Raw genomic sequence first — 236,696 nt, forward strand, 5'->3', positions numbered from 1 at the left:
CACAGCTACATATTTGATTCTTTGCTGTCAATATTTATGAAAGTAAATGCTAGAATAAACATCTGTGTTTCCTTATTTCTGAAGCCTTCATTCTGTTGAGCCTATTGATTTTGGGTTTATTCTACAGAAGCGTAGTTACATATTTCCCAGTCAACAGCATATTCATCATTGCTGGATTTGGAGACACAATGTGGGGGAAAATACAGCTGGTCGGCTAGATTTAATTAACTAGATTCTTTTGCATGAAGCAAATCCGTGGTATCCAGATGTATTTTCAGTTCAGAGTTCTGTTTATCATTTGCCTACCATCAGTAAATTAGCTTGACTAGCAGTCTTATCTTTTTGAGGTTAAGCAGTTGCTCTTTTCCTAAGCCTTTCTCCTTAATCTTTTCTACTTAACCATGGAGTTAACTGTTTACCCTATTATTATACTGTTATGAGCTAATCTGTAGGTTTTATTACCTAAACAAAATGTTTATAACTTAGACTTAAATGCTTGAATCTTATTTTCACTATAAATTGTATGTTGTTAAAATGTATTTGGATTTAGAATTCTACAAATTTTCAGTCTAGATTTAGGAAGAGATATTTACTTGTCTAGGAGACTGTTGTGCTTTCTCTGCCATATTAAGTCATTATTCTTTATTCAAATAAGAGATGGGAAAGCTGATAATTTTCAGACTCTTTTTCAGGATCAGAGGAACTATAGTCCTCATACAGATTTCATCATAAAGATCTTGTATTACATGGTAAAATTTGGTTGTCCTTTTGTAATAGTGGTAAGACCCTGATTCCATAATGTTAATAGTCAATCAGTTCTTTCTTGGTCTTGACAATTATTTGAGGACTTTTTGTTCTTTATTGACCTGTCCCATAGATACTGGGATGATGTGGACAGAGGCTGCTTACTTTTGTTCCTTCAAAAAGCAGATCCTTATTGATTTAGCTCCTTGCAAGGTGAAGGTGCTCTTCAAGGCTTCTTTCCATCTTGTTTTTTTCCAAATGACTCTCTCTGGAAGCCCCTCAGCCCATTGTTCTACCTTTTCCCCTGGTAAACTCCACCTTTCCCCGTAAGAGGAATTCCCGTTCCTTGATCCATTCCTGGTTCTTGCTGCAGGCTTCTGTAGGATTGACTTTCAAACTTTACTCTGTAATTGCCAGCTCTAGAGGAAGGGGATGGGCAAAAATTCTATGAATGGAGTGACTATGGATGCCCCATTTCAATTAGTTTCTTCACAAGGTTGGGCAGGAGCTAATTTCTCTACTAGGTTACCTAGGAAGAAAGTATACCTCTCTAAGACTAACATTAATTTTTCTCAGAGTCAACACAATAAAATATTGGAGGAATATTAAAATGTTTAAAAATATATGTGTATATATATATATCTGGTTCTATAAGAAATTTAATAACTACATTTGGTTATCAGATATTCTGGAAATTCTTAGTCTTACAGATGTGCTGAGAGAATAACTGTATGAATTTCCAATCCTTCTCTGGTCATTTCTTTCATGGAATGATGGAGGACTTACCTGAGAGATATTGAGCATTCTGCTACTCTCTTCCCCTTTGAAAGTTACTACCTGAATGGCTCACACATTCCAGGAGCCCTTATGTTAATTCCTTTCCAAGCTGTTGGTTGTTTGAAGCTTATTCTCTGGTAGATTCTTCAGGACAGACTTATGGGAAGAATATTCCTTGAGTTCTCATGTATTATGTAGCAAGAATATACAAGACTATAAGAAGTTTTCATCTATGGGTTTTTATACTTGAAGGTCACTCTAGCTTCATTAAAATGTGTTCGATTTGGGCTGTATCATTTTCTCAGATACATGTATAGTCTTTCAATATGTAGTTTGAAGTTATCTTTTATTCCAGGAGAGTTTTATTATAGTTTTTAGTATTTTTTGCTTTGTTGCTTTGGTCTTCTTCAGGGACTCCTACTAAACATATATTGGACAGTCTTGCTTATGTTACATATTAATTATTGTCTCTTAAAATCTTTTTACCTCTTTTTTTTTTTAATTCTAAAATTTGTCTTATGTTCCATTTTGTACTTTTGGTAAGGCATTAACCCACTGTGCTTCTTCTTAACTTAGTCTTCATTCCTGAAATAAGTTTTTCTTTTATTTCTAAATCTTTCCTGAATTTGATCACCTCTCTTTTCATATCTTCCTTGTTCTCAAACACATTTTTCAGTTTTTCTAATTCTGAGGTTTTTCGTTGCTTCTGTCATTTAAAGACTATTTTTAGCTTGTTTTGAACTATTAGATCACAGTTTTCCCTACTTTAAAAATCAAGGAGTTTGATCAGTAATATTGGTTGTCATACTGTGGTAAAGATATAGCCCATTCTGTAGCCTTTATTATAGTCTTTTTTGTTAGTTTTTTTTGTTTTTAATTGGGATATAATAGTGGATCTGTCTCATTTGGTTAAAAATTTTCTAAGCTCTACCGCTGCTTTAACTGGAAGTTAAGTGCTTTGAAACAAAATTTTGTTAAACATTTTGCCTTCTGGTTAAGGAATATTTGCTTTCCTTTCACTTACTGTATTAATATCCATTTTTGGTCATCTTATTTTGGTTGTTTTATAGTTGCTAATATTTTGTGGTTATTTCTTTAACATTTGAGACCATTAGTTATGTAAGATTTTAGATGTTTGGAAGCTCTATTAATCGAATTCATTGGAAGTTCATAAAGTTTATAAAATGTTCTTCTACTAATTATGACTTTGCCAGGGTTCCTTAAAGAAATAGCATTTTCCACCAGAAAAAAAATGAACTTGAAAATCTTTATCATCCTAGCTGCCATATATGTAATTTCTTTATAGATATATTCCAGATGTCAGAACTCCATCTTAATTTGTTGTGTATTCCTCCAGTGCTTGTCACCAGCCTTCGTGGCCATCTTGGTGAAGTTTTCTTTTACAACCTTGATACAAGAAGATACTCTCTTGGGTTTACTTTGAAAACAGGCTGAAGGCCTTCCTCCAAATGTCGTATCTCAATTTATGTATCATTTGACACAAATTTGAGTGAGCTATAACCTAGAGAAGAATCATTCCTAAATGGCTGCTTGACTACATTTTTCGGTTTGCTTTTCTTGACAGACCTCAGGTTCCAGGCTGTGTCAGGCCTCATTTGGTGAGAAGCATGTTTGTTTCTCTTGTCAGCTTCTTGACTGGTTCCTTTCCAGATTTCTGCAGGGCAGCCATATGGTCATTGCGGCATGTCTTCTAGATTGCTTCTGTGGCAGGATTCCAGGTCTTGATTAGTGTTTCAGAATCTGCTCACACTGAGAGGGCTTTAGCTTTTGCCCTTTAGTTTTATTTCAGATGCATATTCAGATCTGGTGTCCTTCCTGTCTCATCTGAAGTTCATTTGATTTTGATGATTTTATTTTATGTGGCCCATGTATTTGGCTAACTTTTTATCTTCTTATATTTTAAGCAAGAAAGGCCCATAAAGGCCGTTGGTGAGGTGCCTAGACTGTGCTGATTTTGGAAAACTGAATGTAACAATAATTCTATTAGATGATCAGTATTAATGTGCATTAGATTGGCTAGAGATGTATACCAGTCTCCTCCTTCCTACTTTTTTTATTCTTAGTTACATAGTTCTTTAAATTTGTTTTTTTCCTGGTGGTGGGGGAGGCATTTACTTTGAAAATTTCTCTCTGTAACCGAGAGGCAAGGAGAAAATTACTCATAATGTTGGTAGTGATGTTTAAGAAAAAATTGTTCATGACACTTATAAAGATTAGTAAAGCAGACTTTATTCAGGGAGACTATCACGATAGTTGTAGGGACCACTGCAATGTGGTTTTGCAGTGGGGGAGAGAGATTGGGCTCAAACTTGGAATACAACTAGGAGAACTGGGGTTGTATAGCCAAGTAGAAGGGTGGGGTAAAAATTACTAAGAGGAAAGAAACATCAAAATAAGGGGGATTCTGGCTAAACAGACCTAAACAGGATTGTTGATGAAGGCAGGCCAGGTGGTCAGATATTACATGGGGGATGGTAGAGATGAGGAACCTAATCAGATATCCAGCGTGATCAATATTGAGGGTGGGGGATTCTGGTTAAACTGACATAGTAGGTTTCTTGCTAAAATTGGACAATGCAGAGATGAACACAGAAGCCCAAAAGTTAGGGCCTAATTGGAAAGAGTTCAGAGGAGCCTGACTAAAGTTTGGTCAAGGAGAGACTCTTCAACAGTGATAATAAATGTAAAACTATAACTTTCAAGGAAGTAACTCTCAATACAGAAATACTGAAGCAAATCTCTATGAACAAAACAGACCTTTAGGAGCTTCCCTGGTGGCACAGTGGTTAAGAATCCGCCTGCCAATGCAGGGGACACGGGTTCGAGCCCTGGCCCGGGAAGATCCCACATGCTGCGGAGCAACGAAGCCCATGCACCACAACTACTGAGCCTGCGCTCTAGAGCCCGCGAGCCACAACTACTGAGCCCGCGTGCCACAACTACTGAAGCCCACGTGCCACAACTACTGAAGCCCGCGCACCTGGAGCCCGTGCTCCTCAACAAGAGAAGACACTGCAGTGAGAAGCCCGTGCACTGCAATGAAGAGTAGCCCCCGCTCACCGCAACCAGAGAAAGCCCGCACACAGCAACAAAGACCCAACGCAGCCAGAATAAAAATAAAAAATAAATAGATTTATAAAAATACAAAACAAAACAGACCTTTAGTTAAGTTCATGCTTAACCTCAGTGAATCAATAGCAAGATATTCTCTACCCGTATTTACTTTTGGTTATTTTTGATCACTAAATTAGGAACTATATCATTTCAGGTTTCTTTGAAGTTGAAGAAAAGCAACTTAATGCCTTATATTCAGTCTCTGCTCCATGAATTTGTTATTTTGATTTCAGTGATAAGGATTGAAATTATAATATGAAGGAGCAAATTCAGACACCATGAAACACTTATTTTCTCTTAAAAGATAAAGGTTTTAAATAAACAGGCTATAAAATACTGTAATATTTGGAGACTCAGGCTTAAATTCTTTAATCAAATTACTTATTAAAATCTAAATTTTACTCTGCTTATATATTTTATTTAATTTTTCTTTGACACTTTGATTTTATAAAAAGGAACGTACTTAAATGTATTTTTTCAGACTTTCTTGTATTTTTTAGGAAGCAAATTTTATTGTAGTTAACTTTTGTGTGCAAAATGCCCTGTTTGGGTGGGAGGGAATCTTTCCAAAGAAGCTGTATTGAACTTTTTGTCTGTTATCTCATCTTTCTAAGAAAACATTCCTAAGCATTCTGTCTAGAGTGCTTTGTATTTAGGTTTGAAGGTTCTTATTGTCATGGCTGGCACTCAGTTTAGAAAGTGACCTTTTTGAAGGAGATGACTAGAAGTTTAAGTTTACTAGATTCTAGAAGGTTAGCTGCTAAGTGCAGATTTCGAAGAATTGTTTGACTTTTTTGCAGCAGGATATTTTCTTGGATTTATATTCAAACTTTCAGTGCCTCTGAATGGAGTAGATTATAATCAACAAAATGATTTTATTTTTGAGCACCTGCAACTCTAAAGGATCTAGTCCCAATCCTTTAGACATAGGTTCTGAAGCTTGTAGTACCAGTAGATTCACTTGAGATACGTATTTAAAATTCACATTGTTTGGTCCCACTAGCAGAGAGTCTCACATTGTTGATGAGAAATTGGGCCCAGTATTGAGCATATTTAACAAATGTCTAACACTTTGAGAAACATTGCTTTAGGACCTCAGTGGTTCCCAAGGCTGATGATGCATCTGAATCAATTTGGTCTGGTTTAAGAAATATGTTGAGGGCTTCCCTGGTGGCGCAGTGGTTGGGAATCCGCCTGCCAGTGCAGGGGACACGAGTTCGAGCCCTGATCCAGGAGGATCCCACATGACGTGGAGCAACTAAGCCTGCACGCCACAACTGCTGAGCCTGTGCTCTAGAGCCCGCGAGCCACAACTCCTGAAGCCCGTGCGCCTAGAGCCCCGTGCTCCCGAACAAGAGAAGCTACCGCAATGAGAAGCCGGCGCACTGCAACAAAGAGTATCCCCCGCTCTCTGCAGCTAGAGAAAGCCCGCGTGCAACGACGAAGACCCAACGCAGCCAAAAATAAATAAATTAATTTTTTAAAAAAAGAGAGAAAAGAAAAATTTTAAAAAAAAATGTTGATACCTGGTTCCACCCTATAGCTACTAAATTAGAATCTCTGGGAGTGTGACCCAGTAACGTGCATGTTTAACAAGCTGCCTGGTGATGCTTATACAGAGAGCCACATCTCAGGATCCCATCTTTGAGATCCATTGCTTAGTTCTACCTATGCCTGAGGGCCTTGAGCCTTTTTGTTCTAGGATCTCCCAAGATCTAATTTCTGGGTGATACACTGTATTAGAAAGCTTTTGCTATTACTTCTCAGACATGCCCAGATGTTGACACTGTACTGACTAAAAAGTATTGCCTTTTTTTTTTTTTTAACCATTCTTTAACATTTTTCTAATCAATACTAGGTGATTTAAGGCATACACACACACGTACACATTATGGGATTTAACGGCTGCTTCTTTTTGAACATAATTGTTAAAACATAAAAAGATTTTACACACTTTAGGAACTTAAATTCAAGACAAAATATTATATATATGTGTTTTGATACTACTGACTAACATTGTTAATGTGATAGTTTTATGTAAAACTAGTTACTTAATGTGAGTTCTATGTAGAAAGGTCTGGAAAAATTGGTATTTGTTACTTAGTTATCTTAAGCATTTTGCTGAATTGTATGGCTTGAGGATTCTTTAGAGTTGTAATAAATGTATGGCTTGAGGATTCTTCAGAGTGGTGATAAACTTTGAATAAAGTAAGAAGCAGTTTATTCTTGGTGGTGGTGTTACAATGGCTAAGTTTCATGCAGTTATAGTCTTTACACAGTAGTTGAAGGAATAATAGCTCTTTTTCAAAAGGTTTAAATGCTTTCTTAAGTTTAGATGTGCTTTGCTTGTATAATCAGTGTTTAATGGAGAGCTTTGGCGAATAATCTTTCTTGAGAGCTAAACACAGAGAATCAACAATTTTTATTTTTTAGTTACTTATGCACACTGAACCTATGAAAAAGGTTGGAGTGTGTTAAAGTCCACGAAAAGAATGTGAGCACTTTTTATTACGTGTGTTAGTTTACATTCTGTATGGCTACATTATGTCACTCAAAAATATTGCATCCTCTTTACCACCTGGTAAGGTTGGTTTAGAAGGCGTAGTGGCTTGTTTCATATTTCTCTGTAGCTAAAGTTCTTAAAGTTTCTAATAATAACTTTTTTTTAATTTGCAGAAATTCCACTTAACTTTGTTAATTTTCTCCTTCAGGTGAGCTTCTTAATCCATCAGATTTCCAAACTCACTAACCAGTCAATCTTCAGTCACTGCTACTAAAGTAAAAATTGTTGGGAACAATTAGTTTAACATCATATTACAGTGCTCTGGCAGTTAGATATTAAGCAGTTTTGCCTATTTAGAGTAATGCCTTGTATGCTATTCAGATGCAGAGTTATCTAATACAGCTCCTTGTTTTTAAACCTATTATACTATTATCACTTTAAAGTTAAATTTCCAATTGGCTGTTAGAAAGCAATAATTATTTTGTATAGTCCTCAGTAGGAACCCCAGAGGAACCGCAGGCCTACCACTGCTCCCTCATCAGGGAGGGGAATTGGAGGGGGAAAGTACAACCTGTAGATGGATATAATGAGCAAGTCTTTTTACAGAATGCTACATGAGGAGTCATTTTCTGGTCCTAACAATGATGCTAGTACTGGAAATAGATGTGATTTTTTTCTAACCATCATATTTTATTGCTGAATTTAGTTATTCTCTATTTTATCCTCAAATATTTAAGTAGGCGATGTTAGCAACAGGATTATAAGTGGCATGGTAAGAGTCTTACTACTTGAAAGTTTCCCTTGATGTAGTTGGAGTACATCATTCTAGCTATCTGCTGCCTCATTTATTTTTTGCATTGTTTGCTTCCTGTCCTTCATTGGTGTGCATGTGCCATAATATACCACTTTATATTATAGTTTAATTGTACATATTGTATCTCCCTCAACCAGAATGTAAATTCCTTGAGGAGAGTCTGAAACTGATTTTGTAATTCTTCTTGGTGCACGGAACAGTGCTTTTCATATATAGTAGTAGACATTCAGCAAGTTTTATTTAGTGGTAGTGGTTACCTGGTTTCACTACCTATGAAATTACTATTTTCCTGATGCCTGTTTAGCTTAAGTAATGATGATAAGTATTTATTTAATTGATTTTCTTTCATACTTTAGAATATTTATTTTAGCAATTTTATTGCTACTATTAATTTTTTATTCAATGTTTTATTAAATGTTATTATTGAAGCTCTTGTAAATTCAAAGATTGTTTGAGTATTTTAGGTATTTTATTCTTTTTGTTGCAATGATCAGTGGGATTGTTTCCTTAATTTCTCTTTCTGATTTTTCGTTCTTAGTGTATAGGAATGCAAGAGATTTCTGTGCATTGATTTTGTATCCTGCAGCCTTACCAAATTCATTGATTAGTTCTAGTAGTTTCCTGGTGGCATCTTTAGGGTTTTCTATGTATAGTATCATGTCATCTGCAAACAGTGACAGTTTTACTTCTTCTTTTCCCATTTGTATTCCTTTTATTTCTTTTTCTTCTCTGATTGCCGTGGCTAGGACTTCTAAAACTATGTTGAGTAAGAGTGGCGAGAGTGGACATCCTTGTCTTGTTCCTGATCTTAGAGGAAATGCTTTCAGTTTATCACCACTGAGAATGATGTTTGCTGTGGGTTTGTCATATATGGCCTTTATTATGTTGAGGTAGGTTCCCCTTATGCCCACTTTCTGGAGAGTTTTTATCATAAATGGGTTTTGAATTTTGTCAAAAGATTCTTCTGCATCTATTGAGAGGATCATATGGTTTCTATTCTTCAAATTGTTAATATGATGTATCACATTGATTTGCGTTTATTGAAGAATCCTTGCATCCCTGGGATAAATCCCACTTTATCATAGTGTATGATCCTTTTAATGTGTTGTTGGGTTCTGTTGGTTAGTATTTGGTTGAGGATTTTTGCGTCTATGTTCATCAGTGGTATTGGTCTATAATTTTCTTTTTTTGTGATATCTTTTTCTGGTTTTGCTATCAGGGTGATGGTGGCCTCGTAGAATGAGTTTTGGAGTGTTCCTCCCTCCACCGTTTTTTGGAAGAGTTTGAGGAGGAGAGGTGTTAACTCTTCTCTAAATGTTTGATAGAATTCACCTGTGAAGCCATCTGGTCCTGGATGTTTGTTTGTTGGAAGATTTTTAATTACAGTTTCAATTTCATTACCTGTGATTGGTCTGTTTATATCTTCTAATTCTTCCTGGTTCAATCTTGGAAGGTTGTACTTTTCCAAGAATTTGTCCGTTTCTTTCAGGTTGTCCATTTTATTGGCATATAGTTGCTTGTAGTAGTCTCTTATGATCTTTTGTATTTCTGCAGTGTCAGTTGTAATCTCTCCTTTTTCAGTTCTAATTTTATTGATTTGAGTACTCGCCCTCCTTTTCTTGATGAGACTGGCTAAAGGATTACCAATTTTGTTTATCTTCTTAAAGCAACAGCCTTTAGTTTTATTGATCTTTGCTATTGTTTGGTTTGTTTCCATTTCACTTATTTCTGCTCGGATCTTTATGATTTCTTTCCTCCTACTAATTGTGGGTTTTCTTTGTTCTTCTTTTTCTAGTTGCTTTAGGTGTAAGGTTAGAATGTTTATTTGAGATTTTTCTTGCAGTGAGCTTGAATTGCTATGAACTTCCCTCTTAGAACTGCTTTTGCTGCATCCCATAGGTTTTGGATCGTCATGTTTTTGTTGTCATTTGTTTCTAGGTATTTTTTGATTCCCTCTTTGATTTCTTCAGTGATCTCTTGGTTATTCAGCAGCACACTGTTTAGCCTCCATGTATTTGTGTTTTCTTTACTGTTTTTTTCCTGTAATAGATCTCTAATCTCACAGTGTTGTGGTCGGAAAAGATGCTTGATACAATTTCAATTTTCTTAAATTTTCCAAGGTTTGATTTGTGACCCCAAATGTGATCTATTCTGGAGAACGTCCCATGTGCATTTGAGAAGAAAGTGTATTCTTCTGCTTTGGGGTGGAATGTCCCAACAATATCAATTAAGTCTGTCTGGTCTCTTGTGTCATTTAAAGCTTCTGTTTCCTTATTTATTTTCCGTCTGGATGATCTATTGCTGTAAGTGGGGTGTTAAAGTCCCCTATTATTGTGTTACTGTCGATTTTTCCTTTTCAAGCCATTTGCATTTGCCTTATATATTGAGGTGCTCCTATGTTGGGTGCATAAATATTTACAATTGTTTTGTTTTCTTCTTGGATTGATCCATTGATCATTATGTAGTGTCCTTTCTTGTCTCTTGTAACAGTCTTTATTTTAAAGTCTCTTTTATCTGATATGAGTATTGCTGCTCCAGCTTTCTTGTGATTTCCATTTGCATGGAATATCTTTTTCCATCCCCTCACTTTCAGTCTGTATGTGTCCCTAGGTGTGAAGTGGGTTTCTTGTAGACAGCATATAGACAGGCTTGTTTTTGTATCCATTCAGCCAGTCTGTGTCTTTTGGTTGGAGCATTTAATCCATTTACATTCAAGGTGATTATCGGTATGTATGTTCCTATTACCATCGTCTTAATTGATTTGGGTTTGTCTTTGTGGGTCTTTTTATTCTCTTGTGTTTCCCACTTAGAGAAGTTCCTTTAGCATTTGTTGTAAAGCTAGTTTGGTGCTGCTGAATTCTCTTAGATTTTTCTTGTCTGTAAAGCTTTTGATTTCTCCATTGAATATGAATGAGATCCTTGCTGGGTAGAGTAATCTTGGTTGTAGGTTTTTTCCCCTTCATCACTTTAAATATGTCCTGCCACTCCCTTCTGGCTTGCAGAGTTTCTGCTGAAAGATCAGCTGTTAACCTTATGGGGATTCCCTTTTATGTTATTTGTTGCCTTTCCCTTGCTGCTTTTAATATTTTTTCTTTGTATTTAATTTTTGATAGTTTGATTAATATGTGTCTTGGCATGTTGCTCTTTGGGTTTATCCTGTATGGGACTCTCTGCGCTTCCTGGACTTGATTGACTATTTCCTTTCCCATGTTAGGGAAGTTTTCAACTATAATCTCTTCAAATATTTTCTCAAACCCTTTCTTTTTCTCTTCTTCTCCTGGGACCCCTATAATTCGAATATTGGTGCGTTTCCTATTGTCCCAGGAGTCTCTGAGACTGTCCTCAATTCTTTCATTCTTTTTTCTTTATTCTGCTCCCTGGCAGTTATTTCCACCATTTTATCTTCCAGCTCACTTATCCGTTCTTCTGCCTTAGTTATTCTGCTATTGATTTCTTCTAGAGTATTTTTAATTTCAGTTATTGTATTGTTCATCACTGTTTGTTTGCTCTTTAGTTCTTCTAGATCCTTGTTAAATGTTTCTTTTATTTTCTCCATTCTGTTTCCGAGATTTTCGATCGTCTTTACTATCATTACTCTGAATTCTTTTTCAGGTAGGTTGCCTATTTCACCTTCATTTATTTGGTCTTGTAGGTTTTTACCTTGCTTCTTCATTTGTAACATATTTTTTGTCATTTTATTTTTTTTTTCTGATGGTTGGGGCTGTATTCCTGTCTTACAGATTATTTGGCCTGAGGCATCCAGCACTGGAGTTTGCAGGCAGTTAGATAAATCCGGGTCTTGGTGCTGAGATGAGGACCTCTGGGAGGCCTCACTCCGATTTATATTCCCTGGGGTCTGAGGTTCTCTGTTAGTCCAGCGGTTTGGACTCGGAGCTGCCACCACAGGAGCTCGGGCCCAACCTGTGGCCTGGGAACCAGATCCCGTAAGGCATGTGGCGTGGAAAAAAAAAAAAGAAGAAGAAGAAGAAGAAAAGGAGCAATACAATAACAAAGAATAAAAAACAAAATAAAATTAGAAAGATCAAAAATATATTAGGAAAAATAATAATATAATTGAAACAACTGCAACAAGGTAAAATAAACCTGTAACAGAAAAAAGAAAAAGAAAAAAGGGGGGTGGGGTAACAAGCCAAAAAGGAGCAGAACAATAACAAAGCATAAAGAATAAAATAAAATTAGAAAAATAAAAGATTTATTAGAAAAAATAAACATATAAATGAATGAAGAACAATTAATCAACAAGGTAAAACAGAACCCCAATCTAAAAGAGGAAAAAAGGAAAAAAAAAAAACCTTGGCTATGGGGGGCGGAGTTTAGGCAGGGTTGGAACTTAGACATTGGTGGGGGTTATGGTGGGGCAGGGCCTAGGCTTAGGACCCATGCAGCCAGAAAAGGTCTTGGGGGCGGGGCCTGGGCAGGTGATGTTCAAGTGTCGGGCAGGGCCTCTACTTAGGACCTACAGAAGGGGAGAGGCAGCATGTCCAAAGGAGGGCCTTCAGAGTGTGGAGTTCTGGGGTTTGGAGGCAAAGCCGTGGGTGAGGGTGTGTGGGTGCGGTTTAGGCCCAGCTCATTGGAGGGGTTCTCTGAGTGTAGAGGTAGGGCCCTGGGTGGGGGTGTAAGGATGGGGCTTGGTCTCTGCGCAGCAGGAGGGAGGCTCTGAGGGCAGAGAATTAGGCCCAGGAGCCCAACAGGCTCTCTGGTGCCTAAGTGGACAGGGAAAGCACTGGCCGCGTTCCCTTCCATTCCTCCACGCCCCCACTCCCCATCTCTCCCGGGGTCTCCCCAGTCCCTGCTGGACCCCTAACCGTGGGTGTGTCCTGCTGGGTGTAGGAACTCCTCCCCTCCCCCAGCCACCCCTCAGGGGTTTGTGTCCATTAGGTCTGGCCTTTACTTTTGCTTTCCCTTCCCTCCCTCCCACTCCCTCAGGATCCATGCAGCTGGAGGGGACATTCATGGGCAGAGGATCAGGACCGGGATCTCAGCAGGCTCCTGAGGGCCCAAGTGGGCAGGGGAGAACTGGCCATGCTCCCTTTTGATCCTCTGCCCTCCCAGTGGTCCCCCAATTTCCCCCTTTGGGGGTGGGATCCCTTCCCCTCCGGCAGCCACCCGTTACGGGCGCCAGTCCCATCCCACCTCCACTTCTCCCCCTCTCACTCCCCCCATGCCCCACATCCTACCTGGTCACTGGGGGTTTCTCCCCTCCCCTTAGGTGTCTGTGGTCCCTCACTGGTGCCTGGTAGGTGCCCTAGTTGTGTGGAGGCGTGAATTCCATGTGCTCCTAGTCCGCCATCTTGACTCTTCCCCCCAGTCTTAAACTTATAAATTATTTCTGGAATTTTCCATTTAATATTTTCAGACCATGGTTGACTGTGGAAAGTGAAAGTGAGGATAAGAGGGGACTACTATAATGCAAAACCAGCGTTGATTTTTATTGTTGCACTAAATTGTAAAACCTGAATTGGTAGGCAATAATACCGCAAATTAAATAAATAAAAATTGGGGAGAATCAAGGCTTAGATGTTGAGGCAGTTAAAGTCTAGCTCATTGCCATGATAGTTTGGATAATAGGAATAAGTCGTCTTATTTAATAACTTATTTAATAAGTTAAAGTAGAATCGCACTGCTTATGATGAATCTGTTGGTAAAAAAGGCCCTACTGATATTTGGTTAAGTGGGGTTATTATGGCTAATCATATCTTGGAAGAGTACTATCCTTGCCAATTTTTAAACTTATTTTGAATTTTAACCCTTCAAATAATTTACGTGGAAATTACTAACAACTACATATCTTTGAAATTTTCCTTATGTGAGCAATGGTGAGAGTCTTTTGTGTGTGTGTGTGTGTGTGTGTGTTGTTGTTGTTGTTGTTTTTAAACATCTTTATTGAAGAACAATTGCTTTACAATGGTGTGCTAGCTTCTGCCCCATAACAAAGTGAATCAGTTATACATATACATATGTTCCCATATCTCTTCCCCCTTGCATCTCCCTCCCTCCCACCCTCCCCATCCCACCCCTCTAGGTGGTCACAAAGCACCAAGCTGATCTCCCTGTGCCATGCGGCTGCTTCCCACTAGCTATCCATTTTACATTTGGTAGTATATATATGTCCATGACACTCTCTCACCCTGTCACATCTCACCCCTCCCCCTTCCTATATCCTCAAGTGCATTCTCCAGTAGGTCTGTGTCTTTACTCCCCTCTTGCCACTAGGTTCTTCATGGCCTTTTTTTTTTTTCCCCTTAGATTCCATATATATGTGTTAGCATACTGTATTTGTTTTTCTCTTTCTGACTTACTTCACTGTATGACAGACTCTAACTCCATCCACCTCATTACAAGTACCTCCATTTCATTTCTTTTTATGGCTGAGTAATATTCCATTGTATATATGTGCCACATCTTCTTTATCCATTCATCTGATGATGGACACTTAGGTTGCTTCCATGTCCTGGCTATTGTAAATAGAGCTGCAATGACTCTTTTTGAACTATGGTTTTCTCAGGGTATATGCCCAGTAGTGGGATTGCTGTGTCGTATGGTAGTTCTATTTTTAGTTTTTTAAGGAACCTCCATACTGTTCTCCATAGTGGCTGTATCAATTTACATTCCCACCAACAGTGCAAGAGGGTTCCCTTTCCTCCACACCCTCTCCAGCATTTATTGTTTGTAGATTTTTTGATGATGGCCATTCTGACCGGTGTGAGATGATATCTCATTGTAGTTTTGATTTGCATTTCTCTAATGATTAATGATGTTGAGTATTCTTTCATGTGTCTGTTGGCAATCTGTATATCTTCTTTGGAGAAATGTCTACTTAGGTCTTCTGCCCATTTTTGGATTGGGTTGTTTGTTTTTTTGTTATTGAGCTGCATGAGCTGCTTGTAAATCTTGGAGATTAATCCTTTGTCATTTGCTTCATTTGCAAATATTTTCTCCCATTCTGATGGTTGTCTTTTGGTCTTGTTTATGGTTTCCTTTGCTGTGCAAAAGCTTTTAAGTTTCATTAGGTCCCATTTGTTTATTTGTGTTTTTATTTCCATTTCTCTAGGAGCTGGGTCAAAAAGAATCTTGCTGTGATTTATGTCATAGAGTGTTCTGCCTATGTTTTGCTCTACGAGTTTGATAGTGTCTGGCCTTACACTTAGGTCTTTAATCCATTTTGAATTTATTTTTGTGTATGGTGTCAGGGAGTGTTCTAATTTCATAATTTTACATATATCTGTCCAATTTTCCCAGCACCACTTATTTTTTTTTTTAATTTTATTTATTTATTTATTTATTTATGGCTGTGTTGGGTCTTTGTTTCTGTGCGAGGGCTTTCTCCAGTTGTGGCAAGCGGGGGCCACTCTTCATTGCGGTGCGCGGGCCTCTCACTATCGTGGCCTCTCTTGTTGTGGAGCACAGGCTCCAGACGTGCAGGCTCAGTAATTGTGGCTCACGGGCCTAGTTGCTCCGCGGCATGTGGGATCTTCCCAGACCAGGGCTCGAACCCGTGTCCTCTGCATTGGCAGGCAGATTCTCAACCACTGCGCCACCAGGGAAGCCCCCCAGCACCACTTATTGAAGAGACTGTCTTTTCTCCACTGTATATGCTTGCCTCCTTTATCAAAGATAAGGTCACCATATGTGCGTGGGTTTATCTCTGGGCTTCCTATCCTGTTCCATTGATCTATATTTCTATTTTTGTGCCAGTACCAAACTGTCTTGATTACTGTAGCTTTGTAATATAGTCTGAAGTCAGGGAGCCTGATTCCTCCAGCTCCATTTTTCGTTCTCAAGATTGCTTTGGCTATTCGGGGTCTTTTGTGTTTCCATACAAATTGTGAAATTTTTTGTTCTAGTTCTGTGGAAAATGCCAGTGGTAGTTTGATAGGGATTGCATTGAATCTGTAGATTGCTTTGGGTAGTAGAGTCATTTTCACAATGTTGATTCTTCCAATCCAAGAACATAGTATATCTCTCCATCTATTTGTATCATCTTTAATTTCTTTCATCAGTGTCTTATAATTTTCTGCATACAGGTCTTTTGTCTCCTTAGGTAGGTTTATTCCTAGATATTTTATTCTTTTTGTTGCAATGGTAAACGGGAGTGTTTTCTTAATTTCACTTTCAGATTTTTCGTCATTAGTGTATAGAAATGCAAGAGATTTCTGTGCATTAATTTTGTATCCTGCTACTTTACCAAATTCATTGATTAGCTCTAGTAGTTTTCTGGTAGCATCTTTAGGATTCTCTGTGTACAGTATCATGTCATCTGCAAACAGTGACAGCTTTACTTCTTCTTTTCCGATTTGGATTCCTTTTATTTCTTTTTCTTCTCTGATTGCTGTGGCTAACACTTCCAAAACTATGTTGAATAATAGTGGTGAGAGTGGGCAACCTTGTCTTGTTCCTGATCTTAGTGGAAATGGTTTCAGTTTTTCACCATTGAGGACAATGTTGGCTCTGGGTTTGTCATATATGGCCTTTATTATGTTGAGGAAAGTTCCCTCTATGCCTACTTTCTGCAGGGCTTTTATCATAAATGGGTGTTGAATTTTGTCAAAAGCTTTCTCTGCATCTATTGAGATGATCATATGGTTTTTCTCCTTCAATTTGTTGATATGGTGTATCACGTTGATTGATTTGCGTATATTGAAGAATCCTTGCATTCCTGGGATAAACCCCACTTGATCATGGTGTATGATCCTTTTAATGTGCTGTTGGATTCTGTTTGCTAGTATTTTGTTGAGGATTTTTGCATCTATGGTCATCAGTGATATTGGCCTGTAGTTTTCTTTCTTTGTGACATCTTTGTCTGGTTTTGGTATCAGGGTGATGGTGGCCTCGTAGAATGAGTTGGGGAGTGTTCCTCCCTCTGCAATATTTTGGAAGAGTTTGAGAAGGATAGGTGTTAGCTCTTCTCTAAATGTTTGATAGAATTCTCCTGTGAAGCCATCTGGTCCTGGGATTTTGTTTGTTGGAAGATTTTTAATCACAGTTTCAATTTCAGTGCTTGTGATTGGTCTGTTCATATTTTCTATTTCTTCCTGGTTCAGTCTCGGCAGGTTGTGCATTTCTAAGAATCTGTCCATTTCTTCCAGGTTGTCCATTTTATTGGCATAGAGTTGCTTGTAGTAATCTCTCATGATCCTTTGTATTTCTGCAGTGTCAGTGGTTACTTCTCCTTTTTCATTTCTAATTCTATTGATTTGAGTCTTCTCCCTCTTTCTCTTGATGAGTCTGGCTAATGGTTTATCAATTTTGTTTATCTTCTCAAAGAAGCAGCTTTTAGTTTCACTGATTTTTGCTATTGTTTCCTTCATTTCTTTTTCATTTATTTCTGATCTGATCTTTATGATTTCTTTCCTTCTGCTAGCTTTGTGGTTTTTATGTTCTTCTTTCTCTCGTTGCTTCCGGTGCAAGGTTAGGTTGTTTATTCGAGATGTTTCCTGTTTCTTGAGGTAGGCTTGTATTGCTATACACTTTGCTGTTAGCACTGCTTTTGCTGCGTCCCATAGGTTTTGGGTCGTCGTGTCTCCATTGTCATTTGTTTCTAGGTATTTTTTGATTTCCCTTTGATTTCTTTAGTGATCACTTCGTTATTAAGTAGTGTATTGTGTAGCCTCCATGTGTTTGTATTTTTTACAGATCTTTTCCTGTAATTGATATCTAGTCTCATAGCATTGTGGTCGGAAAAGATACTTGATACGATTTCAATTTTCTTAAATTTACCAAGGCTTGATTTGTGACCCAAGATATGATCTATCCTGGAGAATGTTCCATGAGCACTTGAGAAAAATGTGTATTCTGTTGTTTTTGGGTGGAATGTCCTATAGATATCAATTAAGTCCATCTTGTTTAATGTATCATTTAAAGCTTGTGTTTCCTTATTTTCATTTTGGATGATCTGTCCATTGGTGAAAGTGGGGTGTTAAAGTCCCCTACTATGATTGTGTTGCTGTCGATTTCCCCTTTTGTGGCTGTTAGTATTTGCCTTATGTATTGAGGTGCTCCTATGTTGGGTGCATAAATATTTACAATTGTTATACCTTCCTCTTGGATCGATCCCTTGATCATTATATAGTGTCCTTCTTTGTCTCTTGTAATAGTCTTTATTTTAAAGTCTATTTTGTCTGATATGAGAATTGCTACTCCAGCTTTCTTTTGATTTCCATTTGCATGGAATATCTTTTTCCATCCCCTCACTTTCAGTCTGTATGTGTCTCTAGGTCTGAAGTGGGTCTCTTGTAGACAGCATATATATGGGTCTTGTTTTTGTATCCATTCAACCAGTCTGTGTCTTTTGGTGGGGCATTTAATCCATTTACATTTAAGGTAATTATCGATATGTATGTTCCTATTCCCATTTTCTTAAATGTTTTGGGTTTGTTATTGTAGGTGTTTTCCTTCTCTTGTGTTTCTTGCCTAGAGAAGTTCCTTTAGCATTTGTTGTAAAGCTGCTTTGGTGTTGCTGCACTCTCTCAGCTTTTGCTTGTCTGTAAAGGTTTTAATTTCTGCATAAAATCTGAATGAGATCCTTGCTGGGTAGATTAATCTTGGTTGTAGGTTTTTCTCCTTCATCACTTTAAGTATATCCTGCCACTCCCTTCTGGCTTGCAGAGTTTCTGCTGAAAGATCAGCTGTTAACATTATGGAGATTCCCTTGTGTGTTATTTGTTGTTTTTCCCTTGCTGCTTTTAATATGTTTTCTTTATATTTAATTTTTGACAGTTTGATTAATATGTGTCTTGGCGTGTTTCTCCTTGAATTTATCCTGTATGGGACTCTCTGTGCTTCCAGGACTTGATTAACTATTTCCTTTCCCATATTAGGGAAGTTTTCAACTATAATCTCTTCAAATATTTTCTCAGTCCCTTTCTTTTTCTCTTCTTCTTCTGGAACCCCTATAATTCGAATGTTGGTGCGTTTAATGTTGTCCCAGAGGTCTCTGAGACTGTCCTCAGTTCTTTTCATTCTTTTTTCTTTATCTTGCTCTGCAGTAGTTATTTCCACCATTTTATCTTCCAGGTCACTTATCCGTTCTTCTGCCTCAGTTATTCTGCTATTGATCCCATCTAGAGTATTTTTCATTTCATTTATTGTGTTTTTCATTGTTGCTTGGTTCCTCTTTAGTTCTTCTATGTCCTTGTTAAATGTTTCTTGCATTTTGTCTATTCTATTTCCAAGATTTTGGATCATCCTTACTATCATTATTCTGAATTCTTTTTCAGGTAGACTACCTATTTCCTCTTCATTTGTTAGGTCTGGTGTGTTTTGACCCTGCTCCTTCATCTGCTGTGTGTTTTTCTGTCGTCTCATTTTGCTTATCTTACTGCGTTTGGGGTCTCCTTTTCACAGGCTGCAGGTTCGTAATTCCCGTTGTTTTTGGTATCTGTCCCCAGTGGCTAAGGTTGGTTCAGTGAGTCGTGTAGGCTTCCTGGTGGAGGGAACTAGTGCCTGTGTTCTGGGGGATGAGGCTGGATCTTGTCTTTCTGGTGGGCACGTCCACGTCTGGTGGTGTATTTTGGGGTGTCTGTGGCCTTATTCTGATTTTAGGCAGCCTCTCTGCTAATGGATGGGGCTGTGTTCCTGTCTTGCTAGTTGTTTGGCATAGGGTGTCCAGCACTGTAGCTTGCTGGTCGTTGAGTGAAGCTGGGTCTTGATGTTGAGATGGAGATCTCTGAGAGATTTTTGCCATTTGGTATTACGTGGAGCTGGGAGGTCTCTTGTGGACCAGTGTCCTGAAGTTGTCTCTCCCACCTCAGAGGCACAGCCCTGATGCCTGGCTGGAGCACCAAGAGCCTTTTGGGAGGTCTGACGTTTTCTGCCAGCGTTCAGTGGGTGTTCTGTAGGAGCAGTTCCACGTGTAGATGTATTTCTAATGTATCTGTGGGAAGGAAGGTGATCTCCGCGTCTTACTCTTCCGCCATCTTCCGAGAGTCTTTTAAAGCATATGTTTGAAATATAACCTTTCAAGTATATTTACTTCATATACTATAATTTTTAAAAAAATCATGACTGGTACAGGGAATTTTTTTTTTTATATTTCTTTATTTATTTATTATTTATCTTGGCTGTGCTGGGTCTTAGTTGCGGCACACGGGATCCTCATTGCGGTATGTGGGCTCCCATTTGTGGCATGCGGGCTCTTACTTGTGGCATGCATGTGGAATCTAGTTCCCCGACCAGGGATCGAACCCAGGCCCCCCGCATTGGGAGCGCAGAGTCCCCCCCACTAGGCCACCAGGGATGTCCCTGGTAGAGCGAATTTTATAACAGGATATCGATACCATGTTGTCCTACTTTATTCTTTCTACTTAAGGCAGACCTTTTTTGTTTTTTTGGTATTGGTAATGTGTGATGCTTGTTTACACATTCTTAACACAATTAAGCATTAGCGGTTATATCACAGAATTAGAGCTAACTGGCCAATCTGTAGATTGAATTTAGCACCCAATTCATATTTTTCCCTTTTATTACATTATGTTTATGGTAACCACATGGAGATATAAATTTCAGGAAGTTTCCAGTTCAAAAACCTCAGGCTCTCACCCAATATAACACATTTATACAACATTTAAAAGTACAAAAGCTCCTTTTGGTTAAGGGACAATACAAGAAAACTCATGAATTTAATGACACCAGAAGTTCCGGTCTGCGCTGTCCCAGAAAAAGGTTGCCAAATCTGTTTCTTGGCTCTCTCGTTGGTAAGAATGTCCCCCTCTGATACTCAGCACAAGGTGAGTGTTTCTACACCAAATGTTGGAGCCTAGGTTTTCAGAGTCCAAGCTGATGACCGCCACTGGTCCTTGGGCCTTGGGAGCACCCAATTTAAAGTCCCTTATCCCAGTGGTCTTCACACTGAAGTAAGGCCACCCACTTATGAGATACAGGAAGAAAATGTAACTTCCATTTTTTTCATACATATTTTTTTTTTATATCATGTGCAAATTTCTACTTAGGTTTACACTATATATAACATATTAGTCATATAATATATACCTCATTTATAAATAAATAACTGCACATATTGCTGCATACTTAGATATTTACTATTAGGAGTACTCAGTCAGAATAACTTGAAGACCACAGTTCTGACAGTAGCTAATCAGAGAGAATGGACACTAAGGGGAGAAATGGGATCCTTTGGAAGGTATAGACAAAGGTCCAGTGATTAACAATATAATAAAAAAGTATAGATTAGAATATTATATGTATCAAGGGACTTGTTTATAGATTCTTTATATACTTACTATAAAACATAAAAATTATCCCTATTGTTCACCAAGTTAACAGGAGTTTTAATAACTATAGGTAGACTACATACAACTTTCGTAATAGTTTGGAGCAGTTTAAAGTTCAGGCACAAGTTTTTTGCATATAGTGGCTTTTCATTTTCTGGTTGTGGCTGACCTTTATGTAGGTCTTTTTTATTGCTATAAATGTTCTTTTTCAAGGGATAAACTGTTTTTGTCTTTTTTTTTCTTGGTGGAGGGAATGTAAAGTAACTTTAAAAAGTTTTAAACAAATTATTATAAATCAGATTATGAGAGACGTTAATTTTCCGTGTTTCCTAAAGTTGCTAAAATTTATGCATATTGCTTTTATAGCCAGAAAAAATATTTAAAAGAATTAATAGAAGTAACTCCTAGTAATAGAACTAAAAACAATCTGCATATCTTCTAAATTACCTATGGTAGGGGAAAAGGTAAGAAGGAGAAAAAGAAGTAAACAGTAAAACATAGAAAACAACTAGCAAGGAAGCATTTATAGGAGGAAGAAAAAAGTTATGACAGGTTTAATCAAGTTTGTTATAACAATAAATATAAGTGGGATGAACATACCTTTTATAAGGAGAAGACATACTCTAAAGTTTTTTCAAAAAGCCTAATTACATACAGTATACAAGAGTTGCACCTAAACAGCATGATTGAAAGAAATTGAAAATAAAAGAATAGGCAAACCAGATACATTATAATAGAAGGAAAGCATAAAGGGGTGATAATGTTCAATTTGACAGAGCTTAAAAGTAATAAATGGAACAGACTGCAATGGTGAAGCATATAAGCCATAATGATGATGTCATGAATCAATATGGAACCAAATTATACAGAACTAAATTTCTATAAACTTTTTTTTGTTTGTTTCTTGTTTTTGGCCACACGGCGCAGCTTGTGGGATCTTAGTTCCCCGATGACCAGGGATTGAACCCATGCCCCCTGTAGTGGAAGTGCAGAGTCCTAACCACTGGACTGCCAGGGAATTCCCCAGAACTAAATTTAAATGATAAAAATTGCAAGGGATAAAGAGAATTGTTATATCTCAAGAGTAGTTTAGAAACTTGAGTAGTTCTCTAAGTCTGTGACAGATAAAGCTAATAATTTTCTTTTTAATATATTCTATATTTTTATTTCAGCTGATGTACAAGAAAAATAACTATTCTGAAAACAGAAAATATATGTTCTCTGTGACTCATGAAATATTTATAAAAATTGACCATGATTTTTGGTCACAAATAAAATTTCAGGTGATTCCAAAGAGTAGAAATAGATTGTTCTAGACTCTCTGCCTATGGCAAAATAAAATGAGAGCTAAGTAATAAAGATAGGAAGGAAATTTTGTAATTTTCAGATCTTCTCTAACACTCTTGGTTCAAAGAAGAAATCAGAACTGCAGTTGTAAGATAAAATTGGCCCTCCAGCCCTCTGTGTCCAAGGATGTGGAACCCGGAGAGGTGGATGGCCAAACGTAAGGGACTTGAGCTTCCTCAGATTCTGGTATCCGTGAGGGTCCTAGAACCAGTCCCCCACAAAACTGAGGACGACTGTATGTAAATAATACGATAGTTCACAGTATGCTGCATTTTCTTTTGTTTTCTGATTTAAAAAAACCCAATTTTGTATTTTGGTTTCAGAAGGGTAGTTAAAGGACAGTATTCAATAACAAATGTTTCTTGGCCCTCTGTAATGTGCAAGACATTTTGTTTGATGTGAGATATAACTCTGAGTAAGACTGAGCCTTGGTGCTTGTAATCCACTGGATTTTATTATTCAATGCACATTAGTAGTAACTTATTTGAGATGCATGTATGAAAAATCCTTTATAGTTTCTTTGTAAAGAAACGATAGAGTTCAGTATGATCATTTTAATTTTCAGCAGAGGTACCTATGGTACCTATATGGAGAGGAGAAGTAGATTATTATAGTAGATTGATTGAACTGTGTAGAATGTCTGGATATCTCCGTTCCTTTTTACCTCTATCACCTGTTAGCAGTTCTGTTTCATTGGACAATTTAAGTTTATTCCTCTGGGCTTCAAATTCTTCATCCATAAATGAGGAAGCTGAATTAAAATATAAGATTCTTTATACATGTTATTTTTGTGTAGCTGTGAATCAATTCATAAGTATTGAGCATCAACTTCTTTTCAATCTGTAGGGACCAAACGTATGCTCTAGTTGGGGAAAAAAGACAAATTTAGGGCTCCACGCAAAGAGAGGAGAGTGCGTATATCTTTAAAAAGGACAGAGATGGAGAAAAGAAGAGCATTGAGAAAGGTTTCACAGAGGCAGTGTGACACCTGAGCTGATCTTGAAGATAAGTTTTTGTCAAGTGAACAGGGAAGGAGAACATTTTAGGTGCAGGAGATAATAGAAGGTATAGAGGCAGAGAAGTGAGCGTTTTACATTTAGGAAGTTGCAGTTAGTTTGTATGGCATTTCGTAGTTAACATGGGTTTATGGAGGAGTAGCAAGACATCAAGTATTGATGTATATGGGAGCTGAACTGTGAAAAATAATGGGCTTTAAGTTAAAGGCAGTGAATAACCATGGAAATTTTTTTAAGCAGTGGAGGGAGGTGGCACTGTAAGATTTAGTTAGGGTGGATGCAGAGATAGCATTTAGGAAACTGGCAGTTGAGACATGATGAAGTCTTAAATAAAGTAATGGCAGTGGAGATGCTATACAGGTTTTAGAATAGGTCTCTAAAATGCATGGGCTTTGTAGGGTTGACAGCCCTGGAAGTGTGTGCAAAATTTAATATGTGAATGTATTTTCCTCTGGGAGAGGGTCTATAAATTTCATCACATCATGCAGGAGGGCTATTAGGGTAAATATATATTGTAGGGAAAATTGACAGAGTGATATTTTACAAACCATGAGGGTTAAATAATTTTAAGTTTTACTTTATTCATTAGTGACTAATCTAATCTTTTTTCACTTTTTGATAGTGGACAGGCCAAAATCTCATCAAGTTCGAACCTCTGGTACAATAAGGCGAACCTCTTCTTTGGATACGATAACAGGACGTTATCTCACAGGACAGTGGCCACGAGATCCTCATGTTCATTACCCTTCATGCATGAAAGATAAAGCTACTCAGGTAAAATAAGCAAATCAAAATCAGTTTTATTATCCTGCAGTTCTTCTATTTTGATCACAGTAAAGAAAATTAATTTAATCAAATTTTCCCAGTTATTAAATATATTCAACCAAAGAAGAAAGCCATTTCTTTTAATAAACTTTAGACTAAGTATTTTTATCATCTCGGTTTTGAAAGTTTTTAAATTATTTAATATTTAATAAATAGCACATCAGTCTACATTGTGTGGTTTTTGAGACTTATAGTTTTAGGAATTATTTTCCTACAGAAATTAATGACTAGTAACTGTATTAGAAAATACAGGCATATCTCGTTTTACTGTGCTTTGCTTTACTATGCTTCTCAGATATTGTGTTTTTTTACAACTTGAAGGTTTTTGGCAATCTTGCATGGAGCAAGTCTATCGGCGTCCTTTTTCCAACAGCATTTGCTCACTTTATGTCTCTCGGTCACATTCTGGCAATTCTTTAAATATTTCAAACTTTTTCATTATTATTATATTTGTTATGGTGATCCGTCATCAATGATGTTTTTTGTTACTATTGTAAAAAGATTATGACTTGCTGAAGGCTCAGATGATGATTAGCATTTTTTAGCAATAAAGTATTTTTAATTAAGGTATGTATATTGTTTTTTTAGGATGTAATGCCTTTGAACACTTTAATAGACTACAGTAATAGTATAAACATAAATTTTATATGCACTGGGAAACCAAAAATTTGTGTGACTCTCTTTATTGTGATGTTTGCTTTATTGTGGTGGTCTGGAACCAAACCTGCAGTATCTCCAAGGTATGCTGGTATAAGTAATTTTTGAAGAAAAGCTTGTACAGTTCCTGGAAATAATTTATAAAGTATTAACACATGGCTAAGGAAATATATGTTAAAGGATATTTTTTCTGTTTAAAGCCAAAACTAAAATCCTTGAGAGAGAAATAGAAAATTTCCTGTTTGTCACACCTTCTCTATTTGTGGATCACAGCTTTTGACTTGAAGAGTTTTCCTTCCGTGTCAGAAAAAGATCTGAAAACATCTTAATTTATAATTTCTGAATTCTTGACCATATCTTTATAGCAGTAGTCGATTAGCATTATGAAGAATACGAAAAGTATAAGAGATGGTTATTGGCCTTAAAGAACTTACAGCATAGTTAGGAAGATAAGATGTAAATGTAAGAAAATTGGTAATAGAAGACAGAGTATTATTAGGTGTTAGATGAATGGAGCATTTAAATGTAAGGGAATTCAATGGAATGGGAACATTTTTGGCTTTGTGGGTTAGGGAAATAGAAGGATTAGAGTTTCATGTCTGAAGAATGAGGAAAAGGGGAGAAAATTTTGGACATGCTCTATGAGAATCTTCTCGAGTTTTTAATTTTCTCAGGCAAGCTTGAAACCATAAAATTAGCTTCTTTATCATGCATCCTATCAATTTTGTCTGTGTAACATTTTATGTCACCCACTCCCAGTCTTTTGCTTTCCATTCTTTGTGAGGGAAAGGAGGAGTTTGAGATGGTATGCAGTGGGATTCTCAAGTAGAAAGTACTAGCAAAACTTAGAGATGTGGGCCTGCACACTTAGAAATGGTCACAGATAATTCAAAACTATCTTTCTGGAGGAGCTGGACTCCCAAGTGTGACAGAGTGTAGGTATAGAGTAAAGAAAGAAGGTCAAGAGATCAAGGACTTAGTTTTTAGAAATGCACACACGGGAAGGATAAAAAAATGAATGTATTCACCTGGTAGCAACAAGAAGAGAAAGGAGTTTAACATTTACTGACTGTGTACCATGTACTTTGTGTTTTTATATCCTGTGTTTCATTTAATTCTCACAAGAACATTATAAAATTACACGATGGGGAAGCAGAAGCTCAGGGAAGTTAAGTGACTTAGTATCCTAAACCTAGGAATTGTTGGAGCCAAGTTTCTAATACAGGTTAATTTGTCAGCCAATCTGAACTTCAATTTTATGGTGCTTTTAGGATAAATGGAATAGTGTGTGTGCATGTGTGTGTATCACCTAGTAGAGTAGTTGACACCATTCTTAAAAATGGTAGCTATTCTTTTTAGGTTAAAAAGAAACCCTACCCCTTATTGAATATATGCTTTATGCTGACACTCTCCAAAAACATTATCTTATTCATTCTTCACCAAAACTCTAACAAGAAGAGACAGAAAAAGAGCAAAAGCTAACAGAAGAAATGAAATGGTCTTGCCTTAGAAACCAAAGGGAAAGTTGTTTTAAGAAAGGAAAAATTATTAACAGTATCAGGTGCTACCAACAGGTCATGGAAAATAGGGAGTAGATTTAGGGATTAGGGGCATATTGTCTTGGAGAGTGAAATATTGGTAATATGTTAGAGAAGGAAGCTCAGCTATTTGGGAGTTAAGAAGAGAGTGATATGGTGATAGAAGATAAGGGCGCTGGGTAGGTTTCTTCACCACATCTGGTTCTTTATCTGCACAATGGGATTAATGAAACCTAACTCATGGTAATGTTGTGTGACTAAATAGGGTAATATTTGAAAGTGAATATGGCAATACACATGTTAGGTTATTAGTAGTAGATACAGACAGGCCCATTTGTAACATCTGCAGGATCTGGAGCAAATATAAATGTAGACCTACATACCATATACATACTAAGTTAAATTAACAAACTGTTACATAAAATTCCCCCAAAAGCCTGAGGTCCAGGGTAGGGGCTTCTCTTGCCTGGGTCTGCATGTAGATCGTCTATTTGAGAAACCTGACATTGATAGGAAGTCCAAATATAGGCCTCATTTTACATATGATACACTGAGGCTTAGAGAAGCTTAACTTGTACATGGTCATATAGCTAAATAAATACGAAGAGATCTGAATCCAGATTTGGCTGATTCCAAAGGTTTTGTGTTTTCTCCAGTTCCTCCCTGCCTCTCATAGTAATCACTAAAGTGTATAGCACTTGACCTAGTGCTTGCCTTACAAGCCTAAGAAATGGTCTTGCCCCGAAGCATTATTAGTTTAATTGAAGGTATAAGAGATGAACATATGAGATGGTTGTTATTGTCATGTCCATACCTCCTTGATTCATTCTTTAACTCTTGGGGAAGGAAGTAGATATTTTTATTGATTCAGTGGAAATTAGTAAACAGAAAGTGGTACAGTCATTCTGCTACAGATATTAAATACCTAGGCTGTCTGGCTTTAGTAGAGGAAATCTCTAGTATTTTCTACCTTTCATATTTCCATATTTCAGCTACCTTAATTATTGAGGGTTAGAATTTTTATTGCTTAATGTATTTATACATTGGGCCTTTTTAAAAGAAGTAGCATAGTGTTGTGGGAAAGACTGTGGACTTTAGAGACAGATCTTGTGTTCAAATCAAGGCCCAAGATTAACCAAGATGGCGGAGTAGAAGGACGTGCTCTCACTCTCTCTTGCGAGAGCACCAGAATCACAACTGGCTGCTGGACAATCATTGACAGGATGACCCTGGACTTCTCCAAGGAGGATACCCCACGTCCAAGGACAGAGGAGAAGCCACAGTGAGACGGTAGGAGGGGCGCAATCAGAGTAAAATCTAATCCCATAACTGCTGGGTGGGTGACTCACAGACTGGCGAACACTTATACCACAGAAGTCCACCCACTGGAGTGAAGGTTCTGAGCCCCACGTCAGGCTTCCCAACCTGGGGGTCCAGCAACAGGAGGAGGAATTCCTAGAGAATCTGACTTTGAAGCCTAGTGGGAATTGATTGCAGGACTTCGACAGAACTGGGGGAAACTGAGACCCCACTCTTGGAGAGCACACACAAAGTAGTGTGCGCATCGGGACCCAGGGGAAGGAGCAGTGACCCTGGGGGAGACTGAACCAGACCTACCTGCTGGTGTTGGGGGGTCTCCTGCAGAGGCAGGGGGTGGCTCTGTTTCACTGTGGGGACAAGGACTCTGGCAGCGGAGGTTCTGGGAAGTGCTCCTTGGCGTAAGCCCTCCCAGACTCTGCCATTAACCCCACCAAAGAGCCCAGGTAGGCTCCAGTGTTGGGTTTCCTCAGGCAAAACAACCAACAGGGAGGGAACCCAGACCCACCCATCAGCAGTCAAGTGGATTAAAGTTTTACTGAGCTCTGACCACCACAGCAACAGTCAGCTCTACCCACCATCAGAGCCTCCCATCAAGCCTCTTAGATAGCCTCAGCCACCAGAGGGCAGAGAGCAGAAGCAAGAAAAACTATAATCCTGCAGCCTGTGGACCAAAAACCACAGTTACAGAAAGTTAGACAAGATGAAAAGGCAGAGGGCTACATACCAGATGAAGGAACAAGATGAAACCCCAGAAAAACAACTCAATGAAGTGGAGATAGGCAAGCTTCCAGAAAAAGAATTCAGAATAATGATAGTGAAGATGATCCAGGACCTCGGAATAAGAATGGAGGCAAAGATTGAGAAGATGCAAGAAATGATTAACAAAGACCTAGAAGAATTAAAGAACAAACAAACAGAGATGACCAATACAATAACTGAAATGAAAACTACACTAGAAGGAATCAATAGCAGAATAACTGAGGCAGAAGAACGGATAAGTGACCTGGAAGACAGAATGGTGGAATTCACTGCTGCGGAACAGAATGAAGAAAAAAGAATGAAAAGAAATGAAGACAGCCTAAGAGACCTCTTGGACAACATTAAACGCAACAACATTCGCATTATAGGAGTCCCAGAAGGTGAAGAGAGAGAGAAAGGACCAGAGAAAATATTTGAAGAGATTATAGTCGAAAACTTCCCTAACATGGGAAAGGAAATAGCCACCCAAGTCCAGGAAGCGCAGAGAGTCCCATACAGGATAAACCCAAGGAGAAACATGCCGAGACACATAGTAATCAAAGTGGCAAAAATTAAACACAAAGAAAAATTATTGAAAGCAGCAAGGGAAAAACGACAAAAAACATACAAGGGAACTCCCATAAGGTTAACAGCTGATTTCTCAGCAGAAACTCTACAAGCCAGAAGGGAGTGGCATGATATACTTAAAGTGATGAAAGGGAAGAACCTACAACCAAGATTACTCTACCCGGCAAGGATCTCATTTAGATTTGATGGAGAGATCAAAAGCTTTACAGACAAGCAAAAGCTAAGAGAATTCAGCACCACCAAACCAGCTCTACAACAAATGCTAAAGGAACTTCTCTAAGTGGGAAACACAAGAGAAGAAAAGGACCTACAAAAACAAACCCAAAACAATTAAGAAAATGGTCACAGGAACATACATATCAATAATTACCTTAAACGTGAATGGATTAAATGCCCCAACCAAAAGACATAGACTGGCTGAATGGATACAAAAACAAGACCCATATATATGCTGTCTACAAGAGACCCACTTTAGACCTAGGGACACATACAGACTGAAAGTGAGGGGATGGAAAAAGGTATTCCATGCAAATGGAAATCAAAAGAAAGCTGGAGTAGCTATACTCATATCAGATAAAATAGACTTTAAAATAAAGAATGTTACAAGAGACAAGGAAGGACACTACATAATGATCCAGGGATCAATCCAAGAAGAAGATATAACAATTATAAATATATATGCACCCAACATAGGAGCACCTCAATACATAAGGCAACTGCTAACAGCTATAAAAGAGGAAATCGACAGTAACACAATCATAGTGGGGGACTTTAACACCTCACTTACACCAATGGACAGATCATCCAAAATGAAAATAAATAAGGAAACAGAAGCTTAGAATGACACAATAGACCAGATAGATTTAATTGATATTTATAGGACATTCCTTCCAAAAACAGCAGATTACACTTTCTTCTCAAGTGTGCATGGAACATTTTCCAAGATAGATCACATCTTAGGTCACAAATCAAGCCTCACTAAATTTAAGAAAATTGAAATCATATCAAGAATCTTTTCTGACCACAACCCTATGAGATTAGAAATGAATTACAAGGAAAAAACCGTAAAAAAAACAAACACATGGAGGCTAAACAATACGTTACTAAATAACCAAAACATCACTGAAGAAATCAAAGAGGAAATTAAAAAATACCTAGAGACAAATGACAATGAAAACACGATGGCCCAAAACCTATGGGATGCTGCAAAAGCAGTTCTAAGAGGGAAGTTTATAGCTATACAAGCCTACCTCAAGAAACAAGAAAAATCTCAAATAAACAATGTAACCTTACACCTAAAGGAACTAGAGAAAGAAGAACAAACAAAACCCAAAGTTAGCAGAAGGAAAGAAATCATAAAGATCAGAGCAGAAATAAATGAAATAGAAACAAAGAAAACAATAGCAAAGATCAATAAAACTAAAAGTTGGTTCTTTGAGAAGATAAACAAAATTGATAAGCCATTAGCCAAACTCATCAAGAAAAAGAGGGAGAGGACTCAAATCAATAAAATCAGAAATGAAAAAGGAGAAGTTACAACAGACACCGCAGAAATACAAAGCATCCTAAGAGACTACTACAAGCAACTTTATGCCAATAAAATGGACAACCTGGAAGAAATGGACAAATTCTTAGAAAGGTACAACCTTCCAAGACTGAACCAGGAAGAAATAGAAAATATGAACAGACCAATCACAAGGAATGAAATTGAAACTGTGATTAAAAATCTTCCAACAAACAAAAGTCCAGGACCAGATGGCTTCACAGGTGAATTCTATCAAACATTTAGAGAAGAGCTAACACCCATCCTTCTCAAACTCTTCCAAAAAATTGCAGAGGAAGGAACACTCCCAAACTCATTCTATGAGGCCACCATCACCCTGATCCCAAAACCAGACAAAGACACTACAAAAAAAGAAAATTACAGACCAATATCACTGATGAATATAGATGCAAAAATCCTCAACAAAATACTAGCAAACAGAATCCAACAACACATTAAAAGGATCATACACCACGATCAAGTGGGATTTATCCCAGGGATGCAAGGATTCTTCAATATACGCAAAATGTGATACACCATATTAACAAATTGAAAAAGAAAAACCATATGATCATCTCAATAGATGCAGAAAAATCTTTTGACAAAATTCAACACCCATTTATGATAAAAACTCTCCAGAAAGTGGGCATAGAGGGAACCTACCTCAACATAATAAAGGCCATATATGACAAACCCACAGCAAACATCATTCTCAATGGTGAAACACTGAAAGCATTTCCTCTAAGATCAGGAACGAGACAAGGATGTCCACTCTCACCACTATTATTCAACATAGCTCTGGAAGTCCTAGCCACGGCAATCAGAGAAGAAAAAGAAATAAAAGGAATACAAATTGGAAAAGAAGAAGTAAAACTGTCACTGTTTGCAGATGACAGGATACTATACATAGAGAATCCTAAAACTGCCACCAGAAAACTGCTAGAGCTAATTAATGAATATGGTAAAGTTGCAGGATACAAAATTAATGCACAGAAATCTCTTGCATTCCTATACACTAATGATGAAAAATCTGAAAGAGAAATTATGGAAACACTCCCATTTACCATTGCAACAAAAAGAATAAAATACCTAGGAATAAACCTACCTAGGGAGACAAAAGAACTGTATGCAGAAAACTAGAAGACACTGATGAAAGAAATTAAAGATGATACCAACAAATGGAGAGATATGCCATGTTCTTGGACTGGAAGAATCAACATTGTGAAAATGAGTATACTACCCAAAGCAATCTACAGATTCAATGCAATCCCTATCAAATTACCAATGGCATTTTTTATGGAGCTAGAACAAATCATCTTAAAATTTGTATGGAGACACAAAAGACCCCAAATAGCCAAAGCAGTCTTGAGGCAAAAAAATGGAGCTGGAGGAATCAGACTCCCTGACTTCAGACTATACTACAAAGCTACAGTAATCAAGACAATATGGTACTGGCACAAAAACAGAAACATGCATCAATGGAACAAGATAGAAAGCCCAGAGATTAACCCATGCACCTATGGTCAACTAATCTATGACAAAGGAGGCAAAGATATACAATGGAGAAAAGACAGTCTCTTCAATAAGTGGTGCTGGGAAAACTAGACAGCTACATGTAAAAGAATGAAATTAGAACACTCCCTAATACCATACACAAAAATAAACTCAAAATGGATTCGAGACCTAAATGTAAGACTGGACACTATAAAACTCTTAGAGGAAAGCATAGGAAGAACACTCTTTGACATAAATCACAGCAAGATCTTTTTTGATCCACCTCCTAGAGAAATGGAAATAAAAACAAAAATAAACAAATGGCACCTAATGAAACTTCAAAGCTTTTGCACAGCAAAGGAAACCATAAACAAGATGAAAAGACAGCCCTCAGAATGGGAGAAAATATTTGCAAACGAATCAACGGACAAAGGATTAATCTCCAAAATAGATAAACAGCTCATTCAGCGCAATATTAAAGAAACAAACACCCCAATCCAAAAATGGGCAGAAGACCTAAATAGACATTTCTCCAAAGAAGACATACAGACGGCCACGAAGCACATGAAAAGATGCTCAACATCACTAATTATTAGAGAAATGCAAATCAAAACTACAATGAGGTATCACCTCACACCAGTTAGAATGGGCATCATCAGAAAATTTACAAACAACAAATGCTGGAGAGGGTGTGGAGAAAAGGGAACCCTCTTGCACTGTTGGTGGGAATGTAAATTGATACAGCCACTATGGAGAACAATATGGAGGTTCCTTCAAAAACTAAAAATAGAATTACCATATGACCCAGCAATCCCACTACTGGGCATATACCCAGAGAAAACCGTAATTCAAAAAGACACATGCACCCGAATGTTCATTGCAGCACTATTTACAATAGCCAGGTCATGGAAGCAACCTAGATGCCCATCAACAGACGAATGGATAAAGAAGTTGTGGTACATATATACAATGGAATATTACTCAGCCATAAAAAGGAACAAAATTGAGTCATTTGTTGAGATATGGATGGATCTAGAGACTGTCATACAGAGTGAAGTAAGTCAGAAAGAGAAAAACAAATATCGTATATTAACGCATGTATATGGAACCTAGAAAAATGGTACAGATGAGCAAGTTTGCAGGGCAGAAGTTGAGACACAGATGTAGATAATGGACATATGGACACCAAGGGGGGAAAACCGCGGTGGGGTGGGGATGGTGGTGTGCTGAATTGGGTGATTGGGATTGACATGTATACACTGATGTGTATAAAATTGATGCCTAATAAGAACCTGCAGTATAAAAAAACAAACAGAACAACTAATACTAAACTTTCATTGGATTATTTGTATGGAAATATGTTAATATAAATGTTTCAGACCTTACATGAAATTTCTAAAAGTCTTGTATTTGTGTGGAAATATGTATGGAAATATGTTAATATAAATGTTTCAGACATTATATGAAATTTCAAATCAAAGCCCAATGTGAGGGAACTTTCTGGGATAATGGAATTGTTGTATATCTTGATAGAGATTTTGGTTACATGGGTGGATGTATTTATTAGAAGTTAGGCAAGTATACACTTGTGCATTCTAACATATAACTTAACTTTTAAAATATAGAATATAAATACTGAAAACTAATTAAGATGTTTAGAGGTGAAGGATACTGCTGTCTGCAACTTACTTTGAAATGAATAAAAATAAGATCAATAGATGATAGACAGGTGAATATATATGTGATGAAGCAAACGTAGCAAAATGTTAAATATAGATTCTAAGTGTTGGCTTTCTGAGTATGCACTGAGAAGTTTTTTCAACTATTGTATTTGTTTGAATTTTTAAAATAAAGTGTTGGGGGGGAAATCATGGCCCATTGAATTAACTGCTATGTATCTCACAGTTCAGTTTCCTTTTTTACAAATTGCAGTTAATAATACCCAGGTTGAACATACACATATTTATTCTAAGGACTAAAAGAGACAGCGTCACATTTTTGAGGCCAATGGGGAGATGGATAATTGCCAGTTTATTAGACTAATCTGTGTAGCTTAATAGAAAAACTGAAAACCATTTTTAGAATTTGATGTTACTTTATTACATTAACCCTGCTGATACAACCTTTTTTAAACAAGTTTATTACCGACACTTAAAACTGAACTTGTAGTTAAGGTTACTATAATCAGACAGTAGCATTTCCTCAGTTTTCACCCCACAGTCCAAAGTATAAATCTTCATCTGTGGACAGATACGAAATCTACATGTGAATGTGTTTTTAAATGATAAAGTAACATATGCTCTTTGTAAAGTGGTCAAACAATAAAAGTAATATAGAGTAATAATCAAAGGTGTTTCCTCTGACTTCCCAGGTATAGTAATGATTAGAGCTGTTAACAAATATTCTCACCCTCTCTCCTTGGCATATGATAAGATTATACTTCTCTGCCCACTTGAAGTTAAGTGTGGCCATGAGACTTGCTTTGGGAAGAAGCTTTAAAGAGCTGGTGCACCAAACCTAGACAAGTAACACCACAAGAAAGAAAATTACAGGCCAGTATCCCTGATGCACATCAATGTAAAAGTCCTCAGTGTAATATTAGCAAATCAAGTTCAACAATACATTAAAAGGATCATACACCATGATCAAGTGGGATTTATTCCAGGGATGCAAGGATGGTCCAACATCTGCAAATCAGTCATTTTGGTACACTACATTAACAAAATGAAGGATAATAATTATACAGTCATCTCAATAGATGCAGAAAAAGCATTTGACAAAATTCAACATCTCTCAACGAAGTGTGTATAAAGAGAACATACCTCAACATAATGTAGGCTGTATATAACAAGACCACAGCTAACATCATACTCAATGATGAAAAATTGAAAGCATTTCCTCTAAGATCAGGAACAAGACAGGGATGCCGAATCTTGCCACTTTTATTTGACATAGTATTGGAAGTCTCACCCAGAGCAATTAGGGAAGAAAAATAAATAAAAGGCATCCAAATTGGAAAGGAAGAATTAAAACTGTCACTATTTGCAAATGATAATTTACTATATATAGAAAACCCTAAAGACTCCACCAGAAAACTGTTAGAATTAATAGATGAATTTGGTAATCTTGCAGGATACAAAATCAAGATACAGAAATCTGTTGCATTTCTATACACTAATATCAAACTATCAGAGAAATTAAGAAAATAATTCATTTACAGTTGCATCAAAAATAACAAAATATCTAGGAATAAATTTAACCAAGAAGGTGAAAGACCTGTATGCTGAAAACTATAAGACATTGATGAAATAAATTAAAGAAACAAATAAGTGGAAAGATATTTCATGCTCATGGATTGGAAGTATAAATATTGTTAAAATCTCCATACTATTCAATGCAATCTACAGATTCAGTGCAATCCCTATCAAAATTCCAATGGCATTTTCACAGAACTCACACAATTCTGAAATTTGAATGGAACCACAGAAGACCCATAGCCAAAGCAATCTTGAGAAAGAACAAAGCTGGAGGCATCGTACTCCCTGATCTGAAATTATGTTACAAAGCTGTAGTAATCAAAACCGTATAGGCATAAAAACAGACACATAGATCAATGGAACAGAATAGAGAGCCCAGAATTAAACCCACGTATGTATGGTCAATTAATTTATGACAAAGGAGCCAAGAATATACAATGGGAAAAGGATAGTCTCTTCAGTAAATGGTGTTGGGAAAACTGGACAACCACATGCAAAAGAATGAAACTGAGCCACTGTCTTACACCATACACAAAAATTAACGCAAAACGGATTCAGGATGTTCAACATATGCAAATCATTGTGATAACACCACAGCAACAAAAGAGAAGACAGAAATCACATGTTCATCTCAATGGATGCCGAAAAAGCATTTGATAAAATTCAACATTCATTCATGGTAAAAAAAAAAATCTCACCAAAGAGGGTATAAGGGGAATATATCTCAACATAATAAAAGCTATTTATGACAAACCCACAGCCAATATAATACTCAACAGTGAAAAGCTGAAAGCCTTCCCTGTTAAATCTGGCACAAGGATGCCCACTGCCACCACTTCTTTTCAATGCAGTATCGGAAGTCCTGGCCACACCATTCAGACAAGAAAAAGAAATAAAAGGTATCCAAATTGGAAGGGAAGAGGTAAAATTGTCATTATATGCAAATGACATGATACTTTATGTAGAAAACCCTAAAGACTCCACACAAAAACTATTAGAACTGATAAACCAAATAAGCAGAGTAGCAGGGTACAAGATTAACATACAGAAATCCATTGCATTTCTTTACATTAACAGTGAAATATCAGAAAGGGAAAGTAAAAGAAAAATTCCATTTAAGATCACATCCAAAAAAGAAAAAAATACCTAGGAATAAAACTGACCAAGGAAGTGAAAGACTTATGTGCTGAGAACAATAAAACATTGATTAAGGAAACTGAAGGTGATTCAAGAATTGGAAAGGTGTCCCAGGCTCTTGTATTGGAAGAATTAATATCATTAAAATGTCCATACTACCCAGAGCAATCTACAGATTTAATGTGATCCCTGTCATATTACCCATGACATTTTTCACAGAATTATAACACATAATACTAAAATTTATATGGAACCACAAAGGACCCAGAATTGCCAAAGCAATCCTGAGGAAAAAGAACAAAGGTGTAGGCATAACCCTCCCAGACTTCACACAATACTGCAGTGCTACAGTAATCAAAAAAGTTTGGTACTGGCACACAAACAGGCATATGAATCAATAGAGAGCAGAATAGAGAGCCCAGAAATAAACCCTCACACCTACAGTCAATTATATCTTTGACAAAGGAGGCAAGAATATACAATGGAGAAAAGACAGTTCTCTTCAGTAAGTGGTGTTGGGAAACTTGGACAGCCACATGTAAATCAATGAAGTTAGAACACTCCCTCACACCATACACAAAAATAAATTTGAAATGGCTTAAAGACTTAAATATAAGATGTGACGCCATAAAACTCCTAGAAGAGAATATAGGCAAAACATTCTCTGACATAAATCATACCAATGTTTTCTTAGGTCAATCTCTCTAGGGGCAAAAGAAATAAAATCAAAAATAAACAAATGGGACCTAATGAAACTTAAAAACTTTGCACCGCAAAAGAAACAATAAAGAAAATGAAAAGACAACCTATGGAATGGGAGAAAATATTTGCAAATGATGTGACCAACAGACGCTTAATTTCCAAAATATACAGACACTCATACAACTCAATAACAAAAAAACAAACAACCCAATCAAAAAATGGACAGAAGACTTAAATAGACATTTTTCCAAAGAAGACATACAGATGACCAATAGGGACATGAAAAGATGCTCAACATGCCTAATTGTTAGAGAAATGCAAATCATAATTACGATGAGGTATCACCTCACACCAGTCAGAATGGCCATCATCAAAAAGTCTACAAATAATAAATGTTGGAGAGAGTGTGGAGAAAAGGGAACCGTCCTACACTCTTGGTGGGAATGTAAATTGGTACAGCCATTATGTAGAACAGTATGGAGGTTCTTTAAAAAACTAAAAATAGAGCTACCATATGATCCAGCAATCCCACTCCTGGGTATATATCCAGAAAAGACAAAAACTCTAATTCGAAAAGATACATGTACCCCAGTGTTCATAGCACTATTTACAATAGTCAAGACATGGAAGCAACCTAAGTATCCAACAACAGATGAATGGATGAAGAAGATGTGGTATATATTATATAATGGGGGCTTCCCTGGTGGCGCAGTGGTTGAGAATCTGCCTGGCAATGCAGGGGACACGGGTTCGAGCCCTGGTCTGGGAAGATCCCACATGCCACGGAGCAACTAGGCCCGTGAGCCACAACTACTGAGCCTGCGTGTCTGGAGCCTGTGCTCCGCAACAAGAGAGGACGCGACAGTGAGAGGCCCGCGCACCATGATGAAGAGTGGCTCCCACTTGCCGCAACTAGAGAAAGCCCTCGCACAGAAACAAAGACCCAACACAGCCAAAAATAAGTAAATAAATAAATAAATGTATTAAAAAAAAATTTTAAGTAACGTTATTTTCTTTAATACTTTTAAAAAAATTAAAAATAAATGCTCCAACCAAAACACATAGACTGGCTGAATGGATTAAAAATCAAGACCTGTATATATGTTGTCTAGAAGAGACCCACTTCAGATCTAGGGACACATACAGACTGAACGTGAGGGGATGGAAAAAGGTATTCCATGCAAATGGAAACCAAAAGAAAGCTGGAGCAGCAATACTCATATCAGACAAAATAGACTTTAAAATAAAGAATGTTACAAGAGACAAGGAAGGACACTACATAATGATCAAGGGATCAATCCAAGAAGAAGATATAACAATTATAAATATATATGCACCCAACATAGGAGCACCTCAATACATAAGGCAACTGCTAATAGCTATAAAAGAGGAAATCGACAGTAACACAATCATAGTGGGGGACTTTAACACCTCACTTACACCAATGGACAGATCATCCAAAATGAAAATAAATAAGGAAACAGAAGCTTAGAATGACACAATAGACCAGATAGATTTAATTGATATTTATAGGACATTCCATCCAAAAACAGCAGATTACACTTTCTTCTCAAGTGTGCATGGAACATTTTCCAAGATAGATCACATCTTAGGTCACAAATCAAGCCTCACTAAATTTAAGAAAATTGAAATCATATCAAGAATCTTTTCTGACCACAACCCTATGAGATTAGAAATGAATTACAGGGAAAAAAACGTAAAAAAAAACAAACACATGGAGGCTAAACAATACGTTACTAAGTAACCAAGACATCACTGAAGAAATCAAAGAGGAAATAAAAAAATACCTAGAGACAAATGACAATGAAAACACAATGGCCCAAAACCTATGGGATGATGCAAAAGCAGTTCTAGAGGGAAGTTTATAGCTATACAAGCCTACCTCAAGAAACAAGAAAAATCTCAAATAAACAATCTAACCTTACACCTAAAGGAACTAGAGAAAGAAGAACAAACAAAACCCAAAGTTAACAGAAGGAAAGAAATCATAAAGATCAGAGCAGAAATAAATGAAAAAGAAATGAAGGAAATGAGCAAAGATCAATAAAACTAAAAGCTGGTTTTTTGAGAAGATAAACAAAATTGGTAAACCGTTAGCCAGACTCATCAAGAAAAAGAGGGAGAGGACTCAAATCAATAAAATTAGAAATGAAAAAGGAGAAGTTACAACAGACACAGCAGAAATACAAAGCATCCTAAGAGACTCTATGCTCTACGAGCAACTCTATGCCAATAAAATGGACAACCTGGAAGAAATGGACAAATTCTTAGAAAACGTATAACCTTCCAATACTGAACCAGGAAGAAACGGAAAATATGAACAGACCAATCACAAGTAATGAAATTGAAACTGTGATTAAAAATCTTCCAACAAACAAAAGCCCAGAACCAGATGGCTTCACAGGCGAATTCGATCAAACATTTAGAGGAGAGTTAACACCTACCCTTCTCAAACTCTTCCAAAATATAGCAGAGGGAGGAACACTCCCAAACTCATTCTATGAGGCCACCATCACCCTGATACCAAACCCAGATAAAGATTTAACAAAAAAAGAAAACTAGAGGACAATATCACTGATGAACATGGATGCAAAAATCCTCAACAAAATACTAGCAAACAGAATGCAACAACACATTAAAAGGACTGTACACCATGATCAAGTGGGGTTTATCCCAGGAATGCAAGGATTCTTCAATATACGCAAATCAATCTGTGTGATACACCATATTAACAAATTGAAGGATAAAAACCATATGGTCATCTCAATAGGTGCAGAAAAAGCTTTCGACAAAATCCAACACCGATTTATGATAAAAAACTCTCCAGAGGGGCTTCTCTGGTGGCGCAGTGGTTGAGAGTCTGCTGCCAGTGCAGGGGACGCGGGTTCGAGCCCTGGTCTGGGAGGATCCCACATGCCGCAGAGCGGCTGGGCCCGTGAGCCACAACTGCTGAGCCTGCGCGTCTGGAGCCTGTGCTCCCCAACAAGGGAGGCCGCGATGGTGAGGGGCCTGCGCACTGCAGTGAAGAGTGACCCCCGCTTGCCGCAGCTGGAGAAAGCCCTCGCACAGAAACGAAGACCCAACACAGCCATAAATAAATAAAAAATTAAAAAAAAAAAAACTCTCCAGAAAGTAGGCATAGAGGGAACCTACCTCAACAGAATAAAAGCCATATATGACAAACCCACAGCCAACATCGTTCTCAATGGTGAAAAACTGAAACCATTTCCTCTAAGATCAGGAACAAGGCAAGCTTGCCCACTCTCACTACTATTATTCAACATAGTTTGGGAGGTTTTAGCCACAGCAATCAGAGAGGAAAAAGAAACAAAAGGAATCCAAATCGGAAGACAAGTAAAGCTGTCACTGTTTGCAGATAACATGATACTATACACAGAGAAGCCTAAAGATGCTACCAGAAAACTACTAGAGCTAATCAATGAATTTGGTAAAGTAGAAGGATACAAAATTAAGGCACACAAATCTCTTGCATTCATATACACTAATGATGAAAAATCTGAAAGAGAAATTAAGGAAACACTCCCATTTACCACTGTAACAAAAAGAATAAAATACCTAGGAATAAACCTACCTAAGGAGACCAAAGACCTGTATGCAGAAAACTATAAGACACTGAAGAAAGAAATTAAGGATGATACAAACAGATGGAGAGATATACCATGTTCTTGGATTGGAAAAATCAACATTGTGAAGATGACTATACTACCCAAAGCAATCTACAGATTCAACGCAATCCCTATCAAAGTACCAGTGGCATTTTTCCCAGAACTAGAACAAAAAGTTTCACAATTTGTATTGAGACACAAAAGACCCCAAATAGCCAAAGCAATCTCGAGAAAAACAAAAAAATACGGAGCTGGCGGAATCAGTGCCCTGATTTCAGACTCTACTACAAAGCTCCAATTAAGACAATAAGTAATTAAGACAATATGGTACTGGCACAGAAATAGAAATATAGATCAATGTAAAAGGATAGCAAGCCCAGAGATAAACCCACGCACAATGGTCACCTTATCTTTGATAAAGGAGGCAAGCATATACAATAGAGAAAAGACAGCCTCTTCAATAAGTGGTGCTGGGAAAACTGGACAGCTACATGTAAAAGTATGAAATTAGAACACTCCCTAACACCATATACAAAAATAAACTCAAAATGGATTAAAGACCTAAAATGTAAGGCCAGACACTCTATAAACCTCTTAGAGGAAAACATAGGCAGAACAATCAATGAAATAAATCACAGCAAGATCCTTTTGACCCACCTCCTAGAGAAATGGAAAGAAAAACAAAAATAAACAAATGGGACCTAATGAAACTTCAAAGCTCTTGCACAGCAAAGGAAACCATAAACAAGACAAAAAGACAACCCTCAGAATGGGAGAAAATATTTGCAAAGGAAGCAACTGACAAAAGATTAATCTCCAAAATATACAAGCAAGTCATGCAGCTCAATATCAAAAAACAAACAACCCAATCCAAAATATGGGCAGAAGACCTAAATAGACATTTCTCCAAGAAGATATACAGATTGCCAATAAACACATGAAAGGATGCTCAACATCACTAATCATTAGAGAAATGCAAATCAAAACTGCAATGAGGTATCACCTCACACCAGTCAGAATGGCCATTATCAAATTTTACTTAATTTTTAACTACTACAAAACTATATATTTTTTTAAAAAGGCATATTCAAGGGTGTCACATACAAAATGTTACTACAGTAGAGGCCAACAACATGCTTACTGGCCTCACCAGGTTAACTCTCTTGGTACAGCCCTCAGAACAAATGAAGCTCCCCCTTGTTACTTAGAAATGGAATGGTACCCTTAGATCACAAGGCAACTTGTTTAAAAACTCTATTTTTTACCATTTCCAACAGTTTATCATTGTAATCAAGAAAAATCTTGATAATATGCAAGAAGTAAGAAATCACAGAAATCAATTGGTTGCTGAAGCTCACGTAAGATAATTGTCATTAATCCCCTAATTTTAATTTTTGGCATTCATCACAACAGGTTTGTTTTTACATTGAATTTGAATAAATATGATAAATCTGAACTAATACAATGTTTACTAAAAATATTCTTCCTATCTGTTTTATATATTTGTGATTCTTCATAAGATTCCTTCTGAAAAGAGGGTTCTACTCCTAAAAAAAGTCTTTTAAAAAACTGAATGTAAAGTGTTACACTCCTTCTTTTTCTACTGACTTTTGTTTCTGACATTGTTAAGCAAGTCTTCAATTTATTGGACTCATTTAAGATTCTAAAACCATCTTTTCTCTCTTCTCACACACACCCATATTTTTCTCCCTGCTCCCCACTTCTCCCTCTGAGCTTGGTGTTTGTGTAAGACAATAACAGGAACAATCTGATTTGGCAGGATAATAATCAACCAAAATGTGTCTCTTCTGTTTTTCATTTTGCTTGATTACAACATCAAAATGCTAGAATGGGTGAACTATTTTGAAGTCTGGGCTTTGAAAACACCTGTTTAGTGATGTTTAGTGGATGTGTGAATTTTCCTATTGAACAATAATAGCAGCTTACTCTGTCACTTTCACACTTTGATTACAAAAACAGTGGTCCGGACATATCCTGGCAAAATATATTCGGAGGTTATGGTAGCAGTTGAAATTCTCATGGAAGAATAAAAATGTACATTAGGACAATTTACACTTATTTTATTTGTTATACAATCTTACATAAGCAACGATCAACTCCTCTGTCCTAAGTAACTTTTTAATGTGTTATGTGAGCTTCATCAGCAGCTTCTTGATTGGGTCTCAAGTACTAATCAGGCCCCTCACAAGTACATTGGATGCTTAGACATCTTGCCTCCATCATGAAGAGTAAGTAGGATCATAATGACTAATCACATTAGCATGATTTAAAAATGCAGAGCATGAATAGCTTTTTCCCCCAAGATTTCTAGTAAAAACATTCGCGCAATAATTCATTACACCATTGGCTTGTTTATATTATAACATATTTATGTGCCCAGAAGAATGAAACCAGAAAACCACCATTAACAAGCAGAGGAAAGAGATTGTTTTTTTAACTGAATTCAGGATGAACATATAAAAAGAAATTTTTCAAAGAAGGGAAACTGCTATCTTGTTATGTCCTCTAAGACATTACAAAACCCAGTCTCACTAAAGATCTTTTTAGTAACCTATATTTTGTACTTCCCACTAAGAACCACTTTCTGCCCATAAAGCCAAACAGTGAGTTCCAGGTGAAGTCACTGGAAGTCACAGAAGCATGTCACTAAGGGAAAATTCATTCCCGTGAATTTTCATGGGAAAATTCCCATGTTTCCCATGAAAGCAAAAACCCTTACCTTCGGGGGAAGATATCCCATTTACAAATAGTATATTGCCACCCAAATGGATGTAAATTCACTGACTCCCTCTCAGGACTTGGGGTGTCTGCTTTAGGGCTGAATTGGTCTGCTAAATATTAGCTAGGTACTGAGCAAGGTGCCTTAGATGCAACTATGAAAAATGACAAACAGTTCTTGCCTTGTACAAGGTTACCATCTAGTGAGGAAAGCACTAGATACTAATTATAGTATCAAGAGTTCTGTCCTGGAGGGTGTAATGACAGTGTTGATACCTGGAAGGTAAGCAGGAGTTCAGGGGAAAGGACATAATGATGCAAAGTATTCCAGGCAAAGTATTCCATTACAAGGAATGTTTAAGGAAATGAGAATAGTTTGTGATCAAATGATTATTGAATATTTGTTGAGTGCATACAGCTAAACTACAGATTACAAGGGAGAAAGTGGTGAAAAACAAAGCTAAAAGGGATTCAGGGGGCCAGATTTATCAACGTAAACATCAGGGGCCAGGGGCCTATCAGTGCAAAAGATAGACATGGTATCTGCCCTCAGGGAGCTAATAGTTTAGTAGGAGGAAAAGATTTTTAAAAATCAACACTAATGTCAAATTGGGATCAATACAATGAAGAAAACAAATGGGTGTGAGGAGAGAGTAACAGGAAGAATCTGCTTAAGATGGGCTCAGAGGAGACATCTCTGAGGAGGTGAGATTTGCAGGATGAAAAAGGGTCAGATCATGAAGGGCCTGATGAACCTCATTAGTGAGTTGTGGGTTTTGTGGGGTTTTTTTTGAATTTTGTTTTTTTTATACAGCAGGTTCTTATTAGTTATCTATTTTATACCTATTAGTGTATATATGTCAATCCCAGCCTCCCAATTCATCCGACCACCCCCTCCCCCATTCCCCCCTGCGTGTCCATACGTTTGTTCTCTACCTCTGTGTCTATTTTTGCCTTGCAAACTGGTTCATCTGTACCATTTTTCTAGGTTCCACATATATGCGTTAATTTATGATCTTTGCTTTTCTCGTTCTGACATACTTCACTCTGTATGACAGTCTCTAGGTCCATCCACGTCTCTACAAATGACCCAGTTTCATTCCTTTTTATGGCTGAGTAATATCCATTGTATATATGTAGCACATCTTCTTTATCCGTTAGTCTGTCGATGGGCATTTAGGTTGCTTCCGTGACCCGGCTATTGTAAATAGCGCTGCAATGAACGTTGGGGTGCGTGTGTATTTTTGAATTATGGTTTTCTCTGGGTACATGCCCAGTAGTGGGATTGCTGGGCCATATGGTAATTCTATTTTTAGTTGTTTAAGGAACCTCCATACTCCTCTCCATAGTGGCTGTACCAATTTACATTCCCACCAACAGTGCAAGAGGGTTCCCTTTTCTCCACACCGTCTCCAGCATTTGTTGTTTGTAGATTTTCTGATGATGCCCTTTCTGACTGGTGTGAAGTGATAGCTCATTGTAGTTTTGATTTGCATTTCTCTAATAACGAGTGATGTAGAACAGCTTTTCACGTGCCTCTTGGCCATCTGCATGTCTTCTTTGGAGAGATGTCTATTTAGGTCTGGGAGTTGGGGTTTTATCTTGATGGTTATCCATGTTTAAAGGTTTTAAGTAGAGGAGAGATGCAATCAACTTGTACTTTAGACAAATCATTCGGGCTGCTATGCAGAGTCTGGAGATGAACAAGGCAGAAGGAAGAGGTAGGGAGATCAGCTGGATGGCTTTTCCAGTGAACTGGGTGAGAAAGAATTTCCTAGTGCCAGAATATTTTAGTAACAGTGCTATTAGGTAGACGTAATATTAGACTATTTAACAATCAGTTTGGCATGAGCACTAACTCATCAGGATGGATGGTAGCTTCAGCACTGAGCAGGGTCTGCAGACGTCTCTCTGCTGGGCCAGGCTGGATAGACAGGTGGAACCCAGAGGTGAGGCCAACACAACCGGGGCTTAGACTAGCAGCTCTTTGCAACCAGTATGGAAGTATTTGAATATTTCAGCACCAGACGCAACTGTAGTAGTCTGGGAATTTGGTATAGAGAGCCAGGGAAAGATTCAGGGGATGGGTAGGAAAGAGAAGGCTTACATTTGGGGAATGCGTGAGGTGAGCAAAAGGGAGGGGTTAGCGATTAGGCTCTGGGCTCTGCTTGGGCAACCAGGGAAACTCATTCATTTATTCAGCACTTTATGTTTAAGACACCTGAGAGATTTGAAATGTCACGAGGGCCGTTGGATATGTGAGGCAGGAATGCGGGTAAGATGTGGGCTGCAGAAATAAATGTGGGAGTTTTCAGTACATCATTTGAAGCTAAAGAGTGGATGAGGTCCCCAAAGGAGAGACAATAGAACCCAGGATGGAGGCCTGAGCAACTCTGCCATTTAGAGTTTGTCAAGAGGAAAAGGAGCCTTTGATGGCAGAAAGAGTGGCTACTATTGTACAAGGAAAACGAATCCTGTGAGGTTTCAGAAGCTAAGAGCGGAGAGTGTTTCCAGGAGGAGGGAGTGGCCGGCTGTGTTCCAAGCTGCGGAGAGAGTGAGTAAGAAAGAGAGGACTGGAGACTCTCAGGGATTTAGCAGCACAGAGATTGTTGGTGACCTTGATAAGAGCAATTTCAGTGGGCGGTGAGCACAGAGGTCAGACTGTCTAGCACTGGAGGTGAATCAGATGTGGGGAGGTAGAGATGGTGTGTCCAAGACAACTTCTTGCAGTGATGTGGGACTTGGATTTTTTTTTTTTTTTAAAGGGAAGAGGCTTAAGCAAGTTTAATTGCTAGTAGGAGAAGCAGTAAGGTATTTTAATAGATTCCAGGAGTCAGCAAACTAGGGCTACTGCCTGTTTTTATAAATAAAATTGTATTGGAACCCAGCCACTCCCATTCATGTATGTATTATCTATGACTGTTTTTATGCTGTAACAGCTTACTTACTTTAGTAGTTGTGAAAGACACCCTATGACACAAAACCAAAAATATCTACTCTCTGACCCCCTTACAGAAAAAGTTTGTTAGCCCCTGGGTTAAACTAAAGTATTACATGCCCTTTTAATTTCCACAGAAATGCAAATAAATACATACCATATCTAAATGCATACATAATGACATACACTAACAATTTCCCAAGTCAAAAGTGCTACGGAAATTCTCCTTCATTCGTTTACCAATTTATCAATTATAAAAAAAAGACAAAAAGACGTAGCTACTGCTCTTCTGCGCATACTACATACCTGTTGTTGACAATATAAAGTAAACACATTTTATTCACTGCAGCACACCTAGTACCTGGCGCTGAGCCTGACATGTGATAGGTGCCCAATAAACACTGGTTGAAGCAAAGAAGAGAAGGAACCAGGTGCTGTACTAGGGAATTGCCTGGGGCAATGGGTAGGGGAGCTTTAGAGATTTGGGTAAATAGCAGAGGATTCCCTGTGTACATGAACTTAGCACCATCCCAGTGAGGTTTGTGGGGACTGGAATAGATCACATTCCTCTAGAATTAATCTGGAAAGTGAGGGGGAAATGGCTTGGGGGGATCTGGCTAAAGCTGAAGAGTATCCTTGATGTGAAAACAAAATCACAAAGTGGCAGTTTGTAGTTTGGCAGCAGGAAAGGGCAGTCTGCACAGTTCTTTATTTGTTGTGATGAAACAGAAAGTAGAGATGAGCTGAATTTATGTACAGTTCAAGCCAACTTATTCCTCAGGAGCATGTGTTGCTCTGTTAAAAAGTAGGTTAAAGTAACAAGTCAAAAAATGAAAATTTCCAAAAACATTTTGTTTCACTGAAAACAAGCATATATAAGTTGACCAATCTTTTGACATAGGAGCAAGGCTTTTGAGCACAGGGCATCACTCTTAAATAAAGAACATCCATAACATTAACTGAGATTTAGGTGTCTTTAAAGGAGAATGAAAACTTATAGATAAAGGGGAAGCGATCTGAGTGCAGAATTCTTCTAGAGTTTTTCCCACAATCTTTTGCAGCTATATCGCTCACACTTTATGAAGCTTTTGACTTGTTCACTAGAAACAAATCTTTTCTTTATCTTCATATTTCATCTATTTATGTAATATTTAATGATATCACATCATTAAAATAACAAAATGCAAGTGTCCTAAACAGACGTAGGAAACAACTGCTTCACATGGAGGATACAATTCATATCAGAAGGTAACCTACTAACCTTGTTCTGTGGTGGGAATGCTGGGGTACAAAGGGAATAGGCGGTGATTCTGGTGACTCCAGGAAAGGGAGGCAAGTTAAGAGTGTTTTTCAGGACTTCCCTGGTGGCGCAGTTGTTAAGAATCCGCCTACCAATGCAGGGGACACGGGTTTGAGCCCTAGTCTGGGAAGATCCCACATGCCGCAGAGCAACTAAGCCCGTGTGCCACAACTACTGAGCCCACGTGCCACAACTACTGAAGCCCGCATGGCTAAAGCCTGGGCTTCACAACAAGAGAAACCACCACAATGAGAAGCCCATGCACCACAACAAAGAGTAGCCCCCGCTCTCCATAGCTAGAGAAAGCTCAGGCGTAGCAACGAAGACCCCACACAGCCAAAAATAAATAATAAATAAATAAATTTATTTAAAAAAAAAAAAAAAAAGATTGTTTCTCTGTGAGTGTGGTACAAGCATGTTACAGGGCCCCAGCTGGTGCTCCCTGAGTCACTGACAAGCTGCCCGCATGGCTGGGTCCCCTGAATGTTGACTTGGGGCAGCTGTCCCAAGTCATCACACTCTAGGGACTGTGCAGTATTGTGCCCTGGAAAGCATGCATTCAACATTTGCTTTAGCTTCTTCTGGAATGTAGTATGTGGAATAATAGATGACTCCTCTTAACAATGCAACTACCAGAGAATTACAACTGATGAGAGACCAGCCTTATATATCCCATAGCAGATTTAGCTTTGCAAGGCACATTTAACGTTCTCAAACTGCTGAATCTAGAGAGAGACAGTAAAATCTCTGTAAGCATATTCTGGCAGCAAGTCACCGGGTAACTAACAAAGAACACCCAAAATAGCAGGCAAAGATGACTGAACAATACAAAAGTCGAGAATCTAAGCAGTGGTTACTATATTACCATGAACTGAGACTGGGGAGCCCACGTTTTGCAGCAAAGGCCCAGCCGGCTTTCTAATTTATTTTATGCTAAAATTGGGTTGATAAAAAATGACCCTATTCTCTGCTGTCAATACTTTGGAAAAATTTTCCCATAAAAAGGTTATTGTATTTTTTACATATCTCTGTGTTCTCCTGGGCAACATTCGTTGGGGCCAGGGACTACCTTTTTTCATCTATTGATGCTGCCTTAGCATGTTACTTGTTGTGAAGTAGTTAGTTATAAAAATGAGATTTGATTAAATTGAAAATTGTTATGTACATATTACTTACTATCGCTTTACAGATATAACAGGAAAAAATATTAATGTTGGTGCTGAAAGTTCACTTCAAGTAAATGGTGGTGGTACTTGACTTTACTTATATTATTTTCCCCACTATTTTATGTCTTTCTACCTGATATCTCTTCTTTATTTCCATCTATGTTTATTTATTACTAAACCAAGAAAAACAGGGATAAGAGTAGGGCTAGGCCATACTTGGCTGGAATAGTAAAGAAATTGTGTGGGGTTTTGGTGAGAAAATCCTGAAGCATACAGGTCTGCATCTTCCCTTTGAGGCATGTGGAGGGGTCTGCTTCTAAAGAGTTTTATTAGCAACTAATCAAGATGCTTTTGTACAAGGCTCCTGATTAGCTGTTGGTATACTAAGAGTGAATCAGAGTTAGCGTAGTTTCTGATTTCTTTTACATTGTCAATGTGGATGATCATTTTTTACTGCTGGAGGTGTGGTGGTGGGGAGTGAGGGAATGTTCCTTTCCTGCTCCTGATGTCTCAGTCCCGTCAAGAGAGCTCTTAGGGTCATTTCAGCCCTGCTTCTTTACTGACTCTGCCCCAGGGTGATCAAGTGACTTATATAGAAAGCTTGAAAAGAATTAAGTGAGCATGCTTGCCTTGACTAATTCTGTTCTCTCCCTTGAGAGTGTGAGTGAGTGTCTACTGTTTCTCTCATTCTGTGTATTACGAGTTAATAAATCTGCCCAATTCTGGGGTTCCGTTATGTGATCATTGAGTTCAAACTGGATTCTCAAGCCAGAGTTATCCACAGTAACAAGAATATTCGGCCCTCCATCTTTTCTCTTTTATCTTATTTCCTAATTTATTCCAAACCAAATGGAATTAAGGCATTGTACTTGCTGGAAGGTAATGAAAAGACCCTAACGTTTGGTGCATTACCTGGGAACACTGAGAGATAAAAAGAAAGGAGCAGACATTTTGGAGAGGAAAATGTCCATGTGGAAAATATTTTGGTACTGCCAAGGAAGGTAGTCTAGTGCCTTGGTCTTTAATGTATGGTGGGAAGTTGAGACCTTTGACTGTTTGAAAATATTTAGGTTTGTGCAGTATACTGCTGAAGCCTAGAAAAGGTTTAATGCATGCTGTATAAGTGTCCTCCGTGCTTGCTGGGAGACTAATAAACTTGGAGGCTTTGCACAATAGAAATTTACTATCTCACAGTTGTAGAGGCCGGAAGTGTGACATCAAGGCGTCAGCAAGGCTGCTCTCCCTACAGATGCTCTAGGGGAGATTCTATCCCTGCCTCTTTCAGCTTCTGGTGGCGGCCAGCTTCCTTGGCTTGAGGCCACATCACTCAGTTTTTGTCTCTGTCTTCACATCACCCCCTTTCTGTGTCTGTATCTTCTCTTTTGTCTGTCTCAAATGTCCCTCTGCCCTTCTTGTATAATAAGGACAATTGTCATTCTATTTAGGACCCATCCAGATAATATAGGATGGAAATCCCATCTCAAGATCCTTAATGACATTTGCAAAACCTTTTTTTTCAAACGAGGTAACAGTCAAGGATTAGGACATGGGTATATCCTTTTGGGGGCCACCATCCAACCCACTATACCAGCCGTAAGATACTTTGATTTTGGCTGATGGCTGCAGCTTATGGCGTGGGAGAGTGGCTGTTTCTTTAGAGCCACTTAAGTAAAAGTCTGACATAAAGAAAAGGGGCGTTAGGGAGTTGCAGGTGACTGAGCAATACCTGGAGCGGAATGAATAAGGCACCTGGAGGGTCTTTAGTATACAGAGACCTTTACCTGGCACTTGACTTGAGAGTGTGCAGGAGTTTACAGGGCAGAAAAGTCTCAGGCAGCCGTCCACCTTGCCTTACTCTTCAGGTACAGTTTTTCCCAAGCAGGCTTGACCGAGACAAAGACTCAATTGTAAGGAAAACCTGTTTTGTAGAACTTGTCGGCATTGACACATATGGTCTACCGTAGGCTCAAGTGACTCCCTTTACATGTGGACCCAAGCTGACACTGGATTTGTCAATTATGTTGGAGAAAGAAATGTTCTCTTAAAGCCCTGTGGTCTACGCAATTCCATAGCAGGAGGCAGTGAAAATGGCCATGGCGGCATAGGATTGTCAAATCTACACATCAGAACTGGAGGTGTAATGTCACTCGACAGAAGCCATAATCAGTTCAGTACTGCAGTGTGAACCACAAGGTCATCAAGGAGGAAGGATAACTCAAGAGTCCACGTGTGACAGATGCTCAGGGCTGTGCACTGCACATGGCAAATTCATAGTGACAAATCAACGTGAGGCTAAAAGATTCCTCCTGGTTCGAAGTTGGCAGGTCAGAAATTTCAAATAAATGGCATAGACTAATGGACATCCTAGTGAGGCTAAAACGAAAGAGACTTTATCTTTCTCTCAAATGCCACTGAGTTTCTGCTATGTTCTTTGGTCGAATTCTGTACTGGATTCTGGGAACAAAAATGTGCCTAGTTTCACGCTTCTAGGAGTGGGGGATTGGCTTGCTTTTGAGATTGTTTTTAAATTTTGGGGATAGTGCTGTAAAATCAAATTGTATCTTAGGAACTCTTTAGACTCTTTAAAAGCATGGTTCATGAGGGACTTGATAAACTGATAAAACAGCCAAGGCCCTAAGAGACCCACACCCGTGTCAGTGACAGAAGTCCAAGCTACAGATACTGAAAGAGCCCTCAGTCCCATTCAGGCAGTTAAAGCCCTGTCACTGAGAATGAACCAAATGTACATTTGGGAGGATTGTTTATGGACATTTAAGACTTTGGATTTTTAACCCACAGTAACAAGGACACTTGATTTCAAAATTGGGCTTTAATACTTTGGGACCTTAATTCATAAGAGCGTTTAATGTGTGCCCTTTTAATTTCTCTGTGAAGAATTTGATACCGGCAAAGGTGTACTTTCAAATTTGCAACATTTCTATGATTTCTGAATTGTATTACTGGATGCTTTTATGTATTTAACCTTAGTGTGTCATTTAACCTCATCAACTTTCTGTGGTTAGCTGTGCTGTGGATGGCTGGTAGAACAAAAAGTTGCTTCTGATCATTGGATATGAGTAGCCCTGGAGTTAATTTAAATTAATGCAATTTCTCACCCATATCAGAGACTTCTGGGATGAAACTCTAAGTCGTCCACCAGCAGTTCCCGGAGGCCACTCAAATGAGTAGCCCCATAAAAGTGTGAGCAGGACTGTCCTGATAAAGGTCTATTCTTTTTCCTGAAGGGAGAGCGATATTCCCTTAATTACAGGCTTAAAGGCATAGTTGAGTGGGTTAAGAGATTGAAAAAACCAGGGAAGCATTAGTGACAATTTCCCTTCTCGTTCCTAATGGTACCTCCATGTGAAGGGAATTTGATTAGTATAACTTTTAACTTCCCTGCTCTTATATTCACTGACACTGGCTGGGTGAGGTGACCTACTTGACTGGCAAAGTTAGGAAGAATAACTGGCCATGCTTTGCTAAGCTCTTCTTTCCTTCATCTTGGGAGTGAGTCTGGTGATAGAGAGACAAAAGTTCTCTGCTCCACTGTGGACACGCCCCTTTCACATGGGTTTGCCTGGAACCAACTTGCTGCAACAAAGTGTGTAAGTCTGGATAATTCTAGAATTCAGTTGACAGACTCACTTGGCTGTCTCATGAAGCCCCTTTTTCCAACATGGGCTCTAACAGTAAAAAGTGACATGATGTGTGGGCTCCAGTGCAAAATGAAACTATAGTGCCTCTTGTTCAAACTGCAAAGAAAAAGTGTTGTTGAAAGTATTTGCACTGGGGTGCATAGTGTCCTCCCCAAATTCATGTTCACCTGGAACCTGTGAATGTGCCCAAGTAAATTCTTTTTTCAGATAGAATCGAGATAAGATGACATCATACTGGATTAGGGTGAGCCCTAAATGGGTTTTATGGGTTGTTCTCTCTTCTCTTTTTCATATATGTCATCTTTTTCAGCAGAAGTGTTTGGCTAATATTGGGAAGTGACAAGAGTAAGAAAGGATATGATAAGAGTCCTTGGACATTCTTGTTTCTTAAAAAACAACTGCTTTCTTTCTGTGTTAGAAGTAAGTTCAGATTCAGATGGAAAGCATGGCCTCCCGGAGCTGTTAACCCCTTCACTTAGTCTTGGATGTGACCAGTAGCACAGAATTCTGGTGGAACTCAGTAAGACTCCAAATGGGTACCAAATAAGCATGTCATGGAAAGCACACCATAAGCAGGGTGAAAACTAGATGTGAATGGGGCAGCAGGAATGGTGGCAGACACACATATTGCACATGTCTCCTCTGCTCATGCGTATATTTTATTGTCCCATAAATTTTACTTACAAAACGTAAGTTCAAAGATAAAATCATTAAGAATTTCAAGACAGCAATAGCAGAGCATGAAAGCAAGCAAGCGTGGGGCCCTTCTGAGCATGGTTCATGCGGGACTTGATCAACTGGTAAAAGAGTCAAGGCTCTGAGATGCCCACACCGTGTCAGTGACAGAAGTCCAAGCTAGAGATATTGAAGGAGCCCTCAATGCCACTCAGGCACTGAAAGCCCTGTCAGTGAGAATGAACCAAAATGTAAATTTAGGAGGATAATTTATGGACATTTAGGACTTTGGATTTTTAACCCACAATAACAAGAAAACTTCATTTCAAAAGAAAGTGTGAGGTCTTCAAGTTTGCTTTGGTTATTGAGGGTCCTTTGTGGTTCCATATCAATTTTGGAGTCGTTTCTTCTATTTCTGCAAAAATAGGGGATTTTGATAGGCATTGCATTAAATCTGTAGATAGCTTTGTGTAATATGGACATTTTAACAATAGTTCATGAACAAGAGATGTCTTTCCATTTATTTATGTCTTCCTTAATTTCTTTCAGTAACACTGTAGGTTTCAGTGTACAAGTCTTTCATGTCTTTGGTTAAGCTTATTCCTAAGTATTTTATTCTTTTTGATGCTATTGTAAATGGAATTGTTCTCCTAATTTCTGTTTCGGATTGTTCATTGCTAATGTGCAGAAATGCAAGTGATGCGTATATGTTGATTTCATATTCTGCAAACAAACTTTGCTAAGTTGTTTTACTAGTTCTAATAAATTTTTTGTGAAATATTTAGCATTTTCTACATCTTTTTCAATCGTTTCCCTTTCAGCCTAAGTGTATCCTTCAATCTAGGGGACATTTTGACCTCCATCTTAGGCTTTCATGTTAATTCTCAACTTATTCAGAGTCTTAGTTGGTTAGTGTTCTCCTTATTGTTTGCCACTTTGGAGAATCCAACAACATGTTCTACTCAAGGTGAGACCTCTTTTCTCTTCCACCTCTGAAGCTGAATATCACTTATTACTTACTTCATTCTCTTAGAACTTAGCATTCGAAGTTTCAATGGTGATCTTTCTTAAAGGAGGTCAATATGCTCACCGAATTCAAGACCTCTGGTGAGTTGTGTCAAGTGTGTAGGAATCATATTAACTTGTTGGCTGTTAGCACCCCTGGAAACATTTCTAAAGTGGCGTTTGAGCTTGATATTCAGGTTTATTGGACACCGCATTAAAGAGTTTAACAGAATAAGAGTAGGCTGGTCTTTCCTAAAGCAGAGTTTATCCAAGGGTGACCTTGTAGCCAGCTGCATCAGGCTTATCCCCGTTGAGTCATTGAGTGCCCTCAACCCCCCTAAACTGTAAACTCCTTATAGACAAGAATTATGTTTTATAGCCCTTGTTCCCCTTCCCTATACCTAAACATGCCTGGAATAGAAGGTGCCTCTACGAACAGGTATTGCTTTATTTTAAACTACATTAAGTACATGTATATGTTCATTTCCCTGTGGGAAAGGAGGCTACATCCCACGGGATTCAAATATCAAGACTTTAAACTTCCTTGAACCCATAGATATATAAATAGTTGCATAACTATCCTCCCTCTAAACAACTCTAAGATGATCATATCAAAGTATGGTCATTAATTGTTTTTCATTGCAAACAGATAATAAGCAAAGTGAAAGGAACTTCTTCCACCAAAGTAAAGGCCAAAGTTCAAAAAGTCAAATGAATATGGGATTTGTTACCATTCTAAATAGTAAAGAACACTGACAAGAAATAACACAGTGCTGGTTGCTGTTATCATCTTTTCATTTTCCATTCCAGTTGTTTCTATTATCTTCACGGGATTTCACTGAAGTTATCAAGGTTTTTTAATAGTCAAATTAAAAAACGAAATCCCTTGAAATGCCAATACAAAGAAAAATGAGTCAGAACATGAAAAAATGTTTTAGACAAGTTGACAACATATATTCTTTGCTCATTTCTCTTTTTGAGACAAGTTCCATCTTATTCACACCCACATGTACAATACACTGAATAAAATACAACCCCATCACTCGATGGTGATAAAAAAAGGAAAGACAAGCTGGTTCCAGAAAATTCCTCTATGTATTCCTAGTATCTTGTTGCATCTGGCAAAAAAGAGCATTTTGAAATATTCTCTAAAGTTTTGTATTTTATTTTATAATAATTTGCTTATTTATCTCAGTGTAAATATTAAAAACGCATGAGAAATATTTTAACATTTGGCATTTGACTATTCCTATCTATTTCCTTAATGTTTCCTTTGCCTCGTATGATGATCTTTTGGGATAGACAGCACATACCACTCTCATACTCCCCAGACTCTACAGCCCCATACACATGCAAAATAGCTCATGGGGATGTGTTAACATACACTTGGTTGAGGCAGGAAGGCTGTAGAATACATCGTTTTTACACCTCAACATTTTAAGTGTTTTTGGAATGTAACCCTAGTTTGAGTGCAAGATCCATCGATTTATCAAATGCATTTCAGGTATACCTAGGTATGTCCAGTCAAATGGTAAGGCTATATTACTGGGAGACTATTTACATGAGCAAGTGAAAAGACATCAGTGAAAGAATATATTATAACCAAGAGTCAGATATAATACATCAGTCAAATAGAATGTAGATCCCAGAAACATATCCACACATATAAGGACAATTGATTTTTCAACAGAGCTGCAAAGCCAACTTTGAGGAGAAAGGATAGTCTTCTTGACAAATGGTGCTGGAAGTATATAGCACACGGATATTGTGCCTAGATAGCCATATGCAAAAGTATGACCTTTGATCCCTACTTCACACCATATAAAGAATTAGCTAAATGTAGATCAAAACATAAATCTCTAAAACTTGGACAAAATCTTTTTGACCTTGGGTTAAGCAAAGATTTCCTAGAGATGACACCAAAAACAAGATCCATAAATGAAAAAAAGTGATAAATTGGGTTTCATCTTTGGAAGCCATTATTAATAAAAGAAAAGCCACAGGTTGGAAGAAAATATTTACAAATTATATACCTGAAAAGACTTGTGTCTCTAACACGTATAGAACTCTCAAAACTCAGTAATCAGAAAAATTTTTTTAAATTAACAATATGGGTAAAAATATTTAAAAAGAGATCCTGCCAAGGAGGTGTACGGATGCAAATAAGCACATGAAGTTGCTCAATGTAATGAATTATTATCTAAATGAAAATGAAAGCCCCAGGAGATGCCACTACACACCTATTGAACGGCTAAAATTAGAAAAGTCCAAGCACACCAAGTACTGGTGAGGCAGTGTAGGAACTGGAAGTCTTTTGCACTGCTAGTGGGAAGGAAAATGGTACAGTCACTTCAGTCAACAGTTTGGCTGTTTCTTTATAAGTTGAACATACACCTACCATATGATCCAGCCTTTCTGCACCTAGATATTTATGCAAGAAAAAGAAAGCATATGTTCATACAAAGACTTGTACGTGGATCATCATAGCATGTTTATTTTTAATAGACAGAATTGTAACAACCTCGAGCACCCATCAACAGGTGAATGAATAAACATACTGTGGTATACTCATACAGTGAAACACTACTCAGCAAAACAAAGTGATAAACTATTGATACCCACAAAAATATGAGTTACTCTCAAAATAATTACATTGAGTGAAAGAAGCCAGATAAAAGAGTCCTCACTGTGTGAATCCATTTATATAAATTTCTAGAAAACTGCAAACACATCTCTAACGACAGAAAGCATATCAGTGGTCACTTGGGGATGTGGAGGGGTGGAATGTGAGGGACAAAAAGGGGCTTTATGAATGAGGCATAAAAACACTTGCAAGTGATGGATATGTTCCTTTTCTTGATTGTGTTGGCAGTTCCATGGGGATATGCATATTTCAGAACTTAAATTGTGTTCTTTAAGTATGTGCAGTGTACTGTGTGTCTGTTCTATTTAACAGAGCCATTACAAAAAGGCTAAGAACAGATGTTTGTCTCAACAAATAAATGTAACAAAGAACAGGAAAGTCAAGTACAGTATGATCTCTGTCAGTTGAATTTTCCTATAGTTGATTTCCCTCAAAAAATATATCCCAGTTCGTAAAAGAGGTGGGACTCTTAATAAAAGGTAAAAAACACCGGAAAAGCCATCAGCAGGGTGAGCTCCAGCTACTTTTCAATTGTGAGACACGAGGTGCACGGTGCAGACATGCTAGGATGTTTGTTCTTCCTGCCCAATAATTTAGAGAGGATATTAAACACCCCTGTTAAATGCCTGCAAGTGATGGCCAGAGTGGAGTTTGGAGAATGATGGCTGTGATCTTTAATATGGTTGTGCCTTTGTAAAGAGTCTCACTCAGAATTTCCAGGGTAATTTTGGAGTCAACTTTTTTTTTGTTTTTTGGATGACATATATGTCTAACTCACCTCAAGAATATATCCACGTAGACTTGAAGTTAGGGACCAGCTGGTGTAAATTTGTGTGGTTATCTCCTGACCTAACCTTTTAGCTTCTCTTTGTTCCTTGATTGTAGTTAAGCTTCATCTTGCCTCAGGGCCTTTGTATTTGCTGTTTTGGAAATATTATTTCCAGAAAAATTGTCCATAAATGATTCCTTTCTATTCTTTGGCACTCATCTCTTAAAGATATTTTTTCCTTGATTGTCCTACTAGCCTAACTCAGTCCCAATTTATCAGATTACCTTACTTCTTTCACAGAATAATAATCAAAACAAATATTATCTTTGGTGTCTCTTTGTATTTAAATGAACTTCTTCCCAAGGAACTCAAGCCCCACAGTGATAGAGGTTGTTACCTTTCTTATCCCTTATTCTGTGTCTTCGAACTGTGTCTGGCATGTAGTAATCACTCGAGGCCTGTTGACTGTGTAAAGAATATGTGAGTAGATGAACAGATTTGGAGTTATTTGAGGTTGCTCTTAATGATGGCTGGTGTTGGTGATTAAATTAAAACTGTAGGTTTTAGAGTTGGAAGTGATCTTGCTGAGTCTCACAGCTATGGCAAAACTCTCCCCACTGTAGCATCCCTGACAGATGATCAAGTCTGAGCTTGAATAACTGTATATGAAAGACCCTAGCCAGGGCAACCTCCTAGCTTTCTTCCAAGCAGGTCACAACCTTCCATGGGAGTTTGCTCCCTATTATTCAGCTGTATAGGAGAAAACGGTTTGATTTACCCAGAATCATCTTCTCTCAGTCTCCTTGTTCTAGTTCCTAGAGAATAGACAGGACAGAGTTTCCTCTATATTACATCCTTTGGGTTTGCATCCCTGCTTGTAACAAAATAAGCACCGTGCTATGGCAGAATTCCCCTTGATTGTCTGCCACTTGTTGCTACAATGTTTGTTAGTGTTTAGAAATAATTTGTGTTAATGTTCCACATTATAATTGATGGAGTACAGAAATAAAAGAGATCTCGGGGTTATGTCAGAAGCAATCAGACAGCTATTTTAACTTACGCTTTTAATGTATTTAATGCTGACACTGTGAGGAATTGAGCGGTATAGTCACCGCGTTATTGCCATTGCTGAAAAAATGTATTTATGGTGAAATTTATGGTAATTTTGAAAACATTAGCTGATGGGGGAATTGTCAGCTACATCTTAGAGCTCTGAGCATTTCTCGAAAAGTTGTGATACGAAACACCTCTGCCTTTTCTTGTATTTCTGTTATGTTCAGCTACTTCACAAAAAGCATTCTTCATATTCCTGAAATAATGATGGGCTTAGTTGAGATTCTTTTGGGTCCTAAGGGAACAATATGTGTGCATAATAGTGTCGAGTTACACAGAGCCTGGATGTTTGGCTCCAGACTGAAAGCCCCATGGAGTCGTTTTTTCACATCTGTTCACCAATGTGTATGAATGGGAGAAAACCAAAGTTCTGGTTTGTTCGATCAAGGGGAGCCACACTCCTTTTACTTTTGCTGTGACAAACAAGTAAAAAGGTGTAAAATATCTGAAAAGAGCCTTTTCGTGTTTGGTAGAACGCTTAAGTGGGATGTAGAGAATATACAACAAAAAGAAAAGCAAGTGAGTACTGCTGGCAAACTTTTTCAAGGACAGCTAACAAAATAATATATAATAGTAGTAACAAAAATAGTAAGATTGATTTTAAAAGCCTTAAGAGTGGCATGGATTCCTAAGCACTCTACCTGTATTAAATCCACGCCACAGCTCTGTAAAATGGGTGAGGTTATTAAGCCCTTGTTTTTCAAAGAGGAAGCGAAACACAAAGAAGTAACACTCCTGAAGTCCCACCACTAATAAGTGGTGGAGCTGGGGAAAAAAGATCCAGGCAAATTAATTTCAGAGTTAGTGCTCTTAACCAGTAGGTCATGTCCCACAGGTAATATTTGCACATTTTGAAATCACTTTACAAATACTATTTTTACCCTTAAAGTACACGGGGAATACCCAGGGAAATTGGCATTATAATTATTTTTATCTCTTTGCCAATAATCTGTTAACTTGTGGCAGTTCAGTATCCTTCCCCAACTTCGTAAAAATTCAACCTACAATCCAAAACAATAAGGGCTAGTGAAAATAAATGTCTTGTAAATCCAGTTCAAGAGAGCAACTAAAAAGTAAGGCCCCCAAGGATGTAAAATAGAAAGCAAAAGAAGAGACAAGAAGCCCAAACCTTATGATTAAGCTCCACGTTGTTAGGTAAAGGGGCATTTAATTAATGCTTCTTTAATACCTTGTGCACAGAGGCATGGCTCTACAGAAGCCAAGGAGTCTCCCTTTCATCACTGATTCATGGTACGCTTCTGGCAGGGTCACTTCCTTCTTTGAGCCTCAAAGCTTTTCATCAAGACAGTGAAGGAATTGGAACAAGGTTAGCTCTCACAAGCCAGCTCTCATGTTCTCTCATGTTACCTGTGAGTCTAGGCAAGTGCCGAATGTCTTTAACATGACAGATCATATTTTTTCTTAACCATTTCTCTTCTCCTGATTTTTACATAATCTCTAATACATAGTAGAATAGTAGAAAAGAAAAAATACCACACTGAAAAGTAACTGATACACTAACTTTCCATTCTCATTTCACTGCCAATTCAACCAAAAGCCTTCTGTAGAATTCTGATGCAGACCATGAAAACACACTGTAAGTGTTCCAAAGTCTTTTCCATATTTGGTAGTCCTGTGATTTCCATTGGCAGAACTATCTTGGACTGTCATCTGAAAATCTATCATAAAGAAATTAAGTAATAGGAATTCATGATATTGGAGAAAGAAATCCTTGAACTTATCTTACTGTGTGAACCTTCATCCATGTGCAAAATCAACAAGAAAGGTTAAACTTTAAAGGCAACATGTTCCCATGAATAGAAGGGAGAACATAACACAAATAATATACAGTGCTAACATTATGTACATACACATATATACAAGTGGTCTTGAAATATATTCCCAGATATTAATTGGATTAAAGTTTGGGGCAATAAAGCATTTTTTCTCATAGAGAACATTATTCTTTAAGGCACATACAGGCACACATATCTGCCCTGCTGGCCTCTCACAGTTTCAGCTGATTCCAGTCATGTCCCCAGGTCATTTCCCCATATATTTATTCTCGGATTAGTGATTTTTGAACAGGTGTTCATCTCTTTAGAAATACCTGTGCCATGACCGCAGAGTACTCAGATTTCTTTTTGGCATTTGGTGGCATATGATGGGGAAAGTGACAAGTTGTATGACAGGAGAGGTACAAGGTGAACCTTAGAGTAAGTAAGACTTTATGCATAGTTCTTAATCCCAAAAGGAAAAGAGAAGGATAGCAGTGAAAATCATTGGAATAAAGGACCTCTCAGATGAATCAGCATTAGGATAATTCATTGGTTACTGACTGTCCAGTCGTTTTAGGTTATAAAGTATTCCTGAGTGACTGCGTCACTTTATGAAAGGATCTACCTAACTATAGGTTTCTTTTGCTGGAGTTAGTTTATATGGCAATAATATGCTTAGAGAATGGCAATTGTGAATTCCCGTCTTCCCCAAATTGAAGACACTTGTTAAGGTACAAGTTTCCCCAAGACTGCAAATGATTTATTCGTACTATACTGACTGAGACTGTGTCTTACCATTCTTGTTTGTTAAAGGAGATAACAAGGCTAACTTTGAGTAGAGTAATAGCAAGATACTTAGAAAATACTTTCAGGTTAAGTTTTGTATACAAAGTTCAGTGTTTACCCACCAAAAGGAAATCAGCTCATTTAGTATTGCAGGAAATGCCTTCATACTTTTTCATTGCCACTAAAGGAATTTAAAACACCTGTTGGATATATTCCCTCCTAGAATGCCATTTGTACACTTATTCCTAATAGGACCTGTTATTTTAAATGCAAACTCATATTAGAAGGCTCAGAATTGATACTCAGTATTTTTAGTGATCACATGGTTTAGGGTTCTCAGATTTGGGCTCAGACTTGCATTTCAAGCATTGCAATCTGGGCTTGTTAAATGATTTCCTTGCAACCAGGAAAAATTGTTTATCTGAATCTAAAGTCCAATTAAAGAAATGTGATAGTGGTGATAGTGGTTGATGAAGCAGACTAGCATAGCAGCTAGGGCAATTATGGACAAGTTACATTTAACCTCTCTGTGCCTCAGTGTCTTCCTCTGAAACTGAGTTTCTTCATCAATGGTGATAAATACTGGTAACCAATCTGACAGAGTTATTGTAAGAAATGAAGGAGTTCACAAATTTCCTAAAGGCTTAATGTTTGGCTTGTCATTACTAAATGCTGGTAATTATTAGTAAAACAATACCCCTCTATTATTTATTATATCAAAATAATAATGATAAGGGCCTGTTATTTTAGTAGTTCTATTTTTTGGTCATATAGTTTAGACTAACTCATATTGTTTAAATGTGAAACCAAGAAGAAAAACAGTTTTGTTTTGTTTTTTTTCACCTGGTCAAGGAACCCAAATCACCTAATTCAGAAATGTTTCTAACTTGGCATCTGCTTTGAATCTGTCACAGCCAGAGAAAGTTTATTGTCTCAGAAAGTGACAGCCTTGTATTTGTGTAGCATAAAAAAGAAGATACATGCTAGATAAGATATAGACCCCTTATCATAGTCATGCCACATAGAGTGCAAAACTATTCCTGCTGGGTTCAAACATTGTGATCCAGAGCCTGCCATTGCTTATTATCAGGAGCAGGAAAGCGTAAGAACCATATGTGTTTGCCCTTAAGTTGGTCTACAACACAGATACTGTCAATCAGCCTCTGATAGTACCCTCCCCGTGGACAACCTTCTGTGCTCTTTTGAGCATGCTCAGATGGAGTCTACCATCAGTGTGGTGGGAGTTCACTTGGCTTCAAGTGTGTCCACGTTGAAGGGTGAAATGAACAAATACTAACCAAATTTGTGGCTGTCCAAACTAGGAAAATAGTTAAAGAATCAGGACATGAATCAAGCAAATACTCATTTGGCGTCAACCCAATAAAAAAGCTTCTTGGTGAGAAAAAAGTTGCCAAAGATGAAAGCCCAGAATAGTGCTACTTTAGCCTAACCACAGTGTCAAAGCAAATAACACACATACACACAAACGCAAAAGGAAGCCCTCTTCACACTAATGCCCCAAAGTCCTTTATGGGTCTTCAAATTGAGCAGATTAGGTAGGTTGATGGTTGTCCTTTATGGACTGGGTCCACCTAACAAGACTGCTTACTAACAGAATATCTCTGTTTTGTCATTTAATAGACATCCCAAACTTAACATACCTTGCAATCAAATACACACATAGTCACTCATGCTTTTCCTGTAGACTTTCCAAAGCAGAAAAGGGCAGCTCCATTCTTCCTGGTGCTCAGTTACAAAATGTGATTCATCTTTGACTTTTTCCTTTCTCTCTCCTTTCACATCCAATACAGAAGCAAAATGTGTCGGCCCTATCTTTGAGATAGAACCAGAATTTGACAGTTTCTCGATTTTTCCACTATTATCACTCAGGATTAAGATTTCGTTGTCTGTCATCTTAATTATTATCCCTCTGAAATGTGTCCTTAACACAGTGGCCAGAGAACCCTTTGAGAATCTAAGTCAGAAGAATTATGTGACTTCAGTGTCTTCCCCTTCATCATAGTTGAAGCTGAAGTTCTTAAAATGCTGGAAAGTTGCTACATGATTACCCTCCACATTATATATTTGAGCTCATCTCCTCTACCTCTACTCCTTGCTCACTCTTTTCCAAACACCTTATACTCTTTAGTCCTTGATGTCCAACAAGTATAGTAGGCAGACATTTTCACTTGCTGTTCCCTTTACCTGAATTGCTGTTCTCTTTACTATCTACAGTACTCATCCACTCACTTTTTTTTTCACACACACACACTGTATTTTATTTTTACAAGAGATAAATAGACTGACGCCAAGCATTGTACATGGATGACCACAACAAAAACAACAATGATTGCAATTACCACACATGAAACACACTCATACTATGTCATAATATTGACATTCAGTCCAGTAATCCTCCACTGTAACAGCTCCTTTACTTTGCAGTGAAAATTGATTTGTATATTCTTTGCCTCTGAGTCCTTGTGGGATTTTTTTTCTTTAATTCAAACAGAAAGTCACAAAAATTATACTCATCCTCATCAGTTCACTCAGTCCCATGTAATTAATTTTTTTTTTTCATCTTGATCTTTTGTTAGCACTTTTATGAGTTCGTCAGTTTTTCATTAGAGTTCTGAAAATGCTTATTCATTCAGTTCAGCAGTACAGTCAGTTACCAGAAACCTGTACTTGTCAGAGTCTTTTCCATGAATTTCTTGAAGATGAAACCCTTTTATAGGAACATATTTGCAAAAGCATCAGAGTACACCCAGAACTGTCTGTAAATGACAAAAGACTTAAAAATGACCACGGTTAAAGATTTGATGAAAGTTCATAATAATGCAGTTGACAAGAAAATTAGTTATTTCTGAGATATACATTTTAAAGTAATAACTAGGATTATGACTTATAACATTATACCAGAACATATAAGATTTTTAGAAATTTCATGTAATGTCTGAAACATTTATATTAACATATTTCCATACAAATAACCCAATGAAAGTTTAGTATTAGTTGTTTTGTTTGTTTTTTTTATACTGCAGGTTCTTATTGGTCATCAATTTTATACACATCAGTGTATACATGTCAATCCCAATCGCCCAATTCAACACACCACCATCCCCACCCCACCGCAGTTTTCCCCCCTTGGTGTCCATATGTCCGTTCTCTACATCTGTGTCTCAACTTCTGCCCTGCAAACCGGCTCATCTGTACCATTTTTCTAGGTTCCACATACATGCGTTACTATACAGTATTTGTTTTTCTCTTTCTGACTTACTTCACTCTGTATGACAGTCTCTAGATCCATCCACGTCTCAACAAATGACTCAATTTCGTTCCGTTTTATGGCTGAGTAATATTCCATTGTATATATGTACCCCAACTTCTTTATCCATTCATCTGTTGATGGGCATCTAGGTTGCTTCCATGACCTGGCTATTGTAAATAGTGCTGCAATGAACACTCGGGTGCATGTGTCTTTTTGAATTACGGTTTTCTCTGGGTATATGCCCAGTAGTGGGATTGCTGGGTCATATGGTAATTCTATTTTTAGTTTTTGAAGGAACCTCCATATTGTTCTCCATAGTGGCTGTATCAATTTACATTCCCACCAACAGTGCAAGAGGGTTCCCTTTTCTCCACACCCTCTCCAGCATTTGTTGTTTGTAGATTTTCTGATGATGCCCATTCTAACTGGTGTGAGGTGATACCTCATTGTAGTTTTGATTTGCATTTCTCTAATAATTAGTGATGTTGAGCATCTTTTCATGTGCTTCGTGGCCGTCTGTATGTCTTCTTTGGAGAAATGTCTATTTAGGTCTTCTGCCCATTTTTGGATTGGGGTGTTTGTTTCTTTAATATTGAGCTGAATGAGCTGTTTATCTATTTTGGAGATTAATCCTTTGTCCGTTGATTCGTTTGCAAATATTTTCTCCCATTCTGAGGGTTGTCTCTTCGTCTTGTTTATGGTTTCCTTTGCTGTGCAAAAGCTTTGAAGTTTCATTAGGTGCCATTTGTTTATTTTTGTTTTTATTTCCATTACTCTAGGAGGTGTATCCAAAAAGATCTTGCTGTGATTTATGTCAAAGAGTGTTCTTCCTATGTTTTCCTCTAAGAGTTTTATAGTGTCCAGTCTTACATTTAGGTCTCTAATCCATTTTGAGTTTATTTTTGTGTATGGTGTTAGGGAGTGTTCTAATTTCATTCTTTTACATGTAGCTGTCTAGTTTTCCCAGCACCACTTATTGAAGAGACTGTCTTTTCTCCATTGTATATCTTTGCCTCCTTTGTCATAGATTAGTTGACCATAGGTGCATGGGTTTATCTCTGGGCTTTCTATCTTGTTCCATTGATCTATGTTTCTGTTTTTGTGCCAGTAGTATATTGTCTTGATTACTCTAGCTTTGTAGTATTCCACTCACTTTTTTAGGTCTTTTCTCAAATATCACTGTCTCCATTATGAGGCCTTGCTTGGATTCCCTGTAATAACCTGCAGTCCCACTAATACACACTACCTCCTTAGAAGCCTCCCTTCTGCTGTAGAATCTGTTGAATGAATGAATGGAGTGGGCTATGTCTAATTTCCAAAAAAATAAACATCAGCCGTAAACACTTGTTGAGAGATGGGTTCAGGGTATAAAGAAGAAAAGAAGTGTAAATTCAGGCCTTACAGTTCACCATCTATTCCCTCAGGGTTCTGCTATGGTGTATCTTTGAATAAAAAGCGCAATTTGATAAGACTAATTAATAGCTTAAATTCATTAGACTCCCAAACCTTTTATAGTAGAAATGTGATAAGAATTGTGTCAGAGATTCTCAACAAAATGTTAGCAAGTTGACGCCACAAAAGTATAAAAACAATTATATACCATGACCAAATGGGATTTGTGTCAGGTAAGTAAGGCTGGTTCAACATTGGAAAATTAATCAATATAATCCATCCAAGACAAAGAAAAGGAAAAAAAAAAACATATAAATACATGCGGAAGAAGCATTTGACAAAATCCAGTGTGTACTCATGAGAAAAACTCTCAGTAAACTAGGAATAGAGAGGGACTTTCTTAACTTGATAAATACGATCTACAAAAAAACCAATAGCTAACATCATACTTACTGGAGAGAAACTCAATGCTTTCCCACTAAGATTAAGCACAAGGCAAGGATGTCCTCCTTTATTATAACTTTTCAGTATTGTGCTGTAAGTCCTTGCTAATGCAATAAGGCAAGAAAAGGAAATAAATGGTGTACAGATTGAGCAGGAAGACATAAAGCTGTCTTTGTTCACAGGTGACATGATCATCTATGTAGAAAATCTTAAAGAGTTGACACAAAACTCCTGTAACTAGTAAGTGATTATAGCGAGGTTGCAGGATCCAAGGTTAATATACAAAAGGCAATTGTTTTCCTATATACCAATAATGAGCAAGTGGAATAGGTTTAAAAAAACCCCACACTATTTACAATAGCACTGCCAAAAATGTAATACTTCAGTATAAATCTAATAAAATAAGTACAACCTCTATAGGAGGAAAACTACAAAACCGTGATGAATGAAGTCAAAGAATAACTAAATAAATGGAGAGATATTGCATGTTCATGAATAGGAAGCCTCGGTATTATCAAGATGTCAGTTCTTTCCGACTTAATCTATAGAAATTCAGTGCGATCCCAATCAAAATCTCAGCAAGTTATTTTATGGATATTGGCAAACTGATTCTAAAGTCCATATGAAGAGGCAAGAGACCCAGAATAGCTATCACCTCATTGAAGAAGGACAAAGTTGAAGGGATGACACTACCCAGCTTGAGGACTTATTATGAAGGTGCAGTAATCAAGACAGGGTGGTATTGGTGAAAGAACAAATAGATCAATGGAACAGAATAAAGAGCCCCAAAATAGACCCACATAAATACAGTCAACTGATCTTTGGCAAAAGAACAAAGGCAATACAACGGAGCAAAGATTGGCTTTTCATCAAATAGTGCTGAAACAACTGGATGTCCATAGTAAAAAAAAAAAAAAAAAAATCTAGACACAGACTTTATATCCTTCATAAAACTTAAGTCAAAATGAACCACAGACCTAAATGTAAAACACAAAACTGTAAAACTCCCAGAAGATAACATAGGAGAAAACCTAGATGACCTTGGGTATGGCAGTGACTTTTAAAATATAACACCAAAGGCACAATCCATGAAAGAAAGAATTGATAAGCTAGACTTCATTAAAATAGAAAATTTCTGCTCTGTGAAAATCACTATCAAGATAATGAAAAGACAAGCCACAGAGTCGGAGAAAACATTCGTAAAAGACGCATCTTGGGCTTCCCTGGTGGCGCAGTGGTTGAGAGTCTGCCTGCCGATGCAGGGGACATGGGTTCGAGCCCTGGTCTGGGAGGATCCCACATGCCGTGGAGCAATTGGGCCCATGAACCACAACTACTGAGCCTGCGCGTCTGGAGCCTGTGCTCCGCAACAAGAGAGGCCGCGAGAGTGAGAGGCCCGCGCACCGCGATGAAGAGTGGCCCCCGCTCGCCGCAACTGGAGAAAGCCCTCGCACAGAAACAAACACCCAACACAGCCAAAAATAAATAAATAAATAAATAAATAAATTCATTAAAAAAAAAAAAAAGACGCATCTTGTTAGGATAAAGTGGCAACTTGCAAGCTTCTTACATGTGCAACTGGTGTAATTTATTTTGGTATGTAGTGTGAGGTACAGACTTTAGTTTTCAATGGGTGTGTAGTTTTCTAGGCATCAATTTTAAAGATTATACCTTGACTTTATCACAATCAAACTTCCCAGACATACTTAGAACTATTTGTGGATATTCTTTTCTGTTTAATTTGTATATGTGTTCATTCATGTAGTAATGCTACAATGTTTGAATTGTAGTGGCTTTATAGTTAAGTTATATAGCTGCCTGCTAATTAACAGATACTCAACTTCTAATAAAGTTTATTACTTGTACCTGAATGCCTCCAGATTATGTCCTTCATTCAGACTCTTTACTATTCACTCAATATAAATTCAGAGCTGATATACATTAAAAACTGAACTAAGGTGGCTAACATGTTTTAGTTTTCATCTATATTCCTAGATTTAAAATATGAGAAAGTAATAGAATGCAACATTTTTAAAAACCTCTAATGACTCACATTTTCTATCTCTAATTAAAACAGAATACCCTGTGGAATATCTTTGGATCATTTACCCGGTTTCATTAATTCTGGCTGCTGAAGTTAATTTAAATTCACTCTGGTAAAATGAGAGCTCAGTATAAGCTTTTAGCATACTCAGTGAGACTTACAAATAGTCATCTGCTAGGTGGTAAACAGTAAACAGTCTTGTTTATTGCAAATAATCTTAGCCAATAAATGTTATTTATGCTCCATTTAAGAATAAAGATGTTAATCTGAGATCACAAAACGATCTTTTTGTTAAAGCTAAAAGCAATTCTGCTTTGATTAGTTGCAAATGCAAATATTACCCAACTTCTTTCTCCTTCTTTGATAGTTGTATAGAAATAAAACTAAACATAAGAATGTAAGCCAAACCCACTACAAATGAAACTGCACTACAGGCCCAGTATCTTCAGTGATTTCTAGATGATTTCTATGCTCAAACCTTCATTCTATCCTCTCTTCCTAAACAGAATTGGTTTTTTTTCTTGTTTTGTTTTTTGGTTTTGAGTAACTTTTATTACACAAGGGATTCATATTCTTTATAGAGAAATCAAGTAATCAAATAATCCAAAAATAGATTAAAAAACAGCCATAATTCCACCTCTCAGATACATTATCACTGTATCTATTTTATAGTATAGCTTTCATATGTATATTTTTAACATCTTCATTGGAGTATAATTGCTTTACCATGTTGTGTTAGTCTCTGCTGTATAACAGTGCATCAGCTATACGTATATATATATATCCCCATATCCCCTCCTTTTTGCGTCTCCCTCCCACCCTCCCTATCCCACCCCTCTAGGTGGTCACAAAGCCCCGAGCTGATCTCCCTGTGCTACTTGGCTGCTTCCCACTAGCTATCTATTTTACATTTGGTAGTGTATATATGTCCATGCCACTCTCTCACTTCGTCCCAGCTTCCCCTTCTCTCTCCCCATGTCCCTAAACAGAATTTCAAGAAGATAGCCAAGATAAAATGAGAAACTGATTTAGACTTAGGTCCCAAATTTACAGCTTCAATGATTTAGGAAAATTTCTTGACAACTATACTGAGCCTCAGTTTTCACATTTGTAAAAGGGTGAGGATTAAAAAAACTGATACTTCTGGAAATGCCTGTCATTCTGATTGGATATTTTTAAAATGTTAACTGAAATTTAAATGTATAAATTATAAAAAGAAGATGACAAAAAGGCCTATTATCATTTTATTACCCAGATAAACCCTGGTGGTCCACTGATAGGAGAAGGGGCTTCTCTAAGTAGTTTTCTTCATCCTGATTTCTGGACATTCCCTTCTTTAATCTGCTTTTGGAGGCAGCGGGGGACATTTTGGCAAGTTTTATTCAATTTCTCTATGCCTTGCTTTTAGGAAAGAAGAATAGTAGCTGTGCTGAGCTCTGCCAGGTCAGATAGAATTTTGGAGTATTCTTTATCTCTCTTGTAGACAGCCACTGTCATTTGGTAAGCCATAAGCCTTTCTTTGCTTTGACTGTGGTTAGTGTGTTTGCTGGATTTCTAAAATATATTTTTAGTGTTTACTTGTTTAGATTGAAAAGATTGGGCTATATTTTTAAAAGTTTATCCCTTCATTTTGGAAGACCTTTTAAGTTGTGATATTGCATGCAAGAGAGCTAACGGAATTCTGGACTCCATATTTTTGTTTTTACCTTTTTTTTTTTTTTTTTTCTCAGACTTTGAACCAACAATGGCTAAGAATGAAAGGAACTCAGACCCAAATTTTTTTTTCCCTTGTAAAGCACAGAGAATATGGGAAAAAATGAAATTGGGAAATTGTTTTGCTCTCTTCCTCCTCCTTTTTGGTCAGTTACCTTAGTCATCCACCTCACTTTGTATTTCTAGCCTGGCTTCAGAAAGACCTGAATTTGATGAACTACACACTGTTGGAGGAGTAGATTGCTAGAAGGAACCAAGATCCAGACAACCTTCAATGGTGGCTTCATGGAATTATATTCAAGAAGGATGGTTCAGCCAATTTCCTCACTTCCATTGTGAAAGGAGTTCCCTATTCCTAAGAAAATGGACCTATGTCCGACTGACACAGAAGATGGAGATTTATCCCAGTGCATTTATATATGTATATATATTAAAATTATGTATATTTATATATATATATAATGCCTAATGGAAATATCTCAGATGGTCTATTTTGTGTTTTTTCTTTAATTTTACTTATAAAATTGTGACCATTTTTTAACTCAATAGAGGAGAACCTTAAAAATTAATTAAAAAGACATTCTCACTAGTCTAAGGTTCAGAGTGACTTGGCAGAGAAAATTGCTGAATGGTTAGATAACAGTGCTGGTATGCTTGGCTATTGTAACACTTTACATTTGAGTTTCTCTTCCTTGGAATTACAAGAACTATATGACTCAAGAGAAAGATTGATAATTAGGAATATTCTGCTTGCTTTTTATATAGCCGAATGAAGAACATTTTGATTAATTATTTGGAGGTCATAGGAAGGAACCTTCATGATCTAACTTTTGAACAAGTAGTGTTGCAACACAAAGCTATGACTTCAAATTAAAAAGGAAATTTGAAATGACCTATTTCTTTTGGCATCTCAATCCAGAGATCTGTCAGTAAAATGAGTCACTTTTCAGTCAAATGGGTGATCAGCAATATAATTTTTTATTGGGAAGCTGAAAGACTCCATTGCCAAACAGAGCATCTGCAGTGTTAACATCTATATTTGAGCATCTTTCGTTTTCCCAAGGGGTGCAGGTGAGAAGAAGGAAGGCAGAGAAATGCACTTGAATAAAGCTTTTCAAGATGGATAGAACAGAGAGCATTCCCAGAGGCAGGTCAAGTTCAACCCAAGAACAACTCTCTCAGTGCTTTCACAACTAGTTAACTCAGCTCTCAAATCAGTAACTCAGCTCTCAAATCAGTGCTGAAATCAAGCAGAAGGTTGTTAATATTGATACAGTTAACATACATCAAATAGGATTACTGAATTTTCTGAACCCAAAAGTTCTCCACAGTGTTGACATTTCCTCACTGAACTGCCAGGATTGTTTGGTTTCAAAGGCTGTTGGGCTCAAGACGCATTTTGTCTTAAATAATCCTTCATAAAAAGTTCAGCTTTCAGTCTAATATGATTGAAACCCAGCTTGAGTGTGTTTTATAATGCACTGAGCTGGAAAGACTATGGGCATTGAATTATTCAAAACATGGTAGGCAAAGGAGTGATATGTGGGGAGGAGGTGATCAAAGAAATCAGTGAGACTTGATATGTCATGTTATCTCATTTTATTTAGCTTTTAGAACTCTTCCAAATATTAGAGGAAAGAAATCAATATCAATTTTCACCTGTCACGTTCCACACTTCAATTATTAGTGAATGTCAAATTTGACCACAGTTTTCTGTACCACCTGCTCTGCAATAATATTTCTGAGCCTTTATTAAAAATGTAAAATTGTCATTGAATTTCCAAATATGATTCTGCAGTGGCTAATTCAGCTTGCTTTATTAATAAGCAAGTTCTGATGAGTAATAGTAATTTAATACGCCTGCATGTAAGGTTAAAGTGTAAATTATTGCTGCCGAAGGTGATGAGATATGACTGCGATGTGGTGGTAGGGCACTCACCTTCCTGAACGAACCCTGCAAGCACACAGTTCTTGGGAGAAACCAGTACTTCATAGAGTAGCAAATCTGATATTATTTTGCATGTCTCCTGTAGCAGTGGAATGCACACACACACACACACACACACACACAAACATGATCACGGGTGAAAAAACACACATGTGCACCTTAGATGCTTGCATTAATTTCTGAATATAGTTCTCCGGAAAGAAAAAGCTTTACTGATGATTTGTATTTTTATAGTTTATTACTTTATCCATACTAAAACACTTCATGAAATCACTTCCTGTTTTGTTGTCCATGGAATCCTTTCAATTTTGAGATGCTAAATAGAAATCGAAATAATGATTATAGTCCTTGGCCATGAAAGACTTAAGTTACAGAGAGCCCGGTGACTGGAGGTCAGAGCTGCCACGGAATTATTCCCTGCTCCGGAGACCATTAGAATATCACTGTGTACCCACTTAAGGGTAGAATGCTGCTATTGAGAAACTAGCTCTCTTTTATTTATGCTAAAAGGAGAGAACAGTAGGGGACCTTGGCTGTGTGAGTGTATGAAACTTTCTCTGTTTTGTACAATAAGCAAAAACTATACATGAAATAGCCTCGGGCCTTTTGTCTTTTGTACCCAGCTCTTTCCTGTATTGCTCCTGATCAATTACACTTAAATCAACAAGAGTTGCTTGAACATTTTGACAGTTATGTTCCCCATACCCTGAAGCATTTTTAAAGGGTTACTGAGATAAAGCTATTTCAAAAAATACTCCCTCCAAATGTTTTCAGGGTGGCATCAATGAAAGTAACTTAGAGGAAGAAAACTCCACCTTGAGTTCCTGGCCTACCACTCTAAGGCCAGGCAAGCATAAACCTTCACAGCAAAACCTAAGTTTGCTCCCACTTGAGAATTTGGTTTCCATGGTCTTATATGAAAAGTATATGGAGACTTTAATTCCCTATAAGCCCTTTCCAAAGAGTAAATACAGTTCATCATTCGTAAGAGATGATGAAAATTACAATTTTGTTGAATAGGTGGAATATATATTATATATAATATATATATGTTTTAATATATATATAAAATATATAAAGTTACTATTCAGAGTCCTAAAACGGATTTTTCTTACTTACCAAGAAGGAACGGTAACTTGATCTCTAAACACAATAAAGCACCTGGTCATAGCAGAATCATAACAAATATTTGATATCAGAATGAATTCACTGTTCAGGTGTAAAGAGGGAATACCTTCAGCTTTCCTCTTTCTTGTACCTCATTATTGCATCCTGGACAGAGGGGATTTTTCTTGATTTTAATCTAAAGGGGAAATGTTCACTTTTGTTAAGATGGAAATTGACAACCTCAGTAGGCAGAGGCACTGTTTTTATTTGGCTGAATTCCTGTTTCTAGTGATAATTCAAGGTGTAATAGGGTTTTCTCTGCCACTCCAAAATCTGAAAATGATAAGCATCTCACCAGAGTTTCAGGACGGCCCGTTACCTATTCTGTGGAAAGGATATTCAAAGTACCATGCTTCATCAGTGTCTTCTTTTTTTTTCCACGTTCTTTTATTTATTTATTTATTTATGACTGTGTTGAGTCTTCGTTTCTGTGCGAGGGCTTTCTCTAGTTGCGGCAAGTGGGGACCACTCTTCATCGCGGTGCGCGGGCCTCTCACCATCGCGGCCTCTCTTGTTGCGGAGCACAGGCTCCAGACGCGCAGGCTCAGTAATTGTGGCTCACGGGCCCAGTTGCTCCGTGCCATGTGGGATCTTCCCAGACCAGGGCTCGAACCCGTGTCCCCTGCATTGGCAGGCAGATTCTCAACCACTTCGCCACCAGGGAAGCCCCATCAGTGTGTCTTCTTTGACTTATTCATCGACGGACAACTACTGAGTTAAGACACTGTCTTATCCTTGCTTCATAAAAACAAAAACAAAAAAAACCCACAAACACAAAAAAACCGTTAACGATGAAAACTTATTATGCCAGGCCTTAGTGTGGCCTGACTTGGAAATTTACTTTCAGAGGCTTTTGTGAATATACCAAGGAAAGAGGACCTAGGTGTATCTTATTCCCACAGGCCGCCAATAAATATTTGCTTAATGGAGAAAAAATTAATATATAGTATAGGAGAGAACCTGTCAGATGCTTAACATTATTGAGTGATAGCAATGCCCAAACTCATCTGTGATCAAACACTATGAAAGTATCCTCCTAAGGATAAACTGATTACAAATAAGAAGTGAAAATTCAATTATGGAGATACTTTCAGTTTCAGCTCTGATATGCAAAAAGCTTGGAAGTTGTCACTGTATCTTGTCCTTACAAGATAATGCTGTACAAAATGAAAATCAATGACTTTTCTCAGACATGATTAATAAAACATGTAACTATGAAAGAATTTTAAAACTGTAATTATGTATGTGTATATATGTGTCTCTGAAAAATCTGTGTCAAAGAAAACTGAGGCTATCAGTATAAACTCATTTAACGTCTATCTCTTCTTACCTTTATTTCCTCCCAAACTTACCAGTATCCATCCAACTCGAAGGATACAAGTGATTTTTACATACTGTGCAAGGTTTTTTTCTTATTCCTATGTCCATGTTTCCCCAGTTCTCTAAATTATTATCTACATCTTCAGGATCTCCTTCATCGGTTCCTTCATTTCAACATATAAAATATAAGTCCTTCTCATTCTAAAAAGTTCTTTTTTGCTAATTATTTTCTCTTTTCATCCAAACTCCTTCAGAGTAGCCTATTCCCACTGTCTTCACTAGCCCCACCTGGCCCCCACAGGCAGCCCTACACCCTCAATTTATCGCCATCTGGCTTTCTTGTCCACCACTTCACTGAACTGCTCTAAGGTCACTGGGGACCTAACTGCCCAAATCCAATGGACACTTACATTCTCTGAAGGATGACACTGTCATCTACTTCCTCCTTCTTGAAACTCTATCACCTCTCTCCTTCCCAGAATTCTTTCTCTGCTTATTACTTAAACGTTGTCAGTACTCACAATTCTCTGAAATCTCATCCATTTTCATGATTTTAATGACTGCTAAGTGCTGATGACATTGAAATTTTTATCTTTCCATGTCTTCACGTGCAGGTCCAGTTATCTACCAGTTTGTCTCCCGAATTCTACAGGTGCTTTAAAATTCTACATGTCCAGAACTAAAGTCTTTTCCCCAATTCAGTTCTTTATCCCCTATTTCCAAACTCAATGATACCACCACCCAACCTTAGTCACACAGATGTGGGGGTTCAGCCTCCGCCTCCTACTTCTTCCTTACTTCCCAAGATCAAGTCTTGCTCGTAATTTCCTAAATACAATTAGAACTTATTTCCTCCCTTCATCTATACCTTATTTCAGACCCCTTTCTTCTTGCTATTACCTGGTCTAGAAGTTACCAAATTGCTGTTTGGTGGAACCAGTTGTTAGACACTTCTATTAAAAAAGGACTCTAGAGTCAAATAGCTTTGAGGATGGCTGTGTACCATACGCCTGCTGTGACGATCCAGAATGAACATTAGCCGACAGCAGCCCCGAGAAGCTGCGCAGTAAAGAAACCTGATTACCTTTACTTAAGCCAGGTTCTCCCTTCTGCCGGCCCATAAACCTTTCAGTAGGGACAGGAGAGGAGGTGGCAGCATGAAAGTCCCACTCGAAAATAAAAAACACTGCTCCTCAGAAGAGTGGGGCATAATTGTCTCCAGGCTTCTTCAGATTCCTCATCCATACTGACGTCAGTGGTCTAAAATGCCACCTGAACTTGTCCTTTCCATTCTTAGCTATTTTCTGAGGAAACCAGCTCCACGCACATGGATGGCTAAGACCCGCTCTCCTCCTCCTCGCTGCCTCCTTTAGGGGCGCTTGCCACTGCCTGGTGACACTGCACTGATGCGCCAGAGCCTGTGCCTGTGGCTCCATAACACACCCCTCGCACACTCACGGCTCTGGACTTCCGCTGTCCTCTCTGCCTTGAGTGTCCTTGCCCTTCACCGGCTGACTCACCAGTTTCTCACGAGTCCTGTAAGACTTAGCTTAGGGACTGCCTCTTTCCATGACTTTTCTTTGCCTCACAGCTCCCCCTCTTCTTCCACAAACACTGATGAAACGCCCTGAATATGTCCGTCACAGCAGCATGTCACGTGCAGGATGAGACATCTGCTGTGTGTCTTCCCCTCTCACTCCACTGCTAAAGGGCCAACGCTACATCTTGCTCATTGTTTCGCTCCTCTAACACTCAATCCATGACTAATGAACTAACTAGTACTGTAGTAGCCCTCTTAGTAACAATCAGGCAGGAACTTCTAGAAGAAATCTGACACTCCAGCTCTTCTCTGATCTCACCTTTCAGTCTGAATGAACTAAAGACTTATCTGTACATGTTTTACCAGAGAGACATAATTTAATCCAGAGATGTGTCATCACATACTCTTACATACTCTGCCGTTTAAAAATTCGGCTCACAATGCGGAAAGGAGACAGGTGTGCTTTCTGATAGCCCCACTCTTTTGCACTTCTACTGCTCACTGCTCACTGGCTGCTCTCTCGGTGCCTTCCTTAAACCCTTCCTCTCTTAACAAGGAAACAGGATAACAAAGTAATTAAGAGCCTGGGTTCTGCCTATCTGTGAAACAGAAACATAACCAAGGATATAGAGAATAGACTGGTGGTTGCCAAGGGGGAGGGGGTGGGAGAGGGTTGGATTGGGAGTTTGGGATTAGCAGATGCAAACTGGTGTATATACAGGATGGATAAACAAAAAGGTCCTACATGGGACTTCCCTGGTGGCGCAGTGGTTAAGAATACGCCTGCCAATGCAGGGGACACGGGTTCGAGCCCTGGTCCGGGAAGATCCCACATGCCAGAGAGCAACTAAGCCTGATGCCACAACTACTGAAGTCCATGCACCTAGAGCCCGTGCTCTGCAACACGAGAAGCCACCACATTGAGAAGCCTGCGCACCGCAACTAGAGAAAGCCCGCGTGCAGCAACGAAGGCCCAACGCAGCCAAAAATAAATAAATAAATAAATACATTTATTAAAAAAAAAGTGGATGTATTTTAAAAAAACCAAAAAGGTCCTACTGTAGAGCACAGGGAACGATATTCTATATTCTGTGATAAACCACAATGGAAAAGAATATGAAAAAGAATGTATATAAATGTATAACTGAGTCACTTTCCTGTACAGCAGTAATTAACACACACTGTAATTCAACTATACGTCAATAAAAAATAAAATTTAAAAAAATTGCCATAAAAATCATCACATAAGGGGGACTTCCCTGGTGGTCCAGTGGTTAAGACTTCGCCTTCCAATGGAGGGGGTGAGAGTTTGATCCCTGGTCGGGGAGCAAAGATCCCACATGCCTTGTGGCCATAAACCAAAATATAAACCAGAAGCAATACTGTAACAAATGCAATAAACACTTTAAAAATGGTCGACATCAAAAAACATCTTTAAAGAAAATAATCACATAAATCAGAAACAAATGAAACATAATAAAGTCCGTACATTTAAAAAAAAAAGAGCATGGGTTCGGGTCAAATCGCAGCTTACCACTTACTTATAGCTGTGTAATTCTTGGCAACTCACATAATGTCTCCTCCGACTCCTCATCTATAAAATGGGGATGGTAATAGTTCCCAATCTCATAGCATTGCTGTAATCCATAAACACGGTTAAGTGCCTTGGTAAATGTTTGAGGCTCTCTGGTTATTGTGAATTAAAATACGTCAATGGCTTCTGGCCATGTGATTTATAATAGTTTGACATTTAACCAAATGGTAAAACTATTCCATTTATTATTCCCATCTCTTTTTACCCCTTACCCTGTTTTGTTGTTTATGTTTTCTCCCACCACAGAGTGCTAGTTCCAGGAGAGTAAAGGCTTTATTTTGTTCACTGCTGAAAGCAATGGCACCCAGAAAAGTACTGTACATATGAAGACCTCAGAAAACACTAGCTGAATGAATGGTGCAAAGTATCACAAGGAAAAATACACCAAAACTTTCATTATAATAAAAAAGTATAGATAAATCTTTCTCTAATGGCTTCCAGTCAAGTAATTGAAAACACCATATGCTATAATAAAAACATAAATAGTTTATTAAAATTTGAAGGCAAAAACATAATTTTAAAAGATTTAGTCCTATGTTAGGCATGATAGAGTATGGATGCTTTCTTAAAATTCACAGTCAGATCCAAGAGTATCACTTTCAGAATGTTCTAGTAGACTGAGTTTACTTTTAGTTGTCTTTGATGAAACAGTCACTATTCTACTCTCTTTCTTAACAGAAATGTGTTTTTTCAAAGACTCACTTTTAATTGCTTTATTAACCAAAGAATTCTTTTGCCCAATTCCTTTGCTTTTCTGCTTTACAGGTGAGTCAGAGCAGGAATGCAGGTCCTTCCCAGGTTGTTTCTTAGCACAGTATTTTTTGGTTTATTCACCTGCTTTGCTCATTTTCTCTGAAGAAGACCTGCTATTTCTAGATAATTCCTCTTCTTTTCTTTGACTTCCAGTTCCAGAAATGACGTCTGCTGAAGGGAGAACATGTTCTAGCAATGAAATCTTCAAAAGACTCCTGCTGCTGCTCTGTGACTGGGACCCCCAGGTTGTCTTTGGAAGTTTCTAAGGCCTCCTGAGTAGAGACTGGGACATGGAAGGAGTCGAGAGGCAAAGGAAGCCCAGCATCACCTGTAATTTTCTGAAACTGGAGGGAAAGACAAAAGACAAGACAAAAATTCAGTGATGAACAAAGCCAACCATTAAAAAGTAGAGTTCAAAACGTCAATGTTATTCTGTGATCTTATTATTAACACAGTAATTGATTATTCAGAAGATTTCAGAGCCAGTTTTTTTCTAATTATATCTTGCCAAGTGATTCTCAACTTAACCTAGCTATATCCAAGGCTATGTCTGCTACATTTTCAGACTTTGGTGATTGGGGTAGTTATTACCCATTTCCTTTCCCTCACTAAAAATGAAACCCTACTCTGTAAGAAAATTAATTTCTTTTCTATCCTCCAGGCACATGTAAACAGTATATAGTTTGTGACCAGACTGTGTTCTCAAGCTGTCAGTTCCCAAGACCAGTCTGAGATTGGCTGAGGTGGGTGAAGGGGGCTCCAAGTAACGCTAGAGGAAAAGCTGACATGTTTCCCCTCCCATTCCCATGACCAGGTGAGTCACTATAATATCTTACGTATTAGCTATGTCAAGATTACTTATTTTAAAAATTCTGTCAATACGTGTCCCTTCATTAGTGTTCCTTCATTGTAAGCTGACTGCATACAAATAGAAACCTAGATAAAATATGAATAGAATAGACATTTATACAATTTAAAATTTGGAATATTTTCTGTAATGTTTTCTTTCTTCATTAAGGAGAGTTTGCTTTAACTCATAAATTTTCTAAAGAACTTCCAGTTTTCTTATGTACAGCAATACAGTATCATGAAATGGGCCCACATTTACTAATCTCAGATTTGGAGAGGACTCCACAGTCCTCTAGCTCCCGAGCATGTGAACTATTAGAGACCGACCATTATTATTTTCTCTCTGACTTGGTCATTTCCTTTTTGCTAATCACTCTTAGAATCATTAAGTGCTGTCCTGTCCACTTACTTGGAGATTCTGCATTTGTACTGGGGCACTCTGCTTGGATTCTGATTTTTCTTCTTCAAGTGCCTTCTTTTCTTCTTTAGGTGGACTGCTAACAGTAGAATTCATCTGGGGACGACCTAGTAAATGAAAATCTGACTGATCTATACCAGCCATTGTGGCAAAATTGTTCCCGGTTGAGAACCACTGACCTATATCTTCCCTGAAGATTAATAATAATTTTTATGTCTAAGACAAAAATAACTTTAATTCAAACTTATCAAACAAGCAAAATAAATGAAAGATAGGAAAATTCTTATCCATTCCCAAGTATTTTCAATGGACACTGCCTTCAATTTAGTCTTCACAAAAAACTATACCTACTAATTACTCTGTCTACAGGTTACTCTTTTATAATGGGCTCCCCACTCTACCAAAGCAGGCTGCCCTATTTGCATTTCTTAAAAAATTTAATTCCTCATTTTAAAACGTCAACTATATTACCGATAATTATACTAAATTTGGCTAAATATGGCCACGTAAGTGATGAAAATCGCTCCAGTTCCTCAGCAAACTACCGTTATAGTCGCAAAGAGAAGAATGCCATGAAGAGAAATGAACTAACCCAGCATCTTTAAGGAGATCCAAGAAAGCATGGAACTTCTGAAAAGAATTCTCAGTGCTGCCCAAAACACCTTCCTCATCCAGGATCATGCTTGTCAATGAGTGGGCATGAAGGCCTTCAGACAAAGAGAATTTTATATTTCTTAACTGGGCATTTTCATGTTCCAGCTATAAAAGAAGACTGAAAATGTCTGACATGCTTTTTTCTCATTGTCATCAAAAGTAGTCTTGTCTAGTTTCAAGGAACAAAACTAAAACACTCAAAATGTAATTAACCTGTAATTAACCTAACTCGCCACCAGTAAAGACAGAGACCATATCACATTATAACCAAAACCCCCAGGCACCCAACAAAGTTTCCTATATAACACTTAGCTGGTACATAAATAAACCAAAGTTATCGTTTTATTAATGATCTTTCACAAAAGATCACATTTCTAACTGGTTAAATTCATAATGGAGCCTCATTCCACATTAGAAAATTACCTGCTTTAAGTTTCCCTTAAATTAGAAAGTGAATTATAGAATCTGATTTGAACAAAACATATTACAACTCTGCTGAATGTTAAGAATTAACTTTAGTGAGCATACTATCTAATGCTTACGTTTAAAAGTCCTAAATCATACCCAACCCAATTTATTAAATGTACGATCACCAATATTTTCTTTGGCTTCTTGAAAATATTCACTCCCGTGCACTCTTCCCCTTCCGCTCATCACCTATGCACTTAAAACCCCTATAAGCTCAACTCTAGTATTTCTCAGAAAGGCTGTTATGTTCATGATGCCCCTTTTGCCTTATATAAGCAGGTGCTCAACACTTATTGAATGAGTGTCCGCCAATCCAACGGATGCACTTTGAAAAATTCCTCCCTACGTTCAACCTATGATAAAGTATATTTAGATGGAACTTTTTAGATTATGCCCTGCTTTCATGCACATTACCTAATGTAATTCTTATAGTATATATTTTTATCTTGCATTGCATTCGTACAAGTTTTCCAATATCTTAAATTTATTTAAATGATTCACTTTCCTAATTCATTGCCAGGAGAGTCTCATCATGTCTTTTATGCTACTGTATATACAGTATATGCACAAAAAGTGCTTTCTTGAATCAAAGAATCATGAACAGAAAATAAGCTAGTGTCATATGAAAGCACACACACACACACACACACACACACACACACACACAAAATGAGATTTTCACATTTTTAAAAACATGCTTTCTGGAATATAGATCATATGATCACTAAATACCAGTAAATGCAAAAGTCCATATGATACAACCAATTTGCAACATATTACAGTTTTAAAGTTTACAAACTGTGTGTATGGCTTAAAATCAAATCAAAATAAAACGAAAACACTCTCAAAAGTCTAAGAAATTGTTTGCCTCATTGACTCATTTATCAGCCTTAAGTCTTATTACTCTTTCCTCCTTTAACTGCTTTAGGCACTCCTCCAGTTTTTCCTAAACAAACAGAGTAAATATTATAACTAATTCGTAGTATAATATCCAAAAGCCTTTCCAGCTGTAGGACTCATCAGAATTTAGGGGCAGAGCCAGAAGTGAACTCAGGTTTTAGTCTGCTACTGGTAATATCATACCATGCTAGTGAAACGAATTATCAAAATCTATCAAATTAGCATAGTAAAGATTTATTTAAATTCCACTTTTTCCAACATAAATTTGTGGCAGCCCACCATAAAAGGCATATGCGTATAACATAGCAAGTCAGAAATAAATAGTTAAGACCAAGAAAGAAAACTTCTATTTTTATTTGTGGGTCTCTTTATAGTAGGAAGTCCTATTAATGAACATGCTTAATATACCTGAATTGCATAATTGCAGATTCAAAAGCATTTTTTTAAAAAGTAATCATTTTTAAAGCAATTTACAGTCAAGCACTGTTCCTGGAGTTCCCTGGGCATTAAATAATCTAATCATCAAAACCCTAAGAGGGGGGCTTCCCTGGTGGCGCAGTGGTTAAGAATCCGCCTGCCAGTGCAGGGGACACGGGTTCGAGCCCTGGTCCGGGAAGATCCCACATGCCGCGGAGCAACCAAGCCCGTGCGCCACGACCACTGAGCCTACGCTCTAGAGCCCCCGTGTCACAACCACTGAAGCCTGCGTGCCTAGAGCCCGTGCTCCGCAACAAGAGAAACCACCGCAATGAGAAGCCCGCACACCACTAGGAAGAGTAGCCCCTGCTCGACGCAACTAGAGAAAGCCCGTGAGCAGTATCAAACACCCAGCGCAGCCAAAAATAAATAAATAAAATAATTTATTTTAAAAAAAACCCTACGAGGAAAGAACAATCACTAACTCCATGTTATTTTACAGATGAGGGAAACAGAGGCAGAGAAGGAGAGTAAGTAGAGCAGCACAGCCAAGGTGACACCACTAAGTAGCAGAGCCACACTGTGGACTCAGGAAGCTGGGTGCCGTTCCTGTTCACGGAGGTGGTAGTCTTCCCACTCACCAAGGTCAATCAAATAAAATGAACACTGATAAGCTCTCTTAGAAGTTTTAGGAACTAAGACACTTCGGTCCTTGAAGTGGGGACACTGCTTGCAATAGGCAGAATTCTAACAGAGCCCCTAAGACTCCTACTTATTGAAGTACACAAACCTTCCACTTAAACAATCAAACCCTAAATCTGGGTGCTGTAGTTAAGGGATTTTGCAGACGGAATTAAGATTCAAAATCAGTTGATTTTTTAAGATAGGGAGATTATTCTAGGTGGATGTGACCTACTCAGGCACCCCATGAAAAGACTTGAACTCTTCCTGAATTGAAGTACAAAAGGGACAAGAGGGAGACCCTCCATTGTTGGCTCTGAAGAAGTCCAATGCTGCGGCAGGGAAGGCAAGCGAGAGGCCTCTAGGAGCTGAGACCGTCCCCCGACTGACAGCCAGCAAGGAAATGGGGACCTCTGTCCTGCAACTGCAGAATCTGAATTATGCCAACAAGCCGAAGAAGCTTGGAGGCATTCTTTCCCAGAGCCTCTGGATGCTAACACAGCCAGACTGACATCTTGATTTCAGCTCTGTGACCCACACAAACTATGGTGAACATCCAACATTTGGGGCTCAATGTTTACACTTAAATTTCACGTGCTTTAACACTCTCAGGAGGGAACCCACATGTTCCCGTGTGTATCTGAGCAGGAAACCCAGTCACGCTGTGCCTGGACTTCTGACCTGCAGAACTGTGAGCTAGTCAAATAGGTATTGTTTTCAGTCAGTGAGAGTGTAGTAAAAGAATTAATATTCTACTCAACCTCCAGGTTCGTGGACAAAATAAATGACTGTCATTGTTTTGGGCCACTGTTTCGGGGTGGTTTCTTATGCAGCAATAAACAGTCAGAATACCTATACTTATGAAAACAGTAAGGTATATTTATACATTTTAACTGCTTTGAACAATCACTTAAAGAATGAGGAACTCTATTATATGCCATCATTGGGAGAGGAACTGGTATCACTTTCTGGAGAGTAGCTTTTGGTACCTAACAACAATCCTACATCAGGAGTTTACCCTAAGAAAATTAAAGATGTGGGCAAAGATTTATCTACCAACATGATGTCATAAGATTGTTTATAACCAAACCCTAGAAGAAAGCTAAGAGCCTCCAAATTGGGATTGGTTTCAATAAAAATAGCTCACCGTATGAAGGAATGCGCTGTGAAGCCACTAAGAAAAGAATGACAAGAGGTCTCAGCCAGAGTTAATGAACGGGCTTCAGGAGTTCTACATTCAAAATATATCTGTGCGTTTCTCCTGGGAGATGATGCATAAGCTTAATCAAATTCTCTGATGTAGAAGAGTATTTAGTGACATGGCAAAATATTTTTGATACTTTTTGAAGACAAAAGAGCAGATTAGGTGTGTGTACACGCAGAGGTGGCTTTTATTTCCTTCAATAAGTTGTTCACTGTTTTCAAAGATTTGCTCAATGAACATATATTTTTATATTCAGAACATGTTTAAAAAATTGAGAGTCTAAGAACTTCAAATTCTTTAATGTTTCATTACTAAAGCCAGTCAAGTTTTCAATGGGAAAAAAGGGGAAAAAATTGCAAAATTCCTCTACTTTTAACATAATGGTTTAATCAATCTTCTAAAACTGATTTCAAAGAAATTCTAAACAAATAAGCAAACAAACAAAAAACCCTCACCACAGTCAGAGGAAAGTAGACTAAAATTCCTGACTGGTTCTAAATAGCACATCAAAGTGCAATTACATGAAATAGTTTCTCCCTCTAATGGAGGGAATTAGAACACAGTGTGAAATTTTTGTGAAAAAGTGTACCCCTCTCCTACAAAGTATTAATAATTCATGTCCCTTATGTGGAAATATGGAACCAAAAAAGTTAGAAAGTAAAATTGCTTGATATTCTATTACTTAAGTAAGACTAATGATAAGGCTTTGGAATAATTTTCCTTCCTGTCATCTGCTCTCCTTCATCCCTTCTGTACACTGGCTAGGGTGATTTATCTGGGACAAAGCTCCCATCATATTGGATATCAAATTTTATGTTCAACTTTTCTCCACTTAACATTGAAATCAATCATTTCTCATATAATCAGGGGATTCATAACCTTGATTTTTTTTTTTGTGGGCTACAAAATATTGCACTGAGTGGGTTTACTGGTTAACCATTTTACACATTTAAATTCTTTCCAACTTTTCAATATTATAAGACAAAATAACCGTTTTTATGCATGAAGGCTTTTTTCCATATTGAGAATAACATTCTTACAATAAATGCATAAAAATGAGTTTGAGATCAAAGCAAATGAATATTTTTAAGGCTCTGAGGTACCTATCTCCAAACCGCTTTCCAAAAGATTTCTGAGATTTTATACTGCCATCAGCGATGTATCACTTGGTATATAACCTCTACTGTAACTGTTGGCTTACTTCCTCACCTAGAGTGCAAGTTATTTGAAGATAGGGGGTGTATTTTATTAAGTGTTTATCCCCAGCACCTGTGCCTAGCACAACGTAGATGGTCAATAAATAATTGCTTAATAAGGAAAATCCCTGCCAATACAAGATGTACGTGTGTGAAAGACAGACTGTGTGTTTTTCTCTAACTGGATAGATGAAAACTTGTCATCTTCTTTAATGTGCAATTTTTTGGCTTATAATTAGTAATTAAATTTCTCTTTTATATTATATTGTAAAAATTCAGATTCTCTGAGGCAAATGGGCCTGGCACTACCCATTAGCTATATAACCTTGGACAAGTTCTATAACTCTAGGCCTCAACTTCCTCATCTATAAAATGGAGATAAGCTCCCATATCACAGAGCTCTTGTGAGGATTACATGAGTTAAAACACATAAAATTAGAAGAGTGCTTGGTACACAGCATATGTTCAATTAATGCTGAATGAATGAACATGTGAACGCAAGCAGTAGTGAAGGGCTTAAAATGAAATAGTCTCATCCCACTCCCACATCCAGCACTCAAGAAGCGACCGATTCTGTACACAGGTTTTTAATTGTAAAATACGATATGTGTACTGAGAAGTGCACAGGACAAAACTGTCAATGTGACAAATCAAAAGAGAATACTTACATAACCACTACTCGAATCTGAAAGTATTGATACTTGTCAGCATCTCAAAACCCCCCCATATCGTTTTCTCATCACAAGCTCCTTCCCTCTTCCCGGTTAAACACCATCCTCATTTCTGAAAATCATTTCCTTTAACCTGCATGCACCCCTAACAAAAGAGTTTAGTTTTGTCAACGTCTAACTTTATGTAGAGGATCATAGTATATGAAGTCTTTTCTATCTTATTTCTTTCACTCAACATTGGTTTAAAAGATTCATCCGCATTGCAGCCTGTAGCTCTAGTTCATTCAGTTTTATTGCTTGATAGTTTTCCCACTGTATGAATACACATAATTTATTTAATTTTTGACTCTTGATGGACATTTGGGTTGTTTTCAGTTTGTGCTAATGCAAATCATGGACAGGAATCCTGCTGTACCGGTTATTCTGGTGCATTTACACAGGGCGGGGGTGAGGGCTGCTGGGTCACAGGCTATTTATATACCTTCAGTTGATGGAGAGTGCTAAATGCTTTCCAAAGTAGTTGTGTCGATTTATACTCCAGTATAAGCAGGGTAGAAGATTCCCATAGTACTCCAGGTCTACAATACCTGATACTACCAGACTTTATTTATGTATTTGTCAATCTGATTGGCATGTAGTTTCATTGGTTTTGACTCACTTTTCTCTTATTACTTGATGAAGTCGTATACTTTTCTGTGTGTACTGGCTGTTTGGATTTCCTTTTTTATGAGGTTGACGTCAACTATTGTTATTTTTTATTCTTATTTTTTAAATTATTATTTATTTATTTTTGGCTGTGTTGGGTCTTCGTTGCTGCGTGTAGGCTTTCTCTAGTTGCGGCGAGCGGGGGCTACGCTTCATTGCAGTGGCTTCTCTTGTCGTGGAGCACAGGATCTAGGCACGAGGGCTTCAGTAGCTGTGGCACGTGGGCTCAGTAGTTGTGGCTCACAGGCTCTAGAGCGCAGGCTGCGTAGTTGTGGCGCACGGGCTTCATTGCTCCGCGGCATGTGGGATCTTCCTGGACCAGGGCTCGAACCTGTGTCCCCTGCCTTGGCAGGCAGATTCTTAACCACTGCGCCACCAGGGAGGTCCAACTATTGTTATTTTGAATTCTTCTCCATTTCCAAGTAATACTCTAACATGACTATTTTCTGACTAAATTTGAGGCATTATCTGTTGACTTTCTGATTTACTAAGTAAGGGTTTAGTTCCTTTACACTCTTTCCTATGTCCACACTGCTCAGTAAAGTTATGTCATCATTAGTTATTCCACTGCTCATGATCTCTTTGACTTTAGTGATATACTTAAAAACCTACATTGTTGATCCACTATAAACTCTCTCAACGTCACGCTTTGTAAAATGAGGACATTCATACCATCTTCCCTTTTTTCTACCTCCTGTCTACCTTCCAAACCTAGCTTTTACGTTGTCAAAGTTGAAATTTATATTCTGTTCTATGTGCAGTTAAGTCTTCTGTCATTTGAGAGTCAGTAGGGAGTAAGGTTTAAGAGAACAGGCAGAGAGCCTAAACTCAAAGCCTCGATCCAACCCTAAATTCGGTACAGCCTGGGCAAGTTCCTTCCCTGTCTTAGCATCCTTTTCTCAAAAGTGGGAATGATATTAGCACCAACCTCATAAGGCTATTCAGAGGATTAAATGAGTTAATATATGCAAAAACACTTAGAGCCTAACATATACTAAGTACATACTAGTACACAATACATTTCAGTACATACCAAGTTAATACTAATACATACTAAGTATAGTTTAGGTTAGTTATTTGTTATTACATGCAAGTTGACAATAAAAGCTACAAACCAAGACAGTATTGCCATTATTACAATTAAATTAATATTGCCCACTGCAGATGTACTGTGTCTCTGTGTATAGACTACACCTCGTTCCATACTGTGTCAGTGTCACTGCCCTTGTGCAGGGTGACCACATACCCCAAGCCACCTTGGGCTGTTCCAGTTTATACCTGTTGTCCTGATGTTACAGCATTAGAGCGCCTCCTTACACTATTGAAGTGTAAGGAGTTTGGACAAGTTCTGGTTTGGACAACAAATTAGATAGGTGGTCGTTACCCCTGTGTGTCACTGAAAACGGGGGCATCTATAGTGTCAAGTTTAAGTGGATTCTTCTCTTCCTCACCAATAGTCGGTTAAAAATCAACCATAGTTTAGTTTGCTTCATGTTTATGTCAGTATAGCCTTTTCTCCTCTGGAGTTCAAGTTCCTTCTCCTCTTCCTCTCCCTCCTCCCTTCCAACAGTGCCTAATACCTAGTAAGTACAATATGCCTCAAGGTGTTTCTAAGCTCTCAATCACACAATCAATGGAAGCCTCTCCAATCTAGACTAGCTGCTCTCTGCACTGAATCCCCTATTACCTTCCTTCTTGGTTTATTGCCTCATTTTGCTGGATTATTTCTATAAATAGCTTAAGGTGTAGCACAGGAGGTAAATTTTTCAAATTTCTTTTTGTACAAAATATCTCATTCAGCCTCCACTTATGACTGATAGTTTGGCTGGATACAAAACCCTAGGGTGAAAATTATGTGCTGGAAAAATTTGGAGGTATCTTTCTAATACCTTCCAGCATCCATGGTGCTGATGACAACTATGATAAAGTCAGATTTAAAATTTTTTTTTTTAGGTGACCAGTATTTTTCTCTCTGGAATGGATGTATCCTCTCAGTATTTTATTCTACTTTTCTTTTAATTAATTAATTAATTTATTTTTGGCTGCATTGGGTATTCATTGCTGCGCAGGCTTTCTCTAGTTGCAGTGAACGGGGGCTACTCTCCGTTGCGGTGCACGGGCTTCTCATTGCAGTGGCTTCTTCTGTTGTAGAGCACAGGCTCTAGGCGTGCAGGCTTCAGTAGTTGAGGCATGCGGGCACAGTAGCTGTGGCACATGGGCTTAGTTGTTCTGCGGCATGTGGGATCTTCCCGGACCAGGAATGGAACCCATGTCCCCTGCATTGGCAGGCAGATTCTTAACCACTGCGCCACCAGGGAAGCCCAATCTATTTTAATTTATTTTTTCAGTATTTTAAAGTTTCACAATGAAGGGTGCCTAGGTATGAGTCTATTCTTGTTCATCTTGCTCAAAACTTGAGTAACTATTTTCAATCTGAGGCCTGATGTCTACTTTCAGCTGTGGGGAATTTTGTTGCCCTTTGACAGCTTCCCTCCATTTTTTGTCTGGGTCTGGAGTTTCTAATGGTAACATGTTGGATATCCCAGATGCAGCCTCTCTAACATATGGCTATCACATTTTCCATTGTGTCGTTCTTTTTTATATACTGAGAAATTTTTAAAATTCCTACTGAATATATTTCAGCAACCATATTTTCATATCCAAGACACCTCTCTTGCTTTCTGACCATTCTCTTTTTAATTAACACCCTAGTCTTATTTTATAGTTGCTAGCTCTTTTTAAACCTCTCTCAGGATACTAATTAGGGTTTTTTCTTAAATTATTTTGTTCCCTAAATTGTCCCCAGTCCTACCAGGATATGTTTTCACTCTTTTCCCCCCCTCTCATGTTGTAAGCTTTACTCAACTATCAGGCAAATGACAGTTATTTTCTATTTAAGAATGAGCGCAGAAAGCTCCCTGAAGTCAACGATTGATTGGCTTCTTATGCAGGAAGAAGTGGGGAGTGACTGTAATAGGATCCCCCCCAAACACTCTTTTCTAGGGTGTAAAAACTCACACTAGCTGCCCTAGTTCTCCCCAGTTTCACTGTGTTCAAACTTAAAATCATCTCACTTCAGGAGCGTGAGGGCGGGGCTGGGAGTCCACTCCTCCAAACACAACCCTTCAATGAGCTCCCCTATTTCAGTCACACTTTTAACTAACTCCACCCTCTCTCCTACATGCGCATCAAAGCATGAAGCTACTTCTGCAGGTGGGGTCAGAATCCTCCTCAGTTGCAGGTGGTACCTGTGCATATTCTAGGTGATGCTTTTCCTCTGTTCTACTGCTTCAGTTTCACACTCTTCCATGTGTCTTCCGTCTTTCAAAACTATGTTGAAATCTCTTGACTGTTGTTGGCTTATGTACTTAAACACTTTGATACCATCCTTGTAGTGTCTTGTCAAAACGGAGAAGAGCTGCAAGGGTTCTCAGTGCATTCTGAATCTGCTATTCTGTGGTCCCAGTGTTTAAAGTTCTTGGTCTTCCCCAGTCTATCACTGCTTTTAGAAATACAATCTCCTGTTCTACTCATGAAGGAAATGAATACAACACATCTAAAATGACAAGGAATGCGGGTTAGATGCTCTCGGGTCTTGTCGTACTCTGCAATTTACTAAGAAATCACTTATGTGCTACAAATTGTAGGTGCTCATTTATAAAATGAAAGGGGGTAACTCTACATGAACTATAGATTTCTCCCACTGTAACATTTCATAATTTTCTAAGTTTTCTTAAAATTTCTCTATATTATCATTAATTTTAATTAAAAACATAAAAATCTAACATTCTCTTTTGAAAATCAAAGAGTAATTACCATAGTCCTACAATAATGGGATAATTAGTTCTGAAACCTGTCAAGTTTCATGTTTCATACGAAAAGAGAATCATATTAAATAATTTTTAAAAATTACACATGGACTTTGTAGCACAAAGACAAGGTTCCCCCAAATGGTATTCCCTTATTTACTAGAAATGTTCAGCTCTGCATTAAAGTTGAAATAAAACAAATATATTATTTTTGAGGTGCAAAAGTTTCTTATGAAAATCAGTTTTTCTTTTCTGTCCGTACAAACCAAAGTATGGAATCACATTAGATGTCAGGTTTATTAGGGAATATAATGTAGCTTCTTGAGGTTTTTTATTTTAGGAAAGGAGAATATTAACATCAAAACTTTTTTCAACTTTACTTTTATTTAAAATGAGGCCATATTTTCCTCTTATAAAAAGAGAGTTCAACTAGAACTGTCAATTTTCTCATCTGTAAAACAAGAGCACTGAATCAGCTGACTATATTCATTCAGAACTCAATTTCTTTATCTTATGATCACTAAGGTTCTCCCTAAATCGAATATCCTAAGGTTCTAAGGAAAGGAAACTATATTACTAACGACATGTTTTGATTTTTATTTCTTAGAGTTCAAATGTCCACCATTCACCTTGGTCTAAGCTTAAGGAACCATTCAAGGGGATACAATGCAGATGGGAGGAGAAGACAGAACCCTCACTCAAGCTGTGCAGTGTTGCAATCAGGCTTCCATTTGAAAAATAATCTTCTCTATAGCTTTAAAGTGATAACTTCGTACCTGTAATGCTTCTTGTTTCAAACTGATTTTCTCTGGCTCTTCCTGAACACTTTCTGAGGAATCTTCGACCTCTTCGATTTCTGAGGAGGAAGGACTCTCTACCGTCACAGTCACAGGAAATTCTGATGGACCTGAGTGTCACAAGAAGAAGATAGGAAACCACAGAGTTGTTAAACTGAAGTGCAAAGAAAGAAGACAAGATTGTATAAAAGATAACACAAGCCAGATACCAAATATCCAAATATTAGAGGACATTTAACAAAAGTGATCTGACGTATCATTGTTTATAAATGTCTCTCACTGCTCCTTAGTCTAAAACAGGCAATGACTAAGTAAAAGTACAGTAACTTATTTTTGCTATGTTACTGTACAGACCTCTGTTGTACATGGTTAGGATTAGTAATGGGAATTGCCCATATTATTTTATTAAGTTTCTTTCACAGAAGCCAAGTGAAGAGCCAAGATAAACATTTTTTCTCAGATCAACTTTATACTGCAAATGAAAAATTTATTCTTTACCATCAGACGAAAACAGTCTGGAAGCAAATGTAGTTTTTCGGAGGAAAATACATCAGTAAAGGGACTGATGAATAATCAGAAAGTCAACATATCTAAGCTGTGAATAACAGACGTTAGAATTTTAAAAAATAAATCACATACACATACGCAACTAAAACTGACCCATCAAAAATTTCACCTTCTCATCACCCTTAAGCCAAAACTAGGGTAGCAGTAATACAATTCTCCTGTCAAGCTTCACTGCCACTGCAATGTTGTTCCATAGGACATTTCCAAACATTTAAAAACTGACCTGGCCACAACCCCATAAAAGTCTACAGATCATACAGAAGTGTGCTGGGATTATATAACTACGCAGAAGACAAGTCACTAGGACATCGTTTTCACAACAAGCAGCAAACCTGCAGCAGAGGAAACTCCCAACAGGAGAACGAGGCGCACACCCCTCCCTCTGGGCATGCAAGCGCAGGACTGACACCCAAGGTGCTCTTCTCTCAACCTCAGCAGTGGTGCCTTTCACAGAGCAACTATGCGGTCTCCCAAGACCACTGGGAAGGAGAATCTGATACTGACAGTACTAGCTTGCCATGAGGCCATAAGCGAGGGAATGTGTGTGGCCTTGGTGAGAGAGCAGAAGTTTGGGAGATGTTGCTTTATATTGGCTTTCAGATCAGGAATTTTGTACATACGGCCTGCAAACAACATTTCTTGAAAACATATGAACATTCTTGAGTATGACAGCTCCATATGAGGGGTCAGAAATGGCAGTCAAGTTCGTTTCACTGGGTAACAGCTGATTTGCAGACTGGAGAACAGGCTTCCTTGTTCACAGACATAACCACAAGGCTGCCAGCTGTGTGAGAAATCCACACAATTACACGGTTGCATTGGGAGAGCAACCAGACAAGTTTTACATGGATTTATTTCAGAGAGGGAAATGCTTCTTGTAAGGCTCTGTCAGCTTAAAAAGCAAAAAGAATGACCACCCACCTTTCCCAATTCAACCCCTACATATCATAAATATGATAGCTACATACCTGCACCTGATTACATACATCACGAGCTTTGATGAATGGAAAGCCCTTAAAAAGATATCAACAAAACGAAGTTAGATCTTGATGTAAATACATCACCAGTTAAATCCAGTTAATACAACTATTTAGTATTATGTACAGTATCCATACAGAATTGTGTATAAAAATAAATAAGCTCAAAAGAAGGACCTGGAGGGCTCTGCTACGGAGAAAACTGAACAGAATTCAGCCGACTGGCTTGGTGATAACTCTCTGAACTGCTGAGAGGCCCCTTCAGCTCCTATGTTCAGGATGGTTGAGATTTCAGTCTCACTTCTTTAAATGGTGATATTAATCGTTCTCTAATTTACCACTCTGTGTGACGAGGATGGACCTGAGATTAAGTGTCTCACCAAGAAGATAGGAAACCACAGAGTTGTTAAACTCAAGTGCAAAGACTGGGGATTCAACGCTATAGTTTATGCAACAGCAATTCACATTACCATTTGCAAAAAATTAGTTGGTTGTCCAATAAGGATTATAAACATCCATTTAACATGAGCTACTGAACAGATACTTTACACAGTAACTCCTTCAAGTACTATTTAAAATCAGTTCTCTTTGTTTTCTTAAGCAATTGTTAACCCCCAATTTCATGAATACTACCAAGTAAGTCACGTGAAAATCATCTAGAGCAATCTATTTCACTTAGCAAGCCTAAAGCTATAATTCAACAATTTTATTTACTGTTCTATGACAAAAATTACTATGAACAGCTATCCCCTGGATAAGTAATCAGCTAAAGCTAGTTTGACTCACTAAATCTGATTTACTGAGTTAATAAGCCAGTTGATTTAGAATAGGTCTAATGCAGATTTCTCATCCATTCTGCATTAAACTGCTTCCCATGCCTAAAATGTCTTTTTTCCCATTCGTACATATCCAAATTCCTACTTCTGTGCTGTAGGGCTTGGCTCAACTACACCTGCCTTTAGTGAAACTTTTCTCACCTGCACAATTGGAGATAATTTTAGTCTCCTCATGACTCCCACGGGGTTACCTCTGTTGTGACACTTGAGAAACAACTTGAAACTCCCAATTACTTTCTGTTTTTCTTCCTTAGACGGCTCATTAGGCAGAAGCCATGTGTGAGTTATCTTCTTTCCTCTATAGAAAGCACCAGAGACCGCCCACGTAATGGAAGTTCCAAAATAAAGAATTCTGAACGACTGAAAAAGACAGGGAATGCAAACACATTACCTGTTGCTTTTTGCACGTTCTGCAGTACGCCACGGCAGAAAACCAGACACACCAGGTGGTAGAGGTTCAGGACCATAACATTCTTTACCAGCAGAGTGTTTCCTTCCATTACTTACAGGTTTCTTTGTGGCCAATCCTATGTTTGACAAAGCACGAAAGAAGGAATCAAGATGCACCAAAGGTCTACAGAGCAACTCTCAAAAGTGTACAGTTTGAAAGGAATCAAACAGGCACTGGACAATGATGCCAAGGCCATTAAAAAAAGGATCGTTTTGTAAAAAGGTTTTACATAAGCCAGCATTTTTTAAAAATATAAGTTCTCTACACTAACAAGTTATTTTAACTAAAACAAAAGTATTGAGATGTGCAGAAATGGAAAAATAAAATTTTTAAAAATCCCAAAGTATGATACATTTTATGTATCATGCAGAAACACTCAAGTTTATTGAATCTTAGAACACCTTTGGCATTTCTGAATCTCAAGGATAGCGAAACACAGGTACACCCATGACTTCTGCCAAACAGAATCTGCAGAATTGGACCAAAATTTCAATTTAAGATGAATTTTTCTATGTAAAAACAGTAAAAGTTATAAGACTGCAAGTTGCTGGGTGGTAGGTGAGTCAATGTTACTCTCCTATAAGCCTGTCAGCCTTCACTGCTCCTTTGATTTCATATAGAAAACAGACAAAAAAACAAATGAAACCCACTGGATAAAGGAGTGAAATGTGGAGACTTATCCTATATTTCAGCAGTAAAGAGGCAAGTATCTTTATATGAAATATTTGGTTGCAAAAACTAGACCTACGTGTTAATATTTTATTTAGAACAAGCCATATATTAAAATTCACATTTAAATATTTAATTTGAATTTACTGAAAACAAACATCATAGGTTAAAATGGTTATTTTTATCCTTCAAATCTACTATTTCATGTTATTTTATTTATTTATTTTAATAGATCTTTATTGGAGTATAATTGCTTCACAATTCTGTGTTAGTTTCTGTTGCACAACAAAGCAAATCAGCCATATGCATACACATGTCCCCATATACCCTCCCTCTTGAGCCTCCCTCCCACCCTCCCTATCCCACCCCTCTAGGTCATTGCAAAGCACCGAGCTGATCTCCCTGTGCTATGCTGCTGCTTTCTACATTTTAGCAGCATTAGGATGGAGTGTAAAATAGAGTGTATGTGGTAATATAGGATAAATATTTCATAGAGTGTAGCTTATTGATAATCACCACATGATTCTGTGTGATTTAACATGCCTCTTAAAAATATATAGGAGCTCAGTTCTTTTTGTGCTATTTTATTTTGTTTTTTAACTTAATTACCCTCCAAAAAAGATGTCTGTATGCATGTGGTTTGTATGTGTATACCCTTCCTTTACTTTCAGAAACTAATGCAAATACATTTGTATTAAAAATTTTTTTAATTATACTTTTTGTGTTAGGAGATAAAAAAAATTTTCTAATAAAAGTTCCCGTCTTTTTTAGGCATACATAACTACAATATAAATGTGACACAATTCACACCATTATCTTACCCCTATACTCACCTGGATCTAAGTATATACCCAGCTATTGATTTGGCTTACCTCTATGTCTCCAAATAACTGAGGCAAATACAAAAAATAGACCAAGAAATAAAATTACTCTTAAAATACCTCAATGAGCTTGTATACTTCAGTTACATTTCCACTTTGTTTAATCACGCTAAATAAAAAAAAATTTTTAATTGTATTCTCATTCCATGATGCCGTATTATATACCGCCAGGTACTAATATTACAGAATTCCTAATATGTTTCACATATACATGTTTTATTTATATATGTTTCCATTTCTAATATTATAGCAAAAGGCAACTTAGCTATTTTAAGAATGCTTTACATATCATATAAATTTTTAATAACAATATGTAATTAGTGTGATACCACAAATCTTAACTTCTTTGTATGTACTATTTGATTATTAAAATATCACTGTCTTGAAATAACAATTGGCAGACAATTCATAAGCTTTTTTTTGACTTCATAAACACTCTTAACAACTTCTATTTAATACACTATTGTCCAAGCAAGTTGATTAATGGAGAATCAAAAACATACATCTTTAAGTAGAAAAAGAAAAGTTGTATTTATGAAGATGTTTACAATAGTTTATTTTAGGTTATTTCCAATTTTTCACCAATTTAAAAAATGGACCAATTCAATGAAACCTTCTGAATCCAATGTTAAAAAGTATAACTATGAAAGAAAAAAAAAAGTATAACTGTGAATCAAAAATTGAAATTTAGTATGAAAAGATAAGAATGGCAAATTATATTGAAGCTATGTGGAATTATGTTTATAGACATCAGGAGGAGAAAATAAAAATGTAAACAGTGGGAGGAACCAAGATGGCGGAGTAGAAGGACGTGCTCTCACTCCCTCTGCGAGAACACCGGAATCACAACTAGCTGCTGGACGGTATTCGACAGGAAGACACTGGAACACACCAAAAAGGATACCCCGCATCCAGAGACAAAGGAGAAGCCACAATGAGATGGTAGGAGGGGCGCAATCAGAGTAAAATCAAATCCCATAACTGGTGGGTGGGTGACTCACAGACTGGCAAACACTTATACCACAGAAGTCCACCCACTGGAGTGAAGGTTCTGAGCCCCACGTCGGGCTTCCCAACCTGGGGGTCCGGCAACGGCAGGAGGAATTCATAGAGAATCAGAGTTTGAAGGCTAGTGGGAATAGATTGCGGGACTTCGACGGGACTGGGGGAAACAGAGACCCCACTCTTGGAGGGCGCACACAAAATAGTGTGCGCATCGGGACCCAGGGGAAGGAACGGTGACCCCGGGGGAGACTGGACAAGACCTACCTGCTAGTGTTGGAGGGTCTCCTGCAGAGGCAGGGGGTGGCTCTGTTTCACTGTGGGGATGGTGACGCTGGCAGCCGAAGTTCTGGGAAGTACTCCTTGGCGGCGTGAGCCCTCCCAGAGTCTGTTATTAGCCCCACCAAAGAGCCCAGGTAGGCTCCAGTGTTGGGTTTCCTCAGGCAAGACCACCAACAGGGAGGGAACCCAGCCCCACCCATCAACAGTCAAGTGGATTAAAGTTTTACTGAGCTCTGACCACCACAGCAACAGTCAGCTCTACCCACCATCAGAGCCTCCCATCAAGCCTCTTAGATAGCCTCAACCACCAGAGGGCAGAGAGCAGAAGCAAGAAAAACTATAATCCTGCAGCCTGTGGAACAAAAACCACATTCACAGAAAGACAGACAAGATGAAAAGGCAGAGGGCTATATACCAGATGAAGGAACAAGATAAAACCCCAGAAAAACAACTAAATGAAGTGGAGATAGGCAACCTTCCAGAAGAAGAATTCAGAATAATGATAGTGAAGATGATCCAGGACCTCGGAATAAGAATGGAGGCAAAGATCGAGAAGATGCAAGAAATGTTTAACAAAGACCTAGAAGAATTAAAGAACAAACAGAGATGAACAGCACAAGAACTGAAATGAAAACTACACTAGAAGGAATCAATAACAGAATAACTGAGGCAGAAGAATGGATAAGTGACCTGGAAGACAGAATGGTGGAATTCACTGCTGCAGAACAGACTAAAGAAAAAAGAATGAAAAGAAATGAAGACGGCCTAAGAGACCTCTGGGACAACATTAAACACAACAACATTCGCATTATAGGGGTCCCAGAAGGAGAAGAGAGAGAGAAAGGACCAGAGAAAATATGTGAAGAGATTATAGTCGAAAACTTCCCTAACATGGGAAAGGAAATAGTCACCCAAGTCCAGGAAGCGCAGAGAGTCCGATACAGGATAAACCCAAGGAGAAACACGCTGAGACACATAGTGATCAAATTGGCAAAAATTAAAGACCAAGAAAAATTATTGAAAGCAGCAAGGAGAAAACGACAAATAACATACAAGGGAACTCCCATAAGGTTAACAGCTGATTTCTCAGCAGAAACTCTACAAGCCAGGAGGGAGTGGCATGATATACTTAAAGTAATGAAAGGGAAGAACCTACAACCAAGATTACTCTACCCGGCAAGGATCTCATTTAGATTGGATGGAGAAATCAAAAGCTTTACAGACAAGCAAAAGCTAAGAGAATTCAGCACCACCAAACCAGCTCTACAACAAATGCTAAAGGAACTTCTCTAAGTGGGAAACACAAGAGAAGAAAAGGACCTACAAAAACAAACCCAAAACAATTAAGAAAATGGTCACAGGAACATACATATCAATAATTACCTTAAACGTGAATGGATTAAATGCTCCAACCAAAAGACACAGGCTTGCTGAATGGATACAAAGACAAGACCCATATATATGCTGTCTACAAGAGACCCACTTCAGACCTAGGGACACATACAGACTGAAAGTGAGGGAATGGAAAAAGATATTCCATTCAAATGGAAATCAAAAGAAAGCTGGAGTAGCTATACTCATATCAGATAAAATAGACTTTTAAATAAAGAACGTTACAAGAGACAAGGAAGGACACTACATAATGATCGAGGGATCAATCCAAGAAGAAGATATAACAATTATAAATATATATGCACCCAACATAGGAGCACCTCAATACATAAGGCAACTGCTAACAGCTATAAAAGAGGAAATCGACAGTAACACAATCATAGTGGGGGACTTTAACACCTCACTTACACCAATGGACAGATCATCCAAAATGAAAATAAATAAGGAAACAGAAGCTTAGAATGACACAATAGACCAGATAGATTTAATTGATATTTATAGGACATTCCATCCAAAAACAGCAGATTACACTTTCTTCTCAAGTGTGCATGGAACATTTTCCAAGATAGATCACATCTTAGGTCACAAATCAAGCCTCACTAAATTTAAGAAAATTGAAATCATATCAAGAATCTTTTCTGACCACAACCCTATGAGATTAGAAATGAATTACAGGGAAAAAAACGTAAAAAACACAAACACATGGAGGCTAAACAATACGTTACTAAGTAACTAAGACATCACTGAAGAAATCAAAGAGGAAATAAAAAAATACCTAGAGACAAATGCCAATGAAAACACAATGGCCCAAAACCTATGGGATGATGCAAAAGCAGTTCTAGAGGGAAGCTTATAGCTATACAAGCCTACCTCAAGAAACAAGAAAAATCTCAAATAAACAATCTAACCTTACACCTAAAGGAACTAGAGAAAGAAGAACAAACAAAACCCAAAGTTAACAGAAGGAAAGTAATCATAAAGATCAGAGCAGAAATAAATGAAAAAGAAATGAAGGAAACGAGCAAAGATCAATAAAACTAAAAGCTGGTTTTTTGAGAAGATAAACAAAATTGGTAAACCATTAGCCAGACTCATCAAGAAAAAGAGGGAGAGGACTCAAATCAATAAGATCAGAAATGAAAAAGGAGAAGTTACAACAGACACCGCAGAAATACAAAACATCCTAAGAGACTAGTACAAGCAACTCTATGCCAATAAAATGGACAACCTGGAAGAAATGGACAAATTCTTAGAAAGGTATAACCTTCCAAGACTGAACCAGGAAGAAACAGAAAATATGAACAGACCAATCACAAGGAATGAAATTGAAACTGTGATTAAAAATCTTCCAACAAACAAAAGTCCAGGACCAGATGGCTTCACAGGTGAATTCTATCAAACATTTAGAGGAGAGCTAACACCCATCCTTCTCAAACTCTTCCAAAAAATTGCAGAGGAAGGAACACTCCCAAACTCATTCTATGAGGCCACCATCACCCTGATCCCAAAACCAGACAAAGACACTACAAAAAAAGAAAATTACAGACCAATAGCACTGATGAATATAGATGCAAAAATCCTCAACAAAATACTAGCAAACAGAATCCAACAACACATTAAAAGGATCATACACCACGATCAAGTGGGATTTATCCCAGGGATGCAAGGATTCTTCAATATACGCAAAATGTGATACACCATATTAACAAGTTGAAGAAGAAAAACCATATGATCATCTCAATAGATGCAGAAAAAGCTTTTGACAAAATTCAACACCCATTTATGATAAAAACTCTCCAGAAAGTGGGCATAGAGGGAACCTACCTCAACATAAGAAAGGCCATATACGACAAACCCATGGCAAACATCATTCTCAATGGTGAAAAACTGGAAGCATTTCCTCTAAGATCAGGAACGAGACAAGGGTGTCCGCTCTCACCACTATTATTCAACATAGTTTTGGAAGTCCTAGCCATGGCAATCAGAGAAGAAAGAGAAATAAAAGGAATACAAATTGGAAAAGAAGAAGTAAAACTGTCACTGTTTGCAGATGACATGATATTATACATAGGGAATCCTAAAGATGCCACCAGGAAAGTAGTAGAGCTAATCAATGAATTTGGTAAAGTTGCAGGATACAAAATTAATGCACAGAAATCTCTTGCATTCCTATACACTAAGGATGAAAAATCTGAAAGAGCAATTATGGAAACACTCCCATTTACCATTGCAACAAAAAGAATAAAATACCTAGGAATAAACCTACCTAGGGAGACAAAAGACCTGTATGCAGAAAACTAGAAGACACTGATGAAGGAAATTAAAGATGATACCAACAGGTGGAGAGATATACCATATTCTTGGATTGGAAGAATCAATATCGTGAAAATGACTATACTACCCAAAGCAATCTACAGATTCAATGCAATCCCTATCAAATTACCAATGGCATTTTTTACAGAACTAGAACAAATCATCTTAAAATTTGTATGGAGACACGAAAGACCCTGAAGAGCCAAAGCAGTCTTGAGGGGAAAAAACGGAGCTGGAGGAATCAGACTCCCTGACTTCAGACTATACTACAAAGCTACAGTAATCAAGACAATATGGTACTGACACAAAAACAGAAACATAGATCAATGGAACAAGATAGAAAGCCCAGAGATAAACCCACGCACCTATGGTCAACTAATCTATGACAATGGAGGCAAAGATATACAATGGAGAAAAGACAGTCTCTTCAATAAGTGGTGCTGGGAAAACTGGACAGCTACATGTAAAAGAATGAAATTAGAATACTCCCTAACACTGTACACAAAAATAAACTCAAAATGGATTCGAGACCTAAATGTAAGACTGGACACTATAAAACTCTTAGAGGGAAACATAGGAAGAACACTTTTTGACATAAATCACAGCAAGATCTTTTTTTTTTTTTTTTTTTAAACAAACTATGCTGGCTATTTTTTTTTTTATATTTTATTTATTTATTTTTTTATATATTTTTTTTTGGCTGTGTTGGGTCTTCGTTTCTGTGCGAGGGCTTCTTCTAGTTGCGGCAAGCGGGGGCCACTCTTCATCGCAGTGCACGGGCCTCTTCAGTATCGCGGCCTCTCTTGTTGCAGAGCACAGGCTCCAGACGCGCAGGCTCAGTAGTTGTGGCTCACGGGCCCAGTTGCTCCGCGGCATGTGGGATCTTCCCAGACCAGGGCTCGAACCCGTGTCCCCTGCATTAGCAGGCAGATTCTCAACCACTGCGCCAGCAGGGAAGCCCCAGCAAGATCTTTTTTGATCCACCTCCTAAAGTAATGGAAATAAAATCAAAAATAAACAAATGGGACCTACTGAAACTTAAAAGCTTTTGCACAGCAAAGGAAACCATAAACAAGACGAAAAGACAACCCTCAGAATGGGAGAAAATATTTGCAAACGAATCAACGGACAAAGGATTAATCTCCAAAATATATAAACAGCTCATTCAGCTCAATATTAAAGAAACAAACAACCCAATCCAAAAATGGGCAGAAGACCTAAACAGACATTTCTCCAAAGAAGACATACAGATGGCCAAGAAGCACATGAAAAGGTGCTCAACATCACTGATTATTAGAGAAATGCAAATCAAAACTACAATGAGGTATCACCTCACACCAGTTAGAATGGGCATCATCAGAAAATCTACAAACAACAAATGCTGTAGAGGGTGTGGAGAAAAGGGAACCCTCTTGCACTGTTGGTGGGAATGTAAATTGATACAGTCACTATGGAGAACAATATGGAGGTTCCTTAAAAAACTAAAAATAGAATTACCATATGATCCAGCAATCCCACTACTGGGCATATACCCAGAGAAAACCGTAATTCAAAAAGACACATGCACCTCAATGTTCACTGCAGCACTATTTACAATAGCCAGGTCATGGAAGCAACCTAAATGCCCATCGACAGACGAATGGATAAAGAAGTTGGGGTACATATATACAATGGAATATTACTCAGCCATAAAAAGGAACGAAATTGAGTCATTTGTTGAGACGTGGATGGATCTAGAGACTGTCATACAGAGTGAAGTAAGTCAGAAAGAGAAAAACAAATATCGTATATTAATGCATGTATGTGGAACCTAGAAAAATGGTACAGATGAACCAGGTTGCAGGGCAGAAGTTGAGACACAGACGCAGAGAACAAACGTATGGACACCAAGGGGGGAAAACCGCGGTGGGGTGGGGATGGTGGTGTGCTGATTTGGGCGATTGGGATTGACGCGTATACACTGATGTGTATAAAATTGATGACTGATAATAAAAGAAAAAAAAAAGAATAAAAAAAAAAAAAAAAGAAAGCCTGTGGGTGAGATTTTAATTTTTTAAAGTAATATTTATATTACATTAATTAATTTATTTAAAAATACATTGATGTTCTCATCAAAAGGAAAAAAATTTTCTTTTTCTTTAATTTTTGTATCTACATATGGTGATGGATGTTCACTAAGCTTATTGTGATAATCATTTCACGATGTATGTAAATCAAATCATTATGCTGTACACTTTAAACTTATACAGTGCTGTATGTCAATTATATCTCAATAAAACTGAAAAGAGGGCTTCCCTGGTGGCGCAGTGGTTGAGAATTTGCCTGCCAATGCAGGGGACACGGGTTAGAGCCCTGGTCTGGGAAGATCCCACATGCCGCGGAGCAGCTGGGCCCGTGAGCCACAACTACTGAGCCTGCGCGTCTGCAGCCTGTGCTCCGCGACAAGAGAGGCCGCGATAATGAGAGGCCCACGCACCGCGATGAAGGGTGGCCCCCACTTGCCACAACTAGAGAAAGCCCTCGCAGAGAAACGAAGACCCAACACAGCCAAAAATAAATAAATAAACCCAAAGTTTAAAAAAAAAAAAAACTGAAAAGAAAAATGTAACAGTACTATTGATGGTTATAAATAAATATGGAAAAATAATCAATTTTTCTAGTCTTTCCTATAAAATTTATGGAAAAGTTTAAATGTAGACTGCCTAGCAGGACCATCATATAACTGGTGCCCTCTACATAACTGGTTTAAATATTTTGGAAAACAATTTGATTATTTTTATTAAAAGCCAAAAAATGCCTTTACCTTCCTATTCAATAATCTCATTTTGATAATTATTCATAAAAGGTATTAATCATAAAACACGGAAAGAAAATGCACAAAGCCTTGTACACACAAAGCTTGAAGCAAACTGAATGTTCAATATTGTTTGCTGGGACTTCCCTGGTGGTCCCGTGGTTAAGAGTCCACCTTCCAAAGCAGGGGACGTGGGTTCGATCCCTGATCAGGGAACTAAGATCCCACACACAGCAGGGCAACTAAGTCTGCATGCCGCAACTACTGAGGCTGCGCGCTCTGGAACCCCTGTGCCACAACTAGAGAGAAGCCCATGCGCTGCAAAGAAAGATCCCGCGTGCCGCTACTAAAACCCAACGCAGCCAAAAATAAATAAATAATATAAATAAATAAATAGAATGGTTTCTGTTTAAAAAAAAAAAAAAGATGGAGCAGTTTGTGTCACGGCTGCAGTCTGGTCATCAGGCAGTCAGCTTTTTTTTTTTTTTTAATAATATTGTTTGCTCATTCATTTACTCATTCAGCATTTTTCCCCCCAAGTGCCTACTAGGTTCCAAGCACTAGGGGTAAAACAGGGAAAAAAAGAAAGTCCCTTCCCTCACAGAACTTACATTTCTGTGGGGGAGATAGAAAATAAATAAAGAAGCATAGTACATCCATGTATATAAATACACATGTATAGCATGTTAGATGGAGAAAACTAAAACAGCGAGGAGGGCAGGGAGTACGGAGAGGAGCAGGGATGGCTTCAGGGTGGTGACATCGGGGACTTGAAGGAAGTGAGGAATCAAGCCTGGAAGCTCTGTGGCAGAAGACTGTGCCCATCAGAAGGGGCAGGTCTTGACGTGGGAGCATGCTTGGCATGACTGAAGAACAGCAAGTAGGTCAGTGCAGCTGGGGCAGCCTGAGCTAGAGGGCGAGTAGCAGGCAAGGGCAGAGTTGGAGAGGACCAAATCTCTTAGAGGAGTTACAGGCCGTGAGAAGAAACTGGCTTTTACTCTGAGTGAGACTGGAGGGTTCTGAGCAAGAAGGTGACATAATTATGATCTAGCTTTTAAAAGGATGGTGGGGGAGAAAGTGGAGAGCAGTCAGGAAACTACTGAAATAATACAGGCAAGAAACGATGGTGGGTTGGGTCAGCATGGTGATGACAGGGGTGATGAAAGCGGTTGGATTCTGGACAGAATCTGAAGGCAGATCTGACAGGATTTATTAACTACAGTGTAATTGAATGTGATGTGTAAGACAGAGGAATTAAGGAGGACTCCAACATTTGGTCTGAGTAACAGGAAGGATGGAGCTGCCACCTACTGAGATGGGGAACATGTGGGAAGAGCAGGTTTGGGGGTAGAAATTAGAAGCGTGTTCTTGAATGTGTAAGATTTTTAGATGCCCTTTATTAAAAAAATTTTTTTTCCTTTATGGTTTGTTATAGGATATTGAATATAGTTCCCTGTGCTATACAGTTGGACTTTGTTGTTTATCTATTTTATATATAGTAGTGTGTATCTGCTAATCCCAAACTCCCAATCCGTCCCTCCCCCAACCCCCTCCCTCTTGACAACCACAAGTCTGTTCTCTATGCCTGTGAGTCTGTTTCTGTTCTGTAGATAAATTCATTTGTGTCATATTTTAGATTCCACATATAAGTGATATCATATAGTATTTGTCTTTCTCTGTCTGACTTCCTTCACTTAGTATGATAATCTCTTGGTCCATTGATGTTGCTGAAATGGCATTATTTCAATCTTTTTTACGGCTGAGCAGTATTCCAGGTATATATGTACCACATCAGATGCCCTTTAGACAGCTGTAGCAGCAAGCTGGTGCCTCGCCCATCCGTGCCCCTCATGTGGACCACATCAGTGCACTTAGGACTGCCTGACCACCCAAAGCCAGCACCTCCATTGTTTAGCCAGAGGGCTTTCTCAAACTAAGACAATCTTGAAGAACACAACACAACACACAGAGTGGTGGTTTCCTCCCTAAAAAGAGAAAGGTGCAGGGGCAGAAATTCTGTTTCCTTGCCTCCTGCTTTCTGCCTTTGAATGCCTTTGTTTGAGAATGTGGTGATTGGTGGTGGTGTAATCATGAGGGAAAAGTCCAAGGGAACTGAAGTGAGGCCAAACCCTGGCATTGTAGAAATGAGCAAATTTTAGCAGCCACCTATCTTCAGGGTGCCTGCTGTGTGAGCAGAACAAACCCTTCTGGTTTAAGCCACTGTAAATCAGGTCTTCTCTTACTGACAGTTGATTCACTGCTTAGTAATAACACTAGTTAACTTTATCAAGGACTTACTATATACTTAGTAAGTGTTTACTAGTCTAAGCACTTTACATGTATTTCCCCATTTAATCCTTATAATACCTTTACAATTATTATCTCCAGTTTAGATAAGGAAATTGGGCCTGGATAGGTTAAGCCAGAATATGAACCCACGCAGTCAGATTCCAGAGCCCTTGCCCCTGAGACTCTGCTATACTGCCTTCTAGTATTTGTGGTTATATAATTTGACATAAAACTATAACTATAAACCTTACTGTGGTAAATTATTTTTCACCTACACATAAATATGGACATTAATCAGGTATAAAAAACTTCAAATATAAGAGGTAAAGTTAGATAATATTGTGTATGGTGAAATAATGATTAAAAAACTATTCTCATACTCCTCTCTGCAATTTTGGAGTTAAAATGCTGTAAGAGATACTTAACACTTAATATGTAAGTTTAGTTATCTTCTCATTATACAAATAAAATAGGTAATAAAGGGGGAATCCCAAACTATTATACCAGCCAGTATGCCTCCACGTACAAGTATCCCAAACCAGAAGTGACCCGAAGTGGATGACGTCAGGTGGAATTTGGGAATAGGAGAAAGGTACAGGGGAACATAATGTTGACCTTATATTTCCCCACTCCTGTTTATAACAGAAATTCTCTAAAGAATTGCTAATACTCACAACTTGTACTTCCACCCATCCCACTCTCTCTTGAACCAATTAATCAAACTTTCAACTCAACCACCTGAATAAACTGCTCTTGTCATGGTCCCCAGTGATGCTGTGTGGCTGAACCGCACTGAATCCATTTTGTCAGCCCCGTCTTAGGCCCACAGTCCTACCCCTCCCCTTTTTGCATGACTGAGCTATAGCCCACTCACAGGAATGCACCCAAGTCATGCAAGTTTCCTATCAACTTTTACCCTTGCCTCCATCTGATATGAAACCTGGAAGACTGCATTTTGCTGACACAGATGGTTAATGACCGTGAGACCCCCAGGGGGAAGAAAAACCCTGGGTTCCTATCAGTGCGGACATGCTTCCCACTTGGTAGTCAGATTCTGTTTTTAGCTTTGGCCCCTTTAAGTCCCCCTGTACCCCTTTTGTTGGCACAGACTGCAGCTGTGTATGCCTCTGGATCCTCATCTGCAGGATTATTTTCCTTTGAAGTATCATTTAGATTTTCCTTTAATGAAGATCAATTGGTAATAAACCATGTGCTTTTGTTTACTTGAAAATGTCTTTATTTTGTCCTTGATCTTATAAATTAGTGTTACTGGGTACACAATTGTGAGATGACAGTTATTGTCTCTCAGCACTTGGAGAGATTATTCTGTCTTCCAGCTTCCCTTGTGTGTTCATAAGTTTGTTGTCAGTCAATTACTGTTCCTTTGTAAGTAAGCTGATATTTATTTGTCTCATGTTATGGGTTGAATTGTATTCCTCAGAAAGATAGGTTAAAGCCCTAATCCCCAGTGCCTAAGAACATGACCTTATTTTGAAAGAGCGTCACTGTGGACACCATTAGTTAAGATAAGGCCGTACTGGAGAAGGGTGGGCCCTTAATCCAATATAACTGGGTGCCTTATCAGAAGAGGAAGAGAGACACAGACACTCAAAAGGGGAATGCCATGTGATGGGGAGGCAGGCACTGAAGCGCTGCAGATGCAAGCTAAGGAATGCCAAGGACTGCCGCAAATCACCAGAAACTAGGGAGGGGAGGGAAGGGTTCTCCCCTCTCCTTCACAGGGACCAAGGCCCTGCTGACAACCTGGAGTTTGGATTTCCAGCCTCTAGAACTGTGAGACTATATAAATTCCTGTGATGTTAAGCCATTCAGTTTCTGGCACTTTGTTACAGCAGACCTGGGAAATTAATGCAACTGACTTTAAGATGTGTTGCCTTTTATGTTCTCGGTTTCACTACTCTGTATCTAGATTGGATTTCTTTTTACTGGTCCTGTTCTTAGTGATTCCTCATCTACAGATTTATGTCTCTTATTGGTTTGGAAAGTCCTCACCCATTATATGAACCCATTATATGAACAGATGCTTACCTCCTTTCTCTAGATTCTCCTTAAGGGACTCTAAGTAGATTTAAAGTAGGAGACTGCCTTTTCTATCCTCCCTGTCTTTATTTATTTGTTTATACATTTATTTATTTCATTTATTTATTTTTGGCTGCGTTGGGTCTTTGTTGCTGCGCATGGGTTTTCTCTAGTTGCGGCGAGCAGGGGCTACTCTTTGTTGCGGTGCGCGGGCTTCTCATTGCAGTGGCGTCTCTTGCTGCAGAGCACAGGCTATAGGCACGCGGGCTTCAGTAGTTGTGGCACGTGGGCTCAGTAGTTGTGGCTCACGGCCTTAGTTGCTCCTCACCATGTGGGATCTTCCTGGACCAGGGCTGGAACCCGTGTCGCCTACATTGGCAGGCAGGTTCTTAACCACTGCGCCACCAGGGCAGTCCCTGTTAAGTTTTTAAATATCAGTTAATTGTTTTAGAAGTTTGTGGCAGATTGATAGTCGTCTCTCAATAGTCATTTTCTCCTTATTTTAGTAATATAACTTCTTAATTTTAACTGGGTACATGACCATCCACAATAAAGTCTATATTTCCAATTTGCCCTTCAGCAAGGAATGACCATGAACTAAGCTCTTACCATGGGATATAAAAGGAAGTGGTGTGCACAATTTTTTTAGGAAGTTTTCTTAAAGGGAAAGGCATGTCTTTCTCCTTCCCTTTTTTCTTCCTTTCCTCTACTCCATGAAAGGAGTATACTTTCCCGCACCATTATGTTGGACCTGGCTGTGTGACTTGCTTTGGTTAATGAAGTGCGAGCACACAGGACATGTGACACACCTGAGCAGAGCCTTCAAGTGATTCTGTGGCTTAGCCTCTTGTATGCTTGTTTTCCATCATGAGGAAAATACAACCCAGGTGACTACTGCTCCTTTAGTCTGGTTCCTTGAATGGGAGACGTGTGGAACTGATTCGTACCTCGAGCACAGCACAGCAGCTGACTGCCCCTCCCTCCAGCTGTCAAATCCCAACTAACTTAGAAATAAATATTTGCTGTTTATAAGCCACTGAGTCTTTGAGGGCAATTCCTTTACTTTCTTGCAGGTCAGCAATTTGTTAAAAATTATTTTTTTTTCTGAACTTATTCATGATTTAGTTTCCACTGTCCAGCTATTATGAATAATGCTGCTATAATATTCATATACAAAAGTTTGTGGTTTTGTGTGGATATTTTAAATTCTTTTAGGTATATAGCTAGGAGTAGAATCGCTGGGTCTTATGGTAACTCTATATTTAACATTTCAAGGAACTGTCAGACTGTTTTACAAAGTGACTACACCATTTTACATTTCCACCAGGTGTGTATGAGGGTTCTGATTTCTCTAAATCCTCACTAACAGTTACACTCTCTTTGATTATGGCCATCCTAGTGGGTGTGGTTTCTCACTGTGGTTTCGATTTGCATTTCCCTAATGACTGATGATGTTGAGCATCTTTTCATGTACTTATTGGCTATTTATATATCTTCTCTGGAGAAATATCTATTCAAATCCTGTACCCATTTTTTAATGGGTTGTCTTTTTATTGTTGAGTTGTAAGAATTATTTACATATTCTGGATATATTATCAGATATGTGGTTGCAAATTTTTTTTCCCATTCTGTGTATTGTCTTCTCACTTTCCTGGTGGTGTCTGAATTAGTCTACTAGGGCTGCCATAACAAAATACCACAGACTGTATATGACCTCATTTAACCATAACCAGCTCTTTAAAAGCCCTGTCTCCAAATATAGTCACATTGTGGGGTAGGGCTTCCACACATAAATTTTGGGAGAACGCAGCTCAGTCCAAAACATTCTGCCCTCTGGATACCCAAAATTCTTGTCCTTCTCACAGGTAAACACATTCACCCACATCCCAAAGTCTTAACCCATTCCAGCATCAACTCTAAGTGCAAAGTCTCACCTGAATATCATCAGGTATGGTTGAGACTTGAGATATGATTCACTCGAAGGCAAAATGCCTTGCCAGCTGTGAGCCTGCGACATCAGACAAGTTATGTGGTTCCAAAATACACTGGTGAGACAGGCATAGAGAGAGATTCTATTCTAAAAGAGAGAAATCAGGAAGAAGAAAGGGAAATGGGTCCAAAGCGAGTACAAAACCCAGCAAGGCACATTTCATTAGACTTTAAGGCTCAGGAGTAATCCTTTTGGGCTCAATGCTCTGCCCTCCAGGCCCACTGGGGTGGCAACCTCATCCCCTTGGCCCTGGGTGGTAGCTCCACCCCCTCAGCCCTGGGCATCAGCTTTATTCCCGAGGCACTGGTTGGTAGCAGGCTCCACTGAAACCAGGGAGACAGCTTGCCCCCCAGACCTGTACCCTCTGGGCTGATGGCTGGAGTAGCAGCCCTGTTGATCTCTGAATCACTTTTGGTGTCATCTCTCACTTTTCTTGAAGGGTGATGTGAATTGGCAGCCAGATAGCTCTATTGTCCTGTCCTGTAGACTCCCAGAAGTCTGACAGTATTCCTCCATTTTGTTGTCTCTATGCCCCTTAGTCCAGACTGGCAGTGTTTCTACTGGTATAATCTTATTTCTATTCCTGGTTACTTATGAGATGACTGATTATATCCATGAGTTGCACCCATGACCTCTTTATCAAATGACTGTCCAGCTACACCCTGGATGTATTCTCCAGAACATACTTCTTCTTTTTTTGTAATATGGATAGTAATTGGGTTCTACACCTAATTCCAACACGTGAGGAGTTGAGGTGGTTTCCCAACATCACCAAGGAGCAAGTCTCTGGGTACCAGCTGGGTGTCCTGCATCTCAGCTCAATTCTGACACTATCTATCCAGAGACAGCATCAGGTTCTGCAGGTTAAGTGCTCAGTCCCACAAGACTGCTGTACACCCCTCTTGCCCTCTCAGGATGCCAGGTGCAAGCCAGGTTGTTACCTGTGCTTCTGACCATCTGGCCACAAACGGGAGGTTCCAACAGTCTCTCCCAACTCAGGATGCCAATTGAAAGCCCAGGTTGTGAACTGTACTTCTGACTGATGGCTATAAATCAAAGGTTCTTATGACCCCCTTCTTGGGTTTGATTAATTTCCCAGAGTGGCTCATAGAACTTAGAGAAACATTTTTACATACTGGACGACTGGTTTGTTATGAAAGGATATTATAAAAGGAAGAGCCAGATGGAAGAGATGCATAGGGCAAGGTATGGGCAAAGGGCGCGGAGCTTCCACGCCCTCTCCTGGTGTGTCACTCTCCCCACTTATCCAGGTGTTCACCAACCGGAAGCTCTCTGAGCCTTGCCCTTTTGAGTGTTGTGGAGTCTTCATTACATAGACATGATTGATCAAATCACTGGTCATTGGCAACTGATTCAATCTCTAGCCTCTCTTCCCTCACTGGAGGTCAGGGGGTGGGGCTGAAAGGTCCAATCCTGTATTCATGGTTGGGTTCTTTGCTGACCAGCCCCCATACTTAGGGCTTTCCAAAAGTCACCTCATTAACATAAATCCTGTTGTGGTAGAAAGGGGCTTGTTACAAATAACGAGACATCCATTTTACCTTTATGACTCTGAAAGTGATTTCAGGAACTGAGGAGTAGAGACCAAACATTATGACAAGAGAAGTTCCCATTGGTCTTATCCCTCAGGAAATTCCAAGGGTTTTGGGAGCTGTGAGTCAAGAACCTTGGATGAAGACCAAATATGAGATATATTTTGGTCATCTGAATGACCAAATGTGTATTTCTTTTTTTTTAATTGAAGTATAGTTGATGTATTGTATGATATGTACATGTTAGTTTCAGGTGTACAACACAGTGATTTGACATTTAAACATATTACAAAACGCTCACCAGTATATATTTCTTGCAAGTTACAATATTGCAGATAGGCTAAGAATTTTCCAAATCTTTAGGTTCTGGTTCCCTTATGCTTAACAACTCCTTTAATTTATCTCTCACCTCCTGCATACTATAAGCAGTAAGAAGAAATCAGGCCGCACCACCAACACTTTGCTTAGAAATCTCTGCAGCTAAATATCACAGTTTATCACTTTTAATTTCTACCTTCCACAGAACACTAGGAAACAGTTTGGCCAAGTTCTCTGCCACTTTATAGTAAGGGTCACCTTTCCTCCAGTTTCCAGTAACACGCTCCTCATTTCTGAGATCTCACTACAGTCACCTTTTAACGTTTACATTTCTACCAAGAGTCTCTCTTCAAGGCAATCTAGGCTTTTCCTAACATGCACCTCAAAAATCTTCCCCTCCACTCATTACCCACTTCCAAAGCCCCTTCCACATGTTTAAGGTATTTGTTACAGTAGTACCCCACTTCTCAGTACCAAAATCTGTATTAGTCTGGTGAGGCTGCCATAACAAAATATCACAGACTGGGCAGCATAAACAACAGAAATTTATTTTACACATTTCTGGAGGCCGGACATCCAAGATCAAGGTGTTGGCAGGTTTGGTTGGCTTGCAAATGGCCATCTGCCTTCCTCCAACCCCTGGCAACCACCCTTCTGCTTTCTGTCTCTATGAATTTTACTATTCTAGGTACCTCATATAAATGAAATCATACAATATACAGTCCTTTTGTGATTGCGTTATTTCATTTGGCATAATGTCTTCAAGGCTCACCATACTTTTTAAAGCTGAACATACAAAAGTTTTGTATATTCGATTTTGATGGAGTCCAATTTTAAAATTTTGTCACGTACGGTTTTGGCTTCAGAGCTAAGAAACTATTGCCTAATCCAAGGTCATGAAGGTTTACACCTATTTTTTTCTAAGAGTATTATCGTTTTAGCATTTATATTTAGGTCTATGATCCATTTTGAATTAATTTTTTAAAATTTAATTAATTAATTAATTTTGGCTGCGTTGGGTCTTCACTGCTGCGCGCGGGCTTTCTCTAGTTGCGGTGAGCGGGGGTACTCTTCGGTGCGGTGCGTGGGCTTCTCAATGCGGTGGCTTCATCTTGTTGCAGAGCACAGGCTCTAGGCACGCGGGCTTCAGTAGTTGTGGCACGCAGGCTCAGTAGTTGTGGCTCGTGGGCTCTAGAGCGCAGGCTCAATAGTTGTGGCGCACAGGCTTAGTTGCTCCGTGGCATGTGGGGTCTTCCTGGACCATGGGTTGAACCCATGTCCCCTGCCTTGGCAGGCGGATTGTTAACCACTGCGCCACCAGGGAAGTTCCTTTAATTAATTTTTGCGTTTGTGAGGTAGGGGTCCAATTTCATTCTTTTGCATGTGGTTATACAACTGTCCCAGCACCCTTTGTTGAAAAGACTATTATTTTCCCAGTGAATCAACTGTCCATAAATGTGTGGGTTATTTCTGAAGTCTCAATTCTTTTCCATGATATATACGTCTATCATTATTCTGGTATGACACACTATCTTGATTATTGTAGTTTTGTAGTCAGTTTTGAAAGCAGGAAGAATGAGTGTTTTTTAACTTTTTTCTTTTTTTTTTCAAGATTCTTTTGGCTATTCTGAGTCCCTTGCATTGCCATGTGAATTTTAGAATCTGATTGTCAATTTCTAGAAATAAAAAAAGGCAGCTGGGATTTTTGATAGGATTGCAAAGAATGTGCAGAACAAATGGAGAAGTACTGCTTATTTTAACGATATTAAGTCTTCTATTATTTCTTGATGACGATTTAGCTTAATTATAAACCCTGTACCTCGTGTCTTCCTATCGTCTCAGTAAGCCTAATAATTCCTTGCTCCTCCACTGGGCACTTTTCCTACTTCTAACAGTACACTTTAGCAACCGCTTCTTATTCTGCCAACTACACACATCGTCTCTTGAGTGCTTTTCCCTTTACCTCTACCTTTCCTATGTTTCACATCTTAAACTGTCAGCTGTATTTTTACCTTTATGTTGTCAACATTGGTATAATTTATAAACTCTGCTTTAACTACAGCAAGATTATAATTTATTAACAGGTTTGGTCTAAAAGTTGAACACCAGAAACCCGCCTTTTCTAAGCTTTTTATCATAGTAATTATTCAGTTGAATTCTCTCCCAGAACTCCTATCCTTCCATCCGAATCTAGCCTAGCTCTTGGGACTTCCCTTTACTACTGAATTAGATCTAGTGAATCCTGGATAGTGATGCTGTCAGAAACCTCATTTCTACCTCATCTTTAAATTTTGAAAAAAAGCCTATGTGGAAGTTTGACTTTATGAGTCTCTGCATATCTGAAAATGTTTTCATTTTGCTCTCTTAATGATAATTCAGCTAGGAATAGAGGTTTTTTTTAATAAAAAAATTCTTAGAATTTGAAGTTCAAGAAATATTTCCCTCAGAAACTTGAAGGTCATTGTTATCTTCTCATATCTAGTGTTGCTGGTAGGAATTCTAATTGCAGTGTGAGTCTTACTCTTTTACGGGTCACTTTTTTTGTTTATTTTTTTTTTATTTTTGGCTGCGTCGGGTCTTAGTTGCGGCACTCGGGATCTTTCCTTTAGGTGTGCGGGCTTTTTTCTGTGGTGCGCGGGCTTCTCTCTAGTTGTGGTGTGCAGGTTTTCTCTCTCTCTCTGGTTGTGGTGCATGGGTTCCAGAGCGCGTGGGCTCTGTAGTTTGTGGCATGTGGGCTCTAGCTGAGGCACACTGGCTTAGTTGCTCCACAGCATGTGGGATCTTAGTTCCCCGACCAGGGATTGAACCTGCGTCCCCTGCGTTGGAAGGCAGATTCTTTACCACTGGACCACCAGGGAGGTCCCTATGGGTCACATTTTTCCTTTGGAAATTCAGGATTTTCTCTTTAGCTTTAGAGTTTTAACATTTCACAAAGTTGTCTTTGCTCTCCACTAATGGACATTTTCAGCTCTGGGGAAATTTTGTTCCATTATTTTTGGGGTAATTTTCCATCTTTTATTTACTCTCTTTTCTTTTTCTCTTGTAATATTAGTCCTGTTGGATTGACTCTTTATTTTTCTTATATTTTCTCTTGCAATTTCCATCTCTTTGCGTATTTCTTCTATTCTCCTTAAAATTGCACGGACTTTACCTTTCAACACTTCCAGTGAATTTATAATTTTGGCATTTTCCTATTTCTAATTTCAAGACTTACTTTTTGTTCTTGGGTTGTTACTTATCTGAGTACATTATCCTTGTTTCATAGCTGTAATAAAAGTTTGTGAGCATATTTTTAAGTTCTCTGAAGTTTCTTTTTCCTCTGTGGTCACATTTTCTCCTTATCCTCTCCCTCCCTTCCCCAGCCCCAAGTTGGAGACTTCCCTTAAACACCTAACAGTCCCTGGTTGTCCGTTCATATTTAAGATGAAGTAGTTGGATGCTGATGACGCATCTTTAGAACTTGGGAGGGTCTTGCCAACTTGCACAACTTCACTCTAGGGTGAGTGGGTAGGAAACTGCCTATTGTGCCAGAATAAAGAATGTTTTACTCTTAGTCATTAAATGCTCCCCAGAGATGATGAAAAAGCTTGACTCTTAGCCTGGGATAAATGCCTAGCTATTGTATCTGAGGTATAGGGAGGGTTCTGCTGTTCTACATAGAGACCTTTATTTAGTGTCCTTGTTTTCAGCCCTGCTTCTCACTCTTGCTCTGTCTTGTCAGTGTCTCCAAATTTCAATTTCTCTAAATCACTTCTGGCAGGTAGGCCTCCTTCTTCACCTACAGTACCCCCCCCCATGCCTATTCCACATTATGGTTTCTTCCATTTTGTTTAATCAGACCTCACTCACTTTGTGTGTAAATTTAGGGAAAAAAAAAGAAAAACAGCTCTTGGTGGCTCCCTTCCCATTTTCTGTTTTGTACGGGTTTGTATCATTTTTCATTCCTTTATTAGCATTTTAATGGGGTTCCAGGAAGAAGAGGCAACGAATGCATGCACTCAGCCAGTTTTAATTAAAAAAAAAAAAAATCCTAAGTGTAGGTTTAAAAAAAGATATGTGGGGCAGAGTAGGAAATAAGAAAAAAGAACAGTGGAATGACAAAAAAGAAACCAAAAAAATTTCTGAGTCTGTGATATTGACACTACTCCCGTGCATGAATAACAAGGCTTAGCACCTCACACTCTTCAGATCCCCACATTTCAGGGATGGGATAGATCTGAGACATCTCGTTCACACCCCCTTTTACAGTTACGAAAAGCAGGACCCAGGAGTAATGGGACTTTCCCAAGGTCACACACGTAGACACCGGCAGAATGGAAACCAGAAAGATAAGATGAGTCCACTTTGCTTTCCCTTCATCTCACCACACCGCTGGGGAGCAGCAGAACGAGCGGATCAGCAGTCAGATAAGAAGGATCGTGAGAAACAGTCAAAGGAAGCTGGCTTATTCCTGAGTGAAGTCGGGTGCCCGAGAAAATGAAACACTTTAGGATGCTTCATTTGGCAGGACCCAGCGTCCCCCGGCAGCGGTCCTGACAGCGGCGGCCGCGTGCGGACCCTACGGAAGGGGCGACTGTACAGCAGGCGGGGGGACGCTGGGCGGGATGGGGATGAGGTGACGAATGAAGGGACGAGAACCCTGACGAGGGACGGGAGAGTGACAGTGGGGCCACGAGGGCGTGGACGCTGGCGGTGACTCAACTGCTCTCAGGGGCGTTTAGAGTTACTGATAAAACAATCGCCAGCCGGGAATAAACACGATTCAAATCACTCTTACTTTCTTAGTGCAGCGATAGCTTACCTACGGCCTTACATTAACGGTGCGTGGCTCCGACAAGGAAACCCGTCTGCGCTTCGGTACCAGAAACTGGGGAGCCCGACGCCGGGCCAGCTGCCGCCCCCGAGGACCGGGACGGCCGCCCGGCCCGCCCGCCAGCCCCCAGAAAGTGCCCGAGGCCCGCGCGCGCCCGAGTCGCGCTCCCGGGAGGAGCGGGGGCGGGGCTCGCGCTGACGTCGGCCTGGGGCGGGACTGCGAAATCGCGCAGGGGGCGGGGCGCGGTGACGTCGGGCGCCAGGGCCGAGCTGTGGCTGTGGTGGCGGTAGTGGTGGCGGCGCCGGCGGCGGCGCCCGGGCAGCAACGGCAGCGGCAGCGGCAGCCCTGAGCAGGGTGAGACGGCCGCGGTGGCGGCAGCTCGGGGTCGGGCGGCGCCTGGAGCTTCCCGCCCGTCGCTGGCGCTAGGCCCCTCGGCTCTCCTCCGCCCGCTCCTCCTCACGGCCCTGGCTGGGTCCCGGCAGCGTGCCGCCGGGGAGGGCGGAGCCGTAGGTGAGGCTGGCGGGCGGGGGGCTGGGGGCTGGCGGGCGTGGGCTCTGGGCTGCGGGCCGGCGCGGGCGCACACGCGCACACGGCAGGCGCCGGGCGGGCGGCGTCTGTCTCCTCCCTCTTGCCGTAGGAGGCGGTGCGGCGCAAACAGTGGGCCGCCGCCTCCGCCGCGGCTTCAGCAGGCCAGTCACGCAGAGCCCGGGGCGGGCCTCCCCGAGGAGCCTGGCGCCCGCGGACAGGTGGGCTTCCCGCCCGGAGGCCCTCGGGCTGCCCGCACGGCCCGGGAGACCCCGCCAGCGGCCTGTCCGCGGTTCGCCTCGGCGGCCGGGGAGGGAGGGAGGGCGGCGCGGACGGCCGTCCCGGTCCTCGCGGGCGGCGCCACCAGGGAAGTCCTTTACAGGTCTTTTAAAAGCGTCTGTCTCTTCTCTATCTGGTCATATATATTTTTTCTTTTCTTCCTGCCTTCCTCAGAAAATCTCTACCTACGTAGCTTTAGAGCAGGAAATTATCCGATTGAATTCTAGCTGTTTCTTTAACAAGAGATTGTTTGTAATGGTATAAACAGAAGAATCTTAGTTTGAACGAATAAAAATGACTCATTTATGTTTATTCTGCATCTGGTATTAGTCAGGTTTATGGCTTTTATTTCCTAAAATCGTTCTAGAAATATTTATTATGATTTTGTTCCTTATATTTTTATCTGCATTGTCTTGTTATTTCCATGGAAGTTTCTGGACTGTTTCCAAATAAATTCCTTAGAAGGGATTGTTTCTGGCACACTGTTATTTCTGATGCCCTTACATTTGTCAAAAAGAAAATGAGGGTTTTTTGGATCTAAACTGAGAAGAATTATAGTGGAGGGAAGATGAGAGATGTATTTCTTTCACTGCCATTTATGTCTGATCCTGCGAGAGTACAGAATTTTTGATGGGTGTGTCTTCAATTTTGTGGACCCAGGCGTTGCCCACTGCCCACCCAGCTCCTCTGACTATACCTGACCCAGATGCTCAGTTTCTGTCTTTTCTGTATTGATCGTAGGTGCAGGAGTTACTGATGGCCATGGAGAAGGTAAAACAGGAGCTGGAGTCCATGAAGGCGACGCTGTCCTGCACTCAGCAGTCACTGGCAGAGAAGGAAACTCATGTGACCAACCTTCGGGCCGAGAGAAGAAAACACTTAGAGGAAGTTCTGGAGATGAAGTAAGTTTTATAATATTGTTCTTCAGGCATATGCTTAGTTGAAATACTTGTCCTCATCGCTTTCATCTTCTGGCCCTGTTTGTCACGCCTGACACACTTAGCCTAATTTTAATGCTCACTTGTGTTTCTCACTCCTTAGAACAAATTTGGGACAAATCCTCGTCAACTAGAAACTTTTTTTGCCTCCCTGTCATTGAATTTTGCAGTCCTCTAGAGTGTATGTATCCGTATGCAATTGTGTCTCTGAAATTCCTAAAACCTTCTGGAAAGTTCTGGCAAGTTGTTGAGCTTTCTGAGGAAGATAACCATTGCTCCTGAGGTCATACGATGGCTAGGCAATTTTTAAAAACATTTTTTATTATAAACATTTCCAAAGGTACACAAAAGTAGAGAATAGTATAGTGAACCTCCTTATACCCATCCCCCATATTTCACCATTAACATTTGCCACACTCTCCAGTCAGTTTTGACAAAATTGTCACTTTTAGCAGAACCTTTCTTTACATCATTTTTGTACTTTCCAGGCATCTTGCAGCTTCCTTGAGATAGTCTGTTGTGAAGGCTGTATATATCTGCTGTGCAGAATACAGCTGCTGCTTTTTCTCCTCTGTGACTTTGAAAAGTTCTGGTTTCCTTCTCTTCAGAACAAGTATGTCTCTTTTTTAAGTCCCTTAGTACTTTCTCCATCACTCCAATCCCCACTCCTATGTAATTGTCCTGCTCTCATTTTACTGAAACCAAGTCTATGCTGGGACCCCTCAGTTACCTTCATCACCTCAGCAGTTACCTGTGTTCTTGTCGTCTTCTCTTCTGACTCAGAGGAGATACTGTCTCTCCTTCACCAAGCTCGCTTCTTATTTCTATCACAGATTTAAGCTCTGGTTCCCTCCTCTGCAATCTGTCTCCATTAATTTTCTTTCACATAATCTTTGCTCACTTTCTGTTAGTTCCTTCTTCTCTGCAATAAATACGCACTCTCTCTGACCTAAAGTAAACAGTCTTTCTGAGCCCAGCCAGTGCTTGAAGCTAACATCCCCTCTTCTTTTCTGCTACTTTGAACTGTCAATAAATGTTGAATATGAGAATTACAAAGTAGCAGAGGATCTTGCCATGACACCTCAGCATGAATTTTCATGGGGCACGATTGCTTTGATATCATGACGGCAGCCCAGGAGTTGAGAAACAAATATCGAGGTGTCCCCTGTGCTTATGGATTATTAGGACACAGTGGGAGGTTAAGAGAGCCTGATCTTTTAGAAAAGAATTACAGGTGATGTGCTCTCGGAAGTGACAGATACTGGAGCCAGAAATAGGTTGATAATGCAGGGAGAACGGGGAGAATTTAGGGTTCTGAGTATCGTGATGAGAAAGTTTGCTTCTTACGAGCAGGTTAGTAGAAGCAGTTGAAGACAAGGTTTTATCCCTGATGATAAGAACATAGAGGAAGGATGGGTATAATATTCGGGAATACAAGGTATCGATGTGATACTCCTAAGCACAAACAGGCCCTGCTAAAGCAACGGTATAGGAGTATTGTTTCGTTTTCTCTGTGGACCAATATCTTGACTTGACTTGTCACATCTTTCCCACTCAGTTCAAGTGTCTATAGCAAAACAGTGGTGGATTTGTAAAGGAATTTTCCTTTATTATTAGGACTTTGAAAAGATATGAAAGAATTTTTTAAAGAATGCTTGACTTTAAACCATTAAAAGGGAATTGCGTGTGATTTTTTTTTTTGTTTTATTATTGTTATTATTTTTGGAACCACAGTACTAAACTTTCTTATGGACTTCCCTTGCCAACCCAGGTTAGAGAGAACGTTTCAGAAAAATACTGTGATTTGCAAAGCTGTTTTTGGTAAGATCAAACACTCACACACTAAGGCATGGGCTGAGTCATTAAAGTATTCAGAGAATTTATAAGTGGTATAGAAATTTGATGAATAAACATTAAATAAAAATTCTCGAAATAAGGTGTTAAAACCTGGCTCTGACAGGTGACCTGTCTCTTAAATCACCTTCCTCATTTGCTCAGGAGATACTACTACAGCATCATGCTATTCTTAGATTTTCTACAAGTTTTTTGTCATGCAGATTTACTGACTTAAAGTTTTTAAAGTAGTCTTTGCTTTAATTTGCACTTAAATTTCTCCTTGTTGTTGTCTCTCATTTTCATATCTTAATAAAATGGTTGTTTAATACCTTTCTTTTAACAAATTAAGCACTTCAGGCCTAATCGTGTATCCAAACATGCTGTTGAGAGTGGTGGCTAATCCCAAACTCCTAATGTATCCCTCCTCCACACTCTTTTCTCCTTTGGTAACCATAAGTTTGTTTTCTATGTCTGTGGGTCTATTTCTGTTTTGTATATAAGTTCATTTGTATCTTTTTTTTTTTTTTTTAGGTTCCACATATAAGCGATATCATGATATTTGTCTTTCTCTGTCTGGATTACTTCACGTAGTATGATAATCTCTAGGTCCATGCATGTTGCTGCAAATGGCATTATATCATGCCTTTTTATGGCTGAATAATATTCCATTTTGTGTGTGTGTGTGTGTGTGTGTGTATACATATATATGTATAAATATATAAAACACATCTTCTTTATCCCTTCATCTATTGATGGACATTTAGGTTACTTCCATGTCTTGGCTATTGTAATAGAGCTGCAGTGAACACTGGGTTGCATGTATCTTTTTGAATTATGTTTTTCTCTGGATATATGCCCAGGAGTGGGATTGCTGGATCATATGGTAACTCTATTTTTAGTTTCTTCAGGAACCTCCATACTGTTCTCCATAGTGGGTGCACCAATTTACATTCCCAGCATCAGTGTAAGAAGGTTCCCTTTTCTCCATGCCCTCTCCAGCATTTATTGTTTGTAGATTTGTTTGATGATGGCCATTCTTACTGATGTGAGGTGATATCTCATTGTTGTTTTGCTTTGCATTTCTCTAATAATTAGCAATGTTGAGCATCTTTTCATGTGCCTTTTGGCCATCTATACGTCTTCTTTGGAGAAATGTCTATTTAGATCTTCTGCCCATTTTTTGATTGGGTGGTTTGTTTTTTGATATTGAGCTGTATGAGCTGCTTGTATATTTTGGAGATTAATCCTTTGTCAGTTGCTTCATTTGCAAATATTTTCTCCCATTCTGAGGGTTGTCTTTTCATCTTGTTTATGGTTTCCTTTGCTGTGCAAAAGCTTTGAAGTTTCATTAGGTCCCATTTGTTTATTTTTGTTTTTATTTCCATTTCTCTAGGAGGTGGGTCAAAAAGGATCTTTCTGTGATTTATGTCATAGAGTGTTCTGCCTCTGTTTTCCTCTAAGAGTTTGATAGTGTCTTGCCTTACATTTAGGTCTTTAGTCCATTTTGAGTTTATTTTTGTGTATGGTATTAGGGAGTGTTCTAATTTCATTCTTTTACATGTACCTGTCCAGTTTTCCCAGCACCACTTACTGAAGAGGCTGTCTTTTCTCCAATGTATATTCTTGCCTCCTTTATCAAAGATAAGGTGACCATATGTGCGTGGGTTTATCTCTGGGCTTTCTGTCCTGTTCCACTGATCTATATTTCTGTTTTTGTGCCAGTACCATACTGTCTGGATTACTGTAGCTTTGTAGTATTGTCTGAAGTCAGGGAGCCTGATTCCTCCAACTCCATTTTTCTTTCTCAAGATTGCTTTGGCTATTCGGGGTCTTTTGTGTTTCCATGCAAATTGTGAAATTTTTTGTTTTAGTTCTGTGAAAAATGCCATTGGTAGTTTGATAGGGATTGCACTCAATCTGTAGATTGCTTTGGGTAGTATAGTCATTTTCACAATGTTGATTGTGGATTTGTCCATTTCTTCCAGGTTGTCCATTTTATTGGCGTATGGTTGCTTGTAGTAATCTCTCATGATCCTTTGTATTTCTGCAGTGTCAGTTGTTACTTCTGTTTCATTTCTAATTCTATTGATCTGAGTCTTCTCCCTTTTATTCTTGATGAGTCCGGCTAATGGTTTATCAATTTTGTTTATCTTCTCAACGAACCAGCTTTTAGTTTTATTGATCTTTGGTATCGTTTCCTTCATTTCTTTTTCATTTCTTTCTGATCTGATCTTTATGATTTCTTTCCTTCTGCTAACTTTGGGTTTTTTTTGTTCTTCTTTCTCTAATTGCTTTAGGTAGAAGGTTAGGTTGTTTATTTGAGATGTTTCTTGTTTCTTGAGGTAGGATTGTATTGCTATAAACTTCCCTCTTAGAACTGCTTTTGCTGCATCCCATAGGTTTTGGGTCGTCGTGTTTTCATTGTCGTTTGTTTCTAGGTATTTTTTGATTTCCTCTTTGATTTCTTCAGTGATCTCTTGTTTATTAACTAGTGTATTGTTTAGCCTCCATGTGTTTGTATTTTTTACAAATTTTTTCCTGTAATTGATATCTAGTCTCATAGCATTGTGGTCAGGAAAGATACTTGATACAATTTCAATTTTCTTAAATTTGTCAAGGCTTGCTTTGTGACCCAAGATATGATCTATCCTGGAGAATGTTCCATGAGCACCTGAGAAGAAAGTATATTCTGTTGTTTTTGGATGGAATGTCCTATAAATATCAGTTAAGTCCATCTTGTTTAATGTATCATTTAAAGCTTGTGTTTCCTTATTTATTTTCATTTTGGATGATCTGTCCATTGGTGAAAGTGGGATGTTAAAAGTCCCCTACTATGATTGTGTTACTGTCGATTTCCCCTTTTACGGCTGTTAGCCTTTGCCTTATGTATTTAGGTGCTCTTATGTTGGGTGCATAAATATTTGCAATTGTTATATTCTTGTTGGATTGATCCCTTGATCATTATGTAGTGTCCTTCCTTGTCTCTTGTAACATTCTTTATTGTAAAGTCTGTTTTGTCTGATAAGAGAATTGCTACTCCAGCTTTCTTTTGATTTCCATTTGCATAAAATATCTTTTTCCATTCCTTCACTTTCAGTCTTTATGTGTCCCTAGGTCTGAAGTGGGTCTCTTGTAGACAGCATATATACAGGTCTTGTTTTTGTATCAGTTCAGCAGTCTGTGTCTTTTGGTTGGAGCATTTAAACCATTTACATTTAAGGTAATGCTCGATATGTATGTTCCTATTACCATTTTCTTAATTGTTTTGGGTTTGTTATTGTAGGTCTTTTCCTTCTCTTGTGTTTCCTGCCTAGAGAAGTTCCTTGAGCATTTGTTGTAAAGCTGGTTTGGCGGTGCTGAATTGTCTTAGCTTTTGCTTGTCTGTAAAGGTTTTAATTTCTCCATGAAATCTGAATGAGATCCTTGCTGGGTAGAGTAATCTTGGTTGTAGGTTTTTCCCTTTCATCACTTTAAATATGTCCTGCCACTCCCTTCTGGCTTGCAGAGTTTCTTCTGAAAGATCAGCTGTTAACCTTATGGGGATTCCCTTGTATGTTATTTGTTGCTTTTCCCTTGCTGCTTTTAATATTTTTTCTTTGTATTTAGTTTTTGATAGTTTGATTAATATGTGTCTTCTTGTGTTTCTCCTTGGATTTCTCCTGCCTGGGACTCTCTGTGCTTCCTGGACTTGATTGATTATTTCCTTTCCCACATTAGGGAAGTTTTCAACTATAATCTCTTCAAATATTTTCTCAGTCCCTTTCTTTTTCTCTTCTTCTTCTGGGATCCCTATAATTCGAATGTTGGTGCGTTTAATGTTGTCCCAGAGGTCTCTGAGACTGTCCTTAATTCTTTTCATTCTTTTTTCTTTTTTCTTCTCTGCAGTAGTTATTTCCACTATTTTATCTTCCAGGTCACTTATCCATTCTCCTTCTTTAGTTATTCTGCTATTGATTCCTTCTAGAGAATTTTTAATTTCATTTATTGTGTTGTTCATCCTTGTTGTTTATTCTTTAGTTCTTCTAGGTCCTTGTTAAACGTTTCTTGTATTTTCTCCATTCTACTTGCAAGATTTTGGATCATCTTTGCTGTCATTACTCTGAATTCTTTTTCATGTAGACTGCCTATTTCCGCTTCATTTGTTTGGTCTGGTGGGTTCTTACTTTGCTCCTTCATCTGCTGTGTGTTTCTCTGTCTTCTCGTTTTGCTTAACTTACTGTGTTTGGGGTCTCCGTTTTGCAGGCTGCAGGTCGTAGTTCCCGTTGTTTTTGGTGTCTGCTCCCAGTGGCTAAGGTTGGTTCAGTGGGTTGTGTAGGCTTCCTGGTGGAGGGGACTGGTACCTGTGTTCTGGTGGATGAGGCTGGATCTTGTCTTTCTGGTGGGCAGGTCCACGTCTGGTGGTGTGTTTTGGGGTGTCTGTGACCTTATTATGATTTTCGGCAGCCTCTCTGCTAATGGGTGGAGTTGTGTTCCTGTCTTGCTAGTTGTTTGGCATAGTGTGTCCAGCACTGTAGCTTACTGGTCGTTGAGTGGAGCTGGGTCTTAGCGTTGAGATGGAGATCTCTGGGAGAGCTTTTGCCATTTGATATTACGTGGAGCTGGGAGGTCTCTGCTGGACCCATGTCCTGAACTCGGCTCTCCCACCTCAGAGACACAGGCCTGGCACCCGGCCAGAGCACCAAGACCCTGTCAGCCACACGGCTCAGAAGAAAAGGGAGAAAAAAAAGAAATAAAATAAAGTTATTAAAATAAAAAATAAAAAATAATTATTGAAAATAAAAAAAATTAAAAAGTAATTAAAAAAAGAAAAAAAAAAGAAGAGAGCAACCAAACCAAAAAACAAATCCACTAATGATAACAAACGCTAAAAACTATACTAAGAAAAAAAAAACAAAAAACGGACAGACAGAACCCTAGGACAATTGGTAAAAGCAAAGCTATACAGGCAAAATCACACGAAGTCCACTGCCTCAATTTGGGGATGATTCATTGTCTTTTTAGGTATTCCACAGATGCAGGGTACATCAAGTTGATTGTGGAGATTTAAACTGCTGCTCCTAAGGCTTCTGGTAGAGATTTCCCTTTCCTTCTTTGTTCACACAGCTCCCGGGGTTCAGCTTTGGATTTGGCCTCTCCTCTCCATGTAGGTTGCCTGAGGGCGTTTGTTCCTGCCCAGACAGGACAGGGTTAAAGTAGCAGCTGATTCCGGGGCTCTGGCTCACTCAGGCCTGGGGGGAGGGAGGAGTACAGAATGCGGTGGTGAGCCTGTGGTGGCGGAGGCTGACGTGACATTGCACCAGCCTGAGGCGCCCCGTGTGTCCTCCCGGGGAAGTTGTCCCTGCATCACGGGACCCTGGCAGTCGGGGGCTGCACATGCTTCCGGGAGGGGAGGTGTGGATAGTGACCTGTGCTTGCACACAGGCTTCTTGGTGGCTGCACCTGCAGCCTTAGTGTCTCATGCCAGTCTCTGGTGTCCATGCTGATAGCCTCGGCTCGCGCCCGTCTCTGGAGCTCATTTAGGAGGTCCTCTGAATCCCCTCTCCTCACGTGCCCGAAACAATGGTCTCTTGCCTCTTGGGCAGCTCCAGACTTTTCCCGGACACCCTCCCGGCTAGCTGTGGCACGCTAGCCCCCTTCAGGCTGTGTTCACGCAGCCAACCCCAGTACTCTCCCTGGGGTCTGACCTCCGAAGCCCGAGCCTCAGCTCCCAGCCCCCGCCCGCCCTGGCGGGTGAGCAGACAAGCCTTTCGGGCTGGTGAGTGCTGGTCGGCACCGATCCTCTGTGAGGGAATCTCTCCGCTTTGCCCTCCGCACCCCCGTTGCTGCGCTCTCCTCCGTGGCTCTGAAGCTTCGCCCTGCCACGCCCTGTCTCCGACAGTGAAGGGGCTTCCTAGTGCATGGAAACCTTTCTTCCTTCACAGCTCCCTCCCACTGGTGCGGGTCCCGTCCCTATTCTTTTGTCTCTGTTTTTTCTTTTTTCTTTTGCCCTACCCAGGTACGTGGGGAGTTTCTTGCCTTTTGGGAGGTCTGAGGTCCTCTGCTAGTGTTCAGTAGGTGTTCTGTAGGAGTTGTTCCACACGTAGATGTATTTATGATGTACTTGTGGGGAGGAAGGTGATCTCCATGTGTTACTCTTTCGGCATCTTGAAGGTCTCCCCACTTTTCAGTTTTTTTTGTCATATGTATTACTGTTATGGCCATCTTTATTAATACATTTTCACATTTCTGATTATTTCCCTATGATAGGTTGTTAAAAAATTGAATCTATTCATCAGAGGGGATCAAAGGAATTATAGGAGAGGTTTTCCCATATACATTTATGTACTCTTAAAATGTTTTAACACTTATATTTATTACTTTGTAATGAGAAAATGTTACAAAAATGACCCTACAAATTACTATATTATCCACCTTATATTTGGAGAGAAAAGCAACATTGCTAGAAGATAGTTTCTGCTTCCTAAGGATGATACATTTGTGCTTATAAAATAAAAGAGATGAATATACTTATTGACACACTGTTTTCTAGAAGGATTGGACCACTTTAGGTGATCAGGCATGTAAGAATGCATGTATCACCTTACCTGTTCATATAATGTTTAAAAATCTTTTGCCTGAAAAAAAACTTTTACCTCTTTCATAGATTAAAAAGTTTTGTCTTACCTTGCTTTCATTTGCAATTCTTTGTGTACATTTTCATGTGTTTATTGTCAATTTGCATATTGTCTGTGATTGGTATATTCCTATTTGTTAATTTCTCTTGGGGACAGTAAGGTCTTAGTATTTCATTGACGTTTATGGGCTTTTTCAATAGTGAGGATAAAGTACTTTCACAGTTGTGAATAATTTTTAGTTTTTGTCATTTGCTCATTAGTTTTTGACTTTTGATGTTTATAATTCTAGATTTCTAAGCAGTAAAATGTACTATACTTTTCTTACATTTGTAATTTGTAATTTTTTTGTAATTTCTTACATTTCGTTTTTTGTTTAGAAAGTCCTTCCCTATCTGAATATCATTAAATATGTTATATTTATTCTTTTTATTTTCTAATTAATTTGCATTTTATACCTAGTTCTTTAATCTTCCTGGAACTTATTTTTAATTTTGTGTGGGGAGAACATATTTATTTTGATGTTTTCCTAATAATTGAAAAGCTTTCTAAATACTGTGATCAGTCTCTTTTCTTTTGGTTTGTGGCATTTCCTTTTTCTTTCTTAAGTGCTTAATTATTGTGAGATTTGTTCCATTGATCTCTTTGTTGATACTCTTTTTCCAGGACTACATTGATTTGATTATAACAGGCTTTCAATTTGTATTAATGGCCGATTGGGTGTTGAAAAAAATGTCCTTCAAATATATATGTACACACACACACACACACATATACATATATATATATATGCTGTTCTTAACTCTTTATTCTTATGTGCTGCCAGACATTCTTACCCCACTCTTATATGCTGGCTGCCTCAGGTGTCAGCTTAAATGGTACGTCTTCAAAGAGACCTTCCCTAACCATCCTGCCTAAAGTAGGGCAGTCTGTGCCAGTATCAGCACAAATAAATCAGTCAGCCTTTCAGAAGTCATTTCCTTTCACACCAAATCTTCCAGATGCAGTTCTCATGTTCCTCATTATTGGGTGAGCTGTTAAAATGAAGACAACTATTGATCCACCGTCAGCTCCTATTGAATTGCTTAAAACTTCCAGCAATTAAATAGGAGCAAATTCTGTCATTTAAGAGAAGTGACTTACTATTGAAGAGTATAAATTCTAAAGTTGTAGTTAAAAAACTTATACAGTACATTTTTTTTTAATACAGTACATTTTTGATTATGTCCTAGATGAAAAAGACAGCCAGTGTCTGGGACAAAAGATCAGCAAGGCTCTGTAAAACCTTTGTCCCATTTTAAAATGAAGTATTAGGACATCTGTGCCATAGAGATTCAAGCTAGTGTCCCTGAGAATTTTCAGCTGCACCAGAGTGGTGATTGCTCAACAGACTAAACTGGAGAGTGTGGGATAATTATCACAAGAGGACCACATACAATGATGACATGGAAAGTGATTAGTTACAAACAATCAATAGCATAAGAAAAGGATATTAAAAGAAAGTTTTTAGAGGTACTGATTTCAATGAGAAAAGGCTGGTGAGATATTTTGATTCTTTATTAATTGGTTTTCTTCATGCAGGGCTTTCAAAAAGAAAACAAGTAATTTGAGCACACTAACCAACTTTATTTTTCATGAAAAAAGAAAGCCCTTTGTGATTTTAATGCTGCTTAACTCTTTTCTTCACCGTTCATGTGGTTATAATCTTAAGCAAACAAACAATAATTTGCTATTATAAGGCTGTGGCACTTCAATGGCAGTAATGGCACTGACCCTAGTACAATTTTCAGTAGATAAACAGAGCTAATTGATTTATAACCATTATTCCAATTAAATAATCATAAATAATAAGCTTCATGTTAGGGATTATGTTATCAAGTGTGTTGTTTTGTCCTTATTTCTCACATGTTTTACTTTGGTGAAGAATTACAAGCTGTAAATGGTACAGATGAACCGGTTTTCAGGGCAGAAATAGACACAGATGTAGAGAACAAACGTATGGGCACCAAGGGGGGAAAGTGGCGGGGAGGGTGGGTGGTGGTGGGATGAACTGGGAGATTGGGATTGCCATGTATACACTAATATGTATAAAATAGATAACTAATCAGAACCTGCTGTATAAAAAAATAAATAAAACAAACTTCAAAAATTCAAAAAAAGAAAAAAAAAAAGAATTACAAGCTGTAATCCAAATGAATTGAAGGGACTATTGAGATGATCCAGTCATTGCTTTTTGAAAAACACTTTAAGCTGCAGACCCCTTTTTCAAATGAATATTATTCAGATATGAAAATAAAACTTATTATTTATTAATTAACTAATTTATTTTTTGGCTGTGTTGGGTCTTCGTTGCTGCGCACAGGCTTTCCCTAGTTGCGGCGAGCGGCGTGGGGCGCAGGCTTCTCATTGCGGTGGCCTCTCTTGTTGTGGAGCCGGGATCTAGAGCGCAGGCTCAGTAGTTGTGGTGCACGGGCTTAGTTGCTGTGCGGCATGTGGGATCTTCCCGGACCAGGGCTCGAACCCGTGTCCCCTGCATTGGCAGGTGGATTCCCAACCACGGTGCCACCAGGCAAGTGCCTAAAACTTATTTTAAGAAGTAAAATGAAAAAGAAGGCAAAGCTGTTCTGATTGAGACAGGACTGGGGAGCCCAGATGCCCCAGTGTGGCCCTGCCAGGCATTCCCTGAAGATGTTCTTTAGAACCCCTAGGCCTTCCCAGGGCTGGGTTCAGTAAGCCACTAACCAAACCTTTTGGTTTTACAAACAGGAGCAACAACAGTAACTGCCATTTATTGATAATTTACAGTGTGATAGGTGTTCTGTCTTACTGCTAATTATTATAATAACCCTGTAGATTCAGTTTCATAATGTTCATAGTATAGATTAATAAATTAAGGCTCAGAGTATTTAGTTAACTTCACTGAAGTCATCCTGATGGAACCAGGAATTGAACCCAGAGCCAGATCTTTCTTGGTCTGTGTTCTCCCCTTAGAGAAAGGGTCCTTTTCAACTTCTTTCAGTTTCTGTGACACAGTTTTCCTGATTTCTGCCGACTTCTCTGACTGCTCCTCTTGTCTCCTTTGGCCGCCTCTTACCCTCTGCCTGCCATCTAATGTTGAATCGGTCCTATGACTATCTCCTCTTGCTGTGTTTTCTTTTCCTAGGGAGGCTCATTCACTGCCTTGGCCTCAGTTAACATCTGTGTATCAGAGCTTCCACACTTAACATCTTTATTTAGCTCATATCATTCCTCTAAGCTCCAGACCCACATGCCCAGTTGCTCCCTCAAACCTTTTCTCAGCATCTCAAAAGCACATTACATTCAGCTCAAGATTTCCCCTCAATTCTGGTCCTTGCTTATTTTTTCCCATTTTTGTTTATGGTGCCACCAACTTGTCCATGGTGTTTAAGTCAGAAACTTCAGGATTTTCCTTGATTGCTTCACTCCCTCATTTCCCACCCTGCCAGTCAAATCCTGGTGATCTTTTTTCTCTGAAGTATTTCTGTAAGCCATCCATTTTCCCACCCCACAGCCACTGTCATAGTTTGGTCATGTCGCTGTTGGCTGACATTACTGCAGCGGTCTCCCAATTTTCCCGTCTTTCTGTTTCCCCCTGATATGCAGCCTCATTGCAGCCAGTCTGAGCTTTTGAAAGTGCCCATGTGATGTTTGAATCCTGGCTCCACCACTCACTAGTTATGTGAGCTTGGCAGGCTGCTAAGTCTTTCCAAACCTTAGTTTCCTCATCTGTAAAATGGTTATATAATTCTTACCTCATGTACTTGTTCTAAGAATTAAATGTGGTAGTAGGTGCCCGGCATCACTGTTAGTGATGATGGTAGAGATGATCATACTCTGCTCAAAACTTTTTCAGGGCTTCCTGTTGCCCTTAAAGTCCAAAACTCTTGTCACACTTCCTTGGTGCTCAGTCTCCTTAATCCCTCAAATGTGCTGTGCCCCCTCCTTCTTGAGGGTCTTCACCTAAGTAGTCTTCTCCTCACAGTAGAAGTGTTGTGTCTTTAAATAGTTAATGGAAGTTAACTTATTCTTCAGATCTCACCCAGCCCCCAAATCTTCTCTTATCTTTACTACCTTGGATTTATAGCTTTTATCCCTGTTTGCAGTTATAATTGTGTATTTTTGTTGCTGTTGGGATTAATGACTCTCTTATCCACCGTTATCTGTCTTATCTACCTTTATATGGAGGCAGACCATGTTTATTATACCCACCTGCCATGGTATCTCTGTCAGGGAGCTTAATGCCTGCTACTAACTAAAGATCTTTCTTCCGTCAGTGAGGGATTATACTTCAGTATTTTTTTTCTGTTCTCCAATGTTTGGTTAAGTTTATTTTTCAACAGCACTGCCTCCTTTGTGGGCAGAATTGTCTGAAATGGACTCTTTCATGTTAATTACTAGTTCTTGTTCTTGATGGAGAGAACTCCCAAGGTAGCCGGAGCCCTCTCAGAATCTGTCATTCTTCTGGTATTGAAATAGGCTAGGGGTTCGTTTTTCCACCTAGGATAAAGTGCTGTTCTTGTGTTCCTGTAGGTTTTGTGTTTTTGTGGCACTTGTCTATACGTTGGGATTCATATTTTCTTTTGCTTAAGTCTGTATAAGAAATATGACATATTTTAGGTCCACTAACGTCATCAAATGTTCCTTTGTGAACCTCTCATTTAAGTTTTCTTGTTTTTGTTTAGATACCTTGGGTTAAGCAAGTAGCTTTATTTAAAAAGCCAATTTTCCTTATAATATGGGGATCAAAGAATGTGTTCTTAAAAGCTGTCAGAAACAAAGAATTATATAAGCATCTATCCCAATTCATAAGTTTAGTTTAAAAATATTTTAAACATTAGTAATGAATCAGGTACCCCTGTGTTACTTTTTTGTTTCTCAAATACCTGAGAGAAAAAGAAGCCTGCTTATTTATTTATTTTCCAATAAATATGAAAGGGATAGAAAGGAAATTCTTGAAACTGTTGATTATTGTTGCTTTCAGATTTTCAGTGTCCTTATCTCTAAGATCATTTTTATAGGAATCTTTGACATCAAAATTTTGGTACTGAGATTAAAGTAGTTGTATTTTGTGGGGATTCTCAGGGAAAGATGCCATTTTAGGAAGTAGGGTGAGCAGAGAGAAATTAGGATTCTTTCCAATCTTTTCTGTTTCTTCTCTCATTCCTTCTTTCAGAGAGAAAAGATCCTATGGATAGAATTTTTGCTTTTTAAAAAAAATTCTCAAGCCTTAACAGCGATACTTGGGCTCTGCTAATTAAAGTAGCTTCATAAGTAATAACTTTCTTTGAAAACACTGTCTTTATTCCTTATGGATGGAATTGAATGCACAATCATTTAGCTTTTCTTTTCTTTTTTTTTTTTAAAGTAACAACCCAATCCATTTCCACCAAAAATTTCCTTCTAGGAAAGTGGTTTTATGATTAATGGAAAGTGTTATATGATTAATGGTTCTGTAGATATGAAAGTTATAGGCTGGATATCTGCTCCCTTTTATCATCTGTGTCATGCATCTTGTTTATAGTAAATTGAAAAAGGTACATTTAAATGACCAGTAAGGTTGAAGACACGCTCTACTACCTGGCAGTTTCATTTCTGTGTGTCTCCTTGAGAGAAACTTTTGCACATGTGCACAAGGAGACAGGTAGATGTACATGTGCTTGTCGTAACAGTGAAAAAAGTGGAAAAATATCTAACTATTCCTCAAGTAGGTGAGTGGATAAGTTGGTATTTATTCACAAAATGGAATATGAGTACACAGTCCCTTCCTCCAAAATACTTAGGGCACATGTATGTTGGAATTCAGATGTTTTTCAGATTTTGAAAGGTAATCCAGTATATAAACTGTATATTGTGTAATACTCCCATTGGGATCTGGACAATACCCAGTAATCAAACATATTAAATCTGTAGCAAAACTTAGGAATATTCATATTAAATTGGATAAATAAATGGTAAATAGCCTCATAGCAGTTGAGTCAGGTTTTTCCATTAAGCTTGGAGAAAAATTTAGTCTTTTTAAAGCTCTTTGGATTTTAGAATTTTGGATAAGGAATTGTGAAACCTGTATTATACAGTTCATAAAAGTGAATGAGGGCTTCCCTGGTGGCGCAGTGGTTGAGAATCTGCCTGCCAATGCAGGGGACACGGGTTCGAGCCCTGGTCTGGGAAGATCCCACATGCCGCGGAGCAACTGGGCCCGTGAGCCACAACTACTGAGCCTGCGCATCTGGAGCCTGTGCTCCGCAACAAGAGAGGCCGCGATAGTAAGAGGCCCGCGCACCGCGATGAAGAGTGGCCCCCGCTCGCCGCAACTAAAGAAAGCCCTCGCACAGAAACGAAGACCCAACACAGCCATAAATAAATAAATTAATTAATTAATTAAAAAAAAAAAAGTGAATGAGCTAGAGTTATGTATATCAGTGTGGATAAATCTCAAACACGTTTTTAAAAAATTGAAGTATTGTTGACATATTATATTAGTTTCAATATTTTGCTATTGGGATACATTACAAAATGATCAACACACTGGGTCTGGTTAACGTCCATCACCACACATAGTTACAAAGAACTTTTTTTTCTTGGGATGAGAACTTTTAAGATCTACTCTCTTAGCAACTTTGAAATATGTAATACAGTGTTATTAACTATAGTCACCATGCTGTACATTATATTCCCAGGACTTATTTATTTTTATAACTGGAAGTTTGTACCTTTTGACTCCCTTTACCCATTTCACCCACTCCCTGTCCCCCACCCCTGGCAACCACCAATCTGTTCTCTACCAGTGAGCTTGTGGTTCCCCCCCCACCCTCTGAAATGGTAAGATTTGATTTTATTTTATGGCTGAATAATATCCCATTGTGTATATCTATACACATATGTGTATAGATATACACACCACAGTTTCTTTATCCATTCATCCATTGATGGACACTTAGGTTGTTTCTATATCTTGGGTATTATAAATAATGCTGTAGTGAACATGGGGGTGTGGATATCTTTTCGAGTTAGTTATTTTTGTTTTCTTTGGATAAAAACTCAGAAGTGGAATTGCTGGATCTAATGGCAGTTCTATTTTTAATTTTTTGAGGAACCTCCATTACTGTTTCCTATAGTGGCTATACCATTTTACATTCTCAGACACATTATGTTGAGTAACATGAGCAATTTGCAAAGAGAATCAAGAACAGATGACATCACTTCTGTGAATTTTAAATAAGCAACAGTGAGGGGTGGGGGAGAGAGAGAGAGATATCTGAAACAAATAAGGCAAATTGTTGATGGTGATTTCCATACGTTGTTGTATATTTGAATGAGTCTCTGTAGCCCCGAGCTTCTGCTTTCTTCTCTAACCTTTTTAAGAATGCAGGGTTACGATTGAATTAGGTGATAGAGCATAATACATGTTGGGACTGGAAGTGTTCTTAAAATCAACTAAATTATCCTTTTTTCTTTTAAGTGAAGTCATTCCTACTTGTTAAGAAATTTTCTTGAATATTTATTTACTTTTCCCTTTTCTGACCTATGTCTGTTACTTTTTTCTCTTTTAATATATTTATTTTTTGTTGGAGTATAGTTTACATACAGCAAAATACATGGATCTTCCGTATCATAGTTCCATGAGTTTTGACAAATGCCAGTAGTCGTATAATGCAGTCTTACGAAGATATAGAACATTTCCATCATCCCATAAGGTTCCCTTGAGCTCCTTCCCAATCCGTATTTTCCCTGCCCCGAACACATAGATAGTGTTCTAATTCCTTTCACTTTAGATTAGTTTTGCCTGCTCTAGAACCTCCTATACATGGAACCATATAGTCTGTACTCTGTTGTGTTTGGCTTCTTTTGCTCAGTGTACTATATATTTTTTTTAAAGTTTATTCGTGTTGTTGCATGTATCCATAGTCATCCTAATATTGAGTAGTTTTCATTGCATGGATACTGCATAATCAATTTATCCATTCTCCTGTTGATGAGGTTGTTTCCAGTTTTGGCTCTTATGAATAAAGCGGTTGTAAACATTTTTATACAGATGTGTTTGTGGCCATGTTTTTATTTCTCTTGCGGAAATATCTAGGAGTGGAATCGCTGGGTCATAGGGTAAGTGCATGTTTAACTTTCCCCAGCTGAAGTGAAGTGAAAGATTTTGTGGTCATAGACCTAAGTATTCAAATTGAAAATACAACGCGATGAGTAAATATGGATGTAGGAGATGAATGAAAATAATGGTAACACATGTATTTATTGGAGTTTATGTGATAAAATTGGTGAGAGTCGAGAAAACAAATGTGTTTTCCTTTTAAATACCCCGTGAAGATCCCATATGGTTTTATTTCTTCTCAACATGCTGTTAAAACATGAAGCAATCTTTTGTATTGTCTGTTTACTACCTAAATTGATTTTCAAAAAAATTTATTAATTTTTAAAGATTTCTTTTATCTACTTAACATTTTTACAGAAGCATGTGCAAAAGAGTCTTTGATATGCCTTATTTGATGGTTGCCATGGAAAAATTAAGGGATTGTATACAAAAAAAATAATATTTATACCTTGGTGTTTTGCTCTTGAAACAATTATGATTTTCTCCATAATAGTTTGACTTTTTATTGTTATTTTATCCCCAGATGCTTCTTTGGTTTTATTTATCAAGATTCTCTTTCTCTCTCTTTTTAATTACACTTTTTAAAGATTTGTTCCTTGTAGAGAAATACAGTTAAATTTTATATGTTGATCTCATATGTGCCAGGCTTGCTAAACTCTTTTTTTTTAAATATTTAATTATTTATTTGTTTTATTTTTTGGCTGCGTCAGGTCTTATTTGCTGCACGTGGGATATTCCTTGCGGCACGCAGGATCTTTCATTGCGGTGCGCGGGCTACAGAGCGCGTGGGCTCTGGTGGGCTCTGCAGTTGTGGCACGTGAGCTGAGTTGCCCCGTGGCATGTGGGATGCAGAACCCACGTCCTCTGCATTAGAAGGTGGATTCTTAACCACTGGACCACCAGGGAAGTCCCTTGCTGGACTCTTAATTATACAGATATTTTGTCTGTAATTTCATCTGAGTTTTCATCCTACAATCTCTGTATAATGACTTTCTTGCTTTCTAATTCTTATACCTTTGGTTTCCTTCTCTTGTCTTAACTGCACTTGGTCTTAGCATCTCTAGAACAAAATACAACAGTGGACTGTTGTAGTCTATCAGTTGCCTAGTATAGATTTGATTTTTACAAGAAAGCCCATTATTAAAGAGGTAAGTCTTGAAAAAAATGTGAGTAATTTGGTTGGTTTATTCTGGTTAGCTGATGTTCTTTGTATATGTTCTATGCTATTTTCTCCCCAAGACAGAATTATTTATGTAAATAATTTTGATGGGCTTCATTTCAGTTTAACACAGTTTAGTGATAGTGTGTGTGAAAGCATCTTAAACAATGGCAGTGTACAGGAGTGCTTTTCTGTAAGATCGTAAGGTCATGATCTCTTTGTACTCTCCCTCAATATCAGTCTTCCTTGCCTCTTCTCTTTCTCTGGAGGAAAAGGGGGGGAAAAAAAGGATAAAGGAATTCTATAGCTTCTGGAAAGCTTTGGGCACACAGTGACTTCAGTGTTGACATAGCTCTGTGGGACACAGACATTAGCCCGTTAGCTTTATGCCAGCAGGGACCTCCCCCCCCCCCCCCCCCCCCCCCCCCCGCCACCTCACAGTCAAGCTGCTGCCTCCGGTGTGTGTTTATTCAGCTGAATCCACTCCCAGTTGTAGCATTGCCAGGGTTAGCTTTTAACATGTTCACAGCTGATAGGTATCGCTTCACTCTTCTTTCTTTACCCTTCTTTCTTCACCCTTCTTCTTGATTTATATACTAGTATTTCAGGGACTAAATCTGGGAATTTTGTTAACCTCATTGACGTCTGTTGCAGGTGCTTGAAACTTTTGGGTTGTAGAGCATGAAGAAAGAAGTGAGGTTGATACTTAAAATGCTGCTAGACTGAACAGTACCTTTATGGTCCCTTGTATTTAATTCTGCCTTTGCTTTGTTAGTACTGAGCATTCTCAAGTTAAACACTATGGAAATGGTTAACTATAGGATCCCTCTGCTGGTTGATTTTACTTTTAAGGTTAAAAAAATTTTTATTTTGATGTTATTTTTTAATGGAATGACGTCTTCAATCCTGACATTGCTTAGTATGATATTTTTACTACTGTAATATCTGGTTTGGGATATTATCTTTTCTTCTTTCTGTACTTTTCTTCCTCCACCCATTCCTTCCTCTCTAGTTCTGCCTTTTGTTCAGTTTGAGAGTCAGACAGGCTTTCTAGAGGAGGTAATGCCTGATCTAAGGATGAAAGGACAGGTAGGATTTAGCTGGGAGTGAAAGTGAGGGAACGGGTAGAGGATATTCTTTATTTATATTTATTTTATTTATTTATTTATTTATTTAACATCTTTATTGGAGTGTAATTGCTTTACAATGGTGTGTTAGTTTTCTGCTTTATAACGAAGTGAATCAGTTATACATATACATATACTCTTTAAGTAGAGGTTAAGGGGTAAGTAAATGGTATGGGAGTTTGGGTAACTGAAAGCTATTTGGAATTTCTAGAACTTGTACTAAAATCAGTTTATTGTCACTTGAGTTGTTGTCTTGATGAGCACACAATAATAGAATGTATTATGACCTCGGGACTTCCCCATTTTGATAGTATTTTTGTTTATTCTTTAATTTCTCCTCTGGGTTATGCTGGCATAAAGGCAGATGTTCTTTTTTCTCTCCTGGATTCAGTAGCAGAGAGTAGCTGCTAGGAATCTGGAATAATTGCTTGTTCATTTTCTTGACTCTGACATCTTTTTTAGAGGAGAATAAGCTCAAAGTAGCATTCATTTAAACAACTTAATCTATCCATTTGAATTCTGGTATGGTTGTTTCTCGCACTGTAGTATGTCTCTTGCTGGTGTTTATTTAGATCAGTCTGAGAACTTGGTTTTGGTTTAATATTTGAGAGTTTACAGTGTGCTTTGCTGCACAGAAAATAAATCCTTGTCAGCAACTGAAAGAATCAACGGAAAGAATACTAGACTAATGATCAGACGAAATGAACTACCTAGAGGCTCTTGCTTTGTCTCAGTCTTGGAGGTTCAGACTCATTAAAAAACTTTGAGTTTCTTCTAAAATGATAGAAATTAGAATACTTTCTTTTCCTATTAAAGATTCATGAATCCAAATCATAGTGATCTTATAGAATCTGAACTTCATTCGAGTATGTTGCATATATAATAAGTGCTTTTATGTGTCCCATTTCTCGTTCTTGAATAGTCTTAATTTAAAATTTATAATAAGGTATAGTGCTGGTGTGTGAGTGTGTATATATAGCTATTAAGTTTTACCACTTTGTAAGCTCTGTTTTTGGATAAGAACTCTATCCTACACTTTTGGTGTATGTTGTATATAGTATTAAAAGTATAAAAGATTCTTGTTGACAGTTAATTATTTGAAAATGCTTCTCTTCACTTCAGATCAAACACAAATAAATCCAGAGTGTATAATTAACATTCTTTTAAACATTAGGATTGCATTTAGTATTTTGGCCAGTTTGTATTTGAGATAGAATTTTTTGTGTGTTAGCTGGTAAGGAACTAATTGTTACAGAATAAGAGTAATTGTCTCTGTTATAGGGGAAAGATATAATTTTCCAGGGACTTGATTTGCATCTACTATCCAGTAGCCATTTACTTTCAAAATAATGCGTGAAAATTTGTTTTTGTCAATCTTTCATCAAAAATTTATTGAGCACTTACTATACCAAACACTGTGCCGTGCCCTAGAGTAACAAGATGAAAGTCCCAAGTTCTAGAAAGTTTTTCTTGAAGACAGATACAAAGAAATAAATTGCAGATTGGGCTGGTAAGTGCTCTTCTTAGGGACACATACGGTACAGCACAGATCAGAACATCACAGAGCCTGAGGATCGACTTGGGTGATGTTAGTAAGAATTATTATAAACTCTTTTGCATCTTGCATTGATAAAGTTTCCTCAATGTATGTATTTACATGTTTCAGAAAAGAAATCGTTCTTAATTTAACATAATAGGATGCAGTACTGGTATTTTTTCTAACGGTTATCTTGACAAATAGTGCATTGAACTCTCTGGGATACAGTATAATGTTTGTGATGATGACCATTTTCATGTATCCATAATATTCTTTTTCTGTAACTAAAAATAGCTCTAGACTCCTTGGTTCTGTCATTTTAGAAATCAGGATAAACTGGATCAAAGCGTTCTCTTGTTCAGAGAAACTAATGGAAGTTTTGCCTCAGAAGAGCTTCTGATATTTGTCTAAAATATATGAAGCATTGTTGTGATGTTTTGTTGTTTTTGAGATGTATTTTTCTAAAAAATGATCATAAACCCTATCAGAGATTTAAGAATTTTCATTACTGTTGTTCACAACATCCTACCATTTCATTGAGATACAGCTTGGTGTAATTTTAGTACAATCCTTGGACTAAATTTTAAGCAGTTATTTTTCCAGTCTTCCAGCTCAAGCTGAGTGTTAGAGTGAGCAGAAGTAGACTAGTGAGTGTTGGTGTACAATTTGGAATGTGAGAAGTGTGAGATCATTTTGGAGAGTGTCATGAGCAGAATTCCCAAATAGAAATTTTCCTAATATCTGACAACTGAGATTGTCCTGCTAAATTCAGCATGTGTTTTTGGTCGGTCATGGTAAATGTCTGTGATATGTGCAGATATGCTCCCTTTATCTTCAGTATGAATGTGCTAGAGAAAGAGCAGCCTGGCTTATTGCCTGCTGCTGCTTTCTTCTCCCAGGGGAGTTGGCAGGAATTTTAATAAAGTGAATCTAGCTTGAATGTAGCCTAAAGAAGGGGTGCTGATTCCCATTTCAATGGAGAAAATTGCTGTGTAGCCTTCTCGGCTACCAGTCAGAGCATCATTTTAATTCTGTATTCCAGTAAAATGGGTGCAAGCAGAGCTGAAGAAGCAGGGCACATTAGTCGTTGTATTTTCTTTCTTCACCAAAACAGTGCTTGCCATACTAGTATAATCACAAGTGCTAAAGTGTATGCGAGACTGTTAGCTGTCGTCAACATCTGTTTCTCCTGATTTGAATGAATTTGGTGATGAGTGTCCAGAAAAGGAGGGACAGTTGTACCTAGAAATCAGTTTCATTGTTGAATTTTTTTTTTTAATTAATTAATTTATTTATTTATTTTTGGCTGTGTTGGGTCTTCGTTTCTGTGCGAGGGCTTTCTCTAGTTGCGGCGAGCGGGGGCCACTCTTCATCGCGGTGCGCGGGCCTCTCACTATCGCGGCGTCTCTTGTTGCGGAGCACAGGCTCCAGACGCGCAGGCTCAGTAATTGTGGCCCACGGGCCCAGCTGCTCCGCGGCATGTGGGATCCTCCCAGACCAGGGCTCGAACCCGTGTCCCCTGCATTGGCAGGCAGATTCTCAACCACTGCGCCACCAGGGAAGCTCTCATTGTTGAATTTAACTTCTGATATTTCCCTGTGGGGTAAACTTGCTCAGAATTTATTTGGATTTTTTGACTTCCAAAGGTAAAGAATGAAACTGGAGGTTGATTATAGGCTTCAGAGAATTAGCAATTTGACACATCTTTTTATTAAGGATTTTGAACTCCAGCAACTGTTGAGACTCTTTACAGCATGATGCGGGTAGTTAAATTTATTTAAAGAATCATATTCATGAATTCAAATACCTGATAATTTTATTGTAAATTTATTTTTCGTAAGAAAAAGCCAGTGCTTTTCGAGAGTTTGAAGACTGCCATAATTGAAAGTTCACTACTTGCTAAGCATAATACCAAAACCAGAAACTGTAAAAGAAGAGGTTCTTATCTTTGCACTAAAAAAATTCTGTATTTAAGTTGCTATAAACTATGTTAAAAGAAAAATGACAGATTTGGAAATATATTTGTAACATGCACAGCAGGCAAAAGGTTGTTTTCCAAATATAAAAAGATCTTAAAGTGGATTAGGAGAAAGGTTAAATGTCCCCAAAACAAAATGAGCAAAGAACAAGAACAGATGAGTCACAAAGGAAGGAATACAAAGCGCCTGTAGATATGTGAATAGATATTCAGTCTTACTTGTAATCAAAGGAAAGCCCAAAAAAGAAAGAGAAGAAAGAAAATACCCACTTGTCAAAGGTATAGGAAAGTGCTCAGACATCGTTTGGTGGAAGTTTAAATCTGTACAGACCCTTTTATTTTATTTTATTTTATTTTTTTTTTATGTCTGAAACATTTATATTAACATATTTCCATACATATTTCCATACAAATACAAATATGATTTTTAGAAATTTCATGTAATGTCTGAAACATTTATATTAACATATTTCCATACATATTTCCATACAAATACAAATATAAGATTTTTAGAAATTTCATGTAATGTCTGAAACATTTATATTAACATATTTCCATACAAATAACCCAATGAAAGTTTAGTATTAGTTTTGTTTGTTTTTTTATACTGCAGGTTCTTATTAGGCATCAGTTTTATACACATCAGTGTATACATGTCAATCCCAATCGCCCAATTCAGCACACCACCATCCCCACCCCACCGCAGTTTTCCCCCCTTGGTGTCCATATGTCCATTCTCTACATCTGTGTCTCAACTTCTGCCCTGCAAACTGGCTCATCTGTACCATTTTTCTAGGTTCCGCATACATGCATTAATATACGATATTTGTTTTTCTCTTTCTGACTTACTTCACTCTGTATGACAGTCTCTAGATCCATCCACGTCTCAACAAATGACTCAATTTCGTTCCTTTTTATGGCTGAGTAATATTCCATTGTATATATGTACCACATCTTCTTTATCCATTCGTCTGTTGATGGGCATTTAGGTTGCTTCCATGACCTGGCTATTGTAAATAGTGCTGCAATGAACATTCGGGTGCATGTGTCTTTTTGAATTACGGTTTTCTCTGGGTATATGCCCAGTAGTGGGATTGCTGGGTCATATGGTAATTCTATTTTTAGTTTTTGAAGGAACCTCCATATTGTTCTCCATAGTGGCTGTATCAATTTACATTCCCACCAACAGTGCAAGAGGGTTCCCTTTTCACCACACCCTCTCCAGCATTTGTTGTTTGTAGATTTTCTGATGATGCCCATTCTAACAGGAGTGAGGTGATACCTCATTGTAGTTTTGATTTGCATTTCTCTAATAATTAGTGATGTTGAGCATCTTTTCATGTGCTTCGTGGCCATCTGTATGTCTTCTTTGGAGAAATGTCTATTTAGGTCTTCTGCCCATTTTTGGATTGGGGTGTTTGTTTCTTTGATATTGAGCTGAATGAGCTGTTTATATATTTTGGAGATTAATCCTTTGTCCGTTGATTCATTTGCAAATATTTTCTCCCATTCTGAGGGTTGTCTTTTCGTCTTGTTTATGGTTTCCTTTGCTGTGCAAAAGCTTTGAAGTTTCATTAGGTCCCACTTGTTTATTTTTGTTTTTATTTCCATTACTCTAGGAGGTGGATCAAAAAAGATCTTGCTGTGATTTATGTCAAAGAGTGTTCTTCCTATGTTTTCCTCTAAGAGTTTTATAGTGTCCAGTCTTATATTTAGGTCTCTAATCCATTTTGAGTTTATTTTTGTGTATGGTGTTAGGGAGTATTCTAATTTCATTCTTTTACATGTAGCCGTCCAGTTTTCCCAGCACCACTTATTGAAGAGACTGTCTTTTCTCCATTGTATATCTTTGCCTCCTTTGTCATAGATTAGTTGACCATAGGTGCGTGGGTTAATGTCTGGGCTTTCTATCTTGTTCCATTGATCTATGTTTCTGTTTTTGTGCCAGTACCATATTGTCTTGATTACTGTAGCTTTGTAGTATAGTCTGAAGTCAGGGAGTCTGATTCCTCCAGCTCCATTTTTTTGCCTCAAGACTGCTTTGCCTATTCGGGGTCTTTTGTGTCTCCATACAAATTTTAAGATGATTTGTTCTAGCTCAGTAAAAAATGCCATTGGTAATTTGATAGGGATTGCATTGAATCTGTAGATTGCTTTGGGTAGTATACTCATTTTCACAATGTTGATTCTTCCAATCCAAGAACATGGTATATCTCTCCATCTGTTGGTATCATCTTTAATTTCTTTCATCAGTGTCTTATAGTTTTCTGCATACAGGTCTTTTGTCTCCCTAGGTAGGTTTATTCCTAGGTATTTTATTCTTTTTGTTGCAATGGTAAATGGGAGTGTTTCCATAATTTCTCTTTCAGATTTTTCATCATTAGTGTATAGGAATGCAAGAGATTTCTGTGCATTAATTTTGTATCCTGCAACTTTACCATATTCATTAATTAGCTCTAGCAGTTTTCTGGTGGCAGTTTTAGGATTCTCTATGTATAGTATCATGTCATCCGCAAACAGTGACAGTTTTACTTCTTCTTTTCCAATTTGTATTCCTTTTATTTCTTTTTCTTCTCTGATTGCCGTGGCTAGGACTTCCAAAACTATGTTGAATAATAGTGGTGAGAGTGGACATCCTTGTCTCGTTCCTGATCTTAGAGGAAATGCTTTCAGTTTTTCACCATTGAGAATGATGTTTGCTGTGGGTTTGTCATATATGGCCTTTATTATGTTGAGGTAGCTTCCCTCTATGCCCACTTTCTGGAGAGTTTTTATCAGAAATGGGTGTTGAATTTTGTCAAAAGCTTTTTCTGCATCTATTGAGATGATCATATGGTTTTTATTCTTCAATTTGTTAATATGGTGTATCACATTGATTGATTTGCGTATATTGAAGAATCCTTGCATCCCTGGGATAAATCCCACTTGATCGTGGTGTATGATCCTTTTAATGTGTTGTTGGATTCTGTTTGCTAGTATTTTGTTGAGGATTTTTGCATCTATATTCATCAGTGATATTGGTCTGTAATTTTCTTTTTTTGTAGTGTCTTTGTCTGGTTTTGGTATCAGGGTGATGGTGGCCTCATAGAATGAGTTTGGGAGTGTTCCTTCCTCTGCAATTTTTTGGAAGAGTTTGAGAAGGATGGGTGTTAGCTCTTCTCTAAATGTTTGATAGAATTCACCTGTGAAGCCGTCTGGTCCTGGACTTTTGTTTGTTGGAAGATTTTTAATCACAGTTTCAATTTCATTACTTGTGATTGGTCTGTTCATATTTTCTATTTCTTCCTGGTTCAGTCTTGGAAGGTTATACCTTTCTAAGAATTTGTCCATTTCTTCCAGGTTGTCCATTTTATTGGCATAAAGTTGCTTGTAGTAGTCTCTTAGGATGCTTTGTATTTCTGCAGTGTCTGTTGTAACTTCTCCTTTTTCATTTCTGATTTTATAGATTTGAGTCCTCTCCCTCTTTTTCTTGATGAGTCTGGCTAATGGCTTATCAATTTTGTTTATCTTCTCAAAGAACCAACTTTTAGTTTTATTGATCTTTGCTATTGTTTTCTTTGTTTCTATTTCATTTATTTCTGCTCTGATCTTTATGATTTCTTTCCTTCTGCTAACTTTGGGTTTTGTTTGTTCTTCTTTCTCTAGTTTCTTTAAGTGTAAGGTTAGATTGTTTACTTGAGCTTTTTCTTGTTTCTTTAGGTAGGCTTGTATAGCTATAAACTTCCCTCTTAGAACTGCTTTTGCTGCATCCCATAGGTTTTGGGTCGTCGTGTTTTTATTGTCATTTGTCTCTAGGTATTTTTTGATTTCCTCTTTGATTTCTTCAGTGATCTCTTGGTTATTTAGTAACGTATTGTTTAGCCTCCATGTGTTTGTCCTTTTTACGTTTTTTTCCCTGTAATTCATTTCTAATCTCATAGCGTTGGGGTCAGAAAAGATGCTTGATATGATTTCAATTTTCTTAAATTTACTGAGGCTTGATTTGTGACCCAAGATGTGATCTATCTTGGAGAATGTTCCGTGCGCACTTGAGAAGAACGTGTAATCTGCTGTTTTTGGATGGAATGTCCGATATATATCAATTAAATCTATCTGGTCTATTGTGTCATTTAAAGCTTCTGTTTCCTTATTTATTTTCATTTTGGATGATCTGTCCATTGGTGTAAGTGAGGTGTTAAAGTCCCCCACTATTATTGTGTTACTGTCGATTTCCTCTTTTATAGCTGTTAGCAGTTGCCTTATGTATTGAGGTGCTCCTATGTTGGGTGCATATATATTTATAATTGTTATATCTTCTTCTTGGATTGATCCCTGGATCATTATGTAGTGTCCTTCCTTGTCTCTTGTAACATTCTTTATTTTAAAGTCTATTTTATCTGATATGAGTATAGCTACTCCAGCTTTCTTTTGATTTCCATTTGCATGGAATATCTTTTTCCATCCCCTCACTTTCAGTCTGTATGTGTCCCTAGGTCTAAAGTGGGTCTCTTGTAGACAGCATATATATGGGTCTTGTTTTTGTATCCATTCAGCCAGTCTATGTCTTTTGGTTGGGGCATTTAATCCATTCACGTTTAAGGTAATAATCGATATGTATGTTCCTATGACCATTTTCTTAATTGTTTTGGGTTTGTTTTTGTAGGTCCTTTTCTTCTCTTGTGTTTCCCACTTAGAGAAGTTCCTTTAGCATTTGTTGTAGAGCTGGTTTGGTGGTGCTGAATTCTCTTAGCTTTTGCTTGTCTGTAAAGCTTTTGATTTCTCCATCAAATCTAAATGAGATCCTTGCCGGGTAGAGTAATCTTGGTTGTAGGTTCTTCCCTTTCATCACTTTAAGTATATCATGCCACTCCCTTCTGGCTTGCAGAGTTTCTGCTGAGAAATCAGCTGTTAACCTTATGGGAGTTCCCTTGTATGTTATTTGTCGTTTTTCCCTTGCTGCTTTCAATAATTTTTCTTTGTCTTTAATTTTTGCCACTTTGATTACTATGTGTCTCGGCGTGTTTCTCCTTGGGTTTATCCTGTATGGGACTCTCTGCGCTTCCTGGACTTGGGTGGCTATTTCCTTTCCCATGTTAGGGAAGTTTTCGACTATAATCTCTTCAAATATTTTCTCTGGTCCTTTCTCTCTCTCTTCTCCTTCTGGGACCCCTATAATGCGAATGTTGTTGCGTTTAATGTTGTCCCAGAGGTCTCTTAGGCTGTCTTCATTTCTTTTCATTCTTTTTTCTTTAGTCTGTTCCGCAGCAGTGAATTCCATCATTCTGTCTTCCAGGTCACTTATCCGTTCTTCTGCCTCAGTTATTCTGCTATTGATTCCTTCTAGTGTAGTTTTCATTTCAGTTATTGTATTGGTCATCTCTGTTTGTTTGTTCTTTAATTCTTCTAGGTCTTTGTTAATCATTTCTTGCATCTTCTCAATCTTTGCCTCCATTCTTATTCCAAGGTCCTGGATCATCTTCACTATCATTATTCTGAATTCTTTTTCTGGAAGGTTGCCTATCTCCACTTCATTTAGTTGTTTTTCTGGGGTTTTATCTTGTTCCTTCATCTGGGACATAGCCCTCTGCCTTTTCATCTTCTCTATCTTTCTGTAACTGTGGTTTTTGGTCCACAGGCTGCAGGATTATAGTTTTTCTTGCTTCTGTTGTCTGCCCTCTGGTGGTTGAGGCTATCTAAGAGGCTTGATGGGAGGCTCTGGTCTGTACAGACCCTTTTAGAGATAATTTGTTGTGTGTATTAAAATCATAACTGCATACCCTCTGATCCAGGAATTCCACCTTTCAGAATTTATCTCCAGGAAAAATTTGGATAAATGTGCAGAGATACACATGTGAAGGTGCCTGTTATAATAGTGGAAAATGAGAACCAAACTAAATATTTATCAATAGTTATAAGTAAATTATTTAATATCAACACGTTGGAATTCTATGGCAGGTATATTTTTTCCCCAGTGTTTAAAATCGTTGTAAAATACAGCTTACATTCACCATGTTAAATTTACCATCTTAACCAATTTTCAGGTGTACAGTTCATAAGGTACATTCATACTGTTGTGCAGCCATCACCACCATCCATCTCCACAACTTTTCATCCTGTAAGACTGAATCTCTGCACCCATCAAACAGTCACTCCCTGTCTCCCGTCTCCCGTCTCCCCAGCCCCTGGCAACCACTCTTGTGCTTCCTGTCTCTGTGAGGTAGACTGCTCTAGGGACCTCATGTAAGTGGACTCGTGTAATATTTGTCTTTTGTGACGGGCTCATTTCATTTGGCATGGTGTCCATCCATGTGGCAGCGTGTGGCAGCATTTCCTTCCTTTTTGAGGCTGAAAAATATCATTAGGCATTTTTTTAAATTTAATTTTTGGGTGGGTAGTACATACATTTAGTTCAAATTCAAGAGGAGGGTTAGGAGGAGAGAAAGATGGGAAGTGGCTGGGAAGTGACTGCAGATGTATATGGGTTTTCTCTTAAGGGATGATGGCAGTGTTCTAGAATTAGATAGTAGTGATCAATGTATAACTTTTAATATGCTGAAAACTGCTGACTTACACACTTTAAACCGGTGAACTTTATGGTATGTGTGAATTATGTCTCAATAAAGCTATTATTAAAAAATTTTCAATGTCAGTTACACTTCAGTTAAAAAAATTTTTATGCGGAATAGAATAAAGTTTTCTTACATGTTGTCTCCCAGTGATTCCAGTTCGTTCCTCCCTTCTTCCCTTCTTGCCTTCCTCTGTTCCCCCAAATAACCATTAATTATTTCTTGTGTAACATTACAGAAGTATTTTTATTTCTTATGATATTTTTTATTTATAGTAAATAGTAAATATTTATTGTTCCCTCCCTTTTAACCAAAGTGGTAGCAAATTGAACACAGCCAAGCAGGCATCTCTGAAGTCTTTTCTCTTATTTTTAAAGGTAAAAATGCCCCTTTTTATTGATTACTTGCTTACTGTAGGGGATTTAGATAGTACAAAAAAGTATGAAGAAAAATGTAAAATCTACCCATACCCAGACACTGGTAATTGTTTGCATCCTTTTAGACTTTTCTCTGCATGTTCATACTTTTTAAAAATTAGAATCGCGATCATCCTATACTTGCTATTATATATCTGCTTTTTTACTCTTAATATGTTGTAACTGTAGTTTTTATCAGTAACTATAAATCTACATTTTAAAAAATTGATGCATAGTATTAAACTGGGTGGACATTTCTCATTTACTTAACTCATCACCTATTAATATCCATTTAGGTTGTTTCTAATTTTGTCGCTGGTGTAAACAACAGTGAGCGTCTTTGTACACTTGCCAGATCGTTTCCTTGAGATATTTACTGCTGTTTTGCAGTTTGCCAAAAATTTTAAACAATGTACGTTTTAACATATATGCCACAAAGATTTCAATGATATTATTAGCTCTGCGAAAAAATGGTGCAGGCATTTATATCCTCACTTTAAATATGAGGAATCTGAAATCCAGAAAGATGGCAATGTGTTCCAAATTAGGTTGCTCTTTAGTGTGAGAGCTGGAACTAAAACTCCTGTCTTCTGATTGTGGGTTAGTTTCCTTCCACTGTGGCACACTGCCAGACCTTGAATACCTTGAATACAAAGGGTGATTTTCTGTTGTTGCTTCTTCATTTCTAAAAACATGATTCTTGATGTAACTTCCTTTTAGGTTCTTTGTATAATGTTCTAGAATTTATCCATTCAGATTAAAGGTTCATATACCTTCGTTAGGGATACAGGCTAAAGATATACCCTCTGAAACATTTTACTAGCTTATCTGCACTAACATTTTCATTTAATTACTCAAATTACTCACTTATATTGTTCTCTTTTTCTGTATAAATAGCTCACACAGCCTCAGTTTTTTTGAGTTTTGTTTTTTGTTTTTAAAGCTTCAAGTTATCTAATTACCTTTGGGTACTAGCTTCAGTGGGCTGCGAGAATTGCTTTAATTCGAATGCCAGCTCTGTTACTTACTGTGTGATCTTGGGGTGAGTTATTTAAGTCTCTGTATGCCTGGTGTCATCATCAATAAAATTCAAATAATAGTAGGGGTGAGATGTGACAGGGTGAAAGAGTGTCATGGACATATATACACTACCAAATGTAAAATAGATAGCTGGTGGGAAGCAGCCACATAGCACAGGGAGATCAGCTCGGTGCTATGTGACTGCCTGGAGGGGTGGGATGGGGAGGGTGGGAGGGAGGGAGATGCGGGAGGGAGGAGATATGGGAACTTGTGTATATGTGTAGCTGATTCACTTTGTTATAAAGCAGAGACTAACACACCATTGTGAAGCAATTATACTTCAATAAAGATGTTTAAAAAAAAAAAAGAAATGGAAAAAAAAAATAGTACATGTGTTATACTGAGGATTAAATAAATTAACACATAAGGAGTGCTAAGCACATTCTGGCATGCACTCATATGTTTATTATTTAATGTGCTAACTTAATTGTAAAGCACTTAAAAGTCATTTTGTATTTTGCCATCCTTTGTGTTTTTTGGTGAAATTTTTTGTATGATGTGTCCGTATTCCTATAGGTTTCCCCTGCCTTTCCCCACTCCTCACCTTCAGTTCCGTGTAATACCTTCTGTTAATCTTGAACAGTGTCTTTATTTAGTCAAAGTGAGGAGCTGCCAGACTTACCTTGTTTCCTGTTGGTAATAAACACAAATTAAATTACTGACATTTTACAGATTATCTCAATCAGTTTTAAAGACAGTGTAAAACAGAATAATGTGAATCCTCATTTGCTAAATGCAGGGTTCTGAGAGCTGTGGTAGCTGCTTTCTCATTGCCCGTAGTCTGCTTTGTTTCTGCTACTTGAGGAGGAAAGCTCATTTGGGTTTTCTTTTTTGTCTTTATACCAGCACATGCAAATGACAGTCCAGGCTCTCCAGGATGAATTGCGGATCCAGAGGGACCTAAACCAGCTGTTTCAACAGGATAGTAACAGTAGGACTGGTGAGCCTTGCGTGGCAGAGCTGACGGAGGAGAACTTTCAGAGGCTGCACACTGAGCATGAGCGGCAGGCCAAGGAGCTGTTCCTCCTTCGAAAGACTCTGGAGGAGATGGAGCTGCGGATTGAGACTCAGAAGCAAACCCTGAACGCTCGGGACGAATCCATCAAGAAGTTTCTGGAGATGTTGCAGAGCAAGGAGCTTTCTGCTAAGGCTACTGAGGAGGACCATGAGAGAACAAGGAGACTGGCAGAGGCAGAGATGCATGTCCACCACCTCGAAAGCCTTTTGGAGCAGAAGGAAAAAGAGGACGCTCTGTTGAGAGAGGTGAGTGGCCACTTTCTCAGTTGTTATGACTGTCTTTTTTTCCTGATTAGTCAGCATTTTGACCTAGATAAATTTATATGCTCTCCTGAGCTAGTGCAAGGGAATTTCTTCTTTCTTACCTAAGTTCTGCACTGATTTCTGTTCTGATTTGCTGTCTTGTATGAGATGACATTGGTTGGCATGTATACTGGTTTAATACCTTTCTGGGGTTTTTTTTCCCCCTCCTGATTTCTGTAGACTCATTTTGTTGCTAGAGGGGCACAGAATTTTCTTGATTTGTTCCTCATCTATTGATTTGTTCATAGAGACACACACAACAAAACCAGAATTAAAGTAGCTAACTACTGCTCAATTTTAAAATATTAATAATTGAAAGTAAGCGATTCCCTCAGTTTCGGTGTGCTTATAAAGTCCTAGGCAGCAGTAATGGATGTTTGCCCTGTGGTTTCCATGGAAACTGTTGCCTTGCTGTAAAAGATCCGTGATAAAAATTATTTGCTGCCCTGGAGGCACAGCTGGAGGGAATGCTACAGAGGTATGCTGTCACTTATTTTTAGAGAGGAAACTGAGACTTTAGCTGACCACTGTGTCTACTGATAATTTTTCACTTTTCTATGTAATGCTTCATTTTAAGAAAGCTTAAGTGAAGAATTCATCTTACATTGAATTAAAAAAAAATGACAGCTCTACTTCTCTATATGAGGTCAGAGTCCTCAGATAATTTTCACATTTGGATAGGGGGAAAAAAAATCTCAGAACTATTTTAGTGCCAGTCTGAATAATCCCTTTTTAAATGAAGGGTGAGAAAGGCGGTTAAAAGCAGCAAAACAGCGACTTCCCCTGATGATGGCGACGGTCTGTATCTGCTCTCTGCAATATGGTAGCCACTGGCTGCATGTGACTGTTGAGCAGTTGAAATGTGGTTAGTGTGACTGAGGAACTGAAATTTAAATTTCATTTAAATATAACTAATTTAAAATTAAATTCAATTAATCAAATTTAAATTTAAGTATCTCTGTGTAGGTAGTGGCTACTGTATTAGGTAGTGCAGCGATGCATAATGCATGATGCGGGTAATGTTACCCGCTTTTCTTAATAATTTGTCTTGAACATCTTTCTTTGTCAGTACATGTAGAGTTTTGTAATTTCAGTTGAATTTATAATGTTCTGTTGCATGTATTTATACTTCTTACTGTTGAAAATTTAGACTACTGTTAATTTTTCATTATTATAAAACTGTGCTGCACAGAATATCCCTAACCATATATCCCTGTACATTAATTTTTTTCTTTAGCATAAATTTCCAGAAATGAATTTGCTCAGGGTGTGTATGTTTTCAAAACTCTGAATATCAGTCTTGTCTCCCAGAGTGATTGGACCAGTTTATCCTCCCAGAAGCATATACTGTATTTTTACGGTTAATCTGCAGCTATGTACGTTACAATCTTCAAATTACTGGACTGTATTGTTTTAGAAAATTTTCTATCAACTGCTGTGTTGTAGGCACCATCCTGAGTTTCTTTCAGTTTACTTAAAGAGTTTATATTTTAATGAGGTAACCTGGAGCCTGGCCATAGAATATTGTAAGAGAAGGTGTAATCATCTCAAATAGCATGCAGCATGAAAACCCTACCAGCATCGTGATGAACTTTGAATGTTACGTTTTTACTCCTTCTGTTCTGAATATTTCAACCTGTGCCCATTTATTTTTGAGTTTTGGAGTTACTAAAAAGTGAATAGTTAAGGATTATGGAAAGCCACAGTGTTATTCTGGCAGAGAACAACCAGCAATATGGTGAATTTGAACAAGTAGTAGGAAAAAACATGAATTTAAGACTAATTTTGAAGTAACAAGCTCTACAAATATTAAGTCCCACTTCTGAACATATTGTGGAAAGAAATATAGGCCTTGTTAGTTGTATCAATACACAGTTCCAGTTGCCATTAGTAATGTAGCATCATCTTACAGGAAACACAGTCCTATGGATTAAGATTATTTAAGAGCAAGTAGAAGTGATTGCTTCAGGAACACATGTTTAGAATGCTGGTTCTCCTTTCTTTTTCTCCTACTTGCCTTCAAGACTTAGCTCAAATTTCAGTTCTTCTGTGAAGTCTTCCTTGTGCAGCTCTATACATATATGTAGATGAGCCAGTAATATTATAGTATACTTCCATGTGTGTTTCTTCATTGTTCACTTAATTTTTTGTACCAAGGATGTAGATATATATAGATATAGATATAGATATATATATATATGAAATTTTATCTTGTCATTGTCTTAACAAATGCACAGTGGGTACTCAAGAAATGTTGGTTGAATAAGTTGAAATGTAGGGAAAGAAGTTTAAGCCTGGAGCTTACAGAAAGAAGGATAGCTTTTCCAATTCTTTTTTCTCCAGTGTGACCACTGGATACTAAAACCTAACGAAGGTTAGAAAACAAACTAAAACCCCAAACCAGTTTTGCTTATGAGTTTAGGTATAGAAGTTATAAATAAGATATTGGCAGATAAAATCAGCATTATGATAAAAGGATAATATTCTGACCAAAAGGAGTTTCTTCTAGGAATCCAGAATGGCTCAATATGTCATTCACAGTTATAATTTGTAGTGGGGGAAAGGAAAAGATAACCTCGTAGTGTTTGATAGCTATCTCAAAGACATTAGATAAAATGTTAGACACTTTGAAAACTAAACCAAATGAACTAAAAATAAGAATGGAATGATACCTTTATAGCATGATTTAAATAAAACAATTCAGTAAATGTGTATTATAAACATATTTTAAACTAGTAGCCAGAATTGCGCTTACTCTGACATATACTAAGACGCATCCATTAAAGTTAGGGAGAGGCAAAGATACTGTTCATCAGTATTTACATTATTCTGGAAGTGTTAGGCAGTGCTGTTAGATAAGGAAAATGGAATAAATAATATCAGTAACGGTAATGGAAAGGATAGGGCTAAATTTTCATTACAATGTAGATGGGAACATTAATATAAAGATGCTGCTTTCCCCCAACTCTGTGAATTTAGTGTAATCCCAATAGGAATATTCTTGACACGTGCCCAAATGATGTTGCAGTTTCTTTGCAAGAAGAACAGTGCGGGAACACTTGTTTAAGCAGCTCATGATATATGTGTTTCAAACCCAGTGATATTAAAATCTGTGGTACTGGCACAGTAATAGATAGCTAGATTGATGAGACAGAATAGAACCCAGAAATAATATAGTTTTAAGCATATGATACATGTTTGGGAATAATCGCCATCTATTTGGAAAACAGTACATAGTTACATCAAATTAAGTTCTAGATGAAATAAAGAGCTACTTGTTAAAAAATAACAACACTAGAAGAGAATGTAAGAGAAAGGTTTTAATACAATCTTGAGACAGGAAAGAATCTTTTATTGCCATAGCAAGAGGCTTAAACCATTAAATTTGTGTATGTTAGAAAATACAGGTAACAGAAGCTAAAATGGTAATTTGGAGTAAAGCTTTGTAACATGTGGCTTGACTGTTTTGTTTCCAGAGTGACAAGGTGCTAGAGGCACTCGGCACAGCCTTTCTTTGCTCATTACTCAACAAACATCCATTGAGCTTCTAGAATGTATGTGACCCTGGGATACACGCTGGGTATACATTTTTCATGTCAGAACACATGGTCTGTGCCCTCCTAGAACTTAAAAATCTGGTGAGAGACAATAAACATAATTATGAGAGGAAATAAATTAGTTGAGTCTAATTATGTTGGGAGAGGGGATAAACAGGGTAAGTAAGCATCTTTGAGGAGGTGCCCTTTAAGGGAGATCTGAAGAAAGTTGAAAGAGTCTTGCTGAGCATTTGGGTAAAATCATTTCATGAAGAAGGTTAACAGTTTCAAAGGCCGGATGAGAAGTTTTCAGGAGACAGCAAGGAGACTAGAGGACAAAAGCATATTGTCTAAGGGGAAAACAGGCATGAGATGAGAGGTTGAAGAGGTAGCCAGGGCCAGAGTCATTCATTGCATTCATCAGATATTTATGGGACACTAACCCATGTGCAGAGCACAAGGAAATATAGTAGCAGTGAACAAAACAAAAATCCATGCCCTCTAGGAGACAAAGCACTTGGCTTCAGGATCCCTGCAGGTAATGCAACAATTTTATTCAAAGTGCAAGAGAAAACTGCACCAATGTTTAATCAAGGGAGTGACCTAGTTTAGCTTTTAAAATCTACTCTGGCTGTGTTGAGAATAAATGGGGGAGGGAGAATTATGAGTGAACAAGGAAGTCTAATAAAGAACTTAACAACTCTAGGTTGGGTGAGTGGTGACTTGAAATGGCTATTGTGCATTATATCACTAGTGTGTCAAGAAAGGCAGAAAGAATTGAGAGCTGGCAACACTGGGATATCCATAGGTTTTCTTATTATTGGATTATTGTCCATCTTTTTAAAAAGCGGGTTTTCATCAGTTCCAAGACTCATAGTTTTCCCCATCTCAACAGTATGAAATTGAGTTAATAAGTCTTATCCTTGATGGCATCTTAAAATCTCTGTCAGCAAGGCCACAGTCCTGCTTGATTTGTTTGCCTGTGTACTCACAAACAGTTAACAGCTGCTCATTTTAGTCAATGTTGTGAGTATTGTTGCTATTTCTCATGTTAACTTTAGCTGTTGTTCAGTATGTCTTCAGTAATATTATGCTGTGAACCAGCATTGAAACAGTTATTGGTATGGAGAAAGTTATAAAACAGTTCAAAATGATATATGATTAAACTTTATGGTTAAATAAGTAAAAAAGGGTCTTGCAATCAGTATAAAATAAAAATTCTGAATGATAGAAGCTTGGGTCATGGTTTATTTGGAGGCATTTCCTTCTTTTCTTTCCAGCACATTAAACAGTGGTTTACCTTACAATCAGTGGCATCTTAGATTTGATGAAATACAGTAACATTAAAATGGCATTCATATCCAGGAACATTTGTGATTAGTTTTCCATTTTGTTTATGAACATGATTCTGGAGATAGCAGGTAAATAATTCCCCCAAATAAAAGCCAAAGAAGAAAAACAAAAATTAAATTAAGCATTGTATTTTCTGTTTGTACTGAAATTACATTGTTACGTGACTTATTGTTAGATTTTGTATTGTTTACTGGAGTGCCTTTCCTTTGATGGATAGAAGCGTGAAGACATCTATTGGACACATACTGAACTAGAGTCAAGACGTGGTTAGTGCCTGGGGCCAGGCATATGGAGTTTTAACAGGCTTTACAGGTGATTCCGTGATACACCAAAGTTTGGTTCTCAGTCTGTTGGCAGAACATACCTGAATTAGCTATGGAATTTTTGGATCGGCTATCCATATGCATACCAAGCATTGTCTATAGGCTGAATAAATATTTCAGTTCTATACGTGCTCCTGTTTTTTTGAAATGTAGATCCTATTGTGATGAATAAAATACTAATTTGTTGGGAATTCCCTGGCGGTCCAGTCGTTAGGATTCCGCGCTTCCACTGCAGGGGCCACGGGTTCGATTCCTGGTCGGGGAACTAAGATCCGCATGATGCACGACATGGCCAAAAAAAAAAAAAAAAAAAAATTTAATATACTAATTTGTTTTAAAACATTTACACGTATGTTAATTTTGGTCTGTATAATATTTTAGTCAACAAACCTTGTTTAGTGCAACTGCTCTCATGTTAAGATTTGCAGCAGTGTTTGAGGTTTAAAAGCCCTACTCTTAATCTACAGATTCAATGCAATCCCTATCAAACTACCACTGGCATTTTTCACAGAACTAGAACAAAAAATTTCACAATTTGTATGGAAACACAAAAGACCCCGAATAGCCAAAGCAATCTTGAGAACGAAAAACGGAGCTGGAGGAATCAGGCTCCCTGACTTCAGACAATACTACAAAGCTACAGTAATCAAGACAGTATGGTACTGGCACAGAAACAGAGATATAGATCAATGGAACAGGATAGAAAGCCCAGAGATAAACCCACGCACATATGGATATGGTCACCTTATCTTTGATAAAGGAGGCAAGAATATACAGTGGAGAAAAGACAGCCTCTTCAGTAAGTGGTGCTGGGAAAACTGGACAGGTACATGTAAAAGAATGAAATTAGAACACTGCCTAACACCATACACAAAAATAAACTCAAAATGGATTAAAGACCTAAATATAAGGCCAGACACTATCAAACTCTTAGAGGAAAACATAGGCAGAACACTCTGTAACATAAATCACAGCAAGATCCTTTTTGACCCAGCTCCTAGAGAAATGGAAATTAAAAGAAAAATAAACAAATGGGACCTAATGAAACTTAAAAGCTTTTGCACAGCAAAGGAAACCATAAACAAGATGAGACGACAACCCTCAGAATGGGAGAAAATATTTGCAAATGAAGCAACTGACAAAGGATGAATCTCCAAAATTTACAAGCAGCTCATGCAGCTCAATATCAAAAAAACAAACAACCCAATCCAAAAATGGGCAGAAGACCTAAGTAGACATTTCTCCAAAGAAGATATACAGATTGCCAGCAAACACATGAAAGAATGCTCAACATCATTAATCATTAGAGAAATGCAAATCAAAACTACAATGAGATATCATCTCACACCAGTCAGAATGGCCATCATCAAAAAATCTACAAACGATAAATGCTGGAGAGGGTGTGGAGAAAAGGGAACCCTCTTGCACTGTTGGTGGGAATGTAAATTGATACAGCCACTATGGAGCACAGTATGGAGGTTCCTTAAAAAACTAAAAATAGAACTACCATACAACCCAGCAATCCCACTACTGGGCATATACCCTGAGGAAACCATAATTCCAAAAGAGTCATGTACCAAAATGTTCATTGCAGCTCTATTTACAATAGCCAGGACATGGAAGCAACCTAAGTGTCCATCAACAGATGAATGGCTAAAGAAGATGTGGCACATATATACAGTGGAATATTACTCAGCCATAAAAAGAAATGAAATTGAGTTATTTGTAGTGAGGTGGATGGACCTAGAGTCTGCCATACAGAGTGAAGTAAGTCATAAAGAGAAAAACAAATACCGTATGCTAACATATATATGGAATCTAAGGAAAAAAAAAAAAAGGTCATGAAGAACCTAGGGGCAAGACGTGAATAAAGACACAGACCTACTAGAGAATGGACTTGAGGATATGGGGAGGGGGAAGGGTAAGCTGTGACAAAGTGAGAGAGTGGCATGGACATATATACACTACCAAACGTAAAATAGATAGCTAGTGGGAAGCAGCCGCATAGCACAGGGAGATGAGCTCGGTGCTTTGTGACCACCTAGAGAGGTGGGATAGGGAGGGTGGGAGGGAGGGAGACGCAAGAGGGAAGAGATATGGGAACATATGTATATGTATAACTGATTCACTTTGTTATAAAGCAGAAACTAACACACCATTATAAAGCAATTATACTCCAATAAAGTTGTTAAAAAAAAAGTGTCAGATATGGGGATATATGTATATGTATAGCTGATTCACTTTGTTATAAAGCAGAAACTAACACACCATTGTAAAGCAATTATACTCCAATAAAGATGTTTAAAAAAAAAAAAAAGCCCTATTCTTTAACTAGGTTCTAGGCTAGGAATTTTGGCTCTAACATGTCTGAGGAATGCCCATCTGTATCTTTGGCAGTTGTCAGGTAAAAGCAGAGGAGGTTAGAGGGAAAAAAAGAGAAATAAACATATATAGAAAAAAACAGAAACTTTGGACAAAGAGTAGGAAGAATTAAAAAAGAAAAAGGGTCCCTAGTTAGTTTTCCCTTTCCTAGTGATTTTGGCAAGTGTGAACAGTTGCATCGCATAACTTACTGATTCAGGTTATCCTTCCTCATCTTTTTTTTGTTGTTGTGTCATTTGTACCTCATTTCCATTTTGACAGGAAGATATGTTTTCTCAGAAGCATGCTGTTACTTGAGATGGTAAAGGGTCAAAGTGCAGTGCTGTCTGACAATGGCAGAGTTGAGGTACAGGAGGAGTAGTGAGGGTTTCTTCTTCATTTCTCCGTGTGGAGTACAGTAAGCCCAGAACTTGTGTGGAGGATTGAAATCTGCTGAAGGGACGTCTACCCTTGAACCAAGGGTGCTGGAGGCTAAAACCTGAAACTTGAAAGAAAGAAATTTCAGACATAAGTACTACTTTTCAGTCACAAATGCTCCTTTCTCTCAGTTGTGTAAGTAAATGTTGACTTACTTTTAAAAAGAAAGAAACTACTAACAACGGAGAAATTTTGTTCCTAACTTGTTTGTTTTCTTTCTCTAGTCATTATTCTTTATTAAATCAGTGAGAGGAACTGAACACGTTTTCTACCGTGTACCACAGTTGACAGTATAACAAGATCCAGATAATTCTACCTGTATGAATCTCTGGGCTTTCTTTAATTTGTGTAGAGTGAAAAATTTTCAGGCTAAAAAGAGCGAAATAAAGCAAGCACTAGCACATTCGACTTCTTACATTTGTCTGAATGGTACATTCTTTTTTATTCCCAGAGTCCTCTCCCTTTATTAACGGTGCAGGAGTCAGAGGCTCGATGTGCTCTCTGGGAAAGGGGAGTTGGTCAGCCCACTGACTGCAGGAGGTGTTCATAATGAGCTTTAATGCGCAGGCCTTTGAATGGAGATCTGTTAGGACTGATAGGTTTTACAAGCTCTTAACAGGAAAGCTTTATGCCTGCGAATGGTTTAAAGTGCACCCTAGCTCCTTAGCAGAAGAGGATTTTTTTTTTATTCAAATGGATTTCTTTCCTTATATATCGGTGATATGCTTGCTAGAGTTTAAAATGAAATTGTAATAGTTTCACTGTAAAGCATTTGGAAATTTCCCTAATATCTGTGTGCCCAATTTATCACCTGTTTACAGTGTAGGGAGTAGATTCAGTGTGGACAGACTGGAGGCTGGGGGGTAACTGATGAGTTTGTTGTTTTAATGCAGGTGAGAGGTGATTATGGCCTGAACTAATGTGTTCAGATTTTGTCCTGGATTAATGTGTTCTGCATTTTACTGTCTTAATGAAGTGTTTTATCTTGCAGGGGTTAATTGTGGATTAACTCGATCCTTAACGAGACTTGCTTTTACACTCTGTTGGCTCTAGTCTAGGTAGCCTTCCCTCCAGGGCTAGACTGTCTCTACTCCTAAGACGTGGCCTTTCTGGTGTCTCTGCTCAGTGCCTCTGATGTTCTCTCCACTCTGGCTCTTTGGAGCTTGAATTCTTCCCAGCCCCATGTGCGTTCAGGTAGTTGCTCAACTCATAGCTCTCTGGTAGTTGTTCTTTGACACTGTGGAGTCTTTCCCTGTACATGCAGGCTTAGTATTTGGTCAAAGACTCCAGGGGACCCCTGTCAGATCAGACACTGCTGCTTTTCTGGCTAGCTTCTTCCTCTGTGTCATTCTGCTCTACACATTTCTCCTGTCTTTGGGACTCTTACCCACTGATCCGTCTTCTGAGCTCTGCGGGACTGCTGTTTTCTGTTTGGTCTTCCTCTCCCTGCATCACGTATTGGATAGCAAGTCCGGACCATAACCTTGTTAGTTTCTCTTCTCTCAAGGATCATACTCCTGTGCTGCTTGTTTTCCAGCGTCTGAAAACAGTTGCTTTATGCATTTTTGTCTAACTTTAACATAGTTTATGACAGGAGGGCTAGTCTTCTGTCTGTTATGATCAGATTGTGTTGACCTTGTAGAGGGTGAGAAGTAAATAGGAAACTCGTTGAAGGATTGAAAACAGACTATTGCCGTGATTTGTTGATGCTTTATCTAGAGTACACCATTGCTTTCTTTAAAATGGACAGAGGAAATGAAAGGAAACTTAACTCGAGGCTGTTGTAGTAATCTAGGCTGAAACTAGACTGGAACTGGAGTGAAATGATAAATTCAAGAAGTCTTTTGAAGCTGGAACAATTAGGACCTGCTCTAGAAGGTGGTAGGAAGTGAAGATGTGGGAGGAATGAAAGGAGACACTGTGCTGTTTGGCTTGAACCACCGGGAGGGTAATGCCATTTAAGGAGATGGGCAAGACTCATCAGTCTTCAGAGGAGGGGCTAGGTTAAAGAGGAGAAAATGACGAGTTTTGTTTTGGATGAAATAAGTTTGAGTGACCTAGGAAACATCTATATACATGTCAAATGGGCAGAGCAGAGGGCAGGGCTAGAATTTCACCAGCACTGTTCAGATGGAAAATATCCATCTGTATTCTCTGCCATCGCTAGGGGCTGTACCAGGGTACTCTGGAAGTACTGGCTGACTCAGAGACATTCTCAGAATCTGACAAGAAAATAGCCTGAGGAGGTCTGGTAACTTCAGGGTGATCCTTGAAGACCCTAACTGTGATATTCTGCCATCTCCTTCCTTCCTTTCTGATCCTGAACGCACTGACATTTGGATTGAAAAAAATAGCTATGTTTTTCTGCCATTTGCTACCTGTAGACTGTTTAGGAAACTTGTTCAGCAGTCTTACCTTCTTTTTTTATCTGATTGTAGCCCCTCTGGAGAGAGATTTCCATCGTAGGTAGCCCGGTGGTTGTTGCTCTGGGCGAGGATGCTATGCAAAGGAGGTTGTCCACACAAATGCTTTCAGTTGTTTTGTGCAGTGCGGACTGTGGCTACTTTGATTCCTCCTTTTTCTTTTTTTTAAAATAAATTTATTTCTTTTTGGCTGTGTTGGGTCTTCGTTGCAGTGCGCGGGCTTCTCATCACGGTGGCCTTTCTTGTTGCGGAGCACGGGCTCTAGGCGCGCGGGCTTCAGTAGTTGTGGCTCATGGGCTCTAGAGCGCAGGCTCACTAGTTGTGGCGCACGGGCTTAGTTGCTCTGCGGCATGTGGGATCTTCCCGGACCAGGGCTCGAACCCATGTCCCCTGCATCGGCAGGCGGATTCCTAACCACTGCGCCACCAGGGAAGTCCTGATTTCTCCTTTTAAAAAGGGACTATTTCTAACCCCCTTTTTGGATTGTTTGGAGTTCTGATAATATGTCTTGGAGTCCTGTGGAAGAGTGACACACAACCTGGGGATGTGCCGGAGCTTCACCTCTTGTGGTGGCTGGGGTCTGTGTGACTTACCGTGTATAACCAGGTGTGCAGAGACGGGGACCCTCCTGTACCCCTTAGCCTGAATGCAGTCTGTGTGCTCCCTGGTCCACAGGGAAAGGTCAGGAAGACAGAAAGTGGATCAGAGTGTCTTACAAGGCCGGGGTAGTCATCTTTGCATGTAACTACTACTCCCTTGCCTCTCCACTCCCCTGTTGAAAAAATGAGAGTGAAAAGGAGGACACGTACTCTCTTTTCTGCTTCTCTTGTATAGGAGATGCATCGGAGATTTGAGAATGCCCCCGATTCTGCCAAAACTAAAGCTCTGCAAACTGTTATTGAAATGAAGGTGAGAACTTCCTAAGGAATCTTATGTGTCATTTCACACTTTAATGTGTGAGTTTAAGAAAGTGGTATGTAATAATAGTTCGCTCATTTTGTAGACTGAGAATAGTAAGACTTAATGAAAATGACACATTAAAAGAACTTCAGTTTCGTTTCCTCTTGTCCAGCATTTCTTGGAGTCAGCTGTTCTCAAACCTTTTGATATCAGGGCCCCTTATTCTCTTAAAATGACTCATTTCATTTGTTTTTAAGAAAATGTCCGCCAAATACCAAGTTTGTGTGTCAGTTCTTCTCTCGAGTTAAGAATAGGGTTCCGTGAAAAAAGTACCTGATTGGGCTTGCAGCTCACAGAGCACCCAGTGCTGTCCTGGGAGCAGCGTCACACCCAGGTGCAGCAGCCGGGCCTGGCCCCTTCCTGTGTCGTCACACAGCATGGTACAGAGATACATACTCAAGGGCTGAGCATATGAAAAGTCACCAGGGACATTCCTAAGTGAGCCAGTGTTTTAAAAATGTTCTTTCTTATTTTTCTTTTTTGTCTTGAGAGTGCTGGCACTGAAGAATACACTGACAGCTAGCACGGTTTGGCGCTGTTGTCCAGAGGCACGAGCGCTTTTGCCTGTCCTTTATACCTTTAGTGCACGTGTTAACACAGTGGAAAAGGCACATAAAGTCATAGTATTATTATGAAAATAGTTTTGACTTCTCAAAAGGGCTAGGAGGCACCCCCAGGCTTTCACGGACTATACTTTGAAAACTTCTGCTTTAAGTTACTGAGTAGTTAGAAATCTTTAGGCTGAACGTTATGGTGATTGGTGACTAAGCGCTTGCCTTCTGTGTTAAATTGCCTGGATTCAAAACCTGGCTTTATTTAACCAGTTGTATGACATAGAACAAGTAACCTAACCTCTCCATACCTTAATTTCTTTATTGATAAATGGTGATAACAATAGTACCTATCCCATGGGTTCTTTTGTGGTTTAAATTAGTTAAAACAAGTAAAACACTTTAAACAGGACCTGGCACATAGTAAACATTCAGTCAGTGTTAGCTGCTATGCTATTATTATTTTTATTAACAACATATTCCTTCTTGCAAGAGCTAGAAGACTCTTACAGATAGGGACCCCTCCCTCTCCCCCTCCTGCCCTCTCTGTCTCTTTTTTTAACTTCTTTGTATCCCCTAAAAAATTTGACACGGTGTTTTGCATCATGTGCCTTCATTTAATATTTGTTGATGTGGCAAGAGTCTTTAGTTTTTGGTATATAAATAGTTTTATGTAAATAGATGCTTCTCAAGTACAGTTATCAGAATGGTTCTCTTAATTTAGAAGATTTCCTCTTAAAACTTTGTTTTTATTGTTGTATACATCTTTATTCTCACTGGGGAAAGGGTTTACCAAACAAATACCAAATTAGTGGATTCTGGGTTCTTTATAGTTAGACAATTCATAGTCTTGAACATAATCTTGTAAACAGCCTCTAGAAAGGTGTAATTACATATTCACATTTCCCACAAGTTTATTGGTACATGTTATTTCCTGATCCCTGTTGGAACCTAAAAACACACGAGTGTACCTGTGTTCACAGAATTATTTTGCTTGCCTTTTGATGGCACAGGGAAGTGTACTGGTTTTAACTGGCAATAGATCTATTTTAAGTTGTGTTAGCCTCCAGCCATTCTGCTAAGAAGCAAGAGACTGAGATTCTGGTGGCCGAGTGGGGTCAGGTGGATGTTATGTTGAAATTGCAGATGCAATAGCTGAGATGCTGAGAGTGTGGCATGAGCTTGAGAGGATCATGAAGACCTAGACTGGTCTTTGGGGGAAATGGGAAAGGAGGTGATGGTGGACAATAAAAGAGCCCAGCTGTCTTCAAGGTGACGTAATATTCTTTTCTCTCTCCTCCTCCTCTCCCTCCTCCTTTCTCCCACTTTCTTCCCTCTGCTTCCTTCTCCCTTCTCTAACTTCTTCTTTTCCCTTTAGCAGTGGAGGAGCAGGGAGGAATTACTGGACTGCTGTAGGGTTAGAGTTTTGCTGGGTAGATATGGCAGAATTACTGGGATGCAAGTGAATTGAGGGTGGAGGTGAAGGAGTAGTTGGGATGATGAGTCCAGGAATGTAGCCTGGATAGGAAGGAAGAGAATTCAGAATGGATGGACAGGTTGGGAGAAAATGTAGAAGTTAGGGAGGTGGAGGACTCTGTGAGGTACAAGAGCAGCAGTTAATGTGAGTGACGGTGTGTCAGGCCTGGGAGGAGAGGCCTGGGTGATGTGGTCTTGTAAACTGGATAGCTAAAATGGACCGGAGGATGAGGGCGTTGGCATTACGGATGTCAAGGAATTTGGACATTGAAATCCTAGGATTATGGCAAGAGTGGCATTTGAAGGAGAGATCTATTGTCAGCCGGGTGCTGAAGACTTCTTCAGCGGGCGGGAGTGACGGGGAAGCCCCTAGATGGCAGCCGTGCGGAGGGAGAGTGAAGAGGAGTGTGAGCTTTAAATGGGAGCAGCATGGAGGAACCTGGAGGATGCCCACACTTCTCCCTGCCACTCTGTGATGCTGGTGGATTAGTGAACTTCAGTGGAGAGCGTTGGGGGAAATTATATCCTTCGGGAAAGCCTGGGTTTACTTAGAGCAGGGAGACAACTTTTGAAAAAAAGTTGAGCATTTGGGAAATTTAACAAGGAAAAGAGGATTTCAGTGGACTCAGTGGGGTTGGTTGATTAATGATGGGAGACCCAGGGCTGGGGAAGTATAGAGTAGTAAGATGATAAAGAATTTATTTATTTAGTTATTATACATTCTAGGAGTAAGAAACCTCCTTGGAAGGGGCTGTCCTCAAATAAACCCAGCCTGAGTACTGGTCGGTGCTACAACTAGTCCAACATATCTGGCGTTAATTTTCTGACCTCATCCCAGAAAGTAGCCTGGCAGGTTCTTTTTCTGCCTCATGGCTTTCAGAGCTGCAGTTATGGTCCCTTTTTAGGTGCAGATTTTATGGTGCATGATTTGATAGTGAGTGTCTGATTTGGTCAAGAGCTGCCTCTCTGTCTGTGTTGGGATTTTCAGATAGTGCATTTGAAGCCGTTTATTTGTTTATTCTTCATGGGCCGGGATAGTTTTAAACCAAGTAAATCAAAATCCTGGTTTAGGTTTAGAGTGTCTCTGATTGTGTTAATTTAATATGTTTAATTTTGAACCAAATGTAAGTTTCATTTGAATAGATTTGTAAAAGAAAATTTTCGTTGTGTTATTTTTAAAGGTAATGCAATGCAAGTCAGAGGAGTACAGCCCTTGCCTCTCCCCCGAACCTAAAAATAGCTAGCTGTAAGTGTCTCATGATAAATCCTTTAACTCTTACCGGCATACTCTCAGATAACAAGGAAGGTCAGTCAAGACGGGCTTGAGGTAATGTGAAAAGAGGAAGTCAGTCTCAAAATTTCTTCCTAAAGGAATGGTTTCTCTAAACTTCCAAATAAAATAAAGCTATACTGAATTTATGCTCTTTAAGGTCTTTACTTCTTAGGTGAATAAGCATATGCAACTATAGATGTAAAAGTATCTATTCTTTGTAGGAGTTTTTCTGTAATTGATGACATCTAAAGTAATCTGGGGATAAACTGGATACTGTGACAGACAAAACCAAGAAAATGAGTATAGACGGATGTTGTACTAGGAGGTGATATTCGTGGTGATGCTGATTTACAAGGACAGTGACGTTTCTTTTTAGAAATCATTATGAGATATTTGCAATGCATGGTGAAGTATAGCGAATAAGTAAGATTACTAATGCAGTAAGTAGCCTCCTCTTATCTGCAGGGGATAGGTTCCACGACCCTCAGTGGATGCCTGAAACCACAGATGGTACCAAAGCCTATATATACTATGTTTTTTCCTATACATACCTATGATTAATTTTATAAATTAGACACAGTGTGTAAGGGATTAGCAACAGTAATTAATAGTAAAATAGAACAGTTATAACAGTATGCTGTGATGGAAGTTATGTGAATAGGTCTCATTCTCTCTCTCTCTCTCTCTCTCAGTATCTTACTGCACAAATCTAATGCCTTCTTCATCTAAACTAAGCACTTGTCATGCACTGTAGCCGTAACTTTTGCAGTTTGAGGTGCAACAGCAAAACTGGCACGAATTTCTTTTTCCTTCATCCCAATTTCACTGCTGGAAGATTCATTCTGACTGTAGATCTTAGCAACCTCAGCATGTGAGTTTTTCTCTTAGTGAGAACTTCCACCTCTTCACTTAAAAGAAGCACCTTACGGCTTCTCTTTGTCAAATCTGAATTGCCAGCATACTACTCTTGTGCTTTGGGGACGGTATTAAATAAAATACTGTCACGTAAAAATGGTCACTTGAACACAAGCACTGTGATGCCAGGACTGTCCATCTGATAACCGAGGTGGCTGCCGTGAGTGCCTAACGGGCGCGGGTACACTGGACAAAGGGATGATTCACGTTCCGGTGGGACAGAATGGGATGGTGTGAGAGCTCATCATGTTGATTGGAACAGCGGTGCACAGTTTAAAACTTCTGAATTGTTTTTTCTGGAATTTTCCATTTGATATTTTCTGACCGCAGTTGACCTCAGGTAACTGAAACCACAGAAAGCAGAACCACGGAAAGTAAAACTGTGGAAAAGGTGGGACCACTGTGTGATAAAGTGTAACTGTTAACGTAATTATTCATCCCTTTGTTTTTCTGCAGTGGGACGTTATCAGATCTTTATTATTGTAGATAAGGGTTATACGCATTATTGTGTAAATCTTTGAAACCTTACTCTTTTCCCCACTCCTTTGGGGGCAGAAATAAGCCTTTTAGGGGGGTCAGGTAAAACGATAAAATATTATAGCTAGAAAAGGTTTTACTGTTAATATTACAGATGTTTTCACTAGAAGTTTGTTGACCATAAAGTACTTAGAAACTTTAACTAGTTTTCCATTGCTTCTACTTCTTTAGTTAATACTCTCAATTTTAATCAAAAGGGTGCGGAGGAAAGGATAGAGGAAAAATCATACTATAGATCTCAGTCCTCCTCCTCTCCACCATATGGCCATGAAGGATATATTTTAGAAGCAAGGCACCAGTTGCAATATTTCTACATATTTGTTTATCTTTATTAAACTTCACATCTGTAAAGACAGACTTGTGCAACCTCTCTGACTTTTTGCGAATACTTTAATGTCTAAATCTTCCTTTGTCCTCAGGATTCAGAAATTTCCTCTATGGAGCGTGGGCTCCAAGACTTGGAAGAGGAGATTCAGATGCTGAAATCGAACGGGGCTTTGAGTACTGAAGAACGAGAGGAAGAAATGAGGCAAATGGAGGTCTATCGGAGCCATTCTAAATTTATGAAAAACAAGGTCATGGTGTGTGATACCGTAATTTTTAAATGGGGTTTGAAAAATTGATGCATGTTCCTACTTCTTTAATGATGATGGACCTCACGCTGTTTTATCAGGCTTCAGGGAAGAATACTTGTACCGTAATTCTTTCAGATAGAACTTTCCCAGAATTAAAGTCAGAATTACTGATGTTGTATAGTTATTTCAGATTTCACTTTAAAGAAAATTACTTGTATGAGGCTAAGCGTGTATTATCACAGTTTAACATTTCATGTCTACCAGTACTTCTGAGGCGATTAGTAGGATTACATCCAGATGAGTTTTTCTCACTATATGAAACATCGCGTTCTCTATGTGTTGTGAACAAATTTAGAAGTCAAATTCAGCCTAAGAGACTGAATCCACCTCCCCTTTTTTTTCCTGAAATGGCTTAAATAAAATCGTGTTTTCCCTTCAAACACAGTTCCCTAAAGGAAAGCCCTCTGCGCTCTCCCTTGGAGAAGACCCATGTGTATCAGGTTTATTGTTTCCCACGTGCACTTGGGGTGTATGTACAGTAGGATAGGCATCGCTGAGACATATCAGTCTGTATTATAACCTCAGTCACAGTATTCCTTCTTTAGAGCCAAAGGCATTTATTTTGATCCTATGAACTATTTTAGGCAAATTGGAGGACTTAGTTTATTACAGTTATCAGTTTATCAGGTCTGTGGTGTTTTAAAGATCATAATTTCAATTATAAAATATTAGCTAGAAAATAAGTGTTCCTCCCCCTCCCCCTGCCCCCCATATCCCAATTGTGTTAGTTCCCTAATTTCTCAGAAGTGAAAACTGTTCCTTAAATGATACAGTTTCTGGCTTCTTTCTGTGATACCCATACCTGCATATAAGTCAGTAGAATATTCCTCTGTTATTTTAAGAATCTGTTATCAATGACTACGGCCAGTTTCATGTAACTTTTAGAACTTAAAAATTCACATATCCAACTTTCTGTTAGTTTTGATTTATCATTCTAACTTGAGAACAAAATAAAATATCATCTCTGCTTCCCATTTGCTGATTAGCACATTTCAGTCCATTACCCTGTGAAAATAGTGAGCCCATGTAGGGTCCTTTGAAGAGGAAATTAGGGGAACAGATTTGATTGTGTTATATGAGTTATTGTTATTTCCAGTTACTGCTCTGGCTCAAAAGCAGATAATAAGAAGACCTAAGTTGACACATGAGTGAAAAAGAATAACAGTGTCGTGACAGGTAGGGCAACTGAAGGAGGAGCTAAATTCGAAAGAGGCTCAAGGGGAGGAGCTGAAAAAGAGAGCGGCTGGTCTTCAGGCAGAGGTCTTTGCCGAAAGATTTACCCTTTGCGTGCAGTGATCCCACAGTGGGACCCTGCTGCTCTGGCTCTGGGTGCTCACACTTTCACTCTGTGGTCGGCAGCTTTGCCCGGGACTAGCACTGACCAGCCTGCTCTACTCTTTAACTGACTCCTGTTCACCGGTTTGACCCACGTGCCACCCTGTGTGCAGCGAGCCCTCATGTGCTCTGGAAGCCCTGTCCCTGGTTTTTGTTTTGTTTTGTTTTGTTTTTTATTTTTTATTTTTTTGGCCGTGCCACACGGCATGCGGGATCCTAGCTCCCCGACCAGGGATTGAACCCGCGCCCCCTGCAGTGGGAGCGCGGCGTCTTAACCACTGGACCGCCGGGGAAGGCCCCCTGGTTTTTTATTGTTGCTTTGTCACTGTGTGGATGGTGCTTCAAAGCTGTTTTTTCTCGACTTCTTTCCTGTTAACCAGAAACTTGTTGATTTATGTGAATGGTCTCTTTCTCTTCTTAGGTACAAAGAATGTGCAGATGTTCTAGGTCCATCACCCAGGGTTTATTTGAGTCTGATTTCTTGAGTGAAGTGCTTTACCTTCATATGTAGACATCATCTTTAAGTCCCCGATAGGTGATTTTGCAACAAATTTTACTTTCTTTGGAACAGATGTATAGAAGTGATTAGCTTATTTAGTTATCTGGTCAGTTAGAAGTAGCGTGAAACTTAAAGTCTCTAAATCTATTCAGTAGCTCAATCATCTGTCTAGAGAACTTGAAATTCCATTTCAAACTGTGATAAAATGATTATAATAAAATAGCTGACACTTGAGTACTTATTATAAGCATTTTATAACCTACTAAGGTAGGTATATTCTCAACCCAATTTATGGATAAGGAAGCTGAGGTAACACAGTGGTGCTCAGGAAGCACAGTTAGTAAGAGGCAGAGTTTGATTTTTACACAAGCCATTTGGTTCCAGAACCTGTGCTGGTAAGCTGTGCACTCCACTGCCCTATACTAGGCTGTGCACGCATTTGTCTCCCAAGTGTCAGGAAAAAAACTGCTTCTGAAAATTACGGTAGGATAAGACTGGAATGCAGCATTAAAAGAAAAAAAAAAAAACCACTTGTGCTAATTTAGTGTGTTTGCTATTTATGGACCACTTTATAGTATAGATAGAAAAGTGAGATATTTTGTCTAAAAGGGTCCAATTTGGTTTGTTGTAACCATGTATTGTGTAGAGGAGAAGTTGATCTATAACTTTTTTTCCCTCAGCTAGTATTATTAATTTCTTTTTGTGTCGAACAACAGGCTAAACATTCTATACATTTTTTTGGTTTAATCTGTACGCAGTACAGTGGCACTGGTTTGCTTTCTCCATCTTACTGATTAGGAAACCAAGGCTTAGAGAGGTAGTTACCCAAGAAGACACACTCGTTCGTTCTCACGTGGGATTGACTGCAAAAGCCTTATGCTCCTAACTCTTTTTTTTTTTTTTTTTTTTTTCATGTAATGTCTGAAACATTTATATTAACATATTTCCATACATATTTCCATACAAATACAAATATAAGATTTTTAGAAATTTCATGTAATGTCTGAAACATTTATATTAACATGTTTCCATACAAATAACCCAATGAAAGTTTAGTATTAGTTGTTTTGTTTGTTTTTTTATACTGCAGGTTCTTATTAGGCATCAGTTTTATACACATCAGTGTATACATGTCAATCCCAATCGCCCAATTCAGCACACCACCATCCCCACCCCACCGCAGTTTTCCCCCCTTGGTGTCCATATGTCCATTCTCTACATCTGTGTCTCAACTTCTGCCCTGCAAACTGGCTCATCTGTACCATTTTTCTAGGTTCCGCATACATGCATTAATATACGATATTTGTTTTTCTCTTTCTGACTTACTTCACTCTGTATGACAGTCTCTAGATCCATCCACGTCTCAACAAATGACTCAATTTCGTTCCTTTTTATGGCTGAGTAATATTCCATTGTATATATGTACCACAACTTCTTTATCCATTCGTCTGTTGATGGGCATTTAGGTTGCTTCCATGACCTGGCTATTGTAAATAGTGCTGCAATGAACATTCGGGTGCATGTGTCTTTTTGAATTACGGTTTTCTCTGGGTATATGCCCAGTAGTGGGATTGCTGGGTCATATGGTAATTCTATTTTTAGTTTTTGAAGGAACCTCCATATTGTTCTCCATAGTGGCTGTATCAATTTACATTCCCACCAACAGTGCAAGAGGGTTCCCTTTTCACCACACCCTCTCCAGCATTTGTTGTTTGTAGATTTTCTGATGATGCCCATTCTAACAGGAGTGAGGTGATACCTCATTGTAGTTTTGATTTGCATTTCTCTAATAATTAGTGATGTTGAGCATCTTTTCATGTGCTTCGTGGCCATCTGTATGTCTTCTTTGGAGAAATGTCTATTTAGGTCTTCTGCCCATTTTTGGATTGGGGTGTTTGTTTCTTTGATATTGAGCTGAATGAGCTGTTTATATATTTTGGAGATTAATCCTTTGTCCGTTGATTCATTTGCAAATATTTTCTCCCATTCTGAGGGTTGTCTTTTCGTCTTGTTTATGGTTTCCTTTGCTGTGCAAAAGCTTTGAAGTTTCATTAGGTCCCACTTGTTTATTTTTGTTTTTATTTCCATTACTCTAGGAGGTGGATCAAAAAAGATCTTGCTGTGATTTATGTCAAAGAGTGTTCTTCCTATGTTTTCCTCTAAGAGTTTTATAGTGTCCAGTCTTATATTTAGGTCTCTAATCCATTTTGAGTTTATTTTTGTGTATGGTGTTAGGGAGTATTCTAATTTCATTCTTTTACATGTAGCTGTCCAGTTTTCCCAGCACCACTTATTGAAGAGACTGTCTTTTCTCCATTGTATATCTTTGCCTCCTTTGTCATAGATTAGTTGACCATAGGTGCGTGGGTTAATCTCTGGGCTTTCTATCTTGTTCCATTGATCTATGTTTCTGTTTTTGTGCCAGTACCATATTGTCTTGATTACTGTAGCTTTGTAGTATAGTCTGAAGTCAGGGAGTCTGATTCCTCCAGCTCCATTTTTTTGCCTCAAGACTGCTTTGCCTATTCGGGGTCTTTTGTGTCTCCATACAAATTTTAAGATGATTTGTTCTAGCTCCGTAAAAAAGGCCATTGGTAATTTGATAGAGATTGCATTGAATCTGTAGATTGCTTTGGGTAGTATACTCATTTTCACAATGTTGATTCTTCCAATCCAAGAACATGGTATATCTCTCCATCTGTTGGTATCATCTTTAATTTCTTTCATCAGTGTCTTATAGTTTTCTGCATACAGGTCTTTTGTCTCCCTAGGTAGGTTTATTCCTAGGTATTTTATTCTTTTTGTTGCAATGGTAAATGGGAGTGTTTCCATAATTTCTCTTTCAGATTTTTCATCATTAGTGTATAGGAATGCAAGAGATTTCTGTGCATTAATTTTGTATCCTGCAACTTTACCATATTCATTAATTAGCTCTAGCAGTTTTCTGGTGGCAGTTTTAGGATTCTCTATGTATAGTATCATGTCATCCGCAAACAGTGACAGTTTTACTTCTTCTTTTCCAATTTGTATTCCTTTTATTTCTTTTTCTTCTCTGATTGCCGTGGCTAGGACTTCCAAAACTATGTTGAATAATAGTGGTGAGAGTGGACATCCTTGTCTCGTTCCTGATCTTAGAGGAAATGCTTTCAGTTTTTCACCATTGAGAATGATGTTTGCTGTGGGTTTGTCATATATGGCCTTTATTATGTTGAGGTAGGTTCCCTCTATGCCCACTTTCTGGAGAGTTTTTATCAGAAATGGGTGTTGAATTTTGTCAAAAGCTTTTTCTGCATCTATTGAGATGATCATATGGTTTTTATTCTTCAATTTGTTAATATGGTGTATCACATTGATTGATTTGCGTATATTGAAGAATCCTTGCATCTCTGGGATAAATCCCACTTGATCGTGGTGTATGATCCTTTTAATGTGTTGTTGGATTCTGTTTGCTAGTATTTTGTTGAGGATTTTTGCATCTATATTCATCAGTGATATTGGTCTGTAATTTTCTTTTTTTGTAGTGTCTTTGTCTGGTTTTGGTATCAGGGTGATGGTGGCCTCATAGAATGAGTTTGGGAGTGTTCCTTCCTCTGCAATTTTTTGGAAGAGTTTGAGAAGGATGGGTGTTAGCTCTTCTCTAAATGTTTGATAGAATTCACCTGTGAAGCCATCTGGTCCTGGACTTTTGTTTGTTGGAAGATTTTTAATCACAGTTTCAATTTCATTACTTGTGATTGGTCTGTTCATATTTTCTATTTCTTCCTGGTTCAGTCTTGGAAGGTTATACCTCTCTAAGAATTTGTCCATTTCTTCCAGGTTGTCCATTTTATTGGCATAAAGTTGCTTGTAGTAGTCTCTTAGGATGCTTTGTATTTCTGCAGTGTCTGTTGTAACTTCTCCTTTTTCATTTCTGATTTTATTGATTTGAGTCCTCTCCCTCTTTTTCTTGATGAGTCTGGCTAATGGCTTATCAATTTTGTTTATCTTCTCAAAGAACCAACTTTTAGTTTTATTGATCTTTGCTATTGTTTTCTTTGTTTCTATTTCATTTATTTCTGCTCTGATCTTTATGATTTCTTTCCTTCTGCTAACTTTGGGTTTTGTTTGTTCTTCTTTCTCTAGTTTCTTTAAGTGTAAGGTTAGATTGTTTACTTGAGCTTTTTCTTGTTTCTTTAGGTAGGCTTGTATAGCTATAAACTTCCCTCTTAGAACTGCTTTTGCTGCATCCCATAGGTTTTGGGTCGTCGTGTTTTCATTGTCATTTGTCTCTAGGTATTTTTTGATTTCCTCTTTGATTTCTTCAGTGATCTCTTGGTTATTTAGTAACGTATTGTTTAGCCTCCATGTGTTTGTCCTTTTTACGTTTTTTTCCCTGTAATTCATTTCTAATCTCATAGCGTTGGGGTCAGAAAAGATGCTTGATATGATTTCAATTTTCTTAAATTTACTGAGGCTTGATTTGTGACCCAAGATGTGATCTATCTTGGAGAATGTTCCGTGCGCACTTGAGAAGAATGTGTAATCTGCTGTTTTTGGATGGAATGTCCGATATATATCAATTAAATCTATCTGGTCTATTGTGTCATTTAAAGCTTCTGTTTCCTTATTTATTTTCATTTTGGATGATCTGTCCATTGGTGTAAGTGAGGTGTTAAAGTCCCCCACTATTATTGTGTTACTGTCGATTTCCTCTTTTATAGCTGTTAGCAGTTGCCTTATGTATTGAGGTGCTCCTATGTTGGGTGCATATATATTTATAATTGTTATATCTTCTTCTTGGATTGATCCCTGGATCATTATGTAGTGTCCTTCCTTGTCTCTTGTAACATTTTTTAATTTAAAGTCTATTTTATCTGATATGAGTATAGCTACTCCAGCTTTCTTTTGATTTCCATTTGCATGGAATATCTTTTTCCATCCCATCACTTTCAGTCTGTATGTGTCCCTAGGTCTAAAGTGGGTCTCTTGTAGACAGCATATATATGGGTCTTGTTTTTGTATCCATTCAGCCAGTCTATGTCTTTTGGTTGGGGCATTTAATCCATTCACGTTTAAGGTAATTATCGATATGTATGTTCCTATGACCATTTTCTTAATTGTTTTGGGTTTGTTTTTGTAGGTCCTTTTCTTCTCTTGTGTTTCCCACTTAGAGAAGTTCCTTTAGCATTTGTTGTAGAGCTGGTTTGGTGGTGCTGAATTCTCTTAGCTTTTGCTTGTCTGTAAAGCTTTTGATTTCTCCATCAAATCTAAATGAGATCCTTGCCGGGTAGAGTAATCTTGGTTGTAGGTTCTTCCCTTTCATCACTTTAAGTATATCATGCCACTCCCTTCTGGCTTGCAGAGTTTCTGCTGAGAAATCAGCTGTTAACCTTATGGGAGTTCCCTTGTATGTTATTTGTCGTTTTTCCCTTGCTGCTTTCAATAATTTTTCTTTGTCTTTAATTTTTGCCACTTTGATTACTATGTGTCTCGGCGTGTTTCTCCTTGGGTTTATCCTGTATGGGACTCTCTGCGCTTCCTGGACTTGGGTGGCTATTTCCTTTCCCATGTTAGGGAAGTTTTCGACTATAATCTCTTCAAATATTTTCTCTGGTCCTTTCTCTCTCTCTTCTCCTTCTGGGACCCCTATAATGCGAATGTTGTTGCGTTTAATGTTGTCCCAGAGGTCTCTTAGGCTGTCTTCATTTCTTTTCATTCTTTTTTCTTTAGTCTGTTCCGCAGCAGTGAATTCCATCATTCTGTCTTCCAGGTCACTTATCCGTTCTTCTGCCTCAGTTATTCTGCTATTGATTCCTTCTAGTGTAGTTTTCATTTCAGTTATTGTATTGGTCATCTCTGTTTGTTTGTTCTTTAATTCTTCTAGGTCTTTGTTAATCATTTCTTGCATCTTCTCAATCTTTGCCTCCATTCTTATTCCAAGGTCCTGGATCATCTTCACTATCATTATTCTGAATTCTTTTTCTGGAAGGTTGCCTATCTCCACTTCATTTAGTTGTTTTTCTGGGGTTTTTTCTTGTTCCTTCATCTGGTACATAGCCCTCTGCCTTTTCATCTTCTCTATCTTTCTGTAACTGTGGTTTTTGGTCCACAGGCTGCAGGATTATAGTTTTTCTTGCTTCTGTTGTCTGCCCTCTGGTGGTTGAGGCTATCTAAGAGGCTTGATGGGAGGCTCTGGTGGTGGGTAGAGCTGACTGTTGCTGTGGCGGTCAGAGCTCAGTAAAACCTTAATCCACTTGACTGTTGATGGGTGGGGCTGGGTTCCCTCCCTGTTGCTGTGGCGGTCAGAGCTCAGTAAAACCTTAATCCACTTGACTGTTGATGGGTGGGGCTGGGTTCCCTCCCTGTTGGCTGTTTTGCCTGAGGCAACCCAACACTGGAGCCTACCCGTGCTCTTTGGTGGGGTTAATGGCAGACTCTGGGAGGGCTCACGCCAAGGAGAACTTCCCAGAACCTCTGCTGCCAGTGTCCTTATCCCCACGGTGAAACAGAGCCACCACTCGCCTCTGCAGGAGACCCCCCAACACCAGCAGGTAGGTCTGGTTCAGTCTCCCCCAGGCTCACTGCTCCTTCCCCTGGGTCCTGATGCACACATTACTTTGTGTGTGCCCTCCAAGAGTGGGGTCTCTGTTTCCCCCAGTCCCGTCAAAGTCCTGCAATCCAATTCCCACTAGGCTTCAAAGTCTGATTCTCTAGGAATTCCTCCTCCCGTTGCCTGACCCCCAGGTTGGGAAGCCTGACGTGGGGCTCAGAACCTTTACTCCAGTGGGTGGACTTCTGTGGTATAAGTGTTCGCCAGTCTGTGAGTCACCCACCCAGCAGTTACGGGGTTTGATTTTACTCTGCTTGCGCCCCTCCTACCGTCTCACTGTGGCTTCTCCTCTGTCCTTGGACGTGGGGTATCCTCCTTGGTGAAGTCCAGGGTCTTCCTGTCAATGATGGTCCAGCAGTCAGTTGTGATTCTGGTGCTCTCGCAAGAGGGAGTGACAGCACGTCCTTCTACTCCGCCATCTTGGTTAATCCGCACCTTGGTGTCCAGAGGCTTTACTGGGGCTCTGTCACATGGGCATGGTTGATTGGTCTTGTGGCTGATCTCAGTTTCCAGCTCTTCAGGAGGTAGAGCTGATATGGCACGTTCCCAAACCGCTCCTAACTCTTAAGGAAAATTTGTGCTTCTAAACTCTTCTATTTAGGATATTTTCTTCTTTTTCTCAGTCTTTATGGTCAGTATAGCATTATTTGAGGATTATTTAGTAATGCAGATGATGAGGAAACTGAGATTTTATATTTATTTTTGATCACATGGTCTAGAGGTAGCTGGAAATTTGAGTAATCTTTAAGCCATAGTTCTTTAGCTGATGAGGTGAGAACATTTTGAACGTTTCTCCTGACTATTCATTCATACCACAAGTGCGTTTTTAGTGCATTCTGTTTGTTAGGGGTGGGATGTTGGTAAAGGGATGTCATGAAAGATGCTACACCATTACAGTATGTGGCAGCTCCTGGGTACGTATCTGAGTTACAGGATGGAAGGAGCTGCTGTTTACAGCTATCTTCCAGTGATGTCCTTAGCAGCTGCGAGTATTTTGCATACAGTGAGCACACAGAAATGTTTGTTGAATGAATGAATATTCTATTTGTAAGTAGAGATTTCATGCATATGAGAAAAATGCTTGTCTTCCTGATGAAACAGAACAGTAAATTATAAGTTTATTTTTAGTCCTCCTTAAAAGTAATTTTAATTACAGTCAAATGTATTTCATACTTTCTCATGGGAAATTGTTCTCAAAAACTTTGTCCCTTATGCCTAAGATTATTTCAGTCAAAATACTTTAGATACATTCAACTTTTTAAAAAGTATTTTTTGTTTCATCAGTGGTACTGAGATTACTGACTTCTTGTGAAATTTATACTTCCAAGAGTCTATATTTTAGTGCATAGCTACCTTGCTTAGGCAGTAGATACAATGTAAAAACAGATATGATTTCTGTTAATTTGGCTTACATTTAGAATAAAAGAGTAAAAATTCTTAGAAACACGGTAGAAATGTAAAGGAGATGTTTGATGTTAAATGTTTTCTAAGTTAAGATGAGAAAAATTTCTGGGGGAGTGAGTGGCACCTGTTGATTTATGGATTACTCTGTCAGAGTAATTCAAATTTGATTACACACGTAGATTCTTAGAGAATGAGATTTTATGCGTTCTTTATTTAGGTTATATACTTTTATCCATTTAGTTGATATGACATGTTGTAGGTAATATAACTTTGTAGGTGGAATCTTTCTTTTAGGTCAGTACCCCTAACTCCTCAAAATTATATAATTTTTAGAAAGCACATGTTTATAATGCCTTATAACACTAAAGTGGCTTTCTAAGAAGGACTTTATGTATACTTTCATTTGAGAATGAAAAAAACAACAATGAAAAAATAAATGTGCAGCTTTTGAGTTTAAATAGCAATAGTAGGAAGTTTCTTTTTTCTTTCTGTATTCCATCTACACTAATCCTGCTGTATGATTTGAAGTTTCTTATGACTTAATAAGATGAAAACTGCTTTAGTCGTGTTCAGATGCTTACTGCTGTCTCATAGTCATCTAAGTGAATTGGGATTTTTCTTCTTCCATTCCTTTTCTAATGGATTTCAACAGTTTAGGGGAGACAATAAATGAAAACTGGAAATTTTGCTATTAGTTGAATAAGCTTTGTTTTTTGGGGGGGGGTGGTCAGCTAAGATTAGATGGTGCAAAAAGATGAATTGTGTCCTGTCATAAAGTTAATGCTGTATATCTTGACATGGATCTGTCAAAGATCCAGATCAGAGGTGGTGGTTTTATTTCTTTTTTCCTTACACTGCTTTTTCTTCTTCTCTAGATTGGTCAGGTGAAGCAGGAGCTGTCCAGAAAGGACAGAGAACTACTAGCCCTACAGACAAAGCTAGAAACACTCACCAACCAGTTCTCAGACAGCAAGCAGCACATTGAAGTGCTGAAGGAGTCCTTGACTGCTAAGGAGCCTCGAGGGCTGCCATCCTGCAGAACGAGGTAAAAGGAGTTGTGGGATTTGCACGGAGCCCATTCCTTGGCACCTTTTCTTGTGTGTTACCTGTGCACTTCTTGTTGTGTTGAGATACGGGAGCTATGAATAATGTTATGATGGATTCTTTAGCGATGTGGTCAGTTATAGTACTAAACTATAACCATCTTGTTTCTATTGTTCTTGTATCTAACAGATTAAACCGGTGCAGTTAATATATGTTTTTGATACTTCAGACTTTGACTACGTCTGTGCTTCTAAGTAGACTTTAAACTAATGTTATGAAATGAAACGATAGTTGTAAAAGCATTTGTTTTCACCCGTGGTAAATCTTTCAGTCATGAATGGGAGTGAGCTTGGTCAGCCTGTGTTGGGTTATTAAGTGTCCTTAATTTTTGGTATTATGAATAGCTTTAAGTAGGCAAACTGTGGAATCTAGAAATGTTTGAGATAAATCTTGTTTTGAACTGCAGATTATTAGACATGTGCCTTCATGTCCTGTTTGAAAATAAAGTTAGCATTTTTAGAAATATTAGAAGATTATCTAGTCTGCCAGCCTTGATTAGAGGTAGGAACACACTAAATAATTCCAGGCAGATGAGAATCTATCATATTTGCAATGAGAAGGAATTGATGATGCTATTTGGATTTACTGTCTTAAGGAAAATATTTTCTAAAGATCTCAATGAAATAGAGAATTTAGGTAGGAATAGGTAAGCAGTTCTGCTGTATAGAAGAAAAATAAAGCGTATAGTATGGATTAATTTTTTCTTTTCAAGAACAAGATAATAGATAAATAAAGGCATAGTGTAATGAAGAAAGGAATGGGTAGTAAAAAGAAGGCATAAAAACATCTTAGACCCAGAAGTTCAGAATCTTCAAGCGAGGAGGAATGGGAAAATGACCAAAATGTTTCGTGTAGTATTTTATTTTTTTACAGTTAGGGATTTTGTTGAAAATGAGAGATTTGGATGATGTATTTATAATTTTCCTTACAACTTATACTTTTTCTATTTTGATCACGTTTCATTTTATCATGATACCTCAGAGGGATATTTTGGGGTAGATAAGGCTCTGGCTCTGGAGTCACAGTTACTGAGTGTGAACTTCAGTTTTACCACTTGCTACCAGGTGCAGGGTCCTGGGCACATTACTTAAGTTCATTGTGCCTCGTTTTACACCTGTAAGATGAAGAGGCGTTCCTGCCTCATTAGGTTGTTAGCATTAAACTAATTTATTCACTCCTAGTGCCTGGCACATAGTAAGGTCTTTGTCTGTCAGTTATTGGCATCCTTCTAATTCTTGTAATACTATCAGCTAATATATGTAAACTGTTAAAACGGTAAGAGAACATTGTTGCTTTTCTTTTCATTGGCATAAATTTTATGTAGAAGGTCTGCTATTTAACATTTTTATCAAGCTAAATTAAGGTTTATTCAGGGAATTGCAAATACAGAATTATCTGGAAAATGTTACCTGCAAATTTATTAATTTGTGGCTTTATTAGAGATTTTCACATCAGTGCCTGGTATGGATGCAGTACTACAAAACGGTCAGAAGAGGGCGCCAGTGTTTTGGAGCTGAGCCTGTTGGCAAGTGCTGCTGTGATAGTTTTGGATGGAGGTGGCAGGTGTGGGAACCAGGGAACCAGGCAGTTGGTTAATGATAATGCAAACACTTAAAAGCTTGTCACAGTCTAATAGATGACTTCTTCCCCTTGGCAACCCATCCTTCTCTTTGTACCCCCCTCTGAAATAGTGTTCTTATTAGCTAGGTCTCACACAGATGGGCTTGTGATTGGTTTCTTGTACCATAGAGAACAAAGACTGTATTTGTGGTCATTCTTGGATGGTTTTTATATTTGTTTTTAGGACTAACTGAGTTTCAGCAATTACCCCTGTAAGTTATTAGGACAACTGCTCAAATATAAGGGTCTCATTCTAAAAGATAACAGTAGAAAAGCTAACTTCCTTTTGAATTTGGGGTGATTATATGAATGTTATATGCCTGTTTATCAGGATTTGCTATTTTTTCTTAAATTACTCTGGTGACACTTGACAAGGCTCACTTTTTCCAAAGCAGCTTTCTCCTGTTGGATCCCATAAAAGACAGTTTGAACCAGCTCTTTGAAAGTTCTCGCCTATTTCTATAATTGCTATCTTTCTGTTCCTATAATTGCTCTTTTTTAAAAAAATAATTTTATTTATTTATTTTTGGCTGCATTAGGTCTTCGTTGCTGCGCGCGGGCTTTCTCTAGTTGCGGCGAGCAAGGGCTACTCTTTGTTGTGGTGCACAGGCTTCTCATTGCGGTGGCTTCTCTTGTTGCAGAGCACAGGCTCTAGGCTTGCAGGCTTCAGTAGTTGTGGTACGCGGGCTCATTAGTTGTGGCTCGCAGGCTCTAGAGCCCAGGCTCAGTAGTTGTGGTGGCGCACGGGCTTAGTTGCTCCGCGGCATGTGGGATCTTCCCAGACCAGGGCTCGATCCTGTGTCTCCTGCATTGGCAGGAGGATTCTTAACCACTGCGCCACCAGGGAGGCCCCCTATAATTGCTCTTTATCGATCTCATCCTCCTCTCTGAAGCTACCCTAGACTTTCATCCAGCTCTCAAATCACAAAATTAAGCACATATGAAAAAGAACATGGATTCAGGAGTTTTTTTTTGTTTTTTGTTTTTTTTTTTTAATTTTAAAATTCTTGAAGGAAAAACGGGATGTGGGAAAAGACCTGGTGTTTTTCCTGTTCAGGGTCCATGGAATGAGGTCCTTTTGTGTTGGGCAGTGTACAGTGTATAGTATCTATGGAATTGCTCCAGTTTTATGAACATCTCCTTTAATCGGTTGACCTTCACAGAGGTGGTCTGGATTTAGTAGCACTGTGGTCAAAGCATGGGCTTTGGAGTCAGACCTAGGCTTGAAATAGCCTTCTACATTTATTAGTTATGTGACCTTGGATGAGTTATCTTACCTCTGTAATCCTCCATTTTCTCATCTGTCACTGAGAAGAATAATAATACCAACTTCCTAAGGTAGGCCCAGTGGTTAAGAATCCGCCTGCCAAAGCAGGGGACACGGGTTCGAGCCCTGGTCCAGGAAGATCCCACATGCCGCAGAGCAACTAAGCCCGTGCGCCACAACTACTGAGCCTGCGCTCTAGAGCCCGTGAGCCACAGTTACTGAGCCCATGTGCCACAACTACTGAAGCCTACGCGCCTAGAGCCCGTGCTCCGCAACAAGAGAATCCACCGCAATGAGAAGCCCGCGTACCGCAACTAAGAGTAGCCCCCGCTTGCCGCAACTAAAAAAAAGCCCACGCGCAACAACAAAGACCCAACACAGCCAAATAAATAAATACATAAATTAAAAAAAAAATTTATGAAATACAGGAAAAATGCAGAAAATAATATAGTAGACAGTACTCATATTTAACTTACATTTATGTGTGACCACATTAGGTGATCTTTAAAGGTCCTTTAAAAGAAAAGATTAAAACCAAAAAAGCTCATTCTAAACTAAATATTCAGTGAAAGCAGAAACTTTTGTTAGAATCTCAGGTTTTTAGAACTGGTTGGGGCTAGGAATAGGCTAGGAATAAATATTAGGAAGCTGTCATTATGGGGGTAGTGGCTAAAGCCTTAGGGATGAATTGGTTTCTCCAGAGGAAGGTTGTATCGAGTGAGATGTAAAGAGGGGGAAATGACAGCGGATCCAGTGAAGAAAACTGAAAAGGTGTGGTCAGAGAGTTAGAAAGGCAGTGAGTCATATAATTGCAAAAGAGGAATTATAGGAAACATGCCATTGTCACTGGCATGCAGTTACTAGTGCTAATGTGCTCTTAGGTAGATCTGTTTATTGATGTAAAACAAAAGAAGGTTAAGATGGGTTGAGATAATTAATACTTTTGTGGTCAGAAGTAAAAGGCCAAAACAGCAAGGTAGCCATTTTTCTGTTCATGTCCTTTGGTAGAGAAAGTCTTGTGGAGGAAAAACCTTCTGATTTTGTTGAAGTTGGCCTAACCTGTTTGCCACAGACCTTGATGCTTGGCAAGCTGGTTAGATGCTGTTCCTCCAGCTCAGTTGATGTGAATAAAAAAGGTCTTATTCCTCCTGCCAAGAATGGTGTTAGGGTGATGACTGTGTGTCCTGCTAGTCTGTGAGGGGTTTTCCTGAATATGTTTTTTGCGGTTTGCAAAATACGGACCTCACGCAAAATTATACTCTGAATTTAGTTCACACCAAACCAAAAGATCAGTGTAGAATTCAGAGCAATTAATCTAGTAGTAGCAAAGTGGTTTTTGTGGTTATTTTTATCTCAGCTCTCCAGACTAGCCCATTTAAATTCTGCATTGCATGAAAAAGCAGATCAAGAAAAAGTGTACACAGGTGATTTGAATTGAAAAGATCACTTAGTAATTAGACTATGGGCTTGGGTAGTTTCTGTGGCTAATATTTGTGACATGAAATATTTTTAATATCAAAACCTGCATTTCCCACTGCAGTAACACCAAAGGTTTGTATGTTTATAACAGGAGTTTTCATTCTTTACCTTTTTCAGTCACCAATTCTTGTGGGTCTCATACCTGACTGACATTCCCTCAAATCGGCATGCGGGTATTTATGAGTGGTTAGTGCAGGCCCATTTCCAGGTCATTTAGCAGAGTCAGGGATCTAACGTAAAAGTGCAGCTGGGGCATCTGGGTACTTTTGGTAAAGAAGCAGCAATATGAGTCCTCACAGTTATTATCCTGAGACATTGGTCCCATCAGAATGAGAAACACTTAGAAGTGATGAGGGACGTTTTCCTGCTGTATTCTGATTCCTGACCCACAGATGGAAAGCCTTTCATTTTTCTGAAATTAATGCTGAGAAGAACTGAGAGACAAGGCAGTTCAAGCTTATCTACAGGTTTAAATGTCTGGGCTTTTGACTTCTGCAATAAGAATTTAATAGTGTATTTCAAGGGTATTGGGTAAAATGTTTTTAAGGTGAGTTGCTTTGTTCTTTTGCTTGTGGTTATTGGGATATATAGAATACATATTAGAAGTGGAATATATAGTATACGGAATACAAACTAGAATGTAGGAATTAGGTAGAAATGACTTGGCATGAGATTTATTTATTTTTAGATTTCTGGCATGTGTACTTTCTAAGACTTTGACCTCTTTAACTGTGCAGCGGGTCAGAGGGTTCAAGGAGCTCCCTCTTGACTCGCCCTGGCTGATGGATGCCCTGTAATGGGTTCACTAATAGGAGCCACATCTGATGCTGTCAGATGGGACTAGTAGCCACGTAGGCCGGCTGGAGCTGAGCCTCAACAAACGCCAGGTGGATAAGGGTCAGTGAGTTCTTCTGGCATCTCGACAGCCTGGTCGTTGAATTTCCTATTCACAAGAATCTTCGCTCTGTGGTGGCAGTTCTTTTCTCCCTATTGAATAAATATTCAGTCTGTTCTGACATTTCCCTTCTGGACCTTTTTTCCTTCTTTGCATAGTGGAGTGTTTCTGATTTTAATAGGTAGATGAAGGAAAACTGGGGGTAACTTAAGGAATTTTGTCACCTTGCACTTTAGAAAGGGCCATTGGAGAACTCAGTGGTGATCATGTATTCCATCTTTGTTCTGCATTGGATTTTAATTCTTGCTCTGAGCTCTCTAGTGCTGAATTCAGGCACCAAAACTGGAAATTTGTAATGTAACATCTTTTGGATTCGCTGGGCTTGGCTTATTGTAGTTCTACTGTTTGTCAGTAAAGCACTTTTTTTTTTTTTTCTCACTGCTGAGTAATCTTTTCTTTTTCCTCATCTTTGAGGAAAAATTTAAGTAGATTGGCTATCTTTACACATGTCAAGTTTCCATTTCATATACTATTCATGGGAAGAACTCATTTAGATCTTCTTCAGTTGCTTTCATTAGCCGTTTGTAATTTTCAGCATACAGAGCCTATACATGTTTTGTTAGATTTAGACCTAGGTATTTAATTTTTTTGGAGTGATTGTAAATGGTCATACATTTTGAAACTTGAAGTTCAGTGTTGCGTCATATTTATTTTGACCAGTTCACAAAATATCAACATTTTAAAAAGCTAGTGTAGGGACTTCCCTGGTGGCGCAGTGGTTAAGAATCCGCCTGCCAATACAGGGGACACGGGTTCGATCCCTGGTCCAGGAAGATCCCACATGCCGTGGAGCAACAAAGTCTGTGCGCCACAACTGCTGAGCCTGCGCTCTAGAGCTCACGAGCCACAGCTACTGAGCCTGCGTGCCAAAACTGCTGAATCCCGTGCGCCTGGAGCCGATGCTCTGCCACAAGAGAAGCCACTACAATGAAAAGCCCACAAACTGCGATGAAGAGTAGCCCCTGCTCGCTGTAACTAGAGAAAGCCCGTGCACAGCAGCGAAGACCCAACACAGCCAAAAATAAAAATAAATAAAATAAAATAAATTTTAAAAAAAAGTTAGTATAAATATGCCTCTATTTTCCTTAGTAGTATGTGTACTAAGAACTATTTCAGGCACTTAAAATATAGGTAAAATACTAAAACATTTTAAAATGGTAAATGACGTGTAGGAGTTTTGAATTTTAAGGTAGTTGGCTTTACCAGTATTTCTTCTTTAGGATGTATCCTTTCTGGGTCTGTAAAAAAAAAAAAATCCTTCCATGCTGCCCTGTCTTAAAAGATACTTAAACAGTATCTTTCTTTCTAAAAGTTTTAAAGATTTGCTTTCTATATGTAAAGCTTTAATTCATCTAGAATTCATTTTTGTGTATGATATGAGTCAGGGTTCTTCCCACCTCCCTCAGTATGGGTAGCCAGTTGTCTAAAAACAGTTTATCAGATACTCTGTGCTTTCCTCACTGATTACAGTGTCACCTCTGTTTATATGTGTATGGGTCACTAAATGGTGTGAGTGTGTGTGTCTGGGCTTGCATTTCTGTGGCAAACGTCTGTTGGTTTATTCCTGTTCTAATACCATGCTTTCTAATTTTGCTTACTTAAAAAAATCAAATTTATTGTCATCAAATAAACTGCATATATTCAAAATGTACAGTTTGGTAAGTTTCGGCACATACACCTCTGAAACCAGTGGCACGGTCAAGATAAAGAACACCTGTCCCCAAGGTTTTCTTGTCCCTCTTTGTAACCCCTTTCTTCTGCCTCTCCCTGATATTCTTCTCTCCTCCCCACTTCCTCCCTCATATCCAGGCAACCCTCGGTCTGCTTTCTGTTACTGTAATTAGTTTGCATTTTCTAGAATTTTACATATATGAAATCTTACAGAATTAGTGGTTAAGAGCTTAGGATCTGAAGACAGACCATTTAATCTTAAATCCATGCTCCATCACTTCTTTTTAGCTTTGAGATCTTGGGTCTGCTTTCTTCTCAAACTACCAGTATTGCCGGTTACCATGGGAAATTGAAATTTTCCACAGGGAAAATACAAGGGAAGAAAATACGACGCTTGAGAATAGAATTCCGAGGACTTTTGATATACTGTGTATGTGCTTGGCAAGCATATACATGACCATGTGCAGGAAGGTTCAGAAGTCTGAGGGTAGAATGGAGAAAACTGTTTAATGCAGAAGTAAAGGTTTGTAAAAATAAACATGACTGGAAAAAAAAAGATGATGTGAGGCTGTATTTGAAATGATTGCTCAGGCTGGGAGAAAAACAAATAAAACCAGAATGGAGGTGAATAACAAAAAGTTAGGGATGATAGGTCAGAGGTTATACTATGGACAAAGAGTAGATTTAGTAGGCGTAGAAGAAAGGAAAGAACCGTGTTTCAGAAATAAGATTTTCAGAGTTTGAAAGTTCTTAGGTGGACCTTTCCAGAATGTAATAAGGTTTACCCTGTATCATTAATTAAAGTAGAATAGAGGAAAATTCCAGGTGCAAGAGTGTTTATTGAGGGGGCAGTGGAACTTGTGCTGACGAATTATAAATGGGACCTGAAAAGACGGCTTCCCCTATTTCTGGCTTGGTGAGACTGGTGGCATTGAAGTGGTTGAGAGAAATAGAGTTTAGCAGAGTGGAATGTTGTTTATTTACATGTTTTTCCTCTCCAGCGTGGTCCAGCATAATTTGTAAGTACATGATGGCTTATCTATATCAGTCTCAAATGAGACTGGTCTCCTAGGAAATTTTCCATAATACTTATTGAGCAGTAAGTGCCACTAAACATACAGTACTGGTTCTCAGATACCTTATTGTTTTGATATAATATAGTTTCAATATGTTACTGATGTAATAATATAGTTGTGATATAAGGTAATAATAATATTTCCTGATGTTTTGGTATTCTCTCTGTGAGTCATTACCCATATTACCTATTTTTTTAAAAAATTAGGTTTCTCATTGCAGTGGCTTCTCGTTGCAGAGCACGGGCTCTAGGCACACAGGCTTCAGTAGTTGTGGCACACGGGCTCAGTAGCTGTGGCTCGCGGACTCTAGAGCACAGGCTCAGTAGTTGTGGCGCACGGGCTTAGTGGCTCCGCGGCATGTGGGAATTTCCTGGACCAGGGCTCGAACCCGTGTCCCCTGCATCGGCAGGCGGATTCTTAACCACTGCGCCACCAGGGAAGTCCGACCTATTTTTTCTTTGTGGGTTATTCTACATTCAGACAGGGAAAATAATATAGGACAAGTTCAAGATTAAAGATGTTCTGTAGAAACATACTTGTTATCTTAGATGTGCACTGTCAGTGTGTAGCCACCAGCCACATGTGGCTGTTGAGCACTTGAAACATGGCAAGTCCAAATTGAGATGTGACATACGTGTCAATTACAATATGCATTGGGCTTTGAAGACTTAGTACAAAACAGAAACGTAAAATAGCTTGTTAATAGTTTTTTTATATAGACTACAGGTTTGAAATGACAATAATGTGTATATATATTAGATTAAATAAAATATATTATTAAAATTAATTTTACCTGTTCCTTTATCACTTTTTAATGTGGCTGCTAGAAAATTAAAAATTTCAGAAGTGGCTTGCATGTGTGACTCGTGTTACATTTTTGTTGAACAGAAAGAAACCCACCTCCCTGTTTTTCTGTAATCAAATGTGTAACTATTTGCTGAATTATAAATCCTTAGTGGGAAAGCAAAAAAACAAAAGAATTTGGTGTGTGAGTATGTTTAATGAAATTTGCTGTGAATAGATTTTAAAATAAGTACAAAATGCCAATGGCATTCTTCATAGAACTAGAATAATTCTAAAGTTTGTATGGAAACAGAAAAGACCCTAAATTGCCAAAACAGTCTTGAGAAAGAAGAACAAAGCTGGAGGTATCATGCTCCCTGATTTCAAACTATATTATAAAGCTACAGTATTCAAAACAGTGTGGTACTGGCACAAAAATGGATACATGGATCAATGGCACATAATAGAGAGCCCAGAAATGCATCCACATTTATATGGACAATTAATCTATGACAAAGGGCCAAGAACATACAGTGGGGGAAAGACAGCTTCTTCAACAAACGGTGTTGGGAAAACTGGGCAGCTACATGAAAAATAATGAAACTGGACTGCTCTCTCACACCATGCACAAAAACAAGTTCAAAATGGATTAAAAGGACGTCCTTAGTGGCACAGTGGTTAAGAATCCTCCTGCCAATGCAGGGGACACAGGTTTGAGCCCTGGTCCAGGAAGATCCACATGCCACGAAGCAACTAAGCCTGTGTGCCACAACTACTGAGCCTGCGCTCTAGAGCCCACGTGCCACAACTGCTGAAGCCCGTGTGCCTAGGGCGCGTGCTCCACAACAAGAGAAGCTGCCACAATGAGAAGCCCGCGCACCACAACAAAGAGTAGCCCCCGCTCGCCGCAACTAGAGAAAGCCCGCGTGCAGCAACAAAGACCCAACGCAGTCAAAAATAAATAATTTAAGAAAATAACCAAAAAACCAAAATGGATTAAAGACTTAAATGTGAGACCTGAAACCATAAAACTTCTAGAAGAAAACATAGGCAGTACCCTCTTCAATATCGGTCTTAGTAATTTTTTTTGGATATGTCTCCTCAGGCAAGGGAAACAGGCAAAACTAAACAAGTGGGACCACATCAAACTACATAGTTTTTGCACAGCAAAGGAAACTATTAACAAAACAAAAAGACCACCTACTGAATTGGAGAAGATATTTGCAGATAATGTATTCAATAAGGGGTCCAAAATATACAAAGAACTCATACAATTCAACATCAAAAAAAAAAAAAACTTGATTAAAAAATGGGCAGAGGATCTGAGTAGACATTTTTCCAAAGAAGACATACAGATGGCCACCAGGCACGTGAAAAGATGCTCAACATCACTAATCATCAGGGAAATGCAAATCAAAACTACAATGAGATATCACCTCACACCTGTCAGAGTGGCTATTATCCAAAAGCCAGCAAATAACAAGTGCTGGTGAGTCTGTGGTCTGTGGAGAAAAGGGAATCCTTGTGCACTGTTGGTAGGAATGTAAGTTGGTGCAGCCACTATGGAAAACAGTATGGAGATTCCTCAAAAAATTAAAAGTAGAACTGCTGTATGATCCAGCAGTTCACTCTGGGGTATTTATCTGAAGAAAACAAAAACACTAATTATAAGAGACACATACACCCCTATGTTCATTACAGCATTAATGAACCAAGATATGGAAGCAACCTAAGTGTCCATCAGTGGATGAATGGATAAAGAAGATGTTGTCTGTGTATGTGTATATTATTATTCAGCCATGAGAAAGAAGGAAATCCTACTGTTTGTGACAACATGGATGGGCCTTGAGGACATTATGCTAATAAGTGAAGTAAGCCAGACAGAGAAAGCCAAATACTGTGTGATTTCGCGTCTATGTGGGATCTTAAAAAGCCAATGAACAAACATAGCAAAACTGAAACAGAATTATAGATATAGAGAACAAACAGGTAGTTGCCAGAGGAGAGGAGGATGGGGAGAGGAAAGAAATAGGTGAGGGAGATTAAGAGGGACAAACTTCCAGTTACAAAAGTAAATGAGTCAAGGGGATGAAATGTACAGTGTGGGGAATACAGTCAGTAACTATGGAATATTATTGTGTGGTGACGTATTGTAATAGACTTTTTGAAATGTATAGTAAAATCAACTTACACTGCTGTGTTTCAGGAAGTAACGTAGGGCTGTAGTTCAGTTATACTTGAAAAACAAACAGAACAAGAGACCAGATATGTGGTTACCAGAGGTGAGGAATCAGGGGAGGGGAGATTGGATGAAGACAGTCAAAAGGTACAAACGTCCAGATATCAGGTAAATAAGTACTGGGGTGCGGTGCACAACAGGATAAAGATAATCAGCACGGCTGTGTGTTGTATGTGAAAGTCCTTAAGGGAGAAAATCCTAAGAGTTCTCGTCATGAGGAAAAGGTTGTTTTCTATTTCTTTAATTTTGTATCTGTATGAGACAATGGATGTTCATAAAACTTACTGTGATAATCACTTCATGACGGATGGAAGTCAAATAATTATGCTGTACACTTTCAACTTACACAGTGCCGTATGTCAGTTGTATCTCAAAACTGGAAGAAAACATAAGTACTTATATTAGATTTCTAATTATTTTAAAGTTATATCTAATGGGTGGTATGAAACTTTGGTGATAAAGGTACCTGGATACCAAGCTTTAGCTGACTAGTCTTGAGATCTGAAAGTAGACCTTGCTTTGCCTTACAGATCTCTAAGTGCATTATGGGATTGTCAGCTGCAGCTAGATTGTATTCTCTGATACAGCAAGTGTCATGTTTGGTGACGCTTACGGTTTCCTTTCTACTTTTAGATTTTCTAAAGCAGTGTAGCATCACTTGGGAACTTGTTAGAAATATTGATTCTTGAGCCCCAACCCTGCCAAATTAGAAACTGGTGGCTTGGCCTGGCATTCTGTTTAAATCCTCCAAATGATTCTAAATTTGAGAAACGTAATAGATTATACCACTTTTATAGAAGTAGCAAAGCTCAACTCAACCCCTTTATATAAATTCTCCAATTTTGTCCCCTTTATTCAGATCTGTTTATTTTGATTACACCGTAATTTAACGGATGTAAATGTTATTTTATCGTGGAAGTGCTCACAAAATTTTAGGGTTTCATTTCTAAATAGTCACAGTTGTATTTAGAGTGGTATTTTATTTGATTCTAATGAAAGTTTACTCTAAAAGTATCATTTAGGCAACTGTACACATCTATTTGGAAGGAATTACGTTCCTTTCTTTTCAGTTAATCATTTGTAAAAATGTTATATTCTTAGGTGGATGCTCTGCGGTTGCGTTTGGAAGAGAAGGAAACCATGCTGAATAAGAAGACAAAACAAATCCAGGACATGGCTGAGGAGAAGGGGACACAAGCTGGAGAGATCCATGACCTCAAGGACATGCTGGATGTGAAGGAGCGGAAAGTTAATGTCCTTCAGAAGAAGGTGAGGTGCAGGTGTTCTGAGCCCAGGGTCCCGCATCAGACCCACGTCCTCATTCCTGCCACTGAGTTGTACCTAAGTGCTATCAGAGTTTCTCTCTCATTCCTCTGTTTATATTTTTGCAGGTCGTAATTGAAACCATTGCTGCAGGAGGTAGATTGTGAAAACTGTTCTGTATATTCAGTTTTTAAACTTTCGAAGTAAACACTGTTTGGTATCTTCAGTAGTATTTTCCATGCTACTGTCTCTGAAAAGTGCCTTGTAAATTGCCAGAGTATTTGCATTGGCATTCTTCTACCTCTCCTAATCTTCTGTCTTGTATGGCAACTGTAGGGCCATGAATTAGTGTAGTACGTGGGCCGGGATTCTTGCAAGACTGCAATTTTGAATAGAAACACGTGCTACTGTAATGACATCTAATCTACATATGTCAAGGAAAGGAAGACTTTCTTTCCTATTTTACCTTAATCATAACTGGAAAGAGGCTAACACTGTAATAAATAAGGGAAGTACCAATAATTGTCTTCCCCTCCCCCTTTTAGCTAAATTAAAGGGTACCTTTGAGATAATAGTTACAGTAGACACTGGTATTTATTGTTCTTCTCCACTGAGGGGATAGATCAGAAATATTTGACATTGTCCCAGTTTATTTTTAACCTCTAACAATAGCCCAGGAATAAAACTCTCTTCACTAAACCTCAAATTCAGCTTTTCTTTTGTGTACAGAGGACCATGTTCAATATTTGTCCTCTGTTAATTTGGTTTTCATTTGCTTTCAATGAGTAAACATAAAAATTTGATCACTCTAGATGGGTGACTGTAGTATCTTGTTAGTGGATGCTACTTTGCTTTACATTTTTATACATATGTTCTTCTCACCTTACCCCCAACTGCTCACTTCCCCTTACCCGTTTCTTGTATACGCTTCCAGGCACAGTTTACATATACACAGGCAAATACGTATTCTCTTTTTTTCTGTTTACCTCTTTGTGTGTTCTTCCATAAACATTTTATGCATAATCCATATAAAGCAAAAATGTTTCTCTAAACACAAATGTTACCATTCCTTTATTTCCCTTTCCTTTCCTTTCCTTTCCTTTTTTCCCATTAATATATTTTGAAACTTCTTCCGGGGCTTCTTCATTGTTACCAACAGCACCTGTGTGGATGTGCTACGGTTTATTACAAGGTTTCCACTGATGGACAGTCTGCTTAAAGTTTCTGCTGTTATGTAAAATGATGCTGCATTTTAAAAATGTGCATATTTAGTTTATTCATATGTGAAGTATATTTCTAGGTAAATTACTTAAAGTAGAATTGCTGGGTGAAAGGATATGCATTTGTAATGTTGGTGGATTTTGCCAAGTCACAAGTACATTGGTTAGAACCCAAAGGTTGTTTCAAACTAATGCACGTCTTATTTTTAACTAGATAAACATTAAAAAAAGTTTTTAATAACTGTGAACAGGGGTTTGAAGTTAGAAATAATGCCTCATTATCCTGGAATAATCATAGTTTGTAAAAATAGAGTGGCAGCACTTACGTTAGCCACTTTATATCTGTAATGTTGTTTAATCCTTGCAACTTTTTGGGCGTGGAGTTTAGATCTTGATTGCTCTGTTATAATCAGTGGCTAAATTTTTAGGCCATGACACATAATAAGAAATATATGTTACATTCATCTGTGTCAACGTATAGTATACATGCTTAGAGGTACAGCTAAAACAAAATTTTCACAAAATATACTCTGAACTATCTTCTCCCATTTCTTAAAGGAAATAGAAAAATGTTAGTCCCAATCCATTAAGTTATTTCAGTACTCACTAATAAAACACTTTTATACCTTGGTATCCATTCTCCCATGCTCCCCTTTCCCGCCCCCAAAACAAAAACAAGCCCCAAACCAACAAAGTCCGAGACATATTACATCATAAGGGAGGTTCAAATTTGTACAAATTTGTTTAGCTAAAAAAGTGGTAGCTTCAGGTTTTGTCACAAGGTTGGTCTTATTCCAAAATGCAGCTTTTCCCATGACAACAACTTTCCTGTTGGGAGAATTAGTAGTATGTGTTCAAGCTTTTTGACACTACAGGACATCATACAAATATGACGTGTATTATGCTTTGTCTAGTCTCTTTGCCTTTCGCCGTGGAGGGCCAGTGGAGTAGGCTCTAGAGGGCCGGTAATTGTGCTCTTTTTAGTACACTAGCTGCCTCACTAATTTGTCATGTTATAGACTTTGATTTGTCTTAAAACAGTTATCAAATAGGTAGCACAGGTACTTTCAAAACTGGTTTAGATTATTATTGCTTCTTTTAAGATAATGCCTCTATACCTGTCATTTTCAGTGCTTAGAGCCTTCAGTGCTTTCTGCCTACTTATTTTGTTGTAGAAGTTGCTGTACTAACATCATTAGACTCAACGTTCGTGATGTGTTTCCTGGACCATTGTTTGCTGATAAAATAGAAATAGCTTTAATTTTTGGATCCGCATAAAATAAACCAGAAAACACAGTAAGTTTAGAGGCAGTTAAAGGTTCTCAAGAGAGCTATAGTTATTTTTATTATGGCTTTCCTTTCTTGAGGTGCAAACATCCCCTTGCTCCAGGATTCTATGAGCAGGCTTGATTTTCAGGTGGTTGACAGAGGGGAGCTGGCTGAGTGCGAGACTGGGGGTTGAGGGAGCAGAGTGAACTCTGATGAGCTGGGCTGTGGTGATATGGTGGCTTCCGGAGGCCGTGTGAAAGGTGATGAGCCGCACGGACAGGATGTAGAAGGCACCATCTGTGGAGTAGATCATGTAGGAGATCTGGGAGAAGAGCGACAGGATGGAGATGAAATGGCCCAGACAGTGGTGACTGTGGAGGCCGCATATCTGGCATTTATTGTACTACAGGATGTTGGTGATGGCCAGTACACGTCCACAGCAGTGATGCAGAGATGCACACAGCACGTGATTCCAGAAGACAGCCAGATGTCACATAGGATTTGGCCAAAGTTCCAGGTGTGGGTGATGGTATATGTGATGCAGATGGCTATGACCAAGATGAAAGCCAAGAGATTGGTCTTGGCCAGGGAGCCAGTGAGATAGTTGGCTGGCGTGTGGAGCTTCCTGGTAGGGAAGACGGTGAGAAGCACAAAGGCTTTGGTGAAGACTTTGGTCCATGTGGTGATGGAAAGGACCTCAGCAAGAGAGATCTTGAGTTCCTGGAAGGTCCCAGATCCCAAGCCTCTGGGGCTTCTGCAGCATTCAGGATCTGTTAGAGGCCCCCAGGAAGAGGCCTTCTGCCGACGGGTTTGGAGGGGGCATTCTAGGTGGCTCTCTCCATACTCATAGCTCCTTCTTCCACAGTTGTCTTCCCCACAGAACAAGGGCGTCCTTCCATTTCACACTGGAGGGCGACACTTATCACATGAACAGACACAGTGAAAAGACCCCAGGTCTTACTTGTATTAAGAACAGAGGTGACTCAGCTGTAATCAAAGATTGTTCTAACTCAGACGAATCCCAAGGTTTCTCACTCTTCTGGAACTCTGGTAGACACATGCTGAATTTGTTAGATAATCATCAGGTTACCCACCAGTGTGGACAGAGCTCTGCAGGTCTTGCTTTTGGCCTTTGGGCTCTTTCCAAAGGCTTGAGGCTCTTACTGTTTGGTGATGTATTCAGAATTTCCCCCACTCTTTTCTATTTTGAGAAGACTCTGGATTTCAGGTTGTCTCCTGGGAACTTTTAAAGCTAGAGCACCAGCCGATTAAGAGAAGCAGTTCAGTCAACAGCCCACAGTTTTCCCAGATTAATCTTGACACATAATGAGGTACTTGTTTTGGTTCCTTTTCCACTGATCATTTCTGAGCCGGGAGAGAGAAATGTTCCAGTTCCCAAGACTTGGAGAATGCGTGAGTGCGGAGAACACAAACAAATGGCTCGTTGTGAGCTCCCCAAGAGGACCACGGGGTCAGCAGCCCCTCCCTGGCCACACGAGTGCTGTGTTTGCTGTGGTGCGGCCCTTCCCCCTTCCTCCTTGCTTGTCACCTGGTTTTGTCCCACCTTAACTACAACCCCCAGCCGAGCACCTTCCGCTGGGCTCTTCCCTTCCCTATGCCTTTGAGATACCCCCTATTGCCTTCTTGTTGTTGTTGTTAAATTAACAGACTTTATTTTTAGGGCATTTTCCCATTTACTCCCTGCCCACAGTTTCCCGTTATTAACATCTTGCATTGGTGTGGTACATGTGTTAAAATTGATGAACCGATATTGGTACATTATTATTAACTAAAGCCTGTAGCTTACAGTAGGTTTCACTCTTTGTCTTGTACAGTTCTGTGGGTTTTGCTGAATGTATAATGACATGAATCCACCATTACAGCATCATACAGAGTATCTTCACTGCCCTAAAGATCTCTGTGTTCTACCTATTCATTGCTCTCCCAGCTCGCTACCACGGATGTTTTTACTGTTTACAGTTTTGCCTTTTCCAGAATGTCATGTATTTGGAATCATACAGTATGCACCCTTTCCAGGACTTGTTTCTTTTACTTACTATATGCATTTAAAATTCCTCCATTTCATTTCATGGCTTAATAACTCACTTCTTTTTGTCGCTGAATAATATTCTTCTGTCTGATGTACTATAGTTTGTTTATGTAATTACCTGAAGAAGGACATCTTCGTTGCTTCCAATTTTTATCAATTATGAATAAAGCTGCTATAAACATTCCCATACAGGTTTTTGTGTGGGCATAAGTTTTTAACTCATTTGGGTAAATACCTAGGAGCATGATGGCTGGATATATGGTTAGACTATGTTTAGCTTGTAGAAACTTCCCCTATATTGCTTTTTGTTTGTTCGTTTGTTTTTGACTGCGTCAGGTCTTAGTTGCAGCATATGGGATCTTTCGTTGCAGCGCACAAGCTTTTCGTTGCGGCGCGCGGGCTTCTCTCTAGTTGTGGCACATGGGTTTTCTCTCTCTAGTTGTGGCGCATGGGCTCCAGAGCGCATGGGCTCTGTAGTTGCAGCACATGGGCTCTCTAGTTGAGGCACGTGGGCTTTAGTTGCCCCACGGCATGTGGGATCTTATTCCCCCGACCAGGGATCGAACCCATGTCCCCTGCACTGGAAGGCGGATTCTTAACCAGTGGACCACCGGGGAAGTCCCTATATTGCTTTTTAATTGGGAACTTTGAAACACATGAGCTTTGCAAAACGTGTTATACACTTGAGTATTCTTTTTTTTTCTTGGTCAATGTGTATTAATGTTTTGGCTTGCTGTAAATCCCTGGGTTATTCCCACTGTAGGTTGTTGCTGTAACTTTGCTACTCACTTCTAGTGTGCCCACAATTATTTTTTTAATAGAAAAAATAATTCTGAAGTATACTTTGGGGGAGAGTGTTGTACAATCATTGTCAAAGTTTAGCCTCTGAAACTTTTTTTGTCTAATTTTTATGCAGAATGTAGAATCACTAGTATATTTGAAATATATTTGTTTTGAAATATTTGAAATATTGAGTAAATGTACTCAACTGTTTTAAAATCTAGATTTTAATGCACTAAGAAGGGGGTCAAAGGGTGCAAACTTGCAGTTATAAAATAATTAAGTCCTGGTGATGTTATGTATGGCATGGTGACTAAATATAGTTAACAGTACTGTACTGCATGTTTGAAAGTTGCTAAGAGAGTAGATCTTAGAAGTTCTCATCACAGGAAAAGAAATTTCATAACTATATATGGTAACAGATGTTAACTAGACTTACTTGTGGTGATATTTTGCAGTATAAACAAATACTGAATCATTATGTTGTACACCTGAAACTACACAGTGTTACATGTCAGTTATACCTCAAGTAAAGAAAAGACACTAAGAAATGACAATGTGGATTAAAAAATTAGCTAGTTTTAAATTATGAAAGTAATATATGTTCAAGGTAAAAAAAAATTCAAAAGTACAAAAACATATGAAATGAACTTATCTTTTCTCATCCTTTGACCCTCTCAGTGCAGCTCCTTAGAGATGTAACTTGTTAATAATTATTTGTATACTCTTCTATAAAATATCTATGCATATATAGGCATACGTATGTTACACACCATTTTTAAAAAAAGACAAGTGGGATCATACTTTTTTATTCGTTTAAAAATAAACGTATTTTTGTGTCTTTTTATATGTAGCTTTATCTCATTGTTTTTAATGTCTGCTTGGTTTTCGGTGTCTTACTTGCACCATAATTAACTGATGTCCTATAGCTGTATAAGTAGATATTTATAGGGTTTTTTCTTGTTTATATATTTGATATAGTAGCATAACAATTAACGACTAAACATACCTCATTCATGAATTGATATTGTATGCATCTAAAAAAACTGATGGATGCCCAGTTCTCTAAAAAGCTTGTGCTTTTATATATTAAGATGAGTTTCTGCACAGCTTCATCAGACATTTGTTGCCAAACCTTTAAAAATTTCCAGTGACCTGGTAGATAATTTAAAAATACCTTCTTTCTTCCTTCCTTCCTTCCTTCCTTCCTCCCTCCCTCCCTCCCTCCTTCCCTCCCTCCCTCCCTTTCTTCCTCTCTCTCCGTGCCCCCATTTATTTATTTATTTATTTATTTATTTATTTATTTATGTATTTATTTATGGCTGCGTTGGGTCTTTGTTGCTGTGCGTGGGTTTTCTGTAGTTGCAGCGAGCAGGGGCTACTCTTCGTTGCGGTGCACAGGCTTCTCATTGCAGTGGCTTCTCTTGTTGCGGAGCACAGGCTCTAGGCGCACAGGCTCAGTAGTTGTGGCTTGCGGGCTCTAGAGCGCAGGCTCAGTCGTTGTGGCACACAGGCTTAGTTGCTCCGCGGCATGTGGGATCTTCCCGGAACAGGGCTCGAACCCGTGTCCCCTGCATTGGCAGGTGGATTCTTAACCACTGCGCCACCAGGGAAGTTCCAAAAATATCTACTTTCTTGCTTAATATTTATTTAAATTTGAGTGCATGTTAAGCATTTTTTCATAGGGTTTTCTTCGTTTTGAAGCTACATATTCATGTCGTTTCTACATTTTTCTATTAGATGGTTTTTTTTTTTCCCTTATTGATTTATAGGGGTTCCCTAGTAAGTGAATTGGCCTCTTTCCTCATGTTTTACAAATATATTTTCTTGTTTGTCATTTTCTTTTTTACTTCCTTTATGGTATTTGTTTTAGAATTTATGTGTCAAATTTAGTTGTCCTTTCCTCTGTGTCCTCTCAATTTTCAGTCATGCTCAGAAAGTCCTTATGCCCACCACGGTTATTAAGTAATTCACGCATGCTTTCTTCTGGTACATTTAAAGTTTCTTTTTTCTTTATACCTGAAAATTGTTTTATAAAATTTATATATTGGCTTTAATGATTCAGCTTTTTCTTCTTCTATGTGGCCAGTCATCATTATAATATTTATTAAATAATCTACCTTTTTCCTCCTGATTTGAAATGCCAAAAATAAATTGTCGTTTAAATCTGGGCCTGTTTCTGGTCTGTTCCATTTATCTGCCTCTGTTTCTTTGACTGCTTTTTATGAAAAATACTTAGTTTGTTTATAATCCCCCTTCCTGATTTTTGTTGGTAAGCTTTGTTGTCTTTTGCTGAGTCCACAGTGCTTTTCATACTTACATTGTGTTGCTTTTTGAAGGGGAAACAGTCTTTTCTGTAATCGTGATTCATATTGTTTAGCCTTTATTTCTGTGTTTAAGTGAATTTAATGTTTACCACTGTTTGTAGCACCATGGCTTACCTGTTCCCAAGGTTTACATTTCATTTAATTCTTGGTTCCCCAAGAACTCCTTTGAACACTTTTTCAAGAGTGGTCCTGGCTGCTTGCTTGTTTGTTTGTTTTTAAAGTGTACCTTTTTATTTAAGATTTTTTTTTTTTTTTTGGATGTGGACCATTTTTAAAGTCTTTATTGAATTTGTTACAGTATTGCTTCTGTTTGATGTTTTGGTTTTTTGGCTGCGAGGCATGTGGGATTTTAGCTCCCTGACCAGGGATTGAACCTGTACCTCCTGCATTGGAAAGTATAGTCTTAACCACTGGACAGCCAGGGAAGTCCGCTGGGTGCTTGCTTGTTGACCATGCATTTATATTATCTTTTTACATTTTATAATTTAATTATTTGTGAGATTCAAAAAGCATAGAGAATAACATAATAAATAATGGTAATTACTCAACTTGGGAAGTAAAATTTCAAACAGAGTCAAAGTTCTTTGGCCTGTCTTTTCTTGAGAGTATTCCCCTCCATTCTCTCGCAGAACTAAACGCTTGCTTTGGTGTTTATGCATGCACCCGTATCTTAGGTCAGGATGCATGTTTTCGTACAACCTGTGTATGTGTTAATAAAATTTATATAAGAGGAAATATACATGGCAAATAAATATGAAAAGTTATGTACCCTCACTGTAATCAGTGGAATGTAAAAGAAGACCAGATTAAGAAACCATTTTATACTTAGCATTGTAAGCTGTGTTCGCAAAAATTAAGAAGTCTGACAGTATCAGGTGTTGGTAAATGTGGCAACTGAATTTCTCACACAGTGCTGTTGGGTTTTTAAATGGGTACAACTATTTTGGAAAGCACTTACTAAACATAAGGGTACCCTGCCAGATACATATACTGTAGATGAACTCCAGGATGTATGTAAGAATGCTCATAGTAACCTTGTTTGGATTAAGGAAAAAACCAAAACAGAACTGAGGAAATACTTTGCAAGTGTTTATTGACAGAATGATTGAGTTAGTAAGTTGTGGTATAGTCACACAGTGGAATATATTATTCTTTTCGTTTTAGGGCAAGGGAATATTTAGGATAAAAATTCAGCAAAGTTATTTCTTCTGGAGGTAGGGAAGGGAAGAGGGTTGGGATAAGGAAGAATATATGAGTATCTTAAGTAGTTCAGGTAATTCTCATTCTTACGATGGGTAATGCGTTTGTGTGTAATTTAACATACTTCATAACATATAGATACATATTTATATTTGAAATATATTCAAAATACCTGGAGGCAGATTTACTTCTGTTTAATTTGCTGGTACATGGGTGCTTATTATATACTTTATATGTTTCCTTTTGTTTGAATATGAATAATAAAAATGCCTAGAAAAAACCTTCTCTGTACCTACATATCTATCTTCATTGAGAAAGAATTTTTCCTGTGTTTTACTTTAAATTCATTCCTAATTTTATAATTGTGAAATTAGAACCACCTTCCTCTAGAAGTTTATGTGTATATTTTGAAACAATGTCTGATGCAGATGTAGAGTCTCATTTGATAAAGCCCAGCTGTTCGTTTGATGAAAATTTCCTACAAAGTCTGGCAAATGGATTTATTCAGCTTATGGTCAGATATGTCCAGTTAAGATGCATGAATGGCTTGGACAGTTTTGACCCTCTTTCCTTGAACCAGAATTTGGCTACTTATCGTATTTGCTGGTTAAGATTAGCTTGGGCCGTATTGAACAAGTGTAATCCTCCTTCAGCAGGATGATTTTTTAGATATCGGGAGCCTATATTTGACAGCCCCCAAATCTTATTTTCCTCGGTGAAATATTGCTGTTCCTCCCATTATTCTTACTTGCCCTGATTAATTTTTCTGATGGCAGTTGTTTTTCTACACTCATTTTTCCTCCATACTTGTACTCTTTGGAATTTTGGATCTAGTTGCAAGAGAGATGATTAGAAGGTGATTAATGTTCTGTTCTTGGCCCTCCCTGAAATGTGGTATTGGGAAAACTCACTAACCCTCAGTTTCCTCATCTGTAGACAGGGTATAATAGTTACTTTGGGGGGGTTGTGAAATGATGTAATGTGTATAAAAGCACCTTGGAACCCATGAAGTGTTATATACCATGCATATATTAATAGGTGTTAATATTGTTTGTTCTTTATTACATTTTACTTTGCTAAATTCAGCCAATGACTCTAATCTTTAAGAATCTTTTGAAACTTGATTTATTTAGTCTGTTTATCTCCTTCAGTTTTATGCCTTCAACCCTTATGAATATATTCTTTTTTTAAAAAAAGTAAATTTATTTATTTATTTTTGGCTGTGTTGGGTCTTTGTCGCTGTGCGTGGGCTTTCTCTAGTTGCGGTGAGCGGGGGCTACTCTTTGTTGCTGTGCACAGGCTTCTCATTGCGGTGGCTTCTCTTGTTGTGGAGCACGGGCTCTAGGCGCACGGGCTTCAGTAGTTGTGGTGTGCGGGCTTCAGTAGTTGCAGCACGCGGGCCCAGTAGTTGTGGCTCGCGGGCTCTAGAGCGCGGGCTCAGTAGTTGTGGCTCGCGGGCTCTAGAGCGCAGGCTCGGTAGTTGTGGCGCACAGGCTTAGTTGCTCCGCAGCATGTGGGATCTTCCCGGACCAGGGCTCAAACCCGTGTCCCCCTGCATTAGCAGGTGGATTCTTAACCACTGCGCCACTGGGGATGCCCATGAATATATTCTTTATACGTCCATGTAGGTGATAAAATGTTGCATAGGCTCAGAAAAGACTTTTGTGGTATATTGTAAGAAAACTCTATCAGATTGATATGTCTATCCAAACAATTCGAAGACCTCCTTTTGTTGTCTGTAGGATTTTTTTTTTTTTTTTGGTAATCCCAGTTTGTTTGCAGGTCTAATTTATTTTTTATTTTTTAAAAATTTTTATTTTATATTGGAGTATAGTTGATTTACAATGTTGTGTTAGTTTCAGGTGTACAGCAAAGTGATTCAATTATACATATATATGTAACTATTCTTTTTCAAGTTCTTTTCCCATTTCAGTTATTACCGAATATTGAGCAGAGTTCCCTGTGCTATACAGTACAGTTCCTTTGTAAATCCATTTTCTCCTCTGTTCTTCATCCAGAAGAAATCTGTCTTGAAAATCTGAGTCCATTGGACTCATTATCATTCTGTATAATTCCTTCTTAGAGTGATGTGAGCCACATGATGATGTACACGATGGCCTAGCTTTCTAAGCAGTGTGTCTATTTCTATACACTGGAATCTTCTTGGCTTCTCTCCTTTCCCCCCTTACTGAGTGCATTGATAGTTGCACAGTCACTTTATGTTCTTGTGGGCGTCCCAGTCTTCCCAGGCGTCCTCAGCTGTCTCATTCATGCAGTCAGCATTGCCTTCTGCTGTGCACCTGGCACTGTGCTAAGTACACAGAGAGGATGGTTTCTGCTCTCAGAGTCTCAGAGTTGTAGCAGTTAAAGAAGTTACCATACAAATGGTGTACAGTGGGCACAAAGCAAGGCATTCCGGATTCGACCTTGTGTGAAAGGAGTCTAAGAGAAGTCTTAGCAGTCGAGTCTTGAAAGGTGTGTGAAAGTTTGCTAGGCAGATGGGGAAGGGGTAAGAGGTCCCAAGCTGAGAGAGCGGTGTGAATGAAAAAGGGGAATAGTGTCCTTTCCAGAAGGTCACGCCCTGGAATTTCACCTCTGTACTTCATACATTTGTAATACGGATTCCTAAAAATTTCTGGTAGAGCTCTGTCTCTCAATGCCTTTTCTTTCTTACTATGATGTCTCCTATTACCTGGTCTCTGGGAAAATTATTCCCATTTCTTACATAATGCGAAGGTTTTCAGAGAATATACTCATCTTTATTGTCCTATTAGTTTATTTAGGAAACTGATAAATAGAATTCAGTTTTTCTTTCCCCTGGCCCTGAAGATTTTCCATCAGAAACTTTAGAAATTTACCTGCGGTGGTATATTGAAGTATAACCTTACAGGCGGATCTTGAGATTTTCCTGGAGAGATGTCTTTTTCTTTTTGAATTAATTAATTAAATTGACTTTTGGCTGCATCAAGTCTTAGGTGCAGCATGCGGGATCTTCATTGAGGCACGCAGGGTCTTTCGTTGCAGCGCGTGGGCTTCTCTGTAGTTGTGGCGGCAGGTTTTCTCTTCTCTAGCTGTGGTGTGCAGGCTCCAGGGCGCATGGGCTCTGTAGTTGTGACGCGCAGGTTCCAGAGCTCGTGGGCTCTATAGTTTGTGGCACGCGGGCTCAGCAGTTGTGGCGCATGGGCTTATCCCTGCGGCATGTGGGATCTTAGTTCCCTGACCAGGGATCGAACCAGCATCCCCTGCATTGTAAGGCGGATTCTTTACCACTGGACCACGAGGGAAGTCCCTGGAGACATGTCTTAATTCTATGCAACACTTAACCTACTTTGCTGCTGCTGCTTTTTTTTTTTTAATTTCTTTATTTTTGGCTGCGTTGGGTCTTCATTGCTACGTGCAGGCTTTCTCTAGTTGCAGCGAGCGGGGGCTACTCTTCGTTGCGATGCGCGGGCTTCTCATTGCGGTGGCTTCTCTCGTTGCGGAGCATGGGCTCTAGGCTTGTGGGCTTCAGTAGTTGTGGCACGCGGGCTCAGTAGTTGTGGTGCACGGGCTTATTTGCTCCGTGGCACGTGGGATCTTCCCGGGGCTCGAACCCGTGTCCTCTGCATTGGCAGTCGGATTCTTAACCACTACGCCACCAGGGAGGTCCCTATTTTGCTTCTTGATTTATCCACTTATTCCATAAGGAAGAGCAGATGGTAACTCTGCTTTCATCCTTTCCTTGTTCTTGGCATCTGCATTCTCTATCATTTTTCTCACAAATATTACTTACAATTGTAAGTTTAAGTAATATTTAACTCTTTTAATATTTAAGGAGAATACCAGGAAACAATGTATTACTTTGGCATTACTTTGGCATATTAAATATGCATTAAAAATCCTTGTTTTCTGAAAATCGTAGCAGCTTTGAGAATGGCTGGATTGTGAATCACATACTCTGGACCGATTTTGGGTCTGTCTGGGCCACCACTGCCTGCCCATAGGCTTCCAGCTTTCTAGGTAGTATATGTATTTGTATGCACGGGGATAGCCCTGCGCTCAGAGAATGAAATGAGACAATAGCAGATGGCCAAGCATGCAGTACAGTGGGATTAGCACCGGCCTCTCCTTTCCAGGGCTCTCCGCTATGGTTTAAAGTAGTTTTGTGTTACAGTAAATTTCTTATCTTCATAATAAATCACTGACCTGGAAAATGTAATTGAGCATTTGAATCTGAGCTGCATTCAGAATCTGTGTTAAAATTGTACAGCTTCTTGCTTGATTGATTATAAATGGTAATGTAGCTTGGAGTTTAATTTGCTGACGCAGACGTTATCATCTTTCCCTTGTATGCTTCTGTAACTTCTCTTTATTTCACCTTGCCTGCATCTCCAGTTTCCTAGGTTTTGGTATTTAGAGTTTAGATTTATCAGTAGCAGAAAGCTAACTGATAATTGAATTAGAAAGTTTTCCCTTTTTGTGGTCCTAGATTGGTTCTTTAAGTCTCCTGTTCTTTTGTTTTCGGTAGGAAGTCAGAAAGAATAGGTTCTTTATACACTCTATTTGTTTGCTGTAGAGTCTTGACTTTAAGGACATGTTAGTTTCTTCACTTTTTCCATATCATAAAATGGAAAGAATATATTTTATCATTGAAAACAATATTTACTAATTTATTCTGAGAAAATTAATATTTTAAAAATTGTGCTTTTATTTTTAATAAGGATTAATTGTAATGTTTTCTAAATATTCTTTTTAAATCACAAGCCAGCTGTTAATGAAGCTAAGTTGAAAGAAGAGCAGGTCAGGCCCTAATTGGATTCTAAGTTGGAAACTTAATATACTTAGGCATTAGAATTTTCCCTTTTCTTTCTTTCTTTATTATTTTTTAATAGAACTCAGTTTAATTAAAAATTTTTTTCCTCAGTGGAAAATATGTATAGCTAAATTCTTGAAATATTTTATTGAAAAAACAATGCATAGTAAATGAAGTCTGATTGATGATAACTTTTCTGCTGGGGAATATGCTCCATATGGATTTACTTTGCTTCATAGAACTTTTTTCCCCTCACTTTTTCAAGTAAACCTTAAGGAGGGTAGATAGTTGAACTTTCAAAGTCTGGTTTAACTTCCATTTGTCAGTAGATAACTTTTTAAATGATGCTGGTATTATACAAGTGACATCTTACAATGATTGAAGAATTATTCCCTAAAAAAGGGAGGATCTTAGTTTACTTTGTTACAAAATATCTTTTCATTATGATATGTTCCTTCTCACCATCCCTCCTCTTCCAGAACACCCCTCTCCAAAAAATAAAAACAATAAAAGAAAACACAACATGCCTCATCCCGATCTTCTGATAATCTAGAAACAATACACTTTCGATATCAGTGATTAAAACAGAAAGAGCAATAGCGTTGTAAAGATAGACGGGGGAGGAAAACCTCTCGCTGCATAGTAAACTATTGCTGAAGCTTAGTGGAGTAAACAGTCATTTTATTTGTGAATCAGGAATTCAGGAAGGGCTCTCTTGCGTAGTTTGTCCCTGATTTGTTTGGTGACAGCTGGGGGTGTCTGCAGCTGGGTGACCCACTACCAGGATGGTTTCTTCATTTGCGTACATCCTGCCTGGGTATTCCTTGGCCTCTGGCTCCGTGGCTCCTGGCCAGTTAAGGGTTGTGCTAGGAGTTGGTTTGGAAGCAGCAGGGGATTCCTTTTGCCTGTACTCTTTTGGTCACAGTAGTCACAGGACCTAACTTGATTTGGTGGCGGGGGCGTCAAGGAAAATACTCCACGTCTTACTGGAGGAGAGGCAAAGCCACTTACAAAAAAGCACGTGAAGTCGGAGACATTGTTGCGGCCGTCTGTGCAAAATATCTGCTCCAGCTGAATAAAAATGTTGGATAAAGGATTGAGAACATGAGGGCGAGATTTTGTTTGTGTGGTATGGTAACATAGCTCTCACTTTCTTTTCTGTTGTCGTATGACTTTTTTGTATATTTCCATGTTCTGCTCAGTGTTTTAATCTCTTATTCATAGGACTTCTACTATCATCTATTGCTGTCAACAGAAGTCACTTCAAACCAGAAGGAATTCTAAACAGTTTTAAATTGTTTTACCCAATTGAGGCATTATCACTGGGTATGAAAATAATTGATAGGAAAAGGGTACAGAGGAATAAGGTGTGTGGAAAGGGCAGGCTGACAGCAGAAGGTGAATTAATGCTACGTATTCAATTTGGAGATCATCATACGTGAGCAGCACAACCGTCTAGATGAAAACTTTTGCGTATGAGTGATCTAACGTGGAAGAGACGCCATCTGGAAGCGCGTCAGACTGAGTATGTGCATGGATGACACAGTGATTGCAAGAGAATTTTTAAGTCCATTAAGAACAGAGAAACTTGACTAAACTGTTATTTGTATTTGTGTTATTTGGGGAATAACGCCAGATAAATCTCAGTACTAGAGTAGTTTCACGCTTCGTTGATGGATATTGGGAACCTTGACTTTTTTTTTTTTCTGTTTTCTTATTCTGTCACAGAAACTATGCTTTTTAAAGATTGACGCTTCAAATTAATAGATTATAATTTCATTCCATTTATATCAGTGTTTCTTAATGGGGAAGGGAGGGACAGTTTTGTCTCAAAAGGGGCATTGTACAAGGTCTAGAAACATTTTTTGGTTGTAAAAACCCCTGGGTGGAGGGGGGGGGGGAGGGGGAACCTTGACTTTTAAAGCTAGCACCGTGGGGTTAATTGGATTGATGCTTTTTTTTCCCTCCCTAATTGAGATATAATTCACATACCATAAACTTTACTAATTTAAACTATATAATTCAGTTGTTTTTGGTATACTTACAAGGTTGTGCAACCATCACTTTTGTCCAGTTCCAGAACATTTTCATGACCCTAAAAAGAAACCCATACCTGTCACAACCCGTATACTCTGCATCCACTGCCTACTTTTTGTCTTTATCAATTTGCCTATGCTAGACATTTCATAGAAATGTAATCATATAATATGTAGCTTTTTATGTCTTGCTTCTTTAATGTTTTCGAGGTTCATTATGTTGCAGCAAGTGTCAGTACTTTATTCCTTTTTATGGCTGAATAATATTCCATTGTAATGAATATAGCACTTTTTTTTTAATCCATCCATCAGTTTCTGGACGTTTGGGTGGTTTCCACTTGAATAATGATTATGTTACATCTATGTACAAGTTTTTGTATGAACATACGTTTTTCATTTCTCTTGAGTTTATATCTTGGGATGGAATGGATGTTAACTTTACCTGTAACTTTTTGAGGAACTGCCAAACTGTTTCTAAAGCGGCTGAACCACTTTACATTTCTGCCAACACTAGTTATTTTTCTTTTTCAAATAGCCATTCTAATGGGTGTGCAGTGGTATGTTGTTGTGGTTTTGACTTCTATTTCCATAATGACTAATGATGTTGAATGTCTTTTCATGTAATTGCTGGCCATCTGTGTATCTTCCTTGGAGAAATGTCTATTCAGATCCTTTGCCCATTTTTTTTTTTAATTTTTATTTATTTATTTATCCATCCATCCATGGCCGTGTCGGGTCCTCGCCTCTGTGCGAGGGCCCTCTCCAGTTGCGGCAAGTGGGGACCACTCCTCATCACGGTGCGCGGGCCTCTCACTGTCGTGGCCTCTCCCATTGCGGAGCACAGGCTCCAGACGCGCAGGCTCAGCAATTGTGGCTCATGGGCCCAGCCGCTCCGCGGCATGTGGGATCCTCCCAGACCGGGGCTCGAACCTGTGTCCCCTGCACTGGCAGGCAGAATCCCAACCACTGCACCACCAGGGAAGCCCCCTTTGCCCATTTTTAAATTGAGTTATTTGTCTTTTTATTGAGTTCTAGAAAGTCTTTATTCGGGAGATTCCATCCATATCAGATAAGTGATTTGCACATATTTCTCCCATTCTCTGGGTTATCTCTTCACTGTCTTGATAGCATCCTTTGATGCACAAAAGTTTTAAATTTGATGAAGTCCAATTTATCTGTTTTTTCCTTAGTTGCTTATATGTTTTTGACATCATATCTAAGAAACCATTGCCTAATTGAAGGTCACAAAGATTTCCTCCTGTGTTTTCTTCTAAGAGTTTTATAGTTTTAGCTTTAACATTTAGGTCTTTGGTCCATTCCTAGTTCATTTTTGTATGTGGTGTAAGGTAGGGATCCAACTTCATTATTTTGCATGTGGATATCCATTTGTCCCAGCACCATTTGTTGAAAAGACTGTTCTTTTCCCACTGAATGGTCTTGGGACCATTGCTAAAAATCAGTTGTACATAGACACACATGTTCATTTCTGAACTTTAAGTTCTGTTCCATCAATTTATATGTCTGTCTGTTTCCCACATCACACTGTCTTGGTTACTGTAGCTTTGTAGTAGGTTTTGATACTGGACACTGTGAATCTTCTACCTTTGTTCCTTTTCAAGATCATTTTGGCTTTTGGGCGTCCAAAAAAAGAAGTAACCGCCTCCCCCCAACATCAGGTCTTTCAGCTGATCAACACAGGATGTCTTTTAACTTATTTAGGTTGTTTTTAGTTTCTTTCATTGATGTTTTGTAGTTTTCAGTTTACAAGCCTTGCACTTCTTTAAATTTATTCCTAAATATTTTATTATTTTTGCTGCTACTGTAAATGGAATTTTCTTTACTTGATTTTTAGATTATTTATTTTTAGTGTAAAGACATACAAGTGATTTTTGTTTATTGGTCTTGGGTTTTGAAACTTGGCTAAATTGGCTTATTATCTTTAATGGTGTTTTAGTGGATTCTTTAGTATTTTCTACGTATAAGATAAAGCCATCTGCAAATAGAGGTAGCTGTACCTTTTCTTTCCAATGTGGCTGCCTTTTATTTCTTTTTCTTCCCTAATTGTCCAGTATAATGATGAATAGAGGTGGTGAGAGTGGACATCTTGTCTTGTTCTTTATCTTAGGGGAAAGGTTTTCATTTTTCACCTTAAGTATGATGTTAACTGGGTTTTTTACAGATGCCTTTTATCCAGTTGAGGAAGTTCCCTTCTATTCCTAGTTTATTGAGTGTTTTTTATCATGAAGAGGTGTTGGGTTTTGTCAAATGCTTTTTCTGTAGTTATTGGGATGATCATGTGGTTTCTGTTCTTTATTAATATGGTACATTATATGGATTGATTTTTGTATGGTGAATCAATCTTGCATTCCTGGGATAAGAGTGGATGTGTTTTTAAAGAGCCTTGTATTTTTCACCTGGAGAGATGTAGAAACTTGTTCTACCACCATTATCATGGAGGCAATAGGAATGGACCTGAGAGAACATAGCCTTTGGATAAATGCTTTATTTTCAAGTGCTAGGGTATAATATAAACAAGAAGCATTCAAAGGCTTATAGTGTCATGCTTTGTACAACACAGAAGTAATTTTGACTCTTATGAAAACATCATTTCTTTGGACTTTTAAGTAGCTTCGTGAATAATTTGAGGATTTATGTGATGTGTCCATTTCCTATTAATCGTATGCCATATTAATATTCTCAGAGTCTTGCAAGCTCTAGTTTGGAGTGCCCTGACTTCTGTTTTGACTGAAAACATATTTTAAACTTGAAAAATGGTAATTAACAAGTCAATATGGAAGGGTCAGATTCCTTTGGGGACAAAGGTTGTTCTTAGTAGTCTCTCAGGAGACCTTGTAGCAGGAACTTGTCAGAGTATAAATATTACATAGATAAATATCTAGAAAGAGGCAAAGGATTTGGAAAAAAAATGCTTGATCAGAGTTTTGAAGCACAGTTAATATTTTCTTCTGCTTAAAACTGCTTATAATTTGGCATGAATTAACTTGCATTGCATTCTCACCTGTGGGAATGCCTGTTTTTGGATAGACGCCTAGGTGCCTGTCAACTCTAGTTGAGAAGTGGAAATAATTAACCTCCTGAAGAAATTATTAAATCAAACTTTGATGAAGTAGCTTTTTGTGCTCTTCCTTCTCTCTGCCATACCGATACGTACACCCTCACCAGAAAAGAGCTTCCAGCATCAGACGTGTATTTTGTCCTTTATCTGTTTTATCTTCCTGTAATTGCCAGACCTCCTTACTTTTTTCTCCTAACACTTTTTTTTTCCTGCAGGGGTTTTTCAGATTAGAAAAATCATTCAAGTTGACCAAGGAGAATTTACTAAATTTAATAAGATTCTTGGGCTTCCATTGCATATAGGTGAGGAACTGTTGTTTGGATCTGTTCTCCCTGCATCCCAACCAGGCCAAACTCTTACACAGCAAATTTGGTAACACAGTATCTTTGTAAAACAGCTAAGCAAGCAAGCAATTTTAAGTGAAGTGGCTATTCGTTTTAGAAAATATTGTGGGTATTTGAAAAGAATGCCACTAATTAATGATTTGTAACTTTTCTCCTACCCTTTTGACAATCTGATGAAAGCTGTGGGTGCTCTTCATGTAAAAATGCGCATGGCTCATTTGTGTGGACTGGGATGTCAGACACACCTTAAAGGCCATCCCTGAACTCCTGCTTCAAAATGCCCACCATGGGTGAAACAATCAAGTTGGGATACAAGGGTCTCTAGGTTTTACAAAGCCATAAAATTATGTATATGGTTCAAATACAGCATAAATTGAGAGCAATTACAATTTCATGTTAAATATTATTTAACTAGAAAGAGCATACATAGCTGCTGGGTATAATGGATGCTGTGATGAGTGACCCAGATCCCTGCTGAGGGTTGAAGGATGTATTCCCCCAGGTGCTGGAAGTATCCCCTGTGGAGATTGCGTTGGCTAAAGAGACCTACCTTGTACAAGGCCACATCCCTTCCCATTGGTATCCAATGATTGATCCTTGTAGGGTACAAGGGCTTGAATCCATTGCCCTGACTTGGGGCAACTCTGAAAGGTCATTGCAGATTCAGAGCTCCCCATGGGGTTGTCTGAATCCTTTGGGACTTCATGGCAGCCTAATTTCTCCCTCTGCACCATCATGCTCCCCCCCCCCCCCACTTCCTTTCCACTGGTATTGATCCCAAGAGCACCCTCTGATTTCTTGAACAATAAAATCTGTCTCAAGGTCTGCTTCTTGGGAAACCCAGCCTTGTCACACTAGGATTGACTTTTAGTACAAGTTAGCTTACTTCAGGCCATAAAAGTAGGCCTGGCTAAAATAAAAATTGAGTGAGATGAACTTGAATTTAGACTTAAAATATGTGAAGCATCCTATTGCTGTTTCCTTTGGACCTTATATTTCAAATAGATTTTGCAAGTCTTGGTTTCTCTGGATTCATTTGTTATCTCTCAGTCTTCCTTTGGCATTGCGGAAAACCCCCCACGTCTCTGACAGCTTGGTTTGGTCCCACAGTATGAACCTGTGGAAGGTGTGGGTTAAATAGAAACGCTCACATGTCCCACAGAAACCCCTAGAGATTTCCCATGTTGGTAAGTGCATATGTTAGGAGAATCTCTCTTATCATGATCCTAATCATATTTCTTGTAAATCCTGAGATTTCTCAGATAGGAGTTAGAAAATTATTGCTTTTGTCATTATCATTGAAATCATGTATGTCCCTTCTGAATATTTGAAAAATGTGGAAAAGGTATAACAAGGAAAGTTCTATGTAAAAATAAACTTTTCCTTCAAATTGGGATAATATTGTACATTTTGATAACTTTTCTTTTTCATGTAATGTTATATAATAAAGAAGTTTGCATATCCTTAATTAATCATCAAGTATATGAACTGTAATGGTTGATAGAGCATATTTAATTTAGCTAGCCTTCTATTGTTATGTACTTGATTTTTCCCGACTTTGTTATTGGTAATAAGTAATACAAAGAATAGTGGTTCTTTGTGGGGGGATGGGCAGAAACTAAGCCTAGTGTGTCTGCTTTAGTTAGTTACTTAAAAATACTGAGTTCTTTCATCACTAAAATGTAGTGAACTATTAGATCTAAGAGTGTTCTATCTATTGTTATCGCACAGCTTCAAGGGATGCCATTCGTATAGGTGTGAATTGAGGTCCTAGGTGCAGTCCCATCATTGCCGCTGCTTCACAAGGACAGCCACCGTGGATTTATGGGTCCTCTTTTTGTTTTTTTGGTTTTTTTTGAGCAATTTTAGCATATGAATATCCGTCAAGTTTTTATATATGCCTGCCAGATATAAAAAGAAGTATTTGAGCCATTTCCTTAATTGTCTACCAAGCAGATCTTGACTAGCAGTGTGACCTTTGGTCTCACCAGCTTTTGCTTCATATTATCCAGTTATTTTAATTCAAGAGGTCCCTAGTTCCATTATCTGTACCATGAGCAAGTCTATCAAGGAACTTACTTTCCCTCCCAGCAATTAATAAAATCTAACCGGAGCAATGGACTCTGTATTTTCCTAAAGGTCATACCTATACTTCCTGTATAGTTCAATTTCAACAGTTTTTAAGATAAAATACAGAGGTACTCTGCTGAAGTTTATTACTTTTTAAATGTTCTCGTCTTTCCCATCATAAGAATACAGTTGTATTTTAGAATTGAAAGGAATATTAGTGGTCTTTGTCTTGTAGGTAGGTAATTAGAAAGAACAAGTAACTTGCCCAGTGGGACATAGCTAGCTATTTATTCATCACGGTAATCCGTCCATTACTTATATGATGAGAGAATAGCACAATTGGGAGGGAAACTCAACCAAAGAAATAATTGGTTGTGTCAGCCAGAATCTTTGCTGGGCTTATTAAAGACCCTAAACAGTCATTGAGAATATAGCTATGGGAGTTTTAACAACCTAAATTGTGTTTAAAACACTGCTTAGAGTTCCACATGACTTTGTTGCTCTTGTATCCTCTAATCGTTGGAAACACATAACTGGACAAGTAAAATTTAGAGACCAGTACAGTCTGGGCAAACCCTGATCATTTTGGTAAAGTATAGTTGTGCCTTGTTAGTACATTTCACAGGCCTGCAGGATGGTAGACAAACAATTGCGTAGATCAGGGGACTTAGTGAATTTTTCCTTTTTAGATTCCATTGATTACTGTAGATCTCTTTTGCCAGCTGATTATGACCCGTTCATCCAGACTGTACTTTTACCACTGATACTGAGAGGTATTATTAACCAAGAAGGTAAAGGTCAGAGCCTTTCTGAGTAACTTGCTTTCCACAATACATTTGACACTGATGGCTGCTTAGAACAAGTGTGGAGGCATCATCCAAAAAATTCTTTCCTTTAAATGATGTTCCAGGTAGCTAGGTGACTGCAAGGAGTATTTTGGGATTTCTTGTCCTTAGAACTACATCCTATAGGAAGTCCCTTCTACGTTTGCTCAGTGATTAGGGCCTCAGCAGCAGAGCAGTCGGTTCCACTTGACTAGGAATAAATCACCCACGTTGAACCATGATAGTTTCTGACAACTGGCAATGCTGATAAAAACCAAAACAAAAGATGTTAAGAAATCTGTGCCAGGGCTTCCCTGGTGGCGCAGTGGTTGAGAATCTGCCTGCCAATGCAGGGGACACGGGTTCGAGCCCTGGTCTGGGAGGATCCCACATGCTGCGGAGCGGCTGGGCCCGTGAGCCACAGTTACTGAGCCTGCGCGTCTGGAGCCTGTGCTCTGCAACAAGAAAGGCCGCAATAATGAGAGGCCTGCGCACCGCAATGAAGAGCGGCCCCCACTTGCTGCAACTAGACAAAGCCCTCGCACAGAAACGAAGACCCAACACAGCCATAAATAAATAAAAATTAAAAAAAAAAAAGAAATATTAAAAAAAAAAAAAAAAAAAAAGAAATCTGTGCCAGTGTGGAGCTGGTGTGCAGATTTGATGGATTCACGTGCAGCATGCATTCTGCGTTAGTCTTCCTCCTCTTTCATCGGTTTTTCTCTCTTTGTAAAATAAAAATTGTACGAGAAGAAAGGCTCTGTATCATATAATAATTATTTCGATTTTCTTTCTAGCCCAGTTAACAGAGTTATACCCTAATTAGAGAGGTCATTTTAAGGAAAACGCCTTCCTTCTCTAAATAGTTATTTAGAAAGTGTTTCCTTCTTGAATTCTTCACTCTTAGTTCTTCTCTATGATTTTAGGCTGTATGTATAAACCTGATTGACCCTTCCCCTCCCTCTTCATCACCAGGGACACAGATAATATAGACTAAACACCAATTCCTTCGATCTCTGCACAGTTTTACTCATGCAGAAATTGAATACATGTTAATAGCTGCTTAATGATTTCTTCTTAATACAGATCGGTTATGCATAAAGTAGGAAGAGCCCATAGAATTATAAAATACATTATTTTCTGCAAGAATTTTTTATTAATTTTCAATATTACTAAGTATAAGTTATTAAAGTAAAAGAAGAAAAGCTTTTTTAGCTATTGTTAAGTGCTCCTTAGTCCGTGTGTATAAATAAACTAGCCTCCTTCTACCCCTTGAAAGGCTAAACAGACTGTCTTAATACTATCATGATATTGATCCTGATATCAAGTACCTTTGGTTCTGCCCACCAGCTTTAGTGTGTTATGTTTGACTATACACGGAAGTACATGGAAGATGCTCTTCTGCATTGGCAGTGGTTTGGTACCTCCACCCTTCCTTCTTTGCTTCTGTAGGGGAGAATATTTTCATATGTGACCGTAGTAATAACATTGTGTTTATTGATAAACACTACTTAATAATAAGGAATCATTTATGGAAAGATGCTTGAGACATCTTTGTGTGATTCTTCTTCCCCCCCCCCCCGCCCCCCATCATAGAACATATTATTTACAGCACAGTGATTAAGAGTAGAATTCTGGAGCTAGATTGCCTAACAATTACAGTCTTGTGGTGGAGCTTCAATAGTTGTTACACATAGATTTCTGAAAACAGTGCCTGATACATACCACACTCTCTGTGTTAGTGGTGCCTCTTGTCACCACTGCCGCCGCCTCCTCCACCACCCCCATCACGAGTAATTTTTTGTTGTTTTTATCATATTGCCATTTTAGGGATTCTGTGGTTTCTGTTTCTACAAAATGGAAAGTTTTTTTCTTGGGTAGATATTCTGAGCATATTTAAAGGAGTATTTTTCCACTTAGCATGATTCTGAAGCAGTCATCTTTATCATTAATAGTCGAGTATGTGCATAACTGATCCAGTTTTTCTCTTAGCTGTTGTATTCAAAGCTTTTGTAAATAGTGTATTTTAGATCCTGTGGATAATTGAACTTGGTATAGAATGGGATTTCCACTATATAGTTTATAGAAATTGCATAGTAAATACTGAAATGGTGTGACATGGGACTATTAGGGTGAACAGTTTTCACAGCCTCTATATTGGATTAGTTAAAAGAAGAGAATAATGGCAAGATTAATATGATAGCATTCATACACCCCTTGGTTAGCAACGTCTGAACCCAGAGAGCCTTGATCACAAAATCACGATTTTGAGTCTCAACCAAAGTGAGGATATATAAAAGGAGTTTTCAGTAGGATTCAGCTGCTGTCCATCGTGATGCTGGGTAAACGGAAAGTGCTTTGTACACACCCATCCTCCTACACACCACACAGAGCCTCTTTTGGGTTAATGCTCTTGCAGCTGGTTTGCACATATCTGTATCTACTGCAAGTCTTCCTTGCCGATAGCAGCTTGCCCAAAGGAGACAGCTCTAGTGAGCGCTGCCCTTTCTTCACTGTGGAATGGCTATTTCTGCTCTCCAGGAATAGCCATCCTCTTCCTCCCCTCCAACTCAACAGTTTAGACAGCTGGCTAATTGGATAAGAAAGTAGCTTAGGGAGAGCTTGTTACTGGGGATTTTACCTGGTTTAGCAGCTTCTGCACCTGAGTATATCAGGAAAAGTCTTTTTGTTTGTTGGTTTGTTTGTTGGTTTTTGTTTTTGCTGGCAAAGAATAATGGATCCCTTTAATAGTTGGACTACATACAAATTATACAAGTGGAATTGTTAACAGTGAACATCTTAATTATTTCTTAGATGCTGATGATGGAGGAGAAAGAAGGGTATAATCCTTATTATGCATGTAAGGGCTGTTTGTATATTAGGTGGGCTCATAAAACAAATCTCTGGTTTCTTGTATGTAAAACTTGGTTGGTTCTATGAAGTTTTATTTTTTAAAAAAGGTGGTTGTACTGCTCTTTCTTGGTAAAAAAGTCTAATCAACAGAATGATATCTTTTTTGTGTGTGTAAGGTTTATATGTCAGCAACTAGGATGACCCGCACAGCTGGTTAAATATGTAAACACCAGGGCATTGCCTCCTGTATGTTATGGAGTACTAGATTTTTAAGTGGCAAAATCTCTTTAGTGGTTGTGAATTTACCTAAGTATTGATCCATATGAGATTCCAGTAGGAGTGTCCGACTAAACTAAAGGAAACTAATGCTTTTCATATGTGATGGTCTTTTCTCTCACAGTATGCTTTGGACTTTATCGGCATGGAAAAGACTGGAGCCAGTTGCAGTGGTTCACCTGTAGGATTCTTCCTTCGTTAAAGAGTGAAAATCCAAGCCTGACAGTACTCATGGTTCCCTATTCTGAGTTCGCTGAATCTTTTTGCTTAGCTTATTTGTTCTGCTGTGGAATTCTCAGGGACTGTAGAGAGGGACCTTTTTTTCTTCCCCTTGGAAGGGTCTGCTTGGAATGAAGCAGACCCTTAAAGAGCTTATATTAAATTGATTGATGCAGGAATTATTTGAAGGTTGGATTTAGGTTCTTTTGTAGTTCTTTTCTTGGCAGAAGTTTATGTGTATGCCTAAATACAGTTTATAAAAGTCCAAGCTTATGTATTATTTACTGACTAATGAACCAGAATTTATTATAGACCTGATGTGTGCCAGATATGAAGATACAAAGCTCGGGTAGAGGAGTAAGATCCAGTCTATTTGTGGAGATGTGTATAGAATGAGTAATAACAATATGGTTGGAGATTCGTGTTATAATGTATAGATAGATGAAAGAATGGAGATAAATGTATAGATAGAGAAAAGAATGGGAGATGTGTATATGTATGTATGTAGATCAGTACTTTGTTCATGTGTGATGGCATACAGACTGTGGTCATCTTATTGTCATGGGGGTAAGAGCAAGAAAGTCGTCCCAAAGCAGATAACATTTATGTTGCTTTTTGAAAACCATGTGACATAAACCAGCTAGTTCAAGAGTAGACGATGATATTATATTCTCCTGCTTCATTTTTCTCTGTAGGACTTATCACCATCCTACATACTATGTTCACTTCATTCATTCATTCCTTGTCTATCGTATTAGGATTAAGCTCTTTGAGGGTAGGGATATTTGTCTGTTTGGATTAATTCTATATCCTCAACACCTAGAAAACTGCCTGGCACGTAGCTGAATGAAAGAATGAAGTTTGTGAGTTTTAGAATAGTTGTCTTACTTATTTTCCTTTTGCTTATTAAGAATCTCTCTCTACAGTTCCTCCATATTTTTGCTTCCTATTTTTCATTGTGTGTACGGGAGTCTCCCTAGTGATAATATGCTGTTTCCACACTAGTTCACAAACCCATCCCCTATTTTCCATCTCTCTTAACTCACTTAGTTTCCAAACTCTCTTACCTGAATTGATACGCTCTCCTCGCTGTTTTCATGTCTCTACGTAACTCCCCTTAGATTATTGACTATCTTCTCCACAGCTATCAGAATTATCAGTCTGAAATACAGAACTGACCGGACTGTTTCTTTGCTTAAAAGTCCCTAATAGTCCCCATCTGTCTAGAGTAAAATGTGTGCTCGTTAGAATGACACGGAAGCCCATCCATAGCTTGGATTCAGGTACATAAAGTCCCCTTCCCATCTTATAATGAAAATGGGTCTGTTCATTTTTCTTTGTGTCACTAGTGCCTGGCATGTAATAGAGACTTCACCAATAGTTTTTTGAGTAAATGAATGCGTACTAGGGTATATGAAGGAATGAATAACTATAATAATAAATTTCATTGAAAATGCTTGCTGTTGAAATAAAAGATGATATAAAAACCTAACTTGAACACTAGCATTTAAGAACAGTTTTTCCGGGCTTCCCTGGTGGCGCAGTGGTTGAGAATCTGCCTGCCAATGCAGGGGACACGGGTTCGAGCCCTGGTCTGGGAAGATCCCACATGCCGCGGGGCAACTGGGCCCGTGAGCCACAACTACTGGGCCTGCGCGTCTGGAGCCTGTGCTCCACAACAAGAGAGGCCGCGACAGTGAGAGGCCCGCGACCGCGATGAGGAGTGGCCCCCGCTCGCCACAACCAAAGAAAGCCCTCACACAGAAACGAAGACCCAACACAGCCAAAAATAAATAAATAAATAAATAAATTTAAGAACAGTTTTTCCTTTTTACAGCTGATTTGTTTTTCTTAGCATCCAGCTGTTCAATTTGCTGTCCTCCCTCAGCATTTTTTAAAGGAATCTCTCTGGGCATTTACACTGTTGCTTTGGAAGTAATCCAGTTTCTCATGGCTTTCCTCTCTGTAGGTCTTCCCTTTATCCCCATCCCTATATGTTGGGTCTTTTCTCCCTAGCTACTTTCCTTATTTCTTTATAGAGATTTATGACTCTGCATGTATGACCATACCCATGTGTATGTCTTTTCTCTCTTCTGGCTATAAGTTCTCAGTTTAAAGCTTTGCATGAAGTTCTAAGACCCTTAGGGTTAAATTACTTCTGCAGAGCACGCACTGACAACCCTGATCTACCTGTTTCCAACTTAAAATGATTTTTATTGTGACTGTTTGTATTTCTCTGAATTTCCTTTTTTTCCCCCCCTTAAATGTGTGTGCACAACTCAGATTGAAAATCTCCAAGAGCAACTTAGAGATAAGGAAAAACAGATGAGCAGCTTGAAGGAGCGAGTCAAATCCTTGCAGGCTGACACCACCAACACTGACACCGCCTTGACTACTTTGGAGGAGGCCCTTGCCGAGAAGGTGGGTGACTGGCCCAGACTCCTCACAGACACATTTCTTCTGCCTTCTCATTAATCTGAAAGTCACTTTAGTGCTGAGACTTGATAGAGGAGACAGAAGAAGTCGCTTTGGCAAAAGGGAAAAGAGCTGCCTGTACTGTTGCTGACGTACCCAGTGTAAGGGAAAGAAGATTCGTTTTGTTGTTGCCAATTTAAGCACCTGTTGCTAGGCAGGATGGATTCCGTACTGGAGGGCAGTGGCTGAAGTTTCTAAAGAATCAGCCATGTGCTCCCTGTTTACTATCTTCTTTTTATGTGTATGGTCAGCTAGAATTCGGTGATGTGGGAATGTCGGACGCTGACCATCAGGAGGCAACATTAGTTCTCTTTTACTGTGCCGCATTGGGATCTAATATATTCATGGGTTTTAGTTATTAATACAGTGTACTTGCTGTTTTTCTAGTCGTGGCCTTGCCACTTCATTTTGCCTTCATGAGCAAACCTAGTTTTTACAGGAATGGTTGACTAAAGAAGTGGCCCAACATGACAAGTGTTAATGTCTTGGAGGAGGTTTAAGGACTCTTGGTGGGGCATTTTAATTGGATTCTTCTTCTTCTTCTTCTTCTTTTTTCTTTAAGGGATAGGGTTACTGTTCCTTAAGCCTCTTGGACTCAGAATGTTTCAGGCTTCCTGCCCAGGGATCAAGGCTTGATCCCCGAATATATTCAGAAATAATACCCATAAATATACTTAAATTGCTTCAACTTTCAAACTTCCTGAGTATCTGTTGACAGAAGTTTTAATGGTTTCTCTTTTCTTTATCCTCCTTTATGCTTTAAGCTCAACAAATCATAATCTCTCCAACCTCCTCCTGTTTGCTGTGTGAGTTGTGAGTTGTTTCCATTGCTTTGTAGGCAACATGTGAATTATATATAGAAAAGAAATATTTGCTACTTATTGTCCTTAGGGTATATGTATAAGTTTTTTGTTGCTTGGGATTTGAATAAATGAGATTATTCCAAAAGAATACTCTAGGGACATCTAATACTAATTAAGGTTATAGGAAAAGAAACCTAGGGGAATCAAAAGAACAAAACCAGATGTATGTTAGGGCAAGATAGGTTGGAAGGTTGAATTCTTCACAAGGTCAATTATTAACGACCTATCACTGTCTTTTGAATGGAGGATGGAAGTGTGAAATTTTATCAGCTAGAAGCTGAATTGCAGTCATATGATAGAAGTATGAAAGGAATTTTCTCATGTATTGATGTACTCTCTTATCAGGAGCGGACAATCGAACGCTTAAAGGACCAGCGGGACCGAGATGAGCAAGAAAAGCAGGAGGAAATTGATAACTACAAAAAAGATCTTAAAGACCTGAAAGAAAAAGTCAGCCTATTGCAAGGCGACCTCTCAGAGAAAGAGGTCAAGATCACCAAAATGGAATTATTTGGTTTGCTTAGCCAGTGCATTGTGTGTATATGTTGTTGGTGTTTACATAATGCGTATAAAAAAAGGGTCTGTTGGAAGATTTAAAGAATCTTCTTATAGCAGGGATTATTTCAGGAAGCTCTGCAGTGATATAGTAGATGGAATCATTTCTTTCCTAAGTCTTACCTCTTACCTCTTGCAACTGTTATGAGTTGGCTTCTTACTTGCTAATGACGTTTTACAGATCCTAAAATAACAGTATTTCTCCAGTTACATTTGGAGAAATATTGTGCTAATGGTGAGAAAGCTGATAGACGAACGTCATATGCACAAGGAGGACAGTTTATTTACATCAGCTCTTAACGATCACCTCAGCATTGGCAGAGAAATCTTAAATGATTGTTGACCAATTAGGTGACTTAATAGACTTTGATATTACTTTTGAAGAATCTTGTCAATGTCACCTAAATAGCAGAAATGCCTAATGCCTTGTGATCAGATAATAATGAGCTTTAGGGACATTCTCAGGGTTTTCTTTCTAATATCTTTAGGAAAATTCATGGGAATTTGTGTTTCTAATAGAATGTTTCTTCCAAAATTAGAAGAGAAGAAAAAAGTCAGTGTAGCTACTAAGGTTGACTGCTTACACTCACAAAGCTTGATCTACTTCCATTTATTTTGTGGGAATGGATATGTATTGGTAGAGCTCTTTAAGTCACTATTCAGTTGGTATTTCTTGGGAATTCATTCTGTTTTAGTTAGAACTTGAAAGCCAGAGCTAATGTTGTTGTTCTGTATTTCATGTTCTTGAAGTGGAAATATGTCAGTATATGCTAATGGAAAGAAACTACAAACCACCAGGAAAATAAATTTAAGAATTTAAATCTCCATTTTGTTAATAAATAGTATTTATTCTAGATGTATGTTGCTTCTTTTAGGCTTCACTCTTGGATCTGAAAGAGCATGCTTCTTCCCTGGCTTCCGCAGGATTGAAAAAGGACTCACGGCTTAAGACACTAGAAATTGCTTTGGAGCAGAAGAAGGAAGAGTGTCTGAAGATGGACTCGCAGTTGAAAAAGGTTAAAGAAAACTTTTCCAATTTCTTGCTTTGCTTTATTTATTTTTTTTAAGTTTCTGCTTTATAACAAAGTGAATCAGCTATACATAAACATATATCCCCATATCTCCTCCCTCTTGCATCTCCCTCCCATCCTCCCTATCCCACCCCTCTAGGTGGTCACAAAGCACTGAGCTGATCTCCCTGTGCTATGCGGCTGCTTCCCACTAGCTATCTGTTTTACATTTGGTAGTGTATATATGTCCATGCCACTCTCTCACTTCGTCCCAGCTTACCCTTCCCCCTCCCCGTGTCTTCAAGTCCATTCTCTACATCTGCGTCTTTATTCCTGTCCTGCCCCTAGGTTCTTCATAACTTTTTTTTTTTTTAGATTCTGTATATATGTGTTAGCATACGGTATTTGTTTTTCTCTTTGTGACTTACTTCACTCTGTATGACAGACTCTAGGTCCATCCACCTCACTGCAAGTAACTCAATTTCATTTCTTTTTATGGCTGAGTAATATTCTATTGTATATATGTGCAACATCTTCTTTATCCATTCATCTGTTGATGGACACTTAGGTTGCTTCCATGTCCTGGCTATTGTCAATAGAGCTGTAATGAACATTGTGGTACATGACTCTTTTTGAATTATGGTTTTCTCAGGGTATATGCCCAGTAGTGGGATTGCTGGGTTGTATGGTAGTTCTATTTATAGTTTCTTAAGGAACCTCCCTACTGTTCTCCATAGTGGTTGTATCAATTTACATTCCCACCAACAGTGCAAGAGGGTTCCCTTTTCTCCACACCCTCTCCAGCATTTATTGTTTGTAGATTTTTTGATAATGGCCATTCTGACTGGTGTGAGGTGGTGATACCTCATTGTAGTTTGGATTTGCATTTCTCTAATGATTAGTGATGTTGAGCATCCTTTCATGTGTTTGTTGGCCATCTGTATATCTTCTTTGGAGAAATGTCTATTTAGGTCTTCTGCCCATTTTTGGATTGGGTTGTTTGTTTTTTGATATTGAACTGCATGAGCTGCTTGTATATTTTGGAGTTTAATCCTTTGTCAGTTGCTTTATTTGCAAATATTTTCTCCCATTCTGAGGGTTGTCGTCTCATCTTGTTTATGGTTTCCTTTGCTGTGCAAAAGCTTCTAAGTTTCTAGGTCCCATTTGTTTATTTTTGTTTTTATTTCCATTTCTCTAGGAGGTGGGTCAAAAAGGATCTTGCTGCGATTTACGTCATAGAGTGTTCTGCCTCTGTTTTCCTCTAAGAGTTTGATAGTGTCTGGCCTTACATTTAGGTCTTTAACCCATTTTGAGTCTATTTTTGTGTATGGTGTTAGGGAGTGTTCTGCTTTCATTCTTTTACATGTAGCTGTCCAGTTTACCCAGCACCATTTATTGAAGAGGCTGTCTTTTCTCCATTGTATATTCTTGCCTCCTTTATCAAGAATAAGGTGACCATATGTGAGTGGGTTTATCTCTGGGCTTTTTACCCTGTTCCATTGATCTGTATTTCTGTTTTTGTGCCAGTCCCATACTGTCTTGATGACTGTTCTTGCTTTGCCTTAAATAACAGCATAGTAGAAAACTCTATAGTGTCCATATGGAATAACTTACCAGTGGAATAACTTACCAATAATCTCCTAAAATTCAAAATACCATTTATACCTTGATTAATTCTCTTGGCATTCTTACCCTATTTTACTTTACTCCTGAGAGTCCCCAAACTCTTAGAAAATTGGCAATTCAGAGTAAGATTAAAATATGCAGCTCCTTTGTAGATGAAATGTAAGACCACAATGTAAAAATCTCAGTTATCTGATATTTTTCTTCTATTAGCATTAGGCTTCCTGGAAAGAGATAATTTAACAGTGATAGTCACCCATACCGGTGAATATTAGAATTTGGTACAGGTATTTACTATCCATTTCATTGATTTACACCTCTCTAATATTTATATGGCAGTTTGTGGTTTTCAAAGCACTTTCATACTTATTATCTCTGAGTTACCAACTCTGATTAACTGGGTCCAGTTCATGTGATTACTGATGAGAAGGGGGCCCAGCCTAGTCTTGAGACTTGGTGGTGTTCTTTTGACATATATTGGGTGTGTTCAGCATGAACACCTTGTGATGAATCATTATTTAGGGTATGCCAGAAATGAAGTCATATTCTTAAGCTAAGGAAAGGAAGAAAATCCAGTAGCTTAAAGTTACTTTTGAATAAGTAGGAAAATGCTTTTTTTGAGGTTAACTAATTCAGATTTGGTAATTGACTTTTTTCCCCCTCACTAAAGAAGTGGAGGTAATTTTCTATTTAATACTGGAATATTGAAGGTAAGACTGTTAGATGTATTTAGGATTATGAAACTGAGCAGTAACTGTCAAGAGTAATAAATGTTATTCACTAATATTCCAAACTCGCCTATTTATGGCAATCCCACATTTTCTCTTTGTTTATTTTTAATCTCCTTGTTATGATACTTCTATAGCTGGCCATTTTTATGATCTCTTAAACTTTGTGTTTAGGTTCATGAGAAAAAATAAAGTTATCTTTGGGTAGAGGACTTGGTGGCTTCCCCCTCCTCTGATTTATTACTTGTTTTTCTGCTAATTGCCATTTTACTTTTCGTATTTTCCCTTCTTTCATTCTGGACAACTGTAACTTTTCATTTTAATTAATTAGTGATGTTTTCCTATTACACTGCTCCCACAACGCCCTCCTCCAACCTAAATATAGGTTGCTCTAGAGTTTGCAATATACATTTTCACTCTTTTCTTTTTCCTCAGCTTTTTCAATGCCAAAAATTGTAGATATTTAAGGTGTACAACATGATGCTTTCATCTATGTATGCATTGTGAAATGGTTACCACAGTCAAGCTAATTAACACATTCATCAACCTTAAATAGTTACCTTTTTTCGTGTGTGTGGTGAGAACACTTTTTAAAAATTGTAGTATAATTGACATATAACATTTTATTAGTTTCTGGTGTACAACATAACAACTCAATATTTGTATATATTGCAGAATCATCACCACAGTAAATCTATTGAACATCCATCAATATACATAGTTATAAATTTTTTTTCTTGTGATGAGAACTTTTAAGATGTATTCTCTTAGCAACTTTGACATATGCAGCACATATTTATAGTCACCATGCTGTACATCACATCCCCAGGACTTACTGTTTTGTAACTGGAAATGTGTACCTTCTGGTCCCCTTCACCCATGTCGCCCACCTCTGACTCCCCACTTCTGGCAGGCTACTGGTCTTTTCTGTGAGCTTGGTCTTTTTGTTTTTGTTTTAGATTCCATATATAAGTGCAATCATAATGACATTTATCTACTCTGTCTGACTTATCTCACTTAGCATGTTCTCAAGGTCCATCCATATTGTGGCCAATGAAAAGACTTTCCCCCTTTTTTATGGCTGAGTAATATTCCTGTGTGTGTATACATACATACATACGTACATACCGCATTTTCTTATCTATTCACCCACTGATGGACACTTAGATTGTCGAGAACACTTTTTAAGATGTATTCTCTTAGCAGATTTCAAGTATGCAACACAACATTGTTAACTAGAGTCAATATCCTATACGTTAGATCCCCAGGACTTATTCATCTTATAACTGAAAGTTTGTACACTTTGACCAACATCTTCCCATTTCCCCACCCCCAGCCCCTGGCAACCACCCTTCTACCCTCTGCTTTTCTGAGTTCACCTTTTTCAGATTCCACATTATAAGCAAGATCTTCCATGTTTTTAATATGTGGCATTTCCTTCTCATTCTTCTTTGGAGTGTCCATTTTTCTGCTTACATTGCCCCTCTACTCTTGGGTGTTGTCTCCTTTTCCCCTTAGCGCCTTTAACTATTTTTTAAAAATATTTATTTTTTTTTTGTCTGTGTTGGGTCTTAGTTGTGGCATGCAGGATCTTCATTGTGATGCGCGGGCTCTCTAGTTGTGGCGCACGGGCTCCAGAGCGCATGGGCTCTGTCGTTTGTGGGATGCAGCCTCTCTAGTTGAGGCGTGGGGGCTCCGTAGTGGCGGCGCGCGGGCTTAGTTGCCCTGTGGCATGTGGGATCTTAGTTCTCTGACCAGGGATCAAACCCGTGTCCTCTGCACTGGAAGACGGATTCTTAACCGCTGGACCACCAGGGAAGTCCTGTGCCTTTAGCTATTTATCATACTTACTTTAAATTCCCTGTCTGGTAATTCCAACATCTGTGTCAAATATATGAGTCTTATTTTTTACTAGCAGGGGCGAGAGTGGGAGAAATGCCCTTTCCCCAGGTAGGACAAAGCTCTGTTAAAATTTTTACTCCTGAGGGTCTGTCTTTGGATAGAGTACACTTTGGGCATATTTCACAATTGTTACTCTTCCCCTCCTGCAGCCAGAACCACAAGGGGATTTTTGTTGGCTCTTCACTGTGAGACCCTGGTGTGGTTCCTGGATTAAAGCCCATGAAAGTATGGGCCCCGCTAAAACCGCCGGCCCTGGGACTTTCCTCACTCTTTTGCTTGTACGTCCACACTCAGCCCCCAGCAGTTCCTTAAAATTACCACTTCAGTGTTTCTGCTCACAGCTTCTGCTCCAGGTGAGCAGATCTCAGCTTCAGCTCTGTGGGTTTGCCAGTGTCTCTTGATGTTGGAGGGGTAATTTTTCCTGTGACCTCAGTTCTCTGATAGGTCCTAGAAAACTCATTGATTTTCTGTTTTTCAACTTTTTCTTGTAAAAATAGTAGTGATGACTTCTGAGTTTTTTACATGTTGGAACTGAAGTTCCAGTAGCTTCCCGTATGGAACAGGCCTACTCATTCTTGTTTTATGAAGGTATTTGTATGAATTTTGCTGTTTAGAATAAAATCTAAAATAATAATATAATAAAAACAATTTATTAATTATATTTGGGAATCAGCTTTAGTTTTATTCATTAACACATAACTGTTTATGGAATCAGTAAGTTAACCTATGCCCAGGAATTTGAAAGTAGATCACAGAGATCTTAATTAACAATATACCTGTCTTATACAGCTTTTTCAGTTCTGCTAGATGTTGAATGAATTTGACTATTTTACCATGTCTGTTTCTAAACTTAATTTATATTGGAAATTGCCTTATTGAAAATAAAAAACCCTTTGACTTTAAAAAAATGTCTTAAAATAAATGAGAGCATATTTCCTAATGTAAGATTGAGATAAGAGTCTAGTAATAAAATGTAAGACCCAGAATAATTGTTAAATATCATATTTCAGATTTTATCCCATTCTAGTAGATAAGTGCTTCCCTAGCATTATTACATTTTAAAAGCAGGGCAGTGAAGTAAGTCAGACAGAGAAAGACAAATACTGTATGATCTCACTTATATGTGGAATGTAAAAACCAAAAACCAACCAAAAACTGAACTCATAGATACAGAGACCAGATTGGTAGTTGTCAGAAATGGAGGGCTGTGTGTGTGTGTGTTTGTATAATGGGTGGAGGTGGTCAAAAGGTACAAACTTCCAGTTATAAAAAAAAAAATGTAACTGTGTAGTGATATTTTGTCTATGTAATATTTAAGCAGAGAAGAACCTTATAAATTGAAGACTAGCTATTAGATGTTTGATAATCCCCTGTTGAAATTGGAGTATAGGTGGCTTTTGGGGACATGGTTTGCCCACTGCCACTGTATGTATATCTGATAGAATTTGGACATTTTCTTTGTAGGCACACGAGGCAGCATCGGAAGCCAGAGCCAGTCCAGAGATGAGTGATCGAATACAGCAATTGGAGAGAGAGATTGCCAGGTACAAAGATGACTCTAGCAAGGCCCAGGCAGAAGTTGACCGCCTCTTGGAAATCTTGAAGGAGGTGGAAAATGAGAAGAATGACAAAGATAAGAAGATTGCTGAGTTGGAAAGGGAAGCTGAAGAGGCACTCTCTATGTTAGAGAGGTTGAAGGATGGTTTTAAAACTATGTACTTTTCGGGACATATTTTTCCAATATATCTGCCTCTCTGAATTTACTTTATTACCTACTTTTTATTCTAAGTCAGTGTAACCTCACCGTTGCAGTCTCTGAATGGCAACACGGAGTGGGAATAGATTGGGAAGCTATAGACTTCAGCATCATTGATTGGAAAGAGAAAGTATTCATTGATTAAGAAGTTAAAGTTTTCTACTGGCTAATCAAGAGAGTGCAGATAGCCACTTGCTCTCTCATTATTTATTTATCTGTTTAAGGAACAAATGAACCTCAAGTTTAAGGAGTTAAAATTTTTAATTGGTTTAGACCTTTTATGTTGAGCCGTTGCTCTTTTGGGCTGTGAATTTTTAGACTCTGTATTGTGGAGAAGCAAGCTATTACATTGGTACATAGGTCAAATTTAGAAGGAGGGACATTTTGAGGACAAGTTAGGAGACTTGGATGTGATTTTTTTTTTTTTTTAGGATTGATTGATTGATTGATTGATTGCTATGTTGGGTCTTCGTTTCTGTGCGAGGGCTTTCTCTAGCTGCGGCAAGTGGGGGCCACTCTTCATCGCGGTGTGCGGGCCTCTCACTATCGCGGCCTCTCTTGTTGCGGAGCACAGGCTCCAGACGCGCAGGCTCAGCAGTTGTGGCTCACGGGCCCAGTTGCTCTGCGGCATGTGGGATCCTCCCAGACCAGGGCTCGAACCCGTGTCCCCTGCATTGGCAGGCAGATTCTCAACCACTGTGCCACCAGGGAAGCCCTCTGGATGTGATTTTTTATTGAGCTCTGACTTTGACTTCTTCAGAATGGGCTTTGTTTAAATAGAACCAGCCAGATAGCTCTCTTGGAATTTTCTTTGCCTTTTTTTCTTGTTAGGGTATTTTGTACTAAAGATAAAGCGTATGCCTCTTGGCCTCTTCCTTTACACCATGTATTTAACATAAATTCACAAGTGCATAGAAATAGTTCTTCCAGTAGAACTGCATTAATCACTGTATTCTGAACAGTCAGAGAGACTGGCAGTGACAGAATGAAGTCATTAATCCGTGTGACTCCTTTGAGCCTGATTCTTAGAAGTATTTTATTTTCATGCTCTTGATTGTTGGGAAGTAGTAGACTACTTTCATAAGTTGTTTACTAAGTTTTAAATTTTTAGGATATTGGTAGACTTGATATTTTCCCCTAGAAGTAACTTTTTCCTCTTGTTCTGTACCCATAGAATTTTGATTTTCAAAAAACTAAAGGGATAAAGTCCAACCCTCACAATTCTTCTTCACTAAGTTGAAAGTGTGAATGAATGAGCTGATCACCTACTCACTTGTTTCCTCTTATTTTGATATTAACTCTATTCATGTTTTCTGGTCTGGTTCTGGATAAGATGGGTGGATAAAGTTCTTTAAGTCAGAATTAACAAATTATCAGAGTCTCAAGATTAGATTATGTATGTTTTTTGTACGTCTTCCCTGTTTGCACTGCATCTTTACCCCCAGCACACGTGCACGTGCACACACACACACACACACACACTCTCTCGTTACATACTTACATAAGTACATGCCTTTCTTTGCTTTTGTGTCACCCTGAAATCAACAGCAGTACTTCATAGATGTAATTTATTTTTATTTTATTTATTTATTTTTTGAAATCAGACTTTTATTCAAATTTTAATTTCATAGATTTTAAAATACGATACTTCTGATGGATTAGTGACTTCCCACTAAATGTATTTCAGTGTTTCAGAAAAGAAATTTCTTGATAAAGTTTTATTTTTCAGTTTGATTTTTTTGTGTTAGAACTCTGCATTGAAATTATTGCTTGCTATTCCAGATACCTTGCTTGAAAAATGTTTCAATTCATTTTTGGACCCAGTACTGATTTGGGGAGATGGACGTGATTTGAACGAGAGTAAGAAATAGAATTAAATGTATATTTGATATCCAAAGCACACCAGATAGCTTTTATTAGCCACTATATTTCTCACATTTTGGGAAAGAGTTGTAAATGATCTGTTCTTTCCAAAGAATATTACTTATAAATTTGAACAAGTACTATAGAATTTTGTCCTCTGGTCATGTAACATTGTAATCTTATTTTAAGATTCGACGCACAGTTTCCTGGCTACCAAGAAGAGAAACAGTTTTAAAAACTCAGTTGCTACTGGCTTTGTCATTTGTTATTGAGCAGCATAGTTTAAGATGGGAATAAAAGATGATTGGAATTATTTTATGCCTTTTCTTCCCAGAGTTTTAGTACTGAGCTGCGTGTGCGTGGCTGCTGTGTTTCTTACTAACCGTTTGCTTCTTATGTTGCTGTTCCACTGTTTCCTGGGTGTGGGTGTCTGGCTCCCTGTCATTCATCATCTGAGTTTCGTCACCTTTCTTTTGGCGTGTCTTATCCTGGTCCTATTCCATTGGGGTTTTGGTCTCTGTGTCTGTCTGTGTTCATATCCCTCTTGGCCATGCTGTTTCTCAGAAAGCCAGCCTCCCGCACTTTGTACCTTCCACGCCACATTTCTGTCCCTGCACCGTCGGGGGGGTTTGTTTGGGACTTCCTGGGAAAGTGAGTGTTAAGTAAGGCTACAGTTGTGTACTCGAGGAGTTGCTGCTGCCACTCTTGCTGCTGCTGGGGCTTGCTGGGGGTTTTGCTTGATCAGAATTAAAGACCAGCCGGTTATATATCCAGTTGAACAGTACCTCTTAGGTCCATTGCTTGTGGATAAAGTATGTGTTCTCTCTGCTAAGATTCTGATATTGTTGGATATAATTGTCTTATTCTTGGTTTCTAGCCCATCTTTTATGTGGTGGTTCTTTTGCTGGAGTGCCCTTTAAGTAGTAGCCTCTCAGGCGATGCAGCTGTAGTGCCACACCCTGATTCAGGAAGTAGCATGCATTTTTACTGGGTGTTCAGCCACCTTCTAAGTGCAAAAATGACAGCAGAATGTTATCATTGAACTAAAGAAAATTCTTATTATTCTTTTAAAATTTCCTAGTACTTATGTAAGATTCTCCAATATTAATAGGTTTAGATTAAATCATGAAGAATTCCCAGACTCATTCTTTGTGGTCTTGAGAAAAACAAATAGTCCCTTACACTGCTCTTCCAGAACAATAGTAGTTCCTGTCAGATGATTTAGTGTTGTAGCAGTGTCTTGAGCTACTGCAATTTTAAAACGAGGATTATGTAGGCCTACCCATACATCTGCAAATACAAAATATTTTTCCCAATTAAATCGAAGAAGTACTATTTCTAAATTTATATTCCGTACTGTGGTGTGTATCAGTTGGAGTTCAACCAGAGAGGCAGAACCAGTAGGAGAGATACATACATATATTTATATATATATGATACATATATATCTGTTTTATTACAAGGAATTGTCTTGCATGATTGTCAGCAGCTGGCTAAGCGAGTCTGAAATGTGTATGGGAAAGCTGTCAGGAGGAGATCACCTGCAGGATAGAACTCCCGTGGGCATGGGCCAGAACGGTGGTCCGCAGGCAAAATTTCTTTTCTTTCCTTGGGAAACCTGCTTTTAGGGCCTTCCAAAGAATTGAGATAGCCCACTTCGATTATCTGGGATAGTAATCTCCTTTACTTAAATGGATTGTAGGCTTTACTTATATCCGCAAAATACCTTCATAGCAACATGTAGATTAGTGTTGGATTAAGTTAACTGGGTGCTGTAGCCTACCCAGGTTGACACTTCAAGAAAGTCATCACCTGGCGGTTCTGGATAGTCTCCACAGATGATTTTAAGGGAGAAAATAATAGTAAAAACAAACCTAAAGATTGACGTGTTATATAAGTAGATTGATTTCGATTAGCATGAGGAACCCAAAATGTAAATTGAATATTTCTCTTCTCAAGTGAGCATATTATGGTTTCTATTTAGATGCACGATGAATAGCCTTTTCTTTGGCATAATGTTTAAAATGTTTAGTAATGTAGGCTGATGAAATTCTGATAGTAGTATCTTTTCAGACTCCTGAAAGAATTGCTTGTTGTCTGCTCTTTCACTCATGTCCCTTTAGCTAAATACCCATGCCATGGCAGTATACTGGGAGCATTATCCCCCGTGCATAATTTTGCTTCTGTATTTGCTTTATTACCTTTTTTTTTCTGATACAGAAGCACTAATGAATCTGCAGAGTTTGGTGTTTGCACTAGAAATCCTCAATTTTTACTCTAATGTGAGGTTTATTTAAATTACATTCAGCATCCCACTTAGAAACTTTTATGTTTGGAGAATGACACCCATCTTCTGATTTTTCACATAATTTAGGTATCAAGGATTGCCTTTGGTTTATGAAAGTTAGGAATTTTCAGTGATGTAAAGAATAATAGAATATTATTGTATAACTTAAATAATTTATAAGAAATTTGGATTTACTGTATTTCCTGATTTGTGGGAATATAAAAACTGGAATTTTAATGGATGTAGATTTCATTTGGGGTTGTGTTTTGAAATTTATAAGAGGGATTAAAAGATGAGAAGAAAGGACATGTTTTCTTAGACATGTTTAATCTTTGAAAACCCTAAAGTTCTTTTTATTCCTTATTCCTTTTACCTGGTTACTCTCCCTTTAAATATGCATCTCTAAAAACACTACTGTTAGTAAGATTTGTAGTTATCAAGCTCTTGAGAATAATAGCCAATCTGTGAGTTTAGTTTTTCTCTCCGTAACTCACTCTCCTGTTTGCCACAAAGTATATACCCTTTCCTTCTTCATTAATGAATGAATGAATTTTTCTACTTATGAAGGCTCTTATTTGCTGGTCACTGTTCTGGGCTCTGGGGACACAACAGGGAACAAAGCAAACAAAATCTCTGCCTTCCAGGAGTTTATCATCTAGCCTCAGAAGACGAAAGCTCCAGCAAGGAGCGGACTTTTCCTCTGTAGGCAATGCTGGCAGAGGCGTTCTTCCACAGCTTGCCGGTACCTAGAAATTTCAGTGAGGAGGTTTCCATTTGCGGTCTGGTTGAGCTCTCCTGGGAAGTCATACTTAACATACTCAATTAATGTGTGCCCCAGGATACAGAATTATTACGGAAAAGGGGCTTCTTGTTGAACTTCAGACTCTTAAGTCTGGTCTTCTAATTTTTGTGACCAGTATTAAATGATAATGGCTTGAGAGGTTGTTTGGATAGAAGGCTAGCAGGTTGTTTTGGATCCTAGGCTCCTAATTTTAGGTCCTAGAACTGTAGCGTAGATGGAGATGTAAAATGGAGAGGGAAAGCCAGGATAGTGTGCTGCTACTGGTACTATTCTGACAAAGGCAAGAGAACCAGGAATCAGTGTTGTTATTTACATACATACACACACACACACACACACACACACACACACACACACACACACACACATATGTATAGGTACATAAGCACATTTTGGGGCCAGTCTCGTAAGTAGATTTATATTAGGTTTTTATTAGGAGGAAACTTAGTTTTTCTGCTTTGTGATGGTTGCTTTCATTTTCTTTGCTAACTGTCTTTTCCAGACCTCATCTAGAACTATTAGTTCTAGGCTTTTACATCATGATTAAACTTAAATTTTGTGGACTAGCAAGAAAACTTAACCTGTGTTTATAATGTTTCCAAGGGAACTACATTCTGGTTTATAAACAGCTGGCTCTATTAAACAACTGGTATATGATGTATTCATAAGATTTGGAGCTGCTTGATTTTTTTTTTTAAAGCAAGGGTGTTCCCAGTTTGCTCAGAATTCAGGCTCAAGGTAGTTAGCCCCTGAATTAACTGTCTAAATTGCTACAGCAGTAACTGTTAACCTCATTTTGGTAAGTGAGAGGAATCTATACTTCTGTAGTTCAAGATCAACATAATGAACTGAGCTTGAACACAAAGAATGGGGTCGTTTTCCCATCATGCCGGGAGTGAGATTTAGTCTGTGGTGTTATTTGCACGCGTGCATGTGTAAGAGAAAGTACTTCTCTGGTGGTATTTGGAGAATTTAGGGAAGATAGTTGCTAGGCTTATAAATCCTCATGGCTCGAGGATATGACCTTTTACGTTTTTTTATTTGCTTTTAAAGCTTACTAGTACTTGAAATTTTATGTAATGAAAATGGAGTTATTTTTATTTTTTATAAATCTTTCAAAATGTGTTGGCAAACTTAGAGTTTACAAGATATTTCCAACTTTTGGTCTGCTATTAGTAGATTTAACTCTTTGTTTTCTTTAAAACTGGGCTTTAGAATTAGGAGATGAATGCTTTTTTGTTATCTGCTTTTTCTGAGTAGTTTCTCTTTGACTAAAATTTTCTTTCCCCTTATTCATTTGTGGGGATTTGACCCCTTTTAATTGTTATCTTTTTTTGGGGAAAAAAAAACCTTTACTGACCTCTCTTAGGTAGTAATGTCTCTTTCCTTTTTTTTTTTTTTTTTTGTGTGTGTGCTTTTGTTATAGTATCTATCACATTCTGTCCCAGGACTGTACATTGTTGTGGGCCCAATAAATACATACATTAAAACATAGAGACACAGCTCCTTTCTCATTTTACTGTCTAATCATCCCACATTTCTTCACTTTTATCTTTCCATCCCCCGCACATTCAGACCGTTGATCAAACAGATGGAGATTTAATAGTCCCTTATACCCTTGTTTGTTATATTGAATATATTTTTATATTTGTTTCTTCTATATGTTTGTAATATGTTTACCATTGCCCATATACTTTTCTTTCTGTAAAAATATAAGTAAACGCATATGCATTAAATATTCTTATTTAATATAATTCAGTAGGATTACTTTTCTATCTGCAGGTTAAACAAAAGTATAGATAACCTCTCTCCTCTTCTGTCACAGTGAAATACCAATTCTAACTTGTATTTTTACATTTTAACATCACTGAAACTGGGATACGTGAATCAATAATGGCGTGATTTAATTGGTATATATTTTTTTATTTCTTGGTAATACATAAAGTAATGGCACATCTTCTTCCTTTGGTGAATTGATAGTGAAGATGTGCGCAAAGAGAGTGAATAAAATTATTTCAGTGACTGGGGGTGGAAGGAAGTATTTCCAAATTAACGTTATCTTCTCATGTATTCCATTTTAAATGTGTGTAACCAGATGAATATGTTTACTATTATCATTAGATATTTGACTGTTTTAACTGCATCCTGAAAGTTTATTTGCTTAGATTGACCTAAAATTTTTGTTGACATTTTCCTTTGGAAAGTGGGTTTTATGTTTGTGATTTTATATTGGTATCACAGTATATTCAGGCATCTATGGCACAGTATAACCTGAGAATATAAACCTACATATTTAATCTTCATATTTGTAAATATTTTTTCTGTAAAGAAATCCCGAATTGATCATTCAGCTTAATGTCTTCAGAAATCTCCCATAGGGAAATTAATATTAAGCTGTATATAGATTTGGCGTAAACTAGTATACAATTCATAAGGAAAATGGTTCCTTAAAGCATTTCCTTACTTTTAAATTTATAGTCATGTATCTTTGATCCACGAAGGACAGTGTTGGTGAATGTGGTCTTGACGTAGCTGGAATAGAGGAGAAATGAGTGTGGTGACTGTGTGTGCTTTCTTGAGGGAGAATGGGTTGTGTTTAAAAAAATGAAAAGAAAAAGGGAAAACGAGATGCTGCGACTGTTGTAACGGAAGGCGACTGGTTCTTTATCAGATCCTGCTGGCTTCAGCTTCCTTTCTGGGGGTGGGGGGGCCGCTTGTTTCTTCCTTCTTCCTCCTAGATGAATTTCACTGATTTCATTTAAAAGAAGAATAAATCACACCGCTTTACATAGTCAGTTCTATTAGGCCATCTTCCTAAAGTTTCTTGTGGGCACAGCACCTTATAATTTATTACAGTCTTGATAGAAATTTTGATGGTTACCTCAAGTTTTTACTTGACCCTGGAAACATTAGAATTATATATAGTTATTCTATATGCAGATTTTTTTTCTCCTAAATTTATTTTCCCAAGAGCTAAAGTTTGATGCCAAAGTGAAATATGACTCCTGAACTGTAAAATAGTAAAAAAAATCCTTAAGGTTGCTCACTCTCAACAGGAATAAGCTTAATTTTTCTTTTTTTCAGGGATTTTCTCGTGTCTCATATAAAACTTTGCATCTATATGAGATTTCAGTGAGTGTCATCATTGATCTAAAATTATTCTAACGTAATGTGTCATAACCAACAAAAATAAAAAAGAGCATTGGGAACAGTCATTTAGATAAATGATTGGCCTCTCTTTGACTTTGAACATTGTCTGCATTCTACACTGTTTTCCAAATGCCAAAGATCCGTGGATTTTTGTAGATCCCTTCAGGAGTCTGTAAGCATCATAGGACATATAAAGTATGTCCAGGAGGTGTGTCAGCAGACCTACATTCCTCTCACGGATCCACCACGTATTTGCTGTGTGGTTGTGAGGAGTTTTGTTTGTCATTTTGTTTCTCTGTTTTTCATCTATTTATCTTATGTGATGGCGATCATAAATCTTGTTATCCTTGCCTTTCATTATTCTGACAATGAGTTTTAAAAAACTCTCGTTTTAGTACTGAAATATTAGAAAACATTAAAGTGCAAGTTGAAATGGTGCTTGCATTCAAGAAATAAACTTCTTGTGTTAGATTCTTAAAGTAAAATTTAGATCCTGAAGGTGAGCTGGATGGCACTGGCTGTTAGAAGTCTTAAGTATTTGGAGGATAATATCGATACTACTTTCAATGAAATTGATTAATTTTTAAAAAGGGAAAACTGCCTGTTGTTATGAAAAGCAGTAATGAACCTCAGGGGCTTCGTGCTAAGGTAGGAATATGAATCATGGCTACTTTGCATCTCTTTCTGCTGAGCAGTATTGGAAATGAATTGATGTTTATAGAGCCATATAGTCTTCATTATTGCTTTGAGATTGCGCCTTTGGGGGTGGATTTGATAGATGTGGAATGAGAAATAATGGGTGTAATTAAGGAAACATTATTTTCACATTTGAGAAAATTATTTCAAAATTTTCCAAATGAATTAGAGTTCTGTTTTCTACAGAATAACTGAAGCTGTCAGTGTTTTTCTACTTTTGCTCCTGGATGACTTGGGTCTAAGACATGGACTGGGGTGGGTAAAGGAGTTGTCAGTTCTAAGATGGGTGTGTCTAGAACTAAGCTGACTGACGTTGTAGGATCACAGTTAGCTACTTAAACGAGAAGGGGAGCAGCTAGCCTTCTTCTCTTTTCCTTTGTGTTTAAGAAACTACTTTTTTTCCTGCCCTAGGAAATGGTAAATTTTAGACAAAATTTGTTCTTTTAGAAACTTACATTAAGGTACAGTGGTGTAATCTAATATGAAAATACACTTGTTGAAAATCTGAAATGACTAATTTTTGTTGCCAGTGCAGAATCTGTGTGACTCCTTTCCCTTCTCTAATCCTGTGCTTTATATTTTGTCTATGTCTGTGAATAATATTATTTCTGAATATCGCCCTCACTAAGTTTTTTCTAACGTTCTCTTTCACACTTTCTTCCTGGATTTGTTGTTTCCTTCAGTCTCACCTCAAGGTCAGTATGCTTGTCCTAAAACAAAGATATGTAACAGAACATTGTATACTAACGTTGTCTTGAATTCCTATAAGCAACTGGAATGATGGAACTTATCCCAGGAATGAGATGTCTAGAAATTCAGTTATGAGTGCAGAAGATGTCATGAATCTTAGATTTATCGGAAGAGTGGATTCACGGTTCTGTGCTTCAAAAGATAGTGAGAGTGGTCAGAAAGCGAGAATCAGACTGACCAGGTTTGGACTGAGAGAGAAACGAAGATGAAAGGAAGCCACTAGAGGAATGAGGAGGTGAAAAATATTGCTTTAATTTTATTCTATTTTCATCCAGAGACATTCTGGCTGTTACAGGGAAGATTAACCAAGATGGCGGAGTAGAAGGACATGCTCTCACTCCCTCTTCGAGAGCACCAGAATCACAACTGGCTGCTGGACAATCATCGACAGGAAGACACTGAAACTCACCAAAAAAGATACCCCACATCCAAAGACAAAGGAGAAGCCACAATGAGACGGTAGGAGGGGGCGCAATCACAATAAAATCAAATCCCATAACTGCTGGGTGGGTGACTCACAGACTGGCGAACACTTATACCACAGAAGTCCACCCACTGGAGTGGAGGTTCTGAGCCCCACGTCAGGCTTCCCAACCTGGGGGTCCGGCAACGGGAGGAGGAATTCCTAGAGAATCA

At 38.5% G+C, this 236,696-nt stretch overlaps 2 protein-coding genes across 2 annotated transcripts; one reads left to right on the plus strand and one right to left on the minus strand.

Annotated features, from left to right (window-relative positions):
* Nucleotides 1–79,052: 79,052 nt before the first annotated feature.
* Nucleotides 79,053–116,884, minus strand: LOC132363421 (centrosomal protein of 78 kDa-like). Its single transcript, XM_059919123.1, has 6 exons — nt 116,715–116,884; nt 94,081–94,299; nt 93,095–93,139; nt 91,539–91,669; nt 80,650–80,764; nt 79,053–79,134 (listed from the first exon to the last, which is right to left on the minus strand). Exons 3-6 carry the CDS (start codon nt 93,112–93,114, stop codon nt 79,053–79,055), a joined length of 348 nt encoding a protein of 115 aa, XP_059775106.1. The 5' UTR covers nt 93,115–93,139; nt 94,081–94,299; nt 116,715–116,884.
* LOC132363422 (ELKS/Rab6-interacting/CAST family member 1-like) lies at nt 116,187–236,395 on the plus strand. Its single transcript, XM_059919124.1, is given in 15 exon segments — nt 116,187–116,372; nt 116,421–116,605; nt 116,752–116,971; nt 117,017–117,236; nt 118,272–118,432; nt 149,726–150,142; nt 166,765–166,926; nt 177,683–177,823; nt 177,826–177,852; nt 190,103–190,270; nt 217,884–218,021; nt 219,284–219,424; nt 220,369–220,509; nt 226,221–228,372; nt 236,336–236,395. Coding segments are annotated over 14 exon segments (2,601 nt in total). The 3' UTR covers nt 226,515–228,372; nt 236,336–236,395.
* The last annotated feature ends 301 nt before the right edge of the window (nt 236,396–236,696 follow it).

The sequence above is a fragment of the Balaenoptera ricei genome, chromosome 3 (assembly GCF_028023285.1).
Source record: "Balaenoptera ricei isolate mBalRic1 chromosome 3, mBalRic1.hap2, whole genome shotgun sequence".
Lineage (NCBI taxonomy): Eukaryota > Metazoa > Chordata > Mammalia > Artiodactyla > Balaenopteridae > Balaenoptera > Balaenoptera ricei.

Coding starts and splice junctions, on each gene's coding strand:
- LOC132363421 (XM_059919123.1), bottom strand. CDS start 93,114: ATGTATGTAATCAGGTGCAG. Junction 91,670..93,094: donor ATGTATGTAATCAGGTGCAG/GTATGTAGCTAT, acceptor TGTGACACTCAG/GTCCATCAGAATTTCCTGTG. Junction 79,135..80,649: donor GATCTCCTTAAAGATGCTGG/GTTAGTTCATTT, acceptor CTTTCCCTCCAG/TTTCAGAAAATTACAGGTGA.